The sequence below is a fragment of the Oncorhynchus clarkii genome, chromosome 22, assembly GCF_045791955.1.
Source record: "Oncorhynchus clarkii lewisi isolate Uvic-CL-2024 chromosome 22, UVic_Ocla_1.0, whole genome shotgun sequence".
NCBI classification, from domain to species: domain Eukaryota; kingdom Metazoa; phylum Chordata; class Actinopteri; order Salmoniformes; family Salmonidae; genus Oncorhynchus; species Oncorhynchus clarkii.
The window spans coordinates 9,076,919-9,365,276 of record NC_092168.1 but is presented as its reverse complement, the minus strand read 5'-3'; the positions used below and the strand labels follow the sequence as shown (position 1 = coordinate 9,365,276).

Here is a 288,358-nt window from a genome sequence, read left to right as displayed (position 1 = left end):
GGGTGTGATTTTACGGGGTTATTTTCAACCTGGTCACTTCTACACAATGAATTCCAATCATGTGATGGCCATGGGTAGTTTGAAGAGGTTGTGGCCTTTTGGCGACCCTAACAAGAGTAATGGGCTTTGGGGAGGTCATATTATGTCCAGGATAGCCTGGTGGGCAGAGAGTTGTGTGGTGCTGCCTGCACTGTACTGACTGCGGTGCCTTTTGGACCTATTAACTTTTTGGTGGGGGGGGGGGGTATATATATTAGTGTATATACATAGATGTTTGTTGTTATATTCTGTCAGAAAAGGACGTGTCACTTTCAGAAAAACATATTGGTCAAGCTCAGACATTTTTATGTTCATTTTACAACCCTATTAGGTACATAATCCTAACAGGGTGGAAAAGTGGAGCCTAAATGAGCCATAGCGAGTGAGCGAGATAGAGCTAGCATAATGGTGAACACTTGAACATGAGTTTAACTTCTCTATTTTACATTTTGAAACGTGGCTAATTTACTCTATTGTTTAGCGTAACAGGATGGAAATGTATGAGTGTGACATACAGACCGGCAACATGAAACGTGGAAAAATAGATCCAACTGAGTATTTATATTTATTTACCTTTGCACTATTGTTTTTCCCACCAAAGAAATGTCGAAGCTTCCTGAATGTGGTGTCATTTTAGGAAGGGGTTTGTTTTCTTAAATGGAGAATTACAACAAACTAACAGGGTGGAGAGCGATATCAGAGACACGGAGCACATCTTAAATTAAATAATAATAATGAATACAATAATCATGAAAAACATGTTATTGATGACTAGGAAAACGTTATTGATGATTGATGACTAGGAAAACGTTATTGATGACAACCACTAGGACTATGGTAGTCCTAGAATAAATATTTCATTATTTTATGCCTTACATGTCTTGTGGAAGTTGATGAATAACACCCGGGGACATGGCAAAAACACATCCACTGAAAAAAAGAGTTGAAAAAAAAACTGCATTCAACTCCCTTTCAAGATCCATATATGTATTTTTTTTTAAGGTACCTTACATTTACCCTTTTGGGATCTACATTTTACACTAAATAAGAAGTGATGTTTCCTGGGTACAGAAAAGGCCCCGTATTCTAGGAATGACCCGACTGGCTGTGGAGGGCTGGGAAACACTCCCTGTACTGAATGAAGGATGTTGAACACTAACTGGTTGGTACTGACTGTACAATCTGGGTAAAGCTCCTTGTACTAATGACTGAGGAGGGCTTGGTAACGCTCCCTGTACTGTACTGATGAGGGCTCGGTAACGCTCCCTGTACTACTGACTGAGTACGGCTGGGTAATGCTTCCTGTACTGCACTGAGGAGGGCTGGGTAATGCTTCCTGTACTACTGACTGAAAAGGGCTGGGTAACACTTCCTCAACTGTACTGAGGAGGGCTGGGTAACACTTCCTCAACTGTACTGAGGAGGGCTGGGTAACACTTCCTCTACTGTACTGAGGAGGGCTGGGTAACACTTCCTCTACTGTACTGAGGAGAGCTGGGTAACACTTCCTCAACTGTACTGAGGAGGGCTGGGTAACGCTTCCTCTACTGTACTGAGGAGGGCTGGGTAACGCTTCCTGTACTGTACTGTGGAGGGCTGGGTAACACTTCTTCTACTGTACTGAGGAGGGCTGGGTAACGCTTCCTCTACTGTACTGAGGAGGGCTGGGTAACGCTTCCTGTACTGTACTGTGGAGGGCTGGGTAACACTTCCTCAACTGTACTGAGGAGGGCTGGGTAACGCTTCCTGTACTGTACTGTGGAGGGCTGGGTAACGCTTCCTCTACTGTACTGAGGAGGGCTGGGTAACGCTTCCTGTACTGTACTGAGGAGGGCTGGGTAATGCTTCCTGTACTGTACTGAGGAGGGCTGGGTAACACTTCCTGTACTCTACTGAGGAGGGCTGGGTAACACGTCCTGTACTGTACTGAGGAGGGCTGGGTAACGCTTCCTGTAGTGTACTGAGGAGGGTTGGGTAACGCTTCCTGTAGTGTACTGAGGAGGGCTGGGTAACGCTTCCTGTAGTGTACTGAGGAGGGCCGGGTAACGCTTCCTGTAGTGTACTGAGGAGGGTTGGGTAACGCTTCCTGTACTGCACTGAGGAGGGCTGGGTAACGCTTCCTGTACTGTACTGTGGAGGGCTGGGTAACACTTCCTCAACTGTACTGAGGAGGGCTGGGTAACACTTCCTCTACTGTACTGAGGAGGGCTGGGTAACACTTCCTCAACTGTACTGAGGAGGGCTGGGTAACGCTTCCTCTACTGTACTGAGGAGGGCTGGGTAACGCTTCCTGTACTGTACTGAGGAGGGCTGAGTAACACTTCCTGTACTCTACTGAGGAGGGCTGGGTAACACTTCCTGTACTGTACTGAGGAGGGCTGGGTAACACTTCCTCTACTGTACTGAGGAGGGCTGGGTAACGCTTCCTGTAGTGTACTGAGGAGGGTTGGGTAACGCTTCCTGTAGTGTACTGAGGAGGGCTGGGTAACGCTTCCTGTAGTGTACTGAGTAGGGCTGGGTAACGCTTCCTGTAGTGTACTGAGGAGGGTTGGGTAACGCTTCCTGTACTGCACTGAGGAGGGCTGGGTAACGCTTCCTGTACTGTGGAGGGCTGGGTAACGCTTCCTGTACTGTACTGAGGAGGGTTGGGTAACGCTTCCTGTACTGCACTGAGGAGGGCTGGGTAACGCTTCCTCTACTGTACTGAGGAGGGCTGGGTAACGCTCCCTCTACTGTACTGAGGAGGGCTGGGTAACGCTTCCTCTACTGTACTAAGGAGAGCTGGGTAACGCTTCCTCTACTGTACTAAGGAGGGCTGGGTAACGCTTCCTCTACTGTACTGAGGAGGGCTGGGTAACACTTCCTGTACTGTACTGAGGAGGCCTGGGTAACGCTTCCTGTACTGTACTGAGGAGGGCTGGGTAACGCTTCCTGTACTTTACTGAGGAGGGCTGGGTAACGCTTCCTCTACTGTACTGAGGAGGGCTGGGTAACGCTTCCTCTACTGTACTGAGGAGGGCTGGGTAACACTTCCTCTACTGTACTGAGGAGGGCTGGGTAACACTTCCTCTACTGTACTGAGGAGGGATGGGTAACGCTTCCTCTACTGTACTCTGGAGGGCTGGGTAACGCTTCCTCTACTGTACTAAGGAGGGCTGGGTAACGCTTCCTCTACTGTACTAAGGAGGGCTGGGTAACGCTTCCTCTACTGTACTGTGGAGGGCTGGGTAACGCTTCCTCTACTGTACTGAGGAGGGCTGGGTAACACTTCCTGTACTGTACTAAGGAGGGCTGGGTAACGCTTCCTCTACTGTACTGAGGAGGGCTGGGTAACACTTCCTGTACTGTACTGAGGAGGCCTGGGTAACGCTTCCTGTACTGTACTGAGGAGGGCTGGGTAACGCTTCCTGTACTGTACTGTGGAGGGCTGGGTAACGCTTCCTCTACTGTACTAAGGAGGGCTGGGTAACGCTTCCTCTACTGTACTAAGGAGGGCTGGGTAACGCTTCCTCTACTGTACTGAGGAGGGCTGGGTAACACTTCCTGTACTGTACTGAGGAGGCCTGGGTAACGCTTCCTGTACTGTACTGAGGAGGGCTGGGTAACGCTCCCTCTACTGTACTGAGGAGGGCTGGGTAACACTTCCTCTACTGTACTGAGGAGGGCTGGGTAACGCTTCCTCTACTGTACTGAGGAGGGCTGGGTAACGCTTCCTCTACTCTACTGAGGAGGGCTGGGTAACGCTTCCTGTACTGTACTGAGGAGGGCTGGGTAACACTTCCTCTACTGTACTGAGGAGGGCTGGGTAACGCTTCCTCTACTGTACTGAGGAGGGCTGGGTAACGCTTCCTGTACTGTACTGTGGAGGGCTGGGTAACGCTTCCTGTACTGTACTGAGGAGGGCTGGGTAACGCTTCCTGTACTGTACTGAGGAGGGCTGGGTAACACTTCCTCTACTGTACTGAGGAGGGCTGGGTAACGCTTCCTGTACTGTACTGTGGAGGGCTGGGTAACACTTCTTCTACTGTACTGTGGAGGGCTGGGTAACGCTTCCTCTACTGTACTGAGGAGGGCTGGGTAACGCTTCCTCTACTGTACTGTGGAGGGCTGGGTAACGCTTCCTCTACTGTACTGTGGAGGGCTGGGTAACACTTCTTCTACTGTACTGTGGAGGGCTGGGTAACGCTTCCTCTACTGTACTGAGGAGGACTGGGTAACACTTCTTCTACTGTACTGAGGAGGGCTGGGTAACACTTCCTGTACTGTACTGAGGAGGGCTGAGTAGCTCTTCCTGTACTGTACTGAGGAGGGCTGGGTAAGGCTTCCTGTACTGTACTGAGAAGGGCTGGGTTGCGCTTCCGGCTCCCTGTGTGTCGTGACGCAGCCTACAGGGCTAAGCCATCAGCATCATCAGTCTGGGCGAGAGAGAGTCGTTGGCGTCCCACTCTGGGATCAACACAGGCCCAGCATCTCCTCCACATCCCTATAAAAATGGAAGAGATTTTCCTCGTCCTAATGTCACAGCGTTTTTTCTCAATGGGCCATCCGGCCCATCAATAGAGGTGACGTCATGCTCAAGTGTTCTGATGAGGCTCATTCAATTTCATTACACCTCCAGGACAGCAGCAGTCCTTCATATCAGTCATCTGGGCTGGTACGACTTGATCAGCGAGACTTTCTGAGTGGGTTGAGACTGATGAGGAGACCTCCCACCCGGGGAATGGAAGCTCATTAGTGGGGAAATGCTAAACTGACCCAAGATCATTGTCTAGGGGGTAATTTCACCCTATACTGGAATGGAAGACGTAAACCCTTCCCCTTTGTAGCCTACTTCCAGAGTGATATGATTGTGAGCTTGAAGCGGGAATCATTAACCAGTGAACAGCCACGTCCGTTTGACATATTGCAACAGCAACGAAGCTACTGCAAACAACAAACACTCTTTTTTCCCCCCTCGGACACCATTGCACTTGCCATAGAAAAGCAGAATATGGTAGGCCTACTGCAAGAAAAAATACATATGCGTTGCGTGGCGCTCCTCACCTCCGTTTTGTCATCAAAAACGATAACGACGGCGGTGGGGCGGGACCGTGGCGCTGCTCTTTTTCCTGTCAGGGATGGGTTTGCTTGTAATGTTTGTTTGAGTATCAGTAGTTTACTGCCTGGGTCTCCCTCCGCCCACCCAGGTGGCTGTGACTGTGAGATGGGTCTGGGTATGATGGTAGCAGGAGTTTGGGTCCGCATCCCAAATGGGACCCTATTCCCTATATAGTGCGCTTTTGACCCTGTTCAAAAGTAGTGCTCTTTTAAAGGAAATAGAGTGGCATATGGGAAGCAGCCCATGTCACTACATCTGCCATGGCTCAATGGAGCATACCTCTCCTCGCTTCCTCTTTTAATTGCCCGCGTCTCGTTGGCATGCCGATCGCCCTCCCCTTATTCTAGAAGCTCATTTAACATCCCCTCGAATGGTAAGATCCAGCGAGCGAACGGCAGCAGCAGGGTCATGGCAATAATGACCCGCTAAGATATTTCATTTGAATGCACAGGGGCGGGAACCCTGCTTTAAGGTCCAGCGCTCACACAATTCTTCTCTTTGAAATTACCACCATGTCCTTTTCACTAAAGATCATTTTCTTATGTAATTGAAGCTGTCTGGGTCCAGGTAGCTGTTAGATCAACCTTTTTTACAGTGTGTTTTAGTTTAGTTCTTCTGTGCTCTGAGGGGTCTTCTCTTAAAATCAGTTTGAAGTGGCTGAGGTTTGCAATAGGGGAGCCGCTCAGGGCCTGGTGTTAGGGCCGCTCTCATTGACGAGAAGAATGAATCACATTTCCTCTCCCAGACAGAGAGTTCATTCCAAATGGCACCCTATTCCCTACATAGTGCACTACTTTTGATCAGGCAAGTGAGGTCTGGGTCCAAGGTAGTGGTCAATATAGGGGATAGGGTGCCATTTGGGATTTACAGCAGAGTTTGAGCTGCCTGCCTGCTCACCTTTCCACTGATCCAGGAACAGGCACGAATGACCACGCCATCCATCACACTCCCCGCCTATAGATCCATTTGGCTCTGCTTTCCCAGCAGGCTCTGGTCAGAAGTAGTGCACTACACAGGGAATAGGGTACCATTTGAGACTCAAGCCTCTGTGTTTGTCTGAGGGCCATGATGTGTTTTTAAAATGGACCTTCTCTCCGGCCGCCAAGCTTTTATACCTCATTATTCCTGGGAGACAACTGCAGCTCTATCGCTGAGAAATATGTGTATGCTCAACATGCAGTAAATCAGAGCGGTCAGATGTGTGTGTACGTGTGAGCGCGTGTCTGTGTATCTGTATCCATATGTATGTGTGTCCGTCCATGCCTGTGCGTCCAGGTATGTGTGTGTACACGGGTCATGCTTGCCTGCTTCCTTCCGTCTGTGTGTTTTATCCTCGGCGGCGCATTGCCGTTTTTGCCGCGAGATCAATATGTTTTCTATTTACTGTACCAGCGCTGCCCTACAGCCTCAGAGCCTCAGCCAGGATGAATAGCCAAACCTGACCTTTTCCGTTTATTCGCAAAGTGTGTTTCTCAAGCACCGACGAGGATGAAAAATAACCGCCGCAAACCTCAGGGAACCTCAGCGAAAAGGATGATCCTACTCGTACTCTGTCTGTCGTGGCAAGAAAGATCACCTTCACAACTAGAGAGGCTAGAGAGGAAAGAGGGATGCCTAGCAATATCAACATATTTATTCTACTGTAAATGAGAAGTCCTTGCGCCATGGAACATGTTCATCTCTTACTGTAAATTGCAATTCCACTACTGATATGTAGCGAGCAGTGTTTCTGTCTGTCCCCCTAACTGTTCTGCCTAATGTGGTTTCTATTTCAGTTGTACAACTGAATGCGTTCAACTGAAATGTGTCTTCCGCATTTAACCTAACCCTCTGAATCAGAGAAACAACCATTTTGAATTTCATTTCCATTTTTTGGTTGTACACTTCTTATGTGTATGGAGGCATATTCTGCACTGCCATAACAATTCTCTGTTTCTTTCCATGGTCCATTATTGCGTCTGCACTTAAGAGGGGCCATTCCATTTCATCTTTATAGTGAATGTGTGGGCAGGTCCCAAATGGCACCCTATCATCTTACATAGTGCACTACTTTTGACCAGAGTCCTATGGACCCTATAGGGAATAGGGTGCCATTTGAGACACACATTTATCTATAGGCCCTACATACTCAACTGGCGGACCGCCGACCAGATCCGGAACCAGAACGGCGTCAATCCTATCTAACTCCTCCTTCTCTCTGTTTTTGTCTTTCAGCTCGTCTGAGAAGTCTCTCCCCTGGAGATCTGCAGGTAAGGACTGCTCCTCTTTCCTTACCTACACCGTGCCACTGTTCCAAATGGCGCCCTATTCCCTTTATAGTGCTCTACTTTCCACCAAAAGTAGTGCACTTGTGAATCAGGTGCCGTTTGGGATGCATCCCATGTCACCAATCACCATATGTAGACACGCGTATTATTTTTAAACACTGAAAAGCATACCATTATACCATGCCATAGATAATGTATGTCGTACGGCTGCTGACTGAACTGATAACAGTCTCCTCTGGCACATTTCAAATTCGATACTTATCTTGCGTTAATCCCACCCTCTCAAACCTGAATACCTTCCCCCTTTCCCTCCTCTCCAACTCCCCTGCGATGTCCCCCCCAAAAAAAGAAATAGATGTTTTTATTGTCACATACTTAACGGATCCCCAGACACTTTGCCGCTGCTGCTGGAATTGATGAAGTGCATTTTACTCGTGTGTTTCATGGCTTATTAGCTGTATAATGGAACTAAGTGAATCAGCGCGGTCGTCATTCATCTTTTATTGCGTATCTTGTCAGAGGGACCCTATGGGGTTACGATTGTACATATGCACTGGGAATGTTAATATAGCTTGTCCCGGTATGGTTTTGAATTTTTCACTCGCTCCAGTCGGTTTGTTGCTGAAAATAATTACTAGCAGAGGGATACAATAACAACAAGCACATGTGTTTCAAATGGCACCCTATTCTCTAGAATAGAATGCATACGGTTCTGGTCAAAAGTAGTGCCCTGTGTAGGGAAAGGGGCGCCATTTGGGGGCGCATGCTATTTGGATGAGTATTGATTTCCTTATTGTAGTTGATAAATCGTCGTTAGCCAACGGTAATGTGTTTTTCTAATCCAAATGTGAAGCAGAAATGATAGCTGACGTTTATTGATATTAAGTGAGCGACAGGCTGTGTGGATGAGGAGAGAGGACTGTTGTTTGCTCAGCGTTTTAATCAACTGTCTAGCCGTAATGGTGTGAGTTAATAAGCAGGGTATTATTTTGTCTTCCTTAGATTGGAACTCCTCCACCCTGCATTATGTTAAGTTGGAGGCGTGCGCCCCAAATGGCGCCCTACTCCCAATATAGTGCGCCGCTTTTGGCTAGAGCCCTACGGGGGCTCTCTGGGCCCGGGTCAAAAGTGGTGCACTATATAGGGAATTTGGTGGCGTTTGGGGCGCAGACGCAAAGTGTTATGGGTGAGAGAGTGTGATTGCAGTGGAATGAGCTGCAGTGTGCTGCTGTAGAGGATAATGACTATGTCTGGCTGGGCTGCTTATTACCCTCCCGGGCTCACGCCCCATTCGCCAGTCGCCAGGCTGTCAATTAAAGTAGGAAGTGTTACTGTGGAGATAGGCTTTCGTTCACCTCGAGCACTGGGTTGTGTCCCGAATGTCACCCTACTTCCCTAATATACTGTACTACTTTTATCCTTGAGCCCTTTGTGACGGATGCACACTTTAATCCCATAATTCAGGGGGAGGGGTCGGAGGGATGTAACACTCTTTCATTGCGTACAGTCTCATTTCTCAAACAGGTTCAGTAAAGATGCCCTGAGGGCAGAAATGACAAATAAAACGTCAGACAGGTTCACTGTCTGAAAGGTTCCTCCTAATATGGTGTGTGGAGCAGGAAGGGGGGGGTGTGAAGCACCGCACAGGACACAGACCGGTTGAATCAACGCTGTTTCCACGGCGTTTTAACCCACGTTGAACCAAACGTGGGAATAACCTTGCCCGCTGGGCTGTTTTTGTGGGGTATACAGCTGCTGTTATGGGCAGAAGCGACACCCCTATCAGATCATTTCCCGTTGTTGTTCTGTAAATTCTGCTTTTAGCCATTTCCTTTTTATCCTCCTCTTTTATGACGTTTTCCGCCATGGAATTCAGTCACGCGGCGAGCGTGGCCTTTTGAAAAATGTAAGTGTCCGCCTCGCAGCGCACAGTGAAATAGCGGTCATTTCACATCCGCCATAATAATTGCAGCAGCAGAATTTACTGAGGTACCGTAGTTGCAGCCAATCCGTACCCCTAGAGGCGGCGTCGAGCAGAGACGGTGGACCCCTGGCAAAGAAACGGGTGGCTGAGACACAAGTGGGAGCACGAGCCGTCAGGCCGTCAAACCAGCGAGGCGTCGGTGTTAACAGGTCTGTGGAAGCAGCCACAACAGAGGTCTCGTTCTCTGTGAAATCCAGCCTCCCTCCTCATCCATACATGTAATGCCAGCCAACAAGGCCCCTCCCTCCAGATCAATGCCAATGCGTGCGTCCCAATGTCCCAGCTGTTGGAGCGGAGCTCATTCACACCTGTCGCGCTTAACTCGATGTTGATTGCGGAGCAACATTGGGCAGCAGCCTATGAGATTACTGGTGTAATTCTTCCTCCTCGTCGCCTCACTGGCTGTTCTCATGGTGTGTGTACCAAATCGCACCCCATTCCCTATATCTCCCTATGGGGGCCCTGGTGAAAAGTAGTGCACTCTGCATAGGGAATAGGGTGCCATTTGGGACGGACACCGGGGAAACTTTATAGTTTGGAAACCGTTTTCGAGGGAGGATTTTCATCAGTGTCCTGGCACCGCAAAATAGGAGCACAACAAATGTCTTAGTATGATAACAAATAGGAACAATTCTGGATTTTACACGAGTGTGAAAGGAATGTGGTGGAATTGATGTTATTGCCCTGAAGTGAAATCTTTTAACTTCTATTTACCCTCTCTTGCAATTGGACTGCCTTCTGCTCCTTCATATGTATACCGCTATATATATTCCATTTAGCAGACTTAAAAAAATATCCAAAGTGACTTAACATAGTGTGTACACTACATTTTCCTTTTGGTACATATACCTATGGGTGGCCCCCAGCGGGAATTGAAGCCACAATTCTTACGTTGCCATGCTCTGCCTGCTGGACCACACAGGCAGCACTGACTTCGTTCTCCCTTTCCCAGATGCCTCGACCTCGGGGGAGTCCAAGTCTCGGGTGACGGACAGCTCTCAGTCGCCCACCTACCGCCTCAGAACAGAGCAGGAGCAGGTGGTCCTCTACTCCCCAGAGCAGAACTCGCTCCATGAAAGTGAGAGTCTAATGTAGCTAATTACTAATGCAGCCTCGGGTTCCACTGTGGTGCTGCTCTCTCTCTCTCTCTCTCTCTCTCTCTCTCTCTCTCTCTCTCTCTTTTTCTTGCACTTTTTCCTTTCCCCTCCTCTCATTTTTCTTTTCCTCTCTCTTTTTCTCTCTCTCGTTCTGTCTCCCTCCTTCCCTCTCTCTATAGTTTGAATGAGTCAGTGGATGCTACAGTGTGGAAGGGTAGGCAGGTGAAAACAGCCACTGTGTGAGGTCATTAGCACTGTGTGGACTAGCTAAAGGTCATGTAGTGCTTTGAGGACACTCACTGTCTCTCTCCAATCTCCCTCTCTCCCCTCCCTCACTATGTTTCTCTCTCTCCTTCTGTCCCTCTCGCCCTCCTTTCCTCTCTCCTTCTCTCTCTCAGGGTCTACAGGGAACTCCCGCAGCTCCACCCAGATGAACTCGTACTCAGACAGTGGCTACCAGGATGCCAGCAGCTACTACAGCAGCCAGAACCAGAATAATCTGGCCAAGGCCGAGCTGAGAATGCAGCACTCGTACCCAGGCACAGGCGGCACCTCCACCCTCCTGAGGACTGCCAGGGCTGAGGGCCAAGCTCAGGTCCAGGTACGGACACGGAGCAGAGGGCACACCGTCTGCGGCAGCCACGACAATGGAGTTGTTTAGAGGGCACACAGTCTGTGGCAGTCTCAGCCATAGAGTTGGATAGAGGGCCGCATGCTATCACAGAAGCGGAAATGGCCAAGATAGGAGATGAGCTCTCTAGTACCTCTCTATGGCCGTGACTCAGACACTGACTGGTGTTGAGCACACAGATGCTACTGCCGGCTACACACAAGTCACAGGGAGATGAGGGGGAAGTTAGAGAAAAGAGAGATGAATAGAACCTAGAATACTCCCAAAAGACATAGATATAGATGTATATATAGACATAGATATTTGTTGAATGTCTAATGGAGATCACCGTAAATAGATGTTAGGGCTCTATTAAATGTGGTGTTAAAACGTGTGGGGGTTCCTCAGTAGTTTCTCCTTGTCCGTCCTGGCAGGCTCCGTTGTTAACCGCCGCAGTGCCGGGTCGAGCCATGAGGAGGGTGAGCTCGGTGCCCTCCAGGACCCAGTCCCCGGCCTACGGCAGCAGTGTGTCCCCCTCTCGCGGCTCCCTGAGGGCCACCATGGGTAGCAACTACGGTTCTCCCATCATGACGGAGCCCAAGCCCCTGTCCAGTATCTTCTCCACCACCCTGCCCTCGGCGCAGCGCGCCGGCTCCCCTTTCAACGCCCAGAAGAGCTCCCCTGCAGCCCTGCGCCGCATGGGCAGCGCCAACTCCCGCTCGGGCAGCGCCAGCCGCGCCACCTCGCCCTACCTGGGGTCGGCATCGGGGCGCATGGGGTCTCCCTTAACGATGGTGGATGGCCCCCTCACCCAGCAGCCGGTGGGGTCGTCGGCGTCTCCGGTGCGCTCCAACATGACGGCCCAGCCCCAGCACTATGGCTCCACCTTGCCTCGCTCGTTGATCCACCACGACGCAGACCCCTACGGAGCCCAGAGCTATGACGTCTACGAGAGGATGATCCCACGGCCTGACAACCTCACAGGTCCGTTCTTATGCCTTCCCCTTTGTACACAAATACCCAGAAGGCCGTATAGATTGGGTGTGCTCACTCTCTCGAAGTGTCTACTCTCCCTACAGATAATACATGCATGCCTCTACAGAGCAGGAGATAATGGATGTGTTCCAAATTGTACCCTATTGCCTCTATAGTCCTCTACTTTTGAAACATGGCTCTGGTCAAAAGTAGTGCACTATATGCACTGAGTGAACAAAACATTAGGAACACCTGCTCTTTCCATGACATAGACTGACCAGGTGAATCCAGGGGAAAGCTAAGATCCCTTAGTGATGTCACTTGTTAAATCCACTTCAATCAGTGTAGATGAAGGGGAGGAGACAGGTTAAAGAATCATTTTTACACCTTGAGACAATTGAGAAATGGATTGTGTATGTGTGCCATTCTGAGTGTGAATGGGCCAGACAAAATATTTAAGTGCCTTTGAACGGGGTATGGTAGCAGGTGCCAGGCACACCGGTTTGTGTCAAGATCTGCAACGCTGCTGGGTTTTTCACACTCAACAGCTTTTCGTGTGTATCAAGCACAGGAGGTTGGTGGCACCTTCATTGGGGAGGACGGCTCTCGTGGTAATGGCTGGAGCAGAATGGGTGGAATGGTATCAACAACATCAAACACATGGTTTCCATGATGCCCTTCCATTCGCTCCGTTCCAGCCATTATTATGAGCCGTCCTCCCCTCAGCAGCCTCCAATGGTGTCAAGAATGGTCCACCACCCAAAGGACATCCAGCCAACTTGTCACAACTGTGGGAACCATTGGAGTCAACACGCTTTTGACACCTCGCAGAGTCCGTGCCCCGGCGAATTGAGGCTGTTCTGACGATACGTACGTATGTCAATGCTTGTCCATTGGCATGCAGCAACACACAGTGAGACACTGCACACAGCCCAGAGAGCCATTGTCTCCGTCCCAAATAGCACCCTATTCCTTACATAGTGCACTACTTTTGACCAGATCACTATGGACCCTGGTCAACCTCTGGTCCAAAGTGGCGCACTATATAGGGGGATAAGGTACCATTCGGGACGCGGGCCATGTCAGTCTGTGGCATGGGCCAAGGCCCCTTTCTCTCTCATGTAGACTCGCGTCATAAACCACAGGCCACTGTTTGAAGGGGAACGCCAGAGGGTTTGGCACGATCCCATCCACTCGCACAGTTAGATATACTGCCATTGCACTAGAAGGAATGCAAATAGTCTTCCATCCATTGCGGAAAAACTCCTAGAGCTAGAGGTACTAGAACATAGACTGGCGTTTCTAGGAATAACGTCTTGACATACCAAAGACAAAGCTGCTGTTTCGGCTTTGTTGTTTTGTGTACGTTATCCGATTTGATCCCAATTGCATAAATAAGATACGTGCGTTCAAGTCAAGTTAGATTTGGTTTCTCCTGTCAGGTTCATTTAAAATGAAGAAGGGTGCCAGCATGCCTGCCTGCCTGCCCTCCCCCTGAGATGAATCAGTGTGTTCTGGTTGACAGCTCCACTAAGTAATTCATATGTTGTGTGTTGATTGATAGATCTGTCGTAATTTCTCTTTGCGGTTGTCAGCCATAGGAGTGTGACTTGACATTTCAAACCCCCGTAAATACTAGCTGCTTGACAGGGAGTCTGTAGAAAGAATGCTAGAAGAATTCTAGAATGATTGTCCTCTGTTGCTGCCGAGGCTTTACTTCTTCCACTGCATCAGAAATGAGTTGGAGACGCGAGGGTTGTGTAGTGCATGTTATCAGACATTTTCTTTCGAGTTTTTGTTCCTCTTTGGAAGAAAAGATCCCTGTGGTGCAAAACAGTTTAAATGAAATTATGTTCTATAATTTTCTCACACTAGGGGATTCTCTTCCTGGTACAAAGCAGTATGGGAAACCAGGCTCAGCAACTTCAGAAAGTGTAATAAGAGGTGGTATACGGCCCAAATGGCACCCTATTCCCTACATAGTCCATAACTTCTGACCAGAGCCCTATGGGCCCTGATTGAAAGTACTGCACTATGTAGGGAATAGGGTGCCATTAAGGATGTTTTCCACTCCAGAATCATTTATGATATTTTGAGGCATTCTTGTATGAAACATAGTTGTTTAATGCAGGGTTCTCCAAGCCTGTGTCTAGAAAACTACCATTCTGTACATTTTTACTTCAACCCTAATCTAGCACATGAACTGAACCAGGTTAGTTACAACTGGGTTGGAGCGAAAACCTACAGGAGGACAGCGCCCCAGAAACAGGGTTGGACACCCCTGGATTAGAGTGTTCCACTCAAAGCTAGAAACCAAGCATGCATTCGTTCTCTGGGCTGTTGGAAGAGAGTGGAACCGGATTATCTGCTATTGTGGGCCGTTTATCACTACAGTAAGAGTTTGTCCTCTTCGTTTGTCCTCTTCCTTTTAGCCCGAGTACTCCTCGTTTTGCTGCTTTAGGTATCTACTGGAGATAAGCATGTAGGTAGATTATGAAAATGGCACAGGGATTATAAAAGAGGGGGTTACAAATGATTCCTGTTTTCATAATGGACGGCTTTGCAGATGAATATAGAATGCATGCAGCCAATTTCTGGTACAAGGCCTATCTCGTTTTACTGAGCGCCTGCCGTCATTTACATACGGTCTATGGTGCCCGTCTTTTAAACTAATATTCATATGACTTTGTGTTACTTTGTCTTATTTCAACTGTCCCACTAGTGAAAAGAAAATCTAAACAGTTACATATCCCGATTTAAAAAATATATATATTTTGGACGATATACAGTATATATTTGGACATTTATACTCCGAGTATAAACGTGATTGTTTTTTTCGTACCTGTGCCAATGCTCTGGTATTTTTCATCCTATAGCTTGTTCATCTCCTGCTCTCGTCCCTCTTGTCCCTCGCAAATAAAATCACAGCATCCAACTGCAAAACATATAGAATTGTGAGAATCGCAATACATCTCGTGAGGTCCCTGGCAATGCATAGCCTTTAGTCCCAGATAGCAGCAATATTTCTCCATGTTTTTATCATGAAAAGGTTGCAATGTGTGTGTTTTTTTTTTTTTTACCAACTTTTCCTGCCGCCATTGGATATCGACAGACCTCCTGGTCGATGATGACCTTCAAGGTGAATTCTAACTTCATCATGTTGCCCTCCCCTCATAATGTGCTTGGGTCCGGGGTGAAGTTTCTCCTCGGTACAGATCTAGGAACCAGCTTCCTGTCATGACCATACCCATTAGTGGGGAAAATGACTCAACAGACCCAAGATCAGCGTCTAGGGGCAACTTCTCCCTAGATTAGTGTCTGAGCATGGCATGTATGTTTTTTTTCTGTGGGGACGACGCGTGTCACCCGTCTGTTTGTAGCATGATCGTCATTTTCAACCTATTTCCTTTTACAAGCATTAAAACCCCCATTCACATAGGGCAGTGGAGAAATGCCTTCAAATGTAGAGTTATCTTTTCCCGGACCAAGTAAGTCTGTGCTTTCCCCATTACTTTCCCATTACTTTCCCATTACTTTCCCATTACTTTCCTATTACTTTCCCATTTCTTTCCCATTACTTTCCTATTACTTTCCCATTACTTTCTTGAACTTTTGTAAATCAAGGCCCAAGAATAATAATCTCCACGAGGCCATTATATCACTGTATTGCCCAGTGTGTGTCTCTCTCTCTCTCTCTCTCTCTCTCTCTCTCTCTCTCTCTCTCTCTCTCTCTCTCTCTCTCTCTCTCTCTCTCTCTCTCTCTCTCACTCACTCACTCACTCTCGTGCTGATGGCCATAATCCACATACGGTGACTGATGATCTCTCTCTCCCAGACACAAATGGCTTTTTAAACCTCTTTCTCCAAGGTGCAAAGTCTGCAAACAGATTGGTCTCTTTGGCCAGTCAAGCCCAATAGCTTCTGCTTTTAAAAATCCACCTTTCCAGAAATAAGTGTCTCACCATTGCCGCTTGTTATAGACCCCCCCCCACACCCCCGCTGTGCCCTGGACACCATATGTGAATGGATTGCCCCCCATCTATCTTCAGAGTTCGTACTGTTAGGTGACCTAAACTGGGATATGCTTAACACCCTGGCCGTCCTACAATCTAAACTAGATGCCCTCAATCTCACACAAATTATCAAGGAACCTACCAGGTTCAACCCTAAATCTGTAATCATGAGCACCCTCATAGATATCATTCTGACCAACTTTCCCTCTAAATACACCTCTGCTGTCTTCCACCAGGATCTCAGCGATCACTGCCTCATTGCCTGCATCCGTAATGGGTCCGCGGTCAAACGGCCACCCCTCATCACTGTCAAACGCTCCCTAAAACACTTCAGCAAGCACGCCTTTATAATCGACCTGGCCCGGGTATCCTGGAAGGATATTGACCTCATCCCATCAGTAGAGGATGCCTGGTTGCTCTTTAAAAGTGCTTTCCTCACCATCTTAAATAAGCATGCCCCTTTCAAAAAATGTAGAACTAGGAACAGATATAGCCCTTGGTTCACCCCAGACTTGACTGCCCTTGACCAGTACAAAAACATCCTGTGGTGTACTGCATTAGCATCGAATAGCCCCAGCGATATGCAACTTTTCATGGAAGTCAGGAACCAATATACACAGTCAGTTAGGAAAGCTAAGGCTAGCTTGTTCAAACAGAAATTTGCATCCTGTAGCACTATTTCCAAAAAGTTTTGGGACACTGTATAAAGTCCATGGAGAATAAGAGCACCTCCTCCCAGGTGCACACTGCAGTGAGGCTAGGAAATTCTGTCATCACTGATATCCGATTATCGAAAAATTTCAATAAGCATTTTTCTACGGCTGGCCATGCTTTCCACCTTGCTACCCTTACCCCGGCCATCAGCTCTGCACCCCCCGCAGAAACTGGCCCAAGCCCCCACCGCTTCACCTTCACCCAAATCCAGACAGCTGATGTTCTGAAAGAGCTGCAAAATCTGGATCACTACAAATCAGGTGGGCTAGACAATCTGGACTCTCTCTATTGAAAATTATCCGCCAAAATTGTTAAAAACCTTATTACTAGCTTGTTCAACCTCTCTTTCTTATCGTCTGAGATCCCCAAAGATTGGAAAGCTGCCGCGGTCATCCCCCTCTTCAAAGGGGGAGACATTCTAGACCCAAACTGTTATAAACCTATATCCATCCTGCCTTGCCTTTCTAAAATCTTTGAAATCCAAGTTAACAAACAGATCACCAACCACTTCGAATCCCACCGTACCTTCTCCACTATAAAATCTGGTTTCCGAGCTGGTCATGGGTGCACCTCAGCCACGCTCAAGGTCCTAAACGATATCATAACCACCATTGATAAAAGACAGTACTGTGCATCCGTCTTCATCGACCTGGCCAAGGCTTTCGACTATGTCAATCACCGCATTCTTATCGGCAGACTCAATAGCCTTGGTTTCTCAAATGACTGCCTCTCCTGGTTCACCATCTACTTCTCTGATAGAGTTCAGTGTGTAAAATCGGAGGGCCTGTTGTCCAGACCTCTGGAAATCTCTATGGGGGTGCCACAGGGTTCAATTCTCGTGCCAGACTTTTCTCTGTATATATCAATGATGTCGCTCTTGCTGCTGGTGACTCTCTGATCCACCTCTACGCAAACGACTCCATTCTGTATACATCTGACCCTTCTCTGGACACTGTGTTAACAAACCTCCATACATGCCATACAATGCATGTAAAACTAAATGCATGCTCTTCAACCGATTGCTGCCCGCACCTGCCCTACTCTGGACAGTTCTGACTTATGTGGACAACTACAAATACCTAGGTGTCTGGTAAGACTGTAAACTCTCCTTCCAGGCTCACATTAAGCATCTCTAATCCAAAATTAAATATGTGCATGGCACAGTTGCTCTCCTATGGTCATCTGGGCCAGAACTGCCTGTGTGACCTGTGGATTATGTCTGCAGTAGCAGTGAAAGGTATGTGGATGTTCACACGCCCTCGCTCATTTGCATTCAGTTGACAAATGCCACCGGTCAGTTGAAACCTGAGTCCGGCCTGAAGTCTGCAGGCTGCAGCCCTCTCTCCCTCTCTGTCTCTGGCCAGAGCCAGACCACGATCCGCCCCCTCCCTGGTCTCCCCTCCTCTTCCCCCACCTGTTGCAGCGTTGGCAGGAAGTAATTTCTCCTCTCTCCTGATGAAAATTGGAAGATGAAGACAAATCGTCTCTTGGCCATTATGCCCGATGTCCATTTCAGAGCACTGGAGGAGAGCAAAGGGAAATGGCGATCAACAGCCTCTATGCAGGTGGGGTGCTCAGCCCACGCCTAACGTAAACACTTTGGTTTACAGACACACTGGTGTAGAGTTAAAGCTTCCAGCTTTTCATACTTGTGTAATCTTCTTCTTGGGAGCGGAACAGATTGTTTTCATGTTTTTTGCTTTTCTTACTCCCTTGTTGGGAAAAGGTTTTGAGAATTATTTTGGAACAGGAATGTAAGTCAGCTGCATCCATTTAAATGTTTGTTTCTGCAGAGTCGGTGTGCCAAACCACCACCTCCCTACAGTACGTCTGGCCTCTGCCAAGTGCAATCTGTTAGGGTCACAGGAGGAGTTTAAGGCAGCATTAAACAAGTATAACACGCCATGAATGTTCATCACAGACAGTCATATATTATTTTCAGAGACAATTTGAAGCTGCTTCCGAACCTGAATGCTACATTTCACCAGGGAAGCAGAATAAAGGCACAGGGATTAGCGTGCTAAGGTTTATAATGGTGCTGTTAAGAGAGTGAGAAAGAGAGAGAGAGAGAGAGAGATGAAGGGAGGGAGAGGGAGAGCCTGCAGAGCAGAGCGGGATGGATATGCATGGATGCTCTTGTCTCTGGGAGACTTCTTCCTCTCCTCCCTCTCTCCTCTCCAGCTACAGTTCTACTGAAAGCCTTCCTTATGGTTGATGGGTTTAGCTGATTATTGGGCTGTGGCAGGCTGTGATGTGGTGTCCTACACCGGCTCATTGATATTCCACCTCTCTCGTCGGCAACATTTAAACAAGAGAAGCTGAAGCGATTTACTTCCAGACGGAAAGAACACCTTTGTCTGAAGCGCTACAGATTGACTGACTGAGCCACTGCTGGGCGTGTCGCCACATCAGCACGCATTAACCTCGCCAATGACAAGTCCCACCTTGGGCTGGAAATGTCCTGTAATTTCACCCAAATTCACAGGTTTTCACAAATTTCCCAGTTAGAAGTTTCCCGGAACCAGGAGGGAAAACCTGGGAATTTTGAGAAAGTTTGTGGAGTTGTGTAGCCTGAGTCCTTTCCCTTCCCGTCCTCTCTGAAGCAATGCAATAGATGTCACTACCTCTTACCGTTTTAGAGGATGGCATTAGCTATGCTTTCCGTGTCGCCCAGTAAACTTTTTGAATAGGGTTTAGTCTCCACTGGCTTGTCGTTTAGCTGTTCATTAGTTAGTGTGCGAAGCTGGAGGTTATCAGGGGTCTCGCTGTTGCAATACCCCCCCCAGGTCTCTCTCTCTCCACAGCTGAAGGCACACTGCGGATGCTCCAGAGGTCATGTTTATTTGGTCCTGTTTCTGAGGCGGAGGAGAACAGTGTGCTGCTACTGAGTATATATCTAGCTGCCTCACTGGGCTTCAACTCTCCTGGAGAAAGACGTATATATTTCCTATTTATTTATTCCTTTTCGCTGTCTTGAACTCCGATAAGAATCCCTAATTCATTTCGTTAACGCATGACAGCGTCAGTGTTGAGCAGCTTTGGAGCCTCAGCTCACCGGGCAGTGTTGGACCGGTGCCCGCTCTATTGAAGCGAGGGACGTGGGCAGTGACTGTTCAGTGAGTCGGCCACTGCGGTCTCTCTCGCACTGGGGCTGGGGGAGTCGAGTTGAGGGGAGTTAAGACCCCTTGGTGCGAGGTTACGGCACACGCACATCCACATGAGCCATGTGTGTTGGGATCCATTAGCCTGAAGCTGAGGGGATCAGAGAGTATCGTGGCGTTAGCATCATGGCCCTGGAGCTTCGGATTTATATGTGTGGATGCAGAGCAGCATATGCTTCATAATTGCTGTAGGCTTGGGATGCGTCCCAAATGGTACCCTATTCCCTGTATAGTCCACTACTTTTATTGATTTCCAGTCAAAAGCAGAGAATAGGGTGCCATTTGGGACGTTGATATTGTTCCACATTTGGACCGACCGGCCCTCGTGTCAGTCAGCTAGTCAGCCATGCTGCGTTGCGACTCCCCCAAATACTATCGTCATAGTAATTAATCTGGTGTGAATTTGTAATTTGACTGACCTCAGTGGGGTTTCCCCCTGGTAGATGAGTTTATGGGGAAGAGAACCCCCCTCTCCATTTGCAGAAACACGCTTGACCACATCCTGACATTTTTATGGCTCAGCCTTGTTCTACTAGCCTATATATCTTCTCTCTCACTACAAAGCCTGAGAATGGGGAAGGCAACTTCTATCCTGTCAAGGCACGGGGCGGCATTCTAAATGGAACACTAATCCCTTTGTAGTACACTACTTTTGGTAGTGGCTCCTGGTCAAAAGTAGTGCACTACATAGGAAATAGGGTGCCATTTGGTACTCTTCCCATTTGTGGCCTCTCATACTGAAAAATTATGCTGGGCGGTTTCAACTAGTGATTGAGGCTTTGGGTTCTATTTCACTCTTTTTCCCCTCCTAGGCCAGATAGGTGCTATGAGAAGTATGGCTAAGAGTACATTTTCCCAGCTAAGTTGCTAGAGAGAAGAGAGTGTGTTAACTAATAAGCTGAATCATTGAGGGTGGAGATGAGAGCTGGGGCGGTGTGGCATGAAAAACTGAAAAAGCTACTGCCTTTAGCATTACACAGAATTGGAAATGAGCCATGAATTCATTTCAATTAAGACTTTAGCGGCTTAAATGTCAAACTCCAACGCGGGTAACAGAGTTTTTACTCTGAGCTCTCGCTAGCAATTCCAGAGTGCCTGAATCATCGCAGTTGATCCCTATCTGTGGTGTGTGCTGCTGTGTAGTGGCTCCAGTGCTGTCACTGTGTGATGCTAATGGTGATTAGGGGTGACACACTGGGAGATTCACGAGGCTGGTGGCAGTCTCTAACCCGGAACCTGTACTACTGTCTTGGGCACTCTCCCCTATATAGTGCCCTACTTTTGACCAAGGCCCAAAAACTAGTGCACTATATCAGGAATAAGTTGTCATTTGGGATACAGACTTACGCTCCCTCGCCTCCCTCCCCTATCCCTCTAGGCATGCGGAGCTCGTACGCCAGTCAGCACAGCCAGCTGGGCCAGGACCTGAGGTCAGCCATGTCCCCTGACCGACACATCACGCCCATTTACGAGGACAGAACCTTCCATGGGCCCCTGTACCGCAGCCCCAGCCACCAGGCCCCCGTGGACCTCAACCATGCCTTGCAGAGCGCCATCTACAGGGGGCCCTCAGGTACAGTAACCACATGACCAGGCCTGTAAAATGCCTGTAACTTTCACAAAATTCACAGGTTTTCCAGTAATCCTGGTTGGAGGATTCCCGGATTTCCTGTTTATTCCTTCCTAATTCCGAGAATCTTTCAACTGGAATTTCTGGAAAAACCTGGGAGTTTTGGGAGAGTTCCTGGAATTTTGCAACCCTATTGTCGTCTCTGTGTGCACTGATGAGAACACTAATGTAAACAATATGGTATCAAGGCATTAATAAGCAGATTTGATCAGCAGTGAGGACAGACAGGCAGCATTAGTGAGAAACAGATGTTGAGGAGAGAGCAGTATCCTTCATTTAAAATGACTCTGTCATGGTTTATATATGTTAGATCCCCACTCTAGCCCAGATGCTCTCTCTCTCTGTCTCTTTCTGTCTCTCTCTGTCTCTCTCTGTCTCACTCACTCTCACTCACTCACTCACTCACTCACTCACTCACTCACTCACTCACTCACTTACTCTCTTTCACACTCTCTCGGGAACACTTTGTGCCCAAGCCAGACAGCCATCCAGCCCTCCAGCCCAGCCAGTCTGCATGCTAGCCTGTCTCTCCATCCTTCCCTTCCTCCCTCCTCTGTCAAAGATGGGGCTGAGACAGGAGAGGAGACAGGCATGGGCTGATACTCAAGCCACAAAAGAGTCAATTACCTGTGTGTCACACTCATAATGAGAAGAGGGATGAGGGGCCAGGGAACAATAGGATGTCCACACACAGGCTGCATCCTAAACGGCACCCAATTACATATTAAGTGCACTACTTTTGTTTGACATGGGCCTAAAAGTAGGACATGCCCAGATGGCATGCCCAGATGGCACAAATGGCACCCTATTTAGTGCACTACTTTTGATCAGGGCCCATGGAGAATAGTGTGCCATTTGGGACTCAGACATTGCAGCCACTGCCAGCGGTTTGGGTTTGGAAGTTAGCATTCTCTCCTCACCCCCCTCATCGTCCCTCGTCCTCCAGCACTCACCTAATTCAGCATCCTCTATTCAGCAGACCTGAGATCCTCCCTGACCCATAAGTCCAGTAATAAATGGTATTGATGCTCAGAAGAAGCCTCTCAGATAACGATAAGGGCCCATAATGTGCATGCGCCCAGCTTTATTGAGAGGAATAGAAAACAGGACGTTTGGGCCTCATTAGAAGAGAAAAAAAACAAATTTAATCCCCAAGCACTCTTTGTTACGGTGTGAAATGACATTTGAATGGCCTTTTTCCACGGCTACATTCTTTATCTGCAGTATTTCTGGTGTATTTCTCGTGAGAATGAGGGTTATTTATGCTAAATGGCTATATTGATTCCTGGCGCAGAAAAAGAACATTGCCAAACTCAGGTACGGCTAGAATGCAAATGCTGATCAATGCTGATTTTGTAGCATTTTAGAGATGGAGTGTTTTTTTTCTTCCCTTATAAGATTTTTTTAGTAGACTTTAAAAGTGGTGGCTTGTAGCCATTATTTGTTTACTTAAGTAACTATGAGAATTGATCTGTAGTTACATAAAGTGTAACTTTGTTGATTAAGGGACACTTTTCTACATTTACATTTGAGTCATTTAGCAGATGCCCTTTTCCAGAGCAACTCAAAGGTACCACATTCATCCTTAAGGGATACTGCAAGGTTATTCTACATACCCAGAGTCAAATGAACCCATAGATACCATGTCTACAGGTACTGCATACAGAGACATAAAAATGCTATGCACGGGTTCATCTGACTCCGAGTAAGTAGTAAATTGTCAAAATCTCGCGGTATCCCTTTCAGATAGCAAGGTGAGGCAACCACATGTCACCGTCATAGTAAGTAAACAAATCCTCAATAAAAGCAGCCGTCAGTAAAGTCTGTGCTGGTGAGAAAAGACAAATGTGAGTTTTAGTGATATTTCCGGATATTTGCCGTGGGTGTTTTTTTCTGCGGTGTGCTAGTTGAGTCACCCCCATAACCTACAGTGCATTCTGAAAGTATTCAGACCCCTCGACTGTTTCCACATTTTGTTACGTTACAGCCTTATTCTAAAATGGATTCAACAAATATATATAATTCTCAGCAATACCCCATCATGACAAAGTGAAAACAGTTTTTTAGAAATCGTTGCAAAAACTAGAAATATCTTATTTACTTAAGTATTCAGACCCTTTGCTATGAAATTCAAAATTGAGCTCAGGTGCATTCTGTTTCCATTGATCATCCTTGAGATGTTTCTACAACTTGATTGGAGTCCACCTGTGGTGAATTCAATTGATTGGACATGATTTGAAAAGGCACACACCTGTCTATATAAGGTCCCACAGTTGACAGTGGATGTCAGAGCAAAAACCAAGCCATGGGGTCGAAGCAATTGTCTGCAGGATTGTGTTAAGGCACAGATCTGGGGAAGGGTACTAAAACATTTATGCAGCATCGAAGGTCTCCAAGAACACATCATTCTTAAATGGAAGAAGTTTGGAACCACCAAGATCTTCCTAGAGCTGGCTGCCCGGACAAACTGAGCAAATCGGGGGAGAAGGGCCTTGGTCAGGGAAGTGACCAACAACAACAGGGAAGTGACCACTCTGACAGAGCTCTAGAGTTCCTCTGTGGAGGTGGGAGAACCTCCCAGAAGGACAACCATCTCTGCAGCACTCCACCAATCAGGCCTTTATGGTAGAGTGGCCAGACAGAAGCCACTCCTCAGTAAAAGGCACATGACAGCCGCTTGAAGTTTTCCAAAGGGCACCTAAAGACTCTCAGACCATGAAAAATACAAGATTCTCTGTTCTGTTTGTCCTGAATGCCAAGCTTCACATCTGGAGGAAACCTGGCACCATCCCTACGGTGAGGCATGGTGGTGGCAGCCATCCTGCTGTGGGGATTTTTTCAGTGGCAGGGACTGGGAGACTAGTCAGGATTGAGGGAAAGACAGAGAGATCGTTGATGAAAACCTGACCCAGAACGCTCAGGACCTTAGACTGGGGGCAAAGGTTCCCCTTCCAACGGAACAACAACCCTAAGCACACAGCCAAGACAACGCAGGAGTGGCTTCGGGACCAGTCTCTCAGACTTGAACCCGACCAAACATCTCTGGAGAGACTTGAAAATAGCTGTGCAGCAACACTCCCCATCCAACCTGACAGAGCTTGAGAGATTCCGCAGAGAAGAATGAGAGAAACTCCCCAAATACAGGTGTGCCAAGCTTGTAGTGTCATACCCGAGAAGACTGGTGGCTGTTATCGCTGCCAATACTTATGTAAATGCATATTCCATTTTTTGTTTTTAATAAATTAGCAAATATTTGCAAATATTTTTGCTTTGTCATTATGGGCTATTGTGTGTAGATTGAAGAGGGGAAAAAAAACGATTTAATCAATTTTAGAATAAGGCTGTAACGTAACAAAATGTGGAAAAAGTGAAGGGGTCTGAATACTTTCCAAATGCACCGTATGCACAGCCCGAAGGCAGCGAGTCTGGACTGGCCTATGAACTGCCAAGCAGAGCGGGGCATTGATGCACATTTTTTTTATTTTTGGAGGGCCGCTTCAATTTGACGTCCTGTTTCTGGTGGGAGGGACTGTGTGTGTGTACTGTGAGTGTCGTATGTGTGCCTTGTGTGTGTGTGTTTGCAGCGTATGCAGACCCAGTCCCTGCAGGATGTTAGGATAGAAATGTGACCGGAGGAGAGGAGAGCAGCAGTCAAGCTGTCACGCAGTCACGTGGGCTATGTGTGCTGCTCGGAGCAGGAAGGCGGTCAAGGGCCAGGCTGTGTGTGTGTGTGTGTGTGTGTGTGAGTGTGTGATATTGTGAGAGAAACTAGGTCACAATATCACAACGCGAGGAGGGAGAGAGGGGGGCAGAAAAATAGACATTGTTGTATGGACAGTGACACAGTCAAGACGCTCGTCGACTAAATTTTTGCCATTGCCTGGAAGATTCGAAGGAAGGATGTCCTGTTGGTGTGTCTATGTGTTAGCTTAGCTGGCGTTAGCGCCGGTGCGGTTTCACCAAGATAGGAAGGGCTGTGTGTGTCTATTCCTGTGCCGGACACTTGGCCGGGCTCACTGCACTGTGTGGAGCTGGCCTCCGAACACGCTGAAGCAGACAGGAGAGAGGGATAAGAAGAGGAGTGTTGCTGGATCACCTACTGCAAGACTGCAGCCCTGTGAGAGAACCTGCAGGATCTGCCTGGCTTAATCCTACCTCTTTCAAAAAAACAGTCCCTTTTGAAGAAGGAGACTTATATAGTGTGGAATCATGGGAGTGCTGTTTTACCCTCGTCGTTAAGTGGAACCAGATTGGAGGAATTGCTGTGTGAGTGAAAAAAGCCTTGTGTGTTTTCAGCTTGACGAGTTGAAAAAGGACTGCAGCAGCATGACCACTAACTGTCAGTCCACGAGGAAAGGCATCAACACTGTCGGTGAATCGGTGTTAGTAATGACAGGGATACAGGCTTAACTGGAAGGACAATCAAGGCAAAATAGCATTGTTGTGGATGGAATCCCAGAGTCTCCAAACGAGACCTGGACGGAATCTGAGGTGAAAGTGAGGAAAATGATTGAAGAGCTGCCGATAGATCATAAGAAGATTGAGGTGGAGTGCGCCCACAGGATTGAAAAACCTATCCAGGTGACAAACCCAGGTCGATAGCGATAAAGTTCCTGAGGTACAAAGGTGGCTGTTATGGACAGTGCCAAGAACTTGAGAGGAACCGGCATCTTCCTCAACGACGATAACGCTGAAACTGTGCGCCAGAGGCGAAGAGAACTGATACCAGCCATTAAAGCTGACAGAGAGCGTCGGGACGTTGCTTACATCTGCTACGACAGGCTCGTTGTCCACCCTCCCAACCAAAAGCCTGAAAGGGGTGAGAGAACCAAGCAGAGGGGTTCATAGTCTAAGCCCCGCACCCGGATTGAGGCTTGCTTTGTTTGTGGTTTCCCATATGATGCTTATCTCTGTTAAGCTACCCAGGAAATGGCTTAAAAGAGCCCATATTAATATAGGCAGCCTAAGAAATAAGGTTCATGAAATCAATGACTTGCTAACCTCAGATAACATTCATATATTGGCCATCACTGAGACTCACTTTGATCTTTCCTTTGACAACACAGCAGTAGCAATACAGGGATATAACATCTATAGAAGAGACAGGAATGCATATGGTGTCCCTGTATGTTTTCAGAGACACATTCCTGTGAACCTCAGAGGAGATCTCACGCTAAAGGTTGTCGAAGTGTTGTGGTTGCAGGTTCACCAGACACATCTAAAGCGTATTCTTTTGTGGTGCTGCTATCGGCCTGCCAAATGCGAACAGTCAGTATTTGGATAATATGTGTGAAACGCTTGATAGTGTATGTGATGTTAACAGACAGGTCTCTTTTCTGAGTGACCTGAATATAGACTGCTTCCCATTGAGTTGTCCGCTTAAAAAGAAGAAGCTCACTGTAACCAACGCATATCTTCTAGTTCAGGTTATTGATCAAGCTGCCAGGGTGTTCTCAAACAGTCCAGGTACTATATCACCCATGTGTATTGATTATATTTGTAGAACTTTGTTCTGAAGATGTATCCACACCTGTTGGATGTAGTAACCGCAATATAATAGCTTTATCCAGAAAAGCCAAAGTTCCAAAGGCAGGGCCTAAAATAATATGTAAGAGATCATACGAAAAGTTTGGTCGTGGTTCCTATGCTGAAGATATAACGAAGATGGATTGGTCTGATGTGTGTAATGAGGAGAATCCAGACGCTGCACTTCAAGCATTTATGGAATTGCTCCTTCCAGCTATTGATAAACATGCACCTGTTAAGAAACTGACTGTTAGAACTGTTAAGGCTCCATGGATTGATGAGGAGCTGCAAAACTGTATGGTTGAATGAGAAGGAAGCAAAAGGAGTGGGTAATGAGTCTGTCTGCACATCTGACTTACTGCAAATTGAGAAATGATGTGGCTAAACTCAACATAAAGAAGAAGAAACTAAGATAAATTATATAAAATAAAAGATGGGGGAAAAAAAGCTTTGGAGAACTTGAAATGAAATTATGGGCAGAAAGACACATTCAACACAGTCTTTTATTGAATCAGATGACTCGTTCATCACAAAACTCTTTGATGTGACCAATTATTTCGAAAGCCTCTTACTTCATTGGCAAAACTCAGGCATGAAATGCCAACAACAAACTGTTGGCCATCATATTCATGCATAAAATGCCAAGAAAAGCAATGGCAATTAACATTTCATAAAGTTAGCAGGGAAGAGGTTAAAACATTGTGGCTGGCCCTCAATAATGAGAAACCACCCGGTATTGACAACTTAGATGGGGAAGCTTCTGAGGATGGTAGCGGAATATGTTGCCTATTTCTCACATCTTCAAGATGATCTTGGAGAAAAAGGTTTTCCCTCCGCTTCCCTCCAGGTCTAATGTCATTCCGCTACCCAAGAATTATAAAGCACCCTTTTCTGGTTCTATCAGCAGACCAATAAGACTACTGCCAGCTCTTGGCAAAATTTTGGAAATAATTGTGTTGGATCAGATACAATGTTATTTATCTATGAACAAACAGACTTTTAGCATTCCTATAGAGAAGGGCGTTCTACATGTACTACACTGACACAAATGACTGCTGAAATACATTGTTTAATAAGAAGATGGTGGGAGCTGTACTGATAGATTTCGGTGCAGCCTTTTGAAATGATTGACCATAATCTGTTAGCGGAAAAACGTATGTGTTTTACGGCTTTACGCCCTCTGCCACACCCTATGCCAACGAGTTGCAGTTCGTTTCAGAATGGGTGGAGAGCAATAAACTAGTCCTGCATATATCTAAGACTAAGAGCATAGTATTTCGTACAAATCATTCCTTAAGCTGTAGACCTAAGCTGGATCTGGTTATGGAAAATGTGGCTATAGAACATATATATAGAGCCATGATAGCATAGAACTCCCTGCCATTTCAAATCACTCAAGCAGGCAGCAAAAGTAGCTTTAAAAAAACAACAACCAAAAAAAGGAATAATGCAGCACATCACAACATCTCCGACCTAAATAGCGGTAGCATGTCCCTCTGTAGCACATCTGGTGTTTGGGTGAAGGTGAAAGATAAGATGTGCCTTTGGCATCAGGATATCAGGGCCTGCTGAGAGGAAGTGATTGTAAGCAACGGCCTCGGTAGAGTAAGGAGGTACTCCTCCGTAATGTGATGTGATAGTCTCAAAGTCTCTATTTGTCACGTGGACTAACAGTGAGATGCTTACTTCCCAACAGTGCAGAGAGGAAGAACACGGAGAAATAATAGCAAAGTAAAACACGTAATAATAAAAGTAATAATAAATACACAATGAGTAATGATAACTTGGCTATATACACGGGGTACCAGTACTGAGTACTTACTGTTATTCAGTAGAGCAAAGTTTTATTTAAGTGTATGAAAGTGTATTCTTATTTTGTGTTTAACTGGTGGATGCTGCTGGGTGTGTGTGTGTGTGTGTGGTGCGGGGAATGACAATAGAAATGCAAAACAAGATTCTGAGAACCGGAGGAAACTCCATAAGAGAACCGGAGGAAACTCCATAAGAGACCCAGAGAAAAATCCGTAAGAGAACCGGAGAAAAATCCGCAAGAGAACTGTAGGAAACTCCATATCAAGGGGAATTTATTCATTTTATGAACAAGTCCAAAGGACACGCACTATACCTTAGCTAACCCTTTATGGGTGGTAGACTGTAACACATTACACTATATCTTAGCTAACCTTTTACGGGTGGTAGCCTGTAACACTTTACACTATATTGGTCAATCTGGTAAAACATTTGAATTTCTTCTATTTGTGGATAATATTATCACGTACGCAATTGCCCGACTGCTGACCTGGCTGTGACAAGGCATTTACTGATTCTAGAACACATGTTTCAAGTTCTCGTAAGATTGTCTCAGATGGATCACTTATGGGATGGTTCTGTAATCAAACGAGTCCCCGTAAACGATTACCTTGCTATTTTTACCTTGTCTCTCTAGGAATCAGATTTTGCGGTCAACTTTTCTACTTGTTCTTGATTATGGTGATACTATTGCAGTGGCCTCTTCTCTTAAACTCTTGGATTTTCATAGTGCCCTTCATTTTATTCCAGGACCCAGTTTGATTACCTTTCACTGTATTATTTACCAAAATGTTGGCTGGACCTCTTTGAAGTCACGTAGATCACACCAAACACTCCCATCTTACCTAACATCACTGTTAAGATTGAAAATGACAAGTTATCAAGCCCGTTCACAGGGTTGGTTAGCTCTGGAGACTCCTTTGGTGTCTAGAGAGTTAGGTAAATCAGACTTTAATTTCCTTGCACCTTACGTGTGGAATTATCTTACAATACCCTTAAAAATTGTAGGAATTGGTGCCTCTAGGGCATTTCAGACCGTTTTCAGAAAACCTTTTTTACTGAAGAATGTGTCTGTTTCTTATGATTGTGTTGAACTTTTTATGTATTGTTGCGTATAATAACGTGAATTTTGATGTGTAGTTTATTGTATTTTGATGTGTATTGTGGTGTTATACAGGGCTTCTCCTGGAAAAGAGACCTTGATCTCAGCATCGACTCCCTGTCAAAATAAAGGTTAAATAAAAATACCTAGACGAGAAGACGGACATAAGTGAAGCCCATCTGATGATAATGATGACTGTTCAATTTATTGAACCGAGCGGAGTGATGGATCTCTGAAATGTCCTCGTATGTAGCTAAAGTGAAGGATTAAATTGAAACTTTATCTGGAGGAAACGCCAACACGGTTGCTGAGGTAAGGGATTAAATTCAAGCCGTTAGTTGGAGAGAAAACTCCCTCTGTAGCTCATTTATGAACGGAATAGCAAGGTTGCTGAGGTAAGGGATTAAATTCAAGCCGTTAGTTGGAGAGAAAACTCCCTCTGTAGCTCATTTATGAACGGAATAGCACGGTTGCTGAGGTAAGGGATTAAATTCAAGCCGTTAGTTGGAGAGAAAACTCCCTCTGTAGCTCATTTATGAACGGAATAGCACGGTTGCTGAGGTAAGGGATTAAATTCAAGCCGTTAGTTGGAGAGAAAACTCCCTCTGTAGCTCATTTATGAACGGAATAGCACGGTTGCTGAGGTAAGGGATTAAATTCAAGCCGTTAGTTGGAGAGAAAACTCCCTCTGTAGCTCATTTATGAACGGAATAGCACGGTTGCTGAGGTAAGGGATTAAATTCAAGCCGTTAGTTGGAGAGAAAACTCCCTCTGTAGCTCATTTATGAACGGAATAGCACGGTTGCCAGGGTGAAAAGTTTGGTTGAAGCCTTAGCTGGAGGAATTGTTGCATTTCCATTGTTGTTTTCGTTGCACTTCCATTCCCTAACATCTACGAATCACATTATTATTATTAATAGTCTTGACGTCAAATGGGAGAACCAAGGACACAGGTGGCTCTTAAAATGTTGTGAAATTCTTCCTAGTGTTTACAGAACAACTGGTTCTGAGAGATTAGAATTAGGACCTTCAATTTTCACAGTAAGTAAATGTAACAAAATGGATGACTGCAGTGTAGCTGTCATTATGAGTACATGTTGTATGGATTGCTAAGGCATAAGAATATGAAAGTGTGTATTCTTATTTTAAATGTACAGTATGTAGTTCTGTACCTGTCTATTAATGTTATGTATTATGTAATTCTATATAGTTCTGTCCTTCAGCTGTAATTGACTATTAATGTTGTGTATTATGTGATGTTTTATGTTTTGTGTGGACCCCAGGAAGTGTAGCTTTGGCTGTAGCTAATGGGGATCCAGTCAACACCAGTGGAGGCTGCTGAGGGGAGGACGGCTCATAATAATGGCTGGAACGGAGCGAATGGAATGGCCACCCATTCTGCTCCAGCCATTACCACGAGACCCGTCCTCCCCAATTCAGGTGCCACCAACCTCCCTTGGTCAACACGTCTCTGTGTGTGTCTCAAATGGCACCCTAATTCCCTATATATTGCACTACTTTTAACCAGAGCCCTTTGGGCCGTGGTCAACGGTAGTGCACTATAAAGGAATTAGGGTACGATTTTGGACACATCCTCTAGGTGAAGTAGTTTGAACAACACTGCTAATCTTCGCTAACTCAGGCAGGTCTAGTGTAGTATAGGTCTGGAAGCTGGTGAGTGTCCCCCTGTTCAAATCAATCTAAATTGTTTTCCTTTGTCTTTCCAGGCGTGGGGACGCTCCAGAGGACCTCTAGCCAGCGCAATGCCATGATGTACCAAAGAAGCAACTACGCTCTGAACTCCACAGCCTCGTACGCCGAGCCCTACCGCTCTGCCCAGTACCGGCCCTCTGAGGGCAACTACGCCCGGCAGCCGCTCGTCATGGACGACGGGACCACCCGCTCGCCCTCCATAGACAGCATCCAGAAGGACCCAAGGTAAGCGGCTCAATAGGCACTAGGGTCGTATTCATGACTGCACACCGTGGCAAAACGTTCTACAGCAAAAACAAAACGTACACTTTTGGTTTCTCATTGGATGATCCTGGTAGATCCCTCCCCGTTTCGGCCCGTTTGCTCCCGTTTGGTACCGACTGAATATGACCCACTGGCACTAACAGTGCTTACTGGGCTTCTATATAGTGCTGGGTCAACATTAGTGTCCTCTTACTAGTCAAACAGAAAGCCCCGCTGGGCAGACATCCAGAGCCGTAGCCGTTAAGCTACACGGCTACACGGACCACTCTACAATGGACCCTCAGATTCAGTGGACCGCTGCGTCTGCTCTTGCTACGGAGGCATGTGCACCATGTTTTTTTTACCCTCGAGCGCCAAACCCCTCACCTTGCACGTTGGGAGCGCTGTTCACACCCCTGTGTGTTGCTCTAGCCGAGAGCGGTAGCAAAGTCTGCTTTGCACTGAGGTCAGATCGGCGTGCATCACAAACGACATCCTATTCCCTGTATACTGCACTACTTTTGTCACGACTGGTGCACTATAGAGGGAATAGGGCGCCATCTGGGACATATTCCGCGGCGGGGCTAAACGCGCCTGAGAGAAACATGTTCCTGCATCAACTGGGCCTCAACTCGGTACCGGGGGAAATGTAGCCGTGGTGTTGGTACTGTCCCCCCCCCCAGGGTTGTTTAGATTATAATAGAATTTGATTTGATTGGAGTGGTGTCTTGCCTCATGTGACACACACGGATGCAAGGAGCATTACAGCCACGTCTGTCACGATGAGGACGCGGTGTACCTCTCGTTGCTACTGTCTCACTTCCACTTCTTTCGCTTCCTCCGCGTTTGTCAGAAGGCCAGCGTGAAACACACTCGCTGAAATAGAAGCAGACTTTGTCGTCTATGCTTTTCTCTTGTCGTAAGGTTCGTGGATTCCAGTAGAAGAGTTCCAGTAGACAATTCTAGGAGACGTCATTGATATGGGCCTTGCAGATGAAACTAATGAAGCTCTATTAACCGGGAGGAGCTCCTGGCAGTGATTGTCCACAAGGCAAGACATACCTTTTAGAGTCTTCCAAATGAAACTCCCCCAGTGAAGTATCTTCCTTTCATATTGGGAGAAAAGCAATAATCCTGGAGTGTAAATATCTGTCTATGTCATTTCCTTATTTCAGAGTCAGCCATGTGGTAAGGGGGAATAGTTGTTGTGTGATGTCATCATAGTGATACGTTTGTGTGTGTGTCTGTCCACCTGTCTCTCTGTCCCCCTGTCTCTCTGTCCCCTATCCCTCTGTCTCTCTTTCTCCCTGCCTTTCTGTCCCCCGTCTCTCTTTCCCTCTGTCGCCCTGTCTCTACGTCTCCTTGACTGTCTGTGTGTCTGACATCTCTCTTTCTGTGTCTGTGTTCCAGGGAGTTTGCGTGGCGTGACCCTGAGCTGCCTGAGGTGATTCATATGCTGCAGCACCAGTTCCCCTCGGTGCAGGCCAACGCCGCCGCATACCTGCAGCACCTGTGCTTCGGAGATAATAGAGTCAAGGCTGAGGTACGTACGCACTGCTACCGTTCTCCCCTGCTCCACACATCCTTCATCAGTACCCAGATTGCAGTTCGCTGTGACGTGGTGCCCATCCCAGCGGGTGTGAATCTCACCTGAATTTACTTGATTCCTCACGTCCTCTCTCCTTGCCTCCATCTCAAAGCACAAAGAAGGCTTCTATCGGATCTTCTCGGATGCGCTATAAGGAGGTAAGCAGAGCAGATGCGAGGGATCAAGGAACTACAATTGAGATTCCCCCAGGGAGTGAAAGGACTGTTTTTGCAGAGGCTCTCTCCTTTTGTCTCTGTCTCTGTCTCTCTCTCTCTCTCTCTCTCTCTCTCTCTCTCTCTCTCTCTCTCTCTCACTCCCTGAATAGGGTGGGTTGGGCTGGCCACTCCATTCCCCTCCAGCTCTCTCTGGATTTTCACGGCTCAACAGGGTGCTGGTACTGCTGCCGGAGTCATCGGCTGAAAAAGCTGATCTCAGAATCAGCAGGGGCTTCACAGCACTTAACCTATAGTGAGACACACACACTTAACCACACACGCGCACACACACACGCACGCACACACACACACACACACACACACACGCACACACACACACCCCCACAAACACACACACACACGTTTGTTTTACTATCCTTGTGGGGACCAAACTATTGATTCCCATTCAAAATCCTATTTTCCCTAACCCATAGCCCATAGCCCTAAACCTTTAACCTAACCCTAACTTTGACCACTAACCCTAATTGTAACCCTAAATCTAACCCTTAAACCTAAATGAGCCTTTTTCCTTATGGGGACTGGTGAAATGTCCACACTTGTCCAAAATGTTTCTTGTTTTACTATCCTTGTGAGGACGTAAAAAATAAACCTATTAATTAATAGGTTTATTGGTCACACAGTTCAGCAGATGTTATAGCGGGTGCAGTGAAACGCTCACAGTATGTTACTAACGCTTACAGTATGTTACTAACGCTTACAGTATGTTACTAACGCTTACAGCATGTTACTAACGCTTACAGTATGTTACTAACGCTTACAGCAGGTTACTAACGCTTACAGTATGTTACTAACGCTTACAGCATGTTACTAACGCTTACAGTATGTTACTAACGCTTACAGTAGGTTACTAACGCTTACAGCATGTTACTAACGCTTACAGTAGGTTACTAACGCTTACAGCATGTTACTAACGCTTACAGTATGTTACTAACGCTTACAGCAGGTTACTAACGCTTACAGTATGTTACTAACGCTTACAGCATGTTACTAACGCTTACAGTAGGTTACTAACGCTTACAGCAGGTTACTAACGCTTACAGTATGTTACTAACGCTTACAGCATGTTACTAACGCTTACAGTAGGTTACTAACGCTTACAGCATGTTACTAACGCTTACAGCATGTTACGAACGCTTACAGCAGGTTACTAACGCTTACAGTAGGTTACTAACACTTACAGTATGTTACTAACGCTTACAGTATGTTACTAACGCTTACAGCAGGTTACTAACGCTTACAGCAGGTTACTAACACTTACAGTATGTTACTAACGCTTACAATATGTTACTAACGCTTACAGCAGGTTACTAACGCTTACAGCATGTTATTAACGCTTACAGCATGTTACTAATGCTTACAGTAGGTTACTAACGCTTACAGTAGGTTACTAACGCTTACAGTATGTTACTAACGCTTACAGCATGTTACTAACGCTTACAGTATGTTACTAACGCTTACAGTAGGTTACTAACGCTTACAGTATGTTACTAACGCTTACAGTATGTTACTAACGCTTACAGCATGTTACTAACGCTTACAGTAGGTTACTAACGCTTACAGCATGTTACTAACGCTTACAGTATGTTACTAACGCTTACAGCATGTTACTAATGCTTACAGTATGTTACTAACGCTTACAGCATGTTACTAACGCTTATAGTATGTTACTAACGCTTACAGTAGGTTACTAACGCTTACAGTATGTTACTAACGCTTACGGCATGTTACTAACGCTTACGGTATGTTACTAACGCTTACAGTAGGTTACTAACGCTTACAGCATGTTACTAACGCTTACAGTATGTTACTAACGCTTACAGTATGTTACTAACGCTTACAGTAGGTTACTAGCTCCTAACAATGCAGTAAAATGTCAAACAGGTACACAAATAATCAATACAAATGAAAATAGCAGAAAGAACAACAGGAAATGAAGAAATGTCTCAACAAATCCAATTTTAACAACCCAAATAGCACCGCGACGAGTGATCCAAATGCAGTCTATATGTATCTACAGCGGATGAATTTGCACTAGACATACTAGGAATGATAAGTACAGCCGTAGATATATTAGCATGAGCTTTGTCGGGAATCCAGTATATGAATACACAGTACAAAACCCCATAGCAAAATGGATAGAATAATATACAGTATATGTATGTAAATAGAAAGGGTGTGTACAGCAGTAGTCAAATAGGATGAGCCATGACTAGAATACAGTATATTCATAGGAAGTGGGTAAAACAGTGTGTAAACATTATTAAAGTGACCAGTGTTCCATGACTATGTACTTAAGGCAGCAGCCTCTAAGTTGAAGGGTTGAGTATCGTGTGGTAGCTGGGTAATGACAGTGTCTGAGGTTTAGGGCAGGGTACCGGGTGGAGGCCGGCTAGTGGTGCCTCTTCATCAGTCAGATGGCCGGGAGATAGAAGCCGTTTATCAGTCTCTCGGTCCCAGCTTTGATGCACCTGTCTCCGCCTTCGAGACGGTAGCGCGCGGGGGGGGGGGGGGGGGAGACAGGCCGGGGCTCGACTATTGGTCTCAACAAGGATAGTAAAACCAAAAGCACACAGCCACACACGCGCGCACACACAATGAAGAATGACTTTTTTGTTTTTATTAAGACAAACATGCATGCACACACACACACACAGTATCTCTTTCTGTGTGTGTCTGTCTCTCTCTCTCTCTCTCTCGGTCACAGTCATACGTTACGAAGACACCCATTTCAAGTATTTCAAGGAAAGCACATTGAGTCTTTTCTAGGTTTTGATAAGAGGCAACTAACCGTCAGCTCAGCAGATGTGTTTTTGTATTTTCTTCTAAACCCCAAAGGTGCAGAAAGTCGAAAGATGCATAAGAATGCTATTGTTTACTCCATCTCTTTAAGTTACTGCAGTACTTGCACTATGAGTTTCAGACCTTGTATCCACCCTATAGTTTTGGCATTCTATGTGAACACTAAAGATTTGCATGCCATTTTCCATATTTCCTTCATCTGGTATGAAGAAAGCTATTCTCTCCCCATCCCGGCTTAAGCTACATCAATAAATGCAACGCCTAGATTGTGTAATGGAGACCATCATGTTATCTTATAATATCCATCCACCTTAGAATATTCCCCCTGCTTATTGTTGATCCCCGTTCTCTTGTGTTTTTGTTTGCTGTGGAAGCCAATGAGTTTTGTGTTCAGGGCATTCTTAGTAACACTGTATAACCCCACCTCTGCAGGTGTGCCGTCTAGGGGGCATCAAGCACTTGGTGGACCTACTAGACCACAAAACCCTAGAGGTCCAGAGGAACGCCTGTGGCGCTCTGAGGAACCTGGTCTACGGGAAAGCCACGGACGACAACAAGGTCGCCGTGAGAAACGCAGGTGGCGTCCCCGCTTTGCTCAGACTGCTGAGGAAGACGGTGGACGCTGAAGTGAGGGAGCTGGTCACGGGTAAGGGAGAGTGTGTGTGTGTGTTATGTGTGTGTGCGCTTGCATGTGCACGGTGAATTCACACCGAGTATGTCTGTGTGTGTGCACGTGTGTATGAGCTTGCGTGCATGCATAGTGAATTCGCTCTGTGCTCACCTGCGCTTGCGTTTGTGTGTGTGTGTCTCTCTGCCTCTCTGGGTGAGAAAGGTGTGTTTCTTTCAAATGGCCTCTTTAACCCTGAACCCCTGTGGACCGGGCCTTTCCACACCACAGCTCTGTGTGCTATTCTCTCGCTTTGCCATCTGGCATATTCACAAAGGTCACATTTCCCACAGTTCCATGTTGTTCCACTCATTCATTATTCAGTGACGTTTGCACGAATCAGATCCACTGGAGATCCACTCCAGGGTTTTTGTGGGTCAGGAACATTACTACACAACCTAAAGTAGAGCTGTTCAATTATTCACCTTCTCGCCTGCCTGCCCATCCTCCCCTTCACCAGTCAATTGGCATGAGTCACTGCCTGTGTCCCGTCATGCACCCTATTCCCTATATAGTGCACTACTGCTGACCGGCCCTGGTGACAAGTAGTGCACTATGAAGGGAAAAGCCACTGTGCATGCTAGTCTGGTCGCTAGTCGCTGTCGTTCGTAGCAGGGGGTCAGAGTCCCTCGCTAGCCTCCCCTGGGTCGTGTTTGGGTGGACAGGAAATGGGCGATGGCGCTCTAAAAACGGAGGAGGGTACTGCCTGAACTTTCCAATGAGAACACTCGTTTTTCCGTTTGCCGTTTCAAAACGTCAGATGGGTTGTTTTTTTTATACCCTGAACAGGGGCCTTGGGATGGGGAGATCGGAGATTCAGTTGCTGCTCGTTGTGTGATCACAAACCGACCTTGCCGTTTGAGCGGACGCAAACGCTCGTTTCCCGGTGCACACGGTGCAGTTTTCCCCGTGTGGCTGGAGCTCTGCAAACAGGGTATAAATCCAAGTTGTTTAGGATCAAGGAGGAGTATTACAGAAATAAGCAAGCCAAGATGTTTGGCTCCCAGGTGGCTGAATCAGCTGTTTGTATACAGCTCAGCTCCTGCTCTACTCTGTCTCTCGCTGTAGCTCAGGTTACAGTGTAATGGGTCCTTCAGGCTACCAATACACGGGAGCGCCAGCAAAATGCAGCGTCCATTTGCTCCTTTCTGCAGCAATACATTGTGGAAGTGAAGTGGAGATATGGCTTGAGTCTCATGCGGTGTTCCCTCCACAGCAGAATCCTGCACTGAGCAAATTTCCTGTTTTCTGAGCGCGAAGTTGAACATTGTGAATATTCTGTGCAACATCCGGGGGCGCGCGTTGACTGTGAACACTGAGACTACCGCTTTAAGTTAGTTTTAACAGTGGTCAAGTAGGCTACTGTGGCTATTTGACCATAATGTAGGCCTACCAGAGTGGCCTACCATCAAAAACAATGGAGGAAATGCATCCCGTAACATTTTAACATGGAAATAGCTGTTCTATGTCTGAAAATGTTGTTGTGTTGTTTGATGCAAGGAACCACTAGCCTTTTGGCTACTTAGCTTACTCAAGCCTGTCTCAAAATACAACACTGCCCCTTTAAGACATATAAAAAGCTATTTTCCTGACTGACTTTTCGAAGATGTCTAGAAATGTACACGTTTTGTGCTCTTGTAGGAAGCAATCCCTCCCCTATTGCTGACTACAAATGATCTATAACTGAGCTAATAACTCACTAACTAGCAAAGGATATGAACAAATGTCCACATGTGGCTACATGCAGCTCTCGCTTTGATCTGACAACAATCTACTCACATCACTCATGCTGTGTAGAGTAAGGCTGAGTCGTCTGTACATGTCAAAGTAATAGAGTCCTACTCCGATGCATTCTGCCTACAACAAAATCTCTTGCATAGTTCGTTTTGCGTACTAAGTCTCGCATAGTTCGTTTTGTTTCGGTATGTTGCGTTGAAAGTGGCTAATATTGCGTTGATACGATCCCAATTCCCCACAGTGAAGGGAAACATTGATGGTGTTAACTAAGGAGGAAAACTCTAGAAAGTTCCGTGAAGTTCAATCTCGTGCTTCTCTGTGCGGGCGGACATATCTTCTGTGTGGCTGTCCCAAGGAGGGAGCATTGGTCTCATGTGTCAATCAAGTTGGTGTTTGTTTCGTTCTTCTCCAAGGAAAAGGAAGAGCCGGTTCTTCTTAGAGTCTCCTAAGCACTGATAGGGCGAATTACAGAGCTAACCCATCAGAACCACATGCAGCCCATAACAGAATGGATCATGGGGGAAGGAACCACTGGCATTTCAGTCACTTCTAGCCAGTCTTTTCCGTTGTCATTGAAAAGAGAGGCCAGTTCGAGGCAGATGTGTGTCACACAAATCTTGGACTAAATTGCTTTGACCTGTTGTGAGCACTCTTTACGACTGCGTGTATTGTAAAACCTCAGCAGCATGGCTAATTGGCAGTTGAAGACCCAGAATGCTTAGCATTAGAGAAGGTCATCGATCACAGCGTCACCTCTGGATAATCACAACCAATCAGTATAATCCACAGGAGGAGTTTTTAGTTCTCTTCCTACTGGCCAAAGCCAATGGGCTAATTGGAACCGACAAGACTTACTCTCCAATTACACTCTGACATGTTTCTTCCCTTGGAAGCATGGTTGGCGGTGTAATTTAACCTTGTTTTTTAAGCGACATGTCCTGTATGTCTGTGTCTCAAATGGCACATAGAGCTCTGGTAAAAAAATATATTTTCAGTCTCCTGAGGGGGAATAGGCTTTGTCGTGCCCTCTTCGCGGCATTCTTGGTGTGTTTGAAGCTCCCAACCTGCTCCACTACAGCCCGTCGATGTGAATGGGGGTGTGCTCGGTCCTCCTTTTCCTGTAGTCCACAATCATCTCCTTTGTCTTGGTCACGTTAAGGGAGAGGTTGTTATCCTGGCACCACACGGCCAGGTCTCTGACCTCCTCCCTATAGGCTGTCTTATCGTTGTAGGTGATCAGGCCTACCCCCGTTGTGTCATCGGCAAACTTAATGTTGGTGCTGGAGTCGTGCCTGGCCATGTAGTCATGAATGAACAGGGAGTACAGGAGGGGACTGAGCACACACCCATGAGGGTCCCCCGTGTTGAGGATCAGCGTGGCAGATGTGTTGTTACCTACCCTTACCACCTGGGGGCGGCACGTCAGGAAGTCCAGGATCCAGTTGCGGAGGGAGGTGTTTAGTCCCAGGGACCTTAGCTTAGTGATGAGCTTTGTGGGCACTATGGTGTTGAACGCTGAGCTGTAGTCAATGAATAGAATTCTCACATAGGTGTTCCTTTTGTCAAGGTGGGAAAGGACAGTGTTGAGTGCAATAGATATTGCATCATCTGTGGATCTGTTGGGGCGGTATGCAAATTGGAGTGTGTCTAGTGTTTTTGGGATAATGGTGTCGATGTGAGCCATGACCAGCCTTTCAAAGCACTTCATGGCTACAGACGTGAGTGCTACGGGTTGGTAGTCATTTAGGCAGGTTACCTTCGTGTTCTTGGGCACAGGTGGTCTGGCACAGGTGGTCTTATGGTGGTCTGCTTGAAACATGTTGGTAGGGACAGGTTGAAAATGTCAGTGAAGACACTTGCTAGTTGGTCAGCGCATGCTTGCAGTACACGTCCTGGTAATCCGTCTGGTCCTGCGGCCTTCTGAATGTTGACCTGTTTAAAGGTCTTTATTTTTTTCTGCCACATCCGACGAGCGTCGGAGCCGGTGTAGTACATTTCAATAGTAGTGTAGTATATTTCAATACAGTCACGCTTTGCCTGTTTGATTGTTCGTCAGAGGGCATACGTCCGGCGCCGACAGAGATGGCCGCCTCGCTTCGCGTTCCTAGGAAACTATGCAGTGTTTTGTTTTTTTACGTGTTATTTCTTACATTAGTACCCCAGGTCATCTTAGGTTTCATTACATACAGTCGAGAAGAACTACTGAATATAAGATCAGCGTCAACTCACCATCAGTACGACCAAGAATATGTTTTTCGCGACGCGGATCCTGTGTTCTGCCTTTCACCCAGGACAACGAAATGGATCCCATGCAGCGACCCAAAAAAAATACTCAGAAAAAGAGGGAAACGAGGCGGTCTTCTGGTCAGACTCCGGAGACGGGCACATCGTGCACCACTCCCTAGCATTCTTCTCGCCAATGTCCAGTCTCTTGACAACAAGGTTGATGAAATCCGAGCAAGGGTAGCATTCCAGAGGGACATCAGAGACTGTAACGTTCTTTGCTTCACGGAAACATGGCTCACTGGAGAGACGCTATCGGAGGCGGTGCAGCCAGCGGGTTTCTCCACGCATCGCGCCGACAGAAATAAACATCTTTCTGGTAAGAAGAGGGGCGGGGGCGTATGCCTTATGGCTAACGAGACATGGTGTGATGAAAGAAACATACAGGAACTCAAATCCTTCTGTTCACCTGATTTAGAATTCCTCACAATCAAATGTAGACCGCATTATCTACCAAGAGAATTCTCTTCGATTATAATCACAGCCGTATATATCCCCCCCAAGCAGACACATCGATGGCTCTGAACAAACTTTATTTGACTCTTTGCAAACTGGAATCCATTTATCCGGAGGCTGCATTCATTGTTGCTGGGGATTTTAACAAGGCTAATCTGAAAACAAGACTCCCTAAATTTTATCAGCATATCGATTGCGCAACCAGGGGTGGAAAAACCTTGGATCATTGTTACTCTAACTTCCGCAACGCATATAAGGCCCTGCCCCGCCCTCCTTTCGGAAAAGCTGACCACGACTCCATTTTGTTGATCCCTGCCTACAGACAGAAACTAAAACAAGAGGCTCCCATGCTGAGGTCTGTCCAACGCTGGTCCGACCAAGCTGACTCCACACTCCAAGACTGCTTCCATCACGTGGACTGGGACATGTTTCGTATTGCGTCAGATAACAATATTGACGAATACGCTGATTCGGTGTGCGAGTTCATTAGAACGTGCGTTGAAGATGTCGTTCCCATAGCAACGATTAAAACATTCCCTAACCAGAAACCGTGGATTGATGGCAGCATTCGCGTGAAACTGAAAGCGCGAACCACTGCTTTTAATCAGGGCAAGGTGACTGGTAACATGACCGAATACAAACAGTGCAGCTATTCCCTCCGCAAGGCTATCAAACAAGCTAAGCGTCAGTACAGAGACAAAGTAGAATCTCAATTCAACGGCTCAGACACAAGAGGCATGTGGCAGGGTCTACAGTCAATCACGGACTACAAGAAGAAATCCAGCCCAGTCACGGACCAGGATGTCCTGCTCCCAGGCAGACTAAATAACTTTTTTGCCCGCTTTGTGGACAATACAGTGCCACTGACACGGCCTGCAACGAAAACATGCAGACTCTCCTTCACTGCAGCCGAGGTGAGTAAGACATTTAAACGTGTTAACCCTCGCAAGGCTTTAGGCCCAGACGGCATCCCCAGCCGCGCCCTCAGAGCATGCGCAGACCAGCTGGCCGGTGTGTTTACGGACATATTCATTCAATCCCTATACCAGTCTGCTGTTCCCACATGCTTCAAGAGGGCCACCATTGTTCCTGTTCCCAAGAAAGCTAAGGTAACTGAGCTAAACGACTACCGCCCCGTAGCACTCACTTCCGTCATCATGAAGTGCTTTGAGAGACTAGTCAAGGACCATATCACCTCCACCCTACCCGACACCCTAGACCCACTCCAATTTGCTTACCGCCCAAATAGGTCCACAGACGATGCAATCTCAACCACACTGCACACTGCCCTAACCCATCTGGACAAGAGGAATACCTATGTGAGAATGCTGTTCATCGACTACAGCTCGGCATTCAACACCATAGTACCCTCCAAGCTCGTCATCAAGCTCGAGACCCTGGGTCTCGACCCCGCCCTGTGCAACTGGGTACTGGACTTCCTGACGGGCCGCCCCCAGGTGGTGAGGGTAAGCAACAACATCTCCACCCCGCTGATCCTCAACACTGGGGCCCCACAAGGGTGCGTTCTGAGCCCTCTCCTGTACTCCCTGTTCACCCACGACTGCGTGGCCACGCACGCCTCCAACTCAATCATCAAGTTTGCGGACGACACAACAGTGGTAGGCTTGATTACCAACAACGACGAGACGGCCTACAGGGAGGAGGTGAGGGCCCTCGGAGTGTGGTGTCAGGAAAATAACCTCACACTCAACGTCAACAAAACTAAGGAGATGATTGTGGACTTCAGGAAACAGCAGAGGGAACACCCCCCTATCCACATCGATGGAACAGTAGTGGAGAGGGTAGCAAGTTTTAAGTTCCTCGGCATACACATCACAGACAAACTGAATTGGTCCACTCACACAGACAGCATCGTGAAGAAGGCGCAGCAGCGCCTCTTCAACCTCAGGAGGCTGAAGAAATTTGGTTTGTCACCAAAAGCACTCACAAACTTCTACAGATGCACAATCGAGAGCATCCTGGCGGGCTGTATCACCGCCTGGTACGGCAACTGCTCCGCCCACAACCGTAAGGCTCTCCAGAGGGTAGTGAGGTCTGCACAACGCATCACCGGGGGCAAACTACCTGCCCTCCAGGACACCTACACCACCCAATGTTACAGGAAGGCCATAAAGATCATCAAGGACATCAACCACCCGAGCCACTGCTTGTTCACCCCGCTATCATCCAGAAGGCGAGGTCAGTACAGGTGCATCAAAACTGGGACCGAGAGACTGAAAAACAGCATCTATCTCAAGGCCATCAGACTGTTAAACAGCCACCACTAACATTGAGTGGCTGCTGCCAACACACTGACACTGACTCAACTCCAGCCACTTTAATAATGGGAATTGATGGGAAATGATGTGAATATATCACTAGCCACTTTAAACAATGCTACCTTATATAATGTTACTTACCCTACATCATTCATCTCATATGCATACGTATATACAGTGCCTTGCGAAACTATTCGGCCCCCTTGAACTTTGCGACCTTTTGCCACATTTCAGGCTTCAAACATAAAGATATAAAACTCATGAAGTGGAACGACATTTATTGGATATTTCAAACTTTTTTAACAAATCAAAAACTGAAAAATTGGGCGTGAAAAATTATTCAGCCCCCTTAAGTTAATACTTTGTAGCGCCACCTTTTGCTGCGATTACAGCTATAAGTCGCTTGGGGTATGTCTCTATCAGTTTTGCACATCGAGAGACTGAAATGTTTTCCCATTCCTCCTTGCAAAACAGCTCGAGCTCAGTGAGGTTGGATGGAGAGCATTTGTGAACAGCAGTTTTCAGTTCTTTCCACAGATTCTCGATTGGATTCAGGTCTGGACTTTGACTTGGCCATTCTAACACCTGGATATGTTTATTTTTGAACCATTCCATTGTAGATTTTGCTTTATGTTTTGGATCATTGTCTTGTTGGAAGACAAATCTCCGTCCCAGTCTCAGGTCTTTTGCAGACTCCATCAGGTTTTCTTCCAGAATGGTCCTGTATTTGGCTCCATCCATCTTCCCATCAATTTTAACCATCTTCAATGTCCCTGCTGAAGAAAAGCAGGCCCAAACCATGATGCTGCCACCACCATGTTTGGCAGTGGGTATGGTGTGTTCAGGGTGATGAGCTGTGTTGCTTTTACTCCAAACATAACGTTTTGCATTGTTGCCAAAAAAGTTCAATTTTGGTTTCATCTGACCAGAGCACCTTCTTCCACATGTTTGGTGTGTCTCCCAGGTGGCTTGTGGCAAACTTTAAACAACACTTTTTATGGATATCTTTAAGAAATGGCTTTCTTCTTGCCACTCTTCCATAGGCCAGATTTGTGCAATATACGACTGATTGTTGTCCTATGGACAGAGTCTCCCACCTCAGCTGTAGATCTCTGCAGTTCATCCAGAGTGATCATGGGCCTCTTGGCTGCATCTCTGATCAGTCTTCTCCTTGTATGAGCTGAAAGTTTAGAGGGACAGCCAGGTCTTGGTAGATTTGCAGTGGTCTGATACTCCTTCCATTTCAATATTATCGCTTGCACAGTGCTCCTTGGGATGTTTTAAGCTTGGGAAATCTTTTTGTATCCAAATCCGGCTTTAAACTTCTTCACAACAGTATCTCGGACCTGCCTGGTGTGTTCCTTGTTCTTCATGATGCTCTCTGCGCTTTTAACGGACCTCTGAGACTATCACAGTGCAGGTGCATTTATACGGAGACTTGATTACACACAGGTGGATTGTATTTATCATCATTAGTCATTTAGGTCAACATTGGATCATTCAGAGATCCTCACTGAACTTCTGGAGAGAGTTTGCTGCACTGAAAGTAAAGGGGCTGAATAATTTTGCACGCCCAATTTTTCAGTTTTTGAATTGTTAAAAAAGTTTGAAATATCCAATAAATGTCGTTCCACTTCATGATTGTGTCCCACTTGTTGTTGATTCTTCACAAAAAAATACAGTTTTATATATTTATGTTTGAAGCCTGAAATGTGGCAAAAGGTCGCAAAGTTCAAGGGGGCCGAATACTTTCGCAAGGCACTGTACTGTACCCTATATCATCGACTGCATCCTTATGTAATACATGTATCACTAGCCACTTTAACTATGCCACTTTGTTTACATACTGTATATACTGTACTCGATACCATCTACTGTATCCTGCCTATGCTGCTCTGTACCATCACTCATTCATATATCCTTATGTACATATTCTTTATCCTCTTACACTGTGTATAAGACAGTAGTTTTGGTATTGTTAGTTAGATTACTTGTTGGTTATTACTGCATTGTCGGAACTAGAAGCACAAGCATTTCGCTACACTCGCATTAACATCTGCTAAACATGTGTATGTGACAAATAAAATTTGATTTGATTTGATCTTATAAGCTTTCGGGTTAGAGTCTCGCTCCTTGAAAGCGGCAGCTCTACCCTTTAGCTCAGTGCGAATGTTGCCTGTAATCCATGGCTTCTGGTTGAGGTATTTACGTACAGCCACTGTAGGGATGACGTCATCGATGCACTTATTGATAAAGCCAGTGACTGATGTGGTGTACTCCTCAATGCCATCGGAGGAATCCCAGAACATATTCCAGTCTGTGCTATTAAAACAGTCCTGTAGCTTAGCATCTGCATCATCTGACCACTTCTTTATTGACCAAGTCACTGGTGCTTCCTGCTTTAGATTTTGCTTGTAAACAGGAATCAGAAGGATATAATTATGGTCAGATTTGCCAAGTAGAGGGCGAGGGAGAGCTTTGTACGCATCACTGTGTGAAGAGTAAAGGTGGTCTTGAGTTTGCTTTCCCTCTGGTTGCACATTTAACCTCTTCATCCTACCCCCTCCTTTTTCGAACATTCTGTTAAAAATCGCGCAACTTTTCAGCGTCCTGCTACTCATGCCAGGAATATAGTATATGCATATGATTAGTATGTGTGGATAGAAAACACTCTGAAGTTTATAAAACTGGTTAAATCACGGCTGTGACTATAACAGAGCGTGTGTTTCATTGAAAAACGCAAGAAAAACTGCTCTCTGAAAGCAAAAAATAATTTCCATAAGTCACTTCCACCAGTTGTTAAAGGAGAACAGAATTTAATGGGAATTTGCCTGCACCGTCTACAAATTCCGCACGATGGCGCCATTGTACTAATTTTCAATCGAATTAATTGTTGGAAAATCCATCTGTCTGACCCCAAGTTTTCCAGTCTTCACCCGGAAGCAGTTTAGGGAGAGATCAGATTGCATTGTTTTTGAAGTGAGGACCTATTGAAGAGACATCGCCCTGTAATCATTTAGATAGATTATAAACGTTTACTAATACCTAAAGTTGGATTACAAAAGGATTTCGAAGTGTTTTGTGAAAGTTTATCGTCGACTTTTTTAATTTTAAAAAATTACGCAGCGTTTAAAAACGATGAATTTTTCTGAATGACACTACTTCTATACAAAGCTATTTTGGGTATATATGGACCGATTTAAACGAAAAAAAGACCCAATAGTGATGTTTATGGGGCATATAGGAGTGCCAAGAAAGAAGCTCGTCTAAGGTAATGAATGTTTTATATTTTATTTCTGCGTTTTGGGTAGCGCCGTCTATCGCAAAATCTGTTGTTTACGTGTCGAGCTGGCATTTTGGGGGGTGCATGCTATCAGATAATAGCTTCTGATGCTTTCGCCGAAAAGCATTTTAAAAATCTGACTTGCTGGCTAGGTTCACAACGAGTGTAGCTTTAATTTAATACCCTGCTTGTGAATTTTGATCAAGGTTTGAGTTTTAACGAGTACATTTAGCATTTAGCGTAGCGCATTTGCATTTCCAGGTGCCTACTTGGCACATATGCGTCTCAAGTATTAACATGCTGGTAGAAATTTGCATTAAAGTCTGCGGCCACTAGGAGTGCCACCTCCTAGATGAGTGTTTTCCTGTTTCCTTATGGCCGTATACAGCTCATTGTGTACGGTCTTAGTGCCAGCATCGGTTTGTGGTGGTAAATAGACAGCTACGAAGAATACAGATTAAAACTCTCTTTGTAAATAGTGTTGTGTACAGTTTATCATGAGATAAGCTTATCATCCATCCCCTCAGGCGTGCAAAACCTCAAGACTTACAATTAGATTTCGTGCAACAGTTGGTGTTTACAAATATACACAGACCGCCACCCCTTGTCTTACCGAAGGCGGCTGTTCTATCTTGCCGATGCAGCATAAAACCCGCCAGCTGTATGTTTTTCATGTCGTCGTTCAGCCACGACTCGGTGAAACATAAGATATTACAGTTTTGAATGTCCGTTGCTAGTATATACGTGATCGTAGTTCGTCTATTTTGTTATCCAACGATTGTACGTTGGCTAATAGGACTGATGGTAAAGGCAGATTACCCAATCGCCGTCGGATCCTTACAAGGCACCCCGACCTATGTCCTCAATATCTCTGTCTCTTTCTCCTGCGAATGACGGGGATGAGGGCCTTGTCGGGTGTCTGAAGTAAATCCATTGCGTCCGACAAGGCCCTCATCCCCGTCATTCGCAAGAATCTTCTTCCAGTACGCGGTGAGTAATCGCTGTCCTGATATTTAGAAGCTCTTTTCGGTCATAAGAGACAGTGGCAGAAACATTATTTACAGAATAAGTTACAAATAGCGCAAAAAAACACACACAATAGCACAATTGGTTCGGAGACAGCAGCCGTCACCTCCGACGCCATTGTCCAGTGCCATTTTGGATGCAGATGTTGTTTGAGACAGTTATAGGGTACTCAGTGTGCCCATCTCTGAGCAGGATATGTTTGTTCCCCTGTGTGTCAATGGCCCCTTATTCTGTTATTAGTCCAGTGGATCATCGGCCATGCTCCATGTGAGCTACTAATGGAGCCGCCGTCTCTCTTCTCTAATCAGGTCAGGGGTTCATGTTGTGGGGGACATGTCAAGCCGTCTAGGCCTGGTCCCTGGCTCCCACAGCAGCTGTTGTGGTTATGGCCTGTCCTCACAAGGCTTCTGAGATCAAAGTGCCAGGCCTCCCCTGGCTGTTGTCACCCCAGTGGCAGTACAGGTGTCACCTGGCGCCTACGGTGGGAGCAGCATCTGTACACACACACACACACACACACGCTGACACACACACACACACACGCTGGCACACACACACACAGCCTGGCCCTTGCCCGACCTTGCTGCTCTGAGCAGCACTCAGGGGCCCTGTCCTACAAAGCACTGTCTGTCCGCATGTGACCCGCTGTCACAACTACAACCACCGACCAACCAGGGAAGGACCAACCACCAACCGACACAACCAGGGAAGGAACAAAATCACATTAGTTTGTGTGTGTGTGTGTGGGGGGGATCATTGCTCCTGTGTCCCTATGTAGCTTCCCTTAAATAGAAGTGTCTATGTTTAGATGGTAAAGCAGGTACAGGGCTAACCTTGGGCCTTGTGTTGAGTGTTTTTCCAGACAGCTGTAGGGAAATCAGGCCGACAGCGCTCATCTCTAATCAGCGTTCCTTTGAAATTGAACAGAGCTCATCAAGCGAGACACACTGGAGCTGCTGCAAAGCCTCCATTTCCTCAGATGTAGGGCAGAGTACAGATTGTCATCTTGCTCACTCTGCAGCCGCTCTGGAAATGTATTGAGACTTCAGGCACACAGTTATACTGTAGTCAGCCACACCCTACAGACTGGGGGAAAACAAAAATGATTTTCTACTAACCGCTAGTCTACACACAGCTCTCCGCTCTGCCCCCCACTGGCCCAGGGTCGAATAACAAAGCTATTCAAAGCTCAAAGCTTCAAAGCTAGTCTTGATTTTTTAATAATGAATGTTGGAGCAAGCCTTCGGCCTTGAGTGGACACAAGACTGTCCAGGGCTGCGTCCCCGAATGGCAGGGGCACCCTATTTCATATGGCCTCTGGTCAAAAGTAGTGCACTACATAGGGAATAGGGCGTTATTTGGGTCTAGTATCGCAATGGATCTACATGCTTATCACAGCTCTGTAGCAAAGAGCATGTCAACTCTCAGAGTCAACTGATGCCTGGGCCTATGCCCATTCATTCATCTACCCAATCAGAGCCTGTTCATACCCGACCACACCCTTACTCTGGCCAATCAGAAGCGGCTAAACACCTGACCCACACTGACTCGGTACTGTAAGGGCCATCCCTGGCTTCAACACTTAATTCAAGCAGACTGTAACTGAATAACAAGCTCAGTGGAGATTTCATTATGGGGCGGAATGGAGCCCTTTAGCCAGGTCACTGCTTTCCAAGCTATGATAGAGCACCACACACACTACCCTCCCCATCGCTCTCTCTTACACACACACACACACACACTCCCTAACATTATAAATCTAGGCCACAGTCAAATGATTTTGTCTTTCGAGGATTGATTCGAAGACGGATGAAATGAATGGCTCCCGTGTCACAGCGTATCACAGCGTATTTCCTCTTCAGCTTGGGCATTCGTTTACATTGGGGCTAGTGTTCCCGCACCTAGCCACACACACACACACACACACACACACACACACACACACACACACACACACACACACACACACACACACACACACACACACACACACACACAGACAGTAGCTTGTACAGGACTCAGCCAAGATCTGAGAGATCAAGCCTCATTCACACAGCCTGAATGTGACACATGGGCGTTTACCCCTGTCAGTCACACCTCACTGGGCTCAGCTGCCCGATTTATCCCAAGACTGCGGCGGCCAGGCAGCTTCCACAGGGTCAGTTTAAAAGCTGGCCGGTTAGCGGCTTCTTCAAATAGAGCTTTGGGCCGATGAGGAGGAACTAGGATGGCTACTGGGACAGACCTGGGACATTTCAGTTTGCCTGAAGTGCTAGACCAGCGCTGCGCGTGCGTTTGTGTTATCTCTACATTACAAGGCCCTCTGTCTGAGGGAATTCACTAAACAGCCATTGGAGAAAGACAAACTAAGGAAGGATATAGGCTAAGCTAGTAGAGAAAGGTGCTCAATCACCGCGGGGAGGTTTTATTGAAACGAATCCCAGGGCCTGAGCATACACGTTATAGCGTCGGTATGCAGCCCAACACGGTCCTGGCAGGAGCAGATAAGAGGCTTCATCGGCTGAATGTTAACCGTGGAGAGAGATGCTTTCATGGGTAAACAGGGTAACTCAAAGATAGGGACGGAGCAGACACTATTTGGGCCACAGACAGATCTGTCTCTATAATGCCTTGCTGGCATCCTCTTTATATTGTGCCCTTGGGCTGTAGTAACGGGCGCGATGATCTCCACTGGTTTCATTGGAGAGAAGATAAGAGAGACCAGTGTCTAGGAAACACAGGCTACACACACTGTGGTGGAAATGCGAGAGCTCAAGGAAACCACGAGGATTACTCGCACACACACACAGCAACCCGAATACACCTTACACACACACAGGCACACACGCACACCAGTGTTTCCCCTATATTAATTTAGCAGAGGCGGGCCGCCGCTGCTAAACCGTTTGCCGCCACTCCAAAAGATATGATTTCAGGATGGTAAAACGTTTTCCGTGTAAACTTAAACCAGAGACAAAGCATGTCGAAAATATAATGGAGCTATATGTTGTTAAATGAGATCATCTTTGAGAATTAACTATCGGCAAAATAAAAACTAGACGGTCAGCGAGAATCGACAATTCCCACAAAATGTCATGGCGCGGGGCCCCTATTGTTTTCGCTATAATGTTTGAGTCACTCAGATAGCATAAGGACACGGGATAAGCCATGGCAAAATGTGTAGAATTTCATGCTTGCCTATCCTCACACACAACCAAAGAGATCTGCCAGTCAGCGGGGTGTAGATAATTCTCTTTTGCTCTGCCCGCAGCAGGAGATAGCAGCTATACATGCATCCCAAATGGCACCCTATTCCCTTAATAGTGCACTACTTTTGTCCAGGACCCATAGGGTTCCCATAGGGATCTGGTCAGCGGTTGTGCACTACATAGGGAATAAGAAGCCATAGGGCTCTGTTCAAAAGTATCGCACTACATAGGGAACAGGGTCCCATTTGAGACATATTCTACGTCTCGCTCGCTGCCTGTGGTTAGATAGGAGCCGAGCTGCAGCCCGGTCCAAGGTTAGTGACGCCCTGCAGAAGTCAGCCTGTGTTTTCTGCTGCCAGTCACAGCCATCTGATATAAAGAACAGGCTCCACACGGGGTCATCTGGAGCAGATGAAGCATCAAATACTGTATACTAGAAGTATCACTGGTTAGCATACAGGCATTTCAAATGAAGAAAATGATGACGTGATATCGGGAAGACATGCTCCGTTATTCATATGATACGTTTTAAACCGCTGAGCCGGTGCCATATGCTGTTTGTGTTCATTTCCAGTGAAACGTCTTCCTCGGTTGCCTGCAGGATATGTAATGCTTCTAAGGATCTATTTGATCCAGATGCCCGACGTCTCACAGCTGGAGGATGGGTTTCATTTGTGACGAGGACTATTATTTTTCCTTTGGTCCTCTCGTCTCTTCTGTGTGTGTGTGTGTGTGTGTGTGTGTGTGTGTGTGTGTGTGTGTGTGTGTGTGTGTGTGTGTGTGTGTGTGTGTGTGTGTGTGTGTGTGTGTGTGTGTGTGTGTGTGTGTGTGTGTGTGTGTGTGTGTGTGTGTGTGTGTGTGTGTGTGTGTGTGTGTGTGTGTGCTGAGCTATAAAGAAAAAAGCCCTGGTCCTCGGCAGCTCTGTGGGGCTAGCCTAACTGCACATGACAGCTGACAACCAGGAGTTTGTGGCCTTGTCTCTGTCTCTAACATGTCCCCTCCCTCCCGTTCCTCCGTCTTCCCTGCAGGGGTGCTGTGGAACCTGTCCTCCTGTGACTCCGTCAAGATGACAATCATTCGGGATGCCTTAACTACTCTGACCAACACTGTGATCATACCCCATTCCGGGTGGAGCAGCTCGACATTCGACGAGGACCACAAACTCAAATTCCACTCGTCTCTGGTCCTGAGGAACACCAGCGGCTGTATGAGGTAGCGGACATTTTGTGTATGATGATACCACCCCCTTCTGGATGTGTCGAGCTCCTGCAGCCAGGTTCATATTTGAACATAGCCTTCCAACACGAGTTATGACTAGGGAATGAGACGAACCTGCCCCTGGGGACTTACAAATAATGTGCTGTAAACAGGTCATCTATGGCAGTATTATTTATTTTTTAAATACACAGTGACAGAAAGTCTGTGTACCGTGTGTTTACAGCTACACTAATGTCCCACTGGGCACTGACGTCAGTTCAACGTCTAGTTTTGATTTACATTTGGTTGAGTTGTCACTTAACGTGAGAGTCAACCAAGAATGTCACCCTGTCATTGGATTCAGGTTAAATGAGTCAGTCCGTTGTGGTTACACAGTCCGACAGTGTAGAGGGTAAAAAACTCCCCAGCCATAGGGAAGGGTATTCTGGCTCTCCAGCCACCCTCTCAGGGCCCTTCCTTTGAAGGCAGTGTATGCGTCCCAAATGGCAACCTATTCCCTATTTCGTAAACTACTTTTGGCCAGTACCCTATGGGCCCTAGTCGAAAGTCCTGCACGAAATAGGGAAGAGGTTGCCGTTAGGGACGGATGCCAGTCAGTGAATGGTGGAGTTTGTTCTCTAATTGGTGACAGCAAATGGAGCAGTGCCTCTGAGCGAGCTCAGTTAGGCTCTCATTTCCCCCTCCAAAGCACTCATAACGGCATCACCCAGGCCGACCAGAGAGCCTCATCCATTATGGATGAGACGGCACAAGTAAAAACCCCACAACACACACCGGAGTCGCGCTAGGGAAACAAACACACACAGTTGGTTTATGTCCCAAATACTACCCTATTCCCTTTATAGTACACTACCTTCAACCAAGTCTTATGGGCCCTGGTTGAAAGTAGTGCACTGAATAGGGTAGCATTTGGGACAAAGATTGTTTTTCTTCTTTTTTTTTAAGTGGCTGTTTGGTTATGTTGCTGGGCCGTCTTTGTGTGTGAATTCATTGTGTGTGATTGTGTGTGTGCTGCAGGGGCCTATATCCTGACTGGTGTGTGTGTGTTGTTTTTAAAGGAACCTGAGCTCGGCGGGGGAGGAGGCTCGAAAACAGATGCGCTCCTGTGAGGGACTGGTGGACTCTTTACTCTACGTCATCAAGGCCTGTGTCAACACCTCGGACTTCGACAGCAAGGTCTGCGCACACACAGACACACACACAGAGACAGACACCTACATGCACGCACACACAGACACACACAGACACACACAGAGACACACAGAGAAACACAGACACACACAGACACACACAGACAAACACAGACACACACAGACACACACAGAGACACACAGACACACACAGACACACACAGACACACACAGACACACAGAGACACACAGAGACACACAGAGACACACAGACACACACAGAGACATACACCTACATGCACGCACACACACACGCGCGCAACACACAGTGGCGACTAGAGACCATGTTGTCACACGATGGCAGGCAGCTGTAGGGGAGAATGGGAAATCTACCCTACCAGTTTTGAATTGAATTGATCATTTCTCGCTCACATTGACTCGCACAGCTCAGTTACTTGACTGGGAAGGCCTTCTATCAGCCCATAGGTCTACAATGTTAACAGCGTCCACTTAAAAGTTTATGGACTTTATCACTGGTCCCTTAGCCAGCTGTTCCGGTTGAGTATCTCCCCTATAAATTTGGCCTGTCTTATATAGTGCACTACTTTTGACCAGTGCGTTTATGGGCCCGGGTCAAGAAAAGTGCACTATAAAGGGAATAGGGTGCTATTTGGGATACAATCCGGTGTATTTATTGCTATGCTCATATCCCAGTAATGGGCATCAAATAGTAAGGAATTAAACCCATTTGTTAAACCCAGATCTCTGTTTCTAAGTGGAGACATTCTATTCTGTTCTAAGACCATGGATCTCATACCTACTTCATTACTACTGCTACAGCAGGCCTGCGATGTCTCCACACCAACACACAGAGGCTGTCTGGCTTATTGAGCACTATTTCACTGGAACAAACCTCTTAGGATGTACAGTGTACTGATTGAGATCTCACCTCTCTCTCTCTCTCTCTCTCTCTCTCTCTCTCGCTCTCTCTCTCTCTCTCTCTCTCTCTCTCTCTCTCCCTCTCTCAGACCTATAGAAACATATTAAACCTATAGAAGCATATCAAACCTATAGAAGCATATCAAACCTATAGAAACATATCAAACCTATAGAAACATATCACACCTACAGAAACATATTGAACCTGTAGAAACATATCAAACCTGTAGAAACATATCAAATCTATGGAAACATATCAAACCTATAGAAACATATCAAACCTATAGAAACATATCACACCTACAGAAACATATTGAACCTGTAGAAACATATCAAACCTGTAGAAACATATCAAATCTATGGAAACATATCAAACCTGTAGAAACATATTAAACCTATAGAATCATATCAAATCTATGGAAACATATCAAACCTACAGAAACATATTGAACCTGTAGAAACATATCAAACCTGTAGAAACATATCAAACCTGTAGAAACATATCAAATCTATAGAAACATATCAAACCTGTAGAAACATATTAAACCTATAGAAACATATCAAATCTATAGAAACATATCAAACCTGTAGAAACATATTAAACCTATAGAAACATATCAAACCTGTAGAAACATATCAAACCTGTAGAAACATATCAAATCTATGGAAACATATCAAACCTGTAGAAACATATTAAACCTATAGAAACATATCAAATCTATGGAAACATATCAAACCTACAGAAACATATTGAACCTGTAGAAACATATCAAACCTGTAGAAACATATCAAACCTGTAGAAACATATCAAATCTATAGAAACATATCAAACCTGTAGAAACATATTAAACCTATAGAAACATATCAAATCTATAGAAACATATCAAACCTGTAGAAACATATTAAACCTATAGAAACATATCAAACCTGTAGAAACATATCAAACCTGTAGAAACATATCAAACCTGTAGAAACATATTGAACCTGTAGAAACATATCAAACCTGTAGAAACATATTAAACCTGTAGAAACATATCAAACCTGTAGAAACATATTAAACCTGTAGAAACATATCAAACCTATAGAAACATATCAAACCTGTAGAAACATATTAAACCTATAGAAACATATCAAACCTGTAGAAACATATCAAACCTGTAGAAACATATCAAACCTGTAGAAACATATCAAACCTGTAGAAACATATCAAACCTATAGAAACATATCAAACCTGTAGAAACATATTAAACCTATAGAAACATATCAAATCTATGGAAACATATCAAACCTATAGAAACATCAAACCTATAGAAACATATCAAACCTGTAGAAACATATCAAACCTATAGAAACATATCAAATCTATGGAAACATATCAAACCTGTAGAAACATATTAAACCTATAGAAACATATCAAATCTATGGAAACATATCAAACCTATAGAAACATCAAACCTATAGAAACATATCAAACCTGTAGAAACATATCAAACCTATAGAAACATATCAAATCTATGGAAACATATCAAACCTGTAGAAACATATTAAACCTATAGAAACATATCAAATCTATGGAAACATATCAAACCTATAGAAACCTCAAACCTATAGAAACATATCAAACCTGTAGAAACATATCAAACCTATAGAAACATATCAAATCTATGGAAACATATCAAACCTGTAGAAACATATTAAACCTATAGAAACATATCAAATCTATGGAAACATATCAAACCTATAGAAACATCAAACCTATAGAAACATATCAAACCTATAGAAACATATCAAATCTATGGAAACATATCAAACCTGTAGAAACATATTAAACCTATAGAAACATATCAAATCTATGGAAACATATCAAACCTATAGAAACATCAAACCTATAGAAACATATCAAACCTGTAGAAACATATCAAATCTATAGAAACATATCAAACCTATAGAAACATCAAACCTATAGAAACATATTGAACCTGTAGAAACATATTAAACCAATGAAGATGTCAATAAATCAAGTAAATGACCCTCCTCCCTTCACCTCTCTCTAGATTGTGGAGAACTGTATTTGCACTCTGCGGAACCTGTCCTATCGCCTTGAGCTGGAGATGCCGCCCTCGAGGCTGCAGGGAGCCCAGGAGCTGGACGGCCTGCTGGGAAGTGAGTCTCCCAGTAAGGATGTGGACTCCAGCTGCTGGGGCCGGAAGAGGAAGAAGAAGAAGGGTTCCCAGGAAGAGCAGGTGAGCTCAAGAACAGCAACGTGGGTTGCATCTCAAATGGCGCCCCTATTCCCTATGTAGTGCACCCTATGTCGTCCACCCTATGGGTCCTGGTCAAAAGTAGTGCACTATATAGGGAATAGGGTGCCATTTGGGGACGAAACTTCAGTCTGAGGGTGGAAATATCACTTCCTAGGTGTTCAAAGGGAACGTTCACTCCAGCTGAGCTCCGGTATAACAACTCATCACTGAGTGGGGGAAGTATAACACATGACACTTCCCTAGGCCTTAAGTGATTGTTCACTCCAAATGTTTGTCAAGCGTTTTTTTAAGAGCTCAACAGTGGCCTCGTAGCAAGAGTCCAAGTCCCACCACATCTGTTTTGTCTAACATGACGCAATTAGATGACGGTGCCTGCCTGTCTTTTCAAATCATTTGGGATCGAGGCGCCGTATAGCTGGATCCACGCAACAGATGGCATGATGGGACGCGGACTCATTTCTCCCTTCTGAGAAATGGAAAACATTTGCCAACTTTGATTTTGGAGTGAACTATTACTTTTGATTTTATTTGATTTTATTCGGATCTCTTTTAGTCCTCACTTCAGTCCTTAAACATTAAAATACAATGTATAATACAATCACATTTTCACATATAACACACTGTTACAAACATACATAACACACTGACATATTGACTTTAACTCTTCTAGGAGCGCTCTAGAGAAGACCATGGCCCGTATTCACAAAGCGTCTCAGAGTAGGAGTGCTGATCTAGGATCAGGTCCCGCCTGTCCATCATCTTCGCTATGATCTAAAAGGCTAAACTGATCCTAGATCAGCACTCCTACTCTGGGACACTTGATACATATATAGTCAACATCTTATCATGAACTGGGTGGTTCGAGCCCTGAATGCTGATTGGCTGAACGCCGTGGTATATACAGTGTATCACGGGTATGACAAAACATTTATTTTTACTGCTGTAATTACATTGATAACCAGTTTATAATACCAATAAGGTACCTCAGGGGTTTGTGGTATATGGCCAATATACCACGGCTAAGGCCTGTATCCAGGCACTCCACGTTGCGTTGTGCATAAGAACAGCCCTTAGCCTGGGTATATTGGCCATATACCATGAGGAATAAAGCCAATACTCCTCGGGCCGAATTCCTTAATTAGAACCTCTAATCATGACCATGTGTTCTCAGTGGGACGGAGTGGGCCCCATCCCCGGCTTCTCCAAGTCCCCCAAGGGGGCGGAGATGTTGTGGCACCCAGCCGTGGTGAAGCCCTACCTGACCCTGCTGGCTGAGAGCTCCAACCCTGCCACTCTGGAGGGCTCGGCGGGCTCCCTACAGAACCTGTCTGCTGGGAACTGGAAGGTATGGAGAACACTACGGAGTACACACTACACAGCACCCAGGACAGGAGATGACAAGAACACTAGTCTATGTTGTGTTGTTTTCCTCTGTGTACAATGAATAGTCTATTAGCTATGTAAAGTGAATACATTTTAAAGGGGAACTCTCCTCAGTGAAACACATGTCAATAGTCACTTTTAGTGCTTTCTCCTCAACCCCCTAGTTGCTAATGTTAGCTTCTGGGACAAGGAAGGACGCTAGATCAAGCTAGAGATCCATAGCTGAAAGTCGTGTGTCAGCAGCTCTTGGTTATTTCAGCTCTAGGATTTTTATCACAGGGGCTATGACATCATTGTTGTCTGGTTTTCTGAAGAAGGATAAACACGTCTTTACTATTATGGCTGTACTACAAATTTCACTGTGCCTATCCGGGTGTACACTCTTACGTTGATTGAGTTGAAACGTCCTCTCTGTGTCGTCTCTGCATTTGTACTAGTTTACGGCGTACGTCCGTGCGGCGGTGCGCAAGGAGAAGGGTCTGCCCATCCTGGTGGAGCTGCTGAGGATGGACAACGACAGGGTGGTCTGCTCTGTGGCCACCGCCCTGAGGAACATGGCCCTGGACGTCAGGAACAAGGAGCTCATAGGTGCAAACACTGGCTCCATTGCAGATGCCTGACAGATCTCACAACACCTGGCTAGGTGTTTAACATATCAGATAGACAGGTGTTTAACATATCAGATAGACAGGTGTTTAACATATCAGATGGATAGGTGTTTAACATATCAGATAGACAGGTGTTTAACATATCAGATAGACAGGTGTTTAACGTATCAGACAGGTGTTTAACATATCAGATAGACAGGTGTTTAACATATCAGATAGACAGGTGTTTAACGTATCAGATAGACAGGTGTTTAACATATCAGATAGACAGGTGTTTAACATATCAGATAGACAGGTGTTTAACATATCAGATAGACAGGTGTTTAACGTATCAGGTAGACAGGTGTTTAACGTATCAGGTAGACAGGTGTTTAACGTATCAGATAGACAGGTGTTTAACGTATCAGACAGGTGTTTAACGTATCAGACAGGTGTTTAACATATCAGATAGACAGGTGTTTAACATATCAGATAGACAGGTGTTTAACATATCAGATAGACAGGTGTTTAACATATCAGATAGACAGGTGTTTAACGTATCAGGTAGACAGGTGTTTAACGTATCAGATAGACAGGTGTTTAACATATCAGATAGACAGGTGTTTAACGTATCAGGTAGACAGGTGTTTAACGTATCAGATAGACAGGTGTTTAACGTATCAGACAGGTGTTTAACATATCAGATAGACAGGTGTTTAACATATCAGACAGGTGTTTAACATATCAGATAGACAGGTGTTTAACGTATCAGACAGGTGTTTAACATATCAGATACACAGGTGTTTAACAAATCAGATAGACAGGTGTTTAACATATCAGATAGACAGGTGTTTAACATATCAGATAGACAGGTGTTTAACATATCAGACAGACAGGTGTTTAACATATCAGATAGACAGGTGTTTAACATATCAGATGGACAGGTGTTTAACGTATCAGATAGACAGGTGTTTAACATATCAGACAGGTGTTTAACATATCAGATAGACAGGTGTTTAACGTATCAGATGGACAGGTGTTTAACATATCAGATAGACAGGTGTTTAACATATCAGATAGACAGATGTTTAACATATCAGATAGACAGGTGTTTAACATATCAGATAGACAGGTGTTTAACATATCAGATAGACAGGTGTTTAACATATCAGATAGACAGGTGTTTAACATATCAGATAGACAGGTGTTTAACGTATCAGATAGACAGGTGTTTAACATATCAGATAGACAGGTGTTTAACGTATCAGACAGGTGTTTAACATATCAGACAGGTGTTTAACATATCAGATAGACAGGTGTTTAACATATCAGATAGACAGGTGTTTAACGTATCAGATGGACAGGTGTTTAACATATCAGACAGGTGTTTAACATATCAGATAGACAGGTGTTTAATGTATCAGATAGACAGGTGTTTAACGTATCAGATAGACAGGTGTTTAACATATCAGATAGACAGGTGTTTAACATATCAGACAGACAGGTGTTTAACATATCAGACAGGTGTTTAACATATCAGATAGACATGTGTTTAACGTATCAGATGGACAGGTGTTTAACATATCAGACAGGTGTTTAACATATCAGATAGACAGGTGTTTAACGTATCAGATGGACAGGTGTTTAATGTATCAGATAGACAGGTGTTTAATGTATCAGATAGACAGGTGTTTAACGTATCAGATAGACAGGTGTTTAACGTATCAGATGGACAGGTGTTTAACATATCAGATAGACAGGTGTTTAACATATCAGATAGACAGGTGTTTAACATATCAGACAGGTGTTTAACGTATCAGATCAACACATAATATGATGTAACAGTTTGATGCCGACTGCACAGTTGATGGCGTGGCGCGCAACCATTGGTTGATACATTGCATCTGCAGGGTAGTCGGTATGGAACGCAAACCAACCAGTACAGTAGGCTATGTACATGTGCTATACAAGCAACACTATACACTGAGTGTACAAAACATTTAGGAATATTTTATTATATTAAGTTGCACCCCTTTTGCCTAAATTCTTCAGGGCTTGGACTCGACAAGGTGGCGAAAGCGTTCCGCAGGGATGCTGGCCCAATTTGACTCCAATGCTTCCCACAGTTGTGTCAAGTTGGCTGGATATCCTTTTGTCTTGCCCATTCATCCTCTGAATGGCACACATACACAATCCATGTCTCAATTGTCTCAAGGTTTAAAAATAAACTTGTCTCCTCCCCTTCAACTACACTGATTGAAGTGGATTATACAAGTGACATCAATAAGGGATCATAGCTTCCACCTGGATTCAGATGGTCAGTCTATGTTATGAATGGGCCACTGATGGGGGTGGGGTCCACAAAAAAACAAAGTCATCATGAGGGGCCCCACTGGTTCATGGGTCTGCCTACCCACATCCACCCCCCACCTTGCTGAGCGAAACCTTTTAGCCCCCCCCCCCCTTGTGACGGAATATACAAATATACGTTTTAAAGTTAATTTCTTGCAATTCTGCTCATTTTGCCATGGGGCGGAGAGAAAATCTTGCCATTTTAAAGCATGTTTGCTGCAATTCTACACATATTTCCATTGAGCGGAGAGAAGATTTAGTAATTTTATAACAAATTTCATCCAATTTTACTTATTTTGCCATGGGGTGGAGAGAAAAATGTGTAGTTTGGAGGCAAATGTTTGAAGTTTTTAACATGATAACTGATGATCGATGGGCCCCACCACAGTCAGATAGCTGGTCACTAGAGTAACTTACCAATCTAAAATAAATTAGCTGACATGGGCTAATTGATGGACTGCTGCTGCACAACCAAATTTCAAAATTGCACCGTGTGTATTCTATTATTCTTACTCTCAACAGTAAGTTGAGACCCCGAATGAGTTGGGTGAAATTGGGGGTCCGCATGTGGCTGGTGGGCCACCAGTTGCCCATCCCTGGTCTATGTCATGGAAAGAGCCGTCCTAATATTTTGTACACTCAGTGTATAAAAAAAAGGGAAGAGATGAGATGGAAAATAGGTTTCAGATTAAGTAGGACCAGAAGATCTATGTTCACGTTTAGTAATCTAACTGCTGATTATATGCCCAGATTGCTACCCTTCATCCCAATTCTTGTTTTTTTGTGAAATCACCACTTTTCAGGGAAAGCAGGTTTTTATGGGCTAGCTATGTGGAAATAATAAGGAGTTAGTGTTCCAGCAAGGCAGAGGCAGAGGCAGCAGCAGAGTTTCCAGCCTGAGAGATGGGGGAGAGGGGCTGTTTGGAGAGGTACTCTGGAGAGGCTGGGGGAAAAAACAAGTGGTATTAACCCAGGGTCTGTGGGGCACTAATGCTATGTCCTATAGGAAAGGCACATGGTAGTCTGTGGGGCACTAATGCTATGTCCTATAGGAAAGGCACATGGTAGTCTGTGGGGCACTAATGCTATGTCCTATAGGAAAGGCACATGGTAGTCTGTGGGGCACTAATGCTATGTCCTATAGGAAAGGCACATGGTAGTCTGTGGGGCACTAATGCTATGTCCTATAGGAAAGGCACATGGTAGTCTGTGGCAGCACAACTCAAGCTGAACAAATATAGCATCAGCAAAGTACAAAAGTACACTGTGTACTCTAGGTCTCCTGCCCTAGAGGAAGGCATCTGCTGTACAAATACATTACGTAAGACACTGTATATCAAAAATGCAATGAATGTCTCTTTATTTCCATTTTGTCTCTCTCTCTCTCCCTATTGCGTTCCAGTTTAATTTAAAGGTGTAGCTAGTTCATTTATTTGCTGTTAAAAAGTCAAATAGAACAAAATGTCTGTGGCGGTAAGGATGAGGAAGCCAGAATGGGTTTATAAAGAAGCCTTGCCATAATCTTAATCGTAAATTCATAACAGAAATTATAAAGTACATAATTAATACTTGCTCCTTCCTTCCTTCCTTCCTTCCTTCCTTCCTTCCTTCCTTCCTTCCTTCCTTCCTTCCTTCCTTCCTTCCTTCCTTCCTTCCTTCCTTCCTTCCCTCCCTCCCTCCCTCCCTCCCAGGGAAGTATGCAATGAGGGACCTGGTGAATCGTCTCCCTGGGGGGAACACCACCCTGCTCTCTGACGAGACAGTGGCGGCCATCTGCTGCACCCTGCACGAGGTCACCAGCAAGAACATGGAGAACGCCAAGGCACTGGCCGACACGGGCGGCATCGAGAAGCTGGTCAACATCACCAAGGGCAGGGGAGAGAGGTGAGAGAGAGGCTTCGGCTGCTGCTCAGACAGAGGCTGCGTCGCAAATGGCACCCTATTCCCGTTCTAGTGCACTACTTTTCAGTCTACTGCTACTCCTTTAGTTGTTTACTATATAAGGGACAGTTGTGCCATTCGGGATGCACACAGAGAGCACGAGGAAGGACAACTTGTGCTTCCACACAGACGCTTGCTCTAGGCTCATGTGCTGAGGTTACACCCCGGAATGGAGTGAGAGCAATTTCAAACAGTTGAGAGTAGACTCATTATTTAACCACAGAAACATGCCATGCCATGCATTTGTCGTATATCCCTAAGAGGCCTCAGTTCTAACTTCTCAGTGGTAATGTGTGGTGACATGCATCCCTCTGTCCTCAAAGGTACTCTATGAAGGTGGTGAAAGCTGCCGCTCAGGTCCTCAACACACTGTGGCAGTACAAAGACCTGAGAACTATCTATAAGAAGGTAAGGGAAGGACCAGTGTTGGGATGAGGAGGCTAAATGCAGCAGGGCTACGTCCCAATTATCTCTCCTTCCTGCCAAAGTGTGCACTTGTTCACTTCCCTTCATTGAAGGAAATGGCTGGTGTATGAGATATGGCGGAAACTCCCACAAGCCCGTGTCCCGCCACCACTCCAAGGCTTTTAGATTTGTGGGAAGTAGTGAACAAGTGTACACTTCAGGAGAAAATAGATATTATTGGGGCGCAGACCAGGTTTTTGTGGCCCAAACGAACCCCTGTCTCCTTTCTCTACTGGCCTTTAGGACGGATGGAGCCAAAACCACTTCATCACACCGGTATCCACTCTAGAGCGTGACAGGTTCAAGTCTCAGCCCACCCTCCCCACCAGCACCATACAGATGTCACCGGTCAACCAGTCAGGTCAGCCTAGCAACATAAACAATAATTCACCTAGGTTACATCCCAAATGGCACCCTATTCCCCATTAAAAAAACATATTTTTAATTCCTGGTCCTAAGGGCCTAAAAGGGTACACATTTTTGTTTTTGCCCTAGCTCTACACACACACCTCAAAGGTTTGATGATTAGTGGAATCAGGTGTGTACTGCTAGGTTAAAAACTAAAATGTGGACCCATTTGGGTCCCCAGGACCAGGATTAAGAAACACTGTCTTATTACACTATTTTTCACCAGGGCCCACAGGGTTCTGGTCAACATGAATGCCCCAGATAGGAAATGTGGAGCCATTTGGGACGTTGCCCTAGATAAGGACACAAAGACGGTTCAATTCAACGTTTCATCCTTCTCACCTCCGTGTTCTGTTGTCCACAGCTGGTAGTGCCACCTCTTCTCCTGCAATACTGGGAATCAAAGAACACCGTTCTGATTATCAGAGGGCACCGTCAACTATGCAATTTTATAATAACCAAGGGGACAACAATGTACATAAATATCAATATACAGGTAAGCGATGTGCGTACAGAATTCTCATGACCTCAGAATTATTACTGTGCATAAAACACAGTCTATCATGTGAGACTTTGGAATGTGATTGAGAATGTGTCAGCCATGTACACCAGACTGTGATTAAAGTACCCCCTAGGGTCATTTTTACCTCTATGTAGGCTGTAATCTAGTTTATCTCACCTCACCACTCCCAGGAATCACGTTCCATGCCCCCTCTCCTCTAGCTCTCCCCTAGCGCTCCCCCAGCTCCACCACGACCACCCGATCTCCCTCTTTCTTATCTCTCTTATTGGGAGCTGGAGGCTCTTGGACGATCGGGCTAAGTTCAAAAGAGCACTTGAGCCTTTTTGTTGCGTTTAAGTGGGTCTGCTGATCAATAGAGTTGCTGGTCCACCCGCATTGTGAGCTGCTTGGCTGTGCAGCCACTACAAAGCGGCCATTGTCAGTTGCCCTGAGGAACAGTAGGGCTACTTCCCAAATGGCACCCTGTTCCCTATGTAGTGCACTACTTTTTGACCAGAGCCCTGGTCAAAAGTAGTGCACTGCATAGGGAATAGGGTGCCTTTTGGGACGTAGGCTAGGTATGCAGGGCACCCAGACTCGCCGCTGCCAGACGGACAATCCTCAATGGGGCGCTGAGTAAACAGAGCTGCAGCCTCATCCACATTAACCCCGCCTACCCCTCCTGTCTACCCAGCCACACTCCCTGGGCCAGCCATGAAAACCCAGAATGCTGGGAACAAAGAGTGGAAAATTACTTTCAGGATTCCTCTGGCTTGAAAATGGGCCAAGGAAAATACCATCCCACAGGCTTTGCAAACAATAAGACACTGGTGCCCAACCATTTGACTGTAGGTTATTAGTCTGTTCTGTCCAGCGTAGCTGTATCTGACCGTTATACAGAGATCATGCCTAAGGGAATGTGTGGAATGGGATATTTGACACACTGTACGCTAACAAGTCAAGTTCATGGCGAAGCTGAAGTTATACCATTATGTTGTGCATTTCTCTGCCAGGGACTGGAAAGCCACCGCCATATTATATCGGCTCTTACCCCTCGCCTACAAGAGAGGACCCCAGAAGAACACAGGTAAATACAATACAGGCTCTAAATCAGTCCCTCCTGGTCGGACATCCATCTCCATCTGGGAGACATCCATCATATCAGCCATTGTTTGAGTTAGAGGGGATGTGACTGCTGTGAGAGGGAAGGGCTGGGTCGTCTCAGGACAATCAGGATATTACCCCCAACCCTGTATAGCCATGCAGCTTGAGTTTCGATACACATAGGGGCCGTTTCCCGGACACAGATTAAGCCTAGTCCTCGACTAAAAAGCTTTTTTTTTTTAAATTGAGATTCTCTATTGATCTTGGTTTTTAGGACTAGGTTTAATCTGTGTCTGGGAAAGGGCCAAAAGAGTGTGAGTTAATTTCAACAAAAAATTACCCATAAATCAAACAAACACTGGACTTCAAAGTAGATATGTTCCCGCTTTTCACATAAACAGACCTGATTTAGCGTTGCTCCTCTCGTCTCCACAGCAGCAGGTGTACTACACCGAGGAGCCGAGCAGGCGGAACTACGACACCTACAGAATGTACCTGCAGTCTCCGCACGGCTACGAGGAACCCTATGTGGAGGAAGTAGTCACCTTCCCCCCCACAGGAGACTACAGCTCTCAGTCGCACGGCCACGGACTCAAATCCACCACGAACTACGTGGACTTTTACTCCACCACCCGGAGGCCTTCCTACAGGGCGGAGCAGTACCCAGGCTCACCAGACTCCTGGGTATAGGGACTCCATCTTTGGAACCCATCTGATGAACTCGTCCATGAACTTTTATTTCTGTTTGTTTAAAAAAAAAGTGAATCTGAATGTGGGGGTGGAAGCGATGGCAGATGGAGAAACAGAACGTTAGCCAAAGAAAGAAGGAAATCAAGGAATGTGGTTGTTGTTTTAAACGAAGAGAGGGAATCATGCAGTGGTGTGTTTGGGGAATGGTCGGCATTGGACATCATTGTGAGCGGCGTTCTGCTCGGTCTAGATGTTAGTTTTTCTTTTGGAAACCAGTTGCTGTGGTAGCATGGTGAAGGTGTGGGATATGTGATGGAAGGTTTGTGGTAAAGAGTCAGACGGGGAATGTGTATGTGTATGTCTGTAGGCTAAAATGGATCATGAACTCATATCTGTAAAAAAAAAAAAAAAAGTAATCTAAAGATGTTAGTTTGTACAGAGGGATCACATTGTATTTGTTCTTAATGTTGAGATTGTGTATGCCATGGAGTGTTGTACATTTTCGTCATTTAATTGTAAATACAGAAAAAAATGCCACATGGTTGACGCTCATCAGCACTGGTAAAGACTTGTGCCATGTCAAATCTATATTATAGATCTATAAATGCAGTATATGAAGAAGGAAAGAGAGGTGGGAAAAGATTACATCATAACACAAACTTGCAAAGTTAATAAAATGTGACTTTTGTTTTTTTCAATGAATTGTGGAATTGCAGACATTTTTGTGACTTTGCAGATATTCTCTTTATTTTTCCATGTTCTGTGCTGGACCTTTCATGGGATGGTTCACTGCCATTTTCTTTGCACACCAACCAACAGAAATAAACGTGAACGTTTGGTCCATGAAGAGCTCTTACAACTCCTCCCTTCTGTTGCTCATCCTCTCGTCTTTGCATGCATAACGTAGAAAAAGAAGGCAACGGTTGCATCCCAAGCGCCACTCTATTCCCGTACATAGTGCCACTCTACTCCCTACATAGTGCACTTCTTTTGACCACAGTCCCCAAATGGCACCCTATTCCCTATATTGTGCAATACTTTTGACCAGAGACCTATGGGCCCCGTTTGACCAGAACCATATCTGACCTGGTCAAAAGTAGTGCACAATATAGGGAGTAGGGTGCCATTTGGGAAACAACCAACATGATAAAGAATTATCAGACACTCAGCATTTTCTTTGTCTTATTTCAGGACTAGACAATAGACCTTTTCAGATAAACACTTTAAAAGTTGTTAGAAGTGACAAAAAAGACTGACAATGCAGGCACTGCTTTTTGCCAGGATATCAAGTTATTTTAAACAATTTATTACATAAATAGCAAGCATGTTCCACTAAGATAAATGTGAGATAAGTTCTGTTCAAAAACAATCTGTTGCCCCTCCCTGTACTCTAGGTCATTCATAATGTACAGATCTTTAAAGAGTCAGATAGCAATGTATATGCTCTACCCAACCTGATGGTGAATTACCATATTGCTTACTTCTATCCTGCTTTATTCAGATCTGCAAACACAGAGGGGAGTGGCTGAAGGTTGTTTTTGAACGAGGCAATAGTGTTGTTTAAACGACAGGATTGGTAGGTAGGAAATATGATTAGATCATAAACATCCTCAATGCGCACCACAGACACAAATGTGCCAATCGATCTATTAAATAAAACAATGTAACTGTTTGAGGCTGCTCACGCCATATGTCTGGTCCACTCGTGTGGAATAAATGAGTCTGCTGCAGTCCCATATGCTGATGCTTGCTTCCTGCATCAGCTACGTCATTCGCCTTTCAGCAGTATAAAAGCAACGGAGTTGGTATTGTTCTAGTTTGTGTTCTGTTATTGTTGTTCAGAAGTCAAGAATGGTTCAGCTATCTAAATCTGAAATGAGAGAGAGTCTTGAATTGAAGGCTGGCCATCCTCCAGCAGGTATATTGTCGATTAATTCACACTAATTCGTAATTGTCACTGAACTGCGTATTTTCTTTGTAAAACAATGTGTTCGATGTAATGGGTTATTTTGAGGAATTAAGTGGGGTCCACATTCAGTGTATTTACCATATAGGTCTACTCTTCCTGTTGAATAGATGTTTGTTCTCGTCTTGTGCGAACATTGTTACAGTTCTGCTACAGTGTTGATACGCACGCTCAAATCTCAAGTGCGTAGGTGGTAAACTAATACAATCTGGAAACTCATAACGATTGCATGCAGTAGTAGGCCTAAATGCTCTCATCCTTGCTACTTGTAATTATATTTATCGTCACAATGCGGTATGGAACTTGAATCAGTGTATAGCATAGCCTATTGTTCAACCGTGTTACATTCTGTGCTCGAGGGACAGGATGGCCAGCACTGAGGTTCATGTAGTTAAGTGAATATTTCCCAATGCAGGTTATTGCTTGTACATATGTTTTTGAGTCATAATCACAGTCAAACTGTTTATTAAAATGCTAATTAACGGCATTATTGCGATGCCGCCGTACTTCATGAAGGCTGAATGTCTGTTGGCAGTGTTTGGAACGCTACCAGTGCTCTGAAAATAGTTTTCGAAGGTACCAGGTCCTTCACACTGGAAGAAATTCATTTACACTAAAGCTACCCTTAAAGATGCACTTTGCAGAAATCACTCCGCCATTTCCTGGTTGCTAAAATACTAATAGTTCGCCTAATTTTAAGTTTGTGACAAAACAAGTATAGTGTAGAGAATCAGTGTACCATCTAAATCGCTGTGAAATATATGATCCATAACCCCACATATTGTATTTTTAGGTGTTTGAAGCTGTCCTACAAAAGTAGGAACTTAAACGGAAAGCATAGAAATAGAACAAATCTCCCGCTTATAGACAAGGTGTCATTGAGAATGATATCTATGACTTAATTATATTCATTGTGTTAGGTCGCCACAAAAGTTACATTGTATGTAGGAAAAAGTAGTTCACTACAAAAAATGGAAAATCTGACATGTCAGTTTACAAATTGCAAGAACAGATCACTCTGGAGTCAGATATTAAGAGAATGTGTAATTTAGTGTCTTTAACACAGAATGAGGCAGTGTTTCAAGTAAGAATTAGGCAGGTCTGATGCTGAAAGGGAATTATTGCGTAATAAAGTGTAGTTCCAGTAGTTGGCTTCATGACAAAAGTAATTAACTATTAAAAATGTTACCAATGCTGAACTAAAATATAAACACAACATGCAACAATTTCAACAATATTACTTAGTAAAAGTTCATAAGGAAATCAGTCAAATTAAATAAATGCATTAGGCCCTAATCTATGGATTTTTACATGACTGGGCAGGGGCCCACCCACTTGAGAGCCAGGCCCAGCCAATCAGAATTAGTTTTTCCCCACAAAAAGGCTTTATTACAGGCAGAAATACTCTTCCGTTTCATCAGCTGTCTGGGTGGCTGGTCTCAGGCGATCCCGCAGGTGAAGAAGCTGGATGTGGAGGTCCTGGGTTGGCGTGGTTACACAGGGTCTGTAGTTGAGGCCGGTTGGACGTACTGCCAAATTCTCTAACATTACGGAGGTAGCTTTAAATTCTAGCAACATCTCTGGTGGACATTACTGCAGTCAGCATGCAAATTCCGTGCTCCCTCGACTTGAGACATCTGTGGCATTCTGGTGTGACAAAACGAAACATTTTTGTGGCCTTTGTCCCCAGCACAAGGTGCATCTGTGTAATGCTATTCAATCAGCTTCTTGATATGCCACACCTGTCAGGTGGATGGATTATCTTGGCAAAGGATAAATGTTTTCTGGGCCATTTTAGTTCAGCTAATTAAACAAGGGACCAGCACTTTACATGTTGCCTTTATATTTTTGTTCAGTATAGATTTGAGTTAGTTCAACTACCACCAAGCTACTGCAAAATGTAATAACATTATTAGTTGAATATATGTACAGTGCCTTCAAAGTATTCACACCCCTTGACTTTTTCCACTTTTTTGTTACTGCCTGATTTTAAAATTAAGTTAGTTTTTGTCACTGGCCTACACGCAATACCCCTTGAATTCAAAGTGGAATTATGTTTTCAGTCTTTAATAAAAATAAAACAATTATGTAAGCTGAAATGTTTGCATCAAGTATTCAACCCCTTTGTTATGGCAAGCCTAAATAAGTTCAGGGGTAAGAATGTGCTTAAGTTGCATGGACTCCCTCTGTGTGCAATAATGGTGTTTAACATGATTTTTGAATGATCTCATCTCTGTAGCCCACACATACAATTATCTCTTAGGTACCTCAGTCGAGCAGTGAACAAAGGCCAGGGATGTTTTCCAATGCCTCGCAAAGACGGGCAATCATTGGTAGATGGGTTAAGAAAAAGACTGATCCCTTTGATCATGGTGAAGTTATTAATTCAACTTTGGATGGTGTATCAATACACCCAGTCACTACAAAAGATACAGGCTTCCTTCCTAACTCAGCTGCTGAAGAAGCAGGAAACCACTCCGGGATTTCACGATGAGGGCAATGTTGACTTTGACACAATTACGGAGTGTAATGGCTGTGATAGGCGACAACTGAGAATGGAAAAACATTGTAGTTACTTTAACTTAATTCAGAGTGAAAAGGAACCCTGTACAGAATGAAAGTATTCCAAAATATACATGTTTCCAATTAAGCAAAATTTGTTTTGGCATGAATACAATGCATTATGTTTGGGGCATATCCAACCACATCACTGAGTACCAGTCTTTGTATTTTAAAGCATGGTGGTGTCTGCATCATGTTATGGGTATGCTTGTCATCGGGAAGGATTCTTTAAAAAAAATTAAGGATAAAAATGAACTGAATAGAGCTAAGCACAGGCATAGTCCTGGAGGGGGTGGGAAACCTGGTACAGTCTGCTTTTCAACAGACACTGGGAGAAAAATCCACCTTTCAGCAGGACAATAACTTAAAATGCACAGCCAAATATGCACTGAAGTTGCTTACCAAAATAACTTGAATGATCCTGAGTAGCCTAGTTAGTTTTGACTTAAATTAACGGCAAGACTTAAATGGCTGTCTAGCAATGATCAAGAACCAACTTGATCGAGCTTTAACTTTTTTTTAAAGAATGTGCAATATTGTACAATCCAGGTGTGCAGAGCTTAGACTTACCCAGAAACTCAGTTGTAATTGCTGCCAAAGGTGATTCAAAAATGTAATGACTCTGGTGTGAATACTTACGTACATTTAGAAAACATGTTTTCACTTTGTCTCTTGGTGGTGCGGGGGTGAATCAATTTTGAATTCCTTCTGTAACACAATGTGGAATAAGTCAAGTGGTATGAATACTTTCTGAAGGCACTGTAGTTCACTGCCTGTTGACTAGACTTATGGTGTGACATGATGTCCCAGAAAACAAGTTCTGGGGCCATATCAAGAGTAGGAGCGCTTTGCCCTACTCTGAGATGTGCTTAATACACATGGACCCTGAAAGGGACTCTCAAATGAAATTATTTCTCTGATCAGAGCTGCACATTGTTTGGCTATAAGCACTTGTTGCTTTGACAGGATGTGGGTAAAGTATATTTGTTTTGATTAACCCTGTCTCTTGCAAGCAGCTGAGGAAAATAAGATGACAATGCTTAACTGTATTCACTGCCAGTGCCACCTCTTGGATCAGTCTACCAACGTCAGCACTGATATTCTCACAATCTACTTCTATATTGAAGTAGACCAACTGGTATTACAACATGCACAGTTGTTTAGTCTTACATTAACTCTGACTAGTTTTAACTCCTTTCTGAACAGGTGAGAAGGATGTTGCATTTAATGCTGGATTGGCAAAGAATGAGAATGTTAACTATTTATTTCAAACTGTTCCACTCTGGCTCCACAGTGAAGGCTGGGGGGAAACGAGTGGCCAAGAAGAGCTATGAGGAGAGTCATGCCACCCACCATGTGAACCCAGAGAGGGAACACAAGGTTCCCAAACCCAGGTACAGTTCAGGTAGTCCCTACCTGTTTAATTCCATTAGGTACTTAATGAATACCACCCAATACTCCATCTACAGGGTCTCGATGATTGACGGAGCTTGGATGATGTATTTTTCTTTTTTTTACATTTAAGAGAACATCAGGAAAACCTTTAACTGCAATGTTGAGTTTCTTTAAACATGTCATACTGTTCTAGATCTGCAGCCACCTCCAGCCGAATGCAGCTAGTGAGTGTCTTGATGTCAGGGACACTTGACAAGGTAAGGATATCTGACTTAAAATAATGTCTGCATTCGTGTCCCACAAGGGTTGGCCAAGAAACAGGTTTAGCTGTAAACTACAATCATTTGGCTTCATTTGTAATGATCATGCAAGTCAACATTTACTCATAGCCTACCTACTACAGACTGGCATAGTCAAACAGTTTTCTTCCAGATTGCTTGGTCAGCCATGATTTTTATAAAATTATTTCTTAATTGTTTCAGTTGGGACATGACTTCCCAGAGACCCCAGTAAGTGTGAAACACAGCAGACTCAGACCTGCTTTGGAGAAGGCACACTCGCCAGCTTTCAAGTCTACCTTCTGCATCCAGCAACCGAAAAAGTTCTGAAGCAACACTTGTTGAAGTTGCCTGAAGGAAACATGTGAAGTCAACTGTGAAAGACTAGCAGGAAGGGTTAGTTACATGCATGAGAGGACCAACATGAGAAGTCAGAAAATATTTGAATGTTTAGTGCTATAGAATCCATTCATCTACTTTGAATTGGTTGCACTTTGTAACTGCTTTTAGGTGAGAGTGGGGCTTTGTCGGGATATGGGTGGTGTTCTGCTTACTACAAACCAGCATTTACTGTGCCTTTTTTTTATTAATGAGTGTATGCAAGTGAACTAAAACGCACATGGTGGGGATTTTGGAATTGGTATGTTGCATAAGGGTATAAGATGGATGTCTGACTGTTTCATCCGTGTCTGTTTTTCATAGTGAAAAGCTTAGCATTTGTTTACGGCTTGAATAAAAAAAAAGTTGCATGGCGTTAGAAACATGTCCTTTTTGTTTTATGGTTAACAAGGTTACCATTTATAATCAGTTCATTGAATAGTTCGGTTGAAAGTGTTTATCATGCTGCAAATTTTGTCGTGACCACAGGGTGGTGACAAGTACATTATCAGCTTGAAGGACATTTATTTTTTCTTCTTTGTGTCACACTTGTATGTCGTGTTCAAGACAACTGGGACAACTCTGAAATCTTTGACTTCAGTGAGTTTAAGTCAACTGGCAACTCTGGTGGGTGGGGGGGGGATTCCAAGTTAGAAACTCTGCTCATCCTACCTGAAGATCAGATGTCATGACTACACTATTGCCAAAGGTCTTTGGGTGTATTTTCCCTGTTGTGAGGTATTTTCTGTCTCGCTGGCCTCTCCTATTGACAGGAGCCGTTCTTCCACATGAGCTTGAACACTAGCCTACATTTCCATAATCTACATACTTTAGTCATGTTATTACAGCATACAATACCATGGTTTCTGAGAGTGAAACTTACTCTGGCATGTCTCAGGGAAGCTTTGCCTCACTGTGTCTCCACAGAAACTGACCCACAGCAGACTGTCTTTGAATGGAAGTGCTTCTTTGGAAGAAGTTCTCGGCATGTGTAGACCTCTCTTATAGTGCACTCACAAAATATCTGAGGCTGAACCCAGCAAAGCACTGAAGACTTCCAGATCCACCATAGAGTATCTAGGGGCTCTTATCTGATATTAACCTAAGTAGTGCTCCACTCTTATTGGGTAGTTGGCTGTTTTATGATAGAAACAGGCAGCAAGTCTCTATGAAATTGCTCAAATTATATCCTAAGCGTTTGTATGATGTCTACACAGTTTAATCATTTTCTTCCTGGCAGTCATACTGTACATGTATTTTTTTTATTTAACTAGGCATTGCAGAGTATAGGCACATTAAGTAAATGGAAGTTGATGCATACAGCTGTGTGTATATAGTGGACATATTTGAGGAATGCAGAGAAGTTATGGGTTGGTGTGAGGTCTTACTGACCATGTGTAAGATTATGATCTGGAATGTGTGTGGGTGGGGGGGGGGACTACTGGAGGAGCCAAAACCGACTCTAAAAACATTTCATTTGGGCTCCACTTTCCAGTCTCCTCGCGGCTTATATTTAATCTTTTGTCTATCTTTGTGGCAAAGAAGTCAGCTGTCAGTGACAGTGAAGGGCTTTTATGGCACACAGGGAGACGATATGCTATGTTAGCCTTAGGCATTTTGTAAGATGGAGGTAGGCAGTTGAATAACCTTGGAAACAAATGCTTTTACAACAGCTGGCAGCCTTTGCCAGCTTCCATTCTAGCAGATGGTGAGGTTGGACAGATTTGGAATATGAGAAGGTACTGGCTTTGTACCCTCCTTCAGCTGTGTTGAGGCTCTTTGATCCGCTGGGATTTGGCTGGTTACCTGTGCATGCATAATGAGGAGACTGGAGGACAGAAATAAGCAATGCACACACACATACCCTGCCCCAAAGTCCTGTGCATCTGGCTGTGTTACAGGAATGAACCAAAGCATGAAGTGATTCATTAATATGACAAAATGGCATGTTTGTGTAGACTTAAGTAAATGTTTTGATACTCAATATACAGTAAATGTAAATCGATGCATTATTAATTATAGCAATTAGACTGCGCATTTTCTTTGCTGTATTCTAAATTAATATGCCACATTGAGTTATCTATAATCCATTAAGACTTCCTTTTCATTTTGTTTATGCATAGCACAGCACTTTTATGACATAAATCCTGTTACAACACTATCTAATTGTGGTGAATAACCTTTGTCAAGGAAATGTCAAACCTGAGGTCATCGTTTCAATTCCCAATACAATTTCATGACTGCAACTGGTTTCAATCGAAAAAAGACTTGTATTTAACCCATAAGAGTCTAAAAAGCCCTGTCTAAAGGGGGGGGGGGGGGGTTCTACTAAGCTATATGGAATCGTTTTAAGAAGGTCATACCAAGGTTAATTTAGCTATTTGATTTTGAATTTTAAGCTCCCTTGAAGTATCCCAAAAATATATGTATTTTTTTGGGCCTTACTGCTGTTACCCATACAAACGCATTGAATAACAGATTCACTACATGGAACAGCAGATGGTCCCCCCCCCCCCAAAGAAAATCAAAGGTTTGTTTGTTCTGAAGTGTCTGTCCTATGCCCGAGAGAGAATTATTTTGCATGTATTTAACCCTTTATTTTTGGCACTATACAGTGCATTTGGAAAGTATTCAGACCCCTTGACATTTTACAAATGTTATGTTACAGCCTTATTCTAAAATGGATACAATTATTTTTTCCTCATCAATCTACACACAATACCCCATAACTGATGAAATCAAGATTTAAATCTTTGGCTTGAATGCCAAGTGTCACGTCTGGAGGAAACTGCTGGTGGCAGCCATCATGCTGTGGGGATGTTTTTCCGCGGCAGGGACTGGGAGTCTAGTCAGGATCGAGGAAAAGATGAACGGAGCAAAGTACAGAGAGATCCTTGATGAAAACCTGCTCCAGATCGTTCAGGACCTCAGACTGGGGCAAAAATTCACCTTCCAAGAGGACAATGACCCTAAGCACACAGCCAACATAATGCAGGGGCTGCTTCGGGACAAGTCTCAATGTCCATGAATGGCCCAGCCAGATCCCGGACTTGAACCCAATCGAACACCTCTGGAGAGACCTGAAAATAGCTGTGCAGAGACGCTCCCCATCCAACCTGGCAGAGCTTGAGAGGATCTGCAGAAAAGAATGGGAGAAACTAGAGTCATAACCAAGAAAACTCAAGCCTGTAATCGCTGCCAAAGGTGCTTTAACAAAGTCCTGAGTAAAGGGTCTGAATACTTATGTAAATGTGATATTTCAGTTTAATACATTTGCAAACATTTCTAAACACCTGTTTTTGCTTTGTCATCATGGGGTATTGTGTGTAGAAAAACGATTTAATCCATTGTAGAATAAGGCTGTAACATAACAAAATGTGGAAAAAGGGAAGGGGTCTGAATATTTTCTGAATGCACTGCATACTTTCCTTCAGACGAGACTTGCTAGGCCTGTGGGCATCCGAGAGCAAAACAAACGACATGTACATGTACGTGAAGTCTCACCTTTCCATATTAGTGTGTAGCTCAAACCGTTCGGATGCTACAGATCATTTTGTGAGAAGACCGATTTGCGGGATGTCTCATGGTCTGACAAACACCGCTCTAGCTCTGTCACCTTTCACCACAGTTGCAGAAGTGCATGTGGTGGATTGAGACATATCCAATGCAAAAAAACGTCTCTAACTGACAGATTTTTATGGGAATTTGTATTATTATGTTAATTTGATTTCCGTGGGGCGGGGAGATCATATTTTTTTAAGAGCTACAAAAGTTTATATCTGTGATTCTCCTCACACACTTTTTACCCAAACCTTTGGTACCTTCTGTGTATGTAATTCTGAGGCCTCATAGTCACTTGTGGAGGGATGGAGTGGTTGATGGTATGCTGAGTTGCAGATGGACAGGGCACATTTCCCTGCCAATGACTGCCCATTCCCAGCCATCTGACAGGGTCGATTGCCCCTCTAACGTCTGCTGTACTGCTGAATAAACACTTGAGTCCAACAATAACCTTGCCTCACAGTGGGGAGGAGTAGTAAGAGGGACTCTGTTGCTTTCTTAATAATCATATTCTGTTATATTTTAATAAAACACAACATTTATTCTGCGCAAGGAAATAATTATAGGCATTGTAAAAAACTATTTGTTTAACTATTTTTTTTTTAACCAATTAGATCTGAAAAAAACACTGATGTGAAAAGATCGAATGTGATTTGTCAAAAAGACAATTAGTGGAAAAAATATCAGATTTGGGCCACCTGTCTAACCGCAGCCAATGTGGCCTAGCGTACTTCTGTGGTTGTTGTATTTGTCTGTTTTTGTATATCCACTTGATTTTAGAGGGCACAACATGTTGGATCATTGGTCATCGGTCAATTGTACAGGTGACCAGGAAGTAGGAATGCACAGATATTGAGAGCGGGAAATTGCATCTACCTGTATGGAATTCTTCCTATATTTATTATTATTTTTTATCTTTGCTGCCAGTGGCGATTTAAGGATGAAAATCTTGGTTGGGCAAACAACAACAAAATAATGGGGATGCATGCCAGCAAAGCGACTACACAACACAACACAATACTAAACAATACAGGAATTACACAATAACGGTGACAAACTGTGCCCACAAACTGTTAGGGCCTACATAAAGCTCTCCCAATAGCAGAACTTTCTTTTCAGCACCATGGAGTGAAACCTTACCACTGCTACACCTGGCTATCGGCGGAGCCTTGTCTGGCAGCGAAACAGTTCATTCAGACTCATTTACTCCCTTTAAAAAACATAGCTGATATGGCTGACTTGCTTAAACAAATGTGGTTTCTACTGACAATTGAGATGTATAAACTATGGCAAGAGGGGATGACGAGCAGATAAGAGGCAATCAGTAATTTCGATTCATACATTAATGAACGAGCTAAGACGGACATAGTCAATTTAACTATTTGTATTCCAAGTCAGAAGCGTAGGATAAATAAAAGGGGCATACAAGCAGACAATGAAAGCTCTTACAATATTAAATGATTACATATCTCTAAAACAGGCTATAGGCACCACCAAGTGTGCCAAGTCAGAACATTAAACTTAGTTATGAGGGGAAAGGGACCAAATTATTAGGTTGAGGCACATGGGCTACTAACAGCTTACTACACAACATACACTTAGTATTACTTTCTTAGCTACAGTACAGTATACATATCTACGTGGCATATTACATAATTTATGCAACAGCATACAAGACATTTTTGGACTCACCTTGTTGTGCTGTGCTCACTTGAACAGGAAGGTGGTGTGGCGGTCCTTGTGGGCAAATTTTGTCATCAAACTTTATAATCTAAATCTGTCATTCTCTGGATTTATGGTGCTTTCAAGACAACTGGGAACAAGGTTGAATCACGTCGGAGCTCTAGAAAGAGGCCCGAGTTGGATGACTGTACAAAAAGTATTTTTCCAGTCAGAGCTAGTTTTTTTCAGAGTTTGCAGTTGTCCTGAACTCACTGAAGTCTGAGATTTCCCAGTTCCGAGTTTCCAGTTGTTTTGAACGCAGCAGAAGTCTTGCTAGATTGACAGCATGGCCAATGTCCATGGTGTTGAATGTTTATCCTTTTAAGCTTGGTAAAGAGACCCGTACACTCAGACTTGGACCAAACACCCACTCCACTGAATAGCAGGCTAGTGATTGCTTTGCTTTGTTGTGTAATGTCCAATGGAATGTCCAATGGCCGATGAGCACCGATACGTTTTATCTGTGTGACGCAGCGGGCTAAGGCACTGCATCTCAGTGCTAGAGGTGTCACTGCAGACCCTGGTTCAATTCCAGGCTGTATCACAACCATCCGTGATTGGCAGTCCCATAGGGCGGCGCACAATTGGCCCAGCATTGTTAGGGTTTGGCCGGGGTAGGTTGTGATTGTAAATAAGAATTTGTTCTTAACTGACTAGTCTAGTTAAATTAAATAAAAATATTACATCTATAATTTATCTTATTTGAAAAGAATTTGGCAGTAGATTGTTCACATGATTCATGAAGATGACTGCTTTCTAGCTTGCTAGCTAAGATTTTGAAAGTATGATGTCGACATGATCAATCCAGTCAAGGCTACAGTAGATAAACTCAGCAAAAAAAAACGTCCCTTTTTCAGGATCCTGTCTTTCAAAGATAATTTGTAAAAATCCAAATAATTTAACAGATCTTCATTGTAAAGGGTTTAAACGCTGTTTACCATGCTTGTTCAATGAACCATAAACAATTAATGAAAATGCACCTGTGGAACAGTCGTTAAGACACTAACATCTTACAGACGGTAGGCAATTAAGGTCACAGTTATGAAAACTTAGGACACTGAAGAGGCCTTTCTACTGACTCTGAAAAACACCAAAAGAAAGATGCCCAGGGTCCCAGCTCATCTGTGTGAACGTACCTTAGGCATGCTGCAAGGAGGCATCAGGACTGCAGACGTGGCTAGGGCAATAAATTGCAATGTCCGTACTGTGAGATGCCTAAGACAGCGCTACAGAGAGACAGGACGGACAGCTGATCGTTCTCGCAGTGGCAGACCAAACGTAACAACTACACAGGAACGGGACATCCGAACATCACACCTGCGGGACAGGTACAGGATGGCAACAACAACTGCCTGAGTTACACCAGGAACGCACAATCCCTCCATCAGTGTTCAGACTGTCCGCAATAGGCTGAGAGAGGCTGGACTGAGGGCTTGTAGGCCTGTTGTAAGGCAGGTCCTCACCAGAGATCACCGGCAACAATGCCACCTATGTGCACAAACCCACCGTCGCTGGACCAATCAGGACTGGCAAAAAGTGCTCTTCAATGATGAGTCGCGGTTTTGTCTCACCGGGGATGATGGTCGGATTTGCGTTTATTGTCAAAGGAATGAGCGTTACACCGAGGCCTGTACTCTGGTGCGGGATCAATTTGGAGGTGGAGGGTCCGTCATGATCTGGGGTGGTGTGTCACAGCATCATCGGACTGAGCTTGTTGTCATTGCAGGCAATCTCAACGCTGTGCGTTACAGGGAAGACATCCCCCTCCCTCGTGGTACCCTTTCAGCATGACTCATACTGACATGACCCTCCAGCATGACAATGCCACCAGCCATACTGTTTGTTCTGTGCGTGATCTCCTGCAAGACAAGAATGTCAGTGTTCTGCCATGGCCAGGGAAGAGCCCAAATCTATATCCCATTGAGCACGTCTGGGACCTGTTGAATCGGAGGGTGAGGGCTAGGGCCATTCCCCCCAGAAATGTCCGGGAACTTGCAGGTGCCTTGGTGGAAGAGTGGGGTAACATCTCACAGCAGGAACTGGCAAATCTAGTGCAATCCATGAGGAGGAGATGCACTGCAGTACTTAATGTAGCTGGTGGCCACACCAGATACTGACTGTACTTTTGATTTTGATCCCCCTTTGTTCAAGGACATATTATCCCATTTCTGTTAGTCACATGTCTGTGGAACTTGTTCAGTTTATGTCTCAGTTGTTGAATCTTATGTTCGTACAAATATTTACACGTTAAGTTTGCTGAAAATGAAACGCAGTTGACAGTGAGAGGACGTTTCTTTTTTTTTGCTGAATTTATATTGTGGCCAATGACCTTGAGCCTTCTTGGATGGGCACTTCTAATGTAACTCTATGGCAGCACCCAAGGGGCTTGAATTTTCGAGCTCTCCCAGTAGATTTTATATTGACGTAATGTATCCATGAGCGACTTTACACTGAGTCAATCTCTGCACAACTAGAGAGCATTACCAACCGCTGCGCTCCATATTTTCCACCGGCTGCCCCACCACCACAGAAAGCACTGAGCTAGGCTGAAACACCTGCATTTTAGAACTGCCTTACTTACTCAAGAAAGCAAAAAAGAGACCGTTTAAATGCGACTTTATTGACTCAAAGATTATTACTTAAAAAAATGTTTTACATTGTTTGCAAACTGATATGTGACATGCATTATGCCAAAAGAACATGCAAAACAATTATATATGTTTCATTTTTTAGCTAAACAATGAACCAGTGCAAAACAAACGTAGATCTTTGGTTGCTTCTTTTGTCTATTTATTAGAGGCAAACAGTGCCAACCTGTCATTCAGGGCAGGTGGGGCAGAGCCCCAACTCTTTTGAGCCCTAACTGCCCCAAATAACAGGTCGGCACTGTTTGCCTCTAATAAATAGACAAAAGAAGCAACCAAAGATCTACGTTTGCTTTGCACTGGTTCATGAACATTTGGTATCCCACCTGTGCTAGGTTGGTTGTCAGGAACTTTTGACTAGGTTGGCATTAGCGGATGCCAAGTGTCATGAACAGATTGTTTTAAAGTTGCACATAAAAAAATAGTTTATAATAGGTGTTTTGATTTGCTTTCAGACCGGTCACTCGCACCTTGAAAATACTAAGAAATATAGTGGACTGGAGAGTTTTCCTGGAATGTTATTAGTTTGTGCCTCACGGTGTCGCCATACACCTGTCTATAACGGGTACAATGAGCAAAGCCATCCCCACATTTGATTTACTTTAAATGAAATCATCACTCAATGAAGGACTCATCCAGTGATCCTCGTTTAACAAATAATTCTACACTACGTCACCACATCAGATACATGTAATATGTTATATAGATCCATTTCATCGCATGGGACGCAATACAAAAAATATAAGTAGTTTTCTTCCCACCATCAATGTGCATCGTCACTACTGTAGTTTGATTAAATAAGAGCATGCACATGAGGCATACACTGCACACAGGGTTCAAATTGCTTGGTTACAAGTCTGGTGCTGTTGACGCGCAGTTGCGTTGCCCGACCAGCTCTAAATGACCTCATGGAGGAGTAGCCGACTGGTCTAGAGAGGGAGGAGCTTGCGCCCTACCTTTGGTCCATCAAGGGATTCATGTGGAGATAAGCTGCCGGGAAAACTTTTTCCTACTGGGATATCCATGACATTTACCAGGTAAATATTGGACTTTTAAGTTCAGTGTTTTCGCCTTTATTCAAATATCAAGTACAGCTTGGACTGTGTTTAGTTGGTTTTGAGGAGAAAGTAGCATAACTAGCTATACGGGGAGCTTTTCCTCGGCTGTCTAACGTTAACGTTACTAGCTTACGTTAGTGAAGGAAGAGCTAGCAAGGAGAATATGTTGGGACATGTCTCCTACTGGAAGCGCTGTGAGTTCACATTGAGGAGAGAAACAGAACGTTAAATAAATGTCTACTATTTTACGGGAAGAAGTGTGTTTAATATAGTGAGCGATATGGCCTCACTTTAAATACATGATTGTTGAGCAAAGTATGAGGGGGGGGGGGGGGGGGGGGGGGGGGGGGTGCTCTTGTGAAGTGCCTATGACAGTTTGAGCTTCTCGGCAAGCTGTCAAGTCTTATAGCAAAAATCTTCTTCAGACATTTCTATTGAGTCCAACCATTACTGAAACTTCTGAAAATTTAGAAGAAAAAAAAAACTAGATGTGCAACGTGTCAGGTTTTGTCATTGTTATCAATCAGTCCACTCAGAACTTTGCCTACCTAAATCATTTTGGCCTTATTTGATCTTAGGCGCACACTGAAACTGCCGCACATTGGTGTGCTTAGGAAATGTGTAAAATGTCAGCAATGCATCCCTACGAGAAACTAAAAAAGCAGTTGTTGACTTTGCTACTAGAAATAACATGGTAATGGTATAGTAACACCTTAGTTACACACCACGAAAACATTTGGCCAGACACCAAGTAATTTAAGGACAGTATAGGCAAGTAATATTTTTTTCAGGGTAGCTAGAACCCCAAACACTGTAGAATAACGGTTACCCCCCCCCCCCCCCCCTTTCAGCCTTATCCTCAGTCTTTCTTCCGTTTTACCATACTGTTCTTGTGTTGTTACCCCTCTATAACAAAACATAGTAGTCCTATGTGGTGTGTTGATGTTTAAACTCTATTCTTAGATGAGATGTGGTGGTTTTGAAATCAAGACATAAGCCATATGCAGTAATCTTGCTCACCCACATGGGTTTGTCATGTTGAAGTAAGGTCGGGTCTACACTTGACACTTACATGCGACTTCTGCTATCAGAATACGAAAATTGCATTGAAAAGACGGGTCTAGACACACAAAAGTCACTTTGTGGTCTCTCTCCCCCTCTCTCTCTACCGCACCTGCTGTCTCAACCTCTGAATGCTCAGCTATGAAAAGCCAACTTACATTTACTCCTGAGGTGCTGACCTGTTGCACACTCTCCAACCACTGTGATTATTATTTTACCCTGCTGGTCATTTATAAACGTTTAAACATCTTGAAGAACGATCTTGCCTTAATTAATGGCCATGTACTCTTATAATATCTACCCGACACAGCCACAGAGGAGGACTGGCCACCCCTCAGAGCCTGGTTCCTCTCTAGGTTTATTCCTAGGTTCCTTCTTTTCTAGGGAGTTTTCCTAATCACTGTGCTTCTACATCTGGATTGCTTGATGTTTGGGGTTTTAGGCTGGTTTTCTGTATAAGCACTTTGTGACATCTGTTGATGTAAAAAGGGCTTTATAAATACATTTGATTTGATTTTGTCTGATTGTGTTCAGATATGGCTGACCACTTCAGGTGGTCAGGGATGCATTGTGTGTGGATTTATCCTCAGTTTGGGCGCAATCAAGCTACCAAAAGCACATACAGTGGGTCGACGTCATCAGCACTCCTCCCACAAATCTCCAGAAAACTTGGGGCTGAGGCAACCTTTTCATTATAGCATTGGAAGAAATACATTCCTAGAGTGTGAGGAATGTGTTTGCTGGCCTCATAAATGCTAGCAGCTAGCTAATATTTAGAAAAAATATTTTATTTTTGGCTATAGTTATGCTAACCCGTTTGCGATCCCTTTAGCGTTGCTTGCTAGTTTGCTGGCTAGCTACAGAGGTTAGCTGGTTAGTAAGCTACAAAGGTTAGCTACAGTGGTTAGCTACTGTCGTCAGTTGTTGTTGTGTTATTTTCATATTTTGCCTATTCCACCATTTGTAGAATGCATACTGGCATTTGAATATAGTGCGGGAAAGGGGAATCTGGACACACTGTGGATATCGTAGACACATGTAGGTGTAGATGCATGATGCGTTCGGAATTCCATGATCAGAACTCTACGATCAGAATACTAAAACTGCATGATCTGTCAAGTCATGGACTCTTATAGTCTCCACCCGGCACAGCCAGAAGAGGACTTTCTAGGAACCTAAAACTACTTACCTGGGAATATTGAAGACTCATGTTAAAAGGAACCACCAGCTTTCATATGTTCTCATGTTGTGAGCAAGGAACTTAAACGTTAGCTTTCTTACATGGTACATATTGCACTTTTACTTTCTTCTCCAACACTTTGTTTTTGAATTATTTAAACCAAATTGAACATGTTTCATTATTTACTTGAGGCTAAATTGATTTTATTGATGTATTATATTAAGTTAAAATAAATGTTCATTCAGTATTTTTGTAATTGTCATTATTACAAATAAATAAAACAAAATCGTCAGAATAATCGGTATCGTCTTTTTTTGGTCCTCCAATAATCGGTATCGGTATCTGCGTTGAAAAATCCTAATCGGTCGACCTCTAGTTCATAGCCAGTTGGTCAATAACAGGTGCTTGCACCAAGGAGACAATGTTGGGGCTGAGGAGTCAATGGAGCCACTGACCAGAGAGGGTGCTTTGAATCAGTATCCAAACAGCATCCACATTGTGGCACATTATTCAAGTAATAAGGAACGATATTGAATGTCTACTGACTTGAAGAGTTTAATTAATATAATAATGTATGGCATTTAGCAGATGCTTTTCTCCAAAGTGACTTAGTCATGCATAGAAATGTATACACCAGAATTGTTTTGTGTGTCAAAGACTGTAAAGTGTGTGGAGTTTGCAGAGCTCTCTGTGTCAGTTGGTTTTGTAAAATTAAATGTTATTGGAAAGATTCTGCTCTAATCTGGTTGTGGGCTAATGTCTATTGGGTTGACACCAATAACAAATGTGGCTGAAGGAGGTCAGTCCACCCTCCAGAGGCAAGAAGTTGGGTGGGATGGAGTGTTTGTTTGAAACAGCAAATTGATGATTTGTATTCACACTCCCAGTTTGAATCATAGATCATTATGGGAACGTTTTTATTGTGTCATGGTTGTTTCAGTGGTTTGAGGGGCCTGTTGTGAAATGATCCTTTATTAACAGTGGCTTTTGCCCCTCTGTGTCATGCCAACCCAATGCACTGAGGCCGCTCGTTGCAAGCCCTCTGATGTAATTACTGTAAACATCATTGTAGTATTTGAAGAGTACCCATGGCCATATAAATCCAGAAGAAGGTATCTGTGTAGATTGTCATAATAAGAGGTTGTTTTATTATTAATGTGATATAACTAGATGCTATTATTTGTCTGTGGTCATAGGATCCCTCACAGTTAATAATAGGATGATACTGATATGCCATAATTTTATCATTGGTTCTTAGTGCTATGATCTGCTCAGTACAGCTGCCAATGGCTAGCCTAATTTAAAAATAGTACACAGGCTATTACATTCACCAGTTTCTAGCCTATAGGGTACGGGGCATTGTGTAATTGCATTAGGTACAATTTCTCAAGGGTTCAAAGCAGTTTGTATCTAAACGCTCGCCTTAACTCTTTTAACCCCACCATTTAATTGCACTGCTTCCCTCTAGGCATCAATTAAAATGTAGCAGAATGACAGATGCATATTGAGTTGCCTTTGTGTATTGGTGGAGGATTTGGTTTCTGAACATGAGAGCAGCTCCGGTAGAGAGAACAGAGAGAATGTGGTGAGCAAACAAAGCTACTGTATGACACTGTGAGATTTCAGAGTGACCTCATTAGCTTACTGAGAACGTACAGTTTAGAAACCACAATTATTTTGGTCTGCCAAATGTTTTATGATTGCACGCTTTAATCAACACATTCAACTCAATGAGACATTTCATTAAACTGACATGGGAATAATACATTTATGAAAGGACTCCCATAAAAACCCTCAGTGAGCTACAGTACTGAATGAGATCCCAAGCCTGTGTGTGAGCACAACCAAAAGTTTTTAACAGTACCTCCTGATGAAACAGCTGTTATTAGCATTTTTGTTAAGCATTTTGAAAGCCCCAGAGAGAAAAGGAGGGGTAGATAGCTGTGTTGTTATGACTGTGGAGTATAAGAGGGGCTGGGTCTCCGCTCAGGCTGTGACCAATTGTATTCAAGCCCCTTCCCCTTTTCCACATTTTGTTACATTAAAGCCTATTTTAAAATGTATTAAATTATTTCCCCCCTCATCAATCTCCACACAATATCCCATCATGACAAAACGAAAACAGGTTTTTAGAAATTTTAGCAAAAACATAAATACCTTATTTACATTAGTATTCAGAGACTCGAAATTGAGCTCAGGTGCATCCTGTTTCCATTGATCATCCTTGAGATGTTTCTATAACTTGATTGGAGTCCAGCTGTGGTAAATTCAATTGATTGGACATGATTTGGAAAGGCACACACACCTGTCTATATAAGGTCCTACACTTGACAGTGCATGGCAGAGCAAAAACCAAGCCATGAGTTTGAAGGAATTGTCCGTAGAGCTCCCAGACAGGATTGTGTCAAGGCACAGATCTGGGGAAGGGTACCAAAACATTTCTGCAGCATTGAAGGTCCCCAAGAACACAGTGTTCTCCATCATTCTTAAGTGGAAGATGTTAAGAACCAACAAGACTCCCTAGAGCTGGCAGCCCGGCCAAACTGAGCAATCGCGGGAGAAGGGCCTTGGTCAGGGAGGTGACCAAGAACCCGATGGTCACTGACAGAGCTCCAGAGTTCCTCTGTGGAGATGAACCATCTCTGCAGCACTCCACCAATCAGGCCTTTATAGTAGAGTGGCAAGACGGAAGTCACTACTAAGCAAAAGGCACATGACAGCCCACTTGGAGTTTGCCAAAAGGCATCCAAAGGACTCTCAGACCATGAGAAACAAGATTATCTGGTCTGATGAAACCAAGATTGAGCTCATTGGCCTGAATGCCAAGCGCCACGTCTGGAGGAAACCTGCCACCATCCCTACAGTGAAGCATGGTGGTGTGAGCATCATGCTGTGGGGATGTTTTTCAGCAGCAGGGACTGGGAGACTAGTCAGGATCGAGGGAAAGATGAATGGAGTAAAGTACAGAGAGATCCTTGATGAAAACCTGCTCCAGAGCGCTTAGGACCTCAGACTGGGGCGAAGGTTCACCTTCCAACAGGACAACGACCCTAAGCACACAGCCAACACAATGCAGAAGTGGTTTCGGGACAAGTCTCTGAATGTCCTTGAGTGGCCCAGCCAGAGCCCGGACTTGAAGCTGATCAAACATCTGGAGAGACCTGAAAATAGCTTTGCAGCCAACCTGACAGAACTTGAGAGGATCTGCAGAGGAGAATGGGTGAAACTCCCCAAATACAGGTGTGCCAAGCTTGTAGCGTCATACCCAAGAAGACTCAAAGCTGTAATTGTTGACAAAGGTCTTTCAACAAAGTAGTGAGTAAAGGGTATTTTTTTTAATACATTTGCCAACATTTCTAAGAGCCTGTTTTTGCCTTGTCATTGTGAGGTATTGTGTGTAGATTGATGAGTGGAAAAAAATATTTAATCAATTTTAGAATAAAATTAGGAAAAAGTCAAGGGGTCTGAATACTTTTCGAATGCACTATATGTAAACCCTGAATTGCTAATGCTATGTATAGGCCAATCACATCAAATGTATTTATAAAGCTCTTTCTACATCAGCCAATGTCACAAAGTGCTGTACAGAAGCCCAGCATAAAACCCCAAACAGCAAGCAATGCAGATGTAGAAGCATGGCGGCTAGGAAAAACTCCCTAGAAAGGCCAGAACCTAGGAAGAAACCTAGAGAGGAACCAGGCTCTGAGGGGTGGCCAGTCCTCTTCAGGCTGTGCCGGGTGGAGATTATAACAAACAGTACATGGCCAAGATGTTCAAACGTTCATAGATGACCAGCAGGGTCAGATAATAATAATCACAGTGTTTGTAGAGGGTGCAACAGGTCAGCACCTCAGGAGTAAATGTCAGTTGGCTTTTCATAGCCGATCATTCAGAGTTAGAGACAGCAGGTGCGGTTGAGAGAGAGAGTCCAAATCAGCAGGTCTGGGACAAGGTAGCAGGTAGAACAATATCAGGTAGAACAATTGAAACTGGTGCCGCAGCATGACCAGGTGGACTGGGGACAGCAAGGAGTCATCAGGTCGGGTAGTCCTGAGGCATGGAAGAGAGAGAGAGAGAGAGAATTAGAGGGTGCACACTTAAATTCACACAGGACACCGGATGAGACAGGAGAAAAACTCCAGACTGACCCTAGCTCCCCGACACAAAGTATTGCAGCATAAATACTGGAGGCTGACAGGAGGGGTCGGGAGACACTGTGGCCCTGTCCGACGATTCCCCCGGACAGGGCCAAATAGGCAGGATATAACCCCACCCACTTTGCCAATGAGAGGCTTTGAAGCCACCGGTCGGCCATATTGGCACTCCCCAGAAGAAGCAGTCCTCTATAGGAATTATTGGAATTCTACAGTATTTCAATTAAGTGTTAAGGACAAAATTATAGCTGTTAAAGTATTTTTATTGTTGTGGGGACACTAACATTAGAACTTAAAAATATATACTTTAATGTTATATATGTGTGTGTTGTTTAGCTCACATAATATAATTTAATAGTATTCATTAAGGTGTCCGTAATAGCATAAATATGTCAAAAAGAAATGTATACATTAATAAATGCATTTCTGTAGCTTCCAAAATATTTTTTACAATGATGGAGAAGTGCCAAGATGGAGGTGCGGTGGCTACAGAACAGCATCCCCCTTTCAGTCATCTAGTGTATATATAAATAATTGGCTGTGACTCTCAGGCCAACTGGTTCTTGAGAGAGGGTCACTCACAGTTAAAACAGTTTCAAGGTGATCATGATTGTGGTGTTTATTAATGCAGTGCACTCTTGTGATATTCAAACATGTTTCCCTATAGCCTCTCACAACAGTTAGGCTACCTCCACAATCTGCCATGAGAGAGTGCTGTGTTGTGGTCTATGCAGTGCACTCTTGTGATATTCAAACATGTTTCCCTATAGCCTCTCACAACAGTTAGGCTACCTCCACAATCTGCCATGAGAGAGTGCTGTGTTGTGGTCTTTTTCTTAGCGGTATATAGTCTATATTACTGTTTGTTCATTTTGAGGTAGTCTAATAATAAACCATGAAGCCTTATCTGTAAACTGTCTGGGCTCAGGCTGAACACCTGTGGAATGTTTATCAGCCAAAACCCAGGAGTGATTTATTAGACGTACACGTCTGCTTTCAACAAAGGAAACAGGTCTGAGTCCCTGTGATGCCAATTTTGTTAAATGTCTTACTAGCCTAGGAATCCCTACGAGTGAAACTCATGAAGTAAAATGGATGAAGATGCTATGTGTTAAGAGAAAGCCTGTAGACTTTAAACCTGGCAAGTTAATGTTTGACTCTAATCAAATAGCCTAGCAGGAAACCCCAAACTCCCTGCCAAATATCTGGCTATGGTCTGGATATGCTAAGTCTGACTCAGAGTTGTCCGTAAGCAGGGAAGGAACAAGATTCTGAGGAATAGTTGGTGCTGTCCAGCTTTTTATAATCTCATAGACCAACGGTCACCAACCGTTGTCGATCTCCAAGGCATTTCTGTTTTTTTGCAAACATTTCTATAAAGAACCCAACGATAAAGCCTTGTGTTCAATTTTTTTTGCTGCCCTGCACGCCGGGCAGGCAAACTGTTGCCGTTTCATGTGTCTGAAGGTACAAACTCTGCCTTCTTTTTTAATATCAAGGAATATTTCACTTTCTCTGTTCATATGCGTAACAACATGAGTTTGTGCATGAGGCAGAAATAATGAGGTGCGACTCGAGTTTTGCCATCAGCTGGAAGATGGTGTCCCTTTTTGGTCAGTGTCAGTGGAGGATAGGGAGAGGGGAGGGATGTTGAGTGACGGACCCTCACTGCTGCTCTCTCCCTCTGCTGAGACTCACCATCAGATGCAGGCACCATCAGCCCAGTAAAATAAAAAGCAAATTATTTAAATGTATGCTCACTCAGCTGTGCCTCCCAAGTAATACAACAATGGGTCTATTACTGGTGTGATCATATAGCCTACCTCAAACTTTGAAATATTATTTTTTTAAATGTCCTGAACAACAATGCATTGGCAGGTAAATTCAAGCAAAGACAGTATGCGGTGATAATGTATTGGGCCTATAGCTTACTGCACAAACCTCATTGCTACAGTACTGTTTTTAATTGGTTAATGTTGCATAGGCTTACATTTTTTTTTTTTTTTAATCAGAGCGGTAGATCTCGGCATGCATTTTGACTCTGAAAGTGATCTTGACTCAGAAAAGGTTGGTGAACACTGTCACAGACAAACAAGAGTGTTTTTTCCTGTTTGGGAGTGTTCCTAGTCAGGTGAGGAGGAGGATTTATGGAGTCTCCCTGATGTTCATTAAAAGAAACCAGATAAAGATTGTAAATAGATGTGGACAGGCTGAGGCTGGCAAATGGTATCCTAACTCATAGCTAGCTATCATTAGAGGTCGACCGATTAATCGGAATGGCCGATTAATTAGGGCCGATTTCAAGTTTTCATAACAATCGGAAATCTGATTAGGCTTAAGCCTCATTAACATTACATCTGAGCAGAACATTGCGTTGCATCGGATGTCATTAATTTCAATGGGGACCGACCTCTTGTGGCTGAAGGCTCCGTTGCGAAACGGGTGCTGCATACTTAATAATTTTCCAAACTTTTGCACGGCCACTGCCATTGAAGGTAGTTGTAACAGAACAACGGCCATTAGCATTACGTCACTACAAGTGTTACGTCCCTACATGCACACTAGCTAGCTAGGATACACTAGGTCAGGGTAAAAAAAAGTTTAATAAATATTGGGCCAAACAGTAAAAACATTTATTTAATTTTTTAATAAGATCATCTTTGAGAATGAACAATCACCAAAACAAAAGCTAGACAGTTAGACAATAAAAAATTCCTCAAATTATTAATTCAGGAGTATTTTTGTCATGGCATGGGGCCCCAATTGATTTTGTTATAATGTTTAATTCACTCAGATAGTATAAGCCATGGCAAAATGTGTAGAATTACAGGCAATTAGCATTAAAACGGCCAATGTTCTCTCAACCCCATGACAAGATGCATAGAATTGCAGAAGATTTTCTTTAAAACCAGCTACATTCTGTCACAGCGGCTACCAGGAGGGCCTCTAAAATGTGTGCACCATTGTCCATGTCCCCGCCACGCCCACCACCTAAGCCCCATTTTGATCCAACACTAGCTAGCTAGTACACACTAGCTCATTGACTAGTAAACATTAGCTAGCTGGCTAGTACACACTAGCTAGCTAATACAGCTAGCTCCATCCAGTGTGAAGATGACGTACACCATAATAAAATAGGTCACCATGTGTACCACAGCTTCTGCCATAGAAACAAACGTAGCATGGCTCTGTGTCCGTTGTTTTACCTTTACATTGCAGAAACTGCTCGTCTGTAGACCAAACCGTTCAAACTAAAGACCTATTTTACTTGAGAAAAAAAAATCTAGCACAAATTCCCAGGACACTCTTAAAGGGGTACACATCGTGAATCATCGTGAGTAAGGAACTATGAAAAAGGAAATAAATGTTTGTTGCAGAAAATGTATGATTTGCAGTATGGATTAGATGAGATGGAGGTCATTACCACTAAATAAATTGGGACATTTTTGGTGTGCCACAGAATATTTTTATCCCACCATGGTGTGCCATGGTTCAAAAAAGGTTGAGAACCACTGGTGTAGGGTAATGTTTCTTGGGTATGAGGTGATGTATTTGGAAAGGGAGCGATGCGCAATGTCTTGTCTGCAAGTGTCTAAAGCGTAGGCGATAATAATAATAATACAATAATAATAATAAATGTATTCAACTTTTATAGCGTCAGGTATAGACATAGACATGTCAGGTAGACTCAGTTTCCACAGCTCCAAGTACAACTGTACATTCTAAGTAATGATCGCCTTCAAAAACATGTTCAGCGCTGCTGGGAAGCTTGGATAGGGCATTAGAACCCGTTTCTCACACTCTTGACTTCTGAATAGGCAGTGGCATTTTCAGGGTGGAAGTTTATGCCCCCAAAATCACATTAGTAGTACCAGAATCAGCTTGCTCTCAAAATTACCTGAAAAAGTGAAACTGTCTGTTTAATAAAAGTTATCCTCCTGGGTAAAATAACTGGCTAATGAGCAGATTAGACCTGTCATCGTTTTTAATTTCAAAAATAATGTCTACATCCATTATAGATGAAAAAGTGGGTTACTTGCCTCTAGTCACTGCTGTAAATTGTTTGAATCTGCTTGTGACAGCATGACCTCATTTTTGGCCTGAAGGTAAGGTGAATAATCATACGATCTGAAAATGTCAGGCTATTTTCCCAGGATCTTAAAAGGTTTCTAAGAACACACTGCTCCAAGCATGTTTATTTCGCAGGTAAACTACCGTACAGGCATGGACATAAGTTGCTCCAGACAGGAATTTCCTCAGTTAAACTATTTGTGTTATAGCCTAGCATAACAGTCCTAGCCTAAATCCTCTTATTACACCACCAGTTGTCATGGATGCATCCTATATGGTCATGTTATACCCTGTGTGCATCCTGGGGAGCAGAAAATGTTTGCACACAACTTGAATTAGCCTATGCAGGCATGAACATGGATGTTAAATCTCTCCCTGTGACAGGATTGTGTAGGCTACTTCAAAAGTCTAACTACATTAACTTTGTTAACCCAAGTGCTAGTATAGTATTAGTAGAACATTGGAAACAGATATGGCCAGTAAAGAGTTAATTAACAACTTCATTCTTGCTGCCTTAAAGTAGAACTGGCAGCGTTTTAATTTCTTAGCACATATGAAACAAACAGACAATCATAATATCAATCAAAAATATCAAATTCACAGTTTATGCTTCAAAATCAACATTATAAGAGGTTTTAAAAATAATATGTTCTATTTGACTCAACATTCCATGACGTACAGTAAGGCATTGTTGGCAGAATAGATAGATGCAATTCAATCCATGATTAATATAATTCACCAATACATTTCTTGGTAGTCCAAAAAATATTGCTATCAGGTTTTAAATCAGAGCTGGCCTGGTACATTGTTTGCTGCCTCCACCCATTCGGAATGCACCATTTCAGTTTCAATGACTCAATATTTTTGAACAAAAACGGATGACTGTATCTAAGGCTGGGAATGTCAATACAATTAAACTAGCAAGGGCAAAGATCACAAGTCAGTCATAACGTGGCTAATAGTCTAGCGTACATGTGCCAAACACAAGGACACACAAGTGAGTATAAATGAGTCAACAGTTGAGTCATCTACTTTATGAAATTACAGCCTGATGCGCTTGCAGCTGTGAATTCAACTTCAATTGTACTGCTTTAGTGTGTCCTGTTTACAGCACGCAGCGGAGGGAAAGTGTAAGGACACATGCCACTGTCCTATCTAGGCACCTAAAATGCAGTCTGGCTTTGGTTTCTAAAGCTTGACAATGAATAACCTAAAAACTAAACCTGCAACAAAACACCATACAAAGGAGAAACATGTAGGCCTATTACAGCAACATTTGAGCAGAAGTGTAAGCTGGCGTCTCATTTACAATACATTTTGATTGCACCATAACAGCAATGCTACATTCAACTGCACTTGTGATCCATGCAGTGCAAACAAATGAAAAACATGTTTTAAGTTTGTTATTTTCGAGTTACTGAATACTTTTTGATTAGGGTCGCAGTATATTATGCACATCTGCAAGCATAGCAGAAAAGTATATTATTTATCTCTTATTTTGTTTTAATATGTTACAATGCTATATACAGCATCCTATGTACATAAGTGGACATTGTAAAGGGCTGTATTTTTTCTAATAAAACAATGGCCGGTTTGTGTCGCAGTGTGAATCGCTTAGCTAGCTAGCTATGCTGAACTTGAATGACTGTTATCCACACTTAGCATGTCTCTTAGTTGTCAGTCAAATGTATTTGGGATCTATCAAATGGGCGTGCGAGCAGGCAGGCAAGTAAGTTCCCAATGTTGTCAAAACGTGGGTTGGGACAAGCATGCATTGGCAGGCAAGCTGCAGAAGGACAAGCAGGCTAATATTCCACATCATTTCAGTGCAATTTTGACAGCCAACTAGCTTAAAAAGTTTGAGAGGGTTTCTCCACTTTCAATTGTACAGGAATAACATAGTTGTATTGTAAATCTCAGCCAGCCAAATGCACCCTCCTCCCTCTCATATGGATAGAGAGCACAGCACTGGCTGTGGTTAAAGGTTTGGAGCCAGGATGTGAATGAATCATAGTGGAGTTTGACTGGTGGACTGGTTGTGTAAAAAAGGGTTGCTTATTGCCATTTCCTAATTTCATAACATAGGCATAGAATGTGAAGAGCAGACATTGTGCACAATGCCTGAGACAGACTGCAGCCCATTCTACCATACCTGCCACTTCACTTCCTCTTCCAGGGTTTAGGATTGTGTTGTTCACTTCTCAATGTTTCAGTGAGCTTTGAATTCAGCAAAGCCTAAGAATGGACAGTAATATAACGGCCATTATCTTTAACCTGTCAAATGTAGGCTGGAAATGTTCATTTGCCCAATCTCCCCCAAATTAAAATTCATTTCATAGAGGCATTCTTTACTGTCATTGGCAGTGTCCATTTTCTCAGATGACAAAGGTCAGACCCTGCCTGGTGTGAATTTTGACTGTCACTATGACAACAGCTGCTGGGCGAATTTAGAGGAACCATTCATGTAGAGTCAGTGGATGAAAAGGCCGGGCCGATGGCTGTTACCAGGAAAGTAGTATATAAAAAACTGACCTCACGGGAGAAGTCATGCTGAAGGTTGCTCTCTTCATTGTCTGGCATCTCACAGAGCACAAAGCAGCTCCACACTCAACCAGGCCTGTGTGTCAATGGCACCAGCATCGAAGGCAATCAGGAAAACAATCCCACTTCCGTTCTATATATAATCCAGCTTCTCTGATGACCATCTTATAGATGGCCCTGGGTTTCCGTTAGGAAAATGCGGTGCCGGACAATGTGACCGGGAAGATTTAAATTTACCGGTCATTTGTTACTCGTTTCAGGAAACTAGGTGTATGCCGCGGGTCACTACTTCACAGGAGAGCCATTTAAACTTAAAACTTTTATTTATTTTTTATAAATGTATATAAATGTGTTTTTTTTGGCAGAAATGCCTTCTGGAACATGTGAACTTTCATGTGCCTTAATAACAGACTTGTGTACCATCTGTAAATACAAATACAAGTGTAGCATACTGTAGTGTAGCCATATAGCATACTTCTGTCTATTTGAGCTAGTTAGTATGTGTTGGTAATCCTGTCTACACATACTGTAGAACTGCATAAGTGTTTTATTTTTTAATTTTTACCTTTATTTAACTAGGCAAGTCAGTTAAGAACAAATTCCTATTTTCAATGACGGCCAAGGAACAGTGGGTTAACTGCCTGTTCAGGGGCAGAACGACAGATTTGTACCTTGTCAGCTCAGGGGTTTGAACTTGCAACCTTCCGGTTACTAGTCCAACGCTCTAACCACTAGGCTACCCTGCCGTTGCTCTCCACTTTCTGGAGGACTGAGTTTCGAAATCAGTGCAATTAGATTATGATAGCTAAGGAGATGGAGAAAGCACCTGTCTCTGGATTATATCTTCAAACAAAGGGCAACCATGGCATCCGTGACAGGGACAGGCGTCCATCCATGATGTATATGGCTTAGAAAAACTAGCTAGCTACATTTTAAGATGTTCCCTGACAGAAAGTCTTAATTTCAAGTTAAAGTGTGCTGTTAGTTGGCTAGCTAACGTTAGCCGGCTGGCTGGCTCGCTAGCTAACATTACATCTATGATCTTATTATTTGTCCCAGAACATGCAATGAAGCAGAAAATAAAAAGTAATTTAAAAATATTTGCTAAAATGCAATTAGCTGGAAAACACCCTTCTAAACAGCACACCTGATGCGAGCGGTTCCATATGTGACGGAGATAAAGGTCTCTGTTTGAAATTTAGAAAGAGGAGGAATCTAAAGATGCAACAACTAGCATGGGTTGCTAATTTGAGTAGGATTGTGCCTTTGGCTTCTGTACAACGAAAGAGAAACCTCTTCCATTTTTACAATATTTAGATCTATCTGGGTTTGGAGCATACAGTGAATGTGAATTCCAACTCCCTATTTTTATTTGACTGGTAGTCCCTGGGAATCACTGCGGTACATAGCTGTGGCTCTGGGGATGGTGCTTGCTTTGTGGTCCCTCTGAAAAAAATCTGAATATTGAGTGTCTGCCCCTCTATTCAGTGTGTGTCCACAAAGACCTGACAGCCACAGTAGGTCTTTGGCAACGCTGCTCTGATGGAGGCCCTTTTTAGGGGCTCTGCCTAAAGGAGATAATACCCCCAACTTAAACGCTATGGGTTGGTTGGTGGTCAACTCACTTATCAAACTGTGGGTTAGATAAATCTTGGTGCCTAGCCATGTTCTATGATGCATCCATGTATGCTCTGTTCTGAAGTTTTTCTTAAAGGTCACCATTATTTTCCTACCTAAAACGTATCGGCTTTTGATGTTGATTTTGTCCCTTTGTTCTCATAAGAGGCACACGTTGATTTCATTAACTATTTAGGATAGTATGTCAGAGGGAGATCTAAGGACACAGAATAGCCTGTATCCTAACTCTTACTCTCTACCTTTAAGCCCAGGCAGTCTGACCTTTAGATAATAATATAACTCTGCATGCCTCAGAAATCCATCCCCTTCAAAAGTTAGGCCGATTGACAATCGAGCTTAGAGCAAAGTTAAGTATCTAGGAGTAGCATCCCCTCCATCATTTAATGTTAGTGTGGATCCACCTGGCTCTGAGCTAGGCCACAGTACAAAGGAATGTGTGGAATACAGTGATTGTAAAAATGTGCAGCCCATTTTCTTCTGAGTGCCGGTCTTGTTGTAATCGCCGGGCCGTGTCTAATGAGTTGATTGGATCAGTGTAATAAGAATCATGTGCGTTCGTATACATTCGTAATGTGCTTCTCTGAGACAATATCCTATTATTGTGCCATAACATAATCATAACATTGGAATGAGGCTAACTGAATTCATTACCTTGTCAATAGGCAATCTTTTGAAACATCTGAATAGCACTTGGCTGCACTAGTATGGCCAACATAACAAAGTTTATGAATAGCCTACTGCCAGTGCGATTTTTCTTCATTTCATGTACCACTATACCAAGTTCTCCATTAAATTATCAAAGGGGGCATAGTCCCATGGAAATACAGTCTATACAGTGTCTTCGGAAAGTATTCAGACCCCTTGACTTTTCCACATTGTGTTGCGTTTTTTAAATGTTATTTATTTAACCTTTATTTAACTTGGCAAGTCAGTTAAGAACAAATTCTTATTTACAATGACGGCCTAGGAACAGTGGGTTAACTGCCTTGTTCAGGGACAGAACGACAGATTTTTACCTTGTCAGCTCGGGGATTCAATCTAGCAACCTTTCGGTTACTGGCCCAATGCTCTAACCACTAGGCGTAACAGCCTTATTCTAATATGGATTAAATAAATAAAAATCCTCAGCAATCTAAACAGAATACCCCATAATGCCAAAGTTAAAACAAGTTTTTTGAAATGTTTGCAAATGTATTAAAGTAAAAACAGAAATACATAAGTATTCAGACCCTTTTCTATTAGACTCAAAATTGATCATTGATCCATTGATCATTCTTGAGATGTTTTTACAACTTGATTGGAGTCCACCTGTGGTAAATTCCATTGATTAGACATTATTTGGAAAGGCACACACGTCTATATATAAGGTCTCACTGTTGACAGTGCAGGTCAGAGCAAAAACCAAGCCATGAGTTTGAAGTAGAGGCCGACCGATTAATCGGAATGGCCGATTAATTAGGGCCGATTTCAAGTTTTCAAGATTTCAAGTTTTCATAACAATCGGAAATCGGTATTTTTGATTTTATTATTATTATTATTTTTATTTAAATATAACTTTATTTAACTAGGCAAGTCAGTTAAAGAATCCATTCTTATTTTCAATGACGGCCTAGGAACAGTGGGTTAACTGCCTCGTTGTCACGTTCTGACCTTAGTTCCTTTGTTTTGTATTTGTTTTAGTATGGTCAGGGCGTGAGTTGGGGTGGGCAGTCTGTTTGTTTTCTATGTTGGTTTTTGTGTTCGGCCTAGTATGGTTCTCAATCAGAGGCAGGTGTCGTTAGTTGTCTCTGATTGAGAATCATACTTAGGTAGCCTTTTTCCACCTGGGTTTCGTGGGTGTTTATTTTCTGTCTTTGTGTATGTCGCCAGACAGGACTGTTATGGTTTTCGTTGATTCACTTTATTGTTTTTGTATTTTCAGTGTTCAGTGTGATTCATTAAATATTTCATCATGAACACTTACCACGCTGCGTTTTGGTCCTCCGATCCTTCTCGCTACTCCTCCTCAGAAGAGGAGGATGAGATCCGTTACACTTGTTCAGGGGCAGAACGACAGATTTTCACCTTGTCAGCTCGGGGGATCCAATCTTGCAACCTTACAGTTAACTAGTCCAACGCAATAACGACCTGCCTCTCTCTCATTGCACTCCACAAGGAGACTGCCTGTTACGCAAATGCAGTAAGCCAAGGTAAGTTGCTAGCTAGCATTAAACTTATCTTATAAAAAACAATCAATCATAATCACTAGTTAACTACACATGGTTGATGATATTACTAGATATTATCTAGCGTGTCCTGCATTGCATATAATCTGACTGAGCATACAAGTATCTATGTATCTGACTGAGCGGTGGTAGGCAGAAGCAGGCGTGTAAACATACATTCAAACAGCATTTCGTGCGTTTTGCCAGCAGCTCTTTGTTGTGCGTCAAGCATTGCGCTGTTTATGACTTCAAGCCTATCAATTCCTGAGATGAGGCTGGTGTAACCGAAGTGAAATGGCTAGCTAGTTAGCGCTCGCTAAAAGCATTTCAAACGTCACTCGCTCTGAGCCTTCTAATAGTTGTTCCCCTTGCTCTGCATGGGTAACGCTGCTTCGATGGTGGCTGTTGTCGTTGTGTTGCTGGTTCGAGCCCAGGGAGGAACGAGGAGAGGGACGGAAGCTATACTGTTACACTGGCAATACTAAAGTGCCTATAAGAACATCTAATAGTCAAAGGTTAATGAAATACAAATGGTATAGAGGGAAATAGTCCTAAAATTCCTATAATAACTACAACTTAAAACTTCTTACCTGGGAATATTGAAGACTCGTTAAAAGGAACCACCAGCTTTCATATGTTCTCATGTTCTGAGCAAGGAACTGAAACGTTCGCTTTCTTACATAGCACATATTGCACTTTTACTTTCTTCTCCAACACTTTGTTTTTGCATTATTTAAACCAAATTGAACATGTTTCATTATTTACTTGAGGCTAAATAGATTTTTATTGATGTATAATATTAAGTTAAAATAAGTGTTCATTCAGTGTTGTTGTAATTGTCATTATTGCAAAAGAATAATAATTAAATAAAAAATTTGTCAGTTTAAATCAGTATAGTTTTTTTGGTCCTCCAATAATCGGTATCGGCGTTGAAAAATCATAAATCGGTCGACCTCTAGTTTGAAGGAATCGTCCGTAGCGCTCCGAGACAGTATTGTGTCAAGGGATAGATCTGGGGAAGGGTTCCAAAACATTTCTGCAGCATTGAAGGTACCCAAGAACAAAAATCTTAAATGGAAGAAGTTTGGAACCACCAAGACTCTTCCTAGAGCTGGCCTGGTCAAACTGAGCAATCGGGGGAGAAGGACCAAGAACCTGATTGTCACTCTGACAGAGCTCTGGAGTTCCTCTGTGGAGTTGGGAGAACCTTTCAGAAGGACAACCCCCTCTGCAGCTGAACGGAGCAAAGTACAGAGAGATCCTTGATGAAAACCTGCTCCAGAGCGCTAAGGACCTTAGACTGGGGCGAAAATTCACCTTCCAACAGGACAAGGACCCTATGCACACAGCCAAGACAATACAAGAGTGGCTTCGGGACAAGTCTCTGAATGTCCTTGAGTGGCCCAACCAGAGCCCGGACTTGAACCCGATCGAACATCTCTGGAGAGTCATGAAAATAGCTGTGCAGCAACACTCCCCATCCAACTTGACAGAGCTTGAGAGGATCTGCAGAGAGAAATGGGAGAAACTCCCCAAATACAGCTGTGCCAAGCTTGTAGAGTCATAACCAAGAAGACTCGAGGCTGTCATGGCTGCCAAAGGTGCTTCAACAAAGTACTGACTAAAGCATCTGAATAGTTATGTAAATGTGATATTTCAGTTTTGGTTTTTAATACATATGCAAAATCTTCTAAAAATCTGTTTTTGCTTGTCATTATGGGGTATTGTGTGTAGATTGGTGAGGGGGGAAAAACTATTTAATCCATTTTAGAATAAGGCTGTAACGTAACAAAATGTGGAAAAAGTCAAAGGGTCTGAATACTTTCCCGAATGCACTGTAAGTCAACAGGTTACATACATGGCCAAAGTAAATGTCATTAGAGAGTGACTACCGAACCAGTATTGAGTGTACACTGTGTGGGGTTAACAGCCAGAAGTCTGTTGGTTTGGCCCTTACAATATCAGGAAGGCATTCCTCATTTCCTTTTAGTTAAACTAGGGCTTGTTTATTGTTCCTGCAGAGATGAGCAGTAAGCTCCCACACAGCAACAGGCCTAGAGTTTGGAGAAGGGAGGAAGGGAGGGAGTCCAGGCCCATCGAGATGGAAGGCAGGCATCCTCCATAATGTTCTCCCACTCTAGTGAAAGCTGCTGCTCCGAATCACACTGCACAATTTGGGACCAAGAGTAGTTTACCATAGCTGTGAATCACAACAGTAGAGCTACAATGCATTCGGAAAGTATCCAGACCCCTTCCCCTTTTCCATATTTTGTTATGTTACAGCCTTAATCCAAATTGAGTAAATTTTTTCCTCATCAATCTACACACTATACCCCATAATGAAAAATAAAAAAACGTTTTTTTGAAGAAAAACAAACGTAAATATCACATTTACATAAGTATTCAGACCCTTTACTCAGTACTTTGTTGAAGCACCTTTGGCAGCGATTACAGCCTTGAGAGCTTGCCTAACAGAGCTTGAGAGGATCTGCAGAGAAGAATGGGAGAAGCTACCCAAATACAGGTGTGCTAAGCTTGTAGCGTCATACCTAAGAAAACTCAAGGCTGTAATCGTTGCCAAAGGTGCTTCAATAAAGTACTGAGTAAAGGGTCTGAATACTTATGTAAATAAGGTATTTCTGTTATTTATTTTGAATACATTTGCTATAATAAAAAATGACTGTTTTCACTTTGTCATTATTGGGTATTGTGTGTAGATTGATGAGGGAAAAAAATATTGAATCCATTTCAGAATAAGGCTGTAATGTAATTTTTGGGGGAAAAGTTAAGGGGTCTGAATACTTTATGAATGCACGGTATATGGAACCCTGTCCCTTACTCCATTTGATGCTTTGTGTGTGGAAGGTGGTGGACTGTGTGATATAGCCTAAGCCTTAGAGGTTGGTATTAGGCATTTTAAACATGCCCTTCCTGTTCTCAATTCTACAGCTGCACCATCGAGAGCATCCTGACCGGTTGCATTACCGCCTGGTATAGCAACTGCTCGGCATCCAACCGTAAGGCGCTACAGTGTGTATGGCCCGGTACATCACTGGGGCCAAGCTTCCAGCCACCCAGGACCTACAGTTGAAGTCGGAGTCATTTAAACTCGTTTTTCAAGCACCCTACAAATTTCTTGTTACAAACTATAGTTTTGGCATGTCGGTTAGGACATCTACTTTGTGCATGACACAAGTAATTTTCCCAACAATTGTTTACAGACAGATTACTTCACTGTATCACAATTCCAGTGGGTCAGAAGTTTACATACACTAAGTTGACTGTGCCTTTAAACAGCGTGGAAAATTCCAGAAAATGATGTCATGGCTTTAGGAGTTTATTTTATTTTTACAGGGACAGTGCACATTAATCAATGTTTCAGTAAAAGTTTTAGCCAGCCGGCTAATTTTCAACTGCAGTCCCTGGGCAGGTTATTAAAAACAATTACAATATAGACAATCATTGAGCAGTGAGCACACGCAGAGCAACATAGGACAAGCAACACATAGCATACAGACAGAGCAACAGAACAAAAAGCAGCAAGACAAAATTCATAAAAGCAACAAAATGTTTCCACACCTCACAAGCTACAGACAACAGACAACATGGAAAGCGGCAATACACAGCTAGGGATTATGTTCACAAATCTGATTGACCTTTAGCCATGTCTTCATGCATTGACATCATTTGAGTCAATTGGAGGTGTACCTGTGGATGTATTTCAAGGCCTTCCTTCAAACTCAGTGCCTGTTTTCTTGACACCATAGGAAAATCAAAAGAAATCAGCCAAGACCGCGGAAAAAATTTGTACAGTAAAACGAGTCCTATATCGACATAACCTGAAAGGCCGCTCAGCAAGGAAGAAGCCACTACTCCAAAACCGCCATAAAAAAGCCAGACTACGGTTTGCAACTGCACATGGGGACAAAGATCGTACTTTTTGGAGAAATGTCCTCTGGTCTGATGAAACAAAAATGGAACTGTTTGGCCATAATGACCATCGTTATGTTTGGAGGAAAAAGGGGAATGCTTGCAAGCCGAAGAACACCATCCCAACCGTGAAGCACGGGGGTGGCAGCATCATGTTGTGGGGGTGCTTTGCTGCAGGAGGAACTGGTGCACTTCACAAAATAGATGGCGTCATGAGGCAGGTAAATTATGTGGATATATTGAAGCAACATCTCAAGACATCAGCTTGATTAAAGCTTGGTCGCAAATGGGTCTTCCAAATGGACAATGACCCCAAGCATCCTTCTGAAGTTGTTGCAAAATGGCTTAACAAAGTCAAGGTATTGGAGTAGCCATCACAAAGCCCTGACCTCAATCCAATAGAACATTTGTGGGCAGAACTGAAAAAGTGTGTGCGAGCAGGAGGCCTAAAAACCTGACTCAGTTACACCAGCTCTGTCAGGAGGAATGGGCCAAAACGTTTGACCCAAGTTAAACAATTTAAAGGCAAGGCTACCAAATACTAATTGAGTGTATGTAAACTTCTGACCCACTGGGATGTGATGAAATAAATAAAAGCTGAAATAAATCATTATCTCTACTATTATTCTGACATGTCACATTCTTAAAATAAAGTGGTGATCCTAACTGACCTAAAACAGGGAATTTTTACTCGGATTAAATGTCAAGAATTGTGAAAAACTGAGTTTAAATGTATTTGGCAAATGTAAAAAATTTGAAAAATGGTCAAAGACTCCTCCGGTCACCCAATTCATAGACTGTTCTCTCTGCTACCGCATGGCAAGCGGTGCCGGAGCACCAGGTCTAGGTCCATAAGTCTCCTTCTACCCCCAAACCATAAGACTGCTGAACAATTAGTCAAATGGCCACCCAGAATTTTTACATTGACAAACCCCCCCCCCCCCCCCCCCAACTTTGTTTTTACGCTGCTGTTTGTTATCTATGCGTAGTCACTTTACCCCCACCTACATGTACAAATTACCTCTATTAACCTGTACCTCCGCACATTGACTCGGTACCATAACCCCTTGTATATAGCCTCGTTATTGTTATTTTATTGAATTACTTTTTATAAAAAAATTTACTTTAGTTTATTTAGTAAATATTTTCTTAACTCTATTTCTTGAACTGCATTGTTGGTTAAGGGCTTGCAAGTAAGCATTTCACAGTAAGGTCTACGCCTATTGTATTCGGGGTGCATGTGACAAAAACATTTGATTTGATCAGAACAGATAGTTGAAATCTGATCACTTTGATTTACAGTGCCTTGCGAAAGTATTCGGCCCCCTTGAACTTTGCGACCTTTTGCCACATTTCAGGCTTCAAACGTAAAGATATAAAACTGTATTTTTTGTGAAGAATCAACAACAAGTGGGACACAATCATGAAGTGGAACAACATTTATTGGATATTTCAAACTTTTTTAACAAATCAAAAACGGAAAAATTGGGCGTGCAAAATTATTCAGCCCCCTTAAGTTAATACTTTGTAGTGCCACCTTTTGCTGCGATTACAGCTGTAAGTCGCTTGGTATGTCTCTATCAGTTTTGCACATCGAGAGACTGACATTTTTTCCCATTCCTCCTTGCAAAACAGCTCGAGCTCAGTGAGGTTGGATGGAGAGCATTTGTGAACAGCAGTTTTCAGTTCTTTCCACAGATTCTCGATTGGATTCAGGTCTGGACTTTGACTTGGCCATTCTAACACCTGGATATGTTTATTTTTGAACCATTCCATTGTAGATTTTGCTTTATGTATTGGATCATTGTCTTGTTGGAAGACAAATCTCCGTCCCAGTCTCAGGTCTTTTGCAGACTCCATCAGGTTTTCTTCCAGAATGGTCCTGTATTTGGCTCCATCCAGCTTCCCATCAATTTTAACCATCTTCCCTGTCCCTGCTGAAGAAAAGCAGGCCCAAACCATGATGCTGCCACCACCATGTTTGACAGTGGGGATGGTGTGTTCAGGGTGATGAGCTGTGTTGCTTTTACGCCAAACATAACGTTTTGCATTGTTGCCAAAAAGTTCAATTTTGGTTTCATCTGACCAGAGCACCTTCTTCCACATGTTTGGTGTGTCTCCCAGGTGGCTTGTGGCAAACTTTAAACAACACTTTTTATGGATATCTTTAAGAAATGGCTTTCTTCTTGCCACTCTTCCATAAAGGCCAGATTTGTGCAATATACGACTGATTGTTGTCCTATGGACAGAGTCTCCCACCTCAGCTGTAGATCTCTGCAGTTCATCCAGAGTGATCATGGGCCTCTTGGCTGCATCTCTGATCAGTCTTCTCCTTGTATGAGCTGAAAGTTTAGAGGGACGGCCAGGTCTTGGTAGATTTGCAGTGGTCTGATACTCCTTCCATTTCAATATTATCGCTTGCACAGTGCTCCTTGGGATGTTTAAAGCTTGGGAAATCTTTTTGTATCCAAATCCGGCTTTAAACTTCTTCACAACAGTATCTCGGACCTGCCTGGTGTGTTCTCTGCGCTTTTAACGGACCTCTGAGACTATCACAGTGCAGGTGCATTTATACGGAGACTTGATTACACACAGGTGGATTGTATTTATCATCATTAGTCATTTAGGTCAACATTGGATCATTCAGAGACCTCACTGAACTTCTGGAGAGAGTTTGCTGCACTGAAAGTAAAGGGGCTGAATAATTTTGCACGCCCAATTTTTCAGTTTTTGATTTGTTAAAAAAGTTTGAAATATCCAATAAATGTCGTTCCACTTCATGATTGTGTCCCACTTGTTGTTGATTCTTCACAAAAAAATACAGTTTTATATCTTTATGTTTGAAGCCTGAAATGTGGCAAAAGGTCGCAAAGTTCAAGGGGGCCGAATACTTTCGCAAGGCACTGTAGTAATCTAATTTGGTGGATGGTTTTATTTGATATGTTTAGTGTGGACACTCAAGGCAGCTCCCCGCACCTCTCATTCAGAGGGGTTGGGTTAAATGCGGAAGACACATTTCAGTTGAATACATTCAGTTGGACAACTGACTATGTATCCCCCTTTCCCTTTCCTTGAGAGTGGTGTCACGGACAGGTCGGGGATTTGAATAATCAACCTTTCGTGGACTGGCCCAATGCTTGAACCACAAGGCTACCTGCTGCCCTAAACATGGGTAACGCACCAGGAATAATGACCTAGCTAGAGAAAGCGGTCTGTGGATAGTCAGCACACAGACAGACATGGAAACAGATCTGTCTGAAAAAGTGTGACTCTGCAAAGTGCCCCAATACATCAGGATGACTGTAGTCCTTTGTGACGAATCTCCTGACTGAAGCACTAATCCACTCTTTTGTAGCACCATTATTAGTGGTCTTCCTGTCTTGCAAAAGGGGGATAGAAATGCCACAAGTTAACAATTGCTGAACATTGCAGAGGACCTACCGTAGGACTGAGTGGAATGTTTCCCATTCTCTCTCTCTCTGACTATCTATCTGTCTTTGTGAATTATGGATTAAGTCGTCAAAGCACAGTTGTCGGCACTTACACGCCTTATCTCAGCTCACTGGTCACCATAGCAGCACCCACTCGTAGCACGCGCTCCAGCAGGTATATCTCACTGGTCACCCCCAAAGCCAATTCCTCCTTTGGTCGTCTTTCCTTCCAGTTCTCTGCTGCCCATGACTGGAACGAATTGCAAAAATCTCTGAAGCTGGAGACTCACATCTCCCTCACTAGCTTTAAGCACCAGCTGTCAGAGCATTTTACAGATCACTGCACCTGTACTTAGCCTATCTGTAAACAGCCCATCAGACTTTTTGTTTTATTTTGTTTCACTGTATTATTGACTGTATGTTTAGTTTATTCCATGTGTAACTCTGTGTTGTTGTATGTGTCGAATTGCTACGCTTTATCTTGGCCAGGTCGCAGTTGCAAATGAGAACTTGTTCTCAACTAGCCTACCTGGTTAAATAAAGGTGAAATATATATATTTTTTAAAACATGCACAAATGCGATTATTGTGGATAGTCAGGTTAATATGATAGTTCAGTTAAAACGCTTACATTCTTTGCAATAAGAACGATTTCCCTAATAAGTCTATTTTCATGGACACATCTGAAATCAGGCTACGATGGGACGTTCTACCACAGTGACCATGTTATTTTTTATTACTTCGCCTTCTGCCATAATCAGTTCAATATTGAATTATTAGTGTATATGTCAACGTCCTCAATGTGTTGACAGTTGACAGTTCACTGAGGCTTTCCTATGTGCCACTATCTAGGTTTCAAGATTAGATTTCTGATGTTTGATGAAGAAACATAGTAGATGCAGGCTTTGTCTTTGTTCACATATACTGAGTATACCACACATTAAGAACACCTTCCTAATATTGAGATGCACCCCCCCTCCTTTTGCCCTCAGAACAGCTTCAATTTGTCAAAGTATGGACTCTAGAAGGTGTCGAAAGCGTGTGCTTCCCACAGTTGTGTCAAATTGGCTGGATGTCCTTTGGGTGGTGGACCGTTCTTGATACACACGGAAACTTTTGAGCGTGAAAACCCCAGCAGCGTTACAGTTCTTGACACAAACCGGTGCACCTGGTACCTACTACCATACTCCGTTCAAAGGCACTTAAATATTTTGTCTTGCCCATTCACCCTCTGAATAATACACATACACAGTTCATGTCTCAATTGTCTCAAAGTTTAAAAATCCTTCTTTTACCTGTCTCCTCCCCTTCATCTCGGGGGCTCCTAACCATAAACATCAATGCCTTTCTTAAAATCAATACTCAAGTAGATTTTTTTAAACCTGCATATTTCATTAAAATAAATTCATGTTAGCAGGCAATATTAACTAGGGAAATCGTGTCACTTCTCTTGCGTTCTGTGCAAGCAGAGTCAGGGTACATGCAGCAGTTTGGTCCGCCTGGCTCGTTCCGAACTGTGTGAAGACCATTTCTTCCTAACAAAGACCGTAATTAACTTGCCAGAATTTTACATAATTATGACATAACATAGAAAGTTTTGCAATGTAACAGCAATATTTAGACTTAGGGATGCCACCCGTTCGATAAAATACGGAACGGTTCCGTATTTCACTGAAAGAATAAACGTTTTGTTTTCGAAATTATAGTTTCCGGATTTGACCATATTAATGACCTAAGGCTCGTATTTCTGTGTGTTTTATTATATTATAATTATGTCTATGATTTGATATAGCAGTCTGACTGAGCAGCAGCAGCAGGCTCGTAAGCATTCATTCAAACAGCACTTTCCTGCGTTTGCCAGCAGCTCTTCATAATGCTTGAAGCACTGCTCTGTTTATGACTTGTAGCCTCTCAACTCCCAAGATTTGGCTGGCAATACTATGGTGCCTATAAGAACATCCAATACTCAAAGGTATATGAAATACAAATGGTATAGAGAGAAATAGTCCTTTAATACCTATAATAACTACAACCTAAAACTTCTTAACTGGGAATATTGAAGACTCATGTTTAAAGGAACCACCAGCTTTCATATGTTCTCATGTTCTGAGTAAGGAACTTAAACGTTAGCTTTTTTACATGGCACATATTGCACTTTTACTTTCTCCTCCAACACTTTGTTTTTGCATTATTTAAACCAAATTGAACACGTTTCATTATTTATTTGAGGCTAAATAGATTATTTATGTATTATATTAAGTTAAAATAAAAGTGTTAATTCAGTATTGTTGTAATTGTCATCATTACAAATATATATATAAAAATCGTCCGATTAATCGGTATCGGCTTTTTCTGGTCCTCCAATAATCGGTATCGGTGTTTGAAAAATCATAATCGGTCCACCTCTAACAGACACACTGGTTCAAATCTAGGCTGTATCACAACCGGCCGTGATTGGGAGTCCCAGCGTCATCTGGGTTTGGCCGTTGTAGGCCGTCATTGTAAAAAAGAATTTGGTCTTGCCCAGTTAAATGAAGGTTACAATTTAAAACATCTATACTGATTGCATTGGATTTAACAAGTGACATCAATAAGGGATCATACACTCTTCGGATGTCCCCATTGGAGAACCCTTGAAGAACCCTTTTTGGTTTCAGCTAGAACCCTTTTGGGTTCCATGTAGAACCCTTTCTACAGAGGGTTTTACATAGAACCCAAAAGGATTCTACCTCGAACCCAAAACGATTCTACCTGGATTCAAAAAGAGTTCTCCTCTGGGGACAGCTGAAGAAACCCTTTGGAACTCTTTTTTCTAAGAGTGTAGCTTTCACCTGGAAATAGCAGGTGTCATGGAAAGAGCAGGTGTTCTTAATGTTTTGTATACTCAGTGTATAGGCCTAAACACATTACTGAACTTGAATAGAGTTCTAGAACTAGAGCTCTGGAGTCCTAACTGGAATAGAGCTTTAGAGAAAGTGTTTTTTAATACTGTACAGATCTATTTAGGCCCGCTACATTATTTTCAGATCCACTGTGAACAGGTTTAGCTCTGGGCAGGTGAATGAAATGTCCCTAATGTAATCACAGCAGGAGATATTTTCTAATGGCCTGTCTTGTAACATGTCATAAGCTGTTTTGCCAGACTGGGAGGTGGAGACTAGGGTTTTGTCCCAATTGTCACCCTATTCCCTATTTAGTGCACTTCTATTGACCAGGGCCCACATGGTGTAGGGTGCCATTTGGGACACAGTAGATTACAGCTGTCACTTTCATTTCAAGAGCCCATGTGCTTCTCAAGTTGTTTATGGTGCTGGGTGTGAGTTGGATGGGGGTGGTACGATTGTCTCCAAACAGGATGTGGTTAGCACTGACCTCCCTGTGCATTACTCTGGGTGGGGTCTAGCCTGTGAGTGATGGACCTTTATTAGTAACCAAGAGTCATGAATGTGTGTTTGAAGGCGAGTGTGCGCTCCCCTTGGCATCACCAATCCTTTGTCTCTGGTATTGGTGTTCTGGCCCTGTCCATTTTGTTCGTCTAGACAGATTTAAGCAAATCCCAGTTTATGCCTACTCAATATGATTTCAGATAGAAAATGCAGTCCCATTGTGCCCTGGGAAAAAATATTGAATGAAAATGATTATTTATTATGTCTGTTGTGAAGGACCCGAGGAAGAGTAGGCCTAGCTGTAGCTTCAGTAACAGCTAATGGGGATCCTAATAAAAAAACGAGATACTCAGCCACCCCCATCAGTCAGTCAAAAGAGGGCCAGTGCACACGCCAGAGGGCTTGGATCAAAGCTTCTTGGTAGACCTCTCCATGCTAATGAAAAACAATGTTTTTTTCCTCCACAGCTCCAGGAGCCAGTGGAGGTCTTAGTGGAGCTTACAAACTCCAAACTAGTTAACTAAGGGCCCACATTCTGGATCCTTGTAGCCTGTGTCCTGTGTGCGAAAAGACACCCTTAATTGGCAGGGCCTCCATTCCCTGTCTCCATGGTGAATAATGAGCTGGTTCTATAAGTAGAGTGCCAAATTCAGCACCATGTATTCAGCTATTAGGAAGTGAAGAGTGAAGGAAAGCAATTTATGTGTTGACAATAATCATGGTTGCTAATAGTTTGGGCTCTAATTTGGGCTGCATTGCACTGTGTATCAGGTGAGAAAAAGGCCAACAAGAAAATGGCCAACCAGAACAGTAGGCTAACATTCCTGTTAGTTACCCAGTAATAGATGTTTGTATAGCATAACAAAAATGCAACTCACCAAGGCCTTTTTACCTAGCTAAATTAGGTCTAATTCAAGTTACCAGCATATGTGCCTCTTGACTCAAGATTCTAAAGAGTCAGCAAATATCCAAGCTTTAGAAATATTGTGAAAAGTGAGTGTGAAGGCCCAAGTTCAGCCACGTAGCATCAATTAGATGTGGAATGTGGAGAATCTGACAGATTGTTTTCCTGCATAGCAAGAGAGCAGACCTTGTCCGTTCTGTTTAAATATTAGAGCATTCTTTCCCCGGCCGGCCCTTTAGAGATGACCTGCCGGCTTGGGAACGCTGTGGGAAAACTCCCAGTGGAGTGTCAGGAGAGGAGGGTATGAAATGCGGGTTGCGTTATCGTCAGCCTGTACATTTTCTGTTGACTCGCGCACTCACTCTCTGCCTGTCCTGCTCTTGAAATGGTTGTGTTTTTGCAGGGGGAGAGTGAGAGGATTCCAAGAATCGGATCATGTTCAAGGCAGTGCTGAAGAAGAACAGAGACGGAGGGAAGGGGAGCAAGAAGGAGCCAGGTATGTGGAGTATGGCTGACTGCTGCAAGGTCACTTTGACCATTGTGCAACAACATGTTACCCTCAGACTGCCTTACTTCACACACAAACCTGCCACAACCTGTCTCCATTATTTATATGTTTTTAAGGGCATCTATTAATTGTTTAGTCTTACTTTTTTATACAGAATGACAATGGATGTGATTGGAAGTTCGCTGGCGAAATACAAAGGGTTTATCATAATAGGCTTACTGTACAATTAGATTAAAAAAACAGATACAAATACTCCTTATGGAACAGCGGGGACTGTGAAGCAACGCATGCATAGGCACATACACATGCACACACACACACACACACAATAACATATGCACTATACACACACGTACATTTGTGTTGTAGATATGTGGTTCTAGAGTAGGGGCCTGAGGGCACGCACTTAACGTGTTGTGAAATCTGTTGTGAATGTATTGTAATGTTTTTAAAGTTGTATACCTGCCTTACCTTAATTCTGCTGGATCCCACACAGTAAAAATAAAAGTGTTAATTTAACTCCTATAGAGTTGAATTCAACACTGTTTCAGATAACATTTGGTCTCAGTCTACATTGTGTTAAAGTTACTCTACAGGTAGTGTCACATTTTCAGAGTTAATTTGACTCCAAATGGTGTTAAAATTCTTCTGAATTGAGTTGAATTTACACTGCAATGACTGCATAATTTTACACTCCGATTGTCACGTTCGCCATAACGAGGAGACCAAGGCGCAGTGTGATATGAATACATTCTTCTTTATTTAAACAAAGAACACTTAACAAATGTGCCGCTATAAACACGAGTGCTGACATGCAACTACACATAGACAATAACCCACAAAACCAAAATGGAAAATGGCAACCTAAATAGGATCCCCAATCAGAGACAACTATAAACAGCTGTCTCTGATTGGGAACCAATTCAGGCCACCATAGACCTACATTTACCTAGACAATGCCGTAACCCCATAGAATTACAAAATACCCTAGACAAGACAAAAACACACATACCACCCTCGTCACACCCTGACCTAACCAAAATAATAAAGAAAACAAAGATAATTAAGGTCAGGGCGTGACACCGATTTAATCCCGACACTAGAGCTCATTGACTCCTCATAGTGTTGAAAATACTCATACTGGGTTAAAATAAGTCAACGCTATAATTTTTACACCCCCTTTTAAACTGTGCAGGAAGAGTAGCTGCTAATGGGGATTCCTAATGCATACAAACACAGATACGTAGTAATGAGTTAAATTTGTAACCTGAAGTTCTGAGATAGAAATATGCACACAGAGTTGAGTAGAAAGCACACAAATATGGCTCATGCCTTTCGTCGCTCTTCACAAACATTTCATCATCTGAGCCAACATTTGTAGCGAGCAAGCAGTTTGAACATATATGGTCATAAACTGGTGTCACTGTCACTGACCATTTTTCTTAAGTGAGTCATTTTCTTGGTGCTCTCGGGGTATACACAAACACACATGTATAAGCACCATGGCTCCAAGTTTTCAGTATTTATAAAAAAGTATTTATTGGCTATAAATAACCCATACCACAGTCTCTGTTTCAACATGGAAAATGTTGTTAAACTGATGTGTAACTAGAGAACAGGGTAGGGTAATTAACCTTTTTTTAGAATAGATAGGCCTACCTCCTATCCCACAGGAAGGCCTTATTATTGCAGTCAGAATGACCCTGGAGAACTCTGAACTGGTATACTCTTTGACACTACTATTATTGTCAGTGTGACATCCCCATGAGGATGCTGGTGTTGTTCTGGCTCTTCCATGTAATCTGTTAGATTTTCCATTACGACTGGGAATGAGTTTGACTGTAAGTCACTCAGCAGTGCTAATACATTTCTGACTCACATCTAGCGACATAGATCGTGATCTATCTTTTCATAAACAGACAGAGATGATGTAGGACTAACACGAGGCGATGTTGTCTGGTCTAGACTCGCCTACTATAGGAAGGGACAGTTGTAAGTAACATAATAAGTACTGTATAGCAGTACAGCAGTTAAGTATCGAGTCAATTTGCTCATCTTTAGATCAGGCTGCGACTTGCCTCTGTTATATAAAACAGTCGACATACTGTTAACAAAAGTGATCAGAGTCTGGCTTGCCTAGACACTGGCTACCTATCTTCAGCACCAGGCTACCCCTCTCCCACCCCTTCTCTTTAGACTGCGTCTCAAATGGAACACTATTACCTATATAGTGGACTACGTTTGAACAGGGCCCAAAGTGCAGTGAATAGGGAATAGGGTGCCATTTGGGATGCAATCGCTGTTTTCCACTGTGAGCACCCCAGATGACAGTCTAAACCACCGTTCAGGTCTGTATGAGGAATGTAACTGCAGGCCCTTGCTCTGAACACACTTTTGTTGACTTGGGATCTTAAACTGTACGGCAATGAATCACAGAGCAGTACGGAAGTTTCCCCCTCGTGTTACTATGATTCTATCCATGTTACGTTTACTATCTTTAACAGCAATGTAGTAAGCCTAGGCGTTGTTTTAAATGGAGCCCTTCACTGTGCGTCAGCCCAGTCAGGCACCACCAGAGGCGAACACACACAGGACTGCTTGCGGTAGATGAGCAGTAGGGTGTGAATGGCGGGAAAAGGCTTCACCCTTTCCCAGCTCTTTACAAAGTTGGATGCTATCCAATAAAGAAAAGCAGGTCTCTCTCCATTTCCCATGCTGGGACAATAAAAGTCAGCCACTCTTCTCCATTATTCAGGGAAGGACAGATGAGCTGCCTCAGCCTTGCTTTAGGCAGTCATTAGTGGTCATTTGGTCACTATGCTGTCTTTAGAGATGGAGCAAGTGGCATAACAAACTGTGTCACTGGCAAGGAGCCCAATGGTTAAGGGCGTTGGGTCAGTGACGGAAAGTTTACTGGTTTGTATATTCGAGCTGACTAGGTGAAAAATACAGAAGTTTACATACACTTAAGTTAGAGTCATTAAAACTCATTTTTCAACCACTCCACACATTTCTTGTTAACAAACTATAGTTTTGGCATGTCGGTTAGGACATCTACTTTGTGCATGGCAAGTAATTTTTCCAACAATTGTTTAGACATATTACTTCACTGTATCACAATTCCAGTGGGTCAGAAGTTTACAGTGGGGCAAAAAAGTATTTAGTCAGCCACCAATTGTGCAAGTTCTCCCACATAAAAAGATGAGGCTTGTAATTGTCATCATAGGTACACTTCAACTATGACAAACAAAATGAGAGAAAAAAAAATCCAGAAAAATCACATTGTAGGATTTTTAATGAATTTATTTGCAAATTATGGTGGAAAATAAGTATTTGGTCAATAACAAATGTTTATCTCAATACTTTGTTATATACCCTTTGTTGGCAATGACAGAGGTCAAACGTTTTCTGTAAGTCTTCAAGGTTCACACACTGTTGCTGGTATTTTGGCCCATTCCTCCATGCAGGTCTCCTCTAGAGCAGTGATGTTTTGGGGCTGTTGCTGGGCAACACGGACTTTCAACTCCCTCCAAAGATTTTCTATGGGGTTGAGATCTGGAGACTGGCTAGGCCACTCCAGGACCTTGAAATGCTTCTTACGAAGTCACTCCTTCGTTGCCCGGGCGGTGTGTTTGGGATCATTGTCATGCTGAAAGACCCAGCCACATTTCATCTTCAATGCCCTTGCTGATGGAAGGATGTTTTCACTCAATCTCACAATACATGGCCCCATTCATTCTTTCCTTTACACGGATCAGTCGTCCTGGTCCCTTTGCAGAAAAACAGCCCCAAAGCATGATGTTTCCACCCCCATGCTAGGTACAGTAGGTATGGTGTTCTTTGGATGCAACTCAGCATTCTTTGTCCTCCAAACACGACGAGTTGAGTTTTTACCAAAAAGTTATTTTGGTTTCATCTGATCATATGACATTCTCCCAATCTTCTTCTGGATCATCCAAATGCTCTCTAGCAAACTTCAGACGGGCCTGGACATGTACTGGCTTAAGCAGGGGGACACGTCTGGCACTGCAGGATTTGAGTCCCTGGCGGCGTAGTGTGTTACTGATGGTAGGCTTTGTTACTTTGGTCCCAGTTCTCTGCAGATCATTCACTAGGTCACCCCGTGTGGTTCTGGGATTTTTGCTCACCATTCTTGTGATAATTTTGCCCCATGGGGTGAGATCTTGCGTGGAGCCCCAGATCAAGGGAGATTATCAGTGGTCTAGTATGTCTTCCATTTCCTAATAATTGTTCCCGCAGTTGATTTCTTCAAACCAAGCTGCTTACCTATTGCAGATTCAGTCTTCCCAGCCTGGTGCAGGTCTACAATTGTTTCTGGTGTCCTTTGACAGCTCTTTGGTCTTGGCCATAGTGGAGTTTGGAGTGTGACTGTTTGAGGTTGTGGACAGGTGTCTTTTATACTGATAACAAGTTCAAACAGGTGCCATTAATACAGGTAACGAGTGGAGGACAGAGGAGCTTCTTAAAGAAGAAGTTACAGGTCTGTGAGAGCCAGAAATCTTTCTTGTTTGTAGGTGACCAAATAGTTATTTTCCACCATAATTAGCAAATAAATTCATTAAATATCCTACAATGTGATTTTCTGTATTTTTTTTCCTCGTTTTGTCTGTCATAGTTGAAGTTTACCTATGATGAAAATTACAGGCCTCTCATCTTTTTAAGTGGGAAAACTTGCACAATTGGTGGCTGACTAAATACTTTTTGCCCCACTGTATATACACTAAGTTGACTGTGCCTTTAAACAGCTTGGAAAATTCCTGAAAATGATGTCATGGCTTTAGACACTTCTGATAAGCTAATTGACATCATTTGAGTCAATTGGAGGTGTACCTGTGGATGTATTTCAAGGCCTACCTTCAAACTCATTGCCTCTTTGCTTGACATCATGTGAAAATCAAAAGAAATCAGCCAAGACCTCATTAAAAATAATTGTAGACCTCCACAAGTCTGGTTCATCATTGGGAGCAATTTCCAAACGCCTGAAGGTACCACATTCATCTATACAAACAATAGTACGCAAGTATCAACACCATGGGACCATGCAGCCGTCATACCGCTCATGAAGGACACGCGTTCTGTCTCCTAGAGATGAACGTACTTTGAAATGTCCTCTGGTCTGATGAAACAAAAATGGAACCATTTGGCCATAATGACCATCGTTATGTTTGGAGGAAAAAGGGGGAGGCTTGCAAGCCGAAGAACACCATCCCAACCGTGAAGCACGGGGGTGGCAGCATCATGTTGTGGGGGTGCTTTGCTGCAGGAGGGACTGATGCACTTCACAAAATAGAGGGCATCATGAGGATGGAAAATTATGTGGATGTATTGAAGCAAAATCTCAAGACATCAGTCAGGAAGTTAAAGCTTAGTCGCAAATAGGTCTTCCAAATGGACAATGACCCTAAGCATACTTCCAAAGTTGTGGCAAAATGGCTTAAGGACAACAAAGACAAGGTATTGGAGTGTCCATCACAAAGCCCTGACCTCAATCCAATTGAACATTTGTGGGAAGAACTGAAAAAGCATGTGCAAGCAAGTTAAACAATTTAAAGGCAATGCTACCAAATAATATTGAGTGTATGTAAACTTCTGACCCACTGGGAATGTGATGTTAGAAATTAAAGCTGAAATAAATCATTCTTCTACTATTATTCTAACATTTCACATTCTTAAAATAAAGTGGTGATCCTAACTGAGCTAAGACAGGAAATTTTTACTCGGATTAAATGTCAAGAATTGTGAAAAACTGAGTTTAAATGTATTTGGCTGTGGTGTATGTAAACTTCTGACTTCAACTGTATATCTGTGCACTTGAGCAAGGCACTTACCCAAAATGTATCTTGTAAATCGCTCTGGATTAGAGTGTCTGAGAAATTACTAATATGAATGTGATACTTTTTCTATTCCCTGGATCCATTTGCTTGTAAAGTCAGCTCTGATCTTGAAACAGCCTGAAATGAGGTTAGTAAGTAGTCTTCTTGGAGACGGCCATGCTAATCAGATCGGGTAGACTGCCGAATATCTAATGCTCTATTGGCCTCGATTGTAACATATTGCACATTAAATATTCAATGGACCTTCTGTTAGGTGCGAATAAAGAGTTCATTACTTTCCCAAATGGTATTGGACAAAGAAATAAGGCTTAAATCTACCGTCTGGTCCGATACAGTGCAGTCAAATGTCTCTTAATTTGCCAAAATTTGACCATATCATTCAGGTCGGATTTATGCACAAAGATGAGGTTTTTATAACGGAATTGGATATGACTGAAAGTATTGCTTGCTGCCGTGTTTGGAACTGTTTTGTGCATCCTCCCTTTGGCTATGACCTCGGACAATGAGAATGGCAACATCTGATTTGCTTAAGGGGTCGTTGCCTAAACAAGGGCAAAATAGTTTGACACAGTTTATTTAATTCCTTTCTCCTTTGACTCAAATCTATTTGTATCTGTTGTGGATGGATCAAGACAACTACCATTGGAACAGCATTAACCAGTTTGCTCTTATGTACAGTATACATGGGCTCCCGAGTGGTGCAGCGGTCTAATGCACTGCATCGCATTGCTAGATGCATCACTACAGACCCTGGTTCGATCCCGGGCTGTATCACAACCGGCGGTGATCTGGAGTCCCATAGGGCGGCGCACAATTGGCCCAGCGTCGTCCGGGATAGGGGAGGGTTTGGCCGGGGTAGGCCGTCATTGTAAATAAGAATTTGTTCTTAACTGACTTGCCTAGTTAAATAAAGGTTAAATAAAATAAATACAAATAAATAAACACTGAGAGACCAGCAAACAATCAAAGCACCCCCCTTCCCTGTAAAGAGCATGACAGTGATAAATGCTTTACAAAAGCACATCAAAAGTCCACGGATATGTGTCATGGAAATGAGTGTAATGAAAAGCCTTGATAATTGTAGTATTGCATGATAGCTGGGCATATGTTCCTCATAACGCAGTGGCTTGGAGGCAACTTAAAAGGAGTCAGGGAAAAACTTGGCCCCTGTGCCAGACACCGGACCGCAGTCATTAGGCTGCCTCTAGGAGCCCCATATTGCCAGGGCCCACAAACACACCATTCGCTAATTCAGCCCTTCTTCCTCCTCTTTTCTCCTACTCTACCTCCTCCAAATCTGCTGTGTGGAATTGGCCTTTTTAATCCCTTCTAAATACACATTTTTATGGTCCGGCATTCCGGAAGTGGGATACCGCTTAGCTTTGGCCTCTGGGCTTTGATGTGAACACTTTCTTTAAAAGGTCACATTGCCAGCAAGCCTCACTGACGTTAATGGATTTGAGGCTCAAAGCACCGGGAGCTCAGTGGATTATATAGTTGTTAAATTAAACTCGTCTGGATTAATTGGTATTCTCTTTGAGGATATACGCTGGTTTTCTCCTGTTAAAACCTCATAAAAGCTAGGAGGTGCAGTCGCAGGGTACACAGCAGCAACCATAAGGAGACAAGATGGGTTTTTAGAGGAGAACGGCTTGAAGAAGCACTTAGGAATTTGGTATGGCCAGCATGGGAGATACAGTGCTTCCAAGTTCTAACTCTGATACGTTGTAGATGTTATACATTTTATGAGTTGGAGATGGAGTGAAGCTGAAATGGGGGCCCCATCTCGTCCCTGTGACAGACTGGAACCACATGAAGAGAGTCTAATGTTTCAGTGTTTCAGTCTTTGGGGAGATCTACAGCTACCTACAGTGCATTCGGAAAGTATTCAGAACCCTTGACTTTCTCCACATGTTACGTTACAGCCTTATTCTAAAATGGATATAAAAAAATCCTCAAACAATCTACACATTATATCCCATAATTACAAAGCAAAAACAGGTTCTCTGAAATCTTTGCAAATGTATTGAAATACAGAAATACCTTATTTACGTAAGTATTTAGACCCTTTACTATGAGACTCGAAATTGAGCTCAGGTCCATCCTGTTTCTATTGATCACCTTTGACATGATTTGAAAAGGCACACACCTGTCTAAATAAGGTACCACAGTTTACAGTGCATGTCAGAGCAAAAAACAAGCCACGAGGTCGGAGGAATTGTCCGTAGAGCTCCGAGAAAGGATTGTGTCGAGGCACAGATCTGGGGAAGGGTACCAATACATGTCTGCAGCATTGAAGGTCCCCAAGAACACAGTGGCCTCCATCATTCTTAATGGAAGACGTTTGGAACCAGGCCGCCCAGCCAAACTGAGCAATCGTGTGAGAAGAGCCTTGGTCAGGGAGGTGACCAAGATCCAATGGTCACTCTGACAGAGCTGCAGAGTTCCTTCTGGAAGGTTCTCCCATCCCCAGAGAGGACAACCATCTCTGCAGCACTCCACCAATCAGGCCTTTATGGTAGCGGCCAGACGGAAGACACTCCTCAGTAAAGGTACATGACAGCCTAATGGGAGTTTGCCAAAAGGCACCTAAAGGGCTCTCAGACCATGAGAAACAAGATTCTCTGGTCAGATGAAACCAAGATTGAACTCTTTGGCCTGAATTCCAGGCATCACGTCTGGAGGAAAACTGACCATCCCTAAAGTGAAGCTTGGTGGTGGCAGCATCATGCTGTGGGGATGTTTTACAGCGACAGGGACTGGGAGACTAGTCAGGATTGAGGGAAAGGAGCAAAGGTTTTTGAGATCCTGGATGAAAACCTGATTCAGAGCCCTTTTAGGACTTCAGACTGGGGTGAAGGTTCACCTTCCATAATTACAAACAACAGCCCTAAGCACACAGCCAAGACAATGCAGGAGTGGCTTCGGGACAAGTCTCGGAATGTCCTTGAGTGACCCAGCCAGAACTTGGACTTGAACCCGATCGAACATCTCTGGAGAAACCTGAAAATAGCTGTGCAGCGATGCTCCCCATTCAACCTGACAGAGCTTGAGAGGATCTGCAGAGAAGAATGGAAGAAACCCCTGAAAAACAGGTGTGCCAAGCTTGTAGCGTCGTACCCAAGAGCACTTAAGGCTGTAATCGCTTCCAAAAGGTGCTTCAACAAAGTGCTAAGGGTCTAAATACTTATGTAAATGTGATATTTAATTTCATACATTTGCACAAATTTCTAAAAAACAGTTATTGCTTTGTCATTATGGGGTAGTGTGTGTAGATTGATGAGAAGAAAAAACAGTTTAATCAATTTTAGAATAAGGCTGTAACGTAAAAAAATGTGTAAAAAGTCAAGGGGTCTGAATTCTTTCCGAATGCATTGAACCTACCTCCCCACTGCATTTTACTCCTCACAGAATTTCACCTTCTCTAGCGTCTCATTTCCCAACGTAGAGAACACTTAAGCCGGGTGTACTCTACGTGATTTGGGCCAGATTTAGTTGTCCCAGACAAGTTTTTGAGATCCGAGACAAAATTCCCATGTTGTTGTCTATTCGGGGCACGCGGCCATCACCGATGCTCGTTTAATGTGAGCGGGTCAGAGACGCAATCTGAGGGCTACCGAGCTTGTCTTTGAGCAGTACCAGCTGTCCCGATATTTTCAAACATGTTGGATTTCATCGTAACAAAATCTGCAATGTATTGTATTGTGAGATATGCAACGCCAAGATTTGAGAATGGTGATCATCAATAGCCAATGAGAGCTTTCCAGAGAAGAAGCCAGCGTGATGATGACGTTGTATCACATCACCCAGAATGTGTACTCTCGAGCAGGAGCGATGACTACTGCTATTACGCGTTTGTACTTGCCAAAGTGTCAAATCGTTAGAGCTCTGTGTGGAGCTGTGTGGCAAGCTTAAATGTCTGACTGAAAACATTTGAGGCTTGTTCTAGCTACCTAATCACATCACATCATTGATTCCGCTAGCATCCTCACGACCAAGTGAAGAATTACCCTTGTCTGTGCCACATCATTTAGCCTGCGCACCACTACTTTGGCAAGACAAAAAACAATACAGGAAAGACTGTCGTTTAATGTCAGAGGCTCAGCGATGTTAGGATTTTAAAAGTTGTGTAGTGTCAACTAGAGGTCGACAGATTATAATTTCTCAACGCTGATACCGATACCAATTTTTGGACCAAAAAAAGCAGATACCGATTATTGGAGGACCAAAAAAAAGCTGATACCGATTAGTCGGCCGATTTTTTAAAAATGTATTTGTAATAATGAAAATTACAACAATACCGAATTAACACTTATTTTGACTTGATATAATACATCAATAAAATCAATTTACCCTCAAATAAATAATGAAACATGTTCAATTTGGTTTAAATAATGCAAAAACAAAGTGTTGGAGAAGAAAGTAAAAGTGCAATATGTGCCATGTAAGAAAGCTAACTTTTAAGTTCCTTGCTCAGAACATATGAAAGCTGGTGGTTCCTTTTAACATGAGTCTTCAATATTCCCAGGTAAGAAGTTTTAGGTTGTAGTTATTATAGGACTATTTCTCTCTATACCATTTGTATTTCATTAACCTTTGTCTATTGGATGTTCTTATAGGCACTTTAGTATTGCCAGTGTAACAGTATCCCTCTCCCTCTCCTCTCCGCTACCTGGGTTCGAACCAGGAACACATCGACAACAGCCACCCTCGAAGCAGCGTTACCCATGCAGAGCAACAACCACTCCCAAGTCTCAGAGTGAGTGACATTTGAAACGCTATTAGTGCGCACCCCGCTAACTAGCTAGCCATTACACATCGGTTACACCAACCTAATCTCGGGAGTTGATAGGCTTGAAGTCATAAGCAGCGCAACGCTTGAAGCATTGCGAAGAGCTGCTGGCAAAACGCACGAAAGTGCTGTTTGAATGAATGCTTACGAGCTTGCTGGTGCCTACCATCGTTCAGTCAGACTACTCTATCAAATCGTAGACTTAGTTATAACATAATAACAGAGAAATATGAGCCTTAGGTCATTAATATGGTGAAATCCGGAAACTATCATCTCGAAAACAAGACGTTTATTCTATCAGTGAAATACAGAACCGTTCCATATTTTATCTAACGGGTGGCATCCATAAGTCTAAATATTCCTGTTACATTGCACAACCTTCAATGTTATGTCATAATTACGTACAATTCTGGCAAATTAGGCGGCCCAAACTGTTGCATATACCCTGACTCTGCGTGCAATGAACGCAAGAGAAGTGACAATTTCACCTGGGTAATTTTGCCTGCTAACTTGGATTTCTTTTAGCTAAATATGCAGTTTTAAAAATATATACTTCTGTGTATTGATTTTAAGAAAGGCATTGATGCTTATGGTTAGGTACACATTGGAGAAAGGACAGTCCTTTTTGGCGAATACGCACCACATCGATTGTATGCAACGCAGGACACGCTAGATAAACTAGTAAATCATCAACCATGTGTAGTTAACTAGTGATTATGGTTGATTGATTGTTTTTTTAAAGTTTAATGCTAGCTAGCAACTTAACTTGGCTTACTGCATTCGCGTAACAGGCAGGCTCCTCGTGGAGTGCAATGAGAGGCAGGTGGTTAGAGCGTTGGATTAGTTTACTGTAAGGGTGCAAGATTGAATCCCCGAGCTGACGAGGTAAAAATCTGTCGTTCTGCCCCTGAACAAGGCAGTTAACCCACCGTTCCTAGGCCGTCACTGAAAATAAGAAATGTGTTCTTAACTGAGTTGCCTAGTTAAATAAAGATTAAATAAAGGTGTAAAAAAAAAAAAAAAATGTTATTGTTATGTAAACTTGAAATCGGCCCTATTTAAATCGGCCATTCCATTTTAATTGGTCGACCTCTGTCATCCTGGCATTACTTTCTAGAGCAGGCCTGGGCAATTATTTTCCATGGAGGGCCACATTAAGAATATATTTTTGCAATTTTTGGCAGAATCATTTTACAGGATTATATGTATATGATTTTGTTGACAGCTATATCTACTGTAAATTACGTCCAGATATGCTAATTATTTTACTTTTTTAACATGCACAGAAATAGACCACATCCATGTTCTCCTTTTGGTAGGTATTTTCATTATTAAACATGCAATGAACTACACGGAGGGAAAAGTACACTGTGCATTCAGCACCACGGACAGAACTTTTGTTAACGGGTATGCACAAAAACACAAACAGAGAGCGAGCTCAACATTACATTTAAACTACTCAATCAGTGTGAGGAGTGAAGTCTCTGATGGGCATTGACTAGAGCAGTGAAGTCAGGTATAGTTTCTGATGTCGCTATGCACAGGATTGCTGAAAGGTGAGAGTCAGTAAGAGATGATCTGTGCCTTGACTTGTTATATTTCATCACTAAAAATGTCTGTTCACATACATAGGTTGACCCAAACAGTACAAACACCTTCTGAGCATGACTCCTAATCTTTGGAAAGTTTTATTCATCAAGAGATGCATAGAACCTCGTCAGTGACATTGTTTTGAATAGTTGTCCAATCACTGCATCAGACTGAAGATCGATAAGCTCAAGTTGCAGGTCAGTGGGAGCGTTATCCACATTGAAGGTGAAGGAGAGGAAACCAACAGCATGTAATTTTCACTCTGAAATCCTCAAAATGACGAGAAAGCACACCGTTCAAACCACGCAGCAGCGATGTATACTTATTCCACTGGTCATCTGATAGGGAACATACTAGTAGTGTCGGAAGGTGGGTGAGATTGTTGGCTTCTACTTGGCGAGTCAGGAGGAGTAATTTTCCCTTGAAGGCTTTGACAAGGCTATAGATATGATGTGCAAAAAGGCCCTTCCCTTGTAGTTTGGAATTCAGTTCATTCATGAGGGCCATGATGTCCACGGTGAAGGCAAAAATCAGCCAACAATTCTTTATCTTGCAGTTAAGGGAAATCCACAAATATACCTTTCATTTGCAAAAACGCAGCAATCTCCGACTTCAGTTCCCACACCCTTTTAAGCACGTTCCCCAAACTCAGCCTTCTCAAATTTGTGTGGTAGGGGAGATCTGCATGACCCGACTTTGTCTCTTCCAACAATGAGACAAACTGCCTGTGGTTTAAAGATTTAGCACTTTAGTGACTGTATCCACAACATGGCTCATTTTCAGAACACATTTACAGATCACCTCCTGATGACTAATGCAATGCAGCAAAATTATTTTTTGATCTGGGTTCAGCTCAGCTTCTTGATCTTGTATCCTTTTCTAAAGGCCAACGTTTTTTTGGGCACCCATCAGTGGTCACACTGGATAACTTTTCAAAACTCAGTCCCAGCTTTGCCACACACTTATTAACCTCCCCCAATAAATATTTCCATGTGGTTGTGCTCTTCATTGACTGCACTGAAGCAAGCTCCTCTGTAATTTCAAAGTCTGGGGTTATACCTCCTAAGAATATAAACAACTGCGCCGTGTCACGTGCATCACTGGTCTCATCCAGGGCCAAGGAGAAATAGGTGAAATCCTTTACCTTGTCTTTCAACTGTTGTTCCATATTGTCTGCGATGTCATCAACACGCCGTGTCACTTTTCGAAAACACTTTCTTGTCGGGGAAAAGTATCACTGCAGAGTCAATTAAACATTATTTAATGATTTCACACTCATCGAATGGCTTGCTATGTTTAGAAATTTTGTGGGACAGTACATAGCTAACTCTCGCAATTCAGTTTTTTGCTGAATGCTGTTTTGTGAAAAGTCCTTGCTGATTTTGCAACTGAGAAAGCAACTTTTTCGATGCACTTGCCCCCTGTTCAGAAGACATATTCCTATATTTCTCTGCATGCTTCGTCTGGAAGTGTCGGTACAAGTTGTAGTCTTTCAAGACAGCGATGCTCTCTTTGCACACTAAGCACACAGCTTTCCCTGATACCTCAATGAAGAAATATTTCGATGTCCACTCTTGCTGGTGTCACAGCTGTTGAAGGAACTGGACCAAGGTGCAGCGTTGTGAGCGTACATTTTCTCCTTTATTCGAAATTACGCCGACAAAACAATAAACAATACAAACCGTGACGCTTAAGGCTATGTGCCATCAAACAAAGTTAACTTCCCACAAACACAGGTGGGGAAAAAGAGTACCTAAGTATGGTTCCCAATCAGAGACAACGATAGACAGCTGTCCCTGATTGAGAACCATACCCGGCCAACACATAGAAATAGAAAATCATAGAAACACAAAACATAGAATGCCCAATCCAACTCACGCTCTGACCAAACCAAAATAGAGACATAAAAAGCATCTCTAAGGTCAGGGCGTGACAGCTGGAACACCCTACATTCATTGTCTACTTTCCTTTTCTTTGAAATCTTTGAAAAAATGTTGCCCAATATCTAACTAGCTACTATTTGTAACTGTGATGTGTGTGTCAGCCTGTCAGTCACTGTCTGCCTTCAAAATAAATGTCCCACAAGCGGTGGGAGTTAAATCATTACACAAAGGCGAGTATTCATTGGGCTTTTAATTTGAATAACAAATTCTAGCAAATTCTTTATGTGATCTGAGCATGATTCCGCGGGCCGTATTGAATCAGATCGCGTGCCGCATAAGGCACCCGTGCCAGCCTTTGCCCAGGCCCGTTATAGAGTAAAGTTTTACCGTTACCTACCTTCCTTCTGCACTCTACTCCCACATCCCACCAGTTTCATCTCTTTCAATGCAGTGATCAGAGCCCAGAGAGGCAGGCTGGCTGTGAAGGCTCAGGCTGTGGGGGCTGGATTCATCCCTCCTGCGGCTCCCAGCTCTAGCTATAGTTCTATATGCTGAGATGGAGACAGCCAGCTGCCAGACAGAGCTGACTGTTGTGGTCCAGTGTTAATCACACTAGCATGTCTTTGCCTTGTACTCTCTGGGGCAGCAAGGCTAAACTGCCTCAGCTGCTCCTCTCCACTGACTCCCCCGCCCGCTACCAGTTGGCACTGGCAGGAGCCCTCTGAGCTTGGCCACATGGAGACAGGCCACCTGGTCAGAGGAAAGTTGGAGTCAGTACAGAGTGGGCCCAAGCTAAGCCCATTGCCCTGCATTAACCACTAGTCTGAAAAGCAGAGGCCGTATCCACAGCAAACAGGGAACTTTTTTTGCAGTCTTGTATTTTTCGTTCAACAATGTAGGCTACAGATGGTGAACCGAGCCAGTTTGCTGACTCATTTTTGTCAGCAGCTGTGGGTAATCCTACTTCATATAGAGACAACTTCCTATACAGGGTAGCTATCTGACATTTGTTTTATTTAACTTTATGATATCAAGTCATTTGTATTTGTATTTTGAAGTAAATGTGTAAGTTGTTATTTGATGATGATGTAATCCTGTTTGATAGGCTATGTCATGGCTTGGCCATGTACAGTTGTGGAAGGAGGTCAGTTGTTACAGTAGGCCAACTCACCTTTGGAGTACTGAAAGAGAGTCGTCTTTCTCCTGCTGATATTGTAAATTGCATGGACTATCTACACTATGGCTAAGTTGATGATAACACCCTGCACATATACAAATCCCCAAGTAATTGGGATGCACTTCATTGATGTCCCTGTGATCTCATCAGATCCGGCGTTGCATCCAACCAGAGACAGAGCAACTTGGCCACCGACCTTTCCTTCAAAGAGCTCCCACAGCAGGGGGTGGTTTTGCTCTCCAGACCAAAATCCAATGGATACGAACCACTTTTAATTGAGAGGCTTACGAAAACTAAAGCAAAAGGTAAACAGAGTCCGCTTTATTAACACCGCTTCTCAGAATGTAAATGTTGTTAATCGCGCTCTCTTCTTTAATAAGAGCATGTTTAATTAGGACGTTGAGCTCCAAAAGGCAGTTTGTCTCCGGTCATTTAGCTCATAGGAAATTAAAGATTAAAAGAATATTGTGATTCTGCCGAACACTAATGACTGCACTTTTGTGTGTGTGCGTGTGACGTGCGTGGGTGCGTGTGTGTGACCATTAGAGGGGATGGTGGTGGTGGTAAGATGTAGGCCTCCACACTGTTGTCTCAGTTGTGAGGGCGGCTGGTACAGGCTGTCTCGACAGGGCTTCTGTGTGTTTGGGAAATGGGAGGGTGATTTGTTGGTGGAGACTTAGATGACAGAGGAAAACACATATCTGTCACCCTGGACTGTTGTCATTGCCAAGTGCTGCTGTCCAATTCTGTCTCGGCCATAGTTCTGAACATTCAAAATATCAGTGATTTAAAAATAAATGATTCAAGTAAAAGAGAGAGAGATTATGTTTGCGTGAGGATTTCACTTGAACAGACAATGCAGAGATTCCTGCTGCAGTGATTTCCATATTTCTCTCCCCACTTTGGACTGTCTGCGGGGATTTAACATGAGGGATTTTCACTTGCTATGGAGGACCTTTCCCAATAATCGGCAACAACAGATGTTTTGGGAGTTGTTTACGGGCAGACAAGTTTTACAGATTACAGAGATTTGTCAAAACAAACGCTTAACAATAGCAAATTATTTGTTGAAAGGTGAATGACGTTTGTTTGTGTTTTTAGCATACCAGGGCCATTCTTTTAGCGATTGAAATGCTAGTAGGCTTACACTGTGTCCAGAATTGTCACCATACCGTTGACATTTAATCATAATGTTTTATACTGTTGTTGTTGCCCAGTTAGTTTAACCCTAGTGAATTTAGTCCTGTAATTTCCTAAATGTATTTGGTCAGGGAATACAGACATTGGAACTGAAGCCTCCCTCTGTTGTACTCCTTTTGGCCTGCATCCCAAATGGCATCCTATTCTCTATATGGTGCTGGTTCTAAAGTAGTACACTATGTAGCGAACAGTGTGCCATTTGGGCCACTGACTTATTCTGTGTGAAGAAGAGGGAACATTTGGTGAAATATTAAACAGACAGGCAGGGGGAATGCTGCTAAACCGCCCAGAAGGCTTGTTGTTTTTCCTGGACTGTTCTCTCACCATTAGTCTGTCCTCTCTCTTTGTTTGTCAACAGCTTCAGCTTCCTGGGTCAGCAGGAAGCCATTTCTCCAAATCTGATTTGCTTTAATGAGGTGCCTGATGCTATAGACATGTGTCTCAAGCCTCCTGTTTCCAGGGTGAATGTTTGCCTGTTAGGTGCTGGTCTAGTGCTGCTTCATCGTCACTGTGGAAGAAGGGTTAGCCCAGAGTGTGGACATAGGCTATTTGTTGAAGATGGGGGCAGCTCACAGACACGTAGACACATAGCACAAAGGCTGTAGTAGTAGTCTAGAGCCTCCACATACTAATCTGTCTGTCCCACACTGTGCCCTTTCATGGCATGTCTGGCCACAGGTGCCATTCTAACAGTGGGTTTTGACCATGGGGCCAGGGTTCTGGTCTAGAAGCACAGTTGACGCCCGGCCCAGAAGGGCAATTTCCATGGAGAGCCACTTAGAGAAGTCAATTTTTTTCCATCACTCACATCAGAAGACATTAACATTTTAATTTCATCCAATATCTGACATGTTTTTGGATGACCTGATGACGTTGTCGCTGCTCGCACTGCTCCCTGTACGCACAGTGTGCTAGTGCAAACCGGACGCAACCGAGGTATAGATGGTCCATGAATCGGCATGTGCAAACGTGAGTAGATTACCTTGAAAACAACGGTCGAACACCCAGTTGTTATTATACCTCAGTGGTTTTGAACAATAGCGCCGCCTTCTCTTGACAACACTTCGCTCCAATGCTTCGTTTCACTTGAAATGTGCATAAAGTAGAGCAGAGCTGAACTTTCTCTACCACTCTGCTAGTACGGTTCTCGCCGCTCACTTCCCACAATCCCCTGCAAATGTCTCCACGTGCCCTCGTTGAAAATTAATGGGGGCCGAACTTCTTTTGCCGAATTCGTTGTTCATGAAAACCCACTCACTGTAAGACTATTTGTCAGGCTGGCTGGCTGTCTGAACAGCTGCACTGGTCAACCCAGCTCTCCTCTCCTCTCTTCAATGACCACGACCCCAACAACAGGCAGCTCCAGGCAGGAAAACGGCCTCTTAGCATCCTTGGAGATAGGGGAGGGGAGAATGCAGGGGCTATCAACAGACTCTCCTTCACCATCCTACCTATCCCCAGGTTTAAAGAAGAGCTCTATCTTCTAGGTGTGATAGGAAGCAGTGACTCGGAGGTATTTATACCAGAGCTTAAGCCCTGCCTGGGGTTGTTTTGCTCTTGAGGTGAACATTTTTTTTTTGTAAACTAGCCAGAGGTAAACTTTGCTTCCATAATATCCTGAGCTATAACTCAGTCTGAGGTATTCTTCTGGCCAACATACAGTGCCTTGCGAAAGTATTCGGCTCCCTTGAACTTTGCGACCTTTTGCTACATTTCAGGCTTCAAACATAAAGATATAAAACTGTATTTTTTTGTGAAGAATCAACAACAAGTGGGACACAATCATGAAGTGGAACGACATTTATTGGATATTTCAAACTTTTTTAACAAATCAAAAACTGAAAAATTGGGCGTGCAAAATTATTCAGCCCCCTTAAGTTAATACTTTGTAGCGCCACCTTTTGCTGCGATTATAGCTGTAAGTCGCTTGGGGTATGTCTCTATCAGTTTTGCACATCGAGAGACTGAAATTTTTTCCCATTCCTCCTTGCAAAACAGCTCGAGCTCAGTGAGGTTGGATGGAGAGCATTTGTGAACAGCAGTTTTCAGTTCTTTCCACAGATTCTCGATTGGATTCAGGTCTGGACTTTGACTTGGCCATTCTAAAACCTGGATATGTTTATTTTTGAACCATTCCATTGTAGATTTTGCTTTATGTTTTGGATCATTGTCTTGTTGGAAGACAAATCTCCGTCCCAGTCTCAGGTCTTTTGCAGACTCCATCAGGTTTTCTTCCAGAATGGTCCTGTATTTGGCTCCATCCATCTTCCCATCAATTTTAACCATCTTCCCTGTCCCTGCTGAAGAAAAGCAGGCCCAAACCATGATGCTGCCACCACCATGTTTGACAGTGGAGATGGTGTGTTCAGGATGATGAGCTGTGTTGCTTTTACGCCAAACATAACGTTTTGCATTGTTGCCAAAAAGTTCAATTTTGGTTTCATCTGACCAGAGCACCTTCTTCCACATGTTTGGTGTGTCTCCCAGGTGGCTTGTGGCAAACTTTAAACGACACTTTTTATGGATATCTTTAAGAAATGGCTTTCTTCTTGCCACTCTTCCATAAAGGCCAGATTTGTGCAATATACGACTGATTGTTGTCCTATGGACAGAGTCTCCCACCTCAGCTGTAGATCTCTGCAGTTCATCCAGAGTGATCATGGGCCTCTTGGCTGCATCTCTGATCAGTCTTCTCCTTGTATGAGCTGAAAGTTTAGAGGGACGGCCAGGTCTTGGTAGATTTGCAGTGGTCTGATACTCCTTCCATTTCAATATTATCGCTTGCACAGTGCTCCTTGGGATGTTTAAAGCTTGGGAAATCTTTTTGTATCCAAATCCGGCTTTAAACTTCTTCACAACAGTATCTCGGACCTGCCTGGTGTGTTCCTTGTTCTTCATGATGCTCTCTGCGCTTTTAACGGACCTCTGAGACTATCACAGTGCAGGTGCATTTATACGGAGACTTGATTACACAAAGGTGGATTGTATTTATCATCATTAGTCATTTAGGTCAACATTGGATAATTCAGAGATCCTCACTGAACTTCTGGAGAGTGTTTGCTGCACTGAAAGTAAAGGGGCTGAATAATTTTGCACGCCCAATTTTTCAGTTTTTGATTTGTTAAAAAAGTTTGAAATATCCAATAAATGTCGTTCCACTTAATGATTGTGTCCCACTTGTTGTTGATTCTTCACAAAAAAATACAGTTTTATATCTTTATGTTTGAAGCCTGAAATGTGGCCAAAGTTCGCAAAGTTCAAGGGGGCCGAATACTTTCGCAAGGCACTGTATTCAGGCTGCCACAGCAGGAAGTCTAGACCACAGGTGATACATGTGAAACAGGAAGGAAGACACCCACCCACACACAGGGTTGGGTGATGTCAACCTTTGATCTTCCGTGATCATGTACTCATAAAACATTGTTATGTAAGATTGTATCGCTCTATTTTGGCGGCCTCTGGTACATTCTAACACTAGATTGTATTTTCAACTAGCAACTCTCAGAAAATAGCAGTGATCAAATGTTTTCACACTTTTAGGGCTCTAGCGCAATGATAAATCTAAGCGCAGGTGGTAGCGCTATAGGTTTTAGGCTGTTTAAACAACTTTTTGAGATGGAACTCTGTTATTGTTTCATCGGGAGAGAAAGCATAATTGCATAAAACGATAAAAGTGTAGCCTAGCCCAAAGTCAAATTTATATTGAATGGAGAGATAAGGGAATATAGCCTACTTTTCTTTTTACAACAGCTAGACACAATATATGTTTAGGCTATAAGGCCAATGCATCCGACAAAGCGAGAGAAACAGAGAGAGAGAGAGATAGATAGAAACAATATTTTCTAACTGGACATTTTGCGTTGCTTTGGTGGAAGCCTACATTCCTCTCTTGCATTCTGTAGGCCTATATAACATAGGCAAGTCTGTTTCTGGAGTGCCATCACATCTGGCTGTGATTGGGAGTCCCACAGGTCGGCGCACAATTGGCCCAGCGTCGTCCGGCTTTGGTTTTATAGCAATATGTAAACATTATTAAAGTGATTAGTGTTCCATTATTAAAGTGGCCAGTAATTTCATGTCTATGTATGTAGGGCAGCAGCCTCTAAGGTGCAGGGTTGAGTAGCCGGCTAGTGATGGCTATTTAACAGTCTAATGGCCTTGAGATAGAAGCTGTTTTTCACTCTCTCGGTCCCAGCTTTGATGCACCTGTACTGGGGGGGTGGAAGTGGTCTGAATGGAAAGGACAATGTTTCTCCCTAACCCTCTCCCTAACCCTAACGATTGATCTGATCGAATCTAGGCCTAAGAAAATAGAAACTAAACATTTCCATTTTCATGGCATAACGATTGATCTGATCGAATCTAGGCCTAAGAAAATAGAAACTAAACATTTCCATTTTCATGGCATACTAGAGTACAGCTGAGCCTATACTTCACAGTTCACATTGCTCTACATATCAGTAGATTAAACACTCTATGAGAAGCGTTGCAAAAACACACAAAATATGTCCCTCAGTACTTCTGGGTGTATGTTGTACATGATACTGATTCAAAATTCCATGACATATCAATCGATCATTATGTGATACAGCCCGACAGGATGCTCTCAATTGTGCATCTGTAGAAGTTTTGGAGATTTTAGGGGCCAAGCAGAATTTCTTCATCCTCCTGAAGTTGATGAGGCGCTGTTGCGCATTCTTCACCACACTGTGTGGGTGGACCGTTTCAGATTGTCCGTGATGTATACACCAAGGAACTTGAAGCTTTCCACCTTCTCCACTGCGGTCCTATCGATGTGGCTATTTCCTCAAGTCCACGATCAGGAGGCATGCGTGGCCACGCAGTCATGGGTGAACAGGGAGTACAGGAGGGTGCTGAGCATGCGCCCTTGTGGGGTCCCTGTGTTGAGGATCAGCGAAGTGGAGGTGTTGTTTCCTACCTTCACCACCTGGGGGCGGCCCGTCAGGAAGTCCAGGACCCAGTTGCACAAGGTGGGGTTCAGACTCAGGGCCCCGAGCTAAATGATGAGCTTGGAGGGTACTATGGTGTTGAAGGCAAAGTGTTATGTTTGGGGCAAATCCAATAGAGCCTCACAATGGAGGCTTCATAATACCCCTAAAACCTAGCGGTCAAACAGGGAAATGGTTGCAAACTTTTTTCTACCACTCATTTTAGAATGACAAATTTACGTACACTCTTAACCAAACGTTCATCTTGATAAATCTCACACTTTACGTGGAAATGATCCCATACGTGGTTTACGCACAGGTTTTGATTTATACATGAGGCCCCTGGTCTTCCAGGTCGGATAAATCAAAAACATGAAGTGCCTGCGTTACTCCAGGACCAGGGTTGCCTACCCCTGACATAGGGTATTTATTGAAATAGACTATAGCAAATAGGAACAGGCAGATTACTCTGAATGTCACCGTGGCTGCCAGACTACATTATTTAGGCTACTGCACAACACCAGTCAAGTTCAAATAGGCAAAACCATCGTCTGTCACATCACAAAGTCCTCACCATCGACGATAGCTGTCAAACATTGTGGATAGACGATACTATGGTAATTTCGCCCAACCCTAACACACACCCTCACACACAGACACACACTAACACACTCCCCTTCATGGGTTGAACGACCGCAATTAACATTTTCCGCCGCCACAATCAACTGGCTTTTTTATATTTTAAAACCATAATATCCTAGCACTTTAACCATAATAACAAACCCCTTTGTCATCCTCTTTTAGTTTCCTGTGTGAACATTGTGTTCCAGTTTGCTTAGATTAAAAGGCATCTAGACTAAATTACCTTTTGGTTTACCATTGTCAGGGCACAATGTGTTTTGTAGTACAGTTTATGCCATTACAATGATCAACAAAACCTCAGTTCCACTCACAACTCTGAGAATGTTTTGCTATTCTGCTTTGCCCACTCCTATTACTGAGTCTAATTCAATGAATTAAAGGCCTTGCTGGAACACTGGTTGGGGCCTTTCTTTGTTATTGTGTTTGTCTAAATGGTCAGGCCCAGACAGTGGAGGTGCGATTTTACATGCTGGACGGTAGGAAAGTAAAGGAGTTACTAAGGTAACCATTGAAGCTAGCTCCAGACCTATACCAGTATCAAAGTACTCCACAGCCAGCAGGCAACGATTAGCAGGGCGTAGCTCAAACCACATGACAAACACACACAAATAAACACACAGACACACACACACACATATCCTTAGTTTAGAAAGTCCTCAAACCAGACCTCAGGTGTGCCCACATGAGGCCCACCCTGTCTCTTCATGTCTCCTGAAAAGTGAAATATGGGCGCAATGGGAAATCATTAAACCCGCTCGGCCAGTCACGCTGGTTTGTGTTTGTAGAAGCCTTCAAACAACAAGCGTTACATTTCCCCCTCACATCATATGATGCGGAGCTCTGAGGATTTGAAACAAATATAATTTGACTAATCTCTTTCAGAGCAGTTAGGCTAGATTTCCACTCCAATATGCTCCCTTATAGCTGCAATATGCAACTTTTTGGGAAACCGAACAAAATTTGCATAGAAATCAGTTATAGATCTGTCCTTCTAATTGAAAGCAGATCTAAGATGTGTTAGATCTGTTCTATGTACGCTATTTCCCATTCTCATTTTTAGTTTTAGAATTTTTTGCTTTCGGTTTTGTACACCAGCTTCAACAGCTGAAAGTACAATATTTTTGGTTATTGAAAATATATTTCACCCCGGGTTAGATGGTACAATGCTTCTCTACACATAAACGGAAAATAGGCGAACTACTAGAATTTTAGCAACCAGGAAATTGCTGAGCGATTTCTGCGTATTGAATCTTTATTGTGGTCATGCAATCATAAAAACATTAATGTCAGGTAATGCAAAAATATTGATTTAGCAGGCAATTGGCATTTAAGTCACATCATGAAGTGCATCATTCACTTTGGATTCCTGCACCACTTACATTGTGTGGGACTTGAATTGTAAAGGTCATGGAATTCCATTCATTCCATTATGTACACATTATGCAGATCTAGAGGATATCTCACTGTGTCTCTGTCCCAATGCTGTAATGTCACCAGTCTATATCAAGGCAGGGAAGCTGTGAAACTGATTTATTTAACTTCTATTTCCTAGACTTTAGGCCTGTTGTTGCCATATCCGCTCCTTGCGGTGTGATAATTGGCACAGGGTCAGATATTACACCCTGCTTCCTGAACAGTGGCTGCTGTGCTGTGACGAATCCGGAGTGGGCCCTCCAGGCTCCCAGCAGCCCTCTAGCTGCCAGAGGCACCGTCTGGTGAAACACTTCATTTCACCTCCCTGCTCCCCAGCGCTTTGCACCAGTGTCCATAACCTTGGAAGGGCTGGTGTAGTGAGGGATAGAAAAAACGAATGCATCAGAATTGGCTGGGAACAGAGTGATGTCATACTGAAATACAACAGCACACAGGCTGCAAAGTGTTATCTTGTTTTTTTCCTGGCTCTGAGTGCTGATGAATTCTCTTGGTGCTTCAAAGGGGGGGGAAAGGTCGTATCAGTTAGCAGCGCCGGGGGTTTTGGAAGGCTTTTGAAGGCCGATGGTGGCTGTAATGGCAGTTCATTGGCTGGAGAGGTCAGTGGGCCACAGGCTTTTTCTCGTTATACTGTGATACTGGGTAGACAGACACATTCCTTTAGTCTGATTTCCTTCGTCTTTTATCTCTCATGACATATTCCAAACTCCCTCAGACCGGTTGTGTGTTTGTGCACCTAATTTGGTGTTTCTCTCGCTCTTCTGACATGTTTAGACTCAGCACATGAGGAATGATTTAGTGTACAGTACATAAGCCTCCGACTAAATGTGAGTAAATATGTTATATAATCCCTCCTTTCCAAGTCTGTATCGGTTTATCTGAGCCAGTATAGTTTGCAGTGTTTTACGGCTGCAGCTGAGGCCTCTATCCTGAGAGACTTATCCCTTCAAGTCACAGAGAGAGCTGGTGACTCTGTAAAGTGTGTGTGTGTGGGAGTCCGTGGAGGCCTCTGCGTAGACTGTTGCCCCGGGCCCCTCTCTCTCTGCTCTGCACTGCTCTGTGGCAGGACTGAATGGGACAGAGAAATGCTCTTTGTGATTGCGTGAGCAGATGAATACACTGGTCCATCGCCCAGCTTAGGAGCGTTTGAGACCCGGCTGAACTAATGACCTCGCCCCCCTTTGTGCCTGGCCTCAAAGGGAAGAGGAGGATAATACTTTCTGCAAGGAGCGCCGCCCGGCTCCCACTTCACATTCACCTCCCTTTTCCTCATCCTTAAAATGGCCTCCCCTCCCAGGCTGGTTTTCTTTATAAGGAAACAGCAGCTACTCTGGCACATTCCACCTCCTCCAGCTTCAGCACCGATGGCCACTGGAGTAGGGTCAACAGTAGATGAGCAGACAACAGCAACATGTAGGAAGGTAGTGAATCTGGTTGAAAGCAGTGGAATGTCACTGGGTGCTGTCCTGTCATTCAGTGGTCCATCTATCAAAGCTCTCAAAGAAAACTGATTAATCATTAATGGATCGTCGTCATCAATCAATTGTTCATCATCAATCCATTAATAGATTATTTATATATAAAAACAGAAATCCTCTTTGCTGAATTAAAGAAACAGAAGCGACCATCATGCCGATGTATTATGAACTCACATTTTCAACATCACGACAGGTTTTCTGGCCCGACACAACGCGTTAAGATTCCCCTGGCTCCTGTTGTTTGCTTTTGGGATTAGGCTGTGCAGAAGGGGGTGGATGGACAGGCTTTGTACCACAGCCACATCCATTTAACTCTATTGAAAGGGCCCTGAGCTGAGACTTCCAATTGTCTAGTGGTCAGTGATATTCTCATGACCTCACCTGCCCCACACATAGGACTGCCTAATGACCTATGTTAATGGCAATCACAATCTGTCGTTAACCTCTGCTCTCCACGGCCGCACACACACTGCGAAGCTCCCTGCATGGAAAACACGTTCATTCAGACCCCAGAGCTGGTTTATGAATACGGTAGAAGAAGCAGGAAACCGCCGCTATGAAAAATGTGGAACCTTCAGAAGAGCTTCAGAAATCCAAGGTTGATGTGGACAACAGAACAGTGTGTGTAGGCGGCGAGACCCCTACAGTCAGGCCCCCTTTCTCTTGTCCACTCCTAAAGGGGTTGTGTTGTATGGTAAACCCGGGTTACCCAGCTCCCTAGGCATCACAACCCACAAAGGTCTGTTCAGAGTCTCCACATGATTGATTACAGTAAGAAAAACCCTCCAGGGTCATCCATCATACCTCTCTCTTCTGGTTGGGCCAGCCACACACAGTACCAGTACCGAACAGTGTTTCAGTACCGAATACTACATACTGGGGTAAGGAGAGGACAGCCATGCAGTTAGCCACATCATGTGAACCATGTGAAGAAAGCAATCGAGGACAATGTAGGCCTAGGTAAGGCTTTGTTGTAAAGGGTCTTCTTGGATGTTCCTCTCCACTGTGTAACGTTACTAGACACTAGAGTAGTTGGAGTGTGACTGCTTTGGTCAGGTGACTGTCTCCATGCCTCACTGAGGAGTTTTAGAAGGAAACATGCTGCAGCAGCAAGCAGCTGACTTACTGTCAATTACTTACAATTCATGTGGCCAGATGAGGATTTGCTATGTGAATGGTAATCACACTCACAATGCTGCCAGTATGAATATCAATAACTCCCTCCCTTAACTCAAACTGGGGCTGTTTTCAGTGAATCTGCAAAAATGTATTAAAAAAAACTTGGATCAGACAAGAACATTGGGCCTTTGTAGATCAATGAAACTAGTTAATGTCAGGCTTTTAATGTGAAGGTTGTGCCCTCTCTTGATTGAACTTCATAAATCTCACCACCCACCAGCAGAATGCAGACAACTGCCAACGGTGTTTGTAGGCTATCTCAGTATTAGGGCTGGGAATTGCCAGGGACCTCACGATACGATATTATCACAATACTTTGGTGCCGATACGATATCTACTAAAATGGCGCCGGAGAAGAAGGCAGACGTTTTACGTGCCCCCAACCGATTGTGTTTTTTTTGTTTGTTTATTTGCAACTTATTTTGTACATAATGTTGCCGCTACCGTCTCTTGTGATCGAAAATAACTTCTGGACATCAGGACTGCGATTACTCCCCACGGACTGGCAGAATCCTTTTTTCCCCTTCAACCTCTCTGGGATATGTGGGACGCTAGCGTCCCACCTGGCCAAAAGCCAGTGAAAATGCAGATCGCCAAATTCATATAAATAACTATAAAAATCTAACTTTCATTAAATCACACATGCAAGATAGCAAATTAAAGCTACACTTGTTGTGAATCCAGCCAACATGTCAGATTTCAAAAAGGCTTTTTGGTGAAAGCAAACAATGCTATTATCTGAGGATAGCACCTCCGTAAACAAAGAGAGAAACCATATTTCAACCCTGCAGGCGCGACACAAAATGCAGAAATAAAATATAATTCATGCCTTACCTTTGACGAGCTTCTTTTGTTGGCACTCCAATATGTCCTATAAACATCACAAATGGTCCTTTTGTTCGATTAATTCTGTCGATATATATCCATAATGTCCATTTATTTGGCGCGTTTGATCCAGAAAAACACCGGTTCCAACTTGCTCAACGTCACTACAAAATATCTCAAAAGTTACCTGTAAACTTTGCCAAAACATTTCAAACTACTTTTGTAATACAACTTTAGGTATTTTTTAACGTAAATAATCGATAAAATCAAAGATTGGATGATCTGTGTTCAATACCGAAAGAAAACAAACTGAAGCATGCTTTCTGGTCACTCACCTCTATCTACAGTACACTTCAAGTGACCCTGGTTCAAGATGGCTGTACTTCTTCATTACACAAAGGAATAACCTCAACCAATTTCTAAAGACTGTTGACATCCAGTGGAAGCCATAGGAACTGCAAGAAGGTCCCTTAGAAATTCCCAATGGATTCCCAATGAAAACACATTGAAAACACATTGAAAAAAGAGTGACCTCAAAAAATAAAAAAATCTGAATGGTTTGTCCTCGGAGTTTCGCCTGCTAAATAAGTTCTGTTATACTCACAGACATGATTCAAACAGTTTTAGAAACTTCAGAGTGTTTTCTATCCAAATCTACTAATAATATGCATATCTTATCTTCTGGGGATGAGTAGCAGGCAGTTGAATTTGGGCATCCATTTCACCCGGATGTGAAAATACTGCCCCCTGTCACCAAGAAGTTGACGAGGCCGATGCGAACGATATACTGCTTTTGCGGGAACAGGCCCAGATCCCCGTGATTTGCGTGAAGAGGAGGCAGAGAAAAAGGAGCCAGAGGGCAGGCTGCCTTCTGAGAATTCGAATAAACCGCCACTTCCTTCCATTCTGCTAGCAAATGTGCAATCTTTGAACAATAAAATACATGACCTACGTGGAAGATTAAATTACCAATGGGACATTCAAAACTGTAATATCTTATGCATCTCGGAGTCGTGGTTGAACGACGACACTATCAACATACAGCTGGCTGGTTATACGCTGCACCGGCAGGATAGAACAGCGGTGTCTGGTAAGACAAGGGGCGGTGGACTATATATTTTTGTAAATAACAGCTGGTGCACGATATCTAAGTAAGTCTAGAGCTATTGCTCGCCTGAGGTAGAGTATATCATGTTAAGCTGTAGACCACACTATCTACCTAGAGAGTTTTCATCTGTATTTTTCATAGCTGTTTACTTACCACCACAGTCAGAGGTTGGCACTAAGACAGCATTGAATGAGCTGTATTCTGCCATAAGCAAACAAGAAAAAGCTCACCCAGAGGTGGCACTCCTAGTAGCCTGGACTTTAATGCAGGGAAACTTAAATCCGTTTTACCAAATTTCTTTCAGCATGTTAAATGTGCAATCAGAAGAAAAATAACTCGACCACCTTTACTCCACAATCAGAGATGCATACAAAGCTCTCCCTCACCCTCCATTTGGCAAATCTGACCATAATTCTATCCTCCTGATTCCTGCTGACAAGCAAAACATTTAAGCAGGAAGCACCAGTGACTTGATCAATAAAAAAGTGGTCAGATGAAGCAGATGCTAAGCTACAGGACTATTTTGCTAGCACAGACTGGAATATGTTTCGGGATTCCTCCGATGGCATTGAAGAGTACACCACATCAGTCATTGGCTTCATCAATAACTTCGTCAATGACGTCGTCCCCACAGTGACCGTACGTACATACCCATGGATTACAGGCAACATCTGTGAGTTAAAGGCTAGAGACGCCGCTTTCAAAGAGCGGGACTCTAACCTGGAAGCTTATAAGAAATCCCGCTATGCCCTCCGACGAACCATCAAACAGGCAAAGCGTCAATACAGGACTATGATCGAATCGTCCGAGTAATACCAACGAGTAATACCAACATGTTTCAAGCAGACCACCGTATTGCCTGTGCCCAAGAACACTAAGGTAACATGCCTTAATGACTACCAACACGTAGCACTCACGTCTGTAGCCATGAAGTGCTTTGAAAGGCTGGTCATGGCTCACATCAACACCATTATCCCAGAAACCCTAGACCCACCAATTTGCATACCGCCCCAACAGATCCCAGATGATGCAATCTCTATTGCACTCCACACTGCCCTTTCCCACCTGGACAAAAGGAACACCTATGTGAGAATGCTATTAATTGACTACAGCTCAGCGTTCAACACCATAGTGCCCTCAAAGCTCATCATTAAGCTTAGGACTATAGGACTAAACACCTCCCTCTGCAACTGGATCCTGGACTTCCTGACGAGCCACCCCCAGGTGGTAAGGGTAGGTACCAACACATCCCCCAGGCTGATCCTCAACACAGGGGCCCCTCAGGGGTGCGTGCTCAGAGCCCTCATGTACTCCCTGTTCACTCATGACTGCACGGTCAGGCACGACTCCAACACCATCATTAAGTTTGCCGATGACATAACCTGATCACCGACAACAACAAGACAACCTATAGGGAGGAGACCTGGCCGTGTGGTGCCAGGATAACAACCTCTCCCTCAACGTGATCAAGACAAAGGAGATGATTGTGGACTACAGGAAAAGGAGGACCGAGCACGCCCCCATTCACATCGACGGGCTATAGTGGAGCAGGTTGGGATCTTCAAATTCCTTGGTGCCCACATCACCAACAAAATAACATAGTTCAGAAACACCAAGACAAAACCTATTCCCTATCAGGAGACAAAAAAAGATTTGTCATGAGTCCTCAGATCCTTTAAAGGTTCTACAGCTGCACCATCGAGAGTATCTGGTTGCCTGGTATGGCAAATTCTCGGCCTCCGTGCGGGCAGAGGTCGGTTGAAGAGGATGCATGTATATAGTCTCGCTATTGTTATTTTACTGCTGCTCTTTAATTACTTGTTACTTTTATTTCTTATTCTTATCCATATTTCTTTGAAGATCATTATCCCGGAGTTGCCTCTTCAATGTTGACGTTGATACTGGTGTTTTGCTGTACTATTTAATGAAGCTACCAGTTGAGGACTTGTGAGGTGTCTGTTTCTCAATCTAGACACTCTAATGTACTTGTCCTCTTGGTTTGTTGTGCACCCGGGCTTCCCACTCCACTTTCTATTCTGGTTAGAGACAGTTTGCTCTGTTCTGTGAAGGGAGTAGTACGCAGCATGGGTCCTGACGAGTTTCAGAATAAAGTGATTTGTTTCTGGACGTTTGGGGCCTTAATCGAATCCACAAATGCTGATGTTCCAGATACTCAACTAGTCTAAAGAAGGCCAGTTTCATTGCTTCTTTAATCAGCACAACAGTTTTCAGCTGTGATAACATAATTGCAAAAGGGTTTTCCAAAGATCAATTAGCCTTTTAAAATGATAAACTTGGATTAGCTAACACAACATGCCATTGGAACACAGGAGTGATGGTTGCTGATAATGGACCTCTGTACCCCTATGTAGATATTCCTTTAAATCTGCCGTTTCCAGCTACAATAGTCATTTACAACATTAACAATGTCTACACTGTATTTCTGATCAATTTGATGTTATTTTAATTGCCCCAAAAATGTGCTTCTCTTTCAAAAACAAGGACATTTCTAAGTGACCCCAAACTTTTGAACGGTAGTGTGTATCACCCCATCACTACTCAGTATGTTGTTGAGAAAGAGCTGTCAGGATGTTCTTCTCTTTCTATTCTTCTCTCTAATCACACTGCTGCCATTGCCTTTGTAACATATGTATTTGTGACCCCACAAATTATCATTAGGCCCACATCTGCTTGTCTTTGACCCCTTTAGCACCTGGTGACCTAGGTATGAAAATATTTGCTGTGATGAGATGATGTCTCAGGTAAAACAGGGACATGCTTTGTGGATAATCATTTTTCTTCACTTCTGAGTGATGGGAGTAAGATCATGTTCTCCTGTAGTTTCCTAAAACTGGAACAGTGTTCTGGATGTTGACCTCGAGAGAGATAAATGTAGTTAGAGACATGTATCCTCACATCGCCCCACCGCCAGCTCCCTTTTCTTAGCCCTTACAGACTTGTTAAGTCCTTATTATACATGTGTGATTCTCATGTGTGTTTTTGAGATCAACCGACTGGTTTGAACGGCACACCTGTGCTGCTCTGTGGGAGAGCTCTCTCTATCTCATTGTGTTGCTTGGCACCTCATTGGTATTCATATCTTCTCCTATAGAGATTATGATGGTTTAATTAAAAACTTCCCTGGGCTTCTGTCAGCTTTATGCAGTATCAGCTGGCACATCGTGTATTTTCCCCACGCTTCCAATGCCCTTTCTTGCCTCTCTGCTTGAAACCAGCTTGAAATAAACCATGTGGGAAAGACATTGTCTGGCCCAGATATGTTTCCCATACCTGCTTCAATTGACCATTTATGAAGAGGAATGGGAAATGTCATGGTTGCTGGCTGCCCACCGCCTCCACCCTCTCCCATCATCCCCCTCCCTCTGTCCCTGTAACTCAGGGGAGGCTGGTGAAGACATCCCAGTGCACAGGCCACTACAGAGCATCAGATGTTTTACTGCGGGATGATTCTGCAGTCTGCCTGCCTGATTGCCTGCAGCACGGCTTCAGCCTCTGGTTTAACCAGCTCATTTGTTCACCTCAGAAACTTTTTGGGAGTTTCAGTGACATGCTGCAGCTAAAAGACAGTCAGCATGAGTTTCTTTCCCCAGGGACCACCAGCAGAGATGACTCAATGAATTCTCTTCAACACAGATGTTTTTTAACACTGCCAGTGGGTCTCGTCTCTGACAGGCTATTGATATTCAGAAAACTGAACATTGAGGAAATACTGTCAGTGGATTTTAGTCTGGAGGATGCTTTGGAAATAGCATTTTGGCATTCTTCATAAACAAGAGAGCGTAATAAATTTGAAAGATGAAGCCTTTTGAGAAGGAAGAGATGATGAACTGTGATTGCATATTCTCTTGATCCTCTTTAGTGTCACAGACAGAAATTGGGCTGCCGTGTGGAGATTGATTCCTCAATGTGACTGATGTTATCACACAGGTGAAATGCGTTTTTGAGGAATGTGTATCCAAGTAGCCAACATACTCTGAAGCTTGTGGAATGCGTGGAATTGTATTATTATCCTGGACTAACTCACTAACTAACTCAATCGGTCCTCTCTGAATTGGGTATTTTGCCAGCTTGCGTGATGTTTTGACTGTTGCCGTGACTACAGCTGGCTGACCAAAGGGGTCTTGTAGGGGAGAAAATATATTTCCCTCCAGGATTCCCAGATTGGCTGCATGATTTCCCCTAGAGATGAGTCTAGAGATGAGTCTAGACAGGAGAGGTTGCTGATATGGCAGTCACTCAGACAGGCAGCCATACTGGACTTACTTAAAGATAAAGAAGACTAATTTTGTACACTTGGTTAAAACTCATTGCTATTTTATCATGTACAAGCTGATGTATACTAACTACCCCTATCACCCACTTCATTTGTATCTTTCCCTCTCAGGTTTTCTCTCTCTGTCTCTGTGTGCTGCCTGTGTGTTAACCTTGACAGCTTTTGTGAGACTGTCACCCTGGTCTCGGAAGTACACTGGGAAGCCTCATTGGCACGCAGTCTAGCGTGAGAATTCCCCATTGGTGTAATGTCCTATGGTCATGTGGCTTTGTGTGTTGACAAAAAGAATCTGCATTCATTATAGCCTTTCTTCATTTTCTCTCAGTGATTCATCAAATTAACTGGTGAGAAACTAATAGAGGTTAGTGCACACACACACACACACACACACACACACACACACACACACACACACACACACACACACACACAAAATGAAAATATCAGGCCAATTGTATGGCGAGGAAAATTATGAATATGATTTTCTTCATGTAAACAAGCAAAAGCCCATAAGGAATGTACTGTAAGTCTGAGCTTCTGCGGCAGTCCAAGTGTCACGATTTGAATTGTAAGCGTATTTTTGTCTGGCATAAGCTCATCCCTGCTCAAGGTTACATCTCCTTTGTTTAGAGGGTATTGCAACTGAGGGTCGGTCGAGCAAGTACACTGCTGGTGGGGGGGGGGGGGGGGGAGCTTTGGATTTCTTCACTGAGAGTGACAGATAACATTCCAGTGCACAGATTTGCTCTGAAAGGCGGGTGACACAATCAAAAATTACACCCTGAAAGACATTTTGAAGCATTCAGCTGTGCTACCAAACATCACCTCAAATGGCAGCAGGAGGAAAATGGGCCTCATAAACCATGCATGAAGGACTCGGTTTAAATTCACTGTGGTTGACTTTTATTTTGTGTGGTTGGTTACATTGCCAGACGGACTGAATATAGACTACCCTGCATGAAACAAACATTTGCTTTGGATATCAATATGAAATCAATACTTTGTGTACTGCGGCATAATGATTTGCTAATTTGACTCTGTTCTAATAACTCAAGTTAACGTGATCATATTTGACATTCAGATTCAATAAAAGGCCCCTGTAGTCACTTTATAGTTAGACGTATATACAGTGCCTTCAGAAAGTATTCAAACCCATTGACTTACAGTGCATTCGGAAAGTATTCAGACCCCTTTGACTTTTCCCAGATTTGAGCCTTATTCTAAAATGGATTACTGTCAACTGAGGGACCTTATATAGACATGTGTGTGCCTTTTCAAATCATATCCAATCAATTGAATTTACCACAGGTGGACTCCAATCAAGTTGTAGAAACATCTCAAGGATGATCAATTTCGAGTCTCATTGCGAAGGGTCTGCACACTCATTTAAATAAGGTATTTCAGTTTTTTTTTTTTTTAACTGTTTTCGCTTTGTCATTATGTGGTATTGTGTGTAGATTGATTTGGAAAAATAATTGATTCAATCAATTTTAGAATAAGGCTGTAATGTAACACAATGTGGAAAAAGTTAAGGAGTCTGAATACTTTCAGAATGCACTGTATTTCACATTGTGTTGTGTTGCAGCCTGAATTCAAAATGGATTAAATATATTTTTTAAATCTCAAACATCTTCACACAGTACCCCATAACGACAAAATGAAAATGTGTTTTTAGAATTTATATCACATTTATTTGTAAATTAAATAGAGAAATATCTCATTTAAATAGGTATTCTCACCCCTGAGTCAATACTTTGTTGAAGGACCTTTGGCAGCAATTACAGCTGTGAGTCTTTCTGGATAAGTCTCTAAGAGCTTTCCACACCTGGATTGTGCAAATTTGCCCATTATTCTTTAAAAAATCCTTCAAGCTCTGTTTAATTGGTTGTTGATCATTGCTTGACAATGATTTTCAGGTCTTGCCATAGATTTTCTAGCAGATTTACGTCAAAACTGTTACTCAGGCACTCAGCTATATTCACTGTCTTCTTGGTAAGCATCTCCAGTGTAGATTTGGCCTTGTGTTTTAGGTTATTGTCCTGCTGAAAGGTGAATTCATCCCCCAGTGTCTAGTGGGAAGCAGGCTGAACCAGGCTTTCCTCTGGAATTTTGCCTGTACTTAGCTCCATTCAGTTTATTTTTTATCTTGCAAAACTCCCCAGTCCTTAACAATTACAAGCATACCCATAACATTATGCTGTCACCACTATGCTTGAAAATATGGAGAGTGGTACTCAGTAAGGTGTTGGATTGGATTTGCCCCAAACATAACACTTTGTATTTAGGACAAAGTTAATTGCTTTGCCACATTTTCTGCAATATTATTTTGGTTCCTTGTTGCAAACAGGATGCATGTTTTTGCATTTTTTATTCTGTACAAGCTTCCTTCTTTTCATTCTGTCAGTTATGTTAGTATTGTGGAGTAACTACTATGTTGTTGATCCATCCTCAGTTTCTATCACAGCCATTAAACTCTGTAACTGTTTTAAAGTCACCATTGTCCTCATGGTGAAATCCCTGAGTGGTTTCCTTTCTCTCCGGTAACTGAGCTAAGAAGAACGCCTGTATCTTTGTAGTGACTGGGTTTATTGATACACCATCCAAAGTGTAATTAATAACTTCACCATGCTCAAAGGGATATTCAATGTCTGCCTAATTTATATTTTACCCATTTCCCAATAGGTCCCCTTCTTTGCGAGGCATTGGAAATTCTTCCTGGTCTTTGTTGTTGAACCTGAGTTTGAAATGTACTGCTCGATTGAGGGACATTACAGATAATTGTATGTGTGAGGTAGAGATAAGGCAGTCATTCAAAAATCATGTTAAACACTATTATTGCACACAGAGTGAGTCCGTCTTATTTAGGCTTGCCATAATAAAGGGGTTGAATACTTATTGACTCAAGACATTTCAGCTTTTTATTTTTAATTCATTTGTAAACATTTTAGAAAACGCAATTCCACTTTGACATTATGAGGTATTGTGTGTCGGCCAGTGACACAATATATACATGTAATACATTTTTTTAATTCTGTGTGTAAAACACAACAAAGTGTGGAGAAAGTCAAGGGGTGTGACTACTTTCTGAAGGCACCATTTTTTAACTCCTCTTTTATCACCCTTTTAAATGCATAATGCAAGTTGCCACATTTTCACCTCACCCATCACCCTGTTCTAGTCTATGTCTACAGGCAGTTATGAATTTGCCTAAAACCCTTCCAGTTGAGTAATTGATTTCCACTTAAATCTTTAATCAATTACTTGAATTATTATCATTATTATATTTTTATGGGTAGGGCAGGTCCTCATTGGCCTTGGTCCTCTTTGATTAGGGAGAAACAAGAATGAAAAGGACTGTAATCATTTTTACATCGTCTTGGTGCAGGGCTTTATAATTAGAATGGGTTGATTTCCTTGGACCACAGCATGGGCTGAAATTGCAGGCCTTGCCTGGGCCAGGACTTGAGGAAAAGCAACTGAAATAGCCCATGGTGAGTTTACGTTACTGTTTCCCTCTGGGTTTTTAGCTCTGGTTCAGATGGCAGTGTAGCGACCAGAACACACAGCCAACAGCCTGTCCAGCCAGCAACTGTTTTAATGCCAGCTTTTTTTGTGGCGCCTCTTGTTTTCAAAAGCATCAGCCCTAATTACAACTTTGTCATAATGTCTTTAGCATGCAATATGGCTGAAAAGTAGCGCCCACTGTCTAGCAGCGTTACACAAATGAGCTCGCTCGAAAAGGGGGTTTTATGATCTGACATTCAGTCAAGGACTGGTATTTAGTTTTACGAGCGAAAAAGATACGGTGACAATGAGGATATTGTCATTGTAAACAGGTCTAGCTCTTGAAATGTGAGACTGAGAATTGTGTAGGAATTTAGGCCTACATCATTTACTGGCAAACAGGACAAACTGAAGTCACCATTTGCACCCTGTATAACTTGAGCACTGTGATAAAAGTCCCCTCCCTCCCTCCCTCCCTCCCTCCCTCCCTCCCTCCCTCCCTCCCTCCCTCCCTCCCTCCCTCCCTCCCTCCCTCCCTCCCTCCCTCCCTCCCAGAGCCCCCTAGTGAAGTACAACCCTCCTCTTTGATGGCTACTTCTCGAAAGTGGTATTGTAATACGGTAGTAGTGTCTGTGTTAATTGCCCTTGTAACTCTGAGCCGTTTTGGATTCGTCATGAATGGAGGGGTTCTCTCTCTATCTGTACCCCCCCCCCCCAACCCTGTCGTATAACACCCTGACACCATGGTGAAGCTGTGTGTTCATTTGCTACTGCAAACAACTAGCTTAGCGACGGAGGAGGTCCCGCTCAAACTGCTTGACCTCTGATCGCCTGGCCTGTGCTTGCGCTCATCTTCATAATTCAATGGCCTTAACGAAAACCTTTTTTGTCTATTCCCAACTCACATTGTCTTCATTGAAGCGTTTTTTTCCCTTTGTAAAGTAACAGACATTGTTTCAGTAATAGTCTAGTCTAGTAGTGGTGAACATAGCCTATAGGCTAGATTAGGTGGTGAGGGCAAATCCTGAAAATGGATGCAGAAAGAATCAGGATCTTCCGTACCAAAGCATAGTGTGGAGTTTCCCTTGTCTCTGGGTGGTGTAATTGGTCGAGATGAGTCCCTGAACAAGCCCAGTAGCTCTACTGATATACGATCTGCCGGCTTTAGCATTTGATCAGCTTCAGAGCCTAATAAAATACAAGTCTAGAAATTAACCTAGCTGATCATTTATTCAGTACAAGTGCGTGAGGTTCTTCCAGCCAGGATGGTCAGTGAGTCACACAAATGTGTCATGTTTGTTAGCCATTCAATAATAGCCCACTAACAGATCTGTTTTTGTGGGTTGAATCTATTGAATATGGATTGTGATCTCTGGTCAGAAGGTCACGACCAGGTCATGGTGACCACAGGGCTCAGCTCAGCTGCGTGGTCAAACACTTCACAAGCGCCTGGAAGATTGCGGAGGTGTCATTGCACCGGGGCCAGTTCCTGTTACTGGCATTCTTACTTGTTTAAGAGCCCTTTAAACACAAGACAGCTTTGTGTCCTTTGTGGCAAGGCCCCAGAGAGAACACAGCGCTCTGTTGCATATTATTCCCAGCAGCCAACACTTATTTCCCCTTAGGAACCGAGCGCTGGCTGGCTGGCTAAAAGCAGCAGACCACTAGCGTCTTGCTTCTCTCCCATTGGTTCAGCCTCACGGTCCAGACTGGCGTCATGGGCTTCGTCCCAAATGGCAACCTATTCCCTATACATTGCACTACTTTTGACCAGGGTCTATTGGGTTCTGGTAAAAGGAGTGTACTGTGTAGGGAATAGGGTGCCATTGGGACACAAACCATGGATCATCTGGGAAAAGGGTCCCAAACAAGAGGCTGGCATGGTCCTTAGAACAGAGCCATGCAGAGCCAAGCCTAATGGGCAAGACTGTGGCTCCCCACATCTGTGATTATGATCCAGCCTGCCCTGTCTCTTGACGCATGAGCAGCAGTACTATTAGAGGTTCATCATTCAGACATTTTAATGTGTGGTTGGTTAGATGAGAGCCTGAGAGGGCAACATTTCGATTCAACAGAAGAGATTACTTTTGAGAATGGTCTTTCCATTCGATGTTGGCTCTTGGTAAAGAGTCTGCGTTTTCCATCTAGAACTCTGGGCTACTAAATCGGAATCTTTAGCAGGTCTTGAGCCAGGTCATCCCCAGCAAGCACTCCAGGGACCTGTTTGGAAGAAACAGCTTTGGCCTAAGTGCTCACTGTGTCTAACACAGGAAGCCCGTAGACTATACATGATGGGAAAGACTCCAAGCTATAGCTGAGGCCATAAACTTGCAGAACAGGTTATTGTGTTTTCTTTTCAAGAAGGAATGCTTCTTGAGCTGAGGAGTCCGTGATAAATGGGAAGTGGCCCTTCTTTTCTCACAAAGATTTGGGAGCAACATGGGAACATGAGGGCTCCATACAGTACTCACTGAAGCTATCACTGCGTCCCATGTTTTCAGGGATTAGCCTACAGGGTAGTGAGTTTCTAGAATGGCTTATCAGACTTAATGCACTCAGAGGAGACCTGAAAGGGCACTTACCCACAAGTTAGGTTATCCACTGTTAGCTGGATCCCACAGAGTTCAGCTCTGTGCACAGTGTAGATAGTGTACTCTGTTTTGGAGTAACCTATTGCATCAATAACGGCATGTTTTAGCATTTTGCTTGTCAAGCTGCTCCACCCTGAACCACTGAATTGAAGACATTAGTTCTGGATCATTATTCATTCCTTACACATGAGCTGTTCAATGAATTTACTGAGCCAAAACAGTAATGGCTAATATTTGCTCAAGTGGGTTTGTCCAAAGGTTTTTGGATCACCCTCTTCAGCAGCGGGGGATTGGTCAATGAGTCACGCAGGTCATCTCGGCTCTGTGGTCAATGACGCCACTCTTATTTATGCTGCAAACAGGGTGTTGTGCCACATCCTGAGCCACGTGGTGTTAGATGAAACAGCGTGGGCCCATGACCTCAGGTTAAACCACACGGCATGTGGCTCCATTCACTCAGGATGTGTGTATCTGATTCTGTCCTGGAGTACCAATGATCATCATCACTCTCTGGATCTGGACTTATCTTGGTATCCTAAAGACATCTGAAACTGTCTGTTTGATTTCATAGTGTGTCCAGGAGCAGCTCTCCACCAACTGCATCTGACTGTGCGGAACACAGCATTAGGGGAAAGCCTCCCTGGGAGGATAGGTTCGTTCTGCTGTCTGAATGCCTTCAAGTACATTAGACATTCAGAGTCCACAAGTCTGGCAATATCTGATCTCAAATCGGTTTTTGGCCCCATGGAGATTTTGAAAGGTTTGATGTATTTGATGTGTAAAAGCTTCACTTCTATAATCCAGTTTGCCGAAGGATGTCCTTAACAGTGTCCTCCATCCTCTCTCCTCAGCGGGTGATCTCCACAGTGCCCAGCGAAGGTGCCCGCCAGGCAGAGGTGCACACCAAATCCATGAGCCTGGCAGCCTCCACCAGCCCTATGTCCCAGAGGATGTGTTCAGACTGAGCCTGGCCAAGGGCGTGTCCATGTCCCTGCCCTCATCTCCCCTGCTGCCTCGTCAGTCCTACTTGATGCCCTTGCGCTCCAGCAAGAGATCCCCTGGTAAGCACTACCACTGCCTCCAACTGCACCTCACCTCACCTCTTTCACTTTTAGGCTTACAGCACTACTATTACTGCAATACATACACCCCTACACTGACATTTATCAGTCCAGGCGTGAAGTGCTATGAGCATGTACTGTTTCCCCGCCGTGTCTCTGCCGTGTTCATCCCAGGCTGGGACTGGTTCAGTCTCGGTGGACGTCCTCTGAAAGTGAGGTTTCCTGTCTTGCTTTAGCTGTTCTTGTGTCACTGCTGAACATCTGACACAGCGCCTGAGGATCCACAATCCTTTTCGCTTTCAACCACAATTTCGGTAGCTTCCAGCTTTTCCCACTAAACATGTCACGCTGCCTTGCGGTTGTTATCCTTGAAAAACAGCTTGTCGAAAAGAGAGGAAAAAACAAGACCACTCAGCGTTTGCACTGTATTCCATCTCCACGTGGGTCCTGTGTGTTTGAGTGACACAGGGTGGAGGAGGGTAAAGGGTTTGTTTGTTTCCCGGTATCCCTCCTCTTCAGCCCTCCATCTCTCCCTCTTTATTTGATCAGCTTCTGTCAGGATGGTGGTCTTCACAACGACGGAGCTTGTCAGCACCCGATTGGGTGTTAACGGGGGCGTGTGTATACACAGGGTCACATTGTCGGTCCTCTTCCTCTGCCCCCTTCCCTCTCCATGTTGAGAACATGGCTTCAACAGCTGCGGGCGTGTGCAGCCGTCTTCAAAGCAGCCCGGGCCGTTGTATCTGGAGTCTTTGTTTTGTGAAGATTTAGCAAAGAGGATAGAAATCCTTTAAGTGGTCACTCTGGCCTCACATCTGGGACTCATCTGTGTGGTGTCTACTCTTTGTTTTGAGTGCTCTGTGCTTTGATGTAGCCTTTAGTATAAGATGTGCTGGCTAGTATGCTGTTGGCTTCTCGATACAACTAGGCCACTGGTGTGGTTTCAGATCAAGGCTCTGTCTGCTTAAGGTCGTTGCTGAATTATTTTCTACACCTCAAGCAAATGCTTAGATTTATCATCAGTAACATACCTTTATTTTGGAGATTGAAAATGTGGAAATCTCTGCGGATGAGGTACATTTCACTCGCTCCCAACTGTATTGGAAATTGGAACTGTATTTTTGTATATTTTTGCCTGTTTCGAATTAGGTTTCTAATGGGGGAGTTGTATCCTGTTCTAATTTCAGCTACAGATTAGCTTGGGAATAGTACTCTCTGATCCAGACTGTTTTCATTTGAGAGATTGTGGTTGCCTCAGCTTTTCACCCTCTCAACCTCATTTGCTATGCTCTTTTTCACCAAATCTCTCCACACAGTACTCTCCGATTCGAATGTTGGACTAGTGAGTATTATAAAGCAAGCAGCATATGTTATGCAAATTAACTTTGTTTTCAAAAGGAGCCTTCGTCTGCAAATATGCTTACTCTGAAGTTTATTGTGCTAAAACAAGAATCGGTAGCTGTATTTGTTAAAGCCAAGCAAAACCGTAGTCAGGTCAAGGAATGTGAACGCCACATCTGAATGTGTTGTAAGTTTGCCTGAGCAGTTTGCCTGAGCAGTGCACAGTCCCCAATGACTCACCTCCTACTAAACTTAAAAACACCTTTTATTCTCTATCCTCCAGGCAGTATTGGTATTTGCCATGATTGTATTAAACCCATTAAAGGCAGCTCTGATGAAAAGCACATTGACACGGAAAGAGAGAGAGGGAAAGAGAGGGAGAGGGAGGACAGGGTTTGTGAAGGTGACCAGAGAGTGAAGAGCGAGGCCCGTGTTCATTACAGTCACACACTGCTTTGGTGGCACTCTGAAGGTAATGAAGGACTAAAGGGGTATAGCAGAGGAGAGAACTAGTTAAGATGGGGTCAGAGAAGAAGGGAAAGGGGGATGGTTGAGGCTCGGTGCTCCACTCTCTTGTTCACAGGTAAGTGTCAAACTGCAGGGGGAGAGTTTGCACCTACGGTTAATAAACACACCCCTACCGTAGGAAACATCCCAGCTCTCACTAAAAACATGGTTGCCATCTTGAATGTGTTCTTTTGGTCAAATACCTTCAGCGCCAACCCATAGCGAAAGCCTACCGTGGGAGAGTGTGTGTGTTTACTCTGCTGTAGTTTAGCGATGTATTTCCAAAGGGAAATGCCATGACCCAGGGACTTATCCTCTTATATAGACGTCATGTCAGAGAGGGGGAATGAGAGAGAGAGAGACGCACGTAAGTGAAAGCTGGTTGTGCTGATTCATCCGGGCAGCTCAGAAACATGCCTAGAGTTACCATGACTGAGCACCCGGCAACTCAGCGCAGGAAGGAATGCTGGGGGGGGCTGGCTCTCTGCCAGCCACATCCTGTCCTGTCTCCCCCCCACGCTAGTCAACCCGTCTCTCTCTACCCACCCTGCTGCTCATCCTACCCCCATACTCCTCCTCATCCATCCACTATGACATTTATGGGAAGTGGTTGCTCTGTTCCCGACGACGTTGTGACTTGCTTCACTTCCTGACCGATTGGAGAATCTATAGCGTTGTGGCGGAAGGCTTGATTTTAATGGCCGTCCTTTCATGAAGACTTCACATAAACATCACAGAAAGCACTGCATGACAATTAAGAGTGTGACGAATGCCTGAGCCACATGGTCCTGGTGCTGCTGCTGCTTTGATCAGCTAAGCAGAGAGCTTACAACGAAAGCAGCGCAGACATGTGTTGCACAGGACCTCCAGTTTACAGTCTGAAGTTTACAGGTCCGAAGGAGGCTGGTTCTGCTCTAACTGCCTGTGGGACATGATGAAATCCTGGGCAGGTCCACAGTGACCTCCTCTGGTCATGACGGGTCACTGTGTGTGCCATCAGTGTTCCTTCAACGTTTTTTCTGCTGCCTCTCATCTTCCACCACAGACCAGCCAGTAACACTCTGAGCTCTGAACCGGCAGTCTCCATCTCCTTGATGACTCTCTGGGGACTGGATGTGCATGAGCAAAATTCAAACATCCCATCTCCTCTCAGCCGTACATACACACATCTAAATGCTCATCAGTCGTCCAGCCCCCCCCCCCCCCCCCCAGATATCCCAATAACAGCTCTGCTTCCATCCCAATGACCAATAACAGGTCTGCTTCCATCCCAATGACCAATAAAAGCTTTGCTTCCATCCCAATGACCAATAACAGCTCTGCTTACATCCCAATGACCAATAACAGCTCTGCTTCCATCCCAATGACCAATAACAGCACTGCTTCCATCCCAATGACAGGCTTTACTAGTGTCATTGAATTTCAACTAAGGAGATAGAGTGGAGTTTACACTCCACTCCCCCCACCAGAGAGGCTAAGTGAATGGACATGCTGAGTCACGTGAGCAACAATTAGGCCTATACTTAGCCATCATGATGCGCTTTAGGGAAACATAAAACGGCAGTTCATAACTTCATATCATATTTATCGCCGTCTCAGGCCGCTTATAATTTTTATCTGTATTTATATGAAATGAGGCTTGGGCAGAGAAGGTCCCTCGAAGGCCATTACACGTGGAAATCATTTAAACTTGTACGCTTTGATGGGGAGCTTTGGCCCCACTTCTCTATGGTTCAAATACTTATTTTATTTATCTCAATGAGTCAGGCAGATGGGAAGGAGAGCACGATGCAGGACTCTTGGCACTGGGGTCTCTCAGTTTGATATCTATATCATCATCGGGTCTGAGAGGTTCATCTAAGTCTTCTTTCTTTGCCCGTCCAGGCATGTAAGTAACCCTGACTGGCCACTGCTATTGATGGATGTGAGAAGACCCTGCTGCCATGATACACTCTACAGTCTCCTTAAGTCCAGTGCTAGGATATCACACAGTGTCTGTATGGAGACCCATAGTGGAGTGATACAGATCTACGCTTCGGAGCGGGTAGTGAGAGATGCAAAGAGAAGCCGTCCATAGTTCACTCAAAGTTCACCCAACGGTATCCGTGAGTGAGGGGCTGCCACTTAAATGTTTGAGTCAGGCTAGCCTCCTCACAAATACCACATCAGACTAATTGAGTAGAGAGAAATAGAGTTTGAACGACAAAAAGAGAACAAGCACAGGGACACGGTTGCCATTCCCCTGGCACAACACAATGTCCTTAATGTTGTGTATCCTTTCAAAAGGTACATGTTCACAATCTTGATTTAGTACCTAAATGTAGGAAAGTGTATTGACCACTTTCCTACAGGAAAGCAATTGGAAAGGGATATCAGAATAGGAAACACATGGATTGGTAGGCCTGTACATTAGTACTGCTTGAGGGACTATTGATTTGAAGAGAACAAAAGGATTGAATGAATAGTAAATATTGGCAGTGTCACATGAAGGAGGTGCAGAGTCACTAGACAGGATATTGGTACAATAGGTAACGCAGAGAAGATTGGATTCATGTCAACAAAGAATTGATAGAGCACTGTGTCTGTCATAAGGGCTGACGGGTGGTGTTTAAGTACAACAGCAGGGTGTTTTATGGATCAAAATGGGGCTTAGTTGGTAGGTGTGGCAGTGGGCATAGCCAATGGCGCCACCAAACATTTTAGAGGCCCTCCTCTTGGCTGCAGAGAGACAACATTTTTGCATTGGGGTAGAGAAAAAACTCAACTTTTTAAAAGCCAATTTCCTGGAATACTACACATTTTGCCATGGGTTTTATGCTGTCTGAGTGACTCGAACATTATAACAAAATCAAGTGGGGGCCCCATTCCGTGACAAAAATTCTCCTGAATGTTTAGTCAGGAATTTTTGATTCTCCATGACTGTCTACCTTTGATTTTGATAATTGTCCGTTTTTTAAATATATAGTTCCATGATCTTTTCTACATACTTTTTATCTGGTTTTAAGTTTACACTGAAAGCGTTTTACCATCCCGAAAGGTTTATAAAAAAAAACTACGGAATGGCTTGGCAGTAATGGCTTAGCAGTAATGGCTTAGCAGTAATGGCTTAGCATGGCTATGTGTTTTCCACTACATTTGATAATAATACCAAATACATGAATATAATATAGGCTAATATATACAGGTAATTTAATACTTAGGTTTCAGTTTGGTTAACTCTTGAACGGATATAACCCCCTGGATCTGTCACAAGATTTTCATAATTATGACTGATATTGATAAAGGCCGACTTTCTTTTCCATGCTCAAGTCTCTTCGAAATGTTTTCTCAATATTCATTTTCCCTCCGCTCTCCCCCTCCCTGCCTGCCAAATTGTTTTTTTTTTGTCTCTCATCCAAATCACTGTTCGGTTTCCTATTTTAAAAATTGAACATTTTAAATGATGAATTATACTTAAAAGCATAAATGTTCCTTCTGGTAACATTTGTCATTACTTTAGCTTTCCATCGGGTCTTACACATCTTTTTTGGTCTCTGTCAAGGGGATGCAATTTCATTTCAAAGCCAATGACATACAGTATGTTCAGACATCTCCTGAAGTCACCTCTACAGTATTAGCTCAGGAGTTACTTGCCTGCCTCGGGGGTATATCGATGTGTTTCTGGGGGCTGTGGTAGAAAGGCTATATGATGCGTCCCGAATCACACACTATTCCCTTTTGACGAGGACCAATAGAGATCAAATGTCTATGAATATACTGAATAATAATACTATGGTGCCTGAGGAAGGGTTCTTTCTTCAAAACCCATTGTTTCAGATAGTTCATGGATAACAAGAAAATGGCCACTGCTGTCTGAATTGTCGACTATTTCAATAAAGCCTACATTATACGGTAGAAGAGGGAGGTTTTTTATGAAGCACCTAATGTCAAGATGTTTGACTTTGGCCTTTTTTCTTCTCAGAAATTCAAGACCATGCATTCCCGGCAGTTACCCATGCATAATTAATGTAGCTCAACAGAGAGGGTGAGAATAGACATGACTATTAAACATGTAGAAAGCATTATACCTATTTGTAATTCCCCCATACTGGTTAGTTTCAGAAATGCATTGCATTATCCAGAATGATAACGGTTATGAGTAAAATAGTAAGTAGCCTATGTATGCTCATGTCATTATCATGACACAGGCATGTCAAACATGAATATAATGAAGTAATTCTCTTCTAGGGTGCCTAATGGGTGTATTATAATAGAAGGGCAAAGAGGAGGCCTTAATAGCTTATCACTATGGGATCTGTGTCTTGCTCTCCCCATTTGTTTTGTGTAATAAAATAATTGACCAATGCTCAATGTCTTACACTTGTAACTGGATCCATTATGTTGCAAATCTTTATTTCCAACCGTCTTTTATCTCAGTCTGAATACATTCTGTTTCACTACTGAGCTGTAGAATGACGTCCCGACAGCAGAAAGAAGGGTATTGTCCGGCCTCCTTTTCTTGTTGCCACAAAGAGCCGTGTTGTGTTTCATGAAGAGTTGAAACGTTAACAAGTCAGAGTCCATCTTGAAGAATGTGGAAATGCTCATTAAAGATGTTTTTGAAAGCGTAGATAATCACCCCGTTCCTCATTAGGGATTGACATCAACCGAACGGACAATATTTTAACATTTGAGTGCTTTTCTGAACTACGTTTATGTAGCGTAATAGCTCATGTGCATACCTTGGACGGCTTTCACTTGTCTAAGGTCGAGTGACAGGCGGCCGTGTGTGTACGCGTGCATGCGTGTTTATGTGTGTGCGTGGCACAGCTCAGTGGGCATGGCCCTCTAAGCTTCACCACAGAAAGCCAGTGTGCAGAGTGAGATCACGCTTGGCTGCCTCTCTCTCTCCTGAGACCAGACCACTCTGCTTGGCTCCTCTGTATGCCCCCTCACCCCTATATGACTGTCTAGCCCCCCTCTGCCCTGTTTTCTTCACCCTTTTTTGGGTAAACTCCTAGCCAGGAAGCTGGACCCTGTTTGAATACTTCAGAAATGCACCCTTCCTTCCTTGTTTCCTTGAGGTAAGCATAGATTTCTACGTGATTGTATAGGTGAAAACAAGGCGACTACCGTATTATGTTCACCAATCCAACCCGTTCAGAGCTGTGATTACTTCAAGGAAGGAAAGCTGCAGGATGGAAGTATTCGAACAGGGCCCTGGTCTCTCAGGTGCACAAGTTTCTGGACCAATAGTGTGTCTACTATCTCTTGTCCAGATTGGATTCCAGACTTATTTTGTTCATCAACCAGGAAGACACACACTAGATAGTAGGCCGTTGTTTGATAGTGTGTTGTTTACACAGGATCGAATCATGGATAGCATTGTGTTGTATATGGCAAGACATCTGTGTGTCCTGCCACCCATTTTTGTCCCTTGTAAACAGGCCTTTAAAACCCACTGAACCATCACAGTTCTGCTGAATTAAAGCACCATTGATGTCCTTTGTAAATAAACTGCCTTGTTCCTGGGTTGTGTTAATTAGGCACAAAACAGAAGCAAACAGAGTGAAACAGAGAAGGACTACCTGAACTTGTCCAATAACAAACACCTGTTTTTGTTAAAGTTTTGATATGTTTTGCTATGGTTTGTGCTAATGAATACGACCCTGGTTTGTATCCATAGGACTGTTGTTATGGCGTTTTCCTTTCCTCTCCCTCCCACCCACCCTCTCTGTGTTCAATTCTGTTTCTTTCCGCTTTCTTCCCCTGCTGTGATGAGCTCATGGTCGCCGTTGGAGGACATCACACTGAGATAATACTTATTTGTCCTCTCTGCGAGGGGTCTGCTGAGAGCAATGAGTTCGGCTCATGCATTTTAATTTGTTATGATTGGCTTAGAGAGTCGATGTGATTTTGGGTCCTGGGGTGGTCTGTCTGTGTGGGGATTGGGAAGTGTAGAGAGACAGGCTCTTATGTTGGATGAGGCTGTGAAGAGGAACATGGTGGTTTGGCACCCTATTCCCTTATACTTTTAGCCAAGGCCCGTCAAAGTAGTACACTGTTTAGGGGAAAAGATGCCTTTTGGGATGCACACAGTCTTAAGAGAGACAGAGGAAGCTGGCGTAATGTCTTCTCCTCCTTGGTCTGTCCTTTACAACGTCTCAACGCCCCCACTCACTCACTCTCCAGCCCTTTTCATGCTTATTTAACAATGCAATTTCTCATTGGGCAGGCCTTCAGTGCAGAATATTAACGCTCTAAAGGCGTTCTCAGGGGGCAGGCAGCCATTGATGAAGGCGTCCAGGGAAACATCAAAGACTCTTACGTCTTGGAGATGAGATTTTGGTGTAAAAAACTCTGTATTTTGTCCTCTGTCTCTAAACTAGCTATACCTCACCATATCTACATTATCGAGCCCTTTCACTTGATTCGATCTTAGTACAGTCACATTTTGGTTTCTGCTTGAGTGGATTCACTCCTTTGACAATATCTCAACTTTCAAGCATGTGGTTTGTATTATTCACATCATCATGGCATACTATATGCATAGAAATGAAATGCTTGAAGGAAGTGAATGCATTGGTGGGTTGGTGATTATCCTGTGAATTTTGACCTCGACTTAGTAAATCTACTATCTAAAACAGCGTGGTCTGTCTCCTCTCTTCCCCCTAGCTAATTGGCTCTGTGTGACTTCTCCTAATAGGTAGAGCCTGACTGTCCACAGATAAATGGAGTCTTATGCAGACTGTTTGCCAACTCAGCCAAGAAGCTGACTTGGTAGGGTTGCAAAAAAATGCAAGTAACTTCAGCTTCTTGGCTGAGGATAGGTTTGCAAAAACGTTCAGAAGATTCCCAAGTTTTCCAGAAATCCTGGTCGGAGGAAGCTGACTTGGCCAGGTCCTTCCTGATGGAGGCCAGCCACAGACAAATCAGACCGGTTCAGACTTCAGCTCACATGTGGTTTAGTTGAAAGAGATCCAGCCTAGTTGGTGGTGCTCCAGAAACATCTGTCTCCCTGGCATTGTAGAACGTTAGTTCCAGGCAGCTCCCATGCTCGGTCACTGGATTGGTTCCTGTTTGGGTGCTCTTTGCTCATCTTTATGCACTGTTTTCCACTCTAAATATGACGATTTTCTTCTATGATATGTATAATACCTCTAATTTACTCACATACACCCGCATATCTCATATAGTTTTATCAGTGCTATTGACGTAGGACAAATAGACATTCCTGATGATTACCACATGCCACAGCATTGGCGGTGTAGCCCTGGCTACGCTCTATGCATTTCAAGTCCTATATCCATAGATGGCAGTATGAATCAAGCTGAAGCGGTGGTTGGTTCCTGTGCTTTAACATTGCTGGCTGCTGGCTGGAACCGTATATGAGGACAAGATCACAGATGGGGGAAGCGAGATGGTTTCACAGCAGCACAGCACACGCTGGACCAATGTTCCATCTGAGTCCGAGGGAGGGAGAGCTAACACACACCCAGACACACACACGCAAACACACACACGCAAACACACACACGCACACAGAGGTGGGGGTGGATATGATGTGGGAATGGGAAACGGCAATCTCTTTCTCCCCATCTAATCTTTCTGTTATGACTGGGGTTACACATGCAGTCACTAGAACACCAGAGGAGAACTAGATTGGGTTCTAGTAGGTCAATCTGGAAGGAAGGAATGCATACCATTCTTATAGATTTAAAGTTTACTTCCTGGTATTCGTTGTTTTTCCCCCACTGCTTTTTGGTCAGGTTTCTTGCTCACCTGGGTCAGTATTTATCCTCCTTGTCTTTATGTCTTAGTGACACTTGTTTATTATATTTATATTTGAAAGACTTTCTGCTCAGGGTTGATGCCCTCAGGCAAACAATATGTGCTGTTTACTCATAATATTTGTTGCCAGTGCAATACACATTTAGGTTTTGTAGAAACATCTCTCATGGCCCATCATGCTGTCTTTTCATGGCTGTGAGAGGCAGGCTGTGTGTGTGTGTGTGTGAAAGCATGCTGGTTCAGAGATGTCCTTTGATAGTGCTGCTGTCACAGGAAGAATTGAATAGCAGGCAGCCTCCTTTTGAATGGCTTGGCCCTGCACTGTGCCCTGGGATCAGGGGTGTGAGTGCAGACACACACACACACACACACACACACACACACACACTCACACTCACACTCACACTCACACTCACACTCACACTCACACAAAACACATACACTACAGTTGCTACAGAGCGATGCCTCCGGCGTGGCCAGTGCGACAGCGGTTGTATCATAAAGACAGGCAGGGAACAGTGATGCGTCCCAAGTTACACCCTATTCCTTGTATAGTGCACTGCTTTTGACCAGAGACCTGGTAAAATATAGTGCACTATGTAGGGAATAGTGTGCCGTGGGATAAGGTGCTTCTAATCCTGTCAGTCGGAGGAGAGAGACAACAGTACACTAATCTCCGTAGTCCTCACCAAGGGGGTCAGAACCGAGACCCTCCTGAGGATCCTTAGCTCCTGTCCCAGAAACAACACCTGATGGGACGCAGCCTGGACCTCATTCTGCAAACCACTCTCTCCTGATCCCATACATGCCAACAAACGCACACTTTACCTTACCGCAGAGGCACACACCCTCTCATGCATGCGCACGCACACACACACGCACACGCACACACACACACACGTCACAAAGTTTCTACGAGGCTAATTGCTGTGGTTTCCTGCTGCAGTAGTTTGCATTCCCCGGAGCTGGCCGGTGTGTTTGTTACTGCTGGGTGTCTGCAGCTCTCTCTTTCTCTCCGGGCTGTCAGACAGTGGAGCTCTGCCGAGCCCGTCCCGCAACGAATTCCCATCTGGAAAAAGTGAATCCTGCGAGAACTCTCAACGCTCTCTCTATCTTTCTCCCTCCTCTCTCTTCTTCTTCTCTCTCTCTCTCTCTCTCTCTCTCTCTCTCTCTCTCTCTCTCTCTTTCTCTCTCCTCTCTCTCTTTCTCTTTTCTTCTCTCTCTCTATCTTTCTCCCTTCTCTCTCTCTTGCTGCGCTCTGGCTGAAGGTCCAATCAGGAAGCCCAAGTATGTGGAGAGCCCTCGCGTTCCCGGGGACTCCATCATCTCAGCGCTGAGGAAAGTGGCTGACAGCAAGACAGAGTCCTCCCACAATGGTGAGTGTATTCTGGATGTTTGTGTGTGTGTCTGTGTGTCTTTCTATGGGGTTTGGCTGTGATAGGCACTGGAGGAGATGGAATGAGAAAGACTGACACTGGTTCTGTCTGTCTTATCCTCTGGAATTCACCAGGGTTTTGACTCCGGAGCTGTTTGGAGTGTGTGTTCGATAGAGTGTGTGTTCGACAGAGTGTGTGTTCGACAGAGTGTGTGTTCGACAGAGTGTGTTTTCTACAGAGTGTGTTTTCTACAGAGTGTGTGTTCGAGAAAGTGTGTGTTCGACAGAGTGTGTGTTCGAGAAAGTGTGTGTTCGACAGAGTGTGTGTTCGACAAAGTGTGTGTTCGGCAGAGTGTGTATTCTACAGTGTGTGTTCAACAGTGTATGTTCGACAGTGTGTGTGTTCGACAGTGTGTGTGTTCGACAGAGTTTGCGTTCGACAGAGTGTGTGTTCGACAGAGTGTGTGTTCGTTAGAGTGTGTATTCTGCAGTGTGTGTTCTAAAGAGTGTTTTCTACAGAGTGTGTTTTCTACAGAGTGTGTGTTCTACAGAGTGTGTGTTCTACAGAGTGTGTATTGTACCGTTTGTGTTCGACGGTGTGTGTGTGTTCGACAGAGTTTGTGTTCGACAGAGTGTGTGTTCGACAGAGTGTGTGTTCAACAGTGTGTGTGTTCTACAGAGTGTGTATTCTGCAGAGTGTGTATTCTGCAGAGTGTGTATTCTGCAGAGTGTGTGTTCTACAGAGTGGGTATTCTACAGAGTGGGTATTATACAGAGTGTGTACTCTACAGTGTGCATTCTACAGTGTGTGTTCGACAGTGTGTGTGTTCGACAGAGCGTGTGTTTTACAGAGTGTGTGTTCAACAGTGTGTGTGTTCTGCAGAGTGTGTATTCTACAGAGTGGGTATTATACAGAGTGTGTGTTCTACAGAGTGTGTGTTCTACAGAGTGTGTGTTCTACAGAGTGTGTACTCTACAGTGTGTGTTCTACAGAGTGTGTGTTCTACAGAGTGTGTATTCTGCAGAGTGTGTTTTACAGAGTGTGTATTCTGCAGAGTGTGTTCTACAGAGTGTGTATTCTGCAGAGTGTGTTTTCTACTGAGTGTGTGTGTGTTATACACAACGTGTGTGTTCTACAGAGTGTGTATTCTGCAGAGTGTGTATTCTGCAGAGTGTGTTTTCTACTGAGTGTGTGTGTGTTATACACAACGTGTGTGTTCTACAGAGTGTGTATTCTGCAGAGTGTGTATTCTGCAGAGTGTGTTTTACAGAGTGTGTATTCTGCAGAGTGTGTTTTACAGAGTGTGTATTCTGCAGAGTGTGTTCTACAGAGTGTGTATTCTGCAGAGTGTGTTTTCTACTGAGTGTGTGTGTGTTATACACAACGTGTGTGTTCTACAGAGTGTGTATTCTGCAGAGTGTGTATTCTGCAGAGTGTGTTTTCTACTGAGTGTGTGTGTTATACACAACGTGTGTGTTCTACAGAGTGTGTATTCTGCAGAGTGTGTATTCTGCAGAGTGTGTATTCTGCAGAGTGTGTTTTCTACTGAGTGTGTGTGTGTTATACACAACGTGTGTGTTCTACAGAGTGTGTATTCTGCAGAGTGTGTATTCTGCAGAGTGTGTTTTCTACTGAGTGTGTGTGTGTTATACACAACGTGTGTGTTCTACAGAGTGTGTATTCTGCAGAGTGTGTATTCTGCAGAGTGTGTTTTCTACTGAGTGTGTGTGTGTTATACACAACGTGTGTGTTCTACAGAGTGTGTATTCTGCAGAGTGTGTATTCTGCAGAGTGTGTTTTCTACTGAGTGTGTGTGTGTTATACACAACGTGTGTGTTCTACAGAGTGTGTATTCTGCAGAGTGTGTATTCTGCAGAGTGTGTTTTCTACTGAGTGTGTGTGTGTTATACACAACGTGTGTGTTCTACAGAGTGTGTATTCTGCAGAGTGTGTATTCTGCAGAGTGTGTTTTCTACTGAGTGTGTGTGTGTTATACACAACGTGTGTGTTCTACAGAGTGTGTATTCTGCAGAGTGTGTATTCTGCAGAGTGTGTTTTCTACTGAGTGTGTGTGTGTTATACACAACGTGTGTGTTCTACAGAGTGTGTATTCTGCAGAGTGTGTATTCTGCAGAGTGTGTTTTCTACTGAGTGTGTGTGTGTTATACACAACGTGTGTGTTCTACAGAGTGTGTATTCTGCAGAGTGTGTATTCTGCAGAGTGTGTTTTCTACTGAGTGTGTGTGTGTTATACACAACGTGTGTGTTCTACAGAGTGTGTATTCTGCAGAGTGTGTATTCTGCAGAGTGTGTTTTCTACTGAGTGTGTGTGTGTTATACACAACGTGTGTGTTCTACAGAGTGTGTATTCTGCAGAGTGTGTATTCTGCAGAGTGTGTTTTCTACTGAGTGTGTGTGTGTTATACACAACGTGTGTGTTCTACAGAGTGTGTATTCTGCAGAGTGTGTATTCTGCAGAGTGTGTATTCTGCAGAGTGTGTTTTCTACTGAGTGTGTGTGTGTTATACACAACGTGTGTGTTCTACAGAGTGTGTATTCTGCAGAGTGTGTATTCTGCAGAGTGTGTTTTCTACTGAGTGTGTGTGTGTTATACACAACGTGTGTGTTCTACAGAGTGTGTATTCTGCAGAGTGTGTATTCTGCAGAGTGTGTTTTCTACTGAGTGTGTGTGTGTTATACACAACGTGTGTGTTCTACAGAGTGTGTATTCTGCAGAGTGTGTATTCTGCAGAGTGTGTTTTCTACTGAGTGTGTGTGTGTTATACACAACGTGTGTGTTCTACAGAGTGTGTATTCTGCAGAGTGTGTATTCTGCAGAGTGTGTTTTCTACTGAGTGTGTGTGTGTTATACACAACGTGTGTGTTCTACAGAGTGTGTATTCTGCAGAGTGTGTATTCTGCAGAGTGTGTTTTCTACTGAGTGTGTGTGTGTTATACACAACGTGTGTGTTCTACAGAGTGTGTATTCTGCAGAGTGTGTATTCTGCAGAGTGTGTTTTCTACTGAGTGTGTGTGTGTTATACACAACGTGTGTGTTCTACAGAGTGTGTATTCTGCAGAGTGTGTATTCTGCAGAGTGTGTTTTCTACTGAGTGTGTGTGTGTTATACACAACGTGTGTGTTCTACAGAGTGTGTATTCTGCAGAGTGTGTATTCTGCAGAGTGTGTTTTCTACTGAGTGTGTGTGTGTTATACACAACGTGTGTGTTCTACAGAGTGTGTATTCTGCAGAGTGTGTATTCTGCAGAGTGTGTTTTCTACTGAGTGTGTGTGTGTTATACACAACGTGTGTGTTCTACAGAGTGTGTATTCTGCAGAATGTGTATTCTGCAGAGTGTGTTTTCTACTGAGTGTGTGTGTGTTATACACAACGTGTGTGTTCTACAGAGTGTGTATTCTGCAGAGTGTGTATTCTGCAGAGTGTGTTTTCTACTGAGTGTGTGTGTGTTATACACAACGTGTGTGTTCTACAGAGTGTGTATTCTGCAGAGTGTGTATTCTGCAGAGTGTGTTTTCTACTGAGTGTGTGTGTGTTATACACAACGTGTGTTTTCTACTGAGTGTGTGTGTGTTCTACAGAGTGTGTTTTCTACTGAGTGTGTGTGTGTTCTACACAACGTGTGTGTTCTACAGAGTGTGTTTTCTACTGAGTGTGTGTGTGTTCTACAGAGTGTGTTTTCTACTGAGTGTGTGTGTGTTCTACAGAGTGTGTTTTCTACTGAGTGTGTGTGTGTTCTACAGAGTGTGTTTTCTACTGAGTGTGTGTGTGTTCTACAGAGTGTGTTTTCTACTGAGTGTGTGTGTGTTCTACAGAGTGTGTTTTCTACTGAGTGTGTGTGTGTTCTACAGAGTGTGTTTTCTACTGAGTGTGTGTGTGTTCTACAGAGTGTGTTTTCTACAGAGTGTGTGTGTGTTCTGCAGAGTGTGTTTTCTACAGAGTGTGTGTGTGTTCTACAGAGTGTGTTTTCTACAGAGTGTGTGTGTGTTCTACAGAGTGTGTTTTCTACAGAGTGTGTGTGTGTTCTACAGAGTGTGTTTTCTACTGAGTGTGTGTGTGTTCTACAGAGTGTGTTTTCTACAGAGTGTGTGTGTGTTCTACAGAGTGTGTTTTCTACTGAGTGTGTGTGTGTTCTACAGAGTGTGTTTTCTACTGAGTGTGTGTGTGTTCTACAGAGTGTGTTTTCTACTGAGTGTGTGTGTGTTCTACAGAGTGTGTTTTCTACTGAGTGTGTGTGTGTTCTACAGAGTGTGTTTTCTACTGAGTGTGTGTGTGTTCTACAGAGTGTGTTTTCTACTGAGTGTGTGTGTGTTATACACAACGTGTGTTTTCTACTGAGTGTGTGTGTGTTCTACACAACGTGTGTTTTCTACTGAGTGTGTGTGTGTTATACACAACGTGTGTTTTCTACTGAGTGTGTGTGTGTTCTACACAACGTGTGTTTTCTACTGAGTGTGTGTGTGTTATACACAACGTGTGTTTTCTACTGAGTGTGTTCTACTGAGTGTGTGTTCTACAGAGTGTGTGTTCTACAGAGTGTGTATTCTGCAGTGTGTGTTTTACAGAGAGTGTGTTCTACAGAGTGTGTATTCTGCTGAGTGTGTGTGTGTTCTACACAACGTGTGTGTATAATGGGGTTATGCATAGGTTTGTGTTTGTTTTATGGGAGTGTTAACCACTGTCTGAGTGGTCTGTGTAATTGTGTATCTAGCAACGAGTGCTGTTCTAACAAGTGGAGGTCGGTGCCGTTTCAGATGAGGGAGGATCATTTTTTTATGAGCATAGCCTTATTTCTATTACAGCATATTGGATGACCGTCATTCATTGTCCATTCACGCAGTTCAATGTAACATTGATAGGTTTAGGCTACTATATGATACTCACATTTTCCCTATACCATTCATGAGGTTGCTATAACCTAGGCTATTAATGAAAGTTTACAACGTAGGTTCACAGGTCAAGAGAAAAATGTGTGTAATCAAGTTGACAGACAGTGACACATTGAATACCGCCTTGCACACTCTTGCCTGCATCTAGCTGATCTAGGGTGTATGAGAGTTTCTATTTAATAAATTCTGGTATGTTTATCCCCATTTCGTTCCGTTTGTTTCCGTTTATGAAAAGTTTTCAACAGAATCAGCGGAATGATTACACCGCTGATCACCCACAAACACAGTTCACTTTCAAAGCAGCCACATACAAACAGCATGATCACTTTGCTCGTTGAATAATTCCTTCTCGCATCTACGTCTCTCCTCCTCTCACCTTTTCCCTTCGCTTGTGCACAACACAACAGCTGACTGTGACCAGGAGAAATAACCTTTCCAAGCCAAACCTTCATACCATAACCGCTAACCGCTACACACAGCCTACATCCTTGTCACCATATTATCTAACGTCAAAGGCAACATAGCTACTAGAACTAAAGCGTTAGAAAACCCGTTACGCGTTAGTACAATCATGTAGTACAGTGTACAGCAAGTAGTAGGTGAAAGTGAAAAATATACAACAAAATATAGCTCTCTCTTTCTCTCTTGCTTCCCCTTCATTTTACTTCATTCATTATCTGATCCTTTGATTGGGTGGACAACATGTTTGTTCACGCTGCAAGAGCTCTGATCGGTTGGATGATTTCTTCCAGAAGTTTTCATAATTACTGTGTAAATCTACGGAAGGGGTTGAGAACCATGAGTCTCCTCGGTTTTGTATTGAAGTCAATGTACCCAGAAGAGAACACAAGTTTTGTCCTCTGGCTACACCATGGTGCTACGCTACTGAGTGCTGTTGAGGCTACTGTAGACCTTCATTGCAAAACAGTGTGTTTTAATCAATTATTTAACGGAAATATATTTAGTATAGCTTTATCTAAAAAAAAGAACATTTTAAATAGTGAAACATGAAAAAGTTAAATATATATATTTTTTTTAGATAAAGCTATACTAAATATATTTCCTGAAATTCACTGAGGAGGATGGTCCTCCCCTTCCTCCTGTGTAGTCTGGCTGTTTTGCTACGCTGCGTGTTTGGAACATAATGAAGGCATCTTTTTGTTAACATGTGGTTCAATGTGTACAGTAGGCTTGTGCAAGCTTTTGGTTTGATTGGAGTGTGATGTGGATTCATCTGCTTGTGTGTGTGTGTGTGTGTGTGTGTGTGTGTGTGTGTGTGTGTGTGTGTGTGTGTGTGTGTGTGTGTGTGTGTGTGTGTGTGTGTGTGTGTGTGTGTGTGTGTGTGTGTGTGTGTGTTTGCAAGCGCACGTCTGTCCCTGTCCGTGTGTGCGTCCGCGTTTGTGTGGGTAAGGGTAGTGTTCCACTTACTGCTCTGTTTTGATTTCCAGAACAGGGTGGAGTTTTAATTCCTCCCATCGGCTGTAAATGGAATGTGGGCTGTTATATTTGGTCAGGGAACTCTGAGATGCCCTCTCATTGTATTTGGCTCATGTAACAATTGGAAGAAACCCAGCGTAGGTCAGAGTCATGGGAGCATCCAAAATGTCAACCTATTCCCTATATAGTGCACTACTTTTGACCAGAGCCCATAGGGGTCATATGTAGAGCACTAATATAGGGAATTAGGGTGCCATTTGCCACACAGACACACAGCCCGTGTGGATTGGAACATACCAGGGCTGGAGGGGCCGGGGAAGTTGGCTCTGAGTCTTAGAGCTACTGTGGGACAGGGAGGGCGCCGGTTCAAAGTCGTGGCTCCGATGCTAAGCTTGTCCCATCGTCACAAATGACACCCTATTCTGATTTGAAATGCACAATAACTCTCAGACTGGGCTGCTCTGCTCCGCTGGAAACAGCGCAGCGTTGGGTTCACTGTTTCCCTTTCTCAAACACAGCCACAGCGTGTTACTCTCTGTTACGCTGCGCATGCTCCTAACACGGTACCTTTGTTGGAGGGTTCCAGTAGGGTCAGTCCCAGGCTCTCTGTGTCATCAAACAAAGCCCAAAATAGCCTGGCCAACCCCACCCCCCCCTGGTACATTTCCTTCATATTTAACCCCGCTTGCAACATTCCTCCTGACATTCCTTTCACTGCAGGCCTGGTGACCCCAGCACCCCTCCAGCCCCCCCCCCTTAACCCTGCATGTGCTCAAGCAGGGCTGCCCAACCCTCTTCCTGGAGATCTACCGTCCTGTGGGTTTTCAGTCCAACCCTTTAACACACCTGATTCTACTAATTAGCTGCTCAACTAGCTGAATCAGATATGCTAAATTAGGGTTGGACTGAAAACCTACAGGACAGTCGATCTCCAGGAAGAGGGTCGGGCAGCCCTGTGCCGGAGCTTGTACACACAGAGATGCTCAGCTAAGTGCTACCCTCTTGGATTTCAGCTCTGTGCCAAAATGAGCTCTTCACGCAATGGAAAGTCTCCAGACATTTCTGTGGTGTAGGTCTACTACCGCTACTCCAGGCCATGGAGATTGTGAACAATCTGACCAAATGGCACCCTATTCCCTATATGGTACACTACTTTTGAGCAGGGCTCTGGTGTTCAAGTGTTCAAGCCTTAGTAGGGAGTGTGGAGGGAGTTCTCTCTCGGCATGTTCTGTGTCAGGGGCTGCTAATGCATGCAGTGTGTACCTCCACCAGCTTCGTACTTCTCACGCCTCATCTAGAGCACTTACCATAAAAGGAGGAATTTGACTGCTGAGGAATAACACTGACATGAGGAATTAGTAGTGCTGAGAAAATTACCAAAATGTTGGTTATTTAAAAAAAATGTAACAGCTAATTTACCAACATCCATTCAATTATTTGAATTCCATTTCGTTCTGTTTTTTTTCTTCTGTGAACTCAATGCAGTTTCTCTAGAGATAAATCAGATCCAACAGGACAATATTCTACATAGTTTAGCTCAGAAACCGTGGTAATTAACTACAATGATCTTAATCCATGAAGAATGCACAATCGATCAGTGGCACAAGATGTCTCTACCTTCAAAAATACATGATCTAAGTGATTGATAGTTGTTATTCAGCCATCATAAAGGTATGCCTCATTTCCTTTGAAGAACTACTAAAATAGTGATTTTGTCAGTCAGCTCTATTGAGATGAGATGACTTGGCATGAAATAATAAAGTCATCAAATAAAACCAATGTAATATACACAATATTGTATTAAAGTAAAGTAATATGAATAAGTTATGGTTAATAAGTAATAATCAGTAATGGGCAGTCACCACCATCATGGGCCTTTTATTAATAGTTTTATTCTGTATTGTTACGGCAAAAAATTATTGAAATTAAATAATAAAAAAACGGAATATTTAAAAAATTATTTAACCGAAACCGAACCGACCTCAAAAAGCACTAAACGCTCAGCACTAGGAATTAGTCAACGTATTTCAGTAATGGCATTAAAGCATGTACAGTTAGGCACTTTATAAGAACTCTGTGATAAGGCCTAATTGGTATGGCTTAGCTGTCAGCATGGTGAGGCCCAGGTGCACTGAACTCTGGACGCCACACACGCACGCATGCACATACACGCACCGCTATAGGGTTTCACCTCTCATTCTGAACTCTACACAACTCTTCAGTCATTCATTCATTCCTGTGTCAGCAATAAGCGTGTGTTAGTTCTATGGGAGTGATGTGTATTAGGGCTGAGCGATATGGGCAAAATATTATATCAAAGTATTTAGAAAATGTTTGATGGTATTTGATGTTTTAGAATAATAAAAGTTCTAAAAGTTCTGCTTTATGAGTAGTGTGACCCTAGCGTCTGGTTGTTTTATACGGTTCAATTCAATTGCAATTGCGATTTAGATCAAAACACTTGGGTGAACTGGGTGGAATCATGGAAATAGAATGATTATTCTAATTCTATAGTTAGAATAGAAATAATAGTGGGCAGGGAGGAGTTATTGTGACCAAAGTGATGGTCAGTGTGTCCTAGGGGACCCTATAATCTTTGGCTACATGAAATTTTTCTTCAAGTAGCCAACATTTTCATGCTTCGCCTATTCCTCTTTGATTTAGAAGATACTGCTGCACAAACAACATGCGGATTTAGGCCTATACCATCACTGGTATCAGGCTGTTATTAGCTAGCTATGTTTGCTCTGACCCATTAGCTAGCTAATACCATTAGCGACTAACACGATTTAGCTTAAACTAATGAAGAAAAAACAAACTAGCTGTTTGCAAATGTAAGAAACACAAACTAATAGTGTAATTAAAGAACACTTGTAGATTTATATCTACACTTGTAGATTTATATTAAGGAAGAAAGTGGAAACAACATTGTTTTCATCAACATTGTGCTGCATTGACCATGCAGATTGAACGAAAGCGTCTTGTGGTCAAGCAACAACAAACACGCTCCTTGAGTGATAGGGGGCGGGGCTAAGTCTGTGTGGAAAGCGGTATGGAGCAAGAGAGCGGAGAGGGATGACTCAAGTAGCATAAAAATGAACGTTGCACACAGCATATACAATTTAACAAACCAAAAACTAAAATACCATTATTGAAGGTAAAAACCCGAATCGGTCTGTGCATCAATACCGGTATATAGCAAAAAACGTGATACCGCCCAGCACTAATGTGTATAGCATCTCACTGACAGACACTGACAGACATATGACTGGCCACATATTTGGCCTAGGACGGCCCTGAGAGGTTACGCAAATCATCTGACCCCCAGGGTTCAAGTAAGAGGGCTTGTAACAAGGCCAGTGTCACTTTGGAATGCTGTCAGGAGGATCGGAATGCCGGGTTAGGAATGAGTGGAATATCCATCGGAAGTCTGTAGCATGAGAACTGTGTGACATTTAGAACCGGATCAAGACAGCAGCGGCTCAGATGAGTTGTGAAGAGTCTTTTTGTTCTAAACGATTCCTCATCTCCAACTTTATGAAAGCTACATTTCACAGCATCTCCAATGGATGGAGAATGAAAGAGAGAGAGAGGGGGACTGCTGGGTGACTGAAGGGAACAGAGTGGAGGCTTTGTGGGGTGTTTGGAGGGTTTGTTTACGCGCTAGGCTCTATGTGTCACAGGAAACGCTGAATATTATTTTCTCTGTGGATGTGTTTTGGACTATTCCAGTCTTTTATGTTTCATTTAATGGATACCACGACTCAGGCTCATGAACACCCAGGAGACACATTTTGGTTTTGGGTTGGGTTGTCGGGTTTAAAATGGTCTTTCCTTATTGCTGAACATGGATGATGGGGTTGAGAGAGACTAAGAAAATACATGTGTGTCTGGAGTCTGGCGTGAAGGGATCTCACTTTGCTCTGTCTTTGAAGAAGGATACTGCTTCCAGCACTCTAAAAGGCTTGTGTGTGTGTGTGGGCGTGTCTTGAATGTTGTGACTGTTTGTTTTTGTGTGTGTGTCATGTATGTTGTGTGTGTGTGCATACAAGTGTCTGCCATGCATGTTGTGTGTGTGTGTGTTCTGTATTGCATGTTGTGTATCTGTGCATATGCGCGTGTGTATCTGTGCGTATGCGCGTGTGTGCGTGTCTGCCATGCATGTTGTGTGTGTGTGGCCGAAAGACAGCAGTGGTCAGCGTTGTCTCAGCTGTGGTCATTCCTCATGTTCCCCCCTGAGGTCTGTCTTTGTCAATCAGGACTGTTCTTTCTCTCTCTCTCTCTCTCTCTCTCTCTCTCGCTCTCTCTCTCTCTCCTCTCTCGTTCTTTCTCTGTCTCTGGTCTCTCGCTCTGTTCTCACTCTGTTCTCTCTCTCTGTTCTCTCTCTGTTCTCTCTGTTCTCTCTGTTCTCTCTCTCTGTTCTCTCTCTGTTATCTCTCTCTTTCTCTCTCTGTTCTCTCTCTCTGTTCTCTCTCTGTTCTCTCTCTCTTTCTCTCTGTTCTCTCTCTCTGTTCTCTCTCTCTTTCTCTCTCTCTATTCTCTCTCTTTCTCTCTGTTCTCTCTCTTTCTCTCTCTCTGTTCTCTCTTTCTCTCTCTCTATTCTCTCTCTCTGTTCTCTCTCTCTTTCTCTCTCTCTATTCTCTCTCTCTGTTCTCTCTCTCTTTCTCTCTCTCTATTCTCTCTCTGTTCTCTCGCTCTCTCAAACTCCATCCCCTCTGCCTTTTCCCTCACTCTTACTACCCCCTCAGGGACTTAGTAACATTTCACACCTATGTTTTTAGTGACATTCATGTTCTATTGGATCTATCTGCAATCTCCATAGGCACGGTGGTTGTGGGTTTAGATGGAACTAGTAGATTGTCTACAGTTAACATTTACTGTATCCCATATATTTAGTTCATATGGTGAGATTCCTAAATGCATTTTTCCCTAATTTGTCTTCTCTATTAGGCCAGCCAGATGATGCTCTTTGGTCGTGTTCATTAGGCATCTAATTAAAGTAAACAGAACTTGTCCAATAAGACACACTCGTTTTCCGCTGCAAAACGTTTTGTTATGGTGTGCACTAATGAATACGGCCCTTGTGTGTGTGTGTGGCCATCAACAATGCACTAGTGTGGTGCTGTTGTGTTTTAATGCAACTCCACGTCCACCTCCTCCAGCATGTTCTCATATCCTCAGCCCCAAACTTCTCATCAGGCAGAAGTAGGCGATCCGAATCAGGATTTCACAGCCATGCTGCTGGGGCCTTGGCAGAAACCAGCCGAGCCCAGAGCACAAACCTCTCTCTTGGAGCTACCGTTACAGTAAATGTGTGATGACATCATCAACCAGGCATGTTAAAGACGGTCTTCATTAGCCACAGATTTATCAGGAAGGACCAGTCTCTCAAACAGCGGGTTAATATCAGACAAGTAAGTTGCCTGGGAAGAGTTAGATGAATCGGTTCTGGATGATGAACCACCTGTTAATTGGCACCACATAGACAGCCTGCAATGTATGTTACTGGTTTTTGTTCAGACTGAATCACTCAATCTCACAGCCTTGAATCTCAAAGCCAAAAGCTACAGTTCTGTCTGTCTAAATCCTCCCTGTTTTTCCCCCTCGCGTTGATTACCAAGGAACCTCCACAATAGTGGAATGAATAACCTCTATGATAGTCTAAGATAAGAGCTCTGCTTCAGGAGATGGCAGTTCATGGCGATGTCTTTGAACACAGATTGGGATGCAGACATCAGTTGTGATTCACTGGTCCCTTTTCAAGAGGAAAATGTCTATGACATATTAGATGGATGGGTCCTAATTATGGTTTACTGTAACCATTGATATGTGTATACCTTTCCCGTGGCATCTTAAACCCTGTGTGTGGTCCTCCTACAATTAGAAGGAAAAGGCCAAGTCTTTGTGTGCTTGTTAGTGTCTTCATTAATCTCTGCTCTGCCTCTACAGCTTAGCCACTGTGTACATCCCAAATGGAAACCTATTCCATATTTAGTGCACTACTTTTGACCAGAACCCTATGGGCCCTGGTCAAAAGTAGTGCACAAAATAGGGAATATGGTGCCATTTAGGATGCAACCACAATGTCCTCTTGTAGGTCTGGATGGCATTCACACACTACCTGACTTGCAGCTTGTCTGTTTTGTTAGGAAAATAACATTTCCACTTCCCCCTCCATGACCTTTAGGAGCGTAGATAAGCCTATGTTGTTGTCTAGACTCTGTGAATGTGATTGTGTCCAGACATCTGTCAGGTCTGCCGTTGACATAATGTCTCTGAGTGTCTGTCTGTCCCTCAACGTTAAGTACAGGTTGTGTGCAGTGTCGTGAGTGAAAGGGCTCTTTGTTTTGACTTGACAAGTGTCAACTGTCTGTCGCTAATAGCAGTAATCACACAAGCGTAGCGGCAGCAGGGTGGTTACAATTGCCCTGTCATGTCCACCTCCTAGTTTGCCTGGGAAAGCTCTGTGCTAACACCACTCTAACATACCACTGACTCTACCTGTTCCACTCTCTTCTGCACACTCCCCTACTCCACACTCCCACACTCCATCCTGCCCGCCTATCCATCCACATGACGGCCCTTCCATGCAGAAAGCAGCCTCTGCTCCAACACCGGGCTAGCTAGCTGTAGTACAGTTGTGGAATGTGCACTATAATAATATTTGTGAGGTGCTTGTATTTGCCTGTTACACACAGGTGTGTAATGGAAATGTGTGTGTGTTTTTTTGTGTATCCTACCTCCCCCTGAGACACCGGCAGGGAGTGGAGTCACGGCCAGGGTCACCATTGTACAGTGCCCCTAGAGCAATTAGAGTTAAGTGCCTTGCTCAAGGGCACAGCAACAGATTTTTTTATTCTCACCTTGTCGGCTCTGGTATTCGAACCAGCAACCTTTCGGTTATTGGCCCAAGGCTCTTAACATCTACACTACCTGCCGCCTGTGGAGCGGCCAGCGCATTCTAATGGGAGATGTCATCTCTCCTCCACCTCTGAACTCTGTGTGGAAACTGGAGATGCGAGCAGCATTCATCAAGTGTTCATTAAACTTCCTCCACTGTTTGGTAACGTAACCCAAGCTGCTAATGAGCGCCGGCTGGATCATTTACTTCTCGGCAGGGAGTGGGGGCTCAGATAGACTTCCCCCCTCCTTCCTTCATCCTTCCCCTGTACCACTTCACTGCCAGGGCTGCTGCTAAGTTTATCGTCTTGTAAACTGCCTGCCTGCCTGCCGAGATAGAAGATAATTATGTTGTTTTTGCTTTGCCTCTTCCTACAATTATTTGAATAGCAGAGTGGTTTCCAATTATTATTGTTCCATGTCTCCAGGCTAGGAGGAGATACAAACGTCTATTCGGATGGAGCAAGCACAAGGAACTCATTTTCCGGCGCCGACAGAGATGGCCGCCTCGCTTCGCGTTCCTAGGAAACTATGCAGTTTTTTGTTTTTTTACGTGTTATTTCTTACATTAGTACCCCAGGTCATCTTAGGTTTCATTACATACAGTCGAGAAGAACTACTGAATATAAGATCAGCGTCAACTCACCATCAGTACGACCAAGAATATGTTTTTCGCGAAGTGGATCCTGTGTTCTGCCTTACAAACAGGACAACGGAGTGGATCCTATGCAGCGACCCAAAAAAACGACTCCGAAAGAGAGGGAAACGAGGCGGTCTTCTGGTCAGACTCCGGAGACGGGCACACCGTGCACCACTCCCTAGCATTCTTCTTGCCAATGTCCAGTCTCTTGACAACAAGGTTGATGAAATCCGAGCAAGGGTAGCATTCCAGAGGGACATCAGAGACTGTAACGTCCTTTGCTTCACTGAAACATGGCTCACTGGAGAGACTCTATCCGAAGCGGTGCAGCCAACGGGTTTCTCCACGCATCGCGCTGACAGAAACAAACATATTTCTGGTAAGAAGAGGGGCGGGGGCGTATGCCTCATGGCCAACGTGACATGGTGTGATGAAAGAAACATACAGGAACTCAAATCCTTCTGTTCACCTGATTTAGAATTCCTCACAATCAAATGTAGACCGCATTATCTACCAAGAGAATTCTCTTCGATTATAATCACAGCCGTATATATCCCCCCCAAGCAGACACATCGATGGCTCTGAACGAACTTTATTTAACTCTCTGCAAACTGGAAACGATTTATCCGGAGGCTGCATTCATTGTAGCTGGGGATTTTAACAAGGCTAATCTGAAAACAAGACACCCTAAATTTTATCAGCATATCGATTGCGCAACCAGGGGTGGAAAGACCTTGGATCATTGTTACTCTAACTTCCGCGACGCATATAAGGCCCTGCCCCGCCCCCCTTTCGGAAAAGCTGACCACGACTCCATTTTGTTGATCCCTGCCTACAGACAGAAACTAAAACAAGAGGCTCCCACGCTGAGGTCTGTCCAACGCTGGTCCGACCAAGCTGACTCCACACTCCAAGACTGCTTCCATCACGTGGACTGGGAGATGTTTCGTATTGCGTCAGATAACAACATTGACGAATACGCTGATTCGGTGTGCGAGTTCATTAGAACGTGCGTTGAAGATGTCGTTCCCATAGCAACGATTAAAACATTCCCTAACCAGAAACCGTGGATTGATGGCAGCATTCGTGCGAAACTGAAAGCGCGAACCACTGCTTTTAATCAGGGCAAGGTGTCTGGTAACATGACCGAATACAAACAGTGCAGCTATTCCCTCCGCAAGGCTATCAAACAAGCTAAGCGCCAGTACAGAGACAAAGTAGAATCTCAATTCAACGGCTCAGACACAAGAGGCATGTGGCAGGGTCTACAGTCAATCACGGACTACAGGAAGAAATCCAGCCCAGTCACGGACCAGGATGTCTTGCTCCCAGGCAGACTAAATAACTTTTTTGCCCGCTTTGAGGACAATACAGTGCCACTGACACGGCCTGCAACGAAAACATGCGGTCTCTCCTTCACTGCAGCCGAGGTGAGTAAGACATTTAAACGTGTTAACCCTCGCAAGGCTGCAGGCCCAGACGGCATCCCCAGCCGCGCCCTCAGAGCATGCGCAGACCAGCTGGCCGGTGTGTTTACGGACATATTCAATCAATCCCTATACCAGTCTGCTGTTCCCACATGCTTCAAGAGGGCCACCATTGTTCCTGTTCCCAAGAAAGCTAAGGTAACTGAGCTAAACGACTACCGCCCCGTAGCACTCACATCCGTCATCATGAAGTGCTTTGAGAGACTAGTCAAGGACCATATCACCTCCACCCTACCTGACACCCTAGACCCACTCCAATTTGCTTACCGCCCAAATAGGTCCACAGACGATGCAATCTCAACCACACTGCACACTGCCCTAACCCATCTGGACAAGAGGAATACCTATGTGAGAATGCTGTTCATCGACTACAGCTCGGCATTCAACACCATAGTACCCTCCAAGCTCGTCATCAAGCTCGAGACCCTGGGTCTCGACCCCGCCCTGTGCAACTGGGTACTGGACTTCCTGACGGGCCGCCCCCAGGTGGTGAGGGTAGGCAACAACATCTCCTCCCCGCTGATCCTCAACACTGGGGCCCCACAAGGGTGCGTTCTGAGCCCTCTCCTGTACTCCCTGTTCACCCACGATTGCGTGGCCACGCACGCCTCCAACTCAATCATCAAGTTTGCGGACGACACAACAGTGGTAGGCTTGATTACCAACAACGACGAGACGGCCTACAGGGAGGAGGTGAGGGCCCTCGGAGTGTGGTGTCAGGAAAATAACCTCATACTCAACGTCAACAAAACTAAGGAGATGATTGTGGACTTCAGGAAACAGCAGAGGGAACACCCCCCTATCCACATCGATGGAACAGTAGTGGAGAGGGTAGCAAGTTTTAAGTTCCTCGGCATACACATCACAGACAAACTGAATTGGTCCACTCACACAGACAGCATCGTGAAGAAGGCGCAGCAGCGCCTCTTCAACCTCAGGAGGCTGAAGAAATTCGGCTTGTCACCAAAAGCACTCACTAACTTCTACAGATGCACAATCGAGAGCATCCTGGCGGCCTGGTATGGCAACTGCACCGCCCTCAACCGTAAGGCTCTCCAGAGGGTAGTGAGGTCTGCACAACGCATCACCGGGGGCAAACTACCTGCCCTCCAGGACACCTACACCACCCGATGTCACAGGAAGGCCATAAAGATCATCAAGGACATCAACCACCCGAGCCAATGCCTGTTCACCCCGCTATCATCCAGAAGGCGAGGTCAGTACAGGTGCATCAAAGCTGGGACCGAGAGACTGAAAAACAGCTTCTATCTCAAGGCCATCAGACTGTTAAACAGCCACCACTAACACTGAGTGGCTGCTGCCAACACACTGACACTGACTCAACTCCAGCCACTTTAATAATGGGAATTGATGGGAAATGATGTAAATATATCACTAGCCACTTTAAACAATGCTACCTTATATAATGTTACTTACCCTACATTATTCATCTCATATGCATACGTATATACTGTACTCTATATCATCGACTGTATCCTTATGTAATACATGTATCACTAGCCACTTTAAACTATGCCACTTTGTTTACATACTCATCTCATTTGTACATACTGTACTCGATACCATCTACTGTATCTTGCCTATGCTGCTCTGTACCATCACTCATTCATATATCCTTATGTACATATTCTTTATCCCCTTACACTGTGTACAAGACAGTAGTTTTGGAATTGTTAGTTAGATTACTTGTTATTACTGCATTGTCGGAACTAGAAGCACAAGCATTTCGCTACACTCGCATTAACATCTGCTAACCATGTGTATGTGACAAATAAAATTTGATTTGATTTGATTTGATTAATCCTTGGATACCTCTTGATGAGGACGCTTGTCAGTTAGGACTGGTAGCCATTTTGGTTCCACATCCTCTCTGCCTTGTTCCTAGTTTCCTCTGCAAAGTGGCTCATTTGTTGTACAGACAGTTTATTGCAGGCAATATTCAAACCCTTCACATATTGCTGTGTTATGATTGAATTGAATAATGCCGCTCGGCTGTTCAGTCAATTACCATTGGAATAGTCATCGTTGAGGTTTTCAAAACACCCACACATTTCTACCATTATCAAAAGGCATTGGGGTTCTGTGACATGATGTAGCCTACTGTACCGTCACAAATTGAGGGAGGAGGATTTAGCCTTGCAGTACTGGTAGCATAGCAAAATGTGGTGGTTTATATGGCTAAGTCTGACACTTGACCAGAGTTCCTGTGTGTCAAGCTACTCAGAGTAGTGCTGGTTTAGGATCAGTTTTGCCTTTCAAATCATGAATAAGATCACATAGACAAGGGGGGCCTGATCCTAGATCAGCACTCCTACTCTGAGACGCTTGGCGCATACGGACTCTGATCTCCCATTCTTAGTCTGAAATGACTCATCATCAGAAGCCTAAACTGAGTAGCAGATCAGAGAAGAGAGACATCACAGCATCTTTCATATCTATTAAGACATTTAGCCTATGTTTAGTTCAAATGCTGTATGAATGAATAATGTATTGTCCCATAGGGACATTTATTTGTCAACAATACAGGCCTTCCTGGCATACATACAACGCTTCCCAAAAACACTTCAGTTAGGCCAGTGGTCACCAACCTTTTAATAGTCAAGATCATTTTCTGAGTCAAAATGCAAGTCAAGATCTACCACTCATAAACATGACTTAAAAACATAAGCCTATGCAACATGAACCTATTAAAAACAGTTATGTAGCAATGAGGTTTGTGCAGTAGGCTATAGGCCCAATACATTATCACCGCATATTGGCTATGCTTGAATTCTCCTGCCAATGTTGTTCTCCTCAGACCATTTTAAAAGTATGTTTCAAATCATGAGGTATATGATTACACCGGTAATAGATCCGTTGTTGTATTACTTATGAGGCACAGCTGAGTGAGCATAAATTGACATAATTAGCTTTAAAAAAAAAATGTTTTACTGGACTGATGCGTCTGATGGCTAATCTCAGCGGAGGGTTAGTCTCTCACGTCTCTCTGCTATCCCTCCCTCCATCCGTCCGCTGAGACTGACCAAAAATGGCATTTTATTATATACCGGCATTGATGCACAGACCGGTTTGGATTTTTACTTTACCTTGCATAAAGTTTTGTCAGTGTTTTGTTTGTTAAATTTAATATAAATGTAATTACTGACTGATGAAACCCGAAAATGTATGGCACTTGTCCATTCTTACTGCCAGTAAGTGACTGCTAACCGTTGAGAACGGCAAATTTGCTCGCAAGAGCTTCGGGCAAAGATGGTGGATGAATGAAGATAGTTCACTCAGTCCGTTTACCATTGGAGAAAAAAAGTTCAGTTCCGGTTTACTTAAGGCGTGTCTACCATAGACACCAATGCAGTAGCAGTTGGGTCTGGTCTACTTAGTTCATTGACTTTCATTGAACCCCCAAAATTATAATAAACATATCATTTATTTATACAGCGAGTGGGTGTCTCATTTCCTCTTCCATCTCTGCTTCGGGTGCGCACATGCACTTTTGTGCCATGAATCTTGCCTGTGAGGCAGTGTGGATGCCAATGCACCTTGGAAATTGGCACAAAGTAAGAACTGCCATTGATCATTGATAATACGTGGTCATAAACTAGGTTTCCATCCCATTTGCAACCAATTTTCATGCGAATATTCTAAAATCAGCCAAGCATCGATCATCATGTCAACAGAATAACATATTTATTGATAGGAGTATCGAACTCATCACATATACTTTCCCCACCCTGTGAATTTCAACATAACATATTTTTATCTGTAGCCTAATAAACTACATGGTTTCCCGAGTTGTAGTGGGAGGACTGAACAACATGTCATCGTGTGACTCCAAGTTTACTTCCAAATGATGGTTATTATAGGAATATTTACGCATAAAGGTGTTTCCTCCGCCATTTCTCGCATAATTAATTTGATAGACACAAAAAGATCCCACCATGTCGAACGAAACAAATTGTCTGTCGGCATTTATAAAATTGTACCGGGATATCCTGTTTCTATCAGCCCGGTCGTGACTTTTTTCATGCATCAGGTAGTTCATCTGCACGAAATGGTTGGATGGAAACCTGGTTATAGAGGAAGATAATTATTTCACAAAATAAAATCATACAAAGTCTAAACAAATGTTTTACAGATATTTTACAGAAATTATTATAAATGAGTGAAGGAAATGCAGATATTGTTGAAAATGATTAAACTTATTTTTAGTGGAAGTTTGATTGAATACTATAATGGAATCAGAAGAGAGAAAGCCCCATTAGAATGTATTTGTTGCCACCCTAGGGTAGTGTTGCACGATATACTGAAACTTTTTCGATACTAAAACATGATAAACGATTTGGTATTATAATTTTTGTTACTTTCAGTACTTCTGTCAAATGTGTCTCACGGATCAAGTCTATCTATCAGCGCAACCAATGTCCCCTTATAGTGCGAAAGCACTGTGCCTGCTCCACTCAGTCTGCACTGGGAGTCTGGGCTGTTATGTTAGCTCCCCACTCATGATGCACAGAAGTATGGATCCGCCCTTTAAAAAAAAAAATTGCCTAAAATGACATACCAAAATCTAACTGCCTGTAGGTCAGGCCCTGAAGCAAGGATATGCATATTCTTGGTACCATTTGAAAGGAAACACTTTGAAGTTTGTGGAAATGTGAAAGTAATGTAGGACAATACAACACAATAGATCTGGTAAAAGATAATATAAATACATCTTTGAAATGCAAGAGAAAGGCCATAATGTATTATTCCAGCCCAGGAGCAATTTATATTTTGGCCACTAGATGCCAGCTGTGTATGTGCAATGTTTTAGACTGATCCAATGAACCATTGAATTTCTGTTCAAATTGTGTATCAAGACTAACCAAATGTGCCTCATTTGCTATTAATAACTTTTCATGTTCAAAATTGTGCACTCTCCTCAAACAATAGCATGGTATTATTTCACTGTAATACCTACTGTAAATTGGACAGTGCAGCTGGATTAACAAGAATTTAAGCTTTCTGACAATATCAGATATGCCTATGTCCTGTGAAATATTCTTGTTGTTTACCTCATGCCAATCACATTAGCCTACGTTAGCTCAACCGTCCTGTGGAAGGGACACCAATACCGAATATGTTTTAACACACTTGAATAATGCGACACGGCATGTAGAATTGTTGAAACTGTTAATTACTGTTCGCAAAACAATGTCCAAACAGGCTAGAACACTTTACAATGCAAAGAAGATACCGGTGTCTTCCAGCTTTATAGGTTAACTTTCCATGCTAGCTGACAGCTGAAGCTAACATCAATTCACTACACTAGTCCTTTGTTTGTGATAATATGCAAACCATAACGCAAAATATTTTGATTTCAAAGCTGATTGCCACCCGTAACTTTATTAATTCACTTAATCAGTCTCTCTCTCACGTCTCCCCAAGACTATCTATTTCCTCAGCGAACTGACTGTGTCTGTGAATAGGGCTTTGACTCGGCTTCTTCTTCTTTGGTGGGGCGGTTGGATCCAATAAATGTTGCATTACCGCCAGCTACTAGACTAGAGTACAGCTGCCTTATACTTTGCTTGAAAAAATAAACAAATACCCTACCATCTAACACTACACTCACAAATTAAAAAAATAAAATAAAATTAACACCACCCTACTCCACGATTTCAATCTATTTAGACCTACCTCAGGCCAACAACCTGAAAGGAGGGGACACCACCACTTAACACACCCTGTAACTCTTCTGATGTCAAGTACCTCACACCCAAATACCTCTCTACAGCTGCCACCACAACCTCAATTTTATGCGACTTACGTTCGTTCCATCCCTGCAGAACAGTTGATAACCATTGCTATAAATGCTAAAAATCCAATCTTACTGAAACATATATAACTTTTTGGCCTATCCCTCTGAACTGGTTTATCTCTACTACTCACACCACTCCTCTCAGGATCCCTCCCCCTTGACCCATCTTCCTCTACTTCCTTCACATATGACAACTTCTGCACTTCCTCAACCTGCCTCTCTCGCACGGTACATTTCTGATCCCCAGCCCTATGAGACCCTACAATTAACACATATCAATACTTTACCCAATGCTACACACTTCTTTGTCCCAGATGCTCATAAGCTTGACACCTGTAACAACGTAATGTATTCGGCACAAAAGCTCATACAGGATAACTTATATACCCTAACATCACTTTGTCGGGCAAAGACTCAACATCAAAACTCAAAAGAACAGACAATGACTCTTGTGTTTTACCACATTCCACCCTGTCTGAGTCGGACCAAACAACAAGCATCACGAACACCGGGAATCTTCCCCTTCAGTTGGTCAACTTTTACATTTACTGCTACACCAGTAATCACTCCATTCAATGGCGCACTTTTCTTGAGAGCAAAACACATTTCTTGCCCCAATTCATTTAATGAGGAGCGCCTTCTCCCTCTGACCAGTAGAAACACAAACTATCACAAGACCACTTCTGGTTACCCTCACTGATTCCACAGCACCCAACTCTGTTTTCACCCACCCTGAAACCACAAATGGATCAGCTTAAAGGCAAGAGGGTACACTTTGTCCAAAAACTTCACTCCTACTGTCAGACTCATCTTTATCCTGAGCCCCAGTGCAAGCCTCGGCCCCCAAGAACTTCACCACACCTACCACCTCCGGTACTTTGACCTCATTCACTTCCATTTTTCCTCCTGCCTTCAGCTCGCTCTGCTTACACTTTCTACCATTCTTCTTTAACAAACCATCTCCCTTTTCCCGCCATTTTTAACCGACTCAAGCTCACCCTCTTCCTCCCTCTCTCTTAGACCTCCTCTGCCTCTCTTTTTCCCTTCATTCCCCCTTGTGATAATATTGCACTTCTCCTGACATACATCTTGTTCTTGCCTTGTCAAGGGACGCCATTTAACCGGCTGTCACAATCTCCGTACAATCAGGATGAACCCCTCGGGATGTAGCACTCAACAGTGCATCCCACTTAAAAAGCAGCTGCTTCTTCTTGACGTTCTTCTTTATCAAACGCTACCGCACCGCTTTTCAATTTCAAACAAACGCTCTCTTCCAACCACCATCCACCGTCTCGCTTTATGAGCTTGATACCCTTCAGCAGCCTCCACTCTGCCTCTTGCCTCCTGAACGACGTCATTACTGGTTAAAGAGACAGCACCCAGTTTTATCAAATAAGCTACTTCTATGCAAATGTTGTTGATCAGTACTATAAAATAAGTCCCAAATGGAAGGGAAACAGATTCAGATGTTTTGTCATCTGTAGCCCCATGAAATCAGCCAAAACAAGCTCAAGTGTGATTTGCTCTCCGGGCCCGCCGGATAGGCAGAGTTTGTACCTTCAGACACATACAATTATACAAAAAAAATGGAACACTTTGCCTACCCGGCGTGCCAAGACCGGTGGGTTTTTATAGAAATGTTTTAGGCTTTATGTTTTATGACTTAGGCTATATCACAGGACATAATTCACAAGACATGGTTAGACAGACATATTGGTTTACTGTTGATAGGCCTAGGTCTTACAGTGCATGGCAGTCATGCATTAGGCTTGATACGATCTTAACTGGTAGCAGGACTATACGTAATTCAATATTACAGTCTATTTACCACCTGTTTTATGGTTCTTTATTTCTGTCTTGTGACTATTCGTGGAGTTTGTGTGATGGGCACTCTTTGCCAAAGCCATTTTACATGACGACACACAAAGTGTGTGCGTGTGCGTGTGCGTGTGTGTGTGCTCCATTAGAGCTTCATTTGTCCAACTGAAGGCCTCTCAACCCCATGGGATGAAGGTATGAGCATTAGTAGAGTAGATGACACTAAACCCAATATCAGTTTTCTGTTGACTTTAGACAACAGCCTAGCCCCCCCCCCCCCCCCCCCCACCCCTGTGTAGCCTAGGCCTAAACCACTGGAGAGAATTGGTTTCAGCAATGAGTGTAAAGATCCACTAATGGCATTTGTGTGCTACTGTTTGACTATCAGGACCCAGACGGTCATGGACCCATACCTCTGTAGTCAGTGTTTCCCCTGCATTCATTTAGCACCGCAGCTGCTAATTATTACGCAATTTTTCAAATACATTTTCGGGATGAAAAAAACAACACATTCAGTGTAAACTTAAATGACTAAAACCAGTCAAAGTATGTAGAAAAGATAATTGATGTATATATGTTTTATTCATATAATCTCCGAGAACTAGAAATCACCAAAATAAAAAAGCTAGGCAGTCAGGGAGAATTGAAAATTTGGAATTTAGGAGTATTTTTGGCTGGATTAAGGACGGGGAATGCCAGGTACATGCCCAAGGGCCTCGATGGGGGTCCCCGTTGGTTTTGTTATAATGTTTGTGCATAAAAACACATAACTAGCCATGGCAAAATGTATAGAATAGCAGGAAATTAGCTAATTCTTCTCTCTATTGATTTAAGCCGTGCTGCCCAAACCCACCTCTCCCCCTTCCAAGACCGTTGCCACCGCAGCAATGTTTTTTTTTAGGGGAAACACTATTTTTTTTCTTTCAAATGCGTTGGTCAGGGTATAATGAACTGAAAATTGTACCCAAAAGGTAGGCTGCGTCGCAAATGGCACCCTATTCCCTATATATTGCACTAATTTTGAACAGGGCCTATATAGGTATTAGGTAATGTAGGGTGCAATTTAGAAAACAACCTGGCATTCCGAGACACTGAGGGGAGGATTTGATAAGACATTACCAGTTATGAACTTTGATAGCTTTGCTTTAGACAAGTGCTTAGAAAAGCATATTGCATCCATCTCTTGGAAACAAAAAACCCTGGGAAAATGTTTAGTCAGACAATGCAGACATACCAAGCATTCAACAAACAATTACCGTTTTTCATGAGCTGAAATAAAAGATCCCAGAAATGTTCAATATTCACAAAAAGTTTTTTTCTCTCAAATCTTGTGCACAAATGTGTTTACATCCCTGTAAACGTGTAACCACGTCAGCCCAGGACCTCCATATCTGCTTCTTCACCTGCAGGATTGTCTGAGGAGGGGTAGAGGAGTGCTGAGGAGTATTTCTGTCTGTAATAAAACCCTTTTGAGGGGATAAACTCATTTTGATTGTCTGGAACTTGGCTCCCCAGTGGGTGGACCTGGCTCCTAAGTGGGTGGGCCTGGGTGGGCCCTCCCAGGCCCACACATGGCTGCTCCCCTGCCCAGTCATGTGAAATCCATAGATTAGGGCCTGATGAATTCATTTCAAATGACTGATTTCCTTCAATGAACTGTAACTCAGTAAAATCTTTGACATTGTTGCATGTTATGTTTATATTTTGGTTCTTTGGATTTATCTAGAATTTCATCAGTCCAGAATAGTTTTTATTTTTACACGACACCCTGAAAAGTTTCAACAGGCACATGCTTTGTAATAACAATTACACGTAAGTAGGCACATTTTTGGACATAATGGAATAATGAACAAATAAATCAACAAAATCAACAACATTCACCTTTGTTCTCGACTCCTCTGCTGTTAAAACAAAGCACTGTTCCATCTCTGGCTTCATAATGAGGAGGAGTGTTCCAGTGTCTCTGCTGCCCCACAGACCCACTGATTAGCTTTGATTTGTTGTCATAGGGATGATGTAAGGCTGCTGTATCTCATGCATACTTAATGTGCAGATTTGTTTTCATTACAGGTATTATGGGTATAAATGCCACAGCTGTCAGGATAGCCATGCAGCTGCATCATTACTGCCTAAAGTGTTGCGGCTCAGCGTGGTGACCCCAATTTCACAAAGCACACACAGCGGTACACAGCACGTCAGTTGTCCCAGTTAGTCTCCGACTGGCTTGAAAATGATAACAGGTTGCCATTTCAATCAGCGACTTTGCCATTTCACTTCTGGTGGGTCACACTGTCGGCCATTTCTTTTCAGTCTAGTGTTATTTTTAATGGGAAGTGTTAAACTGGTTAAATTACAACTTCAGGGTTACAGTATATGGAGCCTATCTACGAGTGCGGCTCTTCTATGCCAGAACTGAGGTGTGTGTCCCGGTGTCTTCGGTGTGTGTCAGTGTGTCCCTAAAGTGCCTGAGCCATCATTCCATGCCCAGAGGCCTGCCCACGGCCGAGCTTCCACAAACCTACAGAGACATGGAGACAGGAGAGCACAGAGATGCCTTCTTTATAGGATCCTAATAAGAGCTAGGAGCTGTGGAGGTGACTGGTGAGTGGCCCTGTCACCTCAGAGCCTGTGTGTGTGCCAAATGGCTCCCTATTCCCTATAGTGCACTACTTTTGGCCAGAGCTAGTACAGTACACTAGTGTACTATATAGGCAATAGGGTGCCATTTGGGACGCATACCCCTTGTTGTGCCAGCTCTGTGATGACTAAACTGCACAGCCTCAGGTAAAAGAGCCTGGCAGCATTAACATAGTCAAGGCAGGTTCTGCCTGAGAGCACCGCTAGCTAGCTCCCAGCTTTCTCTCTTTCTCTCTCCCTCTCTCGCTAACTAGCTCCCAGCTTTCTCTCTTTCTCTCTCCTACTCCCCCCTCTCTCTCGCTCCATACTCGGTGAGTAGCACAGCCTATGTACATGTTTGTTTGACATGCTTCTTACTGAATGATCCTTCGTAAGGCGCCATAACCATGATTTATGTCAATTTTCGTAAGGGGCACAGGTCACTCCTCCCTCCTCCCAGGAGCAGGGGTCATCTAATTAAAGCTCCTGTCACATCAAAAGAGACGCATTAAGAGACGCATTAACCATATCTACATGTACATACTACCTCAATCAGCCTAACTAACCAGTGTCTGTATGTAGCCTCGCTACTTTTATAGCGAGGCTATTGTTGTTTTTATTTCTTTACTTACCTATTGTTCACCTAATATTTTTTTTTTTGCACTATTGTTTAGAGCCTGTAAGTAAGCATTTCACTGTAAGGTTGTTGTATTCGGCGCACGTGACAAATAAACTTTGATTTGATTAATATGTCCTTTAGTAAAGCTTGGATATAGACTGGCTAGAAGGACACTCCCGTCAGTGTCAAAGGTTAGTCTATATTTTACAAACTGGCCTGTTTTACAGGTAGCATGTTTATTTCCCATCCCCCTGGATGGACGGCCCCACCATCAACAACACGCATTAGCGATCACACAGATAATAGCCAATGTCACATTGTAGGCAATTAAGCCCAGATAAGACTTCAGAGGCTATCAAATTTGCAATTGCCGTGAATGCTTGGGTGTGGAGATAGCTAGGACATCACAGCCAATGAAAAGGGACCGGTAGGTAGTACACCAGAGTATACAGGAAGGATGGACCATTTGAGAGAGGATCTGCCTGGAGATAAAAATGCTCTGCCCAAAGACTCCCCAGACAGACAGTGTGTAATGATGATTTACATTGCGTCTGTGCTTCAATCCCCACCAGCCTCTAGCTCTGCTGCTGTTGACTGTCGTCTGGTCCAGACCCCAGCTCCAGCACAATCACAGGTTGCGTCTTAAATAGCAGCCTATTCCCTTATAGTGCAATACTTTGACCAGAGCCCAGTACACTATGTAGGGAATAGAGTTTGCTTTGGGACTCAGCCACAGACAGGACAAAGGTAGTGATTGCTCCTCAGAGGCAGGTGGATCTTTAGAGCTTTAGAGGAGCCACTGATGGAGCGGCCTGTCACGGCCCGGTAATAAAGGGCTCCCTGATGGATGCAGCATCGCCCTGGCCCAAACCCTCCATTTGGTCTGATTGCTGCTGAGCCTGGTTCTGATGTGGGAGCCCGCAAGGGCCCGTATTCACTATGCATCTCAGAGTAGGAGTGCTGATCTAGGATAATTTTTTTCCTTTTCAATCATAATAAATAAGAAGGCAGACCTAATCCTAGGATCAGTCCTGTGTGGCTCAGTTGGTAGAGCATGGTGCACACAACACCAAGGATTATGGGTTCGATTCCCCAGTGGGGAATATGCCATTTAGCAGACACACAAAAGTTTCTGCTAAATGGCATATATTATATACACTGAGTGTATAAAACATTAACAACACCTTCCTAAAATTTAGTTGGTGGACCATTCTTGATACACAAACTGATGAGAGTGAAAAACCAAACAATGTTCCAGTTCTTGAAACAAACTGGTGTGCCTGGCACCTACTACCATTCCCCGTTCAAAGGCTTTGAAATATTTTGTCTTTCCCATTCACCTTCTGAATGGCACACATACACAATCCATGTCTCAATTGTCTCAAGGCTTAAAAATCCTTCTTTAACCTGTCTCCTCCCCTTCATCTACACTGATTTGAAGAGGATTTAACAAGTGACATCACTAAGGGATCATAGCTTTCACCTGGATTCACCTGGTCAGTCTATGTCATGGAAAAAGCAGGTGTTCCTAATGTGTTGTACACTCAGCGTATGTTACTTTGAGACACTTTGAATACGGTCCCTGGTCAGGTCTGGGAGGGCTACCTGGAAACAGTGGTGCAGTAAGTGACAGTAACTGGTAAAGAATGCGGTGTCGTAAACAGTGGCGTTGATGTGACGCCGACATGCTTTGTACTGCCATTTATACTGAGAACATGGTGGGGTTTGCAGTAGCACCAGCTGCATGCATTTACTCACACTGAGCATGCGGCTGGTGTTACATTTCACTCCGATTTGAGTCGTTAGATAATTTGTGTCCTTTAATAACATGTTTATTGTATTCCAATTAGGTTTCACCAGTTAGTTTTCAACTCTGAAATCAAGGTCACTCTTTATCAGGGCCTAACATTAACACCTGCCAAATGCGGGTAGATGTAGGCATTGTCGGGCATTGAATACAAATAGTCAAGTATGATCACATTTGTTGAAAAATAAAATCTGCAGTAGCTGTTTTTCAAATAATTTCCACCGTTTTGTTTCATAGCTGGTGAATGAATCGCGGAAAGTCAAAGAACTGCAAATCCTATGTAGCCTATTCCACCTCGCGCTGCGATGCTGCCTGGCTACGGGCTGTGTTAAGTGAAAGATTCATTTTTAGAAGCTCCGCGCACAGGCATAAAAGTTGGTCTAATTTACTTGAAACTAATGTCTACTAAAGTGAGATTTTGTCCTTGTGTTTCTTGGCTATTTACATTGTTTTGTTCACAAACAAGGTTGTTTTTCTACGTTTGAGTTACAACTGCTAGGGAAGAGAAAACGCTTCTACTAATCAGACTCAACCTCACAGGCACAAACATGACCTGAGTCTCACTACCACGGTAACCTCCCGCCCTTAAAGGGGCAGGTAAACACTTTTGTCTCATATGTGATATTTAAAAAAGACTCAGGTCGTTGGTGTAATTTTAGCGGCAAATGTTTTTATTTTGGCTGGTAAAAAATATGGGTTGCTGGTAGATTTTTTAATCTACCTGCCACAGTGGCTGGTGAACCAAAAGGTTAATTTTATGCCTTGCTCTTACCCATTCCTAACTGCAATCAGCTTGAAAATCAGTATTTTTTTTCTGGATCAAAATGGGGCTTAGGTGGTGGGTGTGGTGGGTGATTGCCAATGGGCCTAGCCAATTGTGCGGTATCCGACCTGCACATTTTAGAGGCCCAACTGTTGTTTAAAAATAATTTCCTGCAATTCTACACATTTTGCCATGTGGCGGAGACAACTTTTTTATATATATATTTGTTTTACTGTTTAGACATAGGCGGCCCGAAAAATACACTCAATACTTTTCTATGCAGAAAAAAACCCATTAAAATCACAGTATATAAACATTCCAGCTGTTGAAATGGGGGGAATGATATCAATGTCAATGCAGCGGCTTATAGACAGCAGTATTCATAGGAAAACAAAGTCAGTGATTCACAGGTCCATTATTTATAACAGAACATTGTGCACTGAATTAAATGTTTAATGTAGGCTGCTGGGGCATTGAAAGGGCACCTGTTAACAGGTGCCTGTGCAGACATTGCAGATGTAACAGATGTCTCCTGGCTGGCTAGTGCTCTGTATCCGTCTTGCTGGTACTGCTGTACACTGAACAGAACAGAGCTACATTACAGTATAGTATGAACCAGCAACCAGTCATATGGGGTCCTGGTCAAAAGTAGTGCAATATATAGGGAATAAGGTGCCATTTGGGAAATATCCTTACACTTACGTCTCTCCTTGCCCGGCAGAAACATGACCAAAGTGTAGTCTAGCCTACTAAAGGGGTGTGGGGATGGTGTGTAGAAGACATCACGCCGCTTGCTTAGCGAGTACCACTTTCTCCCGATTCGGCACATCCTCTGCCTTGCTAGCACACGTGATCACCCTCCTGAAGCTTCTTACCAGTCAGCGCCATGAGAAAAGCTAGCAATTCAGACACTTCAGGCTGAGGAGTAAGTTTCACACATCCCCATGTGCAACAGGTGCACTCCTTAGTATGCAAATATATTGCAGACTTTGGAGAAGAGAGAAGTCAGCCAAGCAGTGTTTGTGTGAAATGAGTGAAATTAAAATGAAGTGAAATTAGTTATAGTGCAAAAGAGGGGAGAGGGGGTGGAGTGGAGGAGGAGAAAGAGTAGGGAGAGGGAGCGTTGGTGGAGGGGTCTCCTTGGTTAATAATGAGTAATGAGATATTCCATAATTTCTATCCTTCCCTCCCCCTCTCTTGACTCTGCCTCGTTCCATTTCACCACATGTATTGCTCAAGTAGGTTGGAACCACAGAACCCAAGGCATCATTCCAGGATTAGAACATCCTCCCTCTCAACCAATATGCTGTAGAATTTCTGCCCACAGTATGATGGTAATACAACCTTTGCAAGGGAATTAGAGAAGTAAGCATGTTCACGGTAGCAGAGTGGTTTCTGCAGGGGGTCACAAGTTGCCTCTGGTTTTGAGTTTAGCGTTAAATCAAATCCATTACCAGATTTCATATGAATGAAATGGTTAGATTGTTCTTGCTTCCGATGCCACCACAGTAGTAAATAATATTGTGTGTGCCTTTGTGTGTTCGTTCATGTATGGTGGCATTAGTTTTGACTTCATTACGTCTTGGCAGTACATTATGTGGCTGGACGGGTTTGTATTTAATCAGAGGGACTGCCAGCATTATTAATAACTGGAAGAGAGAGGGGGGGAGGAGAGGTGCTGACAGAATGCAGGGTAATAACTTACTGTAGTCCAGGCCTTAGGGGGGATAGCCCCCCGTATGTGGAGCCATATTCCTCTGGCTCCTCATGTACATGCTGAGGTAATGTACATACAGAATACCAGCAGCATCCCCCAGTTGAGGAAGAACTGCATTTTGGAGAACGCAGACAGATTCACGTAATCTAGACATTAAAACAGAATTCAGATTTATTGAAACAATTAGTTGGAAATCAACTTAATGTATTGAACTCATTAGAAAAGGCATAGATTTGCTCAAGTTAATCATAAGACATGAACAAAATGCATCAGTGATTTGTATTTTCCTGCAACAGCACAGGAATGCCCATCTGTTTGTGTCTGTGTGTTATCAAGGCACAAGGCGAGACCCAAATGCAGACACAGGAGGCAGATGGTTGGAGTCTTACAATGTTTAATAATCCAAAGGGGTAGGCAAGAGAATGGTCGTGGACAGGCAAAAAGGTCAAAACCAGATCAGAGTCCAGGAGGTACAGAGTGGCAGACAGGCTTGTGGTAAAGGCAGACAGAATGGTCAGGCAGGTGGTACAAAGTCCAGAAACAGGCAAGGGTCAAAACCGGGAGGACTAGAAGAACTAGAGACTGCAAAAAGCAGGAGAACGGGAAAAACCGCTGGATGACTTGGAAACATACAAGACGAACTGGCACAGAGAGACAGGAAACACAGGGATAAATACACTGGGGAAAATAAGCGACAGGTGAAACAGATCAGGGTGTGACGTGTGTGTGTGTGTGTGTGTGTGTGTGTGTGTGTGTGTGTGTGTGTGTGTGTGTGTGTGTGTGTGTGTGTGTGTGTGTGTGTGTGTGTGTGTGTGTGTGTGTGTGTGTGTGTGTGTGTGTGTGTGTGCGTATGTCTACACTACCGCTCAAAAGTTTTAGAACACCATTCAAGGGTTTTTCTTTATTTTTAAAATTTGTTCTACATTGTAGAAAAATAACACATATGGAATCATGTAGTAACCAAAAAAGTGTTAAACAAATCCAAATATATTTTATATTTGAGATTCTTCAAATAGCCACCCTTTGCCTTGATGACAACTTTGCACACTCTTGGCATTCTTGGCACTGTTCCTAGGCCGTCATTGAAATACGAATTTGTTCTAAACTGACTTGCCTAGTTAAATAAAGTTTTTTTTTTTAAATCTCAACCAGCTTCACCCGGAATGCTTTTCCAACAGTCTTGAAGAAGTTCCCACATATGTTTAGCACTTGTTGGCTGCATTTCCTTCACTCTGCGGTCCGACTCATCCCAAACCATCTCAATTTGGCTGAGGTCGGGGGCTTGTGGAGGCCAGGTCATCTAATGCAGCACTCCATCATGCTCGTTCTTGGTAAAATAGCCCTTACACAGTGTGTTGTGTCATTGTGCTGTTGAAAAACAAATGATAGCTCCATTAAGCCCAAACCAGATGGGATGGCGTATCGCTGCAGAATGCTGTGGTAGCCATGCTGGTTAAGTGTCCCTTGAATTCTAAATAAACCACTTACAGTGTCAACAGCAAAGCACCCCTACACCATAACACCTCCTCCTCCATGCTCTACGGTGGGAAATACACATGCGGAGATCATCCGTTCACTCACACCGCGTCTCACAAAGACACGGCGGTTGGAACCAAAAATTGCGAAATGTAGAAAATAGTAACATTAAAGAAAAATCCTTGAATGCCTAGGTGTTCTAAAACTTTTGGCCGGTAGTGTATGTGTAGCTGTTAGCGATGATGATAACCATGTTCTGGTAGAGATGGAAAGGCCTTCGCAAAAACCTCCTCAATTAAATGTTAACTGCAAAGTACCATATCTGGCAGAATGATATCTTGATTATTTGCATCATTCCATTAGCCATTTGTTTAGAAAACTCTGCAATCACATGAGCGCTACAGAAACATCGCTAACCAAACAACAGTCTCTTGCTGGTGCGCACTTGAATTAACCTCTCTGGGATATGTTGGACGGTAGCGTCCCACCCATCCCACCCATCCAGTGAAAATGCAGAGCGCCAAATTCAAATAAATTACTATAAAATTCAACTTTGATGAAATCACACATTCAATATACCAAATTAAAGCTACACTTGTTGTGAATCCAGCCAACGTGTCAGATTTCAGAAAGGCTTTTCGGCGAAAGCAAACAATGCTATTATCTGAGGATAGCACCCCAGTAAACAAAGAGAGAAAAGCATATTTCAACCCTGCAGGCGCGACATCAAAACGCAGAAATAAAAATATAATTCATGCCTTACCTTTGACGAGCTTCTTCTGTTGGCACTCCAATATGTCCCATAAACATCACAAATGGTCCTTTTGTTCGATTAATTCGGTCGAATAATATCCAAAATGTCCATTTATTTGGCGCGTTTGATCCAGAAAAACACCGGTTCCAACTTGCGCAACGTGACTACAAAATATCAAAAAAATTACTTGTAAGCATTGTCCAAACATTTCAAACTACTTTTGTATTACAACTTTAGGTATTTTTTTACATAAATAATCGATAAAATTGAAGACGGGATAAACAACGTTCAATACAGGATGATAACAAAGTGTAGCGAGCATTTCTAGTCACGCGCCTCTATCTAACAGTACACTTTAAGTTACCCTCGTTCTGGATGGCCGTACTTCTTCATTACACAAAGGAAAAACCTCAACCAATTTCTAAAGACTGTTGACATCCAGTGGAAGAGATGGGACCTGCAAGCCCCTGCCTTAGAATTCCAGATTCCCAATGAAAACCTATTGAAAAGAGAGTGACCTAAAAATAAAAAAAAATCCTGGATGGTTTGTCCTCGGGGTTTCCGAATAAGCTCTGTTATACTCACAGACATCATTCAAACCGTTTTAGAAACTTCAGAGTGTTTTCTATCCAAATCTACTAATAATATGCATATCCTCTGAACCAGAGTAGCAGGCCGTTTACTTTGGACACGCTTTTTATCCAGACGTGAAAATACTGCCCCCTATCCCAAAGAAGTTAAAGGGTAACTACACCCAAAAATATACATTTCTTCGATTTTTCCCAGACCTCAAAAGTGGTCTCCTGATGTGGTTTAAGCGTTGTTGTCGACTTAGAAAGCCCTGTTTTTCTATTAAAAAAGTGTGATTTTGAGAGTAAAAATATGAAAAACTTAAACCTGGAAAAACAAAATGGAGAAAAGTAATTTGGGGTAAATCTAAACGGAATGAGGCAAAACATGTAACAGATTTTATAGATCCCTAAGGATGTATAGGTTTGCAGTGAGCTTGTAAGTCGGTGCTTTGTTAGCTCATGCTTTATTGATAATGAAAAGCAATATGTGCATTCTTTGAAACATCATTAATACACACAGTAGGCTACAGGTGTAGAATCGTAATTTGATCAATCAGCACAGCATGAAATGCAAACATTTCGTATATTCAACATTTATAAACACTTATACATTTAGTATTTTCTGCTTAAAAATGTCAGACGTGATTTCCCCTAAAAATGTAAAATGTATCAACCCCTACAAAAATGTCCACTAATTATAATCCACACAATAACTCACATTTCCTGTTGCTGCAGGATTATTTTCCTGCTGTGAGAAACTGGTCAAATTAAGATCCTATAGCTGTATATATAAGAGGATTTAGCACAGTAGCATCCAAAGCTTGTCAATATGAAATTTGGCCCCAGAAATATAAAATGTTATCCACCCAACACAAGCAGTAGCGAGGGACTGAGACAACAACCAAAGTTAGAAGCGGAATCCTTTTTGTATTCGGTTCTTCATTGATATTCGGAGGCTATGTGAGTGAGGGCTGTAAACAATGAGCAGCAGCACCGAGCAGAATGGCACCCTGGACGCGTTGCAGAGAGACAGGCACAGTCACAGCATTCCTAATGAGGCAGGCTGAACCTGCGTAGCCTGCGGAGTACCGCCTCTGTACTGCACTGAGCTGTACTCTGCTGTGCTGCACGCTGGCTGTATCCACCTCTGTGTCAGTGTGTGTGCCTCTCTGCCTGCCTGCGCAACCCCAGCAGCTGTGTGTGTGTGTCTGTGGGTGTGCGTGCAGCAGGGGCTCAGCCGGTCACTGGCCCTGGGTTGGCCTGCATGGGAATATTAACATGATTTATTTCTCATCTCTCACACAGCAGAGCTGCAAGCTGAGAAAGAGACAAACTCCTCCTCCTCCCCTGCCACTCAGGAGCTGATGACAAGGCTGGGCTTCTTACTGGGAGAAGGGATCCCAGGCACGGCTCGCATACCTATGGAAGACAAGAATGAAAAAAAGGTATTTCATTTCCCCGGCAGCTGCTGCAGCGGCCGCACAACACCAGAGATAGAGAGAGAGAAGGAGGGAGGGGAGGGGAGAGTGTGTGAAAAGAAGGGAAAGAAGAAAGGATGCTTATTTTGGTGCAGTTTGTCTTTGCCCTGGTTCTTTGGACTTGGATTAAAGTTTCACTACTACCACGGGAATGATTCTAATTGCAGCAGATAAGGGTAACTCTAACCTCAACATGTTCTCAGATGTGTTTTGTGTGTGCACAAAGGGAATGTTTAGTTAAGTAATCTACTGTTGTGTGTTGGTGTATGAGCCTGAGGTATCCAGTGTGATGGTCTTAGGGTAACTTGAGTAGCTCTTGCAGGGGCACTTGAGTATGTAATACGAGTGTACGTGCTTATGTCCAGAAATAGAGTTATGTCAAGTCTTCAGCTCAGTTTGTTTTGCTCTGCTAATTAGTCCGGGGCTCAGCGTAAGAACAGAGCACTCCTTTGATTTCCCTCTACACGCATCACGCTTCTTTGGCACATTTTGGGCCAGAATCAGTCATTTAAGTCACTTTAAGCTTATATTCCATGAATCATCTTCATTCATCGAGATGTCAAGGTGAGAAACCCTGTTTTTTTTTGTTCAGCAGCAGCCTTGAAGGATGTTCTTCTCTGTGCTTCAAAGAGAAACACCTGGAGGCGTTGATCGTCTGTTAGTTATTCGTTGGTGTATGAGGGAATAGTTACTTCTACACAGCTGTTTTACTATCGGAGTTTAAACGCGTCGTCTGTTTATTCTGCCCTAGAGTAAATGCCATTAAACTATTATGTCATCAGCGTGGTATGTTGTCTGGTGTAAGTTGCCTTAGCCTTTTCTCCACATTACATGGGCTGTAATCATTAGGCAACAAACGGAAGAAAACAGACTGAAACAGGGAGGAAAACCCAGACTTGTCCAAGAAGAAACGCTCATTTTTGTTTTCCCGTTGCAAGTTTTTTTCTTTTGTGTGCCCTTATCAATATGGCCATGACCCGAATTTAGCTGGTGTTGTTCTCCAGAGTGCTAAGTTGTGATGTAGATGGGAAACGATGAGGAAGAGTTAGCCATTTGGTGAGGAACTGTTTGCAGGCTGCGGGGCTTCATCCCAAATGGCACCCTATTCCCTATATAGTTCACTACTTTTGTCCAGGGCCCACAGCCCAAAGTTAGTGCAGTGAAAAGGGAATAAGTTGCCATTTGGGACGCAGGCTTGGATCTCGCCAGGTAGCACACCGCTAGGCGCTAACGCTAACTCCAGCCATCAAGCCCCCATTCTGACTTATGTACATACTGGATGGAGGAGAGGGAGGCAGGCAGCTGAGAGGACAATATAGGGGACAAACCTAGAGTTTGAAGTTATGTCATTAGCACTTGAGTACCAGGAAGAGCATGGTGATCAATCATGGGCTGAGCTCTTCTGGTTTTAGTCTCATTGTATGGCCCATATTGCAAGTTGTCAATCAGTTGTTCAAGTCTTGTCTGAAAGACCTTTTAGATCATAATGAATGAGATTAGTTTGGACAGGAGGGACCTGATCCTTGATCAGCCCTCCTACTCTCCTACTCTGGGATACGTTCAGGTCTCGTTTTGGACTTGATTTTGCTGTTTTGAAAGCCTCGCTTTGTTTACCGAGCGAGCTCATGCCTTCAGCTTGTGTGTCATGCTCACATGTGAACTGCTTATATTTGTCCAGGAATTTGTATTGCTTGCACATGATTCGGGTTATTTGCTTTGGTTAAAAAAAGCTAATTGACTTGGATCATATTTTCCGGTCTGCTCCCATATAAGGAGAAAAGCTCTTTATTCCCATGTGAAAAATATGAACGTTTTTATTGTTAAACTTTGTAGCTATGAAATTCCATTCATACTGATTGCTGTAGTATTATTTACTTTGCTCAACCCTCCTCTCTCTGCTCTCTCTCTTCTTCTCTTATCATGTTTTACTATATGATGATGATGATGATAATGATGACGACAACAACGAATTCATAGACCTATGTGTTTTTATTAACAATATATTTCAGGAATACACTGAGTATACCATACATTAGGAACACCAATATGATATTGAGTTGCGCGATATTGCGATATTTAGTCGGGGCATGGACTCTACAAGGTGTCGAAAGCGTTCCATAGGGATGCTGGCCCTTATTGACTCCAATGTTTCCCACAATTGTGTGAAGTTAGCTGGATATCCTTTGGGTGGTGGACCATTCTTGATACACACTGGAAACTGTTGAGCGTAAAAAGCCCAGCAGCGTTGCAGAACTAGACAACAACCGGTGCGCCTGCCACCTACTACCATACCCCGTTCAAAGGCACTTCAATATTTTGTCTTGCCCGTTCGCCCTCAGAATGGCACACATACACAATCCATGTCTCAGTTGTCTCAAGACTTAAAAATCCTTCTTTAACCTGTCCCCTTCATCTACACTGATTGAAGTGCATTTAACAAGTGACATCAATAAGGGATCATAGCTTTCACCTGGATTCACCTGGTCAGTCTATGTCATGGAAAGAGACATGTTTTGTACACTCAGTGTATATTTGACTGCCATGTGGGATCAGTGAAGCCAAATAAAATATGTTTTTCCTCCTCCTCCTCCTGTAGTGCTCAGTGACTGGTCAGGGTATCAGTCCCTGCTCCAGTCTGACCAGTAGCACGACGTCCCCCAGCACAGAGAGCCCGTGCTCCACCCTGAACAGCAACGCCAGCCACAGCCTCAGACACAGCAGCAGTGGTCACAGCAGACCTCCCCTGAGTCACTCCAGCCCCTGTGGGACCATCACCAGCCCCAGCTCCACGCTCGAGAGCAAGGACAGCGGGATCATAGGTGAGAGACACTCGGACTGCTTGTCAGTATCTCAGCCCCACCCTCTATGTAGTGCGCTACTTTTCACCAAGGCCTCTCTGGTCAAAAGTAGTACACTATAGGAAATATGGTGCCATTTGGGACAGAATTTGACTGACTCAGTCGTTTAGTCCCAAGCACGCAGCCTTTCCTCAGTACTATTCACATTATGCACAATTCCCATAGGAGTGACCCTGGGATGTCCCATGACACTAGCGTCATCAACAGGATAACTCTGCATTACCCTGACCACTCCAATCTAGCATTAATAACACATATATACTTATAACCTTCATTTAATCCAACATCTTTGTTTTACCCTTTTATGGATGCTCTGAATGAAAAGTGTACGTGTCATTGTTGTTCCTCTACTTTGTCAGTGTCTGTTTTATCAGTTCTGTATTGAACTGTTAGTGGTGTGTTAGAGAGTAGTGGTGGTGACAGTTTCAACAGCATGGTGACTTCTCTGTTTATCTGGCAGCACTGGCTTTAGGAGATTTGGGGATTTACACAGGCTGACAGGAAGATGAGTTATCACTGTATTCATTTCCTCTGAGGTTTCTGCTTAAAGGTCTCAGGGACAGTGAAACCTACTAGAAATCCATTCGGAAATCTTGAACCTGGACCTACAGAGCAGTTTGTCACAAAATATTTTTTTTCTCTGGTTGGTGACGTTCATTTCTCAAGGCTCCAGTTGATTTGGACCAAACTAGGACAAAAGCAGTTAACCTTCTCCTTCTTTCCGAGGCGTCTAACTAGGACATCGAGATTCTATCCCCTATTGTACGGTCACCCAGGTAGACAGATTAGGCCTATATGAAGATAAAATGAAGATAAAAGACAACCTGTTACAATAGCCTCTGCTGATCTAAATGACAAATGGTAAGCTGTTGTCGAGGTCGTGGCCCTTTATGTGGCCAAGCCAGACTTGGTTTGTTGGCAGTGATACATCTCCCGAATGCAAATCCTGTGCTGCTGTTGACATAATTGATTACAGTGACTTATTTTCCCCCTAGCCCCCAGTGCAATATCACAGCTGCTAAATAATTCATGCTGGCTGTGATATTGTATCTGCCATAGTGAAGCAGCGTGTATAGCGCGTTGCCGTGCCTAGCTACTGCCTACCTGACTACCATACCGTCCAGTTTGAGACAGAGAGCTGCATCAAGCGTCTCAGAGTAGGAGTGCTGCATGAATTACTTAGCAGTTGTGATATTTCACTGGGGGCTAGGGGGAAAATGGTCTAGGATCAGCTCCTCTCTGTCCATGTCATTTTATTCATTGTGATCGAAAAGGCAAAACTGATCCCAAATCAGCCCTCCTAGTCTGAGACGCTTGACACATAGGCCTGTGGCCCAGCCTACTTAAGATCACTGGGACCTACTTCTTCTTCGGTGGAATGAATACTGTAGAACTCTATGCCTCTAGCTGAGTCAAGCAGCCTAAAGGTTTCTTCTTCAAACACATAGAATTCTGTTTGGGAGCGAAGGACAAGCTATAACATTGGTCCGGAACATTGCCTCCAGTGAGTAGGGCTTCTGGATTATTTAAAAGGCAGAGAGAGAAGCCAAGTAGGCTGCGTTCCATATGGCACAATATTCCATAGGGCTCTGGTCAAAAGTAGTGCACTATTCCGGGAATAGGGTGCCATTTGGGACACGGTGTCCGTGAGACTGATTCCCAGCTCTGATGACTACTATTCGGGGCCTTTGAAGTGGTTGAAACGGACTGTGGAAGAAGCAGGATAAGATAAGTCAGGGAATCAATTACTTCAAAAGCCCATATTCATTTGGGTGATTTTTTAAACAGCACGTTGGGTGGGAGGGTATGGAGCACTGATGCAGAGTGACATATGAAAACCCTCAGCTGCTGTTGTGGTGTGGGACCCAGGGAAGGGAGGGCATCCGAAAGAGGAGGCTTAAGAGTATCATAGGAATGGTTATAATCAGTTATTCATGTTGTTAATAATAGTCCTAATCAGTTATTCATGTAGTAAATAATGGTCATAATCAGTTATTCATGTTGTAAATAATGGTCATAAGCAGTTATTCAAGTTGTAAATAATGGTCATAAGCAGTTATTCATGTTGTTAATAATAGTCCTAATCAGTTATTCATGTAGTAAATAATGGTCATAATCAGTTATTCATGTTGTAAATAATGGTCATAAGCAGTTATTCATGTTGTAAATAATGGTCATAAGCATCTACTCATGTTATAAAGCAGAGGAGCAAGGCGACAATAAAGCACCTAGTGTAAGATATTTTACCTGTTCATTCACACCACTTTGTTCCATCTTTGTGATTCATTAAATTATGCTTATGAGCGAGTATCAAATGTTACAAAATTGGGTGATTTCTGAATCTCTGAATATTTGCACAAGCAAGCATCAGGTTACATATCCCAGATGTATTTGTTATGTTAATGTTAGGGATGATGCAACACACAGCACCGTTCAGAAATCCAGATTAGCTGTGTTGTACAGTAGGTCTACTCTAATGCTCCCGAAAACAGACGCGGTCCCATTTCTCTGACTGTACCCAATTTTGCATCCCAAATGACACCCTATTCCCTTTATAGAGGATACAGTGCCATTTGGGATGCATCACACTGTTTGGGAGCCCAGCTGCCAGTCGGTGGCTTTTGCTTTTCCCCTCAGCTTTTAGTGATTGTATTTAGCATGACCAGCCAGGCCTGAGGAGAGGATTAAAGGGGATTTGCTTTCATGTAAGCAAACACCTGTTTTAACTCTAAAATAGAAGTTGGCTTTTCTCCACACCAGCCCCCCCCTTTTCTCCCTCCTAAATCTTGTGTTCTCGTGGTCTCTTCATATAAGAGGACCTGACCTGTAAATGTAGGGCTCGACCCAAACGGCACCCTACTCCCTACATAGTGCACTACCTACAGTATGGGCCTTGGTCAAAAGTAATCAACCACAGCTTGACCATGTTATGTTGGACGGATGATACTGTTTGGAGGCAAACATACTTTATATACACTATTATTAAAGCAGCTTTCGAGGAATACTCCATTCAGCAGACCTTTGATAAGGAGGGAAATAATGGTGGTTAAAACCAAGCTGAAAAAAAACTTCCTAGGGAGAGGCTGGATTGAGGAAATGAATGCTATAAATCTACCCACCATTGATTGCTGGATAGCTCTCATTAGTGGGAGCTAAATGTAGCAGTAAATATCAGATCAGGTGGAGGGTGTTGATAAAGGTCAATGAAAAAGACATTGAGCGCTAAAGACTCATAACCTCTCCCTCTCTCCCTCAGCCACCATCACCAGCTCCTCAGAGAATGATGACCGCAGCGGCTCCAGCCTGGAATGGAGTAAAGATGGCAGCCTGAGGAGCAGCGCGCACCATGGCCTGGCTCCCAGCGTGCGGGTCGATACGTGCTCGCCCGTGGCCGAGGAAGACCCCAGCGGGCCCACAGAGACCCCCGCCCTGGCCAGGACAGAGTACCCAGCAGGGGCCGCAGGAGGAGCAGCAGCAGCAGGACCAAGCCACCCACCGGAGGGCCCCGATCCATACCCCACAGCACACACCTCCTCGTCCCTCATGATGCCGCGGCCCAACTCTGTCGCAGGTAAGAACACTTTGCTCCGGGTGCTTCATGACGTGGAGAAGGGTTTGAGTTATCTGGACTTGTACACTGGTTGGAGTTTGGTATCGGGTCATCAGAGGAAGGGCTCCTAGATCCTTGCTCAGAGAATCCTCCTTCAAATGTGACTCTGAGTTTAATTGCAGATTGTTTCATCTTGACTTTGTTTCTGCATTATATTCTTAGTAAGATATCTTGACCTGGAAAGGAGGGTGTTAGTCTGAGACCCTTTAGGACACAACAGTTTTGGTACTTCACAGAACATCCTGACCCAGGTCCCCCAAAAAGCCAGCCACTGTGGAGCTGATTGACACACAACTGTGTCCTCTCATTTCGCAGCAGAACAAGTGGGAAAGGTAGATGAAGAAAAGAAAGCGGGGGCGGGGGGGGGGACGAGCCTTTGACGCGTCTATTCAGCAGAGCTAGAGGAGTCTTGTTATTGGGAGGTACGGTTCTTAGTGCCGTTTCTTCAGGAGGAAGGGAAGTGGATACCAGGGGCAGCTGTTTAGTGTTGTGACTTGGGTGCACCATGTTGGAGCAGAGAGCAGAGGACAGAGGGGTGTCTGGCTGATCCGTTCTGCATTCCTCACGAAACAGGCTGTTATGGCTCTGCTCTCCATGTCCACACAGCTGTCACACACCCTTCTCCTCCTCTCTCTCTCCTCTGCCTCTCTCTCTTTCCTTCTATCTCTCTCCCTCTTTCTCCCCCTCCCCCATGCTCTCTCTCTCTCACTCCCTTCCCCTCCCCTCCCCCACTCTCTCTTCCTTCTACCATCTCTCTCCCTCCCTCTCCCCCTCTCTCTGCTCTTGACCTTGGCCCTGTTTCCTCAAGTCCCCACGCACCATCCTTCTTTAAAATGCAACCCCCTGGATATGTGCTTTTAGCAGGGAGCTGCTGTGCTCCACTTATATGCCATGGTGCCGGGAGATTGAAAGCCTGGCAGGATGCATTGTGTTAGCATGTAGGGAGTGTTTCCTGAGCTTCCGTCCCAAATGGCACCCTATTTCCTATGTAGTGTGCTACTTTTGACCAGAGCCCTATGGGTGGCTTTGGTCAAAAGTTTGGCACTACATAGGGAATAGGGTGCAATTTGGGACGCAACCGGAGTGTTTCTACATGAGTGTTTCTTGCTGTTGCCAGGCTGCAGAAGGGCTTTGATTTAGCCAACAACAGTCCTTTGGCTTTGATCTGGGTTTGGTGAGATGAGATCCTACTCTACATGGGGACCCAGAGAGCACTCCTCCTCCAATATTGCTGCTGGCCTTATCGATTTATAGATGTCTTACTGTCAGACGAAATGCTTTCCCCAAAGCTCCTGAGCCTTGTCTGTTCTGTCAGGAGAGCTCCTCTCATAAATAGAAACTCATTCCATTAGTTATCAAAAGCAATGGAATCATCTTCAATCCATTTGCCTTTGATCAGTCGAGTGTGTGGGCGGGGGGGTTGTGTGTGTGTGTGTATGTGATAGAGGGAGGGACAGAGGGAGGGAGAGAGAGGGAGAGTGAGAGAGAAAGAGGGAGAAATGGAGAGAGAGAGAGAGAAATGGAGAGAGAGAGAGAGAGAGGGAGGGAGAGCGAGTTTGAGTGTGTGTCCTACAGCTAGCTGCATACATAGTGGATTTCACACGCTGTTTGCTCTAAGTGACCATTAGTCTTTACTGCGTGCTGACAAATCTATATTCTTTACCATATAAAGAATATAGAAGTGCATACACGGCATTGTGTAGAAAATTCACAAACACCTCTCTCAGTTACCCACCTAATTATTCCAATAACCCATAACCTGTTTTACATCTCCTGTTGTTTTGGTCCGACGTAGCTCCAACAGCATGGATGGACACACTCCTAAACACCCAGACTCACGGACACCCGCTACCTCGTAAAGCTAACAGCCCAGGACCCAACAGCCCCTTCTTTGCTCTAGTTTGTAGGATGATGTCACTGTTATGCAGTATTGCCCCCGAGGATTGAGCTGGATTCACGCCTCTGATTTTATGGTTGGTTACAATGCCCTGGGAGCTGACAGCAAGGACATGGAAAGACAAGCTCATTTATGGTCCAAATGAACCTACTCTGTCACCAGGGGCCAGGGACACGGACTTTAACGTCCTTATTCATCAGAGTGGGGCTTGGGTTGCGTCCCAAACGTACACGCTCAGGTCACAATCTTGTTTTATACTAACAGTCCCAAAAACTAGGTATTGGAATTCCCTCCAAGCCAACCTACAACCTCAGGACCTGTCGTCCCTGGAGGAGTTGAAAGGACAAATAGATGAACAGGTTGTTGAGACATGCAGCTGTTTGTAGTTGTCACCCAGTTGTCACTAGTTTGCGTTAGCTTATGAAAGGAAGCATGTGGTTTTACTTCACACACACCCTGTTTGTTTGCTGTTGTATTTGTGTTGTTGCTTAGTGTCTCCTCTCTTCTCTGTGTTATGCGTTTTGTCCTACATTGTTTCGTTTTTTTTATTCCAGGCCTGGCCGTCATTGTAAATAAGAATTTGTTCTTAATTTACTTTCCCGGTTAAATAAATATGGTGCGCTACATAGGGAATAGGGTGCCATTTGGGACTCAGTTGATGTTTTTCTCCTGGCTCTTTTATGAGAGGGCTAGGGATCTGTAATGCGCGGCTGGCTCCGTGGGATATATGGAATGTCTTAATTGGGTTGATAGATGGTGTGTACACGTGCAGGACTGTATGCGTGTGATAGAGAGAGACGGAAGGAGTGAAAAGAAAAATCACGTCATGAGGAAGTTGGATGAAGCCATTATAATTGATTGCTTACCCAAATGACACCCTGTTTACTATATATTTCACTGCTTTTGACCAGGGCTCCGGTCAAAAGTTGTGCACTACGTAGGGAATCGGGTAGCCTTATCTATAGCTTTATACCACACAGTCCCTATGGAGAGCATGACAACAGCCCCCAGTCATCCAGCGGTAGCCAACCAGCCAGAGCCTACAGGACTGATGATCCTCTGTAGGACACACTGAGAGTGAGTGATGGGGGAAGTGATGGAGGGGCAGAGTGATAGAGAGAGAGGAGTGGTGAGCAGAATGATAGAGAGTGAGCGAGAGGGACAGAGGTGGAAATCCAGGCCGGTGGCAGAGAGGAGAGGAGTCGTAATGAAATTGATGCCAGAGTGCTGAAAGTCACGCTGTCATTGATTGGAGCGCCTTAACACGCTCTGAGGCAGAGTTCCTGCCATAACTTCAGGAGTTAGGCTAGTGCTGTCTCTCTGCTGCTCTGCTGGCTCATCGTTGAACCGTTAAGGACTAGACACACATAGAGAATGTCAGCCGTGGACAGTAGTTGCTAGGTGTCTACGAACGGTGGCGATTCAATATGTTCGGAAATGAAAAGAAAGTCACATCTGATGTTATGTGGTCAGAGGGGATAGGACCAATGCTTTTAACCGTCCGTCGCCATGGCCTGTTTTGTCCTTTAGACTTCTCTCCTTCTGAACTTTTGTCCCCTTCTCGGGTTGTTGGAGGTTATTTAGCCCGGGAACAAAGGGTGTTTTTCTCTGGGGGTGAATTAGTGGGATTGGTGCATCTGTCCAATGCCAATCAACCAGTGTCCCACAGCGCTGTTAAAATGTGAGATATGCACAGGTAATGTATCTGTGTTGCTCAGAAGTGTCATTTGCACGGTGTGTGTGATTACAGCGGACACCGTGACTGGCCTGCTGCCATAGAGCTGCTGCTGTGGGAAATCCAGGCAGCACTGTTTGCTCATTAAGCTGTGGCTAACTGGCTAGGTCTAGGTCCATACCAATACACCACCTGTCTGAGTGAGAATACGTAAACCAAAATCTTACCCATTTCACCAAACCACCAAATGTATTTGCTCGGAGAATCAGTGGCCATTTTGCAGTTTTCCCAGGGCAGAGCAGGACACAGTAGACCCACCACGAACTCACAAATATAGTTTGTCCAAAACACAGACAAACTAAGAACTACAATGTGAGAGTAGTTTTAACACTGTCCTCCTCTGCAGATTGTTTTGTCTGACCCTGCTGGAAGACTGGACTTTTGACATGGGGATATCTGCCTATTTCTGCACATTTTTGATTGACCCTCGTGGCTTGTAAGCCATGGAATAAATCCTTAATTGTATTATCTCCCAGCAGGACATGTCTGTAAAGCTGCTTTCTCCTCCATTCATTCTACATAGCAAAACAATTGCATATATACACTGAGTGTACAAAACATTAAGGGAGTTGCACCCCCTTTTGCCCTCGGAACAGCCTCAATTAGTCGGGCATGGACTCTACAAGGTGTCAAAAGCGTTCCACATGGATGCTGGCCCATGTTGACTCCAGTGCTTTCCAAAGCCATGTCAAGTTGGCTGCTAGTGGATCTCTACTCTGAATAGCTTGTTCCATCTCATCCCACAGATGTTCAATTTGATTGAGATCTGGTGACTGGGCAGGCCACTGCAGTAAGCTGAATTCACTGTCATGTTTGTGGAACTATTCCTGGACAATTCTAGTCTTGTGGCATGGGGCATTATCCTGCAAAAAATATCAATTTGCAGATAGATACACTGCTGCTGTAAAGGGATGCACCTGATTGGCAATGATGTTCAGATAACCTGTGGCATTCAAACGATGCTCCACTTTTATCAAGGGGCCTAATGTGTGCAATGAAAACACAGCCCACAACATCACACCACCACAGCCAGCCGGCAATGTTGACAAACGGTATGATGGATGCATGTACTCATGTGGTTTTCTCCATACCCTAGTCCTCCAATCAGTGTGAAACAGCAGGAACCAGGATTCATCAGACCAGGCAATGTTTTTCCAATTCTCCAGTGTTTTCGTTCCTTAGCCCACTGCAACTGCTGTTTCTTCTTTTTTGTCTATCAGTTTACGCTAAAGATATCTGGGGGTTTTTATGCATTGGATGCGTCTCAATCCACCACATCCCCCGATGCGCACTTCCGCATCCGTGGTGAAAGGTGACAGAGCTAGAGTGGTGTTGGTCACACCATGAGACATCCCGAAATCGGTCTTCTCACAAAATCATCTGTAGCATCCAAACAGTTTGGGCTACACACTAATATGGAAAGGTGTGACTCACGAACCAGTACACAGTGAAGAAACTTTGAGATGATGGTCACATTAGTCATTCCACCCAGACAGACAAACAGTGGTTCCTAGAGGAGCTTCCTCAGAGATGGCTCTCTCCTAGTACAACCCACACCCCGTCACAGGTACCACCGGCTTCAAACAGGATTGGCTGTGACACAGGCTCTGTAACGGAAAACGAAATATGTAAATGTTATTACTGCATGTAAAGTGATGGCTGTGGAGAGTAGAATTCTAGATGAGAACGGAGAGTGTGAGGAATGAAAGGAATGGAGGGAGGGAGGACGGTAGGGTCTCTGTGAAGCTGTAAGAGATCTTCTACCCTCCGATACCCCTCTCTGATGTGTGGGGATTAGTGATGTGGGGGAAAAATATATATTTTAGACAGTATTATATATGGCTAGGTAGCGTTAGCTAGCGCTAGTCGGCTGTATCTTTGCCAAAACTCCGGTATTTTTCACCCTATAGTTTGTTCTCCATCTTCTTTTTAAATAGTGAGCCAACATGTTTTCAGTACATTTATTTCCATGACTGATCAAAACAGGTTTTTGTTATGGCTCTCTTGTCTCTCTGCAGCAGACTTACTGAACAGTGTGTTTGGAACATCAAAATAATTGCAATATACAGTGGGGCAAAAAAGTATTTAGTCAGCCACCAATTGTGCAAGTTCTCCCACTTAAAAAGATGAGAGAGGCCTGTAATTTTCATCATAGGTACACTTCAACTGAGTGAAAACCTCCTTCCATCAGCAATGGCATTGTAGATGAAACGTGGCTGGGTCTTTCAGCATGACAATGATCCCAAACACACCGCCCGAGCAACGAAGGAGTGGCTTCGTAAGAAGCATTTCAAGGTCCTGGAGTGGCCTAGCCAGTCTCCAGATCTCAACCCCGTAAAAAATCTTTGGAGGGAGTTGAAAGTCCGTGTTGCCCAGCAACAGCCCCAAAACATCACTGCTCTAGAGGAGATCTGCATGGAGGAATAGGCCAAAATACCAGCAACAGTGTGTGAAAACCTTGTGAAGACTTAGAGAAAACGTCTGACCTCTGTCATTGCCAACAAATTATTGAGATAAACTTTGTTATTGACCAAATACTTATTTTCCACCATAATTTGCAAATAGATTCATTAAAAATCCTACAATGTGATTTTCTGGATTTTTTTCTCTCATTTTGTCTGTCATAGTTGAAGTGTACCTATGATGAAAATTATAGGCCTCACTCATCTTTTTAAGTGGGAGAACCTGCACAATTGGTGGCTGACTAAATACTTTTTTGCCCCACTGTAATCGCAGTATCAAATCGCAATACATATAGAATCATGAGAATCACAATACATATGGAATCCGCACCTAAGTATCGTGATACTGTCGTATCCAGCAATACCCAGCCCTAGTGAGTATACAGAGTAGAAGTCTTGGCTCTATATGGTCAACTCTTAAGATTTGGCTGAAGTCCAATTCCACAAAGCCATGGTATGTTAAGGCAGATGCCTCATTCATCCAGTGCAAATTCGGGGCATTCCGGGACAAAAATTCCACTCAAAGCCTTCTACATTCTTTGTTACTCTCAAATATTAAAGAATGCTATTTCCAGTCATCAGTTAATAAGACATTCAGTGTGGCTTAGGGAGTCAAAGGCTATATTAAGACTGGCCACAGGAAATCCATGGTCCCGAGACCTCCTGATGAACCGCTGTTGGAGATTTCTCCAGACAATGAAATGGCATTAAGGTGGATGGCTGTGGAATGTATCGGCCATAGCATATACCCAGGAGGCACTCCACTCCACCTTGGCACAGGTTGAGTGGTGTATTGCTTTGGCATTGCCCAGGCAGGCATTTGTACCATTGTGGTTCACAGTCGTGTGCCAGGTGCCAGTCTGCTGCTCTACTCGGGATTCCTTTGTGTTAGGGTGTCTTGCTGAGTCTAGGTGATTGGTCCATTGTGCCTGGCAGATGTCTGCTGCCTAGCTGCCCTGCCCCCCTGAGCAGAAGTGGGCATCATTGACGGCCATTGTTCCAGCATCTTGTTACCATGGATCCTTATGCATTGGAGAATGTCTTAAAGGAAAATTCCAAAATGCATCATTCCGGCTGTATTTCTGTATTTTGAAAGTTATGTATCTTGAAAACTTGATTGCTGACATGCAAAACATTTTGGGACTATGTCAACAAGGGACTAATGAAACAAACACCAAAAGATACTGTAGATTTTGGGTGGAGTTTTCCTTGAAGGTTCCTGGGGCCCACAGAACTGATGACTAGAGGTCACACAGCTGTGTCCCATCTCTTCGACTGATGTCATCTCTCAGTGGTCCCCAGATGTTCCGCAGGTTTGCTTATGTTATAGAGTCATTACATCAAATCATAAAGTTTTGTGTTTTAATCACTGGTGTATGTGGTGATAAATTAGAGCAGGCTTAACTGGTTTTATGTTTTGTCTGCTCGCGTATGGATTTTATGAGATGATTCATTGGTATGCTTATATTGTCAAGTTTCCCATTCGCTGATTGAGAGTGTGTATGTGGAGTCTCACTGTTCCCTGAAGACTCCTCCGCTCACTTCTTCTCTAATGTTGATAGTTCACGTGGAGTCCATGTCGTCACCTCCAACCATATCTAGACATTGACTGGCTCAGTTTTGCTCGGTACACCCTGAATTTAATTAGCTACAACTGACTGTACTTCATATCAGGAATATGTCTGATATATCCTGGGCTCCCGAGTGGTGCAGCAGTCTAAGGCACTACATCTCAGTGCTAGAAGCATCACTACAGACACCCTGGTTTGAATCCAGGCTGTATCACAACCCGACTGTGATTGGGAGTCCCATAGGCCGTCATTCTAAATAAGAATTTGTTCTTAACTGAATTGCCTAGTTAAATAAAGGTTCAAATAAAATGCAAATCCTGATCCTCAATTTCCTCCATTTTTTTTTTGTGATTGTTAATTATTTCTTATAGCATTGATATTGCGTTGAGTCCTTCCATATATGTAGTTTGCCTGTATTGCTTGGCCAGCATTGTGGGGAATGCAGGTACTGTACTGCAGGGCTCCAGTGAAGATGTTGTGCTCTGGTCTGCTTTACAGCTTTTCTGTATTCTGCTATGTGGTCTGCAGTGTGGGCTCCCTGTGGGCTCCCTGTGGGCTCCCTGTGGGCTCCCTGTGCCACACTAACAGGTTAGATCAAAGCACAGTCGGTGGAGCAACGTACTCCTCGTATATTCCTTAATGTCTTAGTGTGATAAATAAAAGGGTTCGTGTTCGCTAACAAAATAACAGAGAAAATCACGTGTTATGCAAGATTTTGCGTTCTCCTCATCTTTTTTCTTCATATTCTTGTTTTTTCGTCTGTATTATGAACCAACAAGCAAATTTCTCGCCAGCGAGGAATCGAACGTAATCTGTTTACTTGGTTACGCGTCAAAACCTTTGTGTAAGACACTTCAATTCCATTTCATACTTACTCAATTCCAGCTCTGGGCCTATTTGCCTGGCGGGTCAGAGAGGGATTTGAGGTGGCAGTCTGGGAGATGCCAGAAGTCTTCTGGAGGCATTAAGCCTATACAAGAACCCACTATATAGTGCACTACTTTTGAAAATACCCCTGTGGCACCCCGTTCCCTAAATAGTGCACTACTTTTGAGAACACGGTTGCCATTTGGGAAATAGCAAGTACTAGGGGCTGGTGCACGGGTGCAGGCAAAGTGACGCTCTCAGCAGCAGAGCAGTTCAGCTCAGCCCCCCTCCTGCTCCAACCCAGGAGACAGAGAACTGAGGGATGTAAAGGGCAGAACCGTTTTCATCAGAATGGACACATCCTGACACATCTGTGGAGCTTCAAAGCTCCTCCCGACACACAGACCTCAAGGTATCATACTCATACACACTATCACATCAACCAGGAAGGATCTGCTGTCGGTAAAGGACGAGGAGAGAAACAGAGGTTAACGCAGATTGAGGGCGAGAGAGAGACTGAGAGGGAGAACGAGAAGCAGGGAACGAGAGTTGAGGCTTGAGAGAGTTGTGGATAACAAGGAAGAGGACTTTTACACTAGAGAGGATTTCCAGTTTTGTGTTGAGGGAAATGGTGCCGGCTGCGAGGAGCTCTGTTACAGGTGAAAATCAAAGAGCATGTATTGGCTCAGAGCATCTGCGAGACATCCCTATAACCACTCTGAAACAAGTTACACTGGCTCCTGAATTGCCTTCTTTGGTTTTAGCACTAACAAACAACGGTATGTCTGCTTCAAAATATCTTTAGTATGGCTTTGGTAGATTATACAGGGATACCGATTTAAAATGGGCCTAGTATGGTAGAGAGAGGGGGAAGAGAGAGAGGAAGAGAAGGGAGAGAGAGAAGGATCTCACTGCAGTCCACTAATGTCAGCAGGGGGCATGAATGATGCGCTAGAGCTGGAACGCCGCACGGACTTCACTCCCCTCCCTCCATCTCTTCTCCTGTCCCCCTCCCTCCTGCCGTCTCTCACTCCTCTCTCCCTTACATCATTCTCCCTCTCGGCTTGTCACTACCCCCTTCCTGCTCTCCTCCTGTGCCCTGCTCTCCGCTCTCTCTCTTTCCTTTCTCTCTCTCTGTCTCTATCGCTTGCTCTCTCTCCACACACCTCACCCCCCTCTTCCTTTCTCTCTCTCTGTGAAAGCAGAACAGGGAGGATCATTGATTAATTCCTCTGCGAGTCCGGCTGCCCGGTGCAAACTGTAATCCGCCACGTTGGAGGGGAGCAGCTCTCACCGTATTCCCACCTTTCATTTATCCCCTGCTTTATTCACCCTCTTTTCCTCCTCCGCTTGCCAAAAATCCATGTGGGTGGGGGGGGGGGGGGCCAATCTCGTAAAGCACCCGCATTCATTTTACGCGGAGCGCTGCTAATGCTGTGGATGCTGTGAGAGAGGGAGAGGGAGAGAGCGGTGCTTGTGGACTGCCAAGCACAGTCACCAGTTGAATGCAGCCAGTGTGCTTGGACATGGATGGGGGCGCTGGGGCAGAAGATTCACTTGGGTACGCTGATGAGTGTCCAGCCCACTGGGGAGAATAATTCTGTGGAGCTTTTCCACAAAGGGCCTCCGCCCTGCCTGCCTCTCAGCCTGCCTGCCTGCTACCTGCCGGGAATGAGGAGGAGTGTTTTTAAATACCTGCTGCTGTCCTGCCCAGCTCTCTGGCTCTGCTTCCGCTGACTGACTGTAAGTAGCTACTTCAGCTTCTAGTGTGGTGATACCAGGGAGACCCACTGCCCAGCACCAGCAGGTTGGCAGTTGGGAGAATTGAATTTGAGAGCAACGAGCGGTTTAACATTTTGGCTGCATTGTGTGAAGTGATCTCTCATGTTGAATTAGAGTAAGGCACTCATTTATTCTAATTTCGTGGCCGAAATGAAATTCACATCAACAGGTTGATAGTTGGGTAGACTGACAATGAGGTCTTTTTTACATAAATGTTTCTATTGATGCATGCTGCCTTGCCTGCTCTGTTGTCACCAGCTGGCTCTCTAATTAGGAGAACATTCCTCCGAGTAAGTTGGGGAGGAGAGTCCCTCACTGTCCTGTCTGTCCTCCCGGCTCAGCTGACGCTGAGTAGAGAGTGAGAGAGAAGGGCTTTGATTTTTCCTGTTGAAGGCACAATCTTGAATTGGTACATCCATTTAGCTGTTTATGAAAAAAGTGGCAGGGTGATGCAGTTGCTGTTGTTCAAATCCCAGACAACACCCGTGCGTCAATCTAATTAACATGATAAAGACCAAATCCGTCTGTTTAAGCTAGAGATACCTGGATATTTTTGCATGGGCTGCATCTCAATCCACCGCATCTGCCTATGCCCTCCGGATCTGCGGTGGAAAGTGGCAAAGCTACTTTGTCTGTAGCGTCCGAACGGTTTGGCCTACTAACTAATATGACCACTCTATGGAAAGATGAGACTCACAGACACAATGTTGTTCTCTGTTTTGCTCTACGACACCCACAAGTGTCACGGGACCCGTCTGAATGTAACCCGGTAACAGTTATGAAGATTCATGGAATTATGGTAGTTTTGTGCAAAACAAATACATATATTTCCTGCGCTTTCTTATCTCCTAGAATTAGGACAGACACTTGAAAACCTTATTCCTTATGATACATTTTTTTAGTGTCTGTTTTGCCATTTAAGAATGCGTTACTCAGTGCGTTTCTTTGAGCTATAGTATTAAAGGCCAAATACAATATTTTATATTTTTGATACCTACAGGGGTCCTAAAATTCTCAATCAAATAGCTAAATGATCCATGGTATGACCATCTTAAAACAATTATATATGTTAGGCTTAGACTTCTAGGGGTTAAAAAGGACGCTGGCTTGAGGATAGCCAGGTCTCCATGGTGATTTCATTGTTGCCTGGAACACCGGAGACCTTGTTTCACGTTGTCTGTCTCCGTGTGTGGGTTTCATGGACCGAGGATGGTAGGTAGAGATGGAGGACGAGTTCTGTACAGCAAACTGCTAGTGTTTGTTATCACTTCTAGTTCAGATCATGACAGGTATTGTTTGTAGTCATTATTCCTTCATGACGCATGTTCTCTGGGTCTAGGTGCTGTCTGTGAGTTCTCTCTGTAATGTTGTTGCTGTAGCCTACTGTATGTTTTCAGGCAGTAATCACTGTAGTAAGGCTGGCTTTAGTTAGTAAATGTGTCTGTTGGCGCTGTGTGCAGTCCTCCCTGACGTTCGTATCAGGGCTGTTTCTCCATTCCCTATGTAAGTGCACTCCTTTTGACCAGCTCCCTGGTCAAAAGTAGTGCACTTCACTTGGAATATGGTGCCATTTGGGAAGGATACTGGTTGTGTTTAGGTTGTTACTAGCTCTGTTTGTACTCCAGCACACAGGAGTGTCAATGGGGACAGACCTCTCCTCTCTCTGGATCGTCAGCTGTCAGGTTGGATCAGGCTGGGGGGATGGAGGATTTTAGGGGGGATAGGGGATGGTTGCTCCTCTCCTCTTCTCTCCTGTCAGCTGTACTCTACCTGGCTGCCCAATCCACACCACCTCCAGGGAACTGTCAATGCCAGGGTCCACCGTTCCCTTTCCCCTGCCTGAAATCCTGCCATCGAAATGTCAGCCTGGATCTGTGTCTCCCATCTGATACATGTCCTACTCCTCTTTTCTCTCTCAGCATATTAAGGACAAGCCCTGGATTTCCCCAGTGACATGTTTTCCATGATTGGTTTTAGCTTGTGATCCAGGAACTGTTCATGGCCATTTGTCTGATTTTGTCCAATCATGAAGGCTCGTTGTCTTTTTCATATCCCACATATTATCTCATGGTTTTCTCTCTCTTTCTCTGCAGCCACCAGTTCGACCAAGCTGGAAGACCTGAGCTATCTTGATGAACAACGTAATACTCCTCTGCGGACGTCCATTCGGCTGCCCTGGCATAACACAGGTGGGAGGGCACCACAGGACTCTAAAGGTATGCTTCATAACTGCCACTCTAACAGCATGGGCACTGTACACCAAGGCTGCATCCCAAATCGCACCTTATTCCCTATATAGTCTGGGGTGGCAGGTAGCCTAGTGGTTAGAGCGTCGGACTGGTAACCGAAAGTGTTGCAAGATTGAATCCCAGAGCTGACAAGGTAAAAATCTGTTGTTCTGCCCCTGAACAAGGCAGTTTAACCCACTGTTCCTAGGCCGTGATTGAAAATAAGAATTTGTTCTTAACTGACTTGCCAAGTAAAATAAATAGTTCACAACTTTTGACCAGGGCCATTTGTAGTGCACGATATAGGGAATAGGGTACAGTAACTAGCTACTAAGAACATAGAACAAGGGCCACTGTAGTGCACACACCAAACGTATAAAAGAAACATAAGGGAAAATGTAAACCTATTCTATAGAACACAGAAAAGCATATCCTGTGTTTCCTAATGGCTACAACAGAATGGTACACCCACAATATCCTTTCAACGACTAGGCCTGTCCTTAGAGCAGCTATTCAAACAGCAGCTATTCCTTTGGCACATTACTCTTTTATATTATCCTTGTATAAGTCTTGGCTGACTGAAATACCACAGAGTTAATATTTGATCACGACATGAATAATGTAATATTACATCATTAAATGCTGGCAAAACTATTTAACCCTCTTTTAAAAACCCTTCTGTTTTCACTGCCGCTGTCAGTATAGAGTTGTTAGTATTATGTAAAATGTCCCTGTGGACAGAAAGTTGTGCAACAGTCCACATTTATGAACATTATGTGTTTGGCTTTCCAGACACTTTAAGCAGTCTAATGGAAAAAAAGAAAATAAATTACAAACCTTTGCCATCCGCCTACATGATTGCCAATGGCTGTTTGAATGCAGTTGAGTAACTTCTCCAACTAAACCTCTATTCTCAGAGTACATCGCTCAGTAGACAGAGGGGACTGGCTGTGGTCAGGTACTGCGGCTAGTACTGATGTTTCTCTCTCATGCAGCCAAGGTGTGTGAGCGGGGCAGAGAAATAATCGGCGCTGAAGTTAGTTGCACTGTTGAAGATCACTCACAAATGGGCCAAGCCAATGGAGCTAGCTGTACATAGCTCAGACTGAGAGAGGAACAGAGAGAGAGAGATGGTAGAGAGAGCTAGAGATGGCAATGATGAAGAGAGAGCCGGGGGGGAGAGCTGCAGAGGAAAAATAGCCCACTCTGTTTCTCTAGCTGTGTGGTGGACACTGACTGCAGCCCAGGCATCTCCCCTCCTCCCCCTCAACAGCCCTGAGAAGAATGTTTGGCCTGCAGCAGGTGTTTATCGCCTGGCTGACATGCAGCACTTATCAGACTACGACTGCTGTAGACAGACAGTGTTTTGTGGTTCTGATTAACTGACATGTCAGAGCCAGGGATATTTATATTCCTCAAATGGTGCGAGAGTGAGACACAACAAAGACGGTTCAGATGAAATTCCAGGATAAAAAAATATTGATTATCGTGGATGGTGCTAGGGCTCGGGCTCCACATTCTGAGCGTGAGTGTCAGTTTCGCAATCCACAGCAATGTTGAACATTGCTTCATATTGCATCATTTTGGCTGAAAGCTGGCTTTCAGAGGAAACAGATGAAAAGGTATGGTCAACAGCGCAGGTGTAAACAGTGTTTCATGTGGAGACGTTTCCTAATCAGTGCCAAAAACAGTTTCAAGGCTTGTCTTTACACCAGAAACATGTCTCTTTACTTTTTAGCCTTGCTGCTTTTCAGCACCTGTGTAAATGTACCATGTACCATATATGAACTATTTTCTTATGAACCCTCACTGAATAAATGTTTGTCTGTTTTATTTGGTTTCCTCCAGCCCGCTTTGCTCCCTACAAGCCGGTGGACATCATGCTCAAGCCGCTGCTGTTCGAGGTGCCCAGCATCACCACAGACTCAGTGTTCGTGGGCCGCGATTGGCTCTTCCAGCAGCTGGAGGACATGCTGAAGGGCGGCGGCGAGGCCGGAGAGAGCCGCGGCGCCGTGGTCATAGGCAATGTGGGTTACGGCAAGACGGCTGTCATCTCCCGGCTGGTGGCGCTCAGCTGTCACGGCGGACGCATGCGGCAGATCGCCTCCAACAGCCCCAGCGCATCGCCCAAAAGTACGAAGTAACCCCTAGTTACATCCCGAATGGCACCCCTATATAGTGCACAAGTTTTGAATAGACCCCTATATGCCCTGGTCTAAGATAGTGAACTATATAGGGAATAGGGTGTGACCCTAACATGAGAATAAAGTGATAGTGTTGGCAAGGACAACAGGATTTGAGGCACGTCATCCAGTCACAGTATACATCCCTCATGGCACCCTATAGGGCTCTGGTCAAAAGTAGTGCACTATATAGGGAATAGTGTGCCATGTGGGATGCGTCCACAGTCACACGCTGCCTTGACGGTTAGAACCGTTATTTTTTGGGTGGTCTATAAGGAGATTGGACTGTGGGCTGATGTGCGGTTAAATCCATCAACATGTACAGTAGTGACAGAGGATCTTCCTCTATCAAATGTTCAGGAGCTCTTCTGACAGGAAGTAACTATCGTTGGTTTAGACTACTGTATGTTTCTGAACACAAGAAGGGCACAGCCTTGGTTGCACTGATGTCGTTTAAACGCTATCACGAGTTTTGACGTACTAACACTGAATGCTACTCTTAAGTCTTCTACACATTCTCACAAGGTTATTCTGTACGAATTAGAATATATAATCATTGTGAGGATCAGAAATGTATTGATTTGTCAAACAATGACAAGTTATCGGTCTGCGTCCCAAATAGCACTCAATTCCCTATTTACATAGTGCACTACTTTTTACGGGAGCCCTATGGCGCTGGTCATAAGTAGTGCAAATAGGTTGCCATTTGGGATGCGGCCATGGTTGCACTTGAACCAGCAGTAGAATCTTCACAGTGAGTCTTCCTGTTGATGGCCCCTAATTCCCTCTCTCTTCCTTCCAGGTGGTGGGGACACCCAGAGCACAGACCTCCCCCTCAGCCAGCCGCCCCAGCCCACCCCGCCCCCCAGCGCCACCAACACCTTGAGGAACAACAGCTGTCCCGGCACCCCAGAGATCCAGAGACGCAAGGAGGAGGCCGTCAAACGGCTGGCCACCAAGGTACTGGAAGTTCACCTGGCCAGATCACAGCTCATATCCCAACCTTTGGGAATGTTGTTGTGACTTTGTCAGTGTCCCAAATCACAGAGAGAACTCTGGTCAAAGGCTGTGGCTCACAGTTCACAGCAGCTTCCTACAATCTGAGTTGACTGTCAATGCAGAATGGCTTATTTATGGGTTTATTTTTTCCACCATAATGTATGTGTATTATGGCATGGCTATATAGAGAATAAGGTGCTATTTGTGACACTCCCTTTGAGATTAGAAGGGAACTTCTAGTTTTTTTTTAAATTGGTCTTTTGTTGGCATGGAAATGTGTTTATTACACATGACGGCTTTTGAGCATTGTCTCATTTCACCGGTTAGGTTAAAGGAAGACATTTTGTTACTGTGAAGTGTATCTTTGTGCTCAGAATAGCAAGAATTTGATGAGTGTCCAAGGTCCCAAGAGCTCCCATTCACTTTCACTAATGAAGTACTGCAGAGGCAAGTATTCCCTTCTCTCTGTCTACTTACCCTGTCCTTCATTTCAATCCCTCCATCCACCACCTGAGGTCCATCCACCACCTCATCCTTTCATATCCAGGCTGGGTTTCCGTTAGACTTTATTAGGGTTTTAACCAAAAACATAATGCTGCATGCGGCACTCAGTTGATTTGTTTGTTTACATTCATTTCTTTTTATATGAAGAGAGTGAATAATAAAAATGTCCCTGGGGTCCTGGATGTTTATGGAAGACAATCACAGAGTCCCCGTTAAATAAATTCTCACATCACGGGCCAGTTTGATTTGCAGCGAGCCCCGGGCTTAGTTAAATAACCATTCCTCTTAACTCTCCCTCATCGAATGGACATCATATCCAACATGTAGTCGCTCAGGCCCAGCTGTCAGCTTGGCGGTTCCAAGACAATAGAGAGGGAGAGAGTGCGAAGCTCACTGTGTGTCCTTAACATGTTGTGGTTGCCTGGGACACTATTCTGTCGTTCACAGAGAGAGGCACATGATGTGTCGGGCCAGACTCCCCTAGGACTCGTCTCCGGCTACGTCCCAAATGGCATCCTATTCCCAATATAGTGCACTCCTTTTGACCAGAGCCCTTTGGGACGTGGTCAAAAATAGTGCACTATAAAGGGAATAGGGTGCCATTTGGGACACAAACAACCTCGGCGTTGCCAGGGCAACATGTTAGCAGTGTGGTCAAAAAGACAGGTATGGTATGGTAAATTGCCCAAATCGGAAGGCTGTGGCTCACAGTTCACAACATGGAGACAGCAGCTTCCTACAATCTGAGTTGACTGTCAATGCAGAATGGCTTATTTATGGGTTTATTTTTTCTACCATAATGTATGTGTATTATGGCATGGCTATGCAACTTGTTGTTATTTGTGTGTAGTTCAATAAGTAGCCTATCCTTTACGGTTAAAATATGAACAGTGTTTTCAGTATCACCATCCATTTACACATAGTAGCCTAACAAAGTGGATCTGCTCAGGTATAAATTGCCTCTGAGGTACCCTGCTGAGTTTAAAGCGTGATTACAGCTTATATATTCACCACCTAATTGTTCCAATTCACAGAGTTCCCCCTCCCACAGATTTTTAAATATCCATCTGTAATTTCGCATATTATTTTATAGCCTCATATTTATTCCCTTCCGTCTATGAGAAGAAAGCTGCGCCACTATCCAGCTTGCAGCCTAGCATGCCATTTGCAAACATTACTGTGGGACTTCAGGAAATACTTAATGGGTGACTGCACTTCCTGATTTGGCCTTGTTTTTCATCAATGCTCATTAAGAAATGCTAGCGGCCATGACAGAAGGGAAGCGAGAGTTGTCTTGGTGGTGTGGTTTGATGTGGGTGTTTCTTGGGTGTGTCTTTGCCGTTCAATCGCAACAAATAAGGAAAGTAGCTAGCCAGTTTGAGTTGAAACATTATTGACCGCAAGCATGACTGAAACATTCCAAGGCATTTCATTCACCCTTGTCCCTAACGCTGTTACATCATATAAAGGGTTCTGAAGTCTTATGGAAAATAGCTTCAGAGGGGCATGCTTTCTTTCTCCATGTCATGACTGTGAAGTTATTTCAACAACACGTGTTTTACACATCCCTCGACATCATAATGACCTTCCACTTCTGCCCTGGATGGATTGGATCAGTGCTGCACTAACATGGGACAGTATTGCCGTGAGATGACAACAGCAAGTCATCGCCATCGAGAGTACATGTGCCTGGCAACCTTTACGAGCCACGCGCCACTGAAGCACATCTGAACGTATTTCAACTCCGTGAATCTCTCATGCCAGTTATGCACTAAACTGCTTTCAATGCTAAGGGGTTCTCTACCTGTGGTGTAGTTACTGCCGCGCCACTCTTCAGTCATCACGGTTAAATAAAAAGGAGATGCCTCTCTTCAAAGTCACCCTGTTATCCAGGGCACTCACTTATGCGTCTGCAAAGTACTGTATTTGATAGGCTTTTGCAGTTGCAATAAGGCACCGGTATCACTTGATTCACTTATATGAGCACAATCACACTTTAAGGTTTTGTCCCTGAATTTGAAATGAATGACATTCAGTTACGACTCTGGAAACGTTCAGTTGTACTGCGGAGAATCACCTGGAAAGATGTGACAAACACCAGATGTTCATGTCTCTATGATGAGGTAGAGGGGCCTGCATAAGGTGGAATATGGTCCACACCTGGGAGACATTGTACCTCACTGTTCCTGAATCCTCCCTCTCAGAGTAGCTGTACAGTGAAACCGTTTCTGATTAGCAAGCTGTCTCCTCTCTTTCCTTCTGATCCATCCCCGACAATGGACATCGGCTTACATCTGTGTCTTTTCAGAACACAACACCGCTCGCCCAGTGTCTTAACAGCATTGTCTTTCTCACAGCCGCACGCTATATGGATAGTGAGGCTAGGTTCTCTCTCCGATACAGCTCTCTATTGTTACAAAATAATTTGTCTTAGCCCCTCTTTTCACTTCATTGTGTGTGTTTTCACGCATTCAACTCTTTATAAGAACCGATCTCAGTCCTCTTTAAAATGAACTCTGAACTTTATTAACATGTAAATAAGATTTGTAACAGAATAAAAAGCAGAAGAATAACTGCAGATGAAATCATTCTGTAATTACTGCTATAATTATCTCCACCTTTAAGAGGTTGAAGGGATTTTGTACCATATGGTGTGATTCTCACCAAATATGTTGTTGTCTTCACACACTACTCCAACCCCACAATTGAAAAAACAGCTGATGAAGCTCTCTTCGCCATACACACATATTGCAAACAAATAATCTGAGCTAAAAACTAAAACACATATTTTGGAATTGATGTGCATTCTTGACAATCGCTAATCAATATCCAATCATCTTCTCTTTTTTGTGGCACCAATGAGAGGGTTTATGGCAGGGGAAACGATGTTGCAGTAGTCTAATTGTGTGGTGCGGAAATAAGGCGAACCTGGGGAGCTTTGTGTTCACATTGGCATAAAAAAGGGAACCGAACCGTGGAATTCAAGTGAACCGAACTCAGACCACCTCTCGAGGTTCATTTTGGGGGCTGTCTTGGCAGCAGAGATGGTAGCAGTACTTTGGCAATGGTCGACGCTTCGGCCTCCTTATTATTATGCCCAGTGAAAAAATGCCCTCCTGAGTTGGTGTTGGACAAAGCCATCCCTAGTAAGCTAGTCTGTCCAAACAGGAAAAAAATGCTATCAAGCAGACAATTCAATAATACATAATTGGAAATTAAGAAGGCAGTAGCCGTAATGGCAGCGGCCAGGCCAGCGCCTCAAGGTCCTATTTCCCTCGTCCTGGGCTACAATCGTGTGCCAACTTCCTCTGCCATTTGGAACTCAGTGACAGAGATCATCCTGGGTTTTAGTGCACTACTTTGCTACAGCTAAAGTGCTTATCCTTGATTTATAGTTTGGCTAGGGTTATATTTCTCCCATTGCAAATGAGACCATTTTCAGACGTCACAGTGGCATGATTTACTCGACGGTCAGGTCCAAGACATTTGCGTGGACATATTTAGAATCTATTTCTCATCTGATAGTGAATGTGCAGTTCTGAGACTGGTGTTCTGGGCAAACTGTTTCTCTGACCTCTCAGGGACGTTTACGTCATTGTGCCTGGGGACAGGCTGCAGGGCTGCAGTTGCTTTCTGCAGTAGACCCATGCAGAGGTAGGGTTGCTATGTGGTGGGCTAAGGTGCGGTAGTAACTAGCCAGTCACCTGTTCCTCCTGTCCTGCTGTACCTGTAAAGTGTGTCAGCTCCTCCAGGTTTGACTGTAATTAGGACACAGAGAAAGAGCCACAGATCCACAGGGTCCCACCGCCCCTTGTCCAAATCAGATGTCCGTGTCCTTGAGCACAGCAGAACCTGTTCAGCACAAGGCACAGACAGCACATGGAGCTCCACCTAGGGCCCAGTGTTTTGGGGAGGTTAGCAGAGGTTGTTGAGCTTTGCTTTAGCCTGTTGATCATCAGACCCTCTATCTGAGTAGGGGATGACACCTGGGTCCTATTAATTAGCTCACAGCGTCGCAAAACATTTTGCTTCCGAAAAAGAAAACAAACGTTTATTGTTGGACAATTCAAGTAGGCTTGCCCTGTTTCGGTCCGTTGTCTTCTGTTTTGTTCCTATTGAATATGCCCTGCTTAGGTGGGTTAGAGTGGGTTATGTGTGTCTGGTTTAGAGTCAGCCAATTAAATCCCTTACAAAAAAAGATTGCAGTTTTGAAACTGCAGTAACTGAAAGTCGACTGTGGTATTTTGGACGAAGTAACTGCAGTTACACTGAAACATTACTGTAATAAAAAAAACGGTGTTATTTTGGAAGAAGTATTTGCGGCATACTGCAGTTAGACTGCACTTTAACTGCAGTTAGACTGCACTTTAACTGCAGTTATACTGCACTTTAACTGCAGTTATACTGCACTTTAACTGCAGTTATACTGCATTGTAGTACAGTTAAACTGCAGTCTGACTGTAATCTTTTTTCGTAAGGGTTGAGTCTGAAGGACATGCCTTCAAGTCCCAGCTTTGGTTTCAGACTAACAAATAGCATTTTGGCTTCTGTATATTCACCTCCAAATTCGATTGTATAATGGCAGCAGTGGAATGAGGTCAGGGACAGCTTAGTCGCTATACCGAGCTGCTGTATCGCATCAAATGCCTTGTAGTCAACAAGCCTATTGGCTTTACAAGGACTTTGAGGTCACACAGCCAGATTTTTACAGACTTAAACCAAGAACAATATAAGCTACTCATAGTTGACACTATTGTATGGTTTTGTAAAACAGCAAAGGTCTCTTACATTTTAAGCCACTAAAGTTGCTAAACAATTGTTCGCTCTCTTTTCTTCTCTTTTCTCCCATCCAGGTGGTTGCGTATCACTACTGCCAGGCTGACAACACCTACACTTGCCTGGTGCCAGAGTTTGTGCACAGTATCGCCGCCCTGCTGTGCAGAGCACCCCAGCTCACCGCCTACAGAGAACTGCTGCTGAAGGAACCCCATCTACAGAGCATGCTCAGTCTGCGCTCCTGTGTCCAGGACCCTATGGCAGCCTTCCGCAGGGGCGTGCTGGAACCGCTGGCCAACCTCCGCAAGGGTACGATGCTAAGCTAGTTACACCTAGGTTCATTCATATCTGACTGTCTCACTGTCACTGGAGTTCATGGTCCAAAAGGGGCTCCCGATGTTATATTCTAGGCGTTCAGTGGCTCTAGCAAGTGTATTCGAAATAACTGAACCACAGGTTTGCTCAGATTTCCAGTCTAGACTGTGTAGAGAGAGACACAATAACAGCACTTATAGTTGACCAGGGCAGCTCTAGCAGGGAAGAAATTCAACGAACTGACTTGTTGGAAAGGTGGAGTCCTATGACGGTGCCACGTTGAAAGTCACTGAGCTCTTCAATAAGGCCAATGTTTGTCTATGGAGATTGCATGGCTGTGTGCTCACTTTTATACACTTGTCAGCAACGGGTGTGGCTGAAATAGTCTGAATCCAGTCATTTGAAGGTGTGTCCACATACACTATATATACAAAAGTATCTCTCCAAGGCAGACAGACACACAACTATCTCAAGGTCATCATGGTCCGTTCCGCACACACACGACCCGCCAGTTTGCCCGTGCTCGTGCTCTACGTTGAATCAATATGTTATTGCAGGAGCCTAAACAGCCAATATAGATAAACCCAGTGTTTGTATGATGGAGATGGAAAGGAATGGGAATCAATGTGCAGGGCACAGAGCAGAGGAGTGGGCAGACAAGGCATGCAGCAGCTCCCCTGTGATGTTAGGGTGGACCGTGATGGGCCCTCCCCTTCCATGCCGCCTCCCCGCATGACTCCCACCGTTCCTTATTGAAATGAAAGGCCTGTTCGATTGGCCTGGTCGCTTGGGCTTGATAAGGGAGAAAAAAACGTGTTGGTTTGTCCACTCCGTCAAAACGAGAAACCTGCATCGGCACTTTGCACAGCCATATTAGAAAGGACTAAGCCAGTCCTAGACTTGAGGCTTTACAAAAATAAAAACTTCTGGTTCTGATTGCCAGGAATATATTTTACAGAATAAAGTTTTAGGGGGGGGTTGATTGGTGCACATCTGATTTGACATTCCAACTGGGAGAGGAGTTGAGATCTCCAAATTTTTCTGTGTTTCTGATCATCAATGTACAGTGGGGCAAAAAAGTATTTAGTCAGCCACCAATTGTGCATGTTCTCCCACTTAAAAAGATGAGAGAGGCCTGTAATTTTCATCATATGTACACTTCATCTATGACAGACAAAATGAGAAAAAGAAATCCAGAAAATCACATTGTATGATTTTTTATGAATTTATTTGCAAATTATGGTGGAAAATAAGTATTTGGTCACCTACAAACAAGCAAGATTTCTGGCTCTCACAGACCTGTAACTTCTTCTTTAAGAGGCTCCTCTGTCCTCCACTTGTTACCTGTATTAAGGCCACAGTTTTGATCTTGTTATCAGTATAAAAGACACCTCTCCACAACCTCAAACAGTCACACTCCAAACTCCACTATGGCCAAGACCAAAGAGCTGTCAAAGGACACCAGAAACACAATTGTAGACCTGCACCAGGCTGGGAAGACTGAATCTGCAATAGGTAAGCAGCTTTGTTTGAAGAAATCAACAATGGGAGCAATTATTAGGAAATGGAAGACATGCAAGACCACTGATAATCTCCCTCGATCTGGGGCAAGATCTCACCCCGTGGGGTCAAAATGATCACAAGAATGGTGAGCAAAAATCCCAGAACCACACCGGGGACCTAGTGAATGACCTGCAGAGACCTGGGACCAAAGTAACAAAGCCTACCATCAGTAACACACTATGCCGCCAGGGACTCAAATCCTGCAGTGCCAGACGTGTCCCCCTGCTTAAGCCAGTACATGTCCAGGCCCGTCTGAAGTTTGCTAGAGAGCATTTGGATGATCCAGAAGAAGATTGGGAGAATCATATGGTCAGATGAAACCAAAATATAACTTTTTGGTAAAAACTCAACTCGTCTTGTTTGGAGGACAAAGAATGCTGATTTGGATCCAAAGAACACCATACCTACTGTGAAGCATGGGGGTGGAAACATCATGCTTTGGGGCTGTTTTTCTGCAAAGGGACCAGGACGACTGATCCGTGTAAAGTAAAGAATGAATGGGGCCATGTATCGTGAGATTTTGAGTGAAAACCTCTTTCCATCAGCAAGGGCATTGAAGATGAAACGTGGCTGGGTCTTTCAGCATGACAATGATCCCAAACACACCGCCCGGGCAATGAAGGAGTGGCTTCGTAAGAAGCAGCACTGCTCTAGAGGAGATCTGCATGGAGGAATGGGCCAAAATACCAGCAACAGTGTGTGAAAACCTTGTGAAGACTTTCAGAAAACGTTTGACCTCTGTCATTGCCAACAAAGGGTATATAACAAAGTATTGAGATAAACTTTTGTTATTGACCAAATACTTATTTTCCACCATAATTTGCAAATAAATTAATAAAAAATCCTACAATGTGATTTTCAGGTTTTTTTCCTATTTTGTCTGTCATAGTTGAAGTGATGATGATGAAAATTATGATTATTATGAAACTATGATGAAAATTACAGGCCTCTCTCGTCTTTTTAAGTGGGAGAACTTGCACAATTGGTGGCTGACTAAATACTTTTTTGCCCCACTGTAGATGCTGGATGTAAGGAGGAACTGCAGAAAAAGGTCTGTGTTCCAAATGGCACCCTATTTCCTACACTCTTAGAAAAAAGGGTTCCAAAATAGTTTTTTGCCTGTCCCAGTAGGAGAACCTTTTGGGGTCTGTGTTCCAAATGGCATCTTATTCCCTACAAGCTTAGAAAAAAGGGTTCCAAAACGGTTATTTGGCTGTCTCCATAGGATAACTATTTTTGGTTACATGTAGAACCTTCTGTGGAAAGGGTTCTACATTGAACCCAAAATGGTTCTACCCGGAACCAAAAAAGATCTAGCTGGAACCAAAAGGGGTTCTTTAAAGGGTTATCTTATGGGGACAGTCAATAAACCCTTTTCGTTTCTAGATAGCACCTTTTTTTCTAAGAGTGTACGTAAATGCACTTCTTCTGACCAGTACACCTATGAACCCTGTACAAATGTAATGCACTACTGTATATAAGGAGTAGGGTGCCATGTGGGAAGCGCTCAAGGACCCTGCCCTTCCAGCACTGTGAAAGTCTGGCTGAGATACTGCAGTGAAGTAGAACACTTCCTCGCTGCGGTCTCACCACACAGCAGTTTAGTGCACAGCACTGTTGATACGGCTGCTGACGCTCTCACTTTCATTCATCACTGCGCTAGCTGCTTTGTAGATGTGTTAGAATAGTAGAGAAAATCTTCTTAAAATGACGCAAGGCACAGCAGTACAGAGAGATGTCAGTAGTCATGTATCTCAGTACAAGGTTGTCTGTAGAGTATGGTGTCCAACTGATGTTTTATTCTCATACTACTCATCATACTATATTCTGGCAGCAGCTTGTATGTCTGTCTGTATTTTATGAGCCAAAATAACATTTAAATAAAAAAATAAGGGTTATATTAAACTCTTCTGCATGTCATGTTGGCTTGACCTGGAAGGTTTGCATTTATCGACTAGACCGTTAAGGTTTGTGAATTTTAAATTTGTTTCTGTCCACCGTGACCCCTGTTGACCCCTCTCTGGGTGTTTTCAGAGAGGAAGATTCCAGAGGAAGACCACATCATCCTGATAGACGGGCTGAACGAGGCAGAGTTCCACAAGCCAGACTACGGAGACACCATTTCCTCCTTCATCACTAAGATCATCTCTAAATTCCCCTCCTGGCTCAAACTGCTGGTCACTGTCCGAGTCAACCTACTGGTGAGGAACACTCCAACTGTGCATGATGTAATACTGTACAAGTAGGGTTGCAAAATTCCAGTGACTTTCCCCAATTTCCCAGGAACCAAGAGGTAATAAGCAGGAAATCTGGAATCCTCCAACCAGGACTCCTGGAAAATCTGGGAATTTTTGGGAACGTTGACAGATTTTTGCAACCCTACTCCCACTGTAGATGACGTGTAGAAGTCATGTACAAATTACTTAATGAGAGGGATATTATGTATTCTGCCTAATTGTTAGCATCTAATATTTCCATAGAGGTGTTTGTGTTGATCTCCTATGGTATAATTCATGAATTCCTTGAATCGACAGCACTCCATTGGAGCTTCACTGAATTCAAGTGCCATCTCAGCACAGCTTACAGCTTAGACAGAACTTCCGAATTCAAGTGAATAAGATGCTTCTACAACCACCGTTTGTATGTGTAGGTATCAATATTTGATACCTCTCTCACTGAGTGACACAAACACCGGCAGATCCTGACAAGTGCTTTAGGAAGGTTTTTTTCCTTGTCATAAATTGTCCTCTACAAGGTGTCATTTCTGTCGAGTGCATTGACGACGGTACTGGAACGAGAGTAGGAGAAGTAGCGCTGTAACAGTGACCCGGGAAACAGCTGTATAACAAGGGAACACGTAGACGAGAGCCACAGACTGAAGTCTACCAATGGAGGAGAGGAGCTGAGCTGGGGCTACGTCTCAAATTGCGCCCTATTCCCTATATACTACCGGGGACCTACTTTTGAGATGCAGCCCTGGTGTGAACCATCAAAAGTAGTGCACTACATAGGGAATAGGGTGCCATTTGAGACGCAACCCTGGCGTTCACTTCTTTGCATTTTGTGAGGCCCGGTTTTGACAGGTCTGATGGACTAAAGCTGGGCTGATTGCCTTGGCAGGCCATGTAGCCTGTAGTCTGAGCTTTGGGATAATGTGGCAGTTGACTGACAACCATATCTGTACCAACTCCAGTCATGAATGCTTTCTCAGCCACTATGGCTCTTTCTGGCCACGGGTCCCGCCACCTGTCAGTATGCATAGTTAGTTACACTGCACTGCAGCCAGAGGAGCATGGCAGGCAAAACTCATTTATCGATCTATGCTGTTCGGTTGTGTGTGTGTGCGTGTTTGTTTTTACTATCCTTGTTGGGACCAGAAGTCCTCAGAAGGATAGTAAAACAAGGAAAAGTGGGGACATTTTGCCGGCCCCCACAAGGAAAAAGGCAATTTTAGGCTTAGGGGTTAGGTTTAAGGTTAGGGTTACAATTAGGGTTACGGTTAGAATTAGGGTTAGAGTTAGGTTTAGAGTTAGGGAAAATTTGATTTTGAATGGGAATCAATTGTTTGGTCCCCCACAAGGATAGTACAAAAACGTGTGTGTGCGTTTTTTTTTCCCATGACTTTCATGAATTTAAATGCTTTGGCAAGGTTCCATGGATGTGTGAAGTAGAGGTCGACCGATTATGATTTTTCAACACCGATACCGATTATTGGAGGACCAGAAAAGGCCGATACCGATTAATCGGACGCTTTTTAAAATGTATTTGTAATAATGACAATTACAACAATACTGAATGAACACTTATTTTAACTTAATATAATACATCAATAAAATCAATTTAGCCTCAAATAAATAATGAAACATGTTCAATTTGGTTTAAATAATGCAAAAACAAAGTGTTGGAGAAGAAAGTAAAAATGCAATATGTGCCATGTAAGAAAGCTAACGTTTAAGTTCCTTGCTCAGAACATGAGAACATATGAAAGCTGGTGGTTCCTTTTAACATGAGTCTTCAATATTCCCAGGTAAGAAGTTTTAGGTTGTAGTTATTATAGGAATTATAGGACTATTTCCCTCTATACATTTGTATTTCATTAACCTTTGACTATTGGATGTTCTTATAGGCACTTTTAGTATTGCCAGTGTAACAGTATAGCTTCCGTCCCTCTCCTCGCTCCTCCCTGGGCTCGAACCAGGAACACAACGACAACAGCCACCCTCGAAGCAGCATTACCCATGCAGAGCAACAACCACTCCAAGTCTCAGAGTGAGTGACATTTGAAACGCTATTAGCGCGCGCTAACTAGCTAGCCATTTCACATCGGTTACACCAGCCTCATCTCGGGAGTTGATAGGCTTGAAGTCATAAACAGCGCAATGCTTGACGCACAACGAAGAGCTGCTGGCAAAACGCACAGAAGTGCTGTTTGAATGAATGCTTACGAGTCTGCTGCTGCCTACCACCACTCAGTCAGATACTTGTATGCTCAGTCAGATTACATGCAACGCAGGACACGCTAGATAAACTAGTAATATCATCAACCATGTGTAGTTAACTAGTGATTATGTTTGATTGATAGATAGTTTTTTATAAGATAAGTGTAATGCTAGCTAGCAACTTACCTTGGCTTACTGCAATCGCGTAACAGGCAGGCTCCTTGTGGAGTGCAACGAGAGGCAGGTGGTTATAGCGTTGGACTAGTTAACTGTAAGGTTGCAAGATTGGTTCCCCCGAGCTGACAAGATGAAAATCTGTCGTTCTGCCCCTGAACAAGGCAGTTAACCCACCGTTCCTAGGCCGTCATTGAAAATAAGAATGTATTCTTAACTGACTTGCCTAGTTAAATAAAGATCAAATAAAAGTGTCCAAAAATACAGATTTCCGATTGTTACGAAAACTTGAAATCGGCCCCAATTAAATCGGCCATTCCGATTAATCGGTCGACCTCTAGTGTGAAGGGGTAGGTGGGTAGGGCGTTTCCTAATTTTGAATTGAGTACATTTTCCCCTTTGTGTTGATTCATCCTCGCATGGTGTGGGGGATTCTGTGATGTGGAAAGTTTTTGGGGATGATACCCCATCTGTAAAGCCAAAGGAGAGAGATCCATGTCGGCTGGCTGTGATTGACATGGTGAAACAGTTTAAATTAGGTACCGTGTTAGGAACCACTAGTGTTAGAAACCACTAGACCAGAGAGAGGATTCCTCATGTTTATGTTCGTTGGGCTTTCTGGGTTGAGTTGGGATTAGGCTATATGTCATGTCAAAATTGATCAAAATTGATCCAAAATTGATCCTCCTCCATTGATCCATCATCCCAAAAAATGAAGTATAAAGGGTGATGGATTAGTCAACCAGAGGAAACTGTTCAAACATGCAAAATTCTGGTAACTTTCCCAGGTTTTCCAGAAATCCCGGATGGTAAGATTAAGGAAGTGGAAGGGAATGAGCAGGAAAATCCAGAATCCTTTCTGGAAAACCTGTACATTTTCTAGAAAACCTGGGTAGTTACTGTAATTTCGCAACCCCCTCTTGGATAAATCCATTCTCTCCGTATGCAGTAGGTAGGATCAGTGGAGACTAGAGCCAGGGTGAGTGGTACCTCATCCTCACACATCCAAAGTGTAAACAAGATCTCCGGGGAAGGTCGCTCACAATGGCTAACCCGACAGGCTGATAACTGAGGTGTTCTTAGGTGAGGTGTTAGCTCACAGACACCTTGTCCAGCCTGTGTATTATTCAGTGTGTTTTCGGTCTCTTTTTTTCTCTCGCTCTTCTCCCTCCGTTTCGGGTCTCTCCCTCTCCCTCTGAGAAGGTGTTATCTCTGGGCTGCATTAACCAGAAAGGCAGGGAGATTGCAGCAGGATTAAGGTGGATTGATTTCTCTGACCCTGAGGAGTGTGATTGAAGTGTGGGCTGTGTCCACAGCGTGCCCGCTAAAAGTGTCCCCAATGGCCCCATCTCTTACTGTCTCCAGCGCTCAGTCTCCCAGTTCACAAAGCCTTTGTTAGCAAACACAGCGGCGAGTGTCTGCCGATAGCTTAGTGCTCCAGCTAGCCCTCTGTGCTTACTGACCTTGCTCTGATAAGAAAAGCTGGAGGATCCACTCATGTTACAGAAGATTGTCCGTTTAGCTCTTAATTTTGCGCTCGTCTCTGTGGTCAGGAGAGATATGATTGTGGAATATGAATTTAGAATTCTGGGTATACGCTTAGGTGTAAATTATATAGTTGATTTAGCATTTTTCTGTAAAAATGTATTGACTATAACCTATATATATTAGCATACATTTGCATAATAGAACTCTCCAACGGTAACTATTGAACCGTTCAAGCTATATACACCAAACCATCTTTCATGTGTTCAAGCTATCCTAACTTGTTATCTACCTACTTTTTCCAACTATAAACAGTCACCACCATTACTACTGCGGACACTACCACTACCACTACAAAGCATACATACAGTTGAAGTCGGAAGTTTACATACACTTAGGTTGGAGTCATTAAAACTAATTTTTCAACCACTCCACAAACTATAGTTTTGGCAAGTCAGTTAGGACATCTACTTTGTGCATGACACAAGTAATTATTTCAACAATTGTTTTACAGACAGATTATTTCACTTATAATTCACTGTATCACAATTCCAGTGGGTCATGGCTTTAGAAGCTTCTGATAGGCTAATTGACATCATTTGAGTCAATTGGAGGTGTGCCTGTGGATGTATTTCAAGGCCTACCTTCAAATTCAGTGCCTCTTTGCTTGACATTATAGGAAAATCAAAAGAAATCATACCACTCAGGAAGGAGACACGTTCTGTCTCCTAGAGATGAATGTACTTTTGTGCGAAAGTGCAAATCAATCCCAGAACAACAGCAAAGGACCTTGTGAAGATGCTGGAGGAAACAGATATAAAAAATATCTATATGCACAGTAAAACGAGTCCTTTATCAACATAAAAGGCTGCTCAGCAAGAAAGAAGCCACTGCTCCAAAACCACCATAAAAAAGTCAGACTACGGTTTGCAACTGCACATGGGGACAAAGATCACACTTTTTGGAGAAATGTCCTCTGGTCTGATGAAACAAAAATATAACTGTTTGGTCATAACGACCATCATTATGTTTGGAGGAAAAAGGGGGAGGCTTGCAAGCCAAAGAACACTGTGAAGCACAGGGGTGGCAGCATCATGTTTTGGGGGTGCTTTGCTGCAGGAGGGACTGGTGTACTTCACAAAATAGATGGCATCATGAGGGTGGAAAATTATGCAGATATATTGAAGCAACATCTCAAGACATCAGTCAGGAAGTTAAAGCTTGGTTGCAAATGGGACAATGACCCCAAGCATACTTCCAAAGTTGTGGCAAAATGGCTTAAGGACAACAAAGTCAAGGTATTGGAGTGGCCATCACAAAGCCCTGACCTCAATCCAATAGAACATTTGTGGGCAGAACTGAAAAGGTGTGTGCGAGCAAGGAGGCCTACAAACCTGACTCCAGCTCTGTCAGGAGGAATGGGCCAAAATTCACGCAATTTATTGTGGGAAGCTTGTGGAAGGCTACCCAAAACGTTTGACCCAAGTTAAACAATTTAAAAGCAATGCTACCAAATACTAATTGAGTGTATGTAAACTTCTGACCCACTGGGAATGTGATGAAAGAAATAAAAGCTGAAATAAATTATTCTCTCTACTATTATTCTGACATTTCACATTCTTAAAATAAAGTGGTGATTCTAACTGACCTAAAACAGGGAATTTTTGCTAGGATTAAATGTCAGTAATTGTGAAAAACTGAGTTTAAATGTATTTGGCTACGGTGTATGTAAACTTCTGACTTCAACTGTAATTTAAAACATGCTAGCAAACACAGCACATTTTCTTCAGGAAATGTACTTTTCAGTAATCATTGTTAGCCTAAAGAGGTCATCTTTTAGATAGAACAACAGCTAGCTATCAGTAGGTCTGCATACAAACCTATTCTGCGTAGTTCTTCAACAACCATAAAATACTTTTAAAGAGCTGTCATCACCAGATCCACCATCCTATTTCTCTTCCCAAATTGTAGCCTAAAACGTTCTAATCATTGCATCATTCAACTCAAATCAAACTTAATTTACACGGAACATTTTACAAAGTCAATCGTGCATTTATTTATCTGAAACCCACAGCTTGAATGAGAGTTGCATTGCTTTCCGAAGTGTTGTTCACATGATCCTCCCTTTTCTTCCCATTTTATGACAGAAGATCACTTTGTCTTTTTGTTTTCACACTCAACAACTGCAGTTTAGACATTTTTGTGAACCAACTGACTCACAATCCAAAGTAATATGGTTGATATAGTAGTCTATCACGGTAATCAGACCAATTATTTTACTACATCTAACTCTGATTTTATGTAACTGCTTTAAATAGTAAAATATTACTTTTTAAACTGCTACCACAACCACAAAAATGTTTAAAGAGTTAAAGCAAGTCCCACCAATTGTACTTCATGTACAATTACCATCTAGTTGTTTTACCCACTTTCTCATTTACATATACACTGAATTGTCTGTATGTGTGATGGTACTGGAGAACAAATATTTATAATATAATTAACCAATAAGGTTATATGGCCAATATACCACGGCTAAGGGCTGTTCTTATGCACAACGCAACGTGGAGTGCCTGGACACAGCCCTTAGCCGTGGGATATCGGCCATGTATCACAAACCCCCGAGGTACCTTATTGCTATTATAAACTGGTTACCAACGTAATTACAGCAGTAAAAATAAATGTTTTGTCATACCCATGGTATACGGTCTGATATAGCATTCAGCATTCAGCATTCAGGACTCGAACCACCCAGTTTATAATATAACATCATGCTATTAAAGTGCTGTATTAAATCTAATAACCATGTCATTGTGTCTTCCTAGGAAATCACCAGCCTCCTCCCCTTTTCCAAGATCTCCCTGGATGAATTTCCTGAGAACAAAGAGATCAACACGGACCTCAATGCCTACATCCAGTACCGCATCAATGGCAGCAAGGACATCATGAACAACATCTCCCTCAATGGCAAGGCTGACCCTATCATCGTGGGCAAGGTGAGCAGCCACCTGATTGCCCGCAGCCAGGGTTCCTACCTGTACCTCAAACTGACCCTGGATCTGTTCGAGAGGGGCCACCTGGTCATCAAGAGTGCCAGCTACAAGGTGGTGCCCGTGTCATTGGCCGAGCTCTACTTACTCCAATGCAATATGAAGTTCATGACCCAGTCGGCTTTCGAGCGCTCGCTGCCCATCCTAAACGTGGCGTTGGCATCATTACACCCCATGACAGACGAGCAGCTGTTCCATGCCATCAACGCGGGTTCTGTGCGCGGCGAGCTGCCCTGGGGCGACTTCCAGCAGCGCATGGAGACGCTGTCCTCTTTCCTCATCAAGCGACGGGACAAGACACGCATGTTTTGCCACCCGTCCTTCAGAGAGTGGCTGGTGTGGAGGGCGGACGGAGAGAGCACCGATTTCTTCTGTGACCCCAGGTGAGTTAAGCTAACTCAAATTTACCCAGGTTAGTTAGGCGAACTCAAGCTCAATCAGTGAGTTAGGCAAACTCAAACCTACCCGGTGGAACCAACTCAAAACAATATTCTGTCAGGGGGCTAAAGTAGAGCTTTTACTCATCAATACATTCATAGTATTAGGGCCCTATGAAATGTGTTTTAACCGCTATCAGCTACACAGAGTGAAGACTAGACATACGCAACGCACCGTACACAACACACACAAATGGGCATTCCTGTGCTGTTTCAGAAAGTTGCAGGAAAATACAAATCACTGATGCATTTTGTTAATGTCTTATGATTAACTTTAGAAAATGTATGCCTTTTCTAATAAGTTCAATACATGATGTTGATTTCCTATTCAATACATTTTGTATATATTGTTGAATTCCGTTAAATGTGTCTGGATTCCGTGATTCCGTCCACTTTTTCCGCAGCGCAGATTTTATAGAGCCCTAGGAGATTTCTCTTTTCAGTAATTCAGTTATGTTAAATGGAAAATGCACCCTCTCTACCATGAGTGAAATGTGCGGTTGCCTAGGGATGGCTCACTGGCATTTCTACTAGCACTCAGAAGGACAAGACATAATTACTGTACCTTGTTTGGTTCTGAATATTCTGCTCTTCAGACGCTTTTTAAAATGTAAATAGCGAGGGAGACAACCTACCATTTTGTTCGAGGAGCAAACAAGCTCGAGCCAGTTTTGAAGGGTGGTTTGTGCACTAAAGAGGGAGAAAAGTTGTGCGTGACTCATCTCTGCCTGTGAGACGTCTGATGTCTGATGATGTCTGTTTCTTCACTTGAAGAGGAAATCGAACATTCAAGACAGCTTCAACGCTTTCCCTTTGAGTTATATCAATCCACTCCTTTTCACTCCGTCAGATATGTTATCGCTCCCCAGTTTGTTTACCGCCATTGATTGAAACACAGGGGTAGGCTACTTGTGGAATCCCCAAGGGGGGGTAGAGGACGGCGTTTTGCTGCAGAACAAATGATGGAATTTACAGCTCAACTCTGAAACAGAAGCTGACAAGTCATATTTCTTCCTGTTGCTGTTAAGCTGTGCTCTGCTGGGTGAGGAAACTAGCCAGGGGAAGGTAGTGGTCTGGTCAAAAATAGAGCACTAAAGGGGAAATAGGGTTCCATTTGGGACGCGGTCGATGTGGTTTGGCTGAAACACAGGGGTTGTCACCATACATCGTAGGTCACATTATCCGTCACAGTATCTTACTGGGGATCTAACTGATGGGTTGAAAGCCAGGAAATGTAAGGCTCCTTCAGTGCTGTGCGTGCAGGGAAATTTTGCTCAAGTTCACTGGGGCTGGATGTTTACTGACAAGGATGTTTCCATAAACACCATTCAGTGGAATAGCTATCTGTGGAATTTAGACACCTCTGGCAAGTGGTGAAACTGAGTTTGTTCTGAAACATGCTTTTCTTTTTACAGAGATACTCTGAAGTTGGCAAACTGTAGGCTTAGTAACAAATGAAAACTATACAGTAGCTAGCATTACTACTATAACAATAACACCAATAACTTGTTATGCTGTCCCTAAAGCATCAACACGGTGTTATTGTTGATTTAAAGAAAAATCTTTGCCAGCAAACACATGATTTGGTATTAAAGATTGGGGGATAACACATTTGGTTTATGCAAGAGGGAAGAAAGTAAAAACATTGTAAGGGAAGGGAGAAAAAAGAGGTTCTGGAATTTAAATATGTATGCATCCCATCTGAAATATTAACAAGAAATCTGCTGCATGTTCCACTTGATTTCACACTGAACAAAAATATAAATGCAACATTTTCAAAGATTTTACTGCATTACAGTTCATATAAAGAAATCAGTCAATTCAAATCAATTAATTACGCCGTAATCTATGGATTTCACAAGACTGGGTGGGGTGCAGCCATGGGTGGGCCTGGGAGGGTACCCAGCCAATCAGAATGAGTTCCCCCCCTCCGGACGATCCCACAGGTTAAAATTGATGAGGTCCTAGGCTGGCGTGGTCTGCGGTTGTAAGGCCGGTTGGATGTACTTCCAAATTCTCTAAAACAACATTGGAGGCAGCTTATGGTAGATAAATGAACAATCACTTCTGTGGCAACAGCTCTGGTGGACATTCATGCAGTCAGCATGCCAATTGCACCTTCCCTCAAAACTTGAGACATCTGTGGCATTGTGTTGTGTGACAAAACTGCACATTTTAGAGTGACCTTTTATTGTCCCCCCAGCACAAGGTGCATCTGTGTAATTATAATGCTTTTTTTTATCAGCTTCTTGATATGCCACACCTGTCAGGTGGATGGAAAAAACAATCATTTTTAGGTAGAACCCTGTTTGGTTCCAGGTAGAATCCTCTGTGTAAAAGGTTCTACTTTGAACTCAAAATGGTTCTACCTGGAACCAAAAAGAGTTCTCCTATGGGGACAGCTGAAGAACCCTTTTAGTTCCTAGATAGCACCTTTTTTTATAAGAGTGTAATGCACACTAATCAGACTGGGCTTTGTGTCCCAAATGGCAACCTATTTCCTATAAAGGCCCCCATGGGCCATGATCAGAAGCAGTGCACTAGATCGGGAATAGGGTGCCATTTGCGATGCAACCTGGGTGACCTCACTTTCTCTCTGTCCTGACTCACCTCTGCTTACCTCCTCCAAACTGCAGTTACTGACCTACCTCTTTTACACCCTTTCAACACAATCTGTCAAAATAAAAGCAAGCGAAGACCTGGCACAAGGACAGACACAGAGAGCTAGAAGAAAGCTTTTAGCCACACTAACTAGCTGCCAGCTTGTTATTTTCCCATTTAAAAGAGAACGCTCACATTAATGGAAAAGGATCAAAGTGAAATGGCGGTCATGCGTGGCCTTTTAATGAAGTTCTCTGGTAATTAACACTTGCAAGCAGATCTACAGTGAGGAGAGGAAGGGGAGTGGATTCATCACAAGGGCTGCATTCTGTAGTCCACATCGATTGTCCTGCTCGTGGCCCTAGCCAGGCAGGGACTAGACAGCGTTTAACAGCGTTTAATCAGACCGACAGAGAGAACGGCGTGGAGTAATTGATAGAATAATGTACCATGATGACAGCAAACTCTCCAATCTCGCAAGACAATACATTTTAAATCGCAATGATCTATCTCCGATTGCCAGGGCGAATTAAAAAATATTTTAAAAAAACGCTTGTGTTTGAATTAGAAACGCAGCTGTCACTCCTCAATCGGCTCGAAAGTGGATGTATCGATGTATCTCTCACATTGATACAAACTAAGAACATCCTACCATGACATAACCACATGTTGACAACTCATGTTTTTCCAAAACCTTGCAAACTTTTAGTTTATAGTAAAGCAAATAGGTGATGGGAATTATTTTTGTGTTTCCTCCTATAGGACTGGACACGCCCTCATGGCCTTCATGCTGTCACGACAAGAAGGGAAACTGAACCGGCAGCAGACCATGGAGCTGGGCCACCATATCCTTAAAGCACACATCTTCAAGGTACAAGAGACTAGCTACTTACAGTAGTTCTGGGCCAGTATTCTCAAAGTGTCCCAGAGTCGGTGCTGATCTAGGATCAGTTTAGCCTTTTCGATCACAATAAACCAGATTACATGAACGGGGGGGACCTGATCCTAGATCGGCAATCCTACTTTGAGACTCTTGATGCATACGGACCCAGAAGCTTACAATGTATATCCCACCTTTCCCACCTTTTATATCCCACCGTGTTCAATTCCTTTTGTGAATTTTAGAGTACATACATGTATGTATGTATGTATGTATGTATGTATGTATGTATGTTTATTTATTAATCAAGATAGATGTGGACGGTATCATCAGAGGATAAGCCCTCTGGGTGTGAGCGAAGGCTCTGAGTGCATTCATCACTGGTTTATTGACCTGGTGTGTGTGCATGGATTCTCTGTCTCTGTCCTCAGGGTCTGAGTAAGAAGACGGGCGTGTCATCCAGCGTGCTGCAGGCCCTGTGGATCAGCTGCAGCGCTGACGGCCTCTCTGCAGCCCTGGCCTCTCTGAGGAACCTCTACACCCCCAACGTCAAGGTGAGACTACCCACCCAACTCCCCCCTCCTGAACCCTAGACTCTCACGTAGAGCACTGCCTTGACATACTGACTAACATACTGCTAGTTATTTATTGTTTATTTTCACGGTATCTTGTACTTGTTATTGCTAGATACAGCGAAGAAGTTATTGAGATGGAGAGATAGATGGACATAGAATGAAAAGTGGTGCAGTCAGGGTTTAAACCCATTCATCCAGTGGCAATATGTGGTCCGCGAGCAGCAGCACTACCACTAGAACAACCCCTAACCTCTTCACTCCCGTCGCCCTAAAATATGTTTACCAACCTTTTCTTTACCTATTTCTGAGAAACATTTCCAATCACAAAAGGCAAATCTACCAGTCGGTATGGGCTATACAATGTGTGAAAAGAAACATTTATATCCAACTTTTCCAGAGTTTACTGAATTCTCCCTGAAGGTGCACTGCCATCTGGGATCACCCAGTAATCTGGCTTGGCAACCACTACAAAGTATAGGGACTAGGGAGTGAGCTACGGAAAATGTAGATGTAAACATTTATTCCTGATTATAGATTTGCCTTCGGTGATGGGAAAAGTTGATAAAAAATAGGTAAAAACGTTTCCTGGGTACAGGATTTCGCCTTCGGCGATGAGAGACCGCCAGCACTGACATATTTTCTTGAGTGTATGGTACTAGAATACATTCGAGCGGATGGTCATTGGTCTCCCTGAATTTGTTTCCTATCGCATTTTCCCACCAGTGATTTGTATTAGCACAGTGGTATTATTGTAATCTACTCCTCACCTCAAATGTCCTCCCTGAGTGCTTTTTAATTCCACTGACGGCTCCCGGCGTGTGTTATGATAAGGCATTCTGTTCCTGGAAACACTTACTTACGGTGATGAGTGTGCCCTCGCCACTAATGAACAACGGCCCATTGGAAATCTCACCAAGATTCTCACTGGGCTCAGATAGATTGATGCAGGTTGTTGCACTCTCTGCCGTTACTTTGATCCATTGCTATCTGTGATGCTGCTCTCTGCTGCTCTAAGTAATTACAGGGCCCTTTTAGATTAGACTGATTTAATAAACAAAAAGGGCCACGTTAATGGCGGAGCGGGCAAAATGATTTTTTATATTAAATTATGCCTAAATGATGTGTCTGTGCCTACTTTATTATAGCGAGAGGAAGGAAATAGCTCTCTTAGGGCGTATGAGGCAATTCATTATCAGTGGTGAATTATACAGTGTGTTCTAGCTTTAAGCAAAAACAATCATATATTTTTCTTTGCCATTAGCAGTACTCTTATAGTGTCGTTTTATTACACATTGTCTTCCCCGTTTCCCCGGAGTGAAATATTCTGTTTGAGTGTAACATTGCTCATGTAAACAGCCACAAACAGAGTGAGCTTGTTCCTTTTCCTCCAAGGCCCCCTTGGAATCATTGGTGCTAATTTATTCAAGTGCGGTTCCGCCTGTAAATAAACAAATTCAATTTCCTCTGGTTTTAACACTCTCTGGGCTCCACTCACAGCTCTGTCTGATCAAACATGTATAATTCATTTCCTTATCAAGGAGAAGAAGAATACAAAGAATATTTACTCGTGTTGAATGTGTTTATAAATTAGTACATGCATGCTCCAACTTTGTTTAAAACTAATCTCAGAAATGTGACGAGGTGATGTTTTAAGCAAGGAAAGGAATTTTTAAATTGTATTTATTTATTGAATTGTCTTTGGCAGAATTCAGTGTTCCATTTTCTTTTACACATTGAAGAAGCCAAAAAGTTGAATTCCATGCTTACGTTTTTGTTATACGGTTAGATAAGATTCCTTTTATATTTAATGTGTGCTGCTTTTGCAGGTGAGTCGTCTACTGATGCTGGGCGGGGCCAACGTGAACTACCGGACAGAGGTGCTGAACAACAGCCCGGTGCTGTGTGTCCAGTCCCACCTAGGCCACCAGGAGATGGCTGGCCTGCTGCTGGAGTTCGGGGCCACCGTTGACGTGGTGTCCGAGAACGGCATGAGCCCTCTCTCCTTTGCCTCAGCCGCCGGACACCTGGGCCTGGTCAGTCTGCTCTGCAAGAGAGGAGCCAAGGTTGGTAGTACTACCCCTAGAGTTTAGACTCCTCAGACAACTACAGGATCAGGGCTAACCATGATTCTAGCTTTTCCTGTAATGGGGAGTGGGGGTTCTACTAAGCTATATGAAATTGCTTTAAGGTCATACCAATAATCATTTTGCTATTTGATTTTGAATTTTAAGAAACCTTGACGTAACAACAATATATACACAAAAATTTGTTTATGAAAATGTTTATTTGGCCTTAATGCTATTAGTCCATACAAACACACTGGTTATACTAGTGTGTAGGCCAAACTGTTCGGACTCTACAGACAGAAGTCATCAGATCGGCTCTACCGACTTCAGAAGAGTCCCAAGATCCTTTTGTCGGTCACAGGGCAAAACGGAGAACACCATCGTGTTCATGAGACTCATCTGTCCATAGAGGGGTCATAATAGTTTGTTCGGACGCTACAGATGATTTTGTGAGAAGAGCGATTTTCAGGACATCTCAAGGTCTGACCTTTCACCGCTTTGATATTGGATAAGATCTCACTTTGATTGTAAAGTCACTCTGGGAGAGTGAAGCAAGAGCAACGTCACAGCATATAAAAGATGTTCAGATAAGCACTGTTTTTGTGTGTTCTAGGTTGACCATGTGGACAAGAGCGGTCAGTGTGCTCTGGTTCATGCTGCTCTGAGGTGCCACCCTGACATCATCCACCACCTACTGGAGCTGGAGTGGACCCCCGAGGGCCAGCAGCAGAACTGCAGCCTGAAGAACAAGGCCCTCCAGCAGGCTCTCATCGCTGCCTCCAGCATGGGACACACGCAGGTCAGTCAGGGGACACCTGTGAAATCCAAAATGGCATTCTATTACCTAAATAGTGCACTACTGTCGTCAAAAGTAGGGAACAGGGTGCCATTTGGGATGCAACCACCTACTGTACTTTTTACTTTACTCTACTGTACACCCACACTAACCACAAGTCCTTAGTACCTTACTATAATCAGGAAAGTTTTCCCACACAGTGCCACAACACAACCTCGCCTCTTTAGTTTGGAAACAGAAGACACTCCACAGAGAATCACTGGTGCTGCCATCACAGATGTTTCTTGTTTCCACTGATGAGACATGCTGTAGGAGTATTGATCCAGCAATACGTCTGCAGCCAGCTACCCAGAAGAGAAGCATAGTGGGCTTTGGTAGATTCTGGCCTGCTCCTCATTAAGAAGGCTGCGATACCGTTAGGCCTATACACTAAGGCTGGGGCTCAACAGTATTATAGAAGTGGGTCGGAGTGAGCTATCGACCTCCACCTCCACCAAGGGCCCAGTAAAAGAGGAGAATAAAGGAGAGCACAGACAAAAGGGCTTAACACTATTAAGGTATTAATACCACTGAACCTGTACTGCACAGCACTGACGAATATCTACTATAGACACTATATAGCCACTATAGTCCAGGCATCAGCGCTCTAGTCCACCATGATTAATTTATCATGCGCCAGAGAAGCATCATTTGCTCGGGCAGCATTTTATCGATTCGCTGAAGTTGTTTCATCGCTCCGGTTTTTCTGCAATGTAATCAGCGCACCGTAGAACTAACTCAAGGCTTTATTTGATGCTTGGATTATGTGTCATTAATCAACATTTCTCATTCGACAGGTTGTCAGAGGCTTGTTGGTGTTGAATAACGAGCATGGCGTGCAAATTGATGGCCATGACACTCTATGGGGAGAAACAGGTATGTGTTCTCTCTATTTTTCTTCCATTATACTGCTCCCTTTGTGTTATCACCTGGTGGAGTATCAGTGTGGAACATTACTGCTGAAATGATGCCCCAATTTGGCTCGTGGGTGATTTTATTTAATTATTTAGTCTTTAAAAAATGTAAAACTGTAAAAACACTAACTTTGGAAATCTGTTCCAAAGTATTCTCACGCATAGTAGAGATATACAGTTGAAGTCGGAAGTTTACATACACCGTAGCCAAATATATTTAAACTCAGTTTTTCACAATTCCTGACATTTAACCTTTGTAAAAAATTCCCTGTCTTAGGTCACTTAGGATTACCACTTTATTTTAAGAATGTGAAATGTCAGAATAATACAGTGGGGAGAACAAGTATTTGATACACTGCCGATTTTTCAGGTTTTCCTACTTACAAAGCATGTAGAGGTCTGTAATTTTTATCATAGGTACACTTCAACTGTGGGAGACGGAATCTAAAACAAAAATGCAGAAAATCACATTGTATGATTTTTAAGTAATTCATTTGCATTTTATTGCATGACATAAGTATTTGATCACCTACCAACCAGTAAGAATTCCGACTCTCACAGACCTGTTAGTTTTTCTTTAAGAAGCCCTCCTGTTCTCCACTCATTACCTGTATTAACTGCACCTGTTTGAGCTTGTTACCTGTATAAAAGAAACCTGCCCACACACTCAATCAAACAGACTCCAACCTCTCCACAATGGCCAAGACCAGAGAGCTGTGTAATGACATCAGGGTTAAATTATAGACCTGCACAAGGCTGGGATGGGCTACAGGACAATAAGCAAGCAGCTTGGTGAGAAGGAAACAACTGTTGGCGCAATTATTATAAAATTGGTGAAGGTCAAGATGACGGTCAATCACCCTCGGTCTGGGGTTCCATGCAAGATCTCACCTCGTGGGGCATCAATGATCATGAGGAAGGTGAGGAATCAGCCCAGAACTACACGGCAGGACCTGGTCAATGACCTGAAGAGAGCTGGGACCACAGTCTCAAAGAAAACCATTAGTAACACACTACGCCGTCATGGATTAAACTCCTGCAGCGCACGCAAGGTCCCCCTGCTCAAGCCAGCGCATGTCCAGGCCCGTCTGAAGTTTGCCAATGACCATCTGGATGATCCAGAGGAGGAATGGGAGAAGGTCATGTGGTCTGATGAGACAAAAATAGAGCTTTTTGGTCTAAACTCCACTCGTCGTGTTTGGAGGAAAAAGAAGGATGAGTACAACCCCAAGAACACCATCCCAACTGTGAAGCATGGAGGTGGAAACATCATTCTTTGGGGATGCTTTTCTGCAAAGGGGACAGGACGACTGCACCGTATTGAGGGGAGGATGGATGGGGCCATGTATCGCGAGATCTTGGCCAACAACCTCCTTCCCTCAGTAAGAGCATTGAAGATGGGTTGTGGCTGGGTCTTCCAGCATGACAACGACCCGAAACACACACCGAAACACACAGCCAGGGCAACTGGGTAAGAAGCATCTCAAGGTTCTGGAGTGGCCTAGCCAGTCTCCAGACCTGAACCCAATAGAAAATCTTTGGAGGGAGCTGAAAGTCCGAATTGCCCAGCGACAGCCCCGAAACCTGAAGGATCTGGAGAAGGTCTGTATGGATAAGTGGGCCAAAATCCCTGCTGCAGTGTGTGCAAACCTGGTCAAGAACTACAGGAAACTTATGATCTCTGTAATTGCAAACAAAGGTTTCTGTACCAAATATTAAGTTCTCCTTTTCTGATGTATCAAATACTTATGTCATGCAATAAAATGCTAATTAATTACTTAAAAATCATACAATGTGATGTTCTGTATTTTTGTTTTAGATTCCATCTCTCACAGTTGAAGTGTACCTATGATAAAAATTACAGACCTCTACATGCTTTGTAAGTAGGAAAACCTGCAAAATTCTCCCCACTGTATTTCTTTCATCACATCCCAGTGGGTCAGAAGTTTACGTACACTCAATTAGTATTTGGTAGCATTGCCTTTAAATAGTTTAACTTGGGTCAAACGTTTCAGGTAGCCTTCCACAAGCTTCCCACAATAAGTTGGGTGAATTTTGGCCCATTCCTCCTGACAGAGCTGGTGTAACTGAGGCAGGTATGTAGGCCTCATTGCTCGCACATGCTTTTTCAGTTCTGCCCACACATTTTCTATGGGATTGAGGTCAGGGCTTTGTGATGACCACTCCAATACCTTGACTTTGTTGTCCTTAAGCTATTTTGCCACAACTTTGGAAGTATGCTTGGGGTCATTGTCCATTTGGAAGATCCATTTGCGACCAAGCTTCAACTTCCTGACTGATGTCTTGAGATGTTGCTTCAATATATCCGCGTAATTTTCCACCCTCATGATGTCATCTATTTTGTGAAGTGCACCAGTCCCTCCTGCAGCATAGCACCCCCACAACATGATGCTTGCCACCCCCGTGCTTCACGGTTGGGATGGTGTTCTTCGGCCTGCAAGCCTCCCCCTTTTTACTCCAAACATAACGATGGCCATTATGGCCAAGCAGTTCTATTTTTGTTTCATCAGACCAGAGGACATTTCTCCAAAAAGTACGATCTTTGTCCCCATGTGCAGTTGCAAACCGTAGTCGGGAGTTTTTATGGCGGTTTTGGAACAGTGGCTTCTTCCATGCTGAGCGGCCTTTCAGGTTATGTCTATATAGGACCTGTTTTACTGTGGATATAGATACTTTTGTACCTGTTTCCTCCAGCATCTTCACAAGGTCTTTTGCTGTTCAAAAGTATGTTCATCTCTAGGACAAAAGTATATTCATCTCTAGGAGACAGAACGCGTCTCCTTCCTGAGCGGTATGACGGCTGCATGGTCCCATGGTGTTTATACTTGCATACTATTGTTTGTACAGATGAACGTGGTACCTTCAGGCGTTTGGAAATTGCTCCCAAGGATGAACCAGACTTGAGGTCTCAATTATTTTTCTGAGGTCTTGTCTGATTTCTTTTGATTTTCCCATGATGTCAAGCATAGAGACACTGAGTTTGAAGGTAGGCCTTGAAATACATCCACAGGTACACCTCCAATTGACTCAAATGATGTCAATTAGCCTAGTAGAAGCATCTAAAGCCATGATGTAATTATTTTGAATTTTCCAAGCTATTTGAAGGCACAATCAACTTAGTGTATGTAAACTTCTGACCCATTGGAATTATGATACAGTGAATTATAAGTGAAATAATCTGTCTGTAAACAATTGTTGGAAAAATTACTGGTTGAAAAAGGAGTTTTAATGACTCCAACCTAAGTGTATGTAAACTTCCGACTTCAACTGTATATGTGATCATATACAAATGTAAGCAAGGTTTGTAATGATTGTTTTAGTCAAATATTATATTTGTTTGGGCTTCTTGCTGTCAATTTGCTAATTATTTGTAATTATATTCCGGCCCCCTGACCATCTGCTCAGCAAAAAATTGGCCCACGGCTGAATCTAGTATATAATCCCTGATGTAGTAGTTCACATTTCCGCAAATATGCAGTCATTTGTACTTTTAAAGCCTGTCCAATTTTCCTATTCTCCTTCCCTTAAAAGCGTCCCTGCTTTGTTCATTTGGGCTTTTATCTGGATGGAGAGTCGTCAGGCTATCCTGTATCGGTAGTGCTAACTGAGTGATTTTCTACTTTAGAGCAGAATTACAGGCATCGCTCCCAGCAGTCCATTCTAAGCACTGAGTCATCGGTGCAGTACATTGTCCATTTAGGTCATGCCAAGCCATTTGTCCTGTTTTCCTCCTCTGCCATTAAAACACACCTGCTCATATATTCCTCTTAGTAGGAGTCAAGCCAGAGCTTTAGTTTCTGTTAAAGATCTGAAATGAATAATTTAGTCCCAGTGGTAATACTGCAGATGTTGGGAAAGGTCGAAGTCTTAGGACTTAGAGGGGAAAACAGATTCAAACAAGAAATGTATAAGTTATATTCTTCAAGAATCAATAGTTACAGTACAGAGCCTTGAGAAAGTATTGACGCCCCTTTACTTTTTCCACGTTTTGTTAATACAGCCTGAATTTAAAATGGATTATATTTAGATTTTGTGACACTGGCCTACACACAATACCCCACAATGTCAAAATGGAATAAGGTTTTTAGCAATTTTTTACAAATTAAAGCAAAATTAAATCTGAAATGTCTTGAGTCAATAAGTAGTCAACACCTTTGTTATGGCAAGCCTACATAACTTCAGGATCAAAAATTGGCTTAACAATTCAGATAATAAGTATCATGTTATGGGTATGCCTGTCATTGGCAAGGACTAGGGAGTGTTTTAGGATAAAAATAAACGGAATCGAGCTAAGCACAGACAAAGTCCTGGAGGAAAACCTGGTTCAGTCTGCTTTCCAACAAACACTAGGAGACAAATCCCCCTTTCAGCTGGACAATAACCTACAGTGCCTTCAGAAAGTATTCAAACCCCTAGACTTATTTCACATTCTGTTGCGTAACAGCCTGAATTAAAAATGGATTACATTTTCCTCGCTCATCTACACACAATACCCCATAATTACAAAGTAAAAACATGTTTTTAGAAGTGAGTCCATGCAACTTATACTTGTTAAGCAAATGTTCACTCCTGAACTTTAGGCTCACCAACGGGGTTGGATTGAAGCAAGACAATTCAGCTTTTCATGTTTCATTCATTTGTAAAATAAATTAAAAACATCATTCCACTTTGACATTATGGGTTATTGTGTGTAGGCCAGTGATAAACATTCTCAATTTAATCATTTTTAAATTCAGGCTGTAACACATTTTGTAACACTTTCTACAGGCATTGTAAACCGCAAGGCCAAATATACCTATCTAGATGACATTGAATGTTCCTGAGTGGCCTTGTTACAGTTTTCACTTCAATCTGCTTGGAAATCTATGGCAAGACTTGAAAATGGCTGATCAACAATCAACTTAACAGAGCTTGAAATTGTTTTTTTTTTGTAAAAGTGAGCAAATATTGTACAATCCAGGTTTGCAAAGCTCTTAGAGACTTACCCCAAAAGACTCACATCTGTAATCGCTGCCAGTGGTGATTCTAACATGTATTGACTCAGGGGTTGAATACTTAACTAATTTATTCCATTAATAAAAATAAAAAGTGGATTTTTTTCAAATAAAAAAAAGACAATTCAATTCATTTTAATCTTTGTAACACAACAAAATGTGAAAAAAGTCAAGGGGTGTGAATACTTTCGGAATAATTTAAAAGTCCACAAATGTATGTACACGTCCCAAATTGCCTAATTAATGGCCAGCTGAATGTATATGCTGGAACTCATTTGGAGGAGGTAGCAAATGTGGGACCAATCTAAAAAATAAAAAAACAGCTGAGAGACAGAAAGCAGGAGCAGGAGAAATGGAGCTGGCACTGGCAGGGGGTGGCTGCAGGTCAAAGCAATTTAAGATTGATCCTGGTAATGGTGCAGGAAGCCAAGTGGAACAGGGAACAAAGCTACATCCCAAATGGCCCTAATTCCATATATAGTGCACTATTTTTGGCCAGGGCCCATTGCACCGTATTCCCTATGGGCCCTGGTCAAAAGTAGTGCACTATATAGGGAACAGAGTGCCATTTGGGACGCAGACTATAAGCAGGAGTCTGTTGTCATATCTATGAGTCAGCAGGGTTGTCATAGAAGTGCTGAATAAATCAAATGTCTGTTTTAATTCAAGTAAAAATAAAGACGAGGCCTCTGGGTATGGACGTATTAAAATGGTCTGAGATCTGGGATGGGTTTGAAACATTTGCCACCGTCACAGTACCCCCATGCTTATTAACATTACAACTTACCAGTACCATCACCATTGTTGGTGCAGCATTTCTGTGTACTGAATGAGTAAAAACACATTGTTAGGATACTGTTTCCCAAATGGCACACTATTCCATTAATAGTGCACTACTTTTCACCAGGGTCCATAGGGAATAGGGTGCCATTTCAAATGCTGGCTACAGCAGTACAGCTTTTTAGAAATTCTTCTTGTGGTTTTTGTTATCATCTTGGCCTCTTGTGGAAAGCTGCACACTGGAGATAAAGACAGCCAGAGACTGACACCACAGATTCTCTTCCCTGAGGTAGTCCGTTAAAGATGAGAGTACAACAGCACAGAGCGGGATCTGTGAGTGTCTGTTAAGTGTTCCAAGTAGCAGAACTTCACTTGTAAGGCCCAAGAATAAAGAAACCCATTTTATATGATCATGGTGACCAACTGTTGCTCAGAAATCCTCAAATGGTCCAGAATTTCCCAACTCTTCATCATTCGGTCAGCTCATTTAATGATGTGTGTGTTTTTTTAGAGCACACAGTCTAATGGTGAGAGAGGGAGAAAATTTAGAGCACACAATCTAATGATGAGAGAATGTGAACAATAGTCTCTCTGTGGCCTCAGTAGTATGCCAGGTTGGTGTAGACAGCCAGCCTAGCAGTAACAAATGGCTCTGAGATGTAGGTCAGCCCATTAGGTCTAGGGGAAAAAGGCTCCTGCATCACAAATAGTACCCTATTCCCTATAGTGCACTACTTTAGACCAGAGCCCAATGGGCCCTTGTCAAAAGTAGTGCACTACATAGGGAATAGGGTGCCATTTTGGACACCGATGATGCGTTCTCCTCAGTGCTACTGCTGCTAACTGGTGCTGCTTCTGCAAAATACATTTCCTGGCCAAAAAAAGTGCTGAAGGGCTTTGAAGCTTATTACATCCTAGGGACAAAGATATCCCCTTTCGAAATGGCCCTTCTTCTCTGGAAACGGCTGCTTTCCATCTTAGGGGCTGCGTGTTCGTAGGGCTGAGGAATGGGCCAGTGTTATTTTAGATTGGGCCAGAAACCTTTTATTTTTTTAATCATAAAGTGCTACTTCATGTTTTGCACCTTGTTACATCATCACACTGCTGCATAACAACATTTCTGTTCACACCCCCACCACCTACTTTGTTTCCTACTTAGAGAAGGATAGAGGCCTACTTTCTTTTTACTTGTTTAGACGGTAGTGCAAGAGGTATAGGACAAAATGCTAATTTATTATAACGGGTAGGCAGGTGTGTATGGTGTGTTTTAAACTGAGCGGATTTACACCCAGGCCTTGGCTGGTGGCCCTGTAAACATGACCATTGCTGTGAATAATCAGTAGTCATGCTTGCCTTCATTCTCAAAGTCATCCAGTATGTGCCACCTGCTGTAGCTAGAGGTGAAAGAAACGCACACCTATTTAGGCGAGGTGCTGGCTAGCGGAGTGGAACACTTAAACAATAAAGGAGAGCCGCACACTCTAGGAGCTCAGATGCAAAAAATAGTTATGTCCAAGCTGTAGCTGACAGTGATCCAACATTTACTGTACCTCTGAGCTCTATGTATTCACCTGGATGTTAAACCTTCAAACTCCCATCCGTTCCAGGCTAATACAGGTCACAGGTGGCCCCATGACGCCAGGCACAACACCAGCGAGCTAAAACAAGGAGACGCGCTCCAACGCCCATCTCCGCAAATTAACGCGTTTTGAAAGCTAATTGCACCCACCTGGCACTAGGCTCATTCAAAGCAACACTTTGTATTCGAGAAGATAGGCAAATGTGCATTATTTTGGGCACTGTGGTTAGTTTAAACTCTTTGAAAATATGTATTTTAGCAAACAAAGAGGCTACGCTTCTCTGCACTCTTCCTGACCACTTGGGAGCTCCACTTAAATGGCTGTATTCAATGCCTCTTTGCGGGTATGATTGGGTTGTTATTCAATGGAGAGCCATCACAGGGCTATATAGAAAAGAACATCTACACTTAAATGTTGTGGATACGGCATAGGCAGCAGAACTGGTTCGGCCTTAGAAATACTGCAAGTGAATATCACAGCCTGAAGTCATTTATATCAATTTTGTTTGAGGGTTTATAAACCTAATCCAGAGGCCTATATGGAGATATACAGCAGGAGAAAACTCTGTAAGATAGCCCAGGTGAAATACCCTCCCGAAAATTGACATTCATCGCTACAGCGCTGAACAAATTCCTTCAGTTAACAACCTGTCAGAGAAATATAATTTCATATTTGAAAGGCAAAGTGTGAAAGGAATAACATCTTTATGCAAATAGGCCCACTGTACTTTGTTTGGATAGCGAGAGATTGGATTACGTCTCTGTGTTGGCACTATCATGTAAAATCCCTCCTCAGAATGACAGAGTTTTACCTCTGGGAAGGAGAAAGGGTAATAGTGGTGTCTTCTTTGTAGAATAGATGTGAATAAGTTGGCAGCAGTTGAAAAGATTAGGGGAAAGACAAATAGACACAGTGCGGTATAACCTTTGTGATCACGTAGCATATATCTCAAGTTACAAAGAGGAACTATTGTGAGGTTATATGGTTTCTGTAGAAATGGACAAATGGAGGTTGTTTTCCATCTGTAAAAGAGGTTTGTGCATGTTCTAAATGAGTAATGCAGTGGCCAAGTCAAACAGCGGCCCTGACATTTTCTACATTACTTAATGAAACGATGAGATCAACTTCTCATTATCATGAAATATTCAGTTGCGCCACTGGGTGTAGCCTCGTATATTGTCTTTTCATCCACTGTAATTATGCCTGTAAGAATCTTTTTAAATGATGAAATCACCCCCGTTTATAGGAGGTGTTTAATACATGTGGTGTTTAGTTGGCTGTGTTCTAAGTGTTTGGTTGTGTTTAATTATTTACACGGCGGTGGGTTGTTGCGTGCGCCGCTCGCCCATCAGTCATTCATCCCGACACAGGGGGGGTGAGAGAGAGCGGTTTCTCTTACGGAGTATGTAGACAAGCGTGCAGAGCGGTGTGGAAACACCACAGTCGTGACACCACAGTCAAGGATGCCAGTCCCAGGTGGGAGGACGCACACCAGGATGATATGTCAGCGAGTAGTTTCTCTGCTAGTGGAGTGAACTTGTAATGACCTAGACCTATAGAAACAGACCGCAGCTCCCATGATGCCACAGTCAGGAAGTAGGTCTTCATGTGATAGATACTGTATGTTGCTGAGGTGTCCTTGACTGACAGATACAGCTGGGACCCTGCTTCTCCAGTTTGTTAGCCCAGCAATGGTCTCCTAAAATGGTAAAATCAACTACATTTGAGCGACTAGTGCTTGTTTACGAACTGATGCGGGACACTGTGCACTACTTTTGACCAGGGCCTATAGGGTTCTTCTGGTCAAAAGTAGTGTACAATTATTGGGAATAGGCTACCATTTGGCGCACAGTCTTTCAGCCTTTGGGATAGTTTGGTCAGGAAGAGGACCGGTCTGTCCGTGTTTGGTCTGTTTATCAGTCAGTGATTTACAGTCCACCCCTCAGGACACCAGTCTTAGTGGGCCAGACCGGAGAGAGAGGCAGATTAGGAGAAAAGATAAAGTTGAGTGGCTTATTACAGAACATGACTTAAGATATAAATCTGCCTGGCTCTATGAAGGAGGGAAGGAAGGATGGAGGGAGAGACCGAGATATAGAGGGAATGGGCACAGTAAAGAGACACATTTGTGAGATCAGAGAGAAGATCAAACACATTGAATTGGCCTTGGAAGATCATAGATGGATGCCACTGAGGTCTCCTGTAGGGTTTGAAAGTAGTATACAGACCAAACCTTTCATTGGGTGTTCCCTAATGTTTGACTAATAGAGGCACATAGGATTCTATCAATGTCTCAAAATGGATGCATCCCTGAAAGAGCGCACAGTAACAATAATGTCCGTCTTCGACTGCTGTTGTTCCAGAGTGTGTGTCCCAAGTGGCACCCTATTCCCTATGGGCCCTGGTCAAAAGTAGTGTGCTACATAGAGAGTAGGGTGCTATTTGGGACGCATGCCATAGTCTCTCTGCTCTGAGGAGATATGCTAGGGGAGCAGATGGAGGTTGTGGTTGGCTGAGACGTAACGGCCCTCCGCTCACACTCCCATCATGATGGATGATGCCCCTCAGCCTGAGACAGGTGATCTGGGTCTTTAATCTGGGTCTTTCGTTTTCCTGAGGTGAATCCGAATGCACCACCAGTCTCTCTCTGTGTGGGTTTATTGTTCGGATACCAACTTTCATCCAAGACTTGAATCTGATTATGAACTGGGTGGTTCGAGCCCTGAATGCTGGCAGCTGTGGTATATCAGACCGTATACCACGGGTATGACAAAACATTTATTTTTACTGATCTAATTATGTTGGTAACCAGTTTATAATAGCAATAAGGCACCTCAGGGGGTTGTGATATATGGCCAATATACCACAGGTAAGGGCTGTGTCTAGGCATTCAGCGTTGCGTCGTGCTTAAGAACAGCCCTTAGCCGTGGTATATTGGCCTTATACCACACTCCCTCGGGAGTCCCTCCCTTATTGCTTAAATCTACCACATCTCATAGTAAAAGTATAGTATCCACTGAATGTGGGCCTACTGCTATGGCTCAGTGTGCTAATCAGGAGATGAGAAACACATGGACTGTAGTATTCTTTTCACTGCATCTTAGTATGTTAGGTTGAAGACACTTGAATCTGTTTTATTAAAGTACTGTAACAGAAATGGCAAAGATGTACCAGCAAACTAATGGTATCTTATTGAGTTTTTTCCCTGTTGTCATCATTTTGGACCCGCTATTCTGCTAGACATTAGATAAGATCACTACTCAAGTCTCAAAGCTTTCTCTCTTGGCACAAGTTAACAATTGCGGTATTTGTATTAATGGCATACCTATATACATAATGTGTGTGCGTTCGTGTAACATTGGGACGGTTTCTGGGTAAACAGCCAAACTTCCTGATCACCTGTATTATGTTTATTTTTGTCAAGTAATGACAGGCACAATACAAGTTTCCAAGAGATAAGATTTCACATAGATTTGCAAACAACAATACAATCAAGACAGTATTGTTTCCTACAGGTTGGCTTTATCAGCCTCGATTTAAAATTCAGACACTTGTGTTTTCCCTCTAAATTATGTTATATTGTCAAGAAGGAAATAATACTGAATTGTGTTTTAGTCCAATTATCGGCACTCAGTGGATAGACAACTAAATGCTGTATGTTTTCAACTTAAATGTGGACTAGAGGGAGCAGGCCCTGTCACGAGCGAGCCAGACCCTGTCCTGTGTATGTGTGAGGTCTCACCATTGGTGCAGTGGTGCCCTAGCTGACCCGGGTCCAGTCCTGACCCCTTTCCTCTGGTCTCCTCAGCTCTGACGGCGGCGGCGGGTCGGGGCAAGATGGACGTGTGTGGCTTCCTGCTGGAGCACGGGGCCATGGTGCAGCAGGTCAACCGCAGGGGGGTCTTCCCTCTCTTCTGTGCTGTCAGACAAGGACACTGGCAGGTGAGACACACACACGATCATATTGCCTCAAACTACAGTTACACGTCAAAGGAACCTTGATGATTTACCCCGAGGAAGTGGAGTTCACGTCTGTTTGTGTGCGTGTGTGCGGGTTAGATTGCAGAGCTGCTGCTGCAGCAGGATGGTGCTGACGTGAACATCAGTGACAAACAGGGACGGACACTACTAATGGTGGCGGCGTGCGAGGGCCACCTGAGCACTACCGACTTTCTGCTGTCAAAGGGTGAGCTACCACGATGCTACACTAGATCATGCTTGCATCCCAAATGGCACCCTATTCCCTTTATAGTATATTTTTTACCGGGGCTCATAGGAGTCCCAAAAGTAGTGCACTGTATAGGAAATAGGGTGCCATTTGGGACGCAGACCGTGTCAGCCATCACAATGTAAACCAGTCTGCTCTTTCTCTAAAGTCAGATTCAATCCAAATTCAAAAGTATCCAAATATTGAATGGTTTGTTGAGTGAAGGTCATATGCTGTGGTTTTAATAAATCTGCTGTTGAATGCTTGATTTATTCTTCACTAGGTGCGTCGTTGACGTCGATGGACAAGGAAGGGTTAACGCCCATGAGCTGGGCGTGTTTGAAAGGACATAAGAACGTTGTGCAGTTTCTGGTGGAGAAGGGTGCGGTCATAGACCACACAGACAAGAATGGACGGACTCCGCTGGACCTGGCCGCCTTCTACGGCGACGCGGAGATTGTGAGTAGCGAGATACATTGACAGACAGTGAGACTGACAGACAGGCAGACGGACGGACGGGACAGGAAGACAGACGAGATTGAGCATAATAACTGTCTGTCTGTCTCTGTCTAAATCGGTCTCACTAGGCCTGCCCCTTAGTTAGGCCCAACACAAGTGCTCTGGGTCTCCTTATGAGACACACACTGCTGGGAATTACCACGGATCTATAGGAGAGTTAAGAGTGTTTGTTCTGACTGTAGGGGACTTAAGAGTGTGTGTTTGACTGTGTTGCTCCGGTTGTGAAGGTCCATTACCTGGTGGAGAAAGGAGCCGTGATAGAGCATGTAGACTACAGTGGTATGAGGCCGTTGGACCGGGCGATAGGGTGTCGGAACACATCGGTAGTGGTGACCCTGCTGAAGAAGGGGGCTAAACTGGGTAAGAAACTAAGAACTGTAACTATAATTTGTGTTGGTTTCTAGATACACTGTTCTTTCAGTGTTCTTTCCTACAACCTTAAAGTCTAGTGATTGAACTACTTTGGCTTTACAATAGTAATGAGAGAAAGGTGACTTGAGCCTTAGTAAGACTTCAGTCTTACTAAATATAATGAGGTTATCGCCATGGAATCTGGATGCTCAGTGCCAAAATCGGAAATTTGAAATAATGTCCTATCGTGATTCTGTTCTTATAAAATTGGCCAATAGACAATGTTACACACCCCCCCCAAAAAAATGATACATAAACAAGCGCACATGCTACGGGAGGGACGAGAGGTATCACGGCCATGACAAAAGTGATTGAGTAACTCTGGAATAGGTTACTAGTTAAATCACCATGGGCTGCAGAGCAAGCAACTCTTCTGTCCTCAGAACTGGATAATTATCAAATGATTAGCATTTTTGCCTCATGCTCCTCTCTTGGCCTAGGCTATATGTCAGTAGTTTGCATATTTTTTGAATAATATGGAAACAGGCCTAGCCCAACTCTAGGTTGCGCATCGTTTCATTCATAACCTTTTCTCAGTTCTAGGCTTTTTTTCTCATTCAATTTTTCCCATCTTGGTATTGTTTGCTCAATTTCACTTGTCTGTAGTGTTGGTCATTCAAAATAAAGCTGTAAGAATAGATTTGTTTTCTATCTTTCTATTGTTGTTGATCTCTCATTATTACCTTATTTAAGTTATTCTACATTGTTCTCTTGCATTCTGTAAGTATAACATGTTTTTTGGAAGTAGGCTATATAGCAAATAGGAATATAGACGGTCTACTCGGAATGTCACCCATGCACTGCCCTGCTCTTTACTGCGCGGTGCCAGTCAAGTTGAAATGGGTATCGTCTGTCACATTGCGATGTCGTCACCATCGACAACGGCTGTCGGTCATCCTCAATAGACGACACTATGGTAATATTACCCAAACCTAGTGCTAAATTCAAGGGCAATGACACTGAACAGATTTCAACCAGGATTCACCTAGTGTGTAGTAGGCTTGGGCCATATACCATTTAAATTATTATTATTATTGGAGGTTGGGCATACTACGCCACTGCTTAGAACTATAAGTTAAGTAGAACTATAAGAAATGTTAAGATGTGTCAAATAAATCATATCCAACTCATGGTAGCAGCTATGTATTTGGTTTGCTAACTTGCTAGCTACGTGGCTAGATGTCAATATCAATCGTTTTGGTTACAGGAGAGACGTTCAATCAATAATTATTTTTTTTGGTGTGCACTTTCGGTAATATCGTTTACCCCGGTGTGGTACAGAAATGGTATGACGGTATGAAAATCTGGAAGACCGCCCAACCCTAATGTGTACCGTCTCCCTCTCTCTCTCTCCCTCCCGCTCTTTCTCGCGCTCTCTTTGTGTGTCTGTGAGTTTCCTTTCTCCCAAAGGTGCGCCGGCGTGCTAATTTGAGAAAGTGACTTATCACCAAAATGACATTCACTGAGCTATCTAGGCCTAGAGCTTATCTGCCTCATTTTACATCTGCAGTGTGGGCCAGCCAGGCACCTCACCCAGAGTTAGCTAATGGCCAATACCTCCAACCCTCTCCCCTTGCCCTGGTAGCAATGTAGTCTGCTCTTAGCACACAATGCTATCAGTCTCTATAATCTCAATTGCCTTTACGACCAGCAAATCACCATTTTGTTTCATATCAATGCAATTATAGGTACAGTATATCCACTGGCAAACTCTCAGTATTATCAGTGCAGGAAATAAAATGGTCGACACAAAAGCAGAAAACGTGAGGCAATTTAAGCTTGGAAAGGTCCAAAATGAATAAATCACATTTTATAGCCATAGCAGTTTCAAATGATCTTCTGCCTTTCTGAATGCTTTTCTCTTTGCATGATTCCTTCCCTCCTTCCTTCAATCTCTCATCCCTTTTCTCTTCTTCTAAACTGCTTTCAATGTAACCGTAAGGCTACAGAACGTCGCCTTATGATCGATCAGGTACAATCTTTAGGTAACTTTACCTTGTTACCAATTTCCTAGTGAATATAGTCCGTGGGTCGGGGAGCGGCAGTGGTGTAACTCTACTCTGTGTGTGTATGTCTGTGTGGATCAACAGGGAATGCTGCCTGGGCTATGGCCACGTCCAAGCCTGACATCCTCATCATTCTCCTGCAGAAGCTTATGGAGGAGGGCAACGTGCTTTACAAGGTACAGAAAAGTGATTAGGTTTGCGTCCCAAATGGCACCATATGTTCCCTGGTCAAAAGTAGTGCACTAAATAGGGAATAGGGTACCATCTGGGATGCATGCAACCTATGTAGGCTCGCAATGGTGTATTGATATAGTCAAGTGTGTTCTGAGTAAATAGTATTTTACAATGGGCTACAACAAAATAAAAAAAGACTGATGCATACAATATAATTACAATGCATTCAGAAAGTATTCACACCACTTCGTTATCCACCTTTTGTTACGTTACAGCCTTATTCTAAAATGTATTTAAGTGTTTTTTTCATCATCAATCTACACACAATACCCCATAATGACAAAGCCAAAACAGGTTTTTAGAAATGTTTCCAAATGTACTAAACATTTTAAGCTGACATATGACATTTACATATGTATTCAGACCCTTTAATCAGTACTTTGTTGAAGCACCTTTGGCAGCGATTACAGCCTGGAGTCTTCTTGGGTATGATGCTACAAGCTTGGCACACCTGTATTTGGGGAGTTTCTCTCATTCTTCTTTGGAGATCCTCTCAAGCTCTGTCAGGTTGGATGGGGAGCGTCGCTGCACAGATATTTTCAGGTCTCTCCAGAGATGTTCAATCAGGTTCAAGTCCGGGCTCTGGCTGGGTCACTCATGGACATTCAGAGACTTGTCCTGAAGCCACTCCTGCGTTGTCTTGGCTGTGTGCTTAGGATCGTTGTCCTATTGGAAGGTGAACCTTTGCCCCAGTCTGAGGTCCTGAGTGCTTTGGAAAACATTTTCATCAAGTTTCTTGCTGTACTTTTCCCCATTCATCTTTTCCTTGATCTTGACTAGTCTCCCAATCCCTGCCACTGAAAAACATCAGACCAGAGAATCTTGTTTCTCATGGTCTGAGAGTCCTTTAGGTGCCTTTTGTCAAACTCCAAGCAGGCTGTCATGTGCCTTTTACTGAGGAGTGGCTTCCGCCTGATTGGTGGAGTGCTGCAGAGATGGTTGTTCTGCTGGAAGTGTCTCCCACCTCCACAGAGGAGCTCTAGGAAGAGTCTTGGTGCTTCCAAACGTCTTCCATTTAAGAATGATGGAGTTCACTGTTTTCTTGAGGACCTTCAATGCTTCAGACATTGTTTGGTACCCTTCCCCAGACCTGTGCCTCGGCACAATCCTGTCTCTGAGCTCTACGTACAATTCCTTGAACCTCATGGCTTGGTTTTTGCTTTTTCACATGCACTGTCAACTGTGGGACCATATATAGACAGGTGTGTGCCTTTCCAAATCATGTCCAATCAATTGAATTTACCACAGGTGGACTCCAATCAAGTTGGATGCACCTAAGCTTATTTTTGAGTCTCATAGCAAAGGGTCTGAATACTTATGTAAATAATGTTTTTCAGTTTTTGATTTTTAATACATTTACAAAAATGTCTGAAACCTGTTGTAAAAAATAAGGTATTGTGTGTAGATTGATGAGGAAAAAAATGCATTTAAGCCATTTTAGAATAAGGCTGTAACGTAAAAAAAAAAGTGAAGTGGTCTGAATACTTTCCGCACTGTATTACATGACGTCATTGGATTGCTTGGCCATCAGAGGGAGTGTTTGGATAAAAAGGACACCTCAGCCACTGTAATTTGGATGAGAGGTAACAACAGTGACTGTTATATTTTGAGCAGCTCAATGCGACGCAGCAGAGATGAATGGGTGTGTGCAACGCCAAACTCACACTTTGAGCTGGGATTGATTGAGTTTTGTGGCAGAAAGGACAATCCGCTCAGGTGGGACCTGTGTGTGATTGATGACAAAGGGAGGGACTGTGTGTGAGCTGCTGCGACGTGCCAGTTGGGTTGGGGGAGGATCTGACAACCTACCTTCTCTCCCTCTCTCTCCTCCCCCCCACACACCTTCAGAAGGGGAAGATGAAAGAGGCAGCCCAGAGGTACCAGTATGCTCTGAGGAAGTTTCCCAGGGAAGGGTTCGGTGATGACCTAAAGGCCTTCAAAGAGCTGAGGGTGTCTCTGTACCTCAACCTCTCCCGCTGTCGCAGGAAAACCAACGTAAGAATCCTCACGTCTATCCTGCTCCCCTTTTATCCTCTAATGCTGTACATTTCTCCTCTAATTACTTGAACATTTGTTTCCAGTGGTCTCCGTTAAAAAGGCACAATATGTGATCAGGTCATGTATAACAGTAGCACGGGACAATGGAAGATAGTTATGGTGATGAAACTGTTGTTGTGCTGTGTGTTTTTGAACATGTTTGAAAGAAATGCTCAGCAGAAGATACAGTCCAAGCTAATGATTTCACAGACAGAAGTATGGCTGTTGTGGCTGCTGTTAGAGAGTAGTAGACTGCGCAATTTTGAGCATATCCGTGTTCCAGGCCTATGATTGATGAAACGTACCATAAACTTAAAACAATGCTCTCAGAAACAGATTGAATGCATTAAATAATACTGTCTACTACTGGGACAGAAGTATAGCTATTTAGCAGTCCAGTTGAGTGAGTCTGATTGAGCCATTTGAGGCTAAATGATAAACTGTTTAGAAGTCCATAAGCGATAGTATGCTTGTAGTCATTACTGGGGCTAATGTCAGCTTGTTCCCATAAACAATCAAAGTGAGAGAGAGAGCTGGCCCCCTGGACAATGTGCGTTTGCATTTCCCTGCATTGGTTAGTCGTATTGATCTTCCCCTTCCCTCGCAACAGGATTTTGGCATGGCTGAGGAGTTTGCTACAAAGGCCCTGGAGCTGAAACCCAAATCGTACGAGGCCTATTATGCCCGCGCCCGAGCTAAGAGGAGCAGCAGGTAAAGCTATTCATCAGGAGAAGCCTCAAGTGTCTCTTTTAGGGGGGCATTGTTAGTATGAATTGGGAGAATGGGGTTTGGCTTGTTTAGAAGTACTGCACTTCTCGACTGACCCACTTAGTCACTCTCATTCTCTCACGACCGCCCTTCTCGCTCTCCCTCTCCCCCCCTCCATCCCTCCACAGGCAGTTCACGGCAGCCATGGCTGACCTGCACGAAGCTGGAAAGCTGTGCCCCAACAACCGGGAGATCCGGCGGCTGCTGGCCCGTGTGGAGGAGGAGTGTAAGCAGATGCAGCGCAGCACCACCCAGGGCAACCCGCAGGGGGGAACGTCCTTGTCCAACCAGACTCCGGCCAACCACGACTCTGATCACGAACACGAGGAAGAGGAGGAGGAGGAGGTGTCGGAGCATAGAGTGGCTGTCAGTAAAAGTCTGGATGGACAGAACACTCTGAGGTTGAACGATGTGGAAGAGGAGGAGGGGACTTCTCAGCAGTCTCACCACTCAGAGAGGAGAGGAGAGAAGGGTGAACCCTGGCCTCAGAAGATCTACTCCCTCAATAGAACTCTGCCTGACTCACTCAGTCTAGCCACCCAGCTGCCGCAGCAGCAGAACACCAGGCCTGGCTCTCCCCCCTCCGGCCTCACAGGCCCTGGAAGGCTGAGTCACCACCGCTACCCCCCCAGGGAGCCCAGAGAGCCCATGGCCCAGCAGGGCCTGGTCCTCCAACCCACCAAGCAGGCCCAGATAGTGAAAACCAACCAGCACATGAGCTCCCTGCAGGCAGGAGGCCGCTCCTCGGGGGCCAAGTCCCAGTACGCTCCCTCCAGCCCCCTGCCCAGCCGACACATGTCCAGCATGCTGAAGCCAGGTCCAGGGCTAGGCATCGACATCAGCCCTCTACCGCCCCCTCCCGACGAGCCCGTCTACGGGGAGCAACGCCTGTCCATGGCTGCTGCTTCGCAGTCCCAGAACATGGCTATGGGCCATCACTGTGACAGGGACAGCGAGTCCCTGCACTTGTCCCAGACCAGCTACTCCTCCTGCAAGGCCCAGGACCGTCTGTCTGCCCACTCGGTGTCCTCCCTGGACGCACTGACTTCAGTGTCTCCCCAGGGCCTCCTCGACGCCTCAGGGCCAGGCCAGGAGCAGAGAAAGGAGTGCGGGGGTAACGGGGTCTCCCAGGCATGCTCCCAAGGGGGAGGCAGCAACATCAGGGTGTCCAGCTCCACCAGCTCCCTGGCGTCCAGCAGTAGCCTGTCTGACAGTGGCAAGCTGCAGGGCCCTGATGTACGCACCAAAACCACCACAGACAAGGCAAAGCAGGGCCAGAATCAGGGAGGCACGAGCGAGTGGAAACCCAGGCCCTTCATGGGCATCATGGACAAGACGGCACGCTTTCTTCAGCAGCAACAACTGCAGCAGCAACAGCAGCACCAAGGACTCCAGAGCCACCCGGGCCTTCAGCCCCCCACCGGAGCCCTCCGCAGCTGGCAGAGTCACTCCTCGGAGGGATTAGTGTGCCAATCCATGTCTGCCATGGGCCTACAGGCGACGGGGGCGAACTGTGAGCTACCTTATGCCAAAACAGGGAGCACTTACTACGAGCAGCTCAAAGCTCCATCTCAGGGTGCTATGGGGAGCCTGCAGAACGGAATGCACTCGAAGGAATTCACAGAGAAGTTCTGCCAAGCAGCCACCTGTTACAAGGAATCCAAGCCAGCACTGGCCATGCCGTCGCACGCTTTTGTGGACAGTAAACCCAAGCAGCCGAGTTTAGCCCGAGATAATCCCGCCATTCACGTAGCCTCAATGAAACCAAAGCGATCATTCATAGAGTCAAATGTGTAGGGATATGTATCCTCCTTCTCTCAACACACACGAAGACACATGCGCTCATACCCACACACAGATACACACGCACATAGACAACACACTCATGCACATTGTACACACACTCAAGACACACATTAACACTCAACACACACGCATACACACACACACACGTGCACACATACACACACAGATATGCATGCACATACACACACACACACATTGTACACACACTCAACACACACATCTCTTAGCAAAAATTCCAAATGGAGGGATTGCTTAAGTTTGTCCCAGCCCATCAAAAAATTGTGTTTTAGGTCTAAACTTTTAAATAATTTTGTTCCCCCTGGTGAATATCCGCCACAGGCAGCGTTTTGAGTGAAGCAGAAACGGAACAGATGTATTTCTTTCCTACTAATGCATACGGCTGTTTGCTTCTGTTACAGGACGACATGCTCCCTGTCATTCAGCAAAGCTGGAGACATTGCACTGAGACAGTCATTGGGCATGTACTAATAGACAAAACAGTCCCGGCACTTTACGCATTTACATAGGCCTTTAAGTAAAGTGCTTATACAATATAATGTTATTACTGAGTTGTTGAAGGTTGAGTATAAAACAATATGTGCATCCCAAATGGCACCGTATATAGTGCTCTACATTTGACCAACTCTGGTCAACAGTAGTGCACTACATAGGGAATCGGGTGCCATTTGGGACGCATACAATGGGATTTGAACTGTGTTCATTGTGTCAATGGTGCTGAAGGAAGAATTATGGAGCTATATACAGTGCATTCGGAAAGTATTCAGACCCCTTGACTTTGTCCACATTTTGTTACGTTACAGCCTCATAAAAATACACACAATACCCCATAATGACAAAGCAAAAAACGGTTTTTAGAAAGTTTTTTATTTTTAATACATTTGCAAAACAATCTTATTTACATAAGTATTCAGACCCTTTGCTATGAGACTCGAAATTGAGCTCACGTGCATCCTGTTTCCATTGATCATCCTTGAGATGTTTCTACAACTTTATTGGAGTCCACCTGTGGTAAATTCAATTGATTGGACATCATTTGGAAAGGCACACACCTGTCTATATAAGGTCCCACAGTTGATAGTGCATGGCAGAGCAGAAACCAAGCCATGAGGTCGAAGGAATGGTCCGTAGAGCTCCGAGACAGGATTGTGTCAAGGCACAGCTCTGGGGAAGGGTACCAAAACATCTGCAGCATTGAAGGTCCCCAAGAACACATTGGCCTCCATCATTCTTAAATGGAAGAAGTTTGGAAGCACCAAGACTCTTCCTAGATCTGGTTGCCCGGCCAAACTGAGCAATCGGGGGAGAAGGTCCTTGGTCAGGGAGGTGACCAAGAACCCAATGGTCACTCGACAGAGCTCCAGAGTTCCTCTATGGACATGGGAGACCCTTCCAGAAGGACAGCCATCTCTGCAGCACTCCACCAATCAGGCCTTTATGGTAGAGTGGCCAGACAGAAGCCACTCCTCAGTAAAAGGCACATGACAGCCCGCTTGGAGTTTGACAAAAGACACCTAAAGGACTCTCAGACCATGAGAAACAAGATTCTCTGGTCTGATGAAGCCAAGATTGAACTCTTTGGCCTGAATGCCAAGCGCCACATCTGGAGGAAACCTGGCACCATCCCTACAGTGAAGCATGGTGGTGGCAGCATCATGTTTTTAAGCGGCGAAGACTGGGAGACTAGAAGAACGGGGGGGTTTAAACATTTGCAAGCATTTCTGGAAACCTGTTTTTGCTTTGTCATTATGGGATATTGTGTGTGTAGAGTGATGAGGGACAAAATAAATGTAATCCATTTTAGAATAAGGCTGTAACGTAACAAAATGTGGAAAAAGTCCAGGGGTCTGAATACTTTCTGAATGCACCGTAGATAGAAGAGATGTAAGGATATGTTTGAGATGGGCATTCCTGTGTTCTAAGGATGTTCTAGTTCTTCACGTTGTAAATATGTAATTGTCCTTCTTTTGAGTGAAGGTCATTGTCAGTGTATTGACTTGTTCAACTGATGTGTATTTTGAGTTTTCTTTTGGTTCAGACGGTGTTCAAGGTTCTAAAAAATGTATTTGTTTATATGTTTGTACATTCTATGAATCACCCGATAACGTTAAAAACTAAATCCTCTCTGTATCTGCTTATTGTTGCTGTCTAGGTTAATTTATTTACAGCGCCTATGGCTTGGTTAATTGTAAAAGCAATATATTTTATATAGTTATTTTTGCACAGCTACTAAGACATTTTAAGATTTCAATAATAAGCTCTGTGAAAATAATATTGGTTTAATTGCATGCTACAATTGCAGTTTATAATAAAGAGAAAAAATATTTAAACAAAAAAGGTTTGGGGGAGTGTGGGGCCATCGATAATATTTTAATATGCATGTTACTTGCAATGGTTGCCATGTTTCCAGTATTGTGAGCTGTGTTACCCATAAATCACATACTGTAATAGAACATTACTGCCATACCCACAATGGGGAAATAAAGTCCCACTGAGAAAACACAGGCCTTCTGGCTCTCATTGTGGCAGGGAAAAGAAGAGGCACAGTTCGACATAGCTCTGGTCCAGGACGTTAGTGCGTGTTTTTTTTTTTTAATTTTTTTTTTTTATTTCACCTTTATTTAACCAGGTAGGCTAGTTGAGAACAAGTTCTCATTTGCAACTGCGACCTGGCCAAGATAAGGCATAGCAGTGTGAACAGACAACACAGAGTTACACATGGAGTAAACAATTAACAAGTCAATAACACAGTAGAAAAAAGGGGAGTCTATATATACATTGTGTGCAAAAGGCATGAGAAGGTAGGCAAATAATTACAATTATGCAGATTAACACTGGAGTGATAAATGATCAGATGGTTATGTAAAGGTAGAGATATTGGTGTGCAAAAGAGCAGAAAAATAAATAAATAAAAACAGTATGGGGATGAGGTAGGTGAAAATGGGTGGGCTATTTACCAATAGACTTTGAATGTACATTAACAACTTGGACCTAAGTTCAACAATACATTTTAGAACAACCTGTTTATACTGCATAGACAGTACATCAGTGGCGGCCGGTGCCATTTAAGATGAGGGAGGACGATAAAAAAAAATATGACAGCATATTGGATGACTGTCATTCATATTCCATTCACCCAGTTCAATGTAACATTGATAGATTTAGGCTACTACATGATACTCAAATACTTTTTCACTTCGGTTATTGACTTCGGTGCACAACACATCAGCTGTCGGTGACCAAGTGAAAAAAATCTTTCCAAGCATAACCTTCATATCATAACTGCTAACCGCTACACACCGTCTACATCGTTGTCACCATATTATCTAACGTCAAAGGCAACATAGCTAATATAACTAACATATTAGATAATAACCCGCTACAATCATGCAGTACAGTCAGCAAGCACATTAGCAGTTACACCGGCTGCCCTCGGTAGCAACAAATGTATAAAACCAAATGCTTACCTTGACATGGAAGAGTTCCAGTGTTGGATAGCCTTAGCCAGCTAGCCAACATAGCATCCCTCTCTGTTTAAGATGGGTGTTTGAGTAGGCTAAACTTGCTAAGTAAGTGAACGTGAAAAAAATACTAGGAAACATAGCTAGCTCTCTCCCTCTTGCTTCTCCTTCATTTTTGAAGAAATGTATTTGTTAATAACTGTCCAACTATTGTATTTCTCTCTCTTTGAGTCAACTACTCACCACATTTTATGCACTGCAGTGCTAGCTGGTTGTAGCTTATGCTTTCAGTACTAGATTAATTATCCGATCCTTTGATTGGGTGGACAAAATGTCAGTTCATGCTGCAAGAGCTCTGATAGGTTGGAGGTCGTCATAATTACTGTGTAAGTCTATAGATGGGGGTGAGAACCATGAGCCTCCTCGGTTTTGTATTAAAGTCATTGTACCCAGAGGAGGACAGAAGCTAGCTGTCCTCCAGCTACACCATGGTGCTACCCTAAAAAGTGTTGTTGAGGCTACTGTAGACATTCATTGCAAAACAGTTTTTTAATCAGTTATTTGGTGATCTGAATATATACTGTTCAAAAATAAAAATGCAACATTACTAAGTTACAGTTCATATAAGGAAATCAGTCAAATTATGCCCTAGTAAATGGATTTCAGATGACTGGGCAGGGGCGCAGGCCTGGGAGGGCAGCCAATCAGAATGAGGTTTTCCCCACAAAAGGGTTACAGAAGGAAATACTCCACAGTTTCATCAGCAGTGGCTGGTCTCAGACAATCCCGCAGGAGGAGAAGCCGGATGTGGAGGTCCTGGGCTGGCCTGGTTGCACGTGGTCTGCGGTTGTGATGCCGGTTGGATGTACTGCCAAATTCTCTAAAACGACGTTGCTTATGGTAGAGAAATTAACATTAAATTATCTGCCAATAGCTCTGGTGGACATTTGTGTAGTCAGCGTGCCATTTGCACGCTCCCTCAAAACTTGAGACATCTGTAGCATTGGGTTGTGTGACAAAACTGCACATTTTAGAGTAACCTGTTATTGTCCCAAGCACAAGGTAAACCACTGTAATGATAATACTGTTTAATCAGCTTTTTGATATGCCACACCTGTCAGCCGGATGGATTATCTTTGTATAGATCTCAGTATATTTAATACAGTTTTATCAAAAAAATATAGCTTTTTCCTCTGATATACATTAAGCAGACCATTCAGACTCTAGTTTAGTTTATTCCAACAAAATCCTATTGCACATTATGTAAAGTTAAGCACACGACATCACACGACTCATTCGTGGATAATCACTGTAATTTAATCAATAGTATAGAACTGTGCAATGAATCGATTGTCAGTAATCACATTGTACAAATTTGGCTTGATTCTGAAATGTGGGCTCTTCAGATAAAGGCATTAGTCATGTGCACTAATCTATTACGGAGTTGATTTCCAACCACCAATAGCGGTCTTCAGACCATTACTGAGTGGCAGTCCAACGGCCAATAGCGGTCTTCAGGCTCCTGTTGGGCGTGACCAAAATTGTTGGTAAAGGTAGGTTGGTCATGGGACTGGGGCGTTCTTAGGGCTGATCCAACTCTCAACGGTCTCTTTCTCATAGGAATATCCATCTGTTGATTTTAGACACACATTTTATACATCAGACATTGACATCATTACTTTTATAGGCCATGTACAGTATAATAATTGGAGCAGGTTACAAGTGCTAAAATAAATAGTCTATATTAGCATTGATGAACAAGGACATGTATAGGCGGCAGATGTGTTCATGCCCTTTCCCTCACCTGCAGCGATGACAGGGTCTTTCAACACCTCTCTGGTGATGGGACAAAGGAACTCATATGGAGCACCTGGTCCCATCAACGCTGCTTTCAGAGCCTCCACCTTCCTCAAGACTTTACCACGGGGACCCACAGACTACAGCAACACAACATTATAACATATAAGACACTATTCAAATCTGTATCGCTAAATCATTACAGATCGTGTGCGATAGAAATAGTCATTTCCGATTGAGCCGACATGTGCAGCGTTTACAATGAATGCCGTCTTGCCTTCTAATTTCAATCACGTTCCGACGCTGAACTGCCGCGATACGGAGTGAATGGAGCCCCTATTTGTGGTAAAACCATCCCGAGTCATTTGGAGTTAGAGGCAGCTTCAGGGAAATGTACTCTTACCGTAACAGTACATTTTAGTAGAACAGAACACATCATGTGTGTGGACATTTATGAAGGGAAAAGCCATTCTGAGGCACTCTAATGTTAGTGCTTCCGTAGAAAAGGCCCTCGTAATTTGTGCTAGGAAGCCCAGTGTCACGGAGGTGACTGCATCTACTGTTCAATAAAACGGTGTCTCCTTACTGCTGGGTTTCCCAGATAAGATACAGATTCATACATCTGACTGGGGCTCCCCGTCCTCCGTCTTCACAGAAACCGTGGGAAGGAGACTGATGACTCGCAGCCTGTAGATGGTTTTAAAGCTCCGCTTTTCAAAAGCAGCAGGTGACTGAATAGATCTCCTGAGCACTTCTTGGAGCTGTCATAAGTGTTGGAACGTTCCACAGTTAGAGAGCCAGCTACCGGGAAGATGTGCGCTATCACTTGGCACACAACGAAGCAACCGCTGCTCACTCGCATTTTCACTCCTAAAGCCTACAGTCCCACAATGGAATAGGTTTGAATAGTGCGTCTCCGGGGCCAAAGATTTGAGGTGGGTACCAATATGTCAACAGCAGGTGCCAATAGGCCACCTTTATGAGAGTCCCAGCCACAGGGACTCCTGCCTCCTACAGATAGTGTCTATGGCTGCAGTGTGGATGATTCAGGGAAGGCCTATGTTTAGACAGTAGACAGTCTCATTGTCAGGCCATTCTGCAGGGACCAGGATGCAAACCAAGGAATGATCAGCTCCACAATCAGACCTCTTCCTGTGGAAGACCTGATCCTACATATGGAATGCTCTGTTTGTTAATCAAGGTTAAGTTGCCTAGTGCCTCAGCGCTCAAGGGAAACGGGTCCTTTACACAAACAACACATCAGAGCTGAGGTAAGGAACAGACAGGCAGCTGTGTTGGTGGAGGGAAAGAAAGAAAGAAAGAAACCACGCCACCTGCCACTGAGCTTATGGCACTAGGCTATGATGACTTCAGCGTTTTGATAGATTTAATTAACGAGCCCTCACCTGCAATCATGCAGAAGCCCCCCCCCCCAAGAAACCCAGTGCAGATAGAGCATTATAGATACGGCACTGCAATCACAAATTGTTTAAATCCCTGTGGGGACAGTAGCCAATCAAAATGTCTCCTTTCAATGTCTTGCTGAACCCATTAGTCATTCAATTTACTAATGTGGATAAGAGAATACACATCTATGTGCAATATGTATCTTCCTTTGTGCCTGCATTGCCGCAAATAAGATGACATTCACGATTGTTTGCGAAAAGAAACACTATTGGCTATTTACGATCCCTCACAGTTGCCAATCACTGTACCAAGACTACATAGGCAAAGAAACCATCAACTGTAATGCGGCAGACTGATGTTAGCTGTAGATGGTGGGCTGTTGTACCAGAGAAGCCTCCCCTAAGCCGCAACAGAGATCTGGTGAAAGATGTCTGTGAATAACTTTTTTTCATGAATATTTCATGAAGGAGAACGGGTGAGAATCTAATTTATTTCAGTGTGTATCCACAAACAGCATCTTCAGGCAATCACACGGTATGCACAGCGGAAAGGACAGTGGGTTTTTAGAAACGTATTGTCTCCTTAGTCCTGATTTAATTTGTAATGATGCAGACTGTTTCCCAGAACTATAGTCTGTATGGCAGTATCTCAATCTATTGCGATCATATCACAGTGAAGACCTATACTTTTCTTCCTAGCAAGCATGGTTGAGGTAATAGCATGAAAAAGCTCATTCTGTCCGAATCCAGAAATCACATTTTCGGAGGGATTATCTAGTCATTTAATGAAATTGTCACAAGCAAATTATATAAGCAAGTAATAGCCGATGGGACATGTCGGAGGTAGGAAAGTCACAGCTTGGTAGCCTTAAAGCAGATTTACAGATATATTTTGGGAGCATTGTGGGAAGATTAGAACTCAGATAAAAGCCTCTGTGGCATGCATTCCATTCCAATAGAAAAGCACTGTAAATGCATAATTCAGTAAATCCTATGGGTCCACTCCTGGGTCCCTTCATTATAAATGAGGAGTGGAGGCCTCAGGTCAGACATGCATGAGATCTGTGTGTTCTGAGTGTCATGCAGTGGTGGCTGATGGCACTTTGAATCGGAGGACGGGCTCATAGTAATGGCTGGAACGGAATGAATGGAATGTTGCGAAACACATCAAAGACATGGCGCCGTCGATGTTGTTGGCTGTGAAGGTGGTGACCAGCTCCTCCATGCTCTCCTCACTCAGCCGGGCTAAGACGTCCTCGGGCCAATCTCTCACCAGCAGCCTTGGGTGACCTGGTCCTTACAGCTTCCTTCCTGTTCCTGGTGAACACGCACAAACACAGGAAGGGAGGACGGGCCTTCCCACGTGCCTCCTCGAGTCCTTCCTGCTCCCTCCTGCCATTTCCTGCAATACTACTTATCAGATTCCTACAAACACTTCCCACACATTCCACAGAAAGAAGGCCCTCCCTCAATATGAAGACATTTTCACCAGGGGATAGACAAGGCCTGGCTTCACCAGATGATAAATTGCATAATGTATCATTTGAAATGGCTAATTGGAAAAGCATTGGCGTAAAGAGGACGCTGGATTGGATCATAATAGAACAGGAACAAACGTATCCTTTCCATCCTGTTGATATTGCGACACATAATATTTCTGGGGAAAGGCTTGTTGAAACTCCCAATCCAATGTTGTTACACTCAAAATAGATATGGAGAACAGTACAGTACAGTAGATAAGATGTGTGGATTTTTGCATCTAAAACAAAGATATTCATTGTGTCGTAATCCAGGTGTACAGATAGGGAAGTATAGGGAAATCTGTTTACTGGAATCAATGGCTAATAAAAGGAATTCACACTAGGTGATCTATACAGTGAAGGTCATACTCAGATTTGGTCTAAAAAGAGATGGGAGACAAGGGACATTTCTGGAAATATTTACAATTGAGAGAATGTCTGTTAACCAGCTGTCAATTAAATCCAGGAAAGAATCCAATAGTGGAACATTTGGAATAAACCCAAACATAAAGCAGCCATTTGTTAACTCAATATTTTGTCATTTGCACAGTAAAGACTGTATAAACCTTAGGATAATATGGCAAACTGATCTTAAATGTGAAATTGAGGATGATCCCTTGTTTGCTCCCAAGTGGCGCAGCGGTCTAAGGCACTGCACCCGCAGTGCTAGAAGCGTCACTACAGACCCTGGTTTGATCCCGGGCTGTATCACAACCGGCCGTGATCGGGAGTCCCATGGTGCGGCGCAAAATTGGCCCAGCGTTTTTCTGGTTAGGGTTTGCCCAGTGTGGGCCGTCATTATAAATAAGAATTTGTTAACTGACTTGCCCAGTTAAATACAACCTTTAAACATTTTTTATTAAGATTTTGGCTGACTCAGGGTGGAACATAAGAGAAGCCAGGGGGGTGCTCAGTCAATACAAGATACTACATAGGTTCTATTGGACTACAACAAGGCTTCATTACAACGGGGTTGATCGACGATAACATGTGCTAGAAATGTCAACAAGACACAGGGACACGCAATATGGGAATGTACATTAGTGCTACCTTTCTGGAAGGATATTCTGAAATATTTGGGAGAATGTCGGGAACAACAATCCCAATTTCACTAAGAATATGTCTTTTCGGTGACAGAACGAAATTACCTAATGTATCAAATGAAGAATTTGCACTGGGCTGTCGGTATCATTACAGCGACTAGATTGATCCTTAGATGTTGGAAAGGCCTTGCCACTACTATTCTGAAATAGTGGATAGAATCAATGCTGGAAGTGGCATTTTATGAACAACCGCTTGCTAGATTCACTGGTAGAAATTAACATTTTAAGAGAATCTTTGTCATGTTGTTTCTGGGAATGGGAGGTGATGCCCATGTTGTATGGTAATACTGCGTTTGTGAACCCATTTTGTATTGTAGCTTATATGCTGCTGAAGTAGTATTAGATTGTGTATGTGTGTTTTGCTGGATGGTATGTCTGGATGTCATGCTCAATTTTGTATGCTGTACAATGTGTTTGTTTGATGGAAAAAAAAGAAAAATAACGTAAATGCTTCCCAAAAAAGGAAGCCCTCCTGTGCTGATAACAAATTACCATTAATTCTTGCATGTAGCGATAAAAGACAGACTAGTACTTTCTAACCTGTTCACCCAAATATACATTGTCTTTTTATAAACAGCACGGTAATGACATTTGCATGCCCTGGGAATATTTATCAGTCTTCCTCAGAGCTTCCCTCCCCTTGACAATGTTGTGTTTTTCTGGCCTTCGCAGGCACACTGTTCATCAGAGGCAACCTTCACATGACATTGTGCGAGCGGCTATCATTTTTCATGTTTTGCTAAGATAAAATGCACACTGTTGTGTCGCAGTGCTTGCTAATGACACCACACAGCACCATGCTTCACGTTTCCCATTATTAGGCTCTGAATGATAACAGCGGGACTACTGGAGTTAATTCTCATTAACACAGCGTTGTTTGCTTTTCCTCACCTCTCTCTTTCCTTCCCCTTCACCCTCCATCGCGTTCTCTTTTCTATCTGTTATTTTAGTCATTCACTATCGCTTGCTTGTCCATCTGGTCAAAATAACACCACCACTGACTTCCCCATTGAATTCCACTCTCAGAAGCAAACATGTGGAGGAAGGCTTAATGAAGTTATGGTGAAACAGCAGCAACACTTTCAGTCAAAACATACCAGAATAGTAAGTGCCCTCCTATCAAGTCTGCTTGTACTATACAGTAACAACTCCTCTCTCCACAGCATCCCAAATGGCACCCTATAGTACACTATACAGGCAATAGGTTGCCATTTGAGAGACACACCCAGCGTCTCTGTGGCTGACTGGCTCTTAGGAAGGTTATGTAGACTTGCCGAACAGTTTATTAGGTACACCCGTCCAGTACCTGGTCGGACCCCCTTTTCCTCCAAAACTGCCTGAATTCTTCGGGGTGTGGATTCTACAAGTCGGAAACGTTCCACATGGATGTTGTTCCATGCTGACGCGATGGCATCACACAGTTGCTGAAGATTGGACGGCGGTACACCAACGTCACCAGCCTGTACCGTTGACACCAGGCAGGATGGGGCCATGGACTCATGCTGCTTACGCCAAATCCTGACTCTGCTATCAGCATGACGCAACAGGAACCGGGATTCGTCAGACCAGGCAATGTTTTCCACTCCTCAGTTGTCCAGTGTTGGTGATTGCGTGCCCACTGGAGCCACTTCTTGATTTTAGCTGATAGGAGTGGAACCCGTTGTGGTCGTCTGCTGCAATAGCCCATCCATGCCAATGATCGACGAGTTGTACTTTCCAAGATGCCGTTCTGCACACCACTGTTGTACTGCGCCGTTATTTGTCCGTTTGTGGCCTGCCTGTTACCTTGCATGATTCTTGCCACTCCTTGGACCTTTCCTATCAACTAGCTGTTTTCGCCGACAGGACTGCCGCTGACTGAATATTTTTTGTTTGTCGCGCCATTCTGGGTAAAGCCTAGACACTGTTGTGCATGAAAAGCCCAGGAGGGCAACCGTTTTTGAGATACTGGATCTGGTGTGTCTGGCATGACAATAATACCACCCTCAAAGTCCCTTAGAAGGGGCAAAATGAGTGACCTAACATTCAATCGAACAGTATCTGAATGCCTCGATGTCTGTCTGCATGCTATATATAGCAAGCCACTGTTCGTGGGTGTGATCCATTTTTGTGAACGGGTGGTCCGGTAAGTGTAAATATCGTTGGAGCCTACTGTAGCTGACTGGGGGGGTTAGGGAAGCTGTGCCAAGACTGGAGAGGGTTCTTTGTTTATCTGGAGGGGTTCCACTCTTGGACTAGCTCCCATGTACAGGCCTCTTCATCATCATCTCTCACTTTACAAGTCATCATAATTTATTTTTACTGCCTCCTCCACTCATTCAGGCCTCCGGACTTTTCATCTATTCATAAACTCAATATCTGGCTCCGGGGTGAATTTTCCCCTATGTACAGATCTAGGATCAGCTTCCCTTCTCCCAACATACCCCATTAGTGAGGGAAAATGCAAGACTTACCCAAGATCAGCATCTATGGGCAACTTCACCCCACTCCCAGTGTCTGGAGGCTGCTGCTCCTGACTGTCCCTACATTCCATAGCCTAAATTGCCTCAGGTGATATGTTCCCCCCCAATATTCAGGACTTGTCGATTTGTCCCCCCCAATAATTTATTTCAAATAAAAAATATACAGGTAATATAAGTAATATATAAGTAATGTCAAAAGTCATGTCAAAATGTGTAGAATTTCAGGAAATGAGCTTTAACGGTCAAATTTGGGCACGAAAAACAGTCCAGCTCCTCCTCAATTTTCAAACAGAAATGGAGTGAGCCTTTGGTGGTTCATCGATGTGTCATTGTGGTCATGCGTGCCTCAACCGACATAGCTAGTTTGTTAGCTAAGCTAGCCACTTGTAGCTAGTCAGTAACTCCTCCAGTATGTGTTGATGTCATTTCACAGGACTTGTTGTTCAGTAAGATCGGTAAGAATTGGCCCTTCTGTAGCCAAATATCTTAATCACAATTTTGTTTTTAGGCATTAAATGACCTGGTATGATAGTACATTGATCAGTTATACAGTTTAAAGGAATTATTTTTGCATTTTTGCCCAATGTCGACCTTTAAAATAACTGTCCAGTGTTTCCAGATTTCTATGAAATATTACCTATAATTACAATACGAGTGAAATAGTTTTTCTTCCCAAAATGTTTCATTAAGTAGGTTAAAAAACAGCTTTTTAGTTTTGGAATGGAGTGAATGTGTACCCCAACAACAGAATGGTGTGGGCGTATGCCAGACATTCTCTATAAGGAAATAGCGATCTTTTTTTTTAACAGTCTGCTTGCGTAACAAGTTTGAGATGTTTTTTTTTTTTTTTAAGTGTTTTTTTTTTAACCAATTGATGCTTTGGACACAAATATAAGAATAGGATGAGTCAACAACATTATTTGGGTATGAGTTAACAGAATATTACTGCAAAATGTTCTCTTATCCTTATGGCAAAATGTGAAGAATAGCATGAGATGAGCAATAAAACAGCAATGTTTTCTCTCTGCCCTATGGTAAGATGTGTGCAATTGGTTTTTCCAGCAGGACAATGCTGCATGCCACACAGCCAGGTCAATCAAGGTGTGGATGGATGACCACCAGATCAAGACCCTGTCATGGCCAGCCCAATCTCCAGACCTGAACCCCATTGAAAACCTCTGGAATGTGATCAAGAGGAAGATGGATGGTCACAAGACATCAAACAAAGCCGAGCTGCTTGAATCTTTGAGCCAGGAGTGATATAAAGTCACCAAACAACATGTGAAAGACTGGTGGAGAGCTGTGATTGAAAATCAGGGTTATTCCACCAAATTTTGATTTCTGATTTTTTTTTAAAGTTAAAAACATTAGTATTGGGTTGTTTAAAAATGAATATGAACTTATTTTCTTTGCATTATTCAAGGTCTGACATCACTGCATCTTTTTTTGTTATTTTGACCAGTTATCATTTTATGCAAATAAATAGTTTTATTTAGAATTTGGGAGAAATGTTGTCAGTAGTTTACAGAATAAAACAAAACTGTTCATCTTACCCAAACACATACATATTAACAGTGCAACCAGAGAAACTGATCATTTTGCAGTGGTCTCTTCATTGTTTCCAGAGCTGTTTAAAAAAAATAAAAAAAAAGGGGGAGAGGGAGGCTTCCACTTATCCATCCACTTACTCAAAATACCCCTCCGAATACCCATCAAGAGAGGCATAATAAGTCATGTCAAACTGTACAATTGCAGGAAATGCGTTTTAAAATGTTGAAAATTCCGGGGGAGGACCACCCCGAACCCCGTCTATTGTTCATCCCCTCCAATATCTATACCACAATGTTGCCCTTGCACCAATCACTGGATATAATGATAAGAACATTTTCCTGTGTGTTCTTACCTTGACATGAGGGGTTCCTGGATTCAGCTAGAGATCACCAGAAAACACAAAATCTCTTTCAAAGGAGACTGCGTTCAAAGAGCTTGGAATGTGCTCTGTCAACATGTCCACTCTATGAAAACCCTCTGTAAACACTAGTCTAGCCAGGCCCTGATGTCAAAAGACACAGCTGTATTCCGGTGCAGTGCTTTTTTAAGTTTAAGTGTACATGTGCACACGTACAGTGAAATGCCTTTCTTGCAACCTATAAACCCAAAAGTAATCTATATCAATGTAATACTAAAAATAACAAGGTAGAACAAAAAAACACAATAAATACAAATAAGAAGGACACGAGAAAGTAAGTAAGATGCTGTTGCCATACCAAGCAGTGATGCAGCCAGTCAAGATGCTCTCAATGGAGGAGCTGTAGAACTTTTGGAGGATTTGAGAGCTCATGCCAAACTTTTTCAACCTCCTGAGGGGGAAGAGGTCCTGTCGTGCCTTCTTCACGACTGAGTGCATGAAGAGTGTGTGTGTGTGGGGACTCATATTTCCCTCACTAACTTTAAACATCCGCTATCTGAGCTGCTAACTGATTGCTGCAGCTGCACATAGCCCATCTGTAAATAGCCCATCCAATCTACCTACCTCATCCCCATATTGCTTTTATTTACTTTTCTGCTCTTCAGTATTTCTACTTGATCATCATCATCATCTGCACATCTATCACTCCAGTGTTAATTTGCTCAATTGTAATTACTTCCCTACTATGGCCTATTTATTGCCTTACCTACTCACACCATTTGCACACACTGTATATAGACTTTCTTTTGTTCTATTGTGTACGCTTGTTTATTCCATGTGTAACTCTGTGTTGTTGTTTGTGTCGCACTGCTTTGCTTGATCTTGGCCAGGTCGCAGTTGTAAATGAGAACTTGTTTTCAACTGGCCTACCTGGTTAAATAAAGGTGAAATCAAAAAATTGAAAAAGTTTAGTGATTTGCACCCCACTGCAGTCTTGTCAATGTGGGCGTGCTCAGGAATGTAGTCCACGATCAGCTCCTTGGCACCATGCCAGGTCACTGACTTCGTCCATGTAGGCTGTCTCATCGTCGCTAGTGATCAGGCCTACCACCACAGTGTCGTCACAAAACTTGATGATGCGGTTGGAGTCGTGCTTGGCCATGCAGTCATGGGTGAACAAGGAGTACAGGAGAGGACTAAGCACATACCCCTGTAGGGCCCCTGTGTTGAGGATCAGAGGTGGAGGTGATGTTGCCTACCCTTACTACCTGGGGGCGGCCCGTCATGAAATCCAGGATCCAGTTGCAGAGGGAGGTGTTCAGTCCCAGGGTCCTAAGCTTGGTGGGGACTATGGTGTTGAACACTGAGCTTTTTATGTCTCTCTGTTGTGCCCTCTGCCAGTGACAGATGTTGACCATCTTGTCTGTGGATCCAGTGACCATCCATGGCAGGGTTGGCGAGAAGGCACAGGCTGTCACTAATCTAAGAGAAGGCGGGAAATAATTCAGTGTGTTTGATGCATACAGTCACAGCGAGTTATATAACAACAGGGGGTAACAGGCTATTATGATGGCTCAACGTGTGAAGACGAACTCCATTGCTCTACATAGGAAGAAATAAACAAACATTGACAAAGAACAATGTCTGGCATTTCTAACTGTTAAGAGACTGATTTGTACCAGAGCAACAGTGGCGTGTGGATGGATACGTCTGTTTCAAAAGCAAAACACAACTGACTAAGACCATCATCAACTTCTCCTTCTCCAACGTAACACAAGCAACAGATTATTGAGAACGTTAAATTCTGCTTTGTAAGGCTTCAGAGTAGAGACCCCCTAGTGGTCAAATAGGAGAAAAGCACTATTTAAAATAAACTACGTATATGATTACGGTATCCCAACAGTTTATTCCAACTGAACAGGGATTGAAGAAATATTTGGTCATACCTTACATTACATTACATTACATGTTACATTACATTACATGTTACTGCTGTGTATATATTCCTACAAGAACCCAAGGGTATCTCTGGTCCAGGGCGTTTGTGAAGGCTCGGCATTAGCAAGCCTGACAAACACCCTGGACCAGAGCTATGGTTAAGGCTTGGGTAATGAGAGGACGGATGGCTTCCCCCCTTGAGACGAGCAGCTCTCCGTCACATGAGAAGATACAGGAGAGCACAGGGACCGACTGGCCAGTCAGAGGGGTGCAGCTGTATCTCACAGCCTGAGAATCAGTAACTCACAAAGACCTCCTGTAGAGAAGACCTCGCCACCCACATCCCACTGTCTGTCTGACTGTCTGTCTGTCCCACTGACCACCCCTCTGACTATACCCTGCCCCCTGCCACAACCACACCTGGATTAACAAGTTAAAGAAGGCTGTCAGTACACACTCGGCAGGTAAGGGTGCTCTCGAGTGGCTAGATGTTCTTTACTATTCGGCCTTCAGATTTGCCACCAATGCTCCTTATAGGAGGCATCACTGCATTCTATACTCCTCTGTAAACTGGTCATCTCTGTACACCCGACACAAGACCAACTGGTTGATGCTTATTTATAAAATCCTCTTAGGCCTCACTCCCCCATGTCTGAGATACCTACTGCAGCCCTCATCCTCCACATACAACACCCGTTTTCTGCCAGTCACATTCTGTTAAAGGTCCCCAAAACTCACACATCCCCAGGTCGCTTCTCTTTTCAGGTCACTGCAACTAATGACTGGAACGAGCTGCAACCAAACACTGAAACTGGACAGTTTTATCTCCATCTCTTCATTCAAAGACTCAATCATGGACACTCTTACTGACAGTTGTGGCTGCTTCGCCTGATGTATTGTTTCTCTACCTTCTTGCCCTTTGTGCTGTTGTCTGTGCCCAATAATGTTTGTACCATGTTTTGTGCTGCTACGACGTTGTGCTGCTGCCATGTTGTGTTGCTACCATGTTGTTGTCATGTGTTGCTACCATGTTGTTGTCATGTGTTGCTACCATGTTGTGCTGTTGCCATATTGTGTTGTGTTGCTACCATGTTGTCATGTTGTGTTGCTACTATGCTATGTTGTCATGTTGCTGCCATGTTGTGTTGCTACTATGCTATGTTGTCATGTTGTGTTGCTGCCATGTTGTGTTGCTACTATGTTGCCATGTTGTGTTGCTACTGTGCTATGTTGTCATGTTGTGTTGCTGCCATGTTGTGTTGCTACTATGTTGCCATGTTGTGTTGCTACTGTGCTGTGTTGTCATGTTGTGTTGCTGCCATGTTGTGTTGCTACTATGTTGCCATGTTGTGTTGCTACTGTGCTGTGTTGTCATGTTGTGTTGCTACTGTGCTGTGTTGTCATGTTGTGTTGCTACTGTGCTGTGTTGTCATGTTGTGTTGCTACTGTGCTGTGTTGTCATGTTGTGTTGCTACTGTGCTGTGTTGTCATGTTGTGTTGCTACTGTGCTGTGTTGTCATGTTGTGTTGCTGCCATGTTGTGTTGCTACTGTGCTGTGTTGTCATGTTGTGTTGCTACTGTGCTGTGTTGTCATGTTGTGTTGCTCCTGTGCTGTGTTGTCATGTTGTGTTGCTGCCATGTTGTGTTGCTACTATGTTGCCATGTTGTGTTGCTACTGTGCTGTGTTGTCATGTTGTGTTGCTACTGTGCTGTGTTGCTACTGTGTTGCTGCCATGTTGTGTTGCTACTATGTTGCCATGTTGTGTTGCTACTATGTTGTCATGTTGTGTTGCTACTGTGCTGTGTTGTCATGTTGTGTTGCTACTGTGCTGTGTTGTCATGTTGTGTTGCTACTGTGCTGTGTTGTCATGTTGTGTTGCTACTGTGCTGTGTTGTCATGTTGTGTTGCTGCCATGTTGTGTTGCTACTATGTTGCCATGTTGTGTTGCTACTGTGCTGTGTTGTCATGTTGTGTTGCTACTGTGCTGTGTTGTCATGTTGTGTTGCTACTGTGCTGTGTTGTCATGTTGTGTTGCTACTGTGCTGTGTTGTCATGTTGTGTTGCTACTGTGCTGTGTTGTCATGTTGTGTTGCTACTGTGCTGTGTTGTCATGTTGTGTTGCTACTGTGCTGTGTTGTCATGTTGTGTTGCTACTGTGCTGTGTTGTCATGTTGTGTTGCTACTGTGCTGTGTTGTCATGTTGTGTTGCTACTGTGCTGTGTTGTCATGTTGTGTTGCTACTGTGCTGTGTTGTCATGTTGTGTTGCTACTGTGCTGTGTTGTCATGTTGTGTTGCTACTGTGCTGTGTTGTCATGTTGTGTTGCTACTGTGCTGTGTTGTCATGTTGTGTTGCTACTGTGCTGTGTTGTCATGTTGTGTTGCTACTGTGCTGTGTTGTCATGTTGTGTTGCTACTGTGCTGTGTTGTCATGTTGTGTTGCTACTGTGCTGTGTTGTCATGTTGTGTTGCTACTGTGCTGTGTTGTCATGTTGTGTTGCTACTGTGCTGTGTTGTCATGTTGTGTTGCTACTGTGCTGTGTTGTCATGTTGTGTTGCTACTGTGCTGTGTTGTCATGTTGTGTTGCTACTGTGCTGTGTTGTCATGTTGTGTTGCTACTGTGCTGTGTTGTCATGTTGTGTTGCTACTGTGCTGTGTTGTCATGTTGTGTTGCTACTGTGCTGTGTTGTCATGTTGTGTTGCTACTGTGCTGTGTTGTCATGTTGTGTTGCTACTGTGCTGTGTTGTCATGTTGTGTTGCTACTGTGCTGTGTTGTCATGTTGTGTTGCTACTGTGCTGTGTTGTCATGTTGTGTTGCTACTGTGCTGTGTTGTCATGTTGTGTTGCTACTGTGCTGTGTTGTCATGTTGTGTTGCTACTGTGCTGTGTTGTCATGTTGTGTTGCTACTGTGCTGTGTTGTCATGTTGTGTTGCTACTGTGCTGTGTTGTCATGTGCTGCTGCCTTCCTATTTTCTTGTCTTAGTTCTCTTTATGCAGTGGTGTCTCTCTTGCTGTGATGTGTGTTGTTTTTTGTTGTTGTTTAAATAACCAGTCCCCCGTCCCCGCAGGAGGCCCTTTGTCTTTTGGTAGGCTGTCATTGTAAATAAGAATTTGTTCTTAACGGATGTGCCTAGTTAAATAAATATTCAATAAATAAAACCACTGAACAAACACTCTGGACACTGATGCCGGAGTTCAATCCAAGGTGCTTTGGCCTGTCGCCTTCATAAAATGTATTTGTCAGTTGTCCAGTGCCCTGCTCTATAACATGTAATCCTGGCTGGACTGTCCCTTAAGGAGAAGGCTACACACTATACATACTGCATTTTAATTCAGTTAGGACAAATTATTTATTTGCAGGTTGACAACCAAGCACTGTGGTAAAACAATTGTCCTTTTTCAAATTCATCTGATCTACATTATATGTTTTCCTCCTGGCAAGATTCAAAATCAGTCATTTATTACTTTTTAATTGCTTTTAATTTGGCCTTTACAGGCTGAGTAAGTAGTGATGCCCATGTGGCTATTAAAATTCACAGCGAATAAAGAGAAGGTTATTATATTTCTAAAACATTAAAAAAAACGACAGGAAAATAAAGGAAAGGAAACTAATAATGAATAATAGCACATCAACACCAGGAAGCAGAATGCCAGTTCAATTGAAAGGTTACTGACACAAAAGAGAAGCGAAAAATGGACTATAAATATCCGCCATTCCAAAAGACAATTTCCTCTGAAAGTGGTACAATAACCATGTGAGGCACAGCGCCTTGGTATGCACTGCCCATTCTGCAGCCTATGTATGAGTGGCCAATGTTCTCTGGTTTCATTCCCTGTGCTGCTGTGTGCTTCCTTTAGTGGGCTGCTGCCCGAAGACAAAGGCACCACAACACATCCCTGTGGAACACCACTCAGTATGCACATCTCACCCAGGAACTGCTGTTACCACAGCAACAGAGACAGGATAGCCACTATATAAAGTAGCACAAGACCATCCACCACTTTCCAAAGGGTAATGCAAAGCCTACTATCTGGCCATTCAAACTCATTCTAATATTTGTTCAGTTCATGGTGCTGACCTGTTGCACCCTCTATAACCACTGTGGCCCTGCTGGTCATCTATGGACGTTTGAACATCTTGAAGAACGATCTGGCCTTAAATGGCCATGTACTATTATAAATATCCACCTGGCACAGCCAGAAAAGGACCCACCCATCACAACCTGGTTCCTCAAGGTTTCTTCCCAAGTTCCAGGCTTTCTAGGGAGTTTTTCCTAGCAACTGTGCTTCTACATCTGCATTGCTCTCTGGGGTTTGAGGCTGGGGTTCTGCATAAGCACTGTGTGACAAACTGCTGAGGTGAAAAGGGCTTTATAAATGCATTGGATTGATTGATGGCAGTGTTTGTGGTTTGTTAAAAGGGCATGATTGCTTCCATTTGCATGCTGTTCATTGGATTGTTGACTGTTGGCTACGGTTATGGAATGGGAAGATACATTAAAATACTGTATATCAGATGCTGATCACAGTCCAAAACAAAGACCAGATATTGAATTCTATAAGAACTAGTATGTGTGTGCAATACAGAAGAGTAAGTGTAAACAATGTTTGGATACATTCATTGATTTTCAAATTGGAACATATACATCTTAAACCCACTGGGAAGATACTTGCTGGTCTTCAATCTGATATGACTGAAAGCAATCTATTATTGATGAGGTTTTTTTCCCCAGCACTGACGCGGTTTGTTCTAAAACACTAATGCAATTACTTTACTCCGCGCAGCCGATGCTGCGCTCAATCTCGCTATCTATTCCTGTGTGTGCGTAGCAGAGGCCAGACCAGCCTACGTGCTACAGCATGCTGTGATACGATCCATATCTTCAGTTGACTGTCCTGTCCACAGGAGGCCAATCGAAACTGCACTGAACTGCCATCTGTGAAGGAGCGGCAGAACAAACCCGGGACATTGACTCTCCATCAGAATAATAATCATGTTTACTTTCCAAGAAAAAAAAACGTAATAGGACTCACATGGTTGGTGCTTATCTTTTTGAAGGGTTGGGAACTATGAGAATACATTTGAGGCAATATCTAGAATTGAACTCTGACAAATTATGTGGATTAGATGGATTGCATTGAAAATAGGAACGGATACTGTTTATGATTGATGAAAGGTAAAACAATGTTTCAACAGTTGTGAGACATGAATAACTGTGTGGTTAAGTACATTTGGTTATAATAATAAAACCTTCCAATGGTAATTTCTTTAAGTCCCCACTGACTGCCACAAAGCTCTAGGAGCACCACATCAAGCTTTTTCCTAAATAAAGTCATTTATAGTCTGAATTTGAACTCTCCATACTAGGGAATACAAATGGCGCCCTATTGGACCCAGGTAAAAAGTAATGCACTATATAGGGAATAGGGTGTCATTTGGGATTCACCCTATGTATGGCTTTTCTCCGTTTTACAACCTCAACTGGGCACTATCCCAATGTGTTGAAGAGAAGGGTGCCCTGAGGAGAGGATCACTTAACTGAGGTATGTTTTAAATCTTTACCCATGTCCAACTGGGGTGCAGTGGCAGCAGGTCACCCCAAGGTCACTGGCGTCCTTCTACGCATGGAGCTGCTTCATGTCCAGGTCTCACACTTTGATATCTCCAGATGTGTACACCCTGTTATAAACATCTGCCCACAAGGAGTGAAGCAGCACGCCATCCCTGTGGTCTCGGTCACGGCACTAGACCTGGGAAGATGAACAGTGGAATATGATGTAGAGTTTTGATAGCCTATGCGGAGTCGGTAAAAACGGAAACATGCGGTTTTCAGGGATACCGTATCTTCAATCTAGCTTCCGTTTATATAACCTCTGTTTATTTTACACCTGCTATGAAGATTACATACAGTTGAAGTCGGAGGCTTACACACACCTTAGTCAAAGACATTTAAACTCAGTATCACAATTGCTGACATTTAATCTTAGTAAAAATTCCCCATCTTAGGTCAGTTAGGATCACCACTTTATTTTAAGAATGTGAAATGTCAAAATAATAGTTGAGAGAATGATTTATTTCAGCTTTTATTTCTTTCATCACCTTCCCAGTGGGTCAGAAGTTTACATACACTCATTTAGTATTTGGTAGCATTGCCTTTAAATGTTTTAACTTGGGTCAAACGCTTCAGGTAGCCTTCCACAAGCTTCCCACAATAAGTTGGGTGAATTTTGGCCCATTCCTCCTGACAGAGCTGGTGTAACTGAGTCAGGTTTGTAGGCCTCTTTGCTCACACACGCAGTTCTGCTCACAAATGTTCTATAGGATTGAGGTCAGGGCTTTGTGATGGCCACTCCAATACCTTGACTTTGTTGTCCTTAAGCCATTTTGACACAACTTTAGAAGTATGCATGGGGTCATTGTCCATCTGGAAGACCCATTTGCGACCAAGCTTTAACTTCCTGACTGATGTCTTGAGATGTTGCTTCAATATATCCACATAATATTCCATCCTCATGATGCCATCTATTTTATGAAGTGCACCAGTCCCTCCTGCAGCGAAGCACCCCCACAACATTATGCTGCCAGCCTCATGCTTCACGGTTGGGCTGGTGTTCTTCGGCTTGCAAGCCTCCCCCTTTTCCTCCAAACATAACGATGGTTATTATGGCCAAACAGTTCTATTTTTGTTTCATCAGACCAGAGGACATTTCTCCAAAAAGTGCAATCTTTGTCCCCATGTGCAGTTGCAAACCATAGTCTGTTTTTTTATGGCAGTTTTGGCTTCTTCCTTGCTGAGCGGCCTTTCAGGTTATGTCAATATTGGACTCGTTTTACTGTGTATATAGATACTTTTGTACCTGTTTCCTCCAGCATCTTCACATGATCCTCTGCTGTTGTTCTGGGATTGATTTGCACTTTTTGCACCAAAGTACGTTCATCTCTAGGAGACAGAACACGTCTCCTTCCTGAGCGGTATGACAGCTGCATGGTCCCATGGTGTTTATACTTGCGTACTATTGTTTGTTCAGATGAACGTGGTACCTTCAGGCGTTTGGAAAATGCTCCCAAGGATGAACCAGACTTGAGGTCTCAATTATTTTTCTGAGGTCTTGGCTGATATCTTTTGATTTTCCCATGATGTTCAGCAGAGAGACACTGAGTTTGAAGGTAGGCCTTGAAATACATCCACAGGTACACCTCCAATTGACTCAAATGATGTCAATTAGCCTAGCAGAAGCATCTAAAGCCATGACATAATTTTCTGGAATATTCCAAGCTGTTTAAAGGCACAGTCAACTTAGTGTATGTAAACTTCTGACCCACTGGAATTGTTATACAGTGAATTATATGTGAAATAATCTGTAAACAATTGTTGGAAAAATGACTTGTCATGCACAAAGTAGATGTCCTAACCGACTTGCCAAAACTAGTTTGTTAACAAGAAATGTGTGGAGTGGTTGAAAAACTAGTTTTAATGACTCCAACCAAAGGTTATGTAAACTTCCGACTTCAACTCTATGCTGAGAAGGTTTAGAAGATCGAGGTTCAATGAGGACAAGAATGCTTAATTTGAATATTAGAGACCATTGGGATTAGTTGTAAACGTAATCGACGTTTATTATCATAGGATGTTGGTGTAAGAATATCCCTTAGACCTATACATATTTTATTGATTACTATTATGAAGATTAGAGAACCAACCTCCAAGGGCATCAGGGCAACGCAACATAGGGAGTAGTTTATGCCCCAAGTGAAAACCCCAAAGAGCCACGGTTTCATCCGATTTCCTGGACAGCAGGGGGAGGAATCGGGAGACCGCTGCGGCCAGGATGCTGTAATTTTGCCATTAGCTCACCTGTCGCCAACTCCAAAAAAGTTGCCGCGTCTGTGGAGCAGCTGGACAGGTAGGTTGCACACACTAACTGTAGCAGTGAACTCCATAGCTGTGCCCTGACAGAGGCATGAACGGACGCTCCGAGAAGTCATTCCTGTTACATATTCGTATGGCTTTATCTCCGGAGCAAGTCGCTAGTAGTGTAGGGGAGAACGCGCACCAATACACCTCATGTCGATGATCGTGGAGTGTTTACGGTAATGGCACCATTTTGTCACTGTTGATAAATATTCTGGCTGTAAATAAAATATAATAACCTCAGCCTACACAAGGTGGCGCAAAACATCCAGGCATTAACGGCCTCAAAGCTGTAGGAAGCCTATACATATTCACTGGATATGGAATGATTCACCAGCAATATGCCATAAATAGTGTGAGATACCTTATAAAATAAATATATTTTATGAAATTGTCAAGGTTATTTACCTTCATGGGCTTAAAGAGATATATATATATATATATACACAGATTGCACAAAACATTAGAAACACCTTCCCAAATGGAGTTGCACATCATTTTACCCTCAGAACAGCCTCAATTCTTCAGGGCATGGACTCTACAATGTGTTGAATGCGTTCCACAGGGATGCTGGAGCATATCGACTCCAATGCAGTTGTGTCAAGTTGGCTGGATGTCCTTTGGGTGGTGGACCATTCTTGATGTTGAGCGTAAAAAACCCAGCTGCCGTTGCCGTTTTTGACACGCTCAAACCGGTTCGCCTGGCATCTATTTACATACCAAAGGCACTTACATTTTTGTCTTGCCCATACACCCTCTGAACGGCACACACACAATCCATGTCTCAAGGCTTAAAAAAAAAAAAAAAGAAGTCTTTAACCGGTCTCCTCCCCTTCATCTAACACTGAAGTGGATTTAACAAGTGACATAAGGGATCATAGCTTTCACCTGGATTCACCTGGTCAGTCTACTGTGTCATGGAAAAAGCATGTTTTGTACACTCAGTGTAAGTGATAGTTATAATGACCAAATCTAAAAACAAATAATTGAAAATGAAAGCGTTGCTTACCATAATCCACATCCAAATGCTGCTAGAACCAGGTGGAGCTTACCTTTTGTACAACAAGAAACGTCATAGCTGATCGCATAACACTCATGGTGACACTGGGAGTTGTTAGGTTAATGTGTAGTAGTAGTTCACCTACAGTGCCTTGCGAAAGTATTCGGCCCCCTTGAACTTTGCGACCTTTTGCCACATTTCAGGCTTCAAACATAAAGATATAAAACTGTATTTTTTTGTGAAGAATCAACAATAAGTGGGACACAATCATGAAGTGGAACGACATTTATTGGATATTTCAAACTTTTTTAACAAATCAAAAACTGAAAAATTGGGCGTGCAAAATTATTCAGCCCCCTTAAGTTAATACTTTGTAGCGCCACCTTTTGCTGCGATTACAGCTGTAAGTCGCTTGGGGTATGTCTATCAGTTTTGCACATCGAGAGACTGAAATTTTTTCCCATTCCTCCTTGCAAAACAGCTCGAGCTCAGTGAGGTTGGATGGAGAGCATTTGTGAACAGCAGTTTTCAGTTCTTTCCACAGATTCTCAATTGGATTCAGGTCTGGACTTTGACTTGGCCATTCTAACACCTGGATATGTTTATTTTTGAACCATTCCATTGTAGATTTTGCTTTATGTTTTGGATCATTGTCTTGTTGGAAGACAAATCTCCGTCCCAGTCTCAGGTCTTTTGCAGACTCCATCAGGTTTTCTTCCAGAATGGTCCTGTATTTGGCTCCATCCACCTTCCCATCAATTTTAACCATCTTCCCTGTCCCTGCTGAAGAAAAGCAGGCCCAAACCATGATGCTGCCACCACCATGTTTGACAGTGGGGATGGTGTGTTCAGCTGTGCTGCTTTTACGCCAAACATAACGTTTTGCATTGTTGCCAAAAAGTTCAATTTTGGTTTCATCTGACCAGAGCACCTTCTTCCACATGTTTGGTGTGTCTCCCAGGTGGCTTGTGGCAAACTTTAAACAACACTTTTTATGGATATCTTTAAGGAATGGCTTTCTTCTTGCCATTCTTCCATAAAGGCCAGATTTGTGCAATATACGACTGATTGTTGTCCTATGGACAGAGTCTCCCACCTCAGCTGTAGATCTCTGCAGTTCATCCAGAGTGATCATGGGCCTCTTGGCTGCATCTCTGATCAGTTTTCTCCTTGTATGAGCTGAAAGTTTAGAGGGAC

General features: G+C 43.7%; 3 protein-coding genes and 1 pseudogene across 9 annotated transcripts in view; 3 read left to right on the top strand and 1 right to left on the bottom strand.

Moving 5' to 3' along the window:
- The window catches only part of LOC139380301 (plakophilin-4-like), a 116,183-nt gene extending 48,809 nt beyond the window's left edge, over window positions 1-67,374 (top strand). For 4 of the 6 annotated variants that reach the window (XM_071122888.1, XM_071122891.1, XM_071122890.1 and 1 more), the window contains 20 exons: window positions 7,352-7,386; window positions 10,341-10,466; window positions 10,884-11,086; window positions 11,530-12,079; window positions 15,183-15,209; window positions 21,337-21,531; window positions 31,753-31,963; window positions 33,392-33,524; window positions 37,037-37,250; window positions 52,573-52,756; window positions 53,821-53,938; window positions 56,886-57,074; window positions 58,267-58,440; window positions 58,916-59,066; window positions 63,109-63,301; window positions 63,682-63,766; window positions 64,067-64,184; window positions 64,596-64,727; window positions 65,747-65,820; window positions 66,273-67,374. In XM_071122888.1, coding sequence (XP_070978989.1) covers window positions 7,352-7,386; window positions 10,341-10,466; window positions 10,884-11,086; window positions 11,530-12,079; window positions 15,183-15,209; window positions 21,337-21,531; window positions 31,753-31,963; window positions 33,392-33,524; window positions 37,037-37,250; window positions 52,573-52,756; window positions 53,821-53,938; window positions 56,886-57,074; window positions 58,267-58,440; window positions 58,916-59,066; window positions 63,109-63,301; window positions 63,682-63,766; window positions 64,067-64,184; window positions 64,596-64,727; window positions 65,747-65,820; window positions 66,273-66,527 — 3,367 coding nt within the window. In that variant the 3' untranslated portion in view covers window positions 66,528-67,374. The remainder of the gene's footprint in view (window positions 1-7,351; window positions 7,387-10,340; window positions 10,467-10,883; window positions 11,087-11,529; window positions 12,080-15,182; window positions 15,210-21,336; window positions 21,532-31,752; window positions 31,964-33,391; window positions 33,525-37,036; window positions 37,251-52,572; window positions 52,757-53,820; window positions 53,939-56,885; window positions 57,075-58,266; window positions 58,441-58,915; window positions 59,067-63,108; window positions 63,302-63,681; window positions 63,767-64,066; window positions 64,185-64,595; window positions 64,728-65,746; window positions 65,821-66,272) is intronic. The other 2 variants (XM_071122889.1, XM_071122893.1) reach the window with 1 other exon arrangement.
- A 676-nt stretch (window positions 67,375-68,050) lies between these two features.
- Window positions 68,051-73,481, top strand: LOC139380299 (death-associated protein-like 1 homolog). Its single transcript, XM_071122884.1, has 4 exons — window positions 68,051-68,445; window positions 72,350-72,449; window positions 72,644-72,707; window positions 72,933-73,481. The coding sequence occupies exons 1-4, from the start codon at window positions 68,379-68,381 to the stop codon at window positions 73,056-73,058; spliced, it is 357 nt and encodes a 118-aa protein (XP_070978985.1). The 5' UTR covers window positions 68,051-68,378; the 3' UTR covers window positions 73,059-73,481.
- An 8,468-nt stretch (window positions 73,482-81,949) lies between these two features.
- On the top strand, window positions 81,950-265,150 carry LOC139380298 (protein TANC1-like). Of its 2 annotated transcripts, none has more exons than XM_071122882.1 (26): window positions 81,950-82,071; window positions 110,996-111,088; window positions 150,450-150,659; window positions 161,546-161,653; window positions 196,291-196,430; window positions 199,060-199,282; window positions 202,578-202,892; window positions 215,339-215,461; window positions 217,322-217,606; window positions 218,459-218,616; window positions 224,013-224,244; window positions 227,848-228,014; window positions 234,737-235,344; window positions 238,762-238,870; window positions 239,311-239,433; window positions 241,281-241,517; window positions 242,134-242,319; window positions 243,153-243,231; window positions 254,453-254,586; window positions 254,704-254,830; window positions 255,135-255,310; window positions 255,598-255,730; window positions 257,872-257,963; window positions 259,870-260,016; window positions 260,669-260,769; window positions 260,955-265,150. In XM_071122882.1, the coding sequence occupies exons 2-26, from the start codon at window positions 111,028-111,030 to the stop codon at window positions 262,621-262,623; spliced, it is 5,943 nt and encodes a 1,980-aa protein (XP_070978983.1). In that variant the 5' UTR covers window positions 81,950-82,071; window positions 110,996-111,027; the 3' UTR covers window positions 262,624-265,150. The 2 variants fall into 2 exon arrangements, with proteins under 2 accessions (XP_070978983.1, XP_070978984.1); XM_071122883.1 differs by having other exon boundaries at window positions 82,000-82,071; window positions 196,294-196,430.
- Window positions 265,151-267,590: 2,440 nt separating this feature from the next.
- Window positions 267,591-286,353, bottom strand: LOC139380055 (WD repeat, SAM and U-box domain-containing protein 1-like; annotated as a pseudogene).
- Window positions 286,354-288,358: the final 2,005 nt, after the last annotated feature.

Bases quoted from the DNA above. Each gene is read 5' to 3' on its own strand.
- LOC139380299 (XM_071122884.1), top strand. From the start codon at position 68,379: ATGGTTCAGCTATCTAAATCTGAAATGAGAGAGAGTCTTGAATTGAAG. The intron at 68,446-72,349 runs GTATATTGTCGA...CTGGCTCCACAG, and splicing joins GGCTGGCCATCCTCCAGCAG to TGAAGGCTGGGGGGAAACGA. The intron at 72,450-72,643 runs GTACAGTTCAGG...ATACTGTTCTAG, and splicing joins CACAAGGTTCCCAAACCCAG to ATCTGCAGCCACCTCCAGCC.
- LOC139380298 (XM_071122882.1), top strand. From the start codon at position 111,028: ATGTTCAAGGCAGTGCTGAAGAAGAACAGAGACGGAGGGAAGGGGAGC. The intron at 202,893-215,338 runs GTAAGAACACTT...CTTTCTCTGCAG, and splicing joins GCGGCCCAACTCTGTCGCAG to CCACCAGTTCGACCAAGCTG. The intron at 243,232-254,452 runs GTATGTGTTCTC...TGGTCTCCTCAG, and splicing joins CACTCTATGGGGAGAAACAG to CTCTGACGGCGGCGGCGGGT.